This window comes from Rhinoraja longicauda, chromosome 30, assembly GCF_053455715.1.
Source record: "Rhinoraja longicauda isolate Sanriku21f chromosome 30, sRhiLon1.1, whole genome shotgun sequence".
In the NCBI taxonomy this organism is placed as follows: Eukaryota; Metazoa; Chordata; class Chondrichthyes; order Rajiformes; family Arhynchobatidae; genus Rhinoraja; species Rhinoraja longicauda.
Window position 1 is genome coordinate 28,228,144 of NC_135982.1, and position 288,358 is coordinate 28,516,501.

A 288,358-nucleotide genomic window follows, 5' to 3' on the forward strand; every position below is an offset into this window, starting at 1 on the left:
GAGGAGATCCCACCTACACATGGCTCTCAGCCTGCTCCACCTCTCCTCATCCCAGTCTCAAAACCATCAGAAGGGATCACGGTGGCGCAGCGGTAGAGTTGCTGCTTTACAGCGAATGCAGCGCCGGAGACTCAGGTTCGATCCTGACTGCGGGCGCCGTCTGTACGGAGTTTGTACGTTCTCCCCGTGACCTGCGTGGGTTTTCTCCGAGATCTTCGGTTTCCTCCCACGCTCCAAAGACGTGCAGGTATGTAGGTTAATTGACTGGGTAAATGTAAAAATTGTCCCTGGTGTGTGTAGGATAGTGTTAGTGTGCGGGGATCGCTGGGCGGCGCGGACTCGGTGGGCCGAAGGGCCTGTTTCCACGCTGTATCTCTAAATCTAAAAAAATAAATCTAAGAAGACAGACACAAGCCTGTCTCAAAGGGCCGAATGGCCTCCTCCTGCACCTATTGTCTATTGTCTATTGTCTATTGTCTAAAATGCTGGAGTAACTCAACGGGTCAGGCAGCATCTCTGGAGAGAAGGAATGGGTGACGTTTCGGGTCGAGACCCTTCTTCAGACTGATGTCAGGGGAGGGGGCGGGACAGAGATAGGATGTAGTCGGAGACAGGAAGACTGGTGGGAGAACTGGGAAGGGGGAGGGGATGGAGAGAGAGGGAAAGCAGAGAATAACAGAAGTTAGAGAAGTCAATGTTCATTCCGCTGGGGTGTAAGCTACCCAAGCGAAATATGAGGTGCTGTTCCTCCAATTTGCGCTGGGCCTCACTCTGATAATGGAGGAGGCCCAGGACAGAAAGGCCAGATTGGGAGTGGGAGGGGGAGTTGAAGTGCTGAGCCACCGGGAGATCAGGTAGGTTAAGGCGGACTGAGCGAAGGTGTTCAGCGAAACGATCGCCGAGCCTGCGCTTGGTCTCTAAACCATCAGGCTGCTTGTTCTACAGGAACAGAAATACCCTCCAACTTGAGTCATGGAGTCATGGAGTCATACAGTGTGGAAACAGGCCCTTCAGCCCAACTTGCCCACACTGACCAACATGCCCCATCTACACTAGTCCCACCTGCCTGCGTTTGGCCCGTATCCCCCTAAACCTGTCCTGTCCATGTAAATGTCTAAATGTTTCGATAGTACCTGCAAAACCAAATGCCAGCATCTTTTAGACTTTACTTTAGATTTTAGACTTTAGAGATACAGCGCAGAAACAGGCCCTTCGGCCCACCGAGTCCGTGCCGCCCAGCGGTCCCGGCACACTAACACTATCCTACGCACACCAGGGACAATTTACACGTTTACCCAAGCCAATTAGCCTACAAACCTGTACGTCTTTGGAGTGTGGGAGGAAACCGGAGCACCCGGAGAAAACCCACGCAGGTCACGGGGAGAGCGTACAAACTCCGTACAGACAGCACCCGTAGTCAGGATCGAACCCGGGTCTCTGGCGCTGTGAGGCAGCAGCTCTACCCGCTGCACCGCCGTGCCGCACTGTGTTGATGTGATGCATTTGAATGCAAAGCGACATTTTAGTGAGATAAGGTACATCACAATACCACGTTCTTTCTTTTTAATGACTCAGTTCGGTTCAGAGATACACCATGTAAACAGGCCCTCCGGCGCACTGAGTCCACACCGACCATCGATCGCCACATGCTAGTTCTATGTTATCGTACTTTTTGCATCCCACACACTCGGGGCAATTTACAGAGGCCAGTTAGCCGACAAACCTGCATGACTGTGAGATGCGGGGAGAAAGTGGAGAACCCGGAGAAAACCAGCGCAGTCACGGGGAGAACGTACAAAACCCGCACTCCTTTGGAGTACGGGAGGAAACCAAAGATCCCGGAGAAAACCCACGCGGGTCACGGGGAGAGCGTACAAACTCCGTACAGACAGCGCCCGTAGTCGGGATGGAACCCGGGTCTCCGGCGCTGTGAGGCAGCAGCGCTACCCGCTGCGCCAACTTCTTACATTACACGTGCAGAATGCAAAGTTTGCGACGATCATTATTCGTGATCTATTTTGCATTCTGGAGAAGGCAGGATGCTCTGAGTTCATGCAGAATAACGGCACATCTCCAGCACGTCAGCCCACAACTCACTGAGTGACTGCAAGATCTGTGTGGCCTAGAACAAGCAGGGAAATGACACTGATGTGAATTGTTGCGTTTCAGTATCTGCTTATTACTGCCATTAGCCCACGGTGCAATGCCGAGGCTCTGTGCTGCTCAGGTAAACATCACACTCGCCAGCTAAAATAAGCAAGAGATAAAATAAAATAAGCAAGTAATTGCAGCAACTCAACTCAAAATTACCACCTTTCAGCTAATGAGAGGCAGGAAAATGACTGGAGAATTGCTTAAAGGTGACAGAGCCAGCAATGAGATCGCTCTAAATTTGGTTTTAATTCCATGTCTGAAAAGATCCACAATTGGGCGGCGCGGTGGCGCAGCGGGTAGAGCTGCTGCCTCACAGCGCCGGAGACCCGGGTTCCATCCCGACTACGGGCGCTGTCTGTACGGAGTTTGTACGTTCTCCCCGTGACCTGCGTGGGTTTTCTCCGGGTGCTTCAGTTTCCTCCCACACTCCAAAGACGTGCAGGTTTGTAGGTTAGAAACATAGAAACCAAAGATGATAGAGCAGAACAAGATAGACCACTCGACCCTAAAAGCCGTAGTACGTCACGGCGCCATTTTAGTCGGCAAAAACTTGCAGAAACATTTAAAGAGAAAAATAACAAAAACCTGTGAGTTGATAGATGAGATATATTCTGCATTTTAATGGTATCATCACACACACTGTCTCCCCCACGACACTGATTACACTGCGAGAGGCAGAGCGAGCGGCGGGTTTTGCCGACTAAAATGGCTCCTTTCTGCACGTCACTTCAGTATAGGCGATTTCAAACTCCATCATCAAGTTTGCTGATGACACTGTGGTGGTGGGCCGGATCTCCAACAACGATAAGCAGGCCTACCGGGAGGAGGTGGCTGATCTGGCACTCTGGTGTCAGGACAACAACCTCCTCTTGAATGTCACTAAAACGAAGGAGCTGATTGTGGACTTCAGAAGGGCTAAACATCCAAGGACTTACACGCCACTGGAGATAAATGGGTCTACTGTGGACAGGTTGAGCAGTTTTAAATACTTGGGAGTCCGCATCACAGAGGATCTGACGTGGGCAACGCACATTGCCGCACTGGTGGGTAAGGCAAAGCAGCGCCTTTACCACCTTAGACAACTGAGGAAATTCAGAGTGTCTCTGAGGATCCTTCATTGCTTCTACTCTGGGGCTGTAGAGAGCATCCTGTCCGGCAACATTACAGTCTGGTTTGGGAACAGCTCTGCCCAGGACAGGATAATAATAATAATAATAATAATAATAATATTCATTTATTGTCATTGCAACGAGTACAACGAAATTTAAAAAATAGCCAATCCTGACGGTGCGTACAAACATATATGCAATAAATGCAAAAACAAATAAATACATAAATACAATAAAATACAATTATATTAAGTACAAGATTTTTTAACGGTGTTGCCTAGTGCAAAGGTAGTGTTCAGTTCTCGTATGGCCCTGGGGTAAAAACTGTTCTTAAGTCTGTTTGTTCGGGATTTGATCGACCTGAAACGTCGACCAGAGGGCAGATGAACAAACAGACGGTGGCCGGGGTGGGATGGATCTTTTATTATTTTTCCTGCTCTACTGAGGCAGCGTAGGCTGAACAGGTGCTCCAGGGAGGGCAGTGAGCAGCCGATGATCTTCTGGGCCGTCGTGATGACCCTCTGAAGGGCCTTCCTGTCCTTTTCTGAGCAGCTGGCATACCATGTGGTTATACAGTATGCCAGCACACTCTCGATGGAGCAGCGATAGAAAGACAACATGAGCTTCTCCTGCAGGTTGGTTTTCCTGAGGATCCTCAGGAAGTGGAGTCTCTGCTGTGCCTTCTTTACTGTGGTGAAGGTGTTGGTAGACCAGGTAAGATCCTCTGCGATGTGCGTACCCAGGAACCTGAAAGCTGGTACCCTTTCCACACAGACCCCATTGATGTAGAGTGGGTCGTAATCTCCACCGGTTTTTCTAAAGTCAATTATAAGTTCCTTTGTTTTGGAGGAGTTCAGGACCAGATTGTTCACTGAACACCATGCTGCCAGCCTTTGGATTTCATCCCTATAGGCTGTCTCATCTCCTTCTGAGATGAGTCCAACCACAGTCGTGTCATCCGCGAACTTGATGATGGTGTTGGTAGGATGGGTGGGGGCGCAGTCGTGAGTGTAGAGGGAGTAAAGGATGGGGCTCAACACACAGCCCTGTGGTGAGCCGGTGCTCAGTGTAATGGTGGAGGAGAGGTGAGGGCCTATTTTGACGGTCTGGGGGCGGTTGGTCAGGAAGTCTTGATCCATTGGCAGATGGTTTGGGAAAATCCAAGGTCGGAAAGTTTGGTGACCAGTCTGCTCGGGATGACCGTGTTAAAGGCAGAGCTGAAGTCGAGGAAGAGCATCCTCACATAGCTCCCCTGGTGTTCAAGGTGGGTCAGTGCAGTGTGAAGAGCAGTGTCGATGGCATCCCCTGTAGACCTATTTGCTCTGTAGGCAAACTGGTGTGGGTCGAAGGTGGGTGGGAGGCTGGCTTTGATGTGCTGCAGGACCAGTCTCTCGAAGCACTTTGTCAGCTGTACGCCCGGCTAGCTCAATGGCTCCGTCTGGGATAAGTGGATGAAGCCATGTCTCTGTTACTAAGAGAATGCAACAGTCCTCCACGAGTTTGTTTGCTGATATCTGTAGTTTTAGTTCGTCCATTTTGTTGATGATGGATCTGGCGTTGGTGAGGAACATGCTGGGTAGCGGTGGTTTGTGTGGCTGTCTCTTTAGCTTGGCAAGTATACCGGACCGGCATCCTCGCTTTTGCTTCCTGTTTCTCCTCCGCCTGCGACGCCTGTTCGCGCCGACAACTATCCACGGAGCGCCCGGTGTCCTGGCTATCTCTTCCGGTATATTTCGCGGGTGTGGAAATTCGCGCACAAGGTCCCGATTGCACTGGAATCCGATGATCAGAAGATCCTTGCGGTTGTAGGTAGGATTTGCCTGATTTTCCTGGTTTGCATGACTAAAATTGACTAACAGACATAACACAGATAACACACATAAAACGCACCGAAAGGGAGAGCTGTGAGCCGCTGCGTCCGTGCGCGCCGCCATCTTCAGGATGGCCCTGCAGAGAGTAGTGCGTTCGGCAGAACGCACCATGGGAACTACACTCGTCCCTCTGCAGGACCTATACATCAGGAGGTGCAGATCCAGAGCAAGCAAGATCATGAGGGACCCCTGCCACCCCAGTAACGGACTGTTCCAGATGCTACGATCAGGCAAACGCCTCCGCTGTCACGCTGTGAAAACGGAGAGGATGAGACGGAGCTTCTTCCTACAGGCCATCAGGACTGTCAACTTTTATAACCCCAGAGACTACATTTTTGTCGACACTATAGTAACTTATTAACTTTATTTATATGCTGTAACTGTAATTCTTTTTTGTGCACAATCCGCAGGCATTGCCACTTTCATTTCACTGCACATCGTGTATGTGTATGTGACAAATAAACTTGACTTGACTTGACTTCGACGGAATGTTCCACCTTGATCTGCTCTATTATCTTTGATAGAAACATAGAAAATAGGTGCAGGAGGAGGCCATTCGGCCCTTCGAGCCAGCTCCGCCATTCATTGTGATCATGGCTGATCATCCACAATCAGTAACCCGTGCCTGCCTTCTCCCCATATCCCTTGATTCCGCTAGCCCCTAGAGCTCTATCTAACTCTCTTTTAAATTCATCCAGTGAATCGGCCTCCACTGCCCTCTGTGGCAGAGAACTCCACAAATTCACAACTCTCTGGGTGAAAAAGTTTCTTCTCACCTCAGTTTTAAATGGCCTCCCCTTTATTCTTAGACTGTGTGGCCCCTGGTTCTGGACTCCCCCAACATTGGGAACATTTTTCCTGCATCTAGCTTGGTTAATTTGTCTTTGGTAAAAATTCCTCCAATGTTGCCAGTTCTTCTTTTCCGAAGATGGAGCCATCCATCCAAATAACCTCTCGGACAAATAACCTTCCCGCAGATCAGAAGCACAAGAGTGGTTCACCTCGTTCGTTCACATTCTTGATCGCTTTCCAGAGAAGTTGACAGATCGCTACAGATGGGTATCCAGTGAGAAACAGGTTCGTCCAGCAGAGCTGAAAGTCCTCAGAGTACAGGGTTACAGGTGCAATCTTTGAGCTGTGTCTCCTGGGTCTTCCCCAGGAGATGGCTGCACCATCACAGGAAGGAAAATCACAAACAGTTTATCGACACAGAAAGCTGGAGTAACTCAGCGGGACAGGCAGCATCTCTGGAGAGATGGAATAGGTGCCATTTCGCCTCGAGACCCTTCCTCAGACTGAGCCGAACCTTCTCCCCAGAGATGCTGCCTGTCCCGCTGAGTTACTCCAGCCTTTTGTGTCTATCTTTGGTGTAAACCAGCATCTGCCTTCCTGTACATTATAGTTTATTCTTGTCGAATCTACCGAGATGCAGTGAAAAGCTTTTTGTCGCGTGCTAACAAGTCAATGGAAAGGCTATACATGATTACAATCAAGTCATCCACAGTGTACAGATACAGGAGAAAGGGAATAATGTTTAATGCAAGGTAAAGTCCAGCAAAGTCTGATTAAAGATAGTCCCAGGGTCTCCAATGAAGTAGATGGGAGGTCAGGACCGCTCTCTAGTTGGTGAGTGGACGGTTCAGTTGCCTAATAACAGCTGGACTGATAACAACTCTCCCTGAATCTGGAGGTGTGCGTTTTCACACCTCTTGCCCGATGGGAGAGGGGAGGAGAGGGAGTGACCGGGGTGAGAATGGTCCCTGATGATGCTGCTGGCCTTGCCGAGGTGGCGTGAGGTGTAGATGGAGTCAGTGGAAGGGATGATCAGTGAGCAAATTGAACCAAGAAATGAATAAATGAGCAAATGTTATGGAGAGAAGGTACCTGTGTGTGTGTGTCAAGGTGGACTTCTGAGCACAGAAGATGATCGGAAGGTTTGGGAGAGTTTACTATGATCCTGAGTTCCAGGGACAGTAGATGATGCTGCTGGCCTTGCCGAGGCAGCGCGAGGTGTGGATGGAGTCGATGGAGGGGAGGGAGGTTGGTTTGTGTGACGGTCTGGGCTGCTGGCCTTGCCGAGGCAGCGCGAGGTGTGGATGGAGTCGATGGAGGGGAGGGAGGTTGGTTTGTGTGACGGTCTGGGCTGCTGGCCTTGCCGAGGCAGCGCGAGGTGTGGATGGAGTCGATGGAGGGGAGGGAGGTTGGTTTGTGTGACGGTCTGGGCTGCTGGCCTTGCCGAGGCAGCGCGAGGTGTGGATGGAGTCGATGGAAGGGAGGGAGGTTGGTTTGTGTGATGGTCTGGGCTGCTGGCCTTGCCGAGACAGCGCGAGGTGTGGATGGAGTGGGTGGGTGGGAGGGAGGTTGGTTTGTGTGATGGTCTGGGCTGCTGGCCTTGCCGAGGCAGCGCGAGGTGTGGATGGGGTGGGTGGGAGGGAGGTTGGTTTGTGTGATGGTCTGGGCTGCTGGCCTTGCCGAGGCAGCGCGAGGTGTGGATGGAGTCGATGGAGGGGAGGGAGGTTGGTTTGTGTGACGGTCTGGGCTGCTGGCCTTGCCGAGGCAGCGTGAGGTGTGGATGGAGTCGATGGAAGGGAGGTCAGTTTGTCGACACATAATGCTGGAGTAACTCAGCGGGACAGGCGGCATCTCTGGAGAGAAGGAGTGGGTTGGTTTGTGCTTGGGTGTTGAGGAGGCTGCAGATGTCTGTGTGATTCACGCAGTGAGCAGTGTTACGAGCCGTGACTGCTCTGCCCTGACCCTGTTTGCAAGGGCAGACCTCAATCACTTCATTCATCAGTGGGGGGGAGGGAGGGGGGGATAAAAAACAGCTGAATTAAAGCTAATATTTGCAACCCTTGCCTCCAGCAACGTTTGGGCGAGTGTAATAGTTTCACACTGGTGTCAATGCCGCGTACATTCCAAGCAGTGATTCTTCTCCACGCTTCAAGGCTAAAATATTTGCAAAGCAGGGCCAATAAAACCAAACTCAAACATAAAGTAGTTGGAAATAAACTGCAGACGCTGGTTTAAATCGAAGGTAGACACAAAGTGCTGGAGTAACTCAGCGGGACAGGCAGCATCTCGGGAGAGAAGGAATGGGCGGCGTTTCGGGTCGAGACCCTTCTTCAGACTGATGTCGTGGGCAGATGTCCTGCCCCCCTGACATCAGTCTGGAGAAGGGTCTCGACTCTCGACCCGAAACGTCACCCATTCCTTCTCTCCCAAGATGCTGCCTGACCCGCTGAGTTACTCCGGCATTTCGTGGCTACCTTCGAACATAAAGTAACCCGGCCAATTGCTCGTTTCATGAATTGATTGAGGCTTTCATTTATTAAAGCTCCTTCCCCCGCTGAATCCTCTCACCCTGACCCCAAGTGGCCTGTGGGATCATCGACAACTCTCACACAAATCCACCCCTCGTGCTAGAGAATGCTTCAAAGCACGATCAATGGAGGGGGAGGACAATACTGGCTGTGAACACAAACCAGGCGCTGTGATGGTGATGCTGATGCAACAGAAGGCAGCCGAGGCCAATTCACTGGATGTTTTCAAGAGAGAGTTAGATTTAGCTCTAATGGAATCAAGGGATAGGGGGAGAAAGCAGGAACGGGGTACTGATTGTGGATGACCAGCCATGATCACATTGAATGGCGGTGCTGGCTCGAAGGGCCGAATGGCCTCCTCCTGCACCTATTGTCTACGTTTCTATGTTTCTAAACCTTGTTGTCACATGGAAGGTACACACAAAATGCTGGAGTAACTCAGCAGGACAGGCAGCATCTCTGGAGAGAAGCATTGGGTGACGTTTCTGATCGAGACCCTTCTTCAGTCTGACTGTCCCGCTGAGTTACTCCAGCATTGTGCAGCTATTTTCTGCTGTAGACCAGCATTTGCAGTTCCTTCCTACATTTATTGTCACCTGTACCTGGGTACAGTGAAACTCTTTGATTTGCATGTAGTCCAGTGAATTCATACTATAGAATAGCACTCGGGCGGCACGGTGGCGCAGCGGTAGAGTTGCCGCCTCACGGCGCCAGAGACCCGGGTTCCATCCTGACTACGGGCGCTGTCTGTACGGAGTTTGTACGTTCTCCCCGTGACCTGCGTGGGTTTTCTCCGGGTGCTCCGGTTTCCTCCAACACTCCAAAGACGTGTAGGTTTGTAGGTTAATTGGCTTTGGTAAAACTGTAAATAGGCCCTGGTGTGTGTAGGATGGTGTTAGTGTGCGGGGGGGGATCGCTGGTCGGCGTGGACTTGGTGGGCCGAAGAGGACCTGTTTCCGCACTGTATCTCTAAACTAAACTAAACACAAACCCGCTCAGCCAATAGGTTATTGCGTGACTCAAACAGTTTTCTCCCTGCTGACCACTTGTGTTCCGTGCCAGTTTAAAACTTCGCTGACCAACCACACCCTTCCTGTAGCAAGGAACTGCAGGTGCTGGTTTAAACCGAAGATAGACACAGAATGCTGGAGTAACTCAGTTGGACAGGCAGCATCTCCGGAGAGAAGGAGTAGGTGACGTTTCGGGTCGAGACCCTTCTTCTGACTGAGAGTCAGGGGAGAGGGTGACATTGAGATAAGGAAGGATAAGGTGTGGAAACGAGAGATCAAAGGGGACAAACTAACAATGATCCATTCCACATTTTCCTTGGCTTCGTCCACTTCTGATCCCTCGTTTTCACACCTCACCCTGCCTTATCTCTGCGTGGGTTTTCTCCGGGCGCTCCGGTTTCCTCCCACACTCCAAAGACGTGCAGGTTTGTAGGTTAATTGGCTTGGTGTAAATGTAAAAGTTGTCCCTGGTGTGTGTAGGATAGTGTTAGGTCACTAAACCCTGAAGCAGGTCTGAAGAAGGGTCTCGACCCGAAACGTCACCCCTTCCTTCTCTCCAGAGATGCTGCCTGTCCCGCTGTGTTACTCCAGCTTATTTGTGTCTATCTGCAGCTGCACAGTTGGGTTCAGTCTGACCCTGAGATTGAGGCCAGTCCCACAGATTTCTAATACTCTGCTCTGTTGTGAAGCTGAGGAGGTTTTGTAGCAGCTGTGAGCTGTTCTGCACAGTGACATCGTTCCCTGCCAAGCCTGGCTAAAGGCGGATAACGTATTAGGTGCAATAATGTGGAATAAATACACCCTTGTCGTTGGGAGACAGACCCTCCGAGAGCGATTACTGCATCTACAATCGTCAGGACAGAATTGTTCCGAAGGGTTTGGGCCAAGAGAGGAGGGAGAGAGAAGCCATCTGATCACGAGTGCAAGATCAATGCATGTGTGTCACGGTGGTGCAGCGGGTAGAGCTGCTGCCTCACAGCGCCAGAGACCCGGGTTCCATCCTGACTACAGGTGCTGTCTGTACGGAGTTTGCACGTTCTCCCCGTGACCTGCGTGGGTTTTCTCCGAGATCCTCGGTTTTCTCCCACGCTCTAAACTCGTGCAGGTTTGTAGGTTAACTGGCTTGGTATAAATGTAAAATTGTCCCTAGTGTGTGTGTGTGTTGTGTGTGTGTGTGTGCGTGCGTGTGTGTATGTGTGTGTGTGGGGTGTGTGTGTGTGCGTGCGTGTGTGCGTGCGTGTGTGTGTGTGTGTGTGTGTGTGTAGGATAGTGTTAATGTGCGGGGATCGCTGGTCGGTCCGGACCTGGTGGGCCGAAGGGCCTGTTTCCGCGCTGCATCTCTAAACTACACTACAAAAGACAAGCTTGAGCTCCTGTACGTTGGAGTGGAGGTCAGTCTGCTTGTGAGTGAAGCAGACAATTGTGGGCCCACTGTCCTCCTGGGCTGTGGGACTTTACAATACCGTGAGATACTGAGAGAATGAGAGAAGGTGGCACCTTCATCACCTGAAACACATCACAAGGACATGGATGGGTGACGTCGTTTCATAAGTTCATAAGTCCTAGGAGCAGAATTAGGCCATTCAGTCCATCAGGTCTACGCCATTCAATCATGGCTGATCCCCATACTAACCCTTATTAATCAAGAATCTGTCAATCTCCGCCTTAAAAATATCCGGGCCTTTCACTATCCGGCAAGTTTCAATGAGGTCCCCCCTCATCCTTCTCAACTCCAGCCAGTACAGGCCCAGCCCCCACAAACGCTCATCGTATGTTAACCCTCTCATTCCTGGGGTCGTTCTCATTTCGGGTCAGGACCCTTCTTGATTGTGAAACGTCACCTATCCGTGTCCTCCACAGATGCTGCCTGACCCGCTGAGTTACTCCAGCACTCTGTGAAACGTCACCTATCCATGTTCTCCACAGATGCTGCCTGACCCGCTGAGTTACTCCAGCACTCTGTGAAACGTCACCTATCCATGTTCTCCACAGATGCTGCCTGACCCGCTGAGTTACTCCAGCACTCTGTAACCTAACCTCCCCACATGTAAATATTGGTGTTGATGGGAATTTGATATACCCCTGCAGGCTGCAACCTTTCCAAGCTGTTGGAGTGAGTGTGGGCTACTGTAGGGCTTCCTGAGGTCACTGATGTGGCTTGATCATTGCAGGGCCTCCACGTTATCGTTGTCCTCAGTGCGTGGAGTAACTGGGCTGGCCGTTGTAAGGGCTGTAGTAACTAGCCAGGCAGATTCCTGCAGATAGCGCAAGGCTTTAGTGCATTCCACCACCCATCTGGACTGACTCCTCCAGAGTTCCACGCGTCCTCTCTCGGCTTGCCCTGGTTGTGAAAGGAACAGCCATCCAAAACATTGTTGGCAAGAAGGATTGGTTCTGCACCCGCCTTTGTTTGCTGTGGGAGAGGTATATTTGTTCCGCTGGCAGTTAACGGGAGCTCAGAGGCAGATTCCCCCAGACTTGCTCACGGGCTCAGCCTTCCAACGCTCTCTCCAGCCACAAGCTCAGGCTTTGAGACTGGTTTCACCATGGATGGAGAAATAGCATTGGAAGCTTTTAGAGGCTGTGGAAAGTTCATAAATGATAGGAGCAGAATTAGGCCGTTCGGCCCATCAAGACTATCCCAATGTTTAAGAAACAGTTAGACAGGCACATGGATAGGACCAGTTTGGAGGGATATGGACCAAGTGTAGCTGGGACATGTTGGCCGGGGTGGACAAATTGGGCCGAAGGGCCTGTTTCCACACTCTATCACTCTATGACTAAGTCTACTCCGTTATTCAATCACGGCTGATCAATCTTTCCTCTTAACCTCGTTCTCCTGCCTTCTCCCCATAGAAACATAGAAAGTAGGTGCAGGAGAAGGCCATTCGGCCCTTCGAGCCAGCACCGCCATTCACTGGGATCATGGCTGATCATCCACAATCAGTGCCCCGATCCTGATTTCTCCCCATATCCCTAGATTCCGTTCGCCAAATCCGCTAAAATTAACCCTCTCTTGAAGAGAGAGTTCTAGCTCTCTCTGCTTTCAAGAGAGAGCTAGATAGAGCTCATAATGAAAGCGGAGTCAGGGGGTATGGGGAGAAGGCAGGAACGGGGTACTGATTGTGGATGATCAGCCATGATCCCAGTGAATGGCGGTGCTGGCTCGAAGGGCCGAACGGCCTCCTCCTGCACCTATCGTCTATTGTCTATTGAAAACATCCATTGCATTGGCCTCCGCTGCAGTAGATGAGCCGGGTGAAGATAGTCCGACAGTCTCCGATGCAGTAGATGGGAGCTGGGGACTGCTCCCTACTTGGTAACCCTTCTGTAAGATTGTAAACTGTCCCTAGTGTGTGTAGGATAGTGCTCGTGTGAGGGGATCGCTGGTCGGCGCGGACTCGGTGGGCCGATGGGCCTGTTTCCGTGCTGTATCTCTAAAGTGAAGTAAAGTTGTCCTTTCTACCCTCTCCAGCGCTGTGGCGCCCTGCACTAAAGACCCCAGCCGGGCGTCACCATGTTGAAAATAACCCAGCATCAACATCTGACTGCATGTGTTTGTAGGGTTGCCAACTGTCCCGTATTAGCCGGGACATCCCGTATCTTGGGCTGAATTGGTTTGTCCCGTATGGGACCGCCCTTATCCCGTATTAGTAGGGTTGCCTCCTCTCCTGAGATGCTGCCTGACCCGCTGAGTTACTCCAGCTTTTCGTGTCCATCTTCAATATTCACAGTCAAGTGTGTTTGATTGTTATATGGTATGTCCTAGAAGGGTCTCGACCCGAAACGTCACCCATTCCTTCTCTCCTGAGGTGCTGCCTGACCCGCTGAGTTACTCCAGCATTTTGTGTCTGCCTTCCATTTAAACCAGCACCTGCAGTGAACAATGACGTCCTGGACAGGCGTGAGGATTATATTCCCCTTGAGTACGGTTCCACACTCGGCAGTGATTCCCCCTTTGCTCTGTACTAGTTGTACAATATCACAACACTAGTCGCGAGGCTGATGGGGGGTCAGGTTCCAGTGAGGGTGCATCATCTCATTAGTGACAACAGAACTAATCCACAGATTAGCAATGAGGTGGTGAGCTGTTTGTGAGTGTGACATGAGGTGCCTGTTCATCTTCACCAGCTGTTGTCAACGAGAGGTTGCAGGAAGGGACTGCCAGAAATGGTTTGTGTTTCTGCTCGCTGTACCTTCATCCTCTGTTTCACAGTCATGGCCCTGGTGCTGGGAAGGCAGCTTGCCGAGACTACTCAGGTAATGCTGTAAGTTGCACAGCTCCCTCGTACACTTGCTTTCATTTGATGAGGGAGTTTAGATTTTTAGATTTTTTAGATTTAGAGATACAGCACGGAAACAGGCCCTTCGGCCCACCGAGTCCGTGCCGCCCAGCGATCCCCGCACACTAACACTATCCTACACCCACTGGGGACAAGTTTTACATATTACCCAGCCAATTAACCTACAAACCTGCACGTCTTTGGAGTGTGGGAGGGAACCAAAGATCCCGGAGAAAATCCACGCAGGTCACGGGGAGAACGTACAAACTCCGTACAGACGGCGCCCGTGGTCAAGATCGAACCTGAGTCTCCGGCGCTGCATTCGCTGTAAGGCAGCAACTCTACCGCTGCGCCACCGTGCAGTTTAGTTTAGAGATACAGCACAGAAACAGGCCCTTCGGCCCACCGAGTCTACATCAACCACTGACACTATCCTACACACACTGGGGACAATTTACACTTACACCAAAGCCAATTAACCTACAAACCCGCATGTCTTTGGAGTGTGGGAGGAAACCGGAGCACCTGGAGAAAACCCACGCAGGTCACGGGGAGAACGTGCAAACTCCATACGGACAGCGCCCGTAGTCGGGATGGAACCCGGGTCTCTGGCGCCGTGAGGCAGCAGCTCTACCCGCTGCGCCACGGTATTTAGAGATGGCAACATTACGCTCATATCAGGAGGGCCGCTGGTGGGCACTTAACATTTCACCCACTAGGATGTAGCAGATACCCTTGCAAGTCCTACAGAGATCTCATTGCAATGATAAATGACCTGCTGCCAACCCTTATGGGCTTGGTGTATGAAGCTGGCCTCTTGCCAAGCCCCAACACTGTTCTCATTAGTGCATCGATGCCTTGTTGCTGATGAAATGCATGAAATGAATGGTAAGTAAGTGAAGCAGAGGAAGCCTAGCTCTGCTTAAACGCATGGATTAATACCATGGATTCAGCAGTGTCAGTAAAGTCACGGAATGCTAACGGCATTGAGCAGATGCACAAGTGACATAGAAACACAGAAACATAGACAACAGGTGCAGGAGGAGGCCATTCGGCCCTTCAAGCCAGCACCGCCATTCATTATGATCATGGCTGATCATCCAAAATCAGTACCCCGTTCCTGCTTTCCCCCCATATCCCTTGATTCCATTAGCCCTAAGAGCTCTATCTAGCTCTCTCTTGAATGCATTCAGAGAATTGGCCTGAGGCAGAGAATTCCACAGATTCACAACTCTCTGACTGAAAAAGTTTTTCCTCATCTCAGTTCTAAATGGCCTACCCCTTATTCTTAAACTTTGGCCCCTGGTTCTGGACTCCCCCAACATTGGGAACATGTTTCCTGCCTCTAACGTGTCCAACCCCTTAATAATCTTATACGTTTTGATAAGATCTCCTCTCATCCTTCTAAATTCCAGTGTATCCTCTCATCCTTCTAAATTCCAGATACACAACTCTCCGGGTGAAAAATCTTTTCCTCATCTCTGTTCTAAATGGCCGACCCCTTATTCTTAAACTGTGACCCCTGGTTCTGGACTCCCCCAACATCGGGAACATGTTTCCTGCCTCTAACGTGTCCGATCCTTTAAGAATTTTATATGTTTCTGCGAGATCCCTTCTCGTCCTTCTAAATTCCAGCGAATACAAGCCCGGTCGACCCATTCTTTCATCATATGTCAGTCAATAGACAATAGACAATAGGTGCAGGAGTTGGCCATTCAGCCCTTCAATGTGATCATGGCTGATCATTCACAATCATTCCTGCCTTCTCCCCATACCAGTCCCGCCATCCTGGGAATTAACCTGGTGCCCAGTGAAGTAGTGAAGTGGTGGGTGAACTCGGAATAAAACCTATCAGCCCCGACCTGATGGGGAAAGCAAAGAGCTTTCAGACTGGAACTCAAGCCCTGATGAATTTGGAAATCACTGCACACATGTAGTGCTTGAGCCTCTGACCTTTCCTCAAACCTTTTACAAGTCCAAGCACATACTTAGAGAGAAAAACAGAAGGGAAAAAAGCATGAGTAGTTTTGCAAATGTGTTTCACTGTCCTGCTCATTAGCGACCATATCTCCAAGTCATTTGCCCACACACGCCATCTCATTGCACCTCCGAAATAACCATCTCCCAAAGCACTCTCAACTTCTAATAGCAATGCAAAGGATTGGCTTTGGTGCAGAATCTTAATCTCTGTATGTTTGCTGCCTCTTTGTTGTCATTTCTGACCACATCATTTTAAACCATGAGAGGGATAGATTGGTGGACAAATTCATGAGAGGAATCGGTAGACATCGGGAAGACGTACAGTGTCTCTTGCCCAGTGTAGGTGAATTGAGGGCCAGAGGACTTTTTGCACCCAGAGAGTTGTGAATTTGTGGAATTCTCTGCCACAGAGGGCAGTGGAGGCCAATTCACTGGACGAATTTAAAAGAGAGTTAGATAGAGCTCTAGGGGCTAGCGGAATCAAGGGATATGGGGAGAAGGCAGGCACGGGTTACTGACTGTGGATGATCAGCCATGATCACAATGAATGGCGGTGCTGGCTCGAAGGGCCAAATGGCCTCCTCCTGCACCTATTGTCTAAGTTTCTATGTTTCTATGACAGGGGGCATGTTGGTCGATGTGAGCAAGTTGGGCTCAGGGGCCTGCGTCTGTACTGTAGGACTCTGTGACTCCATGAATCAAACGTATTATTTCCTACAAAAGTGTTCTTTGAACTCTGGGACATCATAGCCAAGCCCAGCCAAGCCCTTGCCTCATCCTCAGGCTTCAACATCTTATTCGTTGGGACGCTGCCCAACCCAGGCGAGCGTTTGCGTGCCAGCCACAGAAGCACACCTACAATCACACGTTACAATCCCCCCACACTCTTACATCTCCATTCCTACAGCGACGTCTCTGACCTTAACTACGAGCTCCTTCCACTCCTCTTAAGGATAGAACTCTTAAGGATAGTGGAGTCAGGGGGTATGGGGAGAAGGCAGGAACGGGGTACTGATTGTGAATGATCAGCCATGATCACATTGAATGGCGGTGCTGGCTCGAAGGGCCTCCTCCTGCACCTATTGTCTATTGTCTATTGTCTATTGTCTCGGACCTGTCCATACTTCAAGTCCCAGGTATCACAAAATGCTGGAGTAACTCAGCAAGTCAGGCAGCATCTAGGAGAGAGGGAATGGGTGACGTTTCGGGTCGAGACCCTTCTTCAGACTGATCTTCGAGTCCCGGCACCTGAGGCATCCTACCACCCCCAGAGAGCAGTGCTGAACTACCATTGACCTCATTGCTCGCCCTCCGACTATCCTTGACCAGAAATTGTTAAGGAGATTAAAAAAACGCACACCTCCAGATTCAGGGAGAGTTTCTTCCCGGCTGTTATCAGGCAACTGAACCATCCTACCACAACCAGAGAGCAGTGTTGAACCACTACCAGAAGATCTTTGATCAGACTTATTCACAAAATGCTGGAGTAACTCAGCAGGTCAGGCAGCATCTCAGGAGAGAAGGAATGGGCGACGTTTCGGGGAAGAAGGGTCTCGACCCGAAACGTCACCCATTCCTTCTCTCCCGAGATGCTGCCTGACCTGCTGAGTTACTCCAGCATTTTGCTAATAAATACCTTCGATTTGTACCAGCATCTGCAGTTATTTTCTTACACAAACTCATGACACGCTACCTTTCAAGTGCCAGACCACCAAGGGAATCCTTTATGTTAGTGACCCAACCACGCTACCAAGCCAGGACAATAGACAATAGACAATAGACAATAGGTGCAGGAGGAGGCCATTCGGCCCTTCGAGCCAGCACCACCATTCAATGTGATCATGGCTGATCATTCACAATCAGTACCCCGTTCCTGCCTTCTCCCCATACCCCCTGACTCCGCTATCCTTAAGAGCTCTATCCAGCTCTCTCTTGAATGCATTCAGAGAATTGGCCTCCACCGCCTTCTGAGGCAGAGAATTCCACAGATTTACATCTCTCTGACTGAAAATGTAATTTCCTCATCTCCGTTCTAAATGGCCGACCCCTTATTCTTAAACTGTGGTCCCTTGTTCTGGACTCCCCCAACATTGGGAACATGTTTCCTGCCTCTAACGTGTCCAACCCCTTAATAATCTTATACATTTCGATAAGTTCTCCTCTCATCCTTCTACCAGCGACCACTGTCCAAACCAGAGATCCCTCTGCATTCCTTCCTTTGCCTTGAAGTGTGAATGGTTGCAGTTTGTTACTGTTGGTTAACAAGCCTGAAATAATAACTGCTGCCATTGCAGTGGCTGGTGAGACGGAGATTTCAATTACAGGGCTTAATGATGGTATCTCTGTGCAAAGCCAGGCCCATGGACCCATGTTCCCAGTGTGTGTAAACAGCTTTCCCTGACAGCTAATTTCGTTAAGATGCAGCCTAATGAAGAGCGTCATTTCTGACCTTTACTTGGTGCACAAAGACATTTGATTAGGTGATGTGTTGACTCTAGACTGTAGGTGGCTTAATGATACACAGGGGCGGTGCGTTTAAACACCAGGAGAAGGGGATTCATGCACAGTCATACACACACTGGACACATAACATGGTGGTCCCTCACACACAGGAGCAGTGCGCTGAAACTAGGGTCGCCAACTTCCTCACTCCCAAATAAGGGACAAAGGGTGACGTCACCGCCCCGCGCCCCACTTGACCTCACCCAGCCAGCGGCCACGTGCTTCCGCTCCACCAACGGCGGCCGCCTGGGCCGCGAGGCGGGTTGCTATGCAACCTCCGTAAGGAGGCACCCGGGCCTCTGGGCCTACACTGTTTCGGCCTACTCTGTCTGGGTCTACACTGTCCGGGCCTACAATGTCCGGGCTTACACTGTCCGGGCCTACACCGTCCGGGCCTACACTGTCCGGGCCTACATTGTCTGGGCCTACACTGTCTGGGCCTACACCGTCCGGGCCTACACCGTCTGGGCCTACACTGTCTGGGCCTACACCGTCCAGGCCTACACCGTCTGGGCCTACACTGTCTGGGCCTACACCGTCTGGGCCTACACTGTCCGGGCCTACACCGTCTGGGCCTACACTGTCTGGGCCTACACCGTCCGGGCCTACACTGTCCGGGCCTACACCGTCTGGGCCTACACTGTCTGAGCCTACACTGTCTGGGCCTACACCCTCCGGGCCTACACTGTCCGGGCCTACACCGTCCGGGCCTACAGCGGCCCCCAGGCCTACAGTGTCCGGGTCTACACTGTCTGGGCCTACAGCGGCCCCTGGGCCTACAGTGTCTGGGCCTACACCGTCCGGGCCTACAGTGTCCGGGCCTACACCGTCTGGGCCTGTAGCGCCGTCCGGGCCTAATACAGGACACGGGCGGTCCTGGACGGGATAAACCAATTTAGCCCAAAATACGGGACGTCCCGGCTAATACGGGACAGTTGGCAACCCTAGTTGAAACCCCAGTGGAAGGCAATTCATCCACAGTCATACACACACTAGACACGTAACGTGGTAGTCCCTGCACTGTGAAGTCACCCTGATTAAAGCAAGGCAGACACGTCAGCAACTGCACACGCTGGGATAATCTTGAGTTGAACGCAAGGTGCCGGCGTAACTCAGTGGGACAGGCTGCATCTCTGGGAAAAAGGATTAGGTAACAGCACCCGAGGTCAGGATTGAACCTGGGTCTCTCGTGCTGTGAGGCAGCAGCTCTACCCGCTGCCCCACTGTGCCGCCCTGTCCAACATGTCGTATTCTAAAGTGTAATTTTCGAATTGTTTCACTGAGTCTGACAGATGCAAGTTATTAAATCCTTATTGTTTTCCTCCCTCCCCTTTGGTCAGCTACTTCCTTTAAAGATTATTAGACAGCGGTAGAGTTGCTGCCTCATGGTGCTTACGAGCACCGGAGACCCGGGTTCGATCCCGACTACGGGCGCTGTCTGTACAGAATTTGCACGTTCTCCCCGTGACCTGCGTGAGTTTTCGCCCACACTACAGGCTTCTAGGTTGTGTAGGGGAAAAAAACTGCGGATGCTGGTTTAAATCGAAGGTAGACACAAAATGCTGGAGTAACTCAGCGGGTCAGGCAGCATCTCTGGAGAGAAGGAACAGGTGACGTTTTCAGGGTCTCAACCTGAAACATCACCCTCCCTTCTCTCCCGAGATGCTGTCTGGCCCTCTGAGTCACTCCAGCATTTTGTGCCTACCCAGGTTTGTAGGTTAATTGGTTTGGTAGAAATGTAAAATAAATTGTCCCTAGAGTGTGTGTAGGATAGTTGTAGTGAGCGGGGATCGCTGGTTGGCATGGACTAGGTGGGTCACTGGGCCTGCTTCTGTGCTGAAATCTCTAAACTAAACATCTTCGTATTTTCTCCTTAATGAATTTATCAGGCTGATTTCTGCTGGGAAGAGGATGTTTGGATTGCCAGAGGTTGAATAATATTAAATGTAATAACCCCTAAACACTGGAAATTTGGCTGTGGGGAGATATTTGCTAGTTCTACATCAAAAGCTGAATTACCAGTGGACAGTCAGTGTAATTTGTAGACTTAATTATCCGTCAGTAATGATGCTATTATGCATGGAACCTTTTCCGATTGTTTCATTATTCCACATATTCCTTTGCCAGTATTTTTAAGAGTCAAGAGTGTTTTATTGTCGTGTGTCCCAGATTGAACAATGACATTTTTACATGCAGCAGCACAACACAATATGTAAACATAGTGCCCTGTAAATAATAATAAACCGGAAAAGCAAAGTGAGGTTTATGTACGTTATTGCCTCAGCCCTGCCATAGTCACCCTCAGACTATCTTTGAGTGGACTTCACTGGCTTTACCTTGCACTAAACGTTATTCACGTTACTCCCTTTATCATGTATCTGTACACTGTGGACGGCTCGATTGTAATCATGTCTTGTCTTTCCGCTGACTGGTTAGCGCGCAACAAAAGCTTCTCACTGTACCTCGGTACACGTGACAATAAGCTACACTCAAATACTAACTCAAGGCCATGATAGTGCAAGCTGACATACATAGCAGACTTAAGGCAGAGACTTAAAGCCAATGGAATGTTGGCCTTCATAACAAGAGGAGTTGAGTATAGAAGCAAAGAGGTCCTTCTGCAGTTGTACAGGGCCCTAGTGAGACCGCACCTGGAGTACTGGGTGCAATTTTGGTCTCCAAATTTGAGGAAGAATATTCTTGCTATTGAGGGCGTGCAGCGTAGGTTTACTAGGTTAATTCCCGGAATGGCGGGACTGTCATATGTTGAAAGACTGGAGCGACTAGGCTTGTATACACTGGAATTTAGAAGGATGAGAGGAGATCTTATCGAAACGTATAAGATTATTAAGGGGTTGGACACATTAGAGGCAGGAAACATGTTCCCAATGTTGGGGGAGTCCAGAACCACTGTTTAAGAATAAGGGGTAGGCCATTTAGAACGGAGATGAGGAAAAACTTTTTCAGTCAGAGAGTTGTAAATCTGTGGAATTCTCTGCCTCAGAAGGCAGTGGAGGCCAATTCTCTGAATGCATTCAAGAGAGAGCTAGATAGAGCTCTTAAGGATAGCGGAGTCAGGGGGTATGGGGAGAAGGCAGGAACGGGGTACTGATTGAGAATGATCAGCCATGATCACATTGAATGGCGGTGCTGGCTCGAAGGGCTGAATGGCCTCCTCCTGCACCTATTGTCTATTGATAGATAGATAGATTCTTGATCAGTACGGGTGTCAGGGGTGATGGGGAGAAGGCAGGAGAATGGGGTTAGGAGGGAGAGATAGGTCAGCCATGATTGAATAGCGGAGTAGACTTGATGGGCCGAATGGCTCATGAACACAACGAACTATTAACCGTAATGAACAATTAACTATGAACACAATGTCCATCGTGGTTTGGTGCTGAGGTAGGATTATAGTTAGAATGTATTGAAACATTTCCCTAAGACCGAGGAGTTTCATTGAAATAAAATGGTGAAGCAGACAGGCTTATTAATATCATGAAAAATGTTACACCCTGGCCTCAAATCCACAGTCAATCTCAATCACGTAGAATACACCTTATTATTTAATATATATTAATGCTCTTCTGTAGTTTGAAACAAGTTTATTTTACCTTATTCTTTAACAACTGCCCCAGTTTTATAAGAGCAGGAATTATAAATACTGATCAAAGCAGTTTGAGAACTGGTAGTCCATTCCAACTGTAACTCTTATATGAAATATATAAATTAGGTATAATATTTTAATGGTTTTCGTAGAATAAGACTGCATTTTAAGTTTCAGCTGGTGGGAAGGGATCGGAATAATCAGTGACTTCCAGCGATTCCCTGACCCAAAGATAGACACGAAAAGCTGGAGTAACTCAGCGGGACAGGCAGCATCTGTGGAGAACATGGATAGGTGACGTTTCACAGAGTGCTGGAGTAACTCAGCGGGACAGGCAGCATCTGTGGAGAACATGGATAGGTGACGTTTCACAGAGTGCTGGAGTAACTCAGCGGGTCAGGCATCATCTCTGGAGAGAGGGAATGGGTGACGTTTCGGGTCGAGACCCTGGTGAAGAATGTCACCTATTGCTTTTCCTCCAGAGATGCTGCCTGTTCCGCTGACTTACAATAGACAATAGACAATAGACGGTAGAACAGCAATGGCAGGTATTCCTGGGAATAATGCAGAGGTTGCAGGATCAATTTATCCCAAAGAGGTGGAAAGACTCTAAGGGGAGTAAGAGACACCTGTGGCTGACGAGGGAAGTCAGGGACAGCATAAAAATGAAGGAGAGGAAGTATAACATAGCAAAGAAGAGTGGGAAGACAGAGGATTGGGACTCTTTTAAAGAGCAACAAAAGTTAACTAAAAAGGCAATACGGGGAGAAAAGATGAGGTACGAGGGTAAACTAGCCAATAATATAAAGGAGGATAGCAAAAGTTTTTTTAGGTACGTGAAGAGGAAAAAATAGTCAAGGCAAATGTGGGTCCCTTGAAGACAGAAGCAGGGGAATTTATTATGGGGAACAAAGAAATGGCAGACGAGTTAAACCGTTACTTTGGATCTGTCTTCACTGAGGAAGATACACACAATCTCCCAAATGTTCTAGGGGCCGGAGAACCTAGGGTGATGGAGGAACTGAAGGAAATCCACATTAGGCAGGAAATGGTTTTGGGTAGACTGATGGGACTGAAGGCTGATAAATCCCCAGGGCCTGATGGTCTGCATCCCAGGGTACTTAAGGAGGTGGCTCTAGAAATAGTGGAAGCATTGGAGATCATTTTTCAATGTTCTATAGATTCAGGATCAGTTCCTGTGGATTGGAGGATAGCAAATGTTATCCCACTTTTTAAGAAAGGAGGGAGAGAGAAAACGGGTAATTATAGACCAGTTAGTCTGACATCAGTGGTGGGGAAGATGCTGGAGTCAATTATAAAAGACGAAATTGCTGAGCATTTGGATAGCAGTAACAGGATCATTCCGAGTCAGCATGGATTTACGAAGGGGAAATCACGCTTGACAAATCTACTGGAATTTTTTGAGGATGTAACTAGGAAAATTGACAGGGGAGAGTCAGTGGATGTGGTGTACCTCGACTTTCAGAAAGCCTTCGACAAGGTCCCACATAGGAGATTAGTGGGCAAAATTAGGGCACATTGTATTGGGGGTAGGGTACTGACATGGATAGAAAATTGGTTGACAGACAGAAAGCAAAGAGTGGGGATAAATGGGTCCCTTTCGGAATGGCAGGCAGTGACCAGTGGGGTACCGCAAGGTTCGGTGCTGGGACCCCAGCTATTTACGATATACATTAATGACTTAGATGAAGGGATTAAAAGTACCATTAGCAAATTTGCAGATGATACTAAGCTGGGGGGTAGTGTGAATTGTGAGGAAGATGCAATAAGGCTGCAGGGTGACTTGGACAGGTTGTGTGAGTGGGCGGATACATGGCAGATGCAGTTTAATGTAGATAAGTGTGAGGTTATTCACTTTGGAAGTAAGAATAGAAAGGCAGATTATTATCTGAATGGTGTCAAGTTAGGAAGAGGGGATGTTCAACGAGATCTGGGTGTCCTAGTGCATCAGTCAATGAAAGGAAGCATGCAGGTACAGCAGGCAGTGAAGAAAGCCAATGGAATGTTGGCCTTCGTAACAAGAGGAGTTGAGTATAGGAGCAAAGAGGTCCTTCTACAGTTGTACCGGGCCCTGGTGAGGCCGCACCTAGAGTACTGTGTGCAGTTTTGGTTCACTAGGTTAATTCCCGGAATGGCGGGACTGTCGTATGTTGAAAGGCTGGAGCAATTAGGCTTGTATACACTGGAATTTAGAAGGATGAGGGGGGGATCTTATTGAAACATATAAGATAATTAGGGGATTGGACACATTAGAGGCAGGAAACATGTTCCCAATGTTGGGGGAGTCCAGAACAAGGGGCCACAGTTTAAGAATAAGGGGTAGGCCATTTAGAACGGAGATGAGGAAGAACTTTTTCAGTCAGAGAGTGGTGAAGGTGTGGAATTCTCTGCCTCAGAAGGCAGTGGAGGCCAGTTCGTTGGATGCTTTCAAGAGAGAGCTGGATAGAGCTCTTAAGGATAGCGGAGTGAGGGGGTATGGGGAGAAGGCAGGAACGGGGCACTGATTGAGAGTGATCAGCCATGATCGCATTGAATGGCGGTGCTGGCTTGAAGGGCTGAATGGCCTACTCCTGCACCTATTGTCTATTGTCTATTGTCTATTGACAATAGGTGCAGGAGGAGGCCATTCGGCCCTTCGAGCCAGCACCACCATTCAATGTGATCATGGCTGATCATTCTTAATCAGTACCCTGTTCCTGCCTTCTCCCCATACCCCCTGACTCCGCTATCCTTAAGAGCTCTATCTAGCTCTCTCTTGAAAGCATCCAGAGAATTGGCCTCCACTGCCTTCTGAGGCAGAGAATTCCACAGATTAACAACTCTCTGACTGAAAAAGTTTTTCCTCATCTCCGTTCTAAATGGCCTACCCCTTATTCTTAAACTGTGGCCCCTGGTTCTGGACTCCTCCCAACATTGGGAACATGTTTCCTGCCTCTAACGTGTCCAATCCCTTAATAAACTTATATGTTTCAATAAGATCTCCTCTCATCCTTCTAAATTCCAGTGTATACAAGCCTAGTCGCTCCAGTCTTTCAACTTACTCCAGCTTTTTGTGTCTAACTTCGGTTTAAACCGGCATCTGCAGTTCCTTCCTACACATTCACCGACCCAAATTCCTTTAACGAGCTTTTACATTTTTCTAGCGCCTGGTACAGTGAGATTCACTCCAGTGATAAAACAATGTGTTATATTAATTTAGATTTTTCGACAGCTGAATTATCCAGAAATCTGCACACGTTCTCTGGGTTTGTTTAGCTGTACTCTGTGATCCATTTTACATCAATCTTTTGAGTTTTGGATCACAACAGGATGAATACTGTAAAGACCACATCCATCATCTTCAAGCTCCGGGCTGGAATCTGATGGCACCAGCCTGTAATACTCTCACCACCTACTCCCTGTTGAACGAAACATCACCAGATGGGAGAAGGTGCCAGTGGTATGGTCCCAAACTCAGCCCTGTCCACCCCCAGCCATCCCCTCACCCCCCCACCACCACCCCCAGCCATCCCCTCACCATCCCCCCACCCCCTCACTATCCCCCCACCACCACTCCCACCATCCTCCACCCCCTCACCATCCCCCCACCACCCCCACCCCCTCACCATCCCCCCACCACCACTCCCACCATCCCACCACCACCCCCACCATCCCCCCACCACCCCTACCCCCTCACCATCCCCCCACCACCCCCACCCCTCACCATCCCCCCACCACCCCCACCCCCTCACCATCCCCCCACCACCACTCCCACCATCCCCCACCACCCTCCACCATCCCCCCCACCATCCCCCCACCACCACTCCCACCATCCCCCCACCACCACTCCCACCATCCCCCACCATCCCCCCACCACCCCCCACCACCCCCCACCACCCCCACCCCCTCACTATCCCCCCACCACCCCCACCCCCTCACCATCCCCCCACCACCCCCACCCCCTCACCATCCCCCCACCACCACTCCCACCATCCCCCACCACCCTCCACCATCCCCCCCACCACCCCCCCAGACTCTAGGGTTGCCAACTTCCCCACCATCCCCCCACCCCCTCACCTCCCCCAACCACCCCCAACCACCCCCCACCATCCCCCCACCCCCCCCCACCACCCCTTCACCACCCCCCCACCCCCCCCCCCACCATCTTTATCTCTCCACATCACCGTCTATATCTCTCGTTCCCCTTATCCCCTAACCGGTCTGAAGAAGGGTCTCGACCCGAAACGTCACCCATTCCTTCTCTCCAGAGACGCCCCCTGTCCCGCTGAGTTACTCCGGCATCTTGTGTCTGTCTGGAGGTGGACAGGCCTGAGTTTAGAACCATGCCCTGAGCTCCTTCTCCGATCTGGTAGGGCGGAAGGAACTGCCGGTGCTGGTTTACACCGAAGATAGAAAGTCTCCCTGCCTCTGCCATCTCCAGACAAACGCTGCTCACCCACAGTAACTCAGAGGGTCAGGCAGCATCTCTGGAGAGAAGGAATGGGTGGCGTTTCGGGTCGAGACCCTTCTTCAGACTGAGAGTCGGGGGGAGAGGGAGACGGGAGGATATGGAAGGGGAGGCTGTTCTCTGCACCTGTGCACGATCAGGGATTGGGAATTACACAGGCCTGTCGGCCGCCTCAAACCTCCCGAACCCACTGCAAACCCTCGATAAATAAAGAAAGCTCTGTGTTTAATTAACCATCAGGCAAATGGGTGCAAGCAGTTTACAAGAACTCATTACCAATTACTCCAAGGCTCGGCAGTGCTTGTGGGACTGAGCTTATTAATTTCTATTTTCTTTTGGATATTTGTGTGATTAGCGGAGAGTGCATCTGATAAACTGCTGCTTTTATCTGATTCTTCATCTGACACAGGCTCCATTGCCAGGGGCCTCAGGAGCCCCATTAACATTGGTTGCCGTGTCCTTCAAGTGCATGCTGTCTCTGTATAAATAAATCAACACACGCTACACAAACCTGATCCCTCATTAGGCCGGCGTGGTGGGTTCACACAGTGGGGGCATGCGCTCCGAGAGGAAATCACCACGTTGCTGAACGCAGAGAGATGGGGGAGGACACACCCTCGACAGATTACCAGAGACTTCAGAGATACAGCGAGGAAACAGGCCCTTCGGCCCACCGAGTCCCCTGCCGACCCTCCCTTACCTCTCCCCCGACTCTCAGGCTGAAGAATGACTTTCTTGATCAGTGCGGGTGTCAGGGGTTACGGGGAGAAGGCAGGAGAATGGGGTTGGGAGGGAGAGATAGATCAGCCACGATCGAATGGCGGAGTAGACTTAGAAACAGAAACATAGAAAATAGGTGCAGGAGTAGGCCATTCGGCCCTTCGAGCCTGTACGCACCGCCATTCAATATGATCATGGCTGATCATCCAACTCAGTATCCCGTACCTGCCTTCTCTCCATACCCTCTGATCCCTTTAGCCACAAGGGCCACATCTAACTCCCTCTTAAATATAGCCAATGAACTGGCCTCAACTGCCTTCTGTGGCAGAGAATTCCACAGATTCACCACTCTGTGTGAAAAAAAGTTCTCATCTCGATCCTAAAGGGCTTCCCCCTTATCCTTAAACTGTGACCCCTTGATCTGGATGGGCCGAATGGCCTAATTCTGCCCCTATTCCTTTGACCCGAAACGTCACCCATTCCTTCTCTCCAGAGATGCTGCCTGTCCTGCTGAGTTACTCCAGCACTTTGTGTCTATCTTCACTGTAAACCAGCATCTGCAGTTCCTTCCTACCCAAGTGAGGAGTGGATGTGTTTGAAGATTGCTGAACACACAGATGCTGCCTGAACCACTGAGCTAGTCCAGCACCTTCTACCCATTTAGTCCCATATCATCAACAAAACAGGACAACCTGCCATTTGGTTCCCCCATTTCTTTTGATGTAAAAACATAGACAGTAGGTGCAGGAGGAGGCCATTCGGCCCTTCGATCCAGCACCGCCATTCAATATGATCACGTCTGATCATCCACAATCAGTACCCCGTTCCTGCTTTCTCCCCATATCCTTTGATTCCGTTAGCCCTAAGAGCTACATCTAACTCTCTCTTGAAAACATCCAGTGAATTAACCTCTCCCCTGACTCTCAGCCTGAGGAAGGGTCTCGACCTGAAACGTTACCCATTCCTTTTCTCCAGAGATACTGCCAGCCCCGCTGAGTTACTCCAGCACTTTGTGTCCATCTTCAACGTGTCCCTTGCAATGCATTGTCCTGCCCCCATCTCTTCTTTCCAACTTTCTCTCCCCCACCCCCCCCCATCCCGAATACAATCTGTCTGAAGAAGGGTCCCGACCGAGAACCATGGTAGATGTCTATCCACGTCTACCTTCACTTCTCCTGCACCCTGTCCAAAACCTCCACGCCCTTCCTACAACAGGGCGACCGCAAAAGGCGCACCATTATGTCTGTGCATGGTCGGCTCCACAAGTAGGGTTGCCAACTTCCTCGCTCCCAAATAAGGGACAGGGTGACGTCACCGCCCCCGCGCCCCACATGACCTCACCCGGCCAGCGGCCACGTGCTCCCGCTCCACCAATGGCGGAAGCACGTCACCCTTTGTCCCGTATTTGGGAGCGAGGAAGTTGGCAACCCTATTAACACGGGGCAAGGGCGGTCCCGTACGGGACGAACTAAGTTAGCCCAAAATAGGGGATGTCCCGGCTAATACGGGACAGTTGGCGACCCTAGCCACAAGTGTGAGAAGGTTGCTGTATATTTTACGCTCTCTGCCATTATGTCTCTGGCCAATTCTTAGCCGAATGAAACTTGTAATCCCCTGAGTATCTGCTAGGTCACAAAGGTATCGCTGGAATTTAGAAGATTGAGGGGGGATCTTATAGAAACTTACAAAATTCTTAAGGGGTTGGACAGGCTAGATGCAGGAAGATTATTCCGGATGTTGGGGAAGTCCAGAACAAGGGGTCACAGGTTAAGGATAAGGGGGAAGTCTTTTAGGACTGAGATGAGAAAGTTTTTTTTCACACAGAGAGTGGTGAATCTGTGGAATTCTCTGCCACAGAAGGTAGTTGAGGCCAGTTCATTGGCTATATTTAAGAGGGAGATAGATGTGGCCCTTGTGGCTAAAGGGATCAGGGGGTATGGAGAGAAGGCAGGTACGGGATACTGAGTTGGATGATCAGCCATGATCACATTGAATGGCAGTGCAGGCTCGAAGGGCCGAATGGCCTACTCCTGTACCTATTTTCTATGTTTCTATGTTTCTAAAGCCATAAGTGTTAGGAGCAGAATTAGGCCATTCGGCCCATCAAGTCTACTCTGCCGTTCAATCGCGGCTGATCTGTCTCTCCCTCCTATCCCCATTCTCCTGCCTTCTCCCCGTACCCTCTGACACTGACCGTGCGTGTGACTGGGTTTCTGTGTGTGTGTGTTTGTGATTCTCGGTGTGTACATGGTTCACAGGGAGTGCGTTGTGGAATTTGCCACAAGCCTGGCCATGATCACAACTTGTTTATTCATTTATTCTCTTTCAGTATGTCACAAATGGACTGGGGAGAAATAGTTGCTGGCGAAGCCTGGGCCCGGGGAAGAGGGGAATGAGACGGCATTTGTCCGTGAGATGCCAACACTCAGCTGGTTTGGGAAACGCTGAACAAACGAGAGCTTTGAGGACAAGGAATAGGGAATCAATCACAACAAAGACTGCGACTTAATCCATCAAAATGAAGTGTGCATAACTTGGCCTGAACAACGTCAGACTTTTGTTGGACAGATGTGGCCAGCTGTTGATTACAGTGTCCTGGGGTTAGGGTGCGGATGGGTCCAGGGCCTGGGGTGCACTTTGAGGGTGTCAGGGGTTATGGGGAGAAGGCAGGAGAATGGGGTTGAGAGGGAAAGATAGATCAGCCACGATTGTATGTTCACAAGTTTCCTCCTGCACTCGAAAGATGAGCCGGTTTGTCGGTTAATTGGGTTCTACATTGACCCTGGTGTGTAGAATGGAAGGAGTGTGAACGGTTGATCATTGGTTGTCATGGACATGGCGGGCCGAAGGGCCTGTTTCCACACTCCATCTCTAAACTAGACACATCTCTGGCTGGTAAGTACACTGCTCAGGCAACATGAGCTCATATTCCATGTGATAGGGGCAGAATTAGGCCATTCGGCCCTTCAAGTCTACTCCAGCCATTCAATCACGGCTGATCTATCTCTCCCTCCTAACCCCATTCTCCTGGCTTCTCCCCACAACCCCTGACACCCGCACTAATCAAGAATCTATCCATCTCTGCCTTAAAAATATCCACTGACTTGGCCTCCACAGCCGTCTGTGGCAATGAGTTCCACAGATTCATCACCCTCTGACTGAAGAAGTTCCTCCTCATCTCCTTCCTAAAGGCACGTCCTTTTATTCTGAGGCTGTGTCCTCTAGTTCTAGACTCTCCCACAGATTCACCACCCTGCCAACTGGAGGCGCCAACTATCAAGCACAAGCACTCGGTGAAGTCCCGACTCCTAGATATTTCACTGCTCCTTAAACTGGAGGCTTGAGATTAACTATCTAATGGTGGAACACCAGGTTTATTTACCCCCATTCGGTGTGAGTCATGTCATGTCAGGTCTTAGTTTTTAATTTTAGAAATACAGTGTGTAAACAGGCCCTTCGGCCCACCGAGTCCGTGCCGACCAGCGATCCCCGAACACTATAACACTATCCTGCACAATTTACAATTTTTACCGAAGCCAATTAACCTACAGACCTGCACGTCTTTGGAGTGTGGGGGGAAACGTGCGGCACGGTGGCGCAGCGGTAGAGTTGCTGCCTTACAGCGAATGCAGCGCCGGAGACTCAGGTTCGATCCCGACTACGGGCGGCGTCTGTACGGAGTTTGTACGTTCTCCCCGTGACCTGCGTGGGTTTTCTCCGAGATCTTCGGTTTCCTCCCACACTCCAAAGACGTACAGGTATGTAGGTTAATTGACTGGGTAAATGTTAAAAAAATTGTCCCTAGTGTGTGTAGGATCGTGTTAATGTGCGGGGATCGCTGGGCGGCGCGGACTCGGTGGGCCGAAGGGCCTGTTTCCGCGCTGTATCTGCTTTGGTCTTCTGGAGGTGGTGCTCATCTGTCAGAAGAGACAGTGGGGACAAGATCAGAGTGATGAGGCATGGTTGGACACAGAGTGTGGTCTGTAAATAGAGCACCATGCATGCACATTCCTCACGGACTGACATGTGGATGGAGTAGAGCAGGGACCAGCCAGTGCCAGCAACTCTCCTTCCCTCGTCAGCACTCTGTCGTTATTAATGTCCAGTGGTTAATCGCTCCCCGCCATCTAGAAGCCTTTAGCACTCACATAATATGAGCACAATTGATATTTACCTTCTGCAGCGTTTTACTGCTGCAAACTCAGGACCAGTTTGGTTTCATCGCCTTGTATCGGTCTGATAGTGTTACATTGCTTCTCAACCCCCCATTTGTAGAAACATAGAAACATAGGTGCAGGAGGAGGCCATTCGGCCCTTTGAGCCAGCACCGCCATTCAATATGATCATGGCTGATCATTCTCAATCAGTACCCCGTTCCTGCTTTCTCCCATATCCCTTGATTCCGTTAGCCTCAAGAGCTAAATCTGACTCTCTCTTGAAAACATCCAGTGAATTGGCCTCCACTGCCTGCTGTGGCAGAGAATTCCACAGATTCACAACTCTCTGGGTGAAGACGTTTTTCCTCATCTCAGTCCTAAATGGCCGACCCCTTATTCTTAAACTGTGGCCCCTGGTTCTGTACTCCCCCAACATTGGGAACATTTTTCCTGCATCATTTTTCCATTAACACAGCACTCCAGCACTCTGTGAAACGTTACTTATCCATGTTCTCCACAGATGCTGCCTGACCCGCTGAGTTACTCCAGCACTCTGTGAAACGTCACCAATCCATGTTCTCCACAGATGCTGCCTGACCCGCTGGGTTTACTCCAGCACTCTGTGTCTGTCTTCGGTGTAAACCGGCATCTGTAGTTCCTTCTTATTAGAGTCATAGAGTGATACTGTGTGGAAGCAGGCCCTTCGGTCCAACTTGCCCACACTGGCCAACATGTCCCACCTGTACTAGTCCCACCTACCTGCATTTGGCCCATATACCTTTAAACCTGTCCTATCCAAGTACTTGTCTCAATGCTTCTTAAACGTTGGGATAGTCCCTGCCTCAACTACCTCCTCCGGTAGCTGATTCCATACACCCACCACCCTTTGCGTGGAAAAGGTACCCCTCAGATTCCTAATAAATCTTTCCTCCCCCCCCCACCTTAAACCTATGTCCTCTGGTCCTTGATTCCCTTACTCTGGGCAAGAGATTCTGTGCTTCGACCCAATCTATTCCTCTCATAATTTTGTACACCTCTATAAGACAATAGACAATAGTCCATCAAGTCTACTCTGCCATTCAATCATGGCTGATCTATCTCTCCATCCTACAACCCAGCGGTGTGAATGTTGATGTATCTGACTTCATGGACCCCTTGCATCCCCTCTCTCCCCGTCCCTCCCCCACCCTAGTGGAGTTCCTACTAGTTTCGCTGTTGTCCTGGTGAGATGTATTGTCTGTGAGAACTGGTCTTCGCCTTTGCCCACTGCCCACACTGGACTGCTTCCTTGCACAACGTTACCTTTCCAAATTTCTTTGTTCATTCATTCATTCATTCATTCGTTCCACATCTGTCTATACCTCTCATCCCCCTCCCCCCTGATGGAGGGTCTCGACCTGCAATGCCACCTGTGCCTTTCTCTCCAGAGATGCCGCCTGACTCGCTGAGTTACTCCCAGCTTCTCGTGTCTATTTCCAGACTAAGTGGTTGCCAGGGTTACAAACAAGAGGCAGGCCTTCCTTCCTTTCCAAAGGGTGAAGCTGCCTTGGTAGATCGGTTGGGCATCTCGCGTGGACAGGGTGTAGGATTCGCTGGAGGCCGGTGGCCACATCGTTGGGCTGTTCATTCGCCACGGGTTGCAGTCTGTTTCACTTCCACCTTTCCCCCTGAAAGGCTGTGAGAGAGATTGTGAGTGGTTTGTTTTGTGCGTCTGTGGATTAGTATTCCAGCAGTACAGCCTGATCGTTTGGGAGCTTTGTTAATCTGGTTAATTAGTGTTTGCTCTGGGTTTGTGGCACTGCGATGCAGCAACAAACAACACGTGTTGGCCCAGGGAGATGCGGGCAGCTCAGGGCATTAGTCTATTGCAGGCACTGACGTCAGTGGGCTGTGACTTGCATACCCACCTCCCTGGTTTCCCAATGAGCTCCACGTGGAACTGGTACAAATGCAGAACCTTGGACAGGCACAAGATGCAGGAGGAACCCAGCGGGTCAGGCAGCATCTCTGGAGGGAAGGAACGGGTGGTGTTTCGGGTCGAGACCCTTCCTCAGACTGTTGAACATTTACCCATCAAGATCTTTGCAATACAAGACCATGGACCCAAGCAGCAAACATACCAGCCAGAGATAGTCTCACAGTGTGGAAACAGGCCCTTCGGCCCAACATGTCCACATCGGCCAACGTGACCCATCTACACTAGCCCCACCTGCCTGCGTTTGGCCCATATCCCTCGAAACCTGTCCAATCCATGTACCTGTCTAAATGTTTCTTAAACTTTGCGATAGTCCCTGCCTCAACTATTGGGCACGGTGGCGCAGCGGGTAGAGCTGCTGCCTCACAGCGCCAGAGACCCGGGTTCCATCCTGACTACGGGCACTGTCTGTACGTTTGTACGCTCTCCCCGTGACCTGCGTGGGTTTTCTCCGGGTGCTTCAGTTTCCTCCCACACTCCAAAGACGTGCAGGTTTGTAGGTGAGTTGGCTGGGAATCATTGTAAATTATCCCTGGCGTGTGTAGATAGCCTTGGTGTGTGGGGATCGCTGGTCGGGGCGGACTCAGTGGGCCGAAGGGCCTGCTTCAACACTGTATCTCTAAACCAAACAAAACTACACTACCTCCTCAAGCATCTCGTTCCATACCCGCACTGCCCTTTGTGTCAAAACGTTGCCTCTCAGTCTCCCAATGAAAATATAATTTATCTGCTATTTTTTCTCTCCCAGGTCCTGGAGACCGGAAAATCAAGTTCACTCACAGAAAGGGGTCACGCTGGGTTTAGACACAAGTCTGGGATCTGCAGTGATCATTGCAACAGTCATCTACAACAGGCGCCAGCCCAAGCAGCCCACATCCAAACATCAGATGGGTCTTCCTTAAACGTTTATTTGATTGGCAATGTTTCTGAGTTTAAGACAAACACATCTAAATATACACACACTGAACTTTTGTTTTGCTCTCCCGTTCATCATATTGTTTACACTGTACTATGTTTACATATTCTGTTGTGCTGCCACAAGTAAGAATGTCATTGTTAATCTGGGGCACATGACAATAAAACACTCTTGACTCTGGGCCAAATGTACAAGAGTCTAGTTTAGCGTATTGTCATGTGTACCGAGGAACAGTGATAAGGTTTTTGACGCGTGCTAACCAGTCGTTGTAAAGATCATACAAGATTATACAGTAATCTGCCCGGATAGAGTGGATGTGGAGAGGATGTTTCCACCAGGGAGAGAGTCTAGGACCAGAGGGCACAGCCTCAGAATTAAAGGACGTCACTAGGTTAATTCCCGGAATGGCGGGACTGTCATACGTTGAAAGACTGGAGCGACTAGGCTTGTATACATTGGAATTTAGAAGGATGAGAGGGGATCTTATCGAAACGTATAAGATTATTAAGGGGTTGGACACGTTAGAGGCAGGAAACATGTTCCCAATGTTCAGGGAGTCCAGAACCAGGGGCCACAGTTTAAGAATAAGGGGTAGGCCATTTAGAACGGAGATGAGGAAAAACTTTTTCAGAGAGTTGTGAATCTGTGGAATTCTCTGCCTCAGATGGCAGTGGAGGCCAGTTCTCTGAATGCATTCAAGAGAGAGCTAGATAGAGCTCTTAAGGATAGCGGAGTCAGGGGGTATGGGGAGAAGGCAGGAACGGGGTACTGATTGAGAATGATCAGCCATGATCACATTGAATGGCGGTGCTGGCTCGAAGGGCCGAATGGCCTACTCCTGCACCTATTGTCTATTGTCTATTGTCTATTGAGATGAGGAGGAATTTCTTTCGTCAGAGGGCGGTGAATCTGTGGGATTCATTGCCACAGACGGCTGTGGAGGCCACAAGTCAGTGGGTATTTTTAAGGCTGAGATAGACAGATTCTTGATCAGCGCGGGTGTCAGAGGTTATAGGGAGAAGGCAGGAGAATGGGGTTAGGAAGGAGAGATAGGTCAGCCATGATTGAATGGCGGAGTGGACTTGATGGGCCGAATGGCCTAACGAGAGATCGAAGGGGGCGTAGAAAGGGGCGATGGGTGTATTTCCACACTGCATCTCTAAAACTAAATCTAAATTTCCCCTTGCTGACCAAGGGGCGTTTGGACAGGATCGCTGGGAGTGCGCAATCATTGTTTCTGCATGAGCACCTGGATCCAGGAATGGTGGACCTTGGTGGGCATGAGTCAGTTGGGCCGAAATCTCTCGTTTTCACATCTCACCCTTCCACATCTACGTTTCCCTCTCCCCTGACTCTCAGTCTGAAGAAGGGTCTCGACCCGAAACGTCACCCGATACCTGCCATTGCTGTTCTACCGTCTATTGTCTATTGTCTATTGTAAGTCAGCGGAACAGGCAGCATCTCTGGAGGAAAAGCAATAGGTGACATTCTTCACCAGGGTCTCGACCCGAAACGTCACCCACTCCTTCTCTCCACAGATGCTGCCTGACCCGCTGAGTTACTCCAGCACTCTGTGGAACGTCACCTATCCATGTTCTCCACAGATGCTGCCTGACCCGCTGAGTTACTCCAGCACTCTGTGAAACGTCACCTATCCATGTTCTCCACAGATGCTGCCTGACCCGCTGAGTTACTCCAGCACTCTGTGACCTAACCTCCATCACATGTAAATATTGGTGTTGATGGGAATTTGATAGACCCCTGCAGGCTGCAACCTTTCCAAGCTGTTGGAGTGAGTGTGGGCTACTGTAGGGCTTCCTGAGGTCACTGATGTGGCTTGATCATTGCAGGGCCTCCACGTTATCGTTGTCCTCAGTGCGTGGAGTGACTGGGCTGGCCGTTGTAGGGGCTGTAATAACTAGCCGGGCAGATCCCTGCAGAGAGCGCACGGCTTTAGTGCATTCCACCACCCGTCAGAGAGTTGTGAATCTGTGGAATTCTCTGCCTCAGAAGGCAGTGGAGGCCAATTCTCTGAATGCATTCAAGAGAGAGCTAGATCGAGCTCTTAAGGATAGCGGAGTCAGGGGGTATGGGGAGAAGGCAGGAACGGGGTACTGATTGAGAATGATCAGCCATGATCACATTGAATGGCGGTGCTGGCTCGAAGGGCCGAATGGCCTACTCCTGCACCTATTGTCTATTGTCTATCTATTGTCTATTGTTTAATCACATGCAAGTGCAGTCAGCAAATATTAATTCACCAGCTTTCACTTGATTAACTAACTGTCCGCACCTTGCCCTTTAAGTGTTTATCATTAAAAAAAACCCCAACATAATTAAAATTATCAGAAGGAACACACACACACGGTGATTGTAAACGCTCTGGAATCTTGAATTAAAAAGAACAAAATGCTGGAGGAATTCAGTGGTCCAGGCAGCATCTTGGTGGAGATGGACGGGTGGCATTTTGGATCAGACTTGATCAGAATTGAACATCGACTTCTCCAACTTTAGATAGCTCCTCTGTCCCTCTCTTCCCCTCCTCCTTCCCAGTTCTCCCTCTATCTTCCCGTCTCCACCTATATCCTTCCTTTGTCCCACCCCCCTGACATCAGTCTGAAGAAGGATCTCGACCCGAAACGTCACCCATTCCTTCTCTCCTGAGATGCTGCCTGATCTGCTGAGTTACTCCAGCATTTTGTGAAATAAATACCTTCGATTTGTACCAGCGTCTGTAGTTATTTTCTTAGACTTTTGGGTCAGACTGATCATTCTGAAGAAGAGTCCCGACCTGAAACGTCGTCTACCCATTTCCCTCCACAGATGCTGCCTGACCCATTGAGTTCCTCCAGCTTTCGACTTAGAAACATAGAAAGTAGGTGCAGGAGTAGGCCATTCGGCCCTTCGAGCCAGCACCGCCATTCAATATGGATGGAATTTAGAAGACTGAGGGGGGATCTTATTGAAACATATAAAATTCTTAAGGGGTTGGAGAGGCTAGATGCGGGAAGATTGTTCCCGATGTTGGGGAAGTCCAGAACCAGGGGTCACAGCTTAAGGATAAGGGGGAAGTCTTTTAGGACCGAGATGAGAAAACATTTCTTCACACAGAGAGTGGTGAGTCTGTGGAATTCTCTGCCACAGAAGGTAGTTGAGGCCAGTTCATTGGCTATATTTAAGAGGGAGTTAGATGTGGCCCTTGTGGCTAAAGGGATCAGGGGGTATGGAGAGAAGGCATGTACGGGATACTGAGCTGGATGATCAGCCATGATCATATTGAATGGCGGTGCAGGTTCGAAGGGCTGAATGGCCTACTCCTCCACCTATTTTCTATGTTTCTATGTTTCTATGTCTATATGTTCATGGCTGATCATCCAAAATCAGTACCCCGTTCCTGCTTTCTCCCCACATCCCTTGATTCCATTAGCCCCCAAGAGCTAAATCCAACTTTCTCTTGAATACATCTGCACTTAAGAGATACAGCGCGGAAACCGAATCCACGCCAACCAGCCCACGCCCACCAGCCCACGCCCACCAGCCCACGCCCACCAGCCCACGCCCACCAGCCCACGCCCACCAGCCCACGCCCACCGAGTCCACGCCCACCAGCCCACGCCCACCAGCCCACGCCCACCAGCCCACGCCCACCGAGTCCACGCCCACCAGCCCACGCCCACCAGCCCACGCCCACCAGCCCACGCCCACCGAGTCCACGCCCACCAGCCCACGCCCACCAGCCCACGCCCACCGAGTCCACGCCCACCAGCCCACGCCCACCGAGTCCACGCCCACCAGCCCACGCCCACCGAGTCCACGCCCACCAGCCCACGCCCACCAGTCCACGCCCACCGAGCCCACGCCCACCAGCCCACGCCCACCAGCCCACGCCCACCGAGCCCACGCCCACCAGCCCACGCCCACCAGCCCACGCCCACCAGCCCACGCCCACCAGCCCACGCCCACCAGCCCACGCCCACCAGCCCACGCCCACCAGCCCACGCCCACCAGCCCACGCCCACCAGCCCACGCCCACCAGCCCACGCCCACCAGCCCACGCCCACCAGCCCACGCCCACCGAGTCCACGCCCACCAGCCCACGCCCACCGAGTCCACGCCCACCAGCCCACGCCCACCGAGTCCACGCCCACCAGCCCACGCCCACCAGCCCACGCCCACCGAGCCCACGCCCACCAGCCCACGCCCACCAGCCCACGCCCACCAGCCCACGCCCACCAGCCCACGCCCACCGGCCCACGCCCACCAGCCCACGCCCACCAGCCCACGCCCACCAGCCCACGCCCACCAGCCCACGCCCACCAGCCCACGCCCACCAGTCCACTCCCACCGAGTCCACGCCCACCAGTCCACGCCCACCGAGTCCACGCCCACCAGCCCACGCCCACCGAGTCCACGCCCACCAGCCCACGCCCACCAGCCCACGCCCACCAGCCCACGCCCACCGAGTCCACGCCCACCAGCCCACGCCCACCGGCCCACGCCCACCGAGTCCACGCCCACCAGCCCACGCCCACCAGCCCACGCCCACCAGCCCACGCCCACCGAGTCCACGCCCACCGAGTCCACGCCCACCAGTCCACGCCCACCGAGTCCACGCCCACCGAGTCCACGCCAACCAGCCCACGCCCACCAGCCCACGCCCACCGAGTCCACGCCAACCAGCCCACGCCCACCGAGTCCACGCCCACCGAGTCCACGCCAACCAGCCCACGCCCACCGAGTCCACGCCAACCAGCCCACGCCCACCGAGTCCACGCCCACCGAGTCCACGCCCACCGAGTCCACGCCAACCAGCCCACGCCCACCGAGTCCACGCCAACCAGCCCACGCCCACCAGCCCACGCCAACCAGCCCACGCCCACCGAGTCCACGCCAACCAGCCCACGCCCACCGAGTCCACGCCAACCAGCCCACGCCCACCGAGTCCACGCCAACCAGCCCACGCCCACCGAGTCCACGCCAACCAGCCCACGCCCACCGAGTCCACGCCAACCAGCCCACGCCCACCGAGTCCACGCCAACCAGCCCACGCCCACCGAGTCCACGCCAACCAGCCCACGCCCACCGAGTCCACGCCAACCAGCCCACGCCCACCGAGTCCACGCCAACCAGCCCACGCCCACCGAGTCCACGCCAACCAGCCCACGCCCACCGAGTCCACGCCAACCAGCGATCCCCGCGCACTAACATTTTCCTACACACAAGGGATAATTTTACTAAAGACAATTAACCTACAAACCTGCACGTCTTTGGAGTGTGGGAGGAAACCGGAGCACCCAGAGAAAACCCACGCAGGTCACGGGGAGAACGTGCAAACTCCGTACAGACAGCGCCTGTAGTCAGGATGGAACCCGGGTCTCCGGCGCTGTGAGGCAGCAGCTCTACCCGCTGCGCCACCGTGCCAATGTGTGTTTGGAGTCAGGCTGGTCAGTCTGAAGAAGAGTCCTGACCTGAAACATCATCTGTCCATTTCCCTCCATAGATACTCCCTGATCCATTGAGTTCTTAAGTTCATAGGTTGTAAGAGCAGAATTAGGCCATTCGGCCCATCAAGTCTACTCTGCCATTCAATCATGGCTGATCTATCTCTCCCTCCCAGCCCCATTCTCCTGCCTTCTCCCCATAACCCCTGACACCCGCACTAATCAAGAATCCATCTATCTCTGCCTACAAAATATCCAAAGACTTGACCTCCACAGCCGTCTGTGGCAAAGAATTCCTCAGAATCACCGCCCTCTGACTAGCGAAATTCCTCCTCCTCTCCTTTCTGAAGGTACGTCCTTTAATTCTGAGGCTGTGGCCTCTGGTCCAGGACTCTCCCACTAGTGGAAGCATCCTCTCCACATCCCACTCTATCCAGGCCTTCCACGGTTTGTTCCTCCTGTTCCTCCAGCTCTGAACTTATCAGACGACAGTGACGTGTGTCTGCGTTGGGAGCTGTGATGAAGGATAGAGGTGGAAGGGCTTAATGTAACGTGGACATAAGACTGTGTTTCCCGGCTCCGTGCTCCACACAGGGCCAAGGGCACTTCAGCGATGGAGAGATGTTTGCTCATGAGCCCAGGCCAGCAGCTCAGACATATCCAGCATTGATTTTCTTGAAATTAATAGATAGCAGAACTGAGAATTGAACTGCTTGCAGCACTAGCAATTTTCCAAGAGTACTTTCACAAATAGATGGTAGTTCTGACATTTGAAAGTGGAGACTTCAGTTAATCATCTGTCCCTGGAACTCAGGATCATAGAAAGCCCTGTAAACACTCCCAAACCTGCCGATCATCTCCTGGTCAGTATTCACAAAGTGCTGGAGTAACTCAGCAGGTCGGGCAGCATCTCGGGAGAGAAGGAATGGGTGACGTTTCGGGTCGAGACCCTTCTTCAGAAGAAGGGTCTCGACCCGAAACGTCACCCATTCCTTCTCTCCTGAGATGCTGCCTGACCTGCTGAGTTACTCCAGCACTATGTGAATAAATACCTTCGATTTGTACCAGCATCTGCAGTTATTTTCTTATATATCTCCTGGTCAGTGCTGAGAAGTCCACCTTGACACACACACACAGGTACCTTCTCTCCACAACATTTGTTGAAGAGTCTGAAGAAGGGTCTCGAAGAAGGGTCTCGACCCGAAACGTCGCCCATTCCTTCTCTCCTGAGATGCTGCCTGACCTGCTGAGTTACTCCAGCATTTTGTGAATAAACACCTCCACGACATTTGTTCATTTATTCATTTTTGGTTCAATCTAAGCACTGATCCTCCCTCCCCTCGACTCTATCTGCACCTCACGCTGCCTTGGCAAGGCCAGCAGCATCATCAAGGACCAGTCTCACCCCGGTCACCCCCTCTTCTCCCCTCTCCCATCAGGCAAAAGGTACAGAAGTGTGAAAACGCACACCTCCAGATTCAGGGGCAGTTTCTTCCCGGCTGTTATCAGGCAACTGAACCATCCTCTCACCAACTAGAGAGCGGTCCTGACCTCCCATCTACCTCATTGGAGACCCTCGGACTATCTTTGACCGGGCTATACTGGACTTTACCTTGCACTAAACATTATTCCCTTGTCCTGTGTCAGTACACTGTGGACGGCTCGATTGTAATCATGTATTGTCTTTCCGCTGACTGGTTAGCGCGCAACAAAAGCTTTTCACTGTACCTCGGTACACGTGACAATAAACTAAACTCAACTAACAAACACATTCATGTGCGGATCACAGACAATTGTAGATTGTAGCACTGTAGGTCGAGTGGCACAATTAAGGTAATAGGTTGATAAATCATAGAGCAGTATTAGGCCATTCGGCCCATCAAGTCTACGCCATTCAATCATGGCTGATCTATCTCTCCCTCTCAACCTCCCGCCATTGGTGGAGCGGGAGCACGTGGCCGCTGGCTGGGTGAGGTCACGTGGGGCGCGGGGCGGTGATATCACCTTGTCCCGTATTTGGGAGTGAGGAAGTTGGCAACCCTACTAACACGGGACAAGGGCGGTCCCGTACGGGACAAACTAATTTAGCACAAAATACGGGATGTCCCGGCTAATACGGGACAGTTGGCAACCCTGCCGCTTAGTTTGAAATCAACATACGCCTCATGATTAAATAGACACAGAGTGCTGGAGTAACTCAGCGGGTCAGGCAGCATCTCTGGAGAGAAGGGATAGGTGGCGTTTCGGGTCAAGGCCTCTCATCATTTCCTTTTGCTAATCATTTGCGGCACGTTGGCACAGCGGTAGAGTTGCTGCTTCACGGTGCCAGAGACCTGTTTACGCACTGTATTTCTAAAATTAAAAACTAAGACCTGATATGACATGACTCACCGAATGGGGGTAAATAAACCTGGTGTTCCACCATTAGACAGTTAATCTCAAGCCTCCATTTTAAGGAGCAGTGAAATATCTAGGAGTCGGGACTTCACCGAGTGCTTGTGCTTGATAGTTGGCGCCTCCAGTTGGCAGGGTGGTGAATCTGTGGGAGAGTCTAGAACTAGAGGACACAGCCTCAGAATAAAAGGACGTGCCTTTAGGAAAGAGATGAGGAGGAACTTCTTCAGTCAGAGGGCCTGTTTCCGCGCTGCTAAATCTCACATTGTGAGGAACGTGAAGAGAGAAACAACTGGACCATAAATGGACATTGGATAAACAGAATGGACTGTTTATGCAGATCTATGTTTTAGATTTAGAGACACAGCATTGAAACAGGCCCTTCGGCCCACCGAGTCCACACCGACCAGCGACCAGCTGTTCACACTAGCTCTGTGCTATCCCACTGTCTCATCCAATCCCTGCGCACCAGAGTATATTAATAAATGAACCCGCATGTCTTTGTGATGTGGGAGGAGACCGGAGCACCCGGAGGAAACCCACGTGGTCACAGGGAGAACGTACAAACTCCACACACAGACAAGCACCCATGGTCAGGATGAGACCTGGGTCCCTGGTGCTGTGAGGCAGTGGCACTACCCACTGTTGGCTTCGACTTAAAGCCCAGACAATCAAGATGGATCTTTTTGAAAATTATCGGCCTTGTCACACGATTAAATGGAAAATAAAATGCTGATAAATCCAGTCGGGTAGATGTGCACGGTGGAACAGAAAGGCCTTCGCTATAACTGTGGGAGACCCTGCTGGGTACAATCTGTGGGATGACATGCTTTAATAGAGTCTCACCATTAACGGCAACAAAATTATAATGTCTCCCAGATTTAAATTCTACCGAGAGTGTTGCTGGATATTTATATTAATTACAATTTCCATTTGCTGGGAAAAGTGGCTTTAATCTGACAACACAAACAAGTTTAAATTCCACCTCCACTTTAAATTCCATTTGGAATATTTTGCAGGACCATGAACCAAGGGAATAATTTCAATTATGGTTTAGACATGTGGTTTTAATTTTTAGTTTAGAGATACAACGTGAAAGGTCTTGATCCGAAAGGTTTCTTCTCCCCAGAGATGCTGCCCGACCCGCTGAGTTACTCCAGCATTTTGTGTCTATCTTCAGAGGAAACAGGCCCTTCGGCCCACTGAGTCCGTACAGACCAGCAATCACCCTGCACACTGGCACTATCCTACACACATAGAAAGGTAGGAAATAGGTGCAGGAGGAGGCCATTCAGCCCTTCGAGCCAGCACCGCCATTCATTGTGATCATGGCTGATCATCCACAGTCAGTAGATGCCTGCCTTCCGTGCCTGCCTTCTCCCCATATCCCTTGATTCCACTAGCCCCTAGAGCCCTATCTAACTCTATTTCAAATTCATCCAGTGAATTGGCCTCCACTGCCCTCTGTGGCAGAGAATTCCACAAATTCACAACTCTCTGGGTGAAAAAGTTTTTTTGCATCTCAGTTTTAGATGGCCTCCCCTTTATTCTTAGACTGTGGCCCCTGGTTCTGGACTCCCCCCAACATTGGGAACATTTTTCCTGCATCTAGCTTGTCCAGTCCTTTTATAATTTTATATGTTTCTATAAGATCCCCTCTCATCCTTCTAAACTCCAGTGAATACAAGCCTAGTCTTTCCAATCTTTCCTCATATGACAGTCCCGCCATCCTAAGGGATTAACCTTGTGAACCTACGCTGCACTGCCTCAATAGCAAGGATGTCCTTCCTTGAATTAGGAGAACAAAACTGCACACAGTACTCCAGATGCGGTCTCACCAGTAGCACAATTGCAGAAGGACCTCTTTACTCCTATACTCAAATCCTCTTGTTATGAAGGCCAACATGCCATTAGTTTTCTTCACTGCCTGCAGTACCTGCACGTTTACTTTCGGTGACTGGTGTACAAGGACACCCAGGTCTCGTTGCACTTCCCTTTTTCCAAATCTGACACCTTTGTGATAATGATCTGCCTCCTTGTTTTTGCCGCCAAAGTGGATAACCTCACATTTATCTACATTATACTGCATCTGCCCACTCACCCAACCCTCTCTCTTTAGTTGGCAACCCTACTAATATGGGACAAGGGAGGTCCCATACGGGACAAACTAAGTTAGCCCAAAATACGGGATGTCCCGGCTAATACGGGACAGTTGGCAACCCTACCGTTTAGTTTGAAATCAACATTCGCCTCATGATTAAATAGACACAGAGTGCTGGAGTAACTCAGCGGGTCAGGCAGCATCTCTGGAGAGAAGGGATAGGTGACGTTTCGGGTCAAGACCTCTCATCATTTCCTTTTGCTAATCATTTGCGGCACGTTGGCGCAGCGGATAGAGCTGCTGCCTCACAGCGCCAGAGACCCGGGTTCGAACCCGACTACGGGCGCTGTCTGTACGGAGTTTGTACGTTCTCCCCGAGACCTGCGTGGGTTTTCTCTGGGTGCTCCGGTTTCCCCCCACACTCCAAAGACGTGCGGGTTTGTAGGTTAATTGGCTTGGGTAGAATAGTAAATAGTAAATTGTCCCCGGTGTGTGTCGGATGGTGTTGATGTGCGGGGATCGCTGGTCGGTGCGGACTCAGTGGGCCCAGGCTGTATCTCTGAACTAAACAAATAATCTGCAGTTATTTTCTAATACTTTATTCTCACTTGTACAGTGAAATTCTTTGTTTAGTTTCTTTAGTCTAGTTTAGTTAAGTTTAGAGATACAGCGCGGAAACATTCCCTTCGGCCCACCGGGTCCGCGCCGACCAGCGATCCCCGCACACTGACACGATCCTACACACACTAGGGACAATTTATCATTTTACCACAGCCAATTAACCAACAAACCTGCACGTCTTTGGGAGTGTGGGAGGAAACCGGAGCACCTGGAGAAAACCCACGCGGTCACGGGGAGAACGTTTAATTGGCTTCTGTAAATTTCCCCCCCGATCTTTGAGAGCCGGTTTTAGACAATCCAATCTGGGCAAGCAAACTCAAAAGCCCATGAGGGTAGGATCAGGGAGGTGGACCTGTCATTAAGGTCACTCCTCATTCATCTAAACTCAGGGGAGGACGGGCAGAGCCATCTTAAATATTCTTACAACAAACCTGCCTGGAGAAGGGTCTCGACCCGAAACGTCACCCACTCCTTCTCTCCCGAGATAGATGCTGCCTGTCCCGCTGAGTTACTCCAGCATTGTGTGTCTACCTTCCCAAATATTGACCTGGTAAAGCTCAAAACCCTCTTGAATACTTTGAGTGGAGAACAATGAAATACACTTCTGAAGACAGAGGGAGAGAGAGAGAGAGAGGGAGAGGGAGAGGGAGAGGGAGAGGGAGAGAGAGAGGGGAGAGAGAGAGGGAGAGAGAGAGAAAGAGAGAGAGAGAGACAGAGAGAGAGAGAGAGAGAGAGAGAGAGAGAGAGAGAGAGAGAGAGAGAGAGAGAGAGAGAGAGAGAGAGAGAGAGAGAGAGAGAGAGAGAGAGAGAGAGAGAGAGAGAGAGAGAGCAACGTGCTCTATTAAACTGACTCGATTATTCTCCTGATCTGAAGCATTGAATGACTTTGAGTCACACATCTGATAATCCACTGTGAGATTTGGGCTTTGCCAACCTAACCATTTGTGACAACACTTTTTTTCAAAGGGGATAAAACGATGAAACTTCAGTGCCGTCTTTAAATCGAATATGACACTTAAAGTCCATCTTTAATTAAAACAATGTTGGCCAAATAATAGGTTGGCGCTGAAATTTCACATCCAATTAAATTAACATGGTGCTGATTAGATTAGTGACCGCCTGAGGGTTGGCATGTCAGCAGCTGAGCAGCAGTGCCAACCGTGCCCACGAGATCACTGTGCAAGGGACCACCCAAGGCACAGAGTCCGGGCGAGGAGACGCACGCCTCGCGCACATGACGTCCAAGGTAGTCGAAAGCTGGAGGCCCTGCAGCAGCCTGGGGGTCGCCAGCATCGGGCACCGCAAAGGAGCACTGGAGATCGGAAACAAAACCACCAAGATGGTGGTTCCACCAAGATGGTGGTTCCACCGAGATGCAGGTTCCACCGAGATGGTGGTTCCACTGAGATGGTGGTTCCAACAAGATGCAGGTTCCACCAAGATGCAGGTGCCACCAAGATGGTGGTTCCACCGAGATGGTGGTTCCACCAAAATGGTGGTTCCACCAAGATGGTGGTTCCGCCCAGATGGTGGTTCCGCCGAGATGGTGGTTCCACCGAGATGGTGGTTCCACCGAGATGCTGGTTCCACCGAGATGGTGGTTCCACCGAGATGGTGGTTGCACCGAGATGGTGGTTCCACCGAGATGGTGGTTCCACCGAGATGGTGGTTGCAGCCAGATGGTAGTTCCACCAAGATGGTGGTTCCACCGAGATGGTGGTTGCACCGAGATGGTGGTTCCACCGAGATGGTGGTTCCACCGAGATGGTGGTTGCACCGAGATGGTGGTTCCACCGAGATGGTGGTTCCAACGAGATGGTGGTTGCACCTAGATGGTGGTTGCACCAAGATGGTGGTTGCACCAAGATGGTGGTTCCACCAAGATGGTGGTTGCACCAAGATGGTGGTTCCACCAAGATGGTGGTTCCACCAAGATGGTGGTTCCACCAAGATGGTGGTTCCACCAAGATGGTAGTTCCACCGAGATGGTAGTTCCACCAAGATGGTGGTTGCACCGAGATGGTAGTTCTACCAAGATGGTGGTTCCAACCAGATACAGCACATAACGCCACAAGAGATCCTTCCCTTCCATATGGCTATCAAACTGTACAACTCCTCCCCCTTCTGTCGTGGGGTTGACAACAGAAAACATAACAGAAAATAGGTGCAGGAGGAGGCCATTTGGCCCTTCGAACCAGCACCGCCATTCATTGTGATCATGGCTGACTGAGACTGAGATGCTGCCCGACCCGCTGAGTTACTCCGGCATTTTGTGAATAAATACCTTCGATTTGTACCAGCATCTGCAGTTATTTTCTTACACTTTGCTAATCAAGGATGTGCTTCGGTATTGGGAATACTGTGCAGGTCTGTAGGTAAGTCGGATAACACCCACCAGCTCTCAAGCGTGTGTGGATGTGCGTTATGTGAAGACATGATGGGACTAGGGTTGCCAGCTGTCCCGTGTTAGCCGGGATATCCTGTATTTTGGGCTAGTTTGTCCCGTACGGGACCACCCTTGTCCCGTATTAGTAGGGTTGCCAACTTCCTCGCTCCCAAATAAGGGACTAAGGGTGACATCACCGCCCCGTGCCCCACGTGACCTCACCCAGCCAGCGGCCACGTGCTCCCGCCCCACCAATGGCTTCGTCATTTGTGGAGCGGGAGCGCGTGGCCACTGGCTGGGTGAGGTCACGTGGGGCGCAGGGCGGTAACATCACCCTTTTGTCCCTTATTTGGGAGTGAGGAAGTTGGCAACCCTTGATGGGACAGGGCACACTTGGAAAATACAGCAGAAAGTACGATGCAGGTAGATGTACGAGATCAGAGACCCCACCCTCACTTCTCCACGGTCAGTCTGGGCATTTCATGTAGAGCCATAGAGAGACACAGCGTGGGAACAGGCCCAACTTGCCCACACCGGCCGACATGTCCCAGCTACACGAGTCCCACCTGCCCGCGCTCGGCCCATATCCCTCCAAACCGGTCCTATCCATGTACCTGCCCAACTGTTTTTGGTTCCGGGAGGCCACGTTCAGGTGTTTATTCATGAAACGCCGGAGTAACTCAGCGGGTCAGGCAGCATCTCGGGAGAGAAGGAATGGGTGAGAGGAGATCTTATCGAAACGTATAAGATTATTAAGGGGTTGGACACGTTAGAGGCAGGAAACATGTTCCCAATGTTGGGGGGAGTGCAGAACAAGGGGCCACAGTTTAAGAATAAGGGGTAGGCCATTTAGAACGGAGATGAGGAAAAACTTTTTCAGTCAGAGAGTTGTGAATCTGTGGAATTCTCTGCCTCAGAAGGCAGTGGAGGCCAATTCTCTGAATGTATTTAAGAGAGAGCTAGATAGAGCTCTTAAGGATAGCGGAGTCAGGGGGTATGGGGAGAAGGCAGGAACGGGGTACTGATTGAGAATGATCGGCCATGATCACATTTGATGGCGGTGCTGGCTCGAAGGGCCGAATGGCCTCCTCCTGCACCTATTGTCGATTGTCTATTGTCTATTGGGTGACGTTTCGGGTCAAGACCCTTCTTCAGGTGTGGTAGGTGTACTTCCAGCAACCTGCACTTGCCCCAACCATAGTTTAGTTTAGAGATACAGTGCGGAAAATGCCCACCGAGTCCACGCCGACCAGCAATCCCCGCACACTAACACTATCCCACACACACATTAGGGATCATTTTCACATATATACAAAGCCAATTAACCTACAAACCTGCATGTATTTAGAGTGTGGGAAGAAACCGAAGATCTCGGAGAAAACCCACGCAGGTCACGGGGAGAAACACCGTACAGACAGCGCCCGTAGTCGGGATAGAACCCGGGTCCGCGGCGCTGTGAGGCAGCAGCTCTACCCGCTGCGCCACCGTGCCGCACGACTACTTCACAACAACGCCCACTGCATCCTTGCCGAGATCCGCCGAATTCTTAGAAAACATTCCAAGATTCTTATTCCAGCTTTTTCCGGCGAAACTGCAGATAACATTTGCCTATTTTTATTCCAATCTAAACATTTCCGAAGTGCTTTGAATAGCAGAGACGAGAAAAAATAAATAAATAGTGGAAAGAAAATACTGATAAAGGCTCGGGAAAAATGCAGAATCACTTGGCCTTTGTACAGAGCGCTGGCATTGAACTACATACCCAAACCCCCCCACCACCCCCACCCCCCACCCCCCCACCCCCCCACCACCCCCCACCCCCCCACCCCCCCACCACCCCCCACCCCACCCCACCTCCACCCCCACCCCCACCCCCCCAAGTGGCAACGCCTGCGGATTGTGCTAAACTACAAAACAGAATAGAAATTTTTTTTAACACAAAAAATAAATTAATACAGTAAATTAAATTAGTCCCTGGTGATATGAGAGTTAACAGTCCTAATGGCCTGTGGGAAGAAACTCCGTCTCATCCTCTCTGTTTTCACAGCGTGACAGCGGAGGTGTTTGCCTGACCGTAGCGGCTGGAACAGTCCGTTGCTGGGGTGGTAGGGGTCCCCCATAATGTTGCTGGCTCTGGATCTGCACCTCCTGATGTATAGGTCCTGCAGGGGGACGAGTGTAGTTCCCATAGTGCGTTCAGCCGAACGCACTACTCTCCGCAGGGCCTTCCCGTCACCCATTCCTTCTCTCCCGAGATGCTGCCTGACCCGCTGAGTTACTCCAGCATTTTGTGCCAACCTTCGATTTTAACCAGCATCTACAGTTTTGTTTTCCTAGTCAGTATTAGTGCAGTTTAGAGTTACAGCAGGGAAACAGGCCCTTCAGCCCAGCGAGTCCATGCAGGCCATAAGTAATAAGTCATGTGATAGGAGTAGAATGAGGCCATTCTGCCCATCAAGTCCTCTCCGCCATTCAATCACGGTTGATCTATCTCTCCCTCCTAACCCCATTCTCCTGCCTTTTCCCCATAACCTCCGACACCCATTCACGTTCATTGGTCACCCGTTCACATCGCTTCTATGCTATCCCACTTTCTCATCCACTCCCTGCACACCAGGGACAAGATTCCCGTGACCCGCGTGGGTTTTCTCCAGACGCTCGGGTTTCCGGGAGCATCCTGCTCGGCACGGACAGGACGGGCCGAAGGGCCTGTTCCCGTGCTGTGTGACTGTGGTCATGACTCTCGGTGAATCTCTCTGGCCAGCGACCATCCTCCAGGCGATGTCACGACAGCACGTTGTCAGGTCATCTCCACATTGATATGTGGGACATCCTGTCCCCCGGTCACACTGTGACCACCCAGCTCTGGCTGGCCGCACACAGCCCAGGAATGTCCGGGGCTCGGGAACGGTGCAGCGTTCTTAAAGCCAAGCATTCCTTCTGGAATGGCTCCACACTCCGCCATCTGCCGAGAGGGAATGGGAAACCGTGGTGTCTGCAGAAGGGATATTCGATTCATAGACACCGAGTAACATAGGATAAGAAAATAACTGCAGATGCTGGTACAAATCGAAGGTATTTATTCACAAAATGCTGGAGTAACTCAGCAGGTCAGGCAGCATCTCGGGAGAGAAGGAATGGGTGACGTTTTGGGTCGAGACCCTTCTTCAGACTGATGTCAGGGGGGGCGGGACAAAGGAAGGATATAGGTGGAGACAGGAAGATAGAGGGAGATCTGGGAAGGAGGAGGGGAAGAGAGGGACAGAGGAACTATCTAAAGTTGGAGAAGTCGATGTTCATACCACCGGGCTGCAAACTGCCCAGGCGAAATATGAGGTGCTGTTCCTCCAATTTCCGGTGGGCCTCACTATGGCACTGGAGGAGGCCCATGACAGAAAGGTCAGACTGGGAATGGGAGGGGGAGTTGAAGTGCTCGGCCACCGGGAGATCAGTTTGGTCAATGCGGACCGAGCGCAGGTGTTGAGTGAACATAAGAAATAGATGCAGGAGGAGGCCATTTGGCCCTTCGAGCCAGCACCGCCATTCATTGTGATCATGGCTGATCATCCACAATCAGTAATTCGTGCCTGCCTTCTCCCCATGTTGGCCTTCATAACAAGAGGAGTTGAGTATAGGAGCAAAGAGGTTCTTCTGCAGTTGTACAGGGCCCTAGTGAGACCGCACCTGGAGTACTGTGTGCAGTTTTGGTCTCCAAATTTGAGGAAGGATATTCTTGCTATTGAGGGTGTTCAGCGTAGGTTCACTAGGTTAATTCCCAGAATGGCGGGACTGTCATATGTTGAAAGACTGGAGCGACTAGGCTTGTACACACTGGAATTTAGAAGGATGAGAGGGGATCTTATCGAAACGTATAAGATTATTAAGGGGTTGGACACGTTAGAGGCAGGAAACATGTTCCCAATGTTGGGGGAGTTCAGAACAAGGGGCCACAGTTTAAGAATAAGGGGTAGGCCATTTAGAACGGAAATGAGGAAAAACTTTTTCAGTCAGAGTTGTGAATCTGTGGAATTCTCTGCCTCAGAAGGCAGTGGAGGTCAATTCTCTGAATGCATTCAAGAGAGAGCTAGATGGAGCTCTTAAGGATAGCGGAGTCAGGGGGTATGGGGAGAAGGCAGGAACGGGGTACTGATTGAGAATGATCAGCCATGATCACATTGAATGGCAGTGCTGGCTCGAAGGGCCGAATGGCCTCCTCCTGCACCTATTGTCTATTGTCTATCCCTTGATCCCACTAGCCCCCTACAGCTCTATCTAACTCTCTTTTAAATCCATCCAGTGAATTGGCCTCCACTGCCCTCTGTGACAGAGAATTCCACAAATTCACAACAAATTCTATGGGTGAAAAAGTCTGAAGAAGGGTCCCGACCGATACAGTCATAGAGTCTTACAACGTGGAAACAGGCCCTTCGGCCCAACTTGCCCACATGCCCCACCTGCACCAGTCCCACCTGCCCGCCTGCGTTTGGGCCATATCCCTCTAAACCTGTCCTACCTGCAGTATGTACCTGGCTAAATGTTTCTTAAACGTTGCGACAGTCTCTGCCTCAACCACCTCCTCTGGCAGCTAGTTCTGGTTTTAAGTCCATGTACACGACGTCTACAACTCTCCCCTCATCAACCTTTATGGTGACATCTTCAAAAATCTCAACCATATTTGTGAGACACGACCTCCCACGTCGAAAACCATGCTGACTAGATGTACTACACTCCAATGTAATTCAGGCTAATCCGTATCATTATCTAAGGTTACTCAAACACAGCATCATCTCTGGTGCTCTGGTGTAGAAACAGACAACAGTGGATCAGTGGATGCTGGTTTATTCCAGAACTAGACACACACAGAGTGCTGGAGTAACTCAGCAGGTCAGGCAGCATCTGTGGAGAACATGGATAGGTGATGTTTCACAGAGTGCTGGAGTAACTCAGCGGGTCAGGCAGCATCTCTGGAGAGAAGGAACGGGTGACGAAGGTCCCGCTCTGAAATGTCACCTATTCCTTTCCTCCAGAGGTGAAGATCTACAAGTTTACATCATCTTATTCCCCAGCTCACAGTCACAGCCCATTAGCGCAGGTTTGATCAGTACACGTGTCAGGGGATACGGGGCGAAGGCAGGTGAATGCCTTCATTAAAAGTATAAAATTATAAAAGGACTGGACAAGCTAGATGCAGGAAAAATGTTCCCAATGTTGGGGGAGTCCAGAACCAGGGGCCACACAGTCTAAGAATAAAGGGGAGGCCATTTAAAACTGAGGTGAGAAGAAACGTTTTCACCCAGAGAGTTGTGAATTTGTGGAACTCTCTGCCACAGAGGGCAGTGGAGGCCGATTCACTGGATGAATTTAAGAGAGAGTTAGATAGAGCTCTAGGGGCTAGTGGAATCAAGGGATATGGGGAGAAGGCAGGCACGGGTTACTGATTGTGGATGATCAGCCATGATCACAATGAATGGCGGTGCTGGCTCGAAGGGCCGAGTGGCCTCCTCCCGCACCTATTGTCTATGTTTCTATGTAATGGGGTTGAGAGGGGGAGATAGATCAGCCATGATTGAATGGCGGAGTATTCTTGATGGGCCGAATGGCCTAATTCTGCTCCTATCACTTATGAACTTATTAGGAAATTATAATAACCTTCGGTCACCACTGACCCTGCCTGCGTTTGTGTTGCTGCTGCTAAACACGCTGGAGTTTCACCCTGTTGATTTATAATTCCATCAGAGATGTACAACAGAATTACAGCTTTGAACATCCATTACTGTTCCCACTCCAGCCCAGCCACTCAGTATTCACGATGGTTGCAGATAAAACCTAAATAAGGAATAGACGTTGTTGGTGGAGGAGCCAAGCTAGATCGCATCTACTCGTTGGGTAAACTATTTTGCCGTAATAGGGCAGATCCATATCCCGTGTACATTCATTTAGATAAATGTTCGCGGTTTGCAACAAGACAAAATCTGTGCAGTGTGAACTCATGTGGAATACTAAACACCCAGCTAAATATTGCATGTGTGCGTGAATCAATATACAATTATATTCTGAATCCATCACTCTGAGTCCGAGCGGTCACAAGGCCAATGTAAAGTAGCCGGTGGCCATTCAGCCCAGTGCTCGAGCCGTTCCCTGCGACCTTGACCGGCTCTGCTAGTGGGTGGAATTAGGGTTGCCAACCGTCCCGTATTAGCCGGGACATCCCGTAGTTTGGGCTAGGTTGGTTTGTCCCGTACGGGACCGCCCTTGTCCCGTATTAGGCCCGCGGGCCGCTGCCGGCCGGGACAGTGTAGGCTAACGGAGTGTGTTCGCCTGACGGATGTTGCGTAGCAACCCGTCTCCCGGCCCGGGCGGCCGCCATTGGTGGAGCGGGAGCACGTGGCCGCTGGCTGGGTGAGGTCACGTGGGGCGCGGGGCGGTGACGTCACCTTGTCCCGTGTTTGGGAGTGAGGAAGTTGGCAACCCTACTTGTTATGGAGTCTGCAGCCGCGAGATGTGGATCTGTGTGTGGTGTCTGGTAGATGTTAGGCTGACAATAAATTAAACTAGGAAGCAGCTCCTCTGAGAGACAGGAAAGCAGGTAGCTGCAGTCTGTCATTCCACCAGCATCATTCATTCAAGACACATTACGACTTATTGGCTGTGTTACAAAATGGGGCCATTTGGCTCTTTGATGAAAATCTTTGGCATTGAAAATTCATCTTATAGATCTTATAGAAATATATACAATTCTTAAGGGATTGGACAGGCTAGATTAGTTGCAGGAAAAATGTTCCCGATGTTGGGGGAGTCCAGAACCAGGGCTCACAGTTTAAAAATGATGGGGAGGCCATTTAGGACTGAGATGAGGAAAACCTTTTACACCCAGAGAGTTGTGAATCTGCGGGATTCTCTGTCACTGAAGGCAGCGGAGGCCGATTCACTGGATGTTTTCAAGAGAGAGAGTTAGATTTAGCTTTTAGGGCTAACGGAATCAAGGGATGTGGGGAGAAAGCAGGAACGGGGTACTGATTGTGGATGATCAGCCATGATCATATTGAATGGCAGTGCAGGCTCGAAGGGCCGAATGGCCTACTCCTGCACCTATTTTCTATGTTTCTATGTTTCTAAACTCCGGTGATAGGTAAGAGTTAAAATTGACAAGGCCAAAATGTGTTTGCCTGCGTAAAGCCAGTCAGAGATGCCAACCAACCCACTTGCAGGAACTCCATTTCATTTCTTGCCTCTGGTGCTGGCTGCATGGAGCTACCTGGTATTTCCCCCCCTCCCCAGGTTACTCTAATGTATTGGTGCCAACTTCCTCACTCTCGAATACGGGACAAGCTGACGTCACCGTCCCGCGCCCCATGTGACCTCACCCAGCCAGCGGCCACGTGCTCCCGCTCCACCAATGGCGGCCGCCCGGGCCGGGAGGCGGGTTGCGTAGCACGCTGGTGACGTCACCCTTTGTCCCGTATTTGGGAGCGAGGAAGTTGGCAACCCTACAAATACGGGACAAGGGCGGTCCCGTACGGGCCAAACTAACTTAGCCCAAAATACGGGATAGTTGGCAACCCTACTAACAAGGCCCTAAAACATAAGTTAATTGAACATAGAAACATAGAAAATAGGTGCAGGAGTAGGCCATTCGGCCCTTCGAGCCTGCACCACCATTCAATATGATCATGGCTGATCATCCAACTCAGTATCCCGTACCTGCCTTCTCTCCATACCCCCTGATCCCTTTAGCCACAAGGGCCACATCTAACTCCCTCTTAAATATAGCCAATGAACTGGCCTCGACTACCTTCTGTGGCAGAGAATTCCACAGATTCACCACTCTCTGTGTGAAAAAAAACGTTCTCATCTCGGTCCTAAAAGACTTCCCCCTTATCCTTAAACTGTGACCCCTTGTTCTGGACTTCCCCAACATCGGGAACAATCTTCCTGCATCTAGCCTGTCCAACCCCTTAAGAATTTTGTAGGTTTCTATAAGATCCCCCCTCAATCTTCTAAATTCCAGCGAGTACAAGCCGAGTCTATTCAGCCTTTCTTCATATGAAAGTCCTGCCATCCCAGGAATCAATCTGGTGAACCTTCTCTGTACTCCCTCTATGGCATTCTCGTCATAAACAGAACATAAACATTCTCGTCGAGAGACGGCACGGTGGCGCGGCGGGTAGAGCTGCTGCCTCACAGCGCCAGAGGCCCGGGTTCCATCCTGACTACGGGTGCTGTCTGTGTGGAGTTTGCACGTTCTCCCCGTGACCCGTGTGGGTTTTCTCCAGGCGCTCCGGTTTTTCCCAGTAAAGGCCAGTCTGCTCTGGTCACCATGTTGTGGATGAATGTTGAGCCCTGGAGATATTAGGACCAGATACCAGGCCTTCCCTCCAAACCAGCAGCCAATACGCACGCAAATTGGAGGAACAGCACCTCATATTTCGCTTGGGCAGCTTACAACCCAGCCACACATACACCGATCAGCCAAAACATTATGACCACTGACAGGCGAAGTGAATAACATTGATTATCTTGTTACAATGGCACCTGTCAAGGGGTGGGATATATTAGGCAGCAAGTGAACAGTTAGTTCTTGAAGTTGATGTGTTGGATGCAGGAGAAATGGGCAGGAGTAAAGACCTGAGCGACTTTGACAAGGGCCGAATTGTTATGGCCAGACGACTGGGTCAGAGCATCTGTGAAACGGCAAGGCTTGTGGGGTGCTCCCGGTCAGCAGTGGTGAGTACCGACCGACAGTGGTCCGAGGAGGGACAAACCACAAACCGGCGACAGGCAGGGTGTTGGGCGCCCAAGGCTCATCGATGCGCGAGGGCAACGAAGGCTATCCCGTCTGGTCCGAACCGACAGAAGGTCGACTGTGGCACAAGTCACAGAAAATGTTAATGGTGGTGACGGGAGGGATGTGTCACAATACACAGTGCATCGCACCCTGCTGCGTATGGAGCTGGACACGGAGGACCAACAGCATGTTAGGCAGGTGGTCATAATGTTTTGGCTCATCAGGTTGTAATGTTTTGGCTGATCGGTGTATATTGATTTCTCTAACTTCTAGTAACCCCTGCATTCCCACATTTTAGCAGTTTAGTTTAGTGTCACGTGTACCGAGGTACAGTGGAAAGCTCTTGTTGCGTGCTGCCAGTCAGCGGAAAGACAAGACATGATTACAATCGAGCCATTTACAGTGTACAGATACGTGATAAGGGAATAACATTCAGCGCAAGGTAAAGCCAGCAAAGTCCAATCAAGGATAGACTGAGGGACACCAATGAAGTAGATGGTAATTCTGAAGGGTCTCGACCCGAAACGTCACCCATTCCTTCTCTCCAGAGATGCTGCCTGACCCACTGAGTTACTCCAGCATTTTGTGTCTGTCTTCGATTTAAACCAGCACCTACAGATCTTCCCTGCACATTTTGTCCGCTCTCTGGTTGTGGTGGGATGATTCAGTTGCCTGATGTTGCGTCTATCTGCGGTGCTTCCTGCACCAAAACACGGGCATGGTTTACAGACGCGACACCCATCCTGGTACAAGTGGTGATAATCTGCATCACCGTCCACACTTGCCTGGGAAGCAGACTGAAGCAGATTCACCATCTGGTTATATTTATTTCTCTTTTTGAAAGAAAAAAAAGGAATAGCTTGCTTCTGGATTGCAAGAATCAACGCGAATCAGAAACAGAAACCGCAGACACTGAACGGATGCTGCAAACTCTGTTGTCACAGGGTCGTCCACCAACACTGTCCTGGGCTCAGTTACCACACCGTGCCTGACTTCACCAACACTGTCTCCACTCAGTTACCACACCATGCCTGACTTCACCAACACTGTCCTGGGCTCATTTACCACACCGTGCCTGACTTCACCAACACTGTCTCCACTCAGTTACCACACGGTGCCTGACTTCACCAACACTGTCCGCTCAGTTACCACACAGTCCCTGACTTCACCAACACTGTCCTGGGCTCAGTTACCACACAGTGCCTGACTTCACCAATACTGTCTCCACTCAGTTACCACACCATGCCTGACTTCACCAACACTGTCTCGGCTCAGTTACCACACTCTGCCTGACTTCACCAACACTGTCCTGGGTTCAGTTACCACACTCTGCCTGACTTCACCAACACTGTCCGCTCAGTTACCACACAGTCCCTGACTTCACCAACACTGTCCTGGGCTCAGTTACCACACAGTGCCTGACTTCACCAACACTGTCTCCACTCAGTTACCACACCATGCCTGACTTCACCAACACTGTCTCCACTCAGTTACCACACCGTGCCTGACTTCACCAACACTGTCCTGGGCTCAGTTATACCACACAGTGCCTGACTTCACTGGAGTTTAGAAGGATGAGAGGGGGATCTTACAGAGACGTATAAAATCATATCAAGGACTGGACAAGCAAGATGCGTGGGGTGGGGTCGTTGGGGGACATTCGGTTTTTCATTTTAGAGCTTTGCCCTGGAAACAGGCCTTTCATTCCACGCCCACCAGCGGTCACCCTCCTACACCAGCACAATCCCACACACGAGGGGCAATTTACACAAACCAATCAACCTACAAACCTGGATGGACACAAAAAGCTGGAATAACTCAGGTCTGAAGGAGGGTCTCGACCCGAAACATCACCCATTCCTTCTCTCCAGATTCGCTGCCTGTCCCGCTGAGTTACTCCAGCTTTATGTGCCCATCTTCGGCTTAAACCTGCATCTGCAGTTCCTTCCTACACATTTAACCTACAAACCTGCACGTCTTTGGAGTGTGGTAGGAAACCGGGGCACCTGGAGAAAACCCACGCGGGAGAACGTGTAAGATTCAACTAACAGATTTTTGTTATTTTTCTTTTTAAATGTTTCTGCAAGTTTCTGCCGACTAAAATGGCGCCGTGACCAACTACGGTTTTTAGGGTCGAGTGGTCTATCTTGTTCCTCTAGTATCTTTGGTCTTGACCTGAAACGGCACCCATTCCTTCTCTCCAGAGATGCTGCCTGTCCCGCTGAGTTACTCCAGCATTTTGTGTCTACCTTCGATTTCAACCAGCATCTGCAGTTCTTTCCTCCTCAGAAGCAGGTCATTTGGCCCATTGAGTCCAAGTTATCATCGACCACCTTTACACAATTCTACAGTACTCTGGCACTCCAAGTCAGGTTCAGTTCCTGGCCTTCACTTGACAGCTTCTGCGCCTTGTGGTCTCTCCCACGCCATTTAAACAGTCAGGATACTGGCCTCCAGTGTTGGAAGGAACTGCAGATGCTGGTTTAAACCAAAGATAGACACGAAAAGCTGGAGTAACACAGCGGGTCAGGCAGCATCTGTGGAGAACATGGATAGGTGACGTTTCACAGAGTGCTGGAGTAACACAGCGGGTCAGGCAGCATCTGTGGAGAACATGGATAGGTGACGTTTCACAGAGGGCTGGAGTAACTCAGCGGGTCAGGCAGCATCTGTGGAGAACATGGATAGGTGACGTTTCACAGAGTGCTGGAGTAACTCAGCGGGTCAGGCAGCATCTGTGGAGAACATGGATAGGTGACGTTTCACAGTGCTGGAGTAACTCAGTGGGTCAGGCAGCATCTGTGGAGAACATGGATAGGTGACGTTTCACAGTGCTGGAGTAACTCAGTGGGTCAGGCAGCATCTGTGGAGGGCAGGAATAGGTGCCTTGGAGCTGTTGTCAAAGATGCCACGCACCGCGACTGTGAGTGTCACCAATTCACTCCCCACCTGCCTGTTCTCCAGGCATTTTCATTGCACGATTTAAGATTACCTTGGGCTGGACGGGACCGATGCAGACAGAGATACCTCTGTGTAGGAGAGCGTGAGTGTTACTGGTTCCCAGTGCCTGACTGGAAGCTGAAGTCTCTTCATCTCCTGGTTACGTCATCTGTCCTTGACTGGGCTTATTGGGAGCGCACCGCCACCTTGTGGTGGAGCCTTTAGACTTTACTTTGGAGATACAGAGTCCTTGGGGGACAGGGGTGTGTTATCAGCAAAACATGGAAGTGAAACTCTCTGCTCCATTTATCGATTGAAAGACACAGCATGGAAACAGGCCATTCGGCCCACCCAGTCCATGCCGACATTCTATGTGATCCCACTTTCACACCCATTCCCTACGCACTAGGGGGCAATTTTACAGATAACAATTAACCTACAAACCTGCACGTCTTTGTGATGTGGGAGGAAACCGGAGCACCCGGAGAAAACCAATGTTTGTCACCCATCCAAGAGAGGATTAGATTTGGCTCTTAGGGCTGACAACGCTCGTCATAGGTCAACCCACTCAGTCCTGGGATCATTCTTGTAAACCTCCTCTGGACCCTCTCCAGAGCCAGCACATCCTTCCTCAGATACGGTGCCCAAAATTGCTCTCAATATTCCAAATGTGGCCTTACCAGCGCCTTATAGTCTCAGCATTACATCCCTGCTCCTGTACACAAGCCCTCTTGAAATAAACGCTCGCATAGAGTTTGTTTTCTTTACTATCGATTCGACTTGCAGATGAACTGTTTGGGAATCCTGTCCCAGCACTCCCAAGTCCCTTTGCACCTCCGATTTCCCTGAGGTCTCTCTCCCTGAAGGATGCTAGTGTTTCACATTAATCCAGCAGCTTCAAGGTTTCTGAGGTGAGTTTTTTGTTGTTGTTCTAGATTTCTTTAATCACTTTCATTTAAATTCCCCAGTTGACTTGGTGGGATTCGAACTCACGTCTCTGGATCAATCAACCAGATCTCCTGGCGCCTGTCTAATAACCGTGATGCTCCTGTCCACCACCTCAGTAACTTCAACAAAGACTTCAATTAGATTCAGCGTGCGTGAACTACCTTTACAAATCCATATTGATTCTCTCTAAACAGCTTTAACATCGAGGAGCTGGTGGTCTCAGGTTGAGACCGAAGTCGGGAAGCTCCAAAGCCGCATGAGGTTCGACAAGCCCCGGCCCGGGGTAGATCGCCTGGCGCAGGGGAGCTGAGATCCCCCACTCCCCCCTCTCCCCCCCGATCCAGGAGCTTGATCGCCCCGACAAGGAAGGTCCACCGCCGGCTACGGGAGTCAAGATCGTCCAGTCAACGGAAGGTTCGAGGCCCCGGACCGCGGGAGAACGAAGAAGGGAAGAGATCGAACTTCTTTTCGCCTTCCATCGCAGTGAAGAATGTGGAGGAGTCACTGTGGTGGACGTTCATGTTAAAATGTATTTTGTGCGTCCTGTTGCTTTTTATTGGTATGACTGCACGGCAAATGAAATTCCGCGTCGGTTGCAAAACGTACTTGGCTAATAAAGAATGATTGTGAATTGATGGTGATGATTAATTTAATTGATTAATTCTTTAATGATGAAGTCCCACAACAGGTTCAAGTGTGCGCTAGAACCACCCGGAGAAGCACTTGGATCACAAAGGTCTGGACAGAGGTGGATCACTCACCTACAGAATGACGGCAATTTGCGTCTTTGGGATGTGGGAGGAGAAGGCAGCACCCGAAGAAAAAACACGCCGTCACAGGGAGACCATGCAAACTCCACCCTGGCAGCAGCGGCGGTCAGGATTGGACCACTAACAGCTGTGTCCCACCATTTAGAAAATAGCTTGGATCCCGTGGTAGCTGCCCATGTTCACTATTGTATGTTCATCGGTGATAACAGCAGAATTAGGCTATTCGGCCCATCGAGTCTACTCCACCATTCAATCGTGGCTGGTCTATCTCTCCCTCCTAACCCCATTCTCCTGCCTTCTCCCCATAACCCCTGACACCCGCACTAATCAACAATCTGCAGTTGCTGGTTTAAACCGAAGATAGACACTGAGTGCTAGAGTAACTCAGCGGGTCAGGCAGCATCTGTGGAGAACATGGATAGGTAACGTTTCACAGAGTGCTGGAGTAACTCAGCGGGTCAGGCAGCATCTGTGGAGAACATGGATAGGTGACGTTTCACAGAGTGCTGGAGTAACTCAGCGGGACAGGCAGCATCTGTGGAGAACATGGATAGGTAACGTTTCACAGAGTGCTGGTGTAACTCAGCGGGTCAGGCAGCATCTGTGGAGAACATGGATAGGTAACGTTTCACAGAGTGCTGGAGTAACTCAGCGGGTCAGGCAGCATCTGTGGAGAACATGGATAGGTAACGTTTCACAGAGTGCTGGAGTAACTCAGCGGGTCAGGCAGCATCTGTGGAGAACATGGATAGGTAACGTTTCACAGAGTGCTGGAGTAACTCAGCGGGTCAGGCAGCATCTCTGGAGAACATGGATAGGTAACGTTTCACAGAGTGCTGGAGTAACTCAGCGGGTCAGGCAGCATCTGTGGAGAAATGGAATAGGTGACTTTTTGGGTCGGGATTCTTCTTCTGTCAATTTCAGTCTCAAAAACATCCACGTCCGCCTCCACAGCCGTCTGTGGCAATGAATTCCACAGATTCACCACCCACAAACTAAAGAAATTCCTCCTCATTTCCTTCCCAAAGTTGTCCATTGATTCTGAGGCTGTGCCCTCTGGTCCTAGACTCTCCTAAAATCAGGGATTTGCTTCACAGAATCATTAGTAAAGGAGGATGCTGTTTCAGCAATGCTGTTGTCGGGCACGGTGGTGCAGCGGGTAGAGCTGCTGCCTCACGGCGCCAGTGACCCGGGTTCCATCCTGTCCACGGGCGCTGTCTGTACGGAGTTTGTACGTTCTCCCCGTGACCTGCGTGGGTTTTCTCCGGGCGCTCCGGTTTCACTCCCACACTCCAAAGACGTGCAGGTTTGCAGGTTAATTGGCTTTGGTATAAATGTGAATTGTTCCTGCGAATGGAAATACTTGATTTGATGTGACCCTCACTTTCGTCACACTTTTAAAATAGTTTCAGCATCTTAGGTGTAAAACTAATTTATTATTAGTTTTTATTGGTTTTTATTGATATTGGTACTTGTGCTGGTTCCTATGTTTGTGCGATTGTCTTTGAAAGATTTGCACTGTCGCACTGTTTCAGATGGAGCACTTCTAATTCCGTTGTACTGTTCGTACAATGACAATAAAGACATATTATTATTATTATTAGTGTGTGTGTAGGATGGTGTTAGTTTGCGAGGATCGCTGGTCGGCACGGACTCGATGGGCCGAAGGGCCTGTGTCCGCGCTGTATCTCTAAACTAAACAAGAGAGAGAGAGAGAGAGAGAGAGAGACACAATGGATGCAGGTACCTATTCATTTGGAGATCAACAACCACACAGCTATTCCATGTAACAATCCCTAGGAGTTTGTTGCAACATGACTTGCTGAAAGATTACCATCAAAGGCAAGTAGTTTTCCTCATTCATCTCACCACCTGTCAGTTTCAAAAGAAAGCCAATTGTTTTTTTTAAACCAGAATGCCTCCTGGATTAGAGAGTGTTAGCAGTGAGGAGAGTTTGGACAAGCTTGGCTTGGCACAAAATGCTGGAGTAACTCAGCGGGACAGGCAGCATCTCTGGAGAGAAGGAACGGGTGACGTTTCGGGTCGAGACCCTTCTTCAGACTGCCTGGGTTTCCTCTGCAACGCTCCAGTTTCTCCCACGCTCCAAGGACATGTGGGCTGGAAGGTGTCGGCACGGTGGCGCAGCGGGTAGAGCTGCTGCCTCACAGCGCCAGAGACCCGGGTTCCATCCCGACTACGGTCGCCGTCTGTACGGAGTTGGTACGTTCTCCCCGTGACCTGCGTGGGTTTTCTCCGAGATCTTCGGTTTCCTCCCACACTCCAAAGACGTGCAGGTGTGTAGGTTAATTGGCTGGGTAAATGTAAACATTGTCCCTAGTGGGTGTAGGATGGTGTTGGTGTGCGGGGATCGCTGGTCGGCGCGGACCCGGTGGGCTGAAAGGGCCTGTCTCCACGCTGTGTCTCTAAACTATTGCCAATTTCCCAGCAAATGAGACTATTAGCTTGGGGTATAGAGGAGCAGGCAGGCTACATGGCACGCAGTGTGGAAATAAAATTGTAAGAACCAAATTCACTCAAGTAAAGAGCATTAATTTACTGCAAGTGGTCCCTGAAGGCAGCGATGTGGACAGCTACTGTTTAGATGCATTAGCCTCATGGTGATCGATCCCCAGTGTGGAAGGCAATGTGATTCTCAAAGCAGGGATAGAGAGCACCAACACGCAAGGCACCTGAGGGAAGGCAGCCTCAACTCAATGGGCTGAACAAGGTCTAAGAGCAGAAGAGGCCATTCGGCCCATCAAGTCTATTCCCGCCTTTTAATCCTTGGCTGATCATCTCCCCCTCCTAACCCCATTCTCCTGCCTTCTCCCCATAACCCCTGACACCCGCACTAATCAAGAATCTATCTATCTCTGCCTGAAAAATATCCACTGACTTGGCCTCCACAGCCGTCTGTGGCAAAGAATTCCACAGATTCACCACCCTCTGACTAAAGAAATTCCTCCTCATCTCCTTCCTAAAGGAACGTCCTTTAATTCTGAAGCTGTGCCCTCTGGTCCTAGACTCTCCCACTGGTGGAAACATCCTCTCCACATCCATTCTGTCCCGGCCTGTCACTATTCGGGAAGTTTCAATGAGGTTCCCCTTCATCCTTCTAAACTGGTCAATTTCTGCTCCTCTGTCTTACAATCTTATCATTGTCACTCTGTCAAATCCTTTGCACCATTCTGACTAGAAAATCTGTTTTGACCACCGAGGTTGAATCCGAAACCTTGTGGTTTCCCACTAATCAGCTGTGGAGATGACGTAGGTTTCAGTCATTCTGTTGAGTAAACCACAATTATCCACTTACATTTTTGACCTCCAGAAGCCTGGTATTTTGCTTCACTGACAAACTTCATGAACTGTCGGTCAACAGAGTTGCTGCCTCACGGCGCCAGAGACCCGGGTTCGATCCTGACTACGGGTGCTGTCTGTACGGAGTTTGTACGTTCATCCTGTGACCTGCGTGGGTTTTCCCCGGGTGCTCCGGTTTCCTCCCACACTCCAAAGACGTGCAGGTTTGTAGGTTAATTGGCTTCGATAAAAAATTGTAAATTGTCCCTAGTGTGTGTCGGATAGTGTTAGTGCACGGGGATCGCTGGGCGGCACGGACTCGGTGGGCCGAAGGGCCTGTTTCCGCGCTGCATCTCTAAACTAAAAAACGAGGGGTGTTAAAAGTGGGAAAATTAATGGCTCGGTTCAAAATCCTAAGGAGTTTTAATAATGGTTTTGATTGGCAGGTCATAAGTGATAGGAGCAGAATTAGGCCATTTGGGCCATCGAGGCTACACTGCCATTCAATCAGTGGATCCATCTTGCACCCCCCTAGCCCCATTCTCCTGCCTTCTCCCCACAACCCTCTAGAGTTATAGCATGCAAACAGGCCCTTGAGCCACACTTGACCCATCTTCACTAGTCCCACCTGCCCGCGCTTGGCCCATAATAACCCTCTAAACCTCTCTTATCATATCCATGTGTTGTCGTTATGCCCTGAAGGGTTTGCTTGGCTTGGGAGGCAGTGTGATGTGGATTTACTGGGTCCGTTCCTGGAATGGAGGGTTTGATCTTGGAGATGACGAAATGGAAGAGGATCTGGAGAAGGGTCTCGACCCGAAACGTCACCCATTCCTTCTCTCCCGAGATGCTGCCTGACCGGCTGAGTTACCCCAGCATTTTGTGAATAAATACCTTCGATTTGTACCAGCATCTGCAGTTATTTTCTTATACTAAGTGGAAGAGGGTTGTTAATTGATAAAGTGGGTAACGGTATGTCTTAGCCTGCAGGGGGTAGGGATGGAGAGAAGCGAGGGGAGTGAGGGGATTTCTCAAAGACCTTGCGTGATGTCATCTTACCTAAACCTAACAGATGCTGCCTTTACTTTTTTGACCAAATTTACGTCCTGTCTTATCATTCGAGGTTCTCTTCCCTTTCGGCACTGGAACAAGGGGCAGCCTTATGCTCATCAATAAACTAAATCAACAATAAACTAAACGCAAACTCATTAGAGAGCAGAGGGTGAACCTGAATGTTTGTCTGACCTTCTGCTCTGTTGTAAATCTCTCTGATACCTTTCTAGTTACCGTGATTTTGTTACTCGCTGGGCAACTGCCTGACCCGCAGAGGTAGGGGTTGCCAACATCCTCACTCCCAAGTACGGGACAAAGGGTGACGTCACCGCGCCCCACGTGACCTCACCCAGCCAGCGGCCACGTGCTCCCGCTCCACCAATGGCGGCCGCCCGGGCCGGGAGGCGGGTTGCTAGGCAACCTCCGTTAGGTGGCGCCCGCCATTGGTGGAGCGGGAGCGCGTGGCCGCTGGCTGGGCGAGGTCACGTGGGGCGCGGGGCAGTGACGTCACCCTTTGTCCCTTATTTGGGAGCGAGGAAGTTGGCAACCGTACTAATACGGGACAAGGACGGTCCCGTACGGGACAAACTAATTTAACCCAAAATACGGGATGTCCCGGCTAATAAGGGACAGTTGGCAGCCCGACGCAGAGGACATGTTACATATCAAATGATTTTACTAAAGGTATGTGCACTCTGTGTCTTTTTTCATGCAATGTAATCCCTCTCAGACCAATACCATGACACAAGGTAGAAGGGTGTCATCTGCTGCTGAGCAGAGGTACTGCACTGCCTAAAAGATGCACCTGGTTTCATATTTAGATAACTTTTAGAAACCATTTATACTTTGGAAATATTTCTTCCACTTTACTCTCTCTCTCCTCTGCTCCCGAGACCACCGCCGTGAAGCAAGGAACACAGAACGACACAGGGCCCACAATGTTTGTGCTGAACAGCGACAATTTACATTTATACCACCAGCACAATTAACCTACAAACCTGTACATCTATGGAGCCTGGGAGAAAGAGAAAACTCACCCAGATCACGGGGAGAACGTACAAACTCCGTGCAGACAGCACCAGTGGTTGGGATCCAACCCGGGTCTCTGGCGCTGTGAGGCAGCAGCTCTACCCGCTGCGCCACCGTGATGCCCTCTGTGTTAATGGGGCTGGATGTTCTACAACCAGTGGATTAATGTTGGAAGTGACAAAATTAATTACATGATGACGTCTCAATACAATTAAAGAGATGACTAATTCATTTTCTGCTTTGCTACTATTTGTCTAGCGACTGATCTTGTCTTTGTGAAGTTAAATTGTTTGTGTTCAACTGAACATGACGAATGGGCCTCTGACTAACATCTCACACCTGACAGGAGAGGAAGAACGCGAGACACTGGGACCAGCAGACAGCCGAAGGAAGGGAAATGTGCATCGATGGACAAGTGTAGCAAAAAAAAAACCTGCAGATGCTGGTTTAAACCGAAGGTAGACACAAAATGCTGCAGTAACTCAGCGGGTCAGGCAGCATCTTTCTGTCCTGAGCCTCCTCCATTGTCAGAGTGAGGCCCAGTGCAAATTGGAGGAACAGCACCTCATATTTCGCTTGGGCAGTTTACACCCCAGCGGTATGAACATTGACTTCTCTAACTTCAGGTGGTCCCTGCTTTCCCTCTCTCTCCCTTCCCACTTCCCAGTTCTCCCACTAGTCTTCCTGTCTCCGACGACATCCTATCTTTGTCCCGCCCCCTCCCCTGACATCAGTCTGAAGAAGGGTCTCGACCCGAAACGTCACCCATTCCTTCTCTCCCGAGGTGCTGCCTGACCCGCTGAATTACTCCGGCATTTTGTGTCTACCTTTGATGGATGAGTGAATTGTCTCAAAAAAATATTTTGAATTCAGTTGACATATGTATACACTGATAGAACGATTCCCATATCCTAGAATCACCTATATTACAACCTACACACTAGGGGGCATTCACAGTGGCCAATTAACCTTTAAAAAAGCATTTTATCAGGATGGTTTCACAGCATGGTTTGGGAACAGCTCCATCCAAGACCACAAGACATTGCAAATTGTGGACACAGCACAGAACATCATGCAAACCAACCTCCCTTCCACTGAATCCATCTACACCTCACGCTGCCTCGGCAAGGCCAGCAGCATGAGTCGCACCCCCTCTTCTCCCCTCTCCCATCGGGCAAGAGGTACAGAAGTGTGAAAACGCACACCTCCAGATGCAGGAACAGTGTCTTCCCAGCTGTTATCAGCTGAACCATCCCATCACCAACCAGAGTGCGGTCCTGAGCTACCATCTGCCTCATTGGAGACCATTGGACTATCTCTGATCGTACTCTACCGTACTTTATGTTGCACTGAACGTTATTAACTTTATCCTATACTGTACACTGCAGACAGCCTAATTGTAATTATATATAGACTTTCCCTTGACTGGACTACACACAAAAACATTTCATTGTACCTCAGTAGATGTGACGCGTAAACTACGCACCTGCACGTCTTTGGACTGTGGGAGGAAAGTGGTGCACCTGGAGAAACCCACGTGGTCACGGGGGGGAACAAGCAACACCCGCTGTCAGGATTGAAACTGGGTCCCTTGTGGTGTAAGGTACCAAGTCTACCGCTGCACCACCATGCCTGCAGTGTGTCCACACACATTTGATGAAATTCGTGAGAAAGTGAGATCCAGAGGACAAAAATCAACCAACGGAGAGAACATTTTGGATCTGCTGGTTCCGACCGATTCTAACACAAAGCAGGTTTTCTAAAAAAGTAGCAAGAACAAATATGGAGTATGGAACATCATTGGTTGTAAAGGAAAGAAGTCTGAAGAAGGGTCTCGATCCGAAACGTCACCCATTCCTTCTCTCCAGAGATGCTGCCTGTCCCGCTGAGTTACTCCAGCATTTTGCGTCTATCTTGGTTGTAAACTAGAATTTAGAAGGATGAGAGGGGATCTTATCGAAACGTATAAGATTATTAAGGGGTTGGACACGTTAGAGGCAGGAAACATGTTCCCAAGGTTGGGGGAGTCCAGAACAAGGGGCCACAGTTTAAGAATAAGGGGTAGGCCATTTAGAATGGAGATGAGGAAAAACCTGTTCAGTCAGAGTTGTAAATCTGTGGAATTCTCTGCCTCAGAAGGCAGTGGAGGCCAATTCTCTGAATGCATTCAAGAGAGAGCTGGATAGAGCTCTTAAGGATAACGGAGTCAGGGGGTATGGGGAGAAGGCAGGAACGTGGTACTGATTGAGAATGATCAGCCATGATCACATTGAATGGCGGTGCTGGCTGGAAGGGCCGAATGGCCTCCTCCTGCACCTATAGTCTATAAACCTCTATGCAGAGAAACCCAAGATGCAGTGATTGGAGACATCAATGCCACTAGTGCGTGAGGGGTTGCATGCCAGTCTAGAACGTTCTGTACCGTTCCACATTTGGTACCCAGAATTTAAAACCATCTGTAAACATTCCATCTCCCCTCGATCTAATGTACTGATAGTGAGGCTTGTCAATATTTTGCCTCTCTTTCTTCAGCCTTCAAATACTAAATAAGACTAAGGTGAGCTCGTACTCGCTGCCGTTCGCATGAACTGTTATCTCAGTGACGTATAATGTTCTGAGGGGATGTTGACACGAGGCTTGTCTCTCCCCCCCCCCCACCCCTGACCCACCTGGTCTCCTATTTCTCACCGCCTCTTCCTTCTCCCACATTCCTTCCTCTGGCCTCACATTTCTAAACTCTTCAATCCTTTGTCTCACGCCTTTACGATTTTAATCTCTCGTCTTTGTTCCAGCCATCTGCCTACCTGCATCTACCTATCACCTGCCACTCTTTGGCCTGGTTCTCTCTCCCAGATTTTTCTCCCCCCCCCCCCTCCTTCTACAATGTCTGAAGGGTGCCGACCCAAAAACGTCACCTATCCATGTTCTCCACAGATGCTGCCTGACCCGCTGAGTTACTCCAGCACTCTGTGAAACGTCACCCATCCATGTTCTCCACAGATGCTGCCTGACCCGCTGAGGGCGGCACGGTGGCGCAGCGGTAGAGTTGCTGCTTTACAGTGAATGCAGCGCCAGACTCAGGTTTGATCCCGACTAGGGGGGCCGTCTGTACGTTCTCCCCGTGACCTGCGTGGGTTTTCTCCGAGATCTTCGGTTTCCTCCCACACTCCAAAGACGTGCAGGTATGTACGTTAATTGACTGGGTAAAATGTAAAAATTGTCCCTAGTGTGTGTAGGATAGTGTCAATGTGCGGGGATCGCTGGGCGGCGCGGACTCGGTGGGCTGAAGGGCCTGTTTCCGCGCTGTATCTCTAAATCTAAAATCTAAAAAAGTTACTCCAGCACTCTGTGAAACGTCACCTATCCATGTTCTCCACAGATGCTGCCTGACCCGCTGAGGTACTCCAGCACTTTGTATCTTTTTTTAACATCAGCATCTGCAGTTCCTCGGTTCTACTGGATGATGAGAGGTTTTTCTTTAAACTAAAGAAGTCCATAATTGTCGAGGACTACGGCCATTGCTCAGTTTAAGGGATTGGCTTGTAAGGTCTAAAAAGAGATATTGGTCTGTGACACCTTTATACCTCAACGGCCTACGTGTGAATTGTTTGACACAAAACAAATGAAGGGCAGATGCAGATATGTACAGCAAGGAGATGTAGTTTGCGCCTATTGCTTGCTATGAAATAAAAGAACAATTAATGGAGCCCAACTCAGCAGGTCAGGCAGCATCTTTGGAGAGAAGAAATGGGTGAAGTTTCGGGTTGAGACTGAAGATGGGTCTCGACCCGAAACGTCACCCATTCCTTCTCTCCAGAGATGCTGCCTGTCCCGCTGAGATACTCCAGCATTTTGTATCTATCTTCGGTTTAAACCATCATCTGCAGTTCCTTCCTACACAATTAATGGAGCACTATATTCACAAGTTCTTAGGAAAGGGTGAGAGGAGGAAGGCAGCAATCTATGTGCAATAAGTGGAAGGGGTGGCGTCAAACCGCAGTCATAGTTACGGTGGATGTGGGCTAAATTGTACAGCCCCTTGATGAGGAAATATCTTAAGAGTTTACTGTAAAGTGTAGGTGAGCTGTTTTTTTATGCATGACTGTCCCAGTTTACATGGTTCAAAGGGGCTTTATTTGCCACAGTGAAATTCTGTTTACATATTTACACATGTGGGCGCCGCTGTGTTTTGGCACTATTTGCAAAGTCCGGTCCGCCTGAGTGCTCGGTCTACTGGAGCGGCTCCTGAACCTGGTGACCGTTTAAGGTGGAGAAAGATCTAATAGGAACCGGCGGGGCAATGTTTTCAGCCAGACGGTGATGGTGGGTATGTGGAATAAGCTGCCAGAGGTGATGGTTAAGTTTAGTTTAGTGATACAGCGTGGAAACAGGCCCTTGCACCCCACCGGGTCCACGTCGACCAGCGATCCCCGCACATTAACACTACCCGAAACCCACTGGGGACAATCTTTACATTTACCAAGCCAATTAACCGACACACCTGTACTTATTTGGAGATGGGAGGAAACCGAAGGTCTCGGAGAAAACCCACGTCGATCGTGGGGAGAACGTACAAACTCTGTACAGACAGCACCTGTAGTGAGATTTAGATTTGGATTCAGATACAGCGCAGAAACAGGCCCTTCAGCCTACCGGGTCCGCGCCGCCCAGCGATCCCCGCACATTATCCTACACCCACTAGGGATAATTTAAAAAAAAACATTTGCCCAACCAATTAACCTATAAACCTGTACGTCTTTGGAATGTGGGAGGAAACCGAAGATATCGGAGAAAACCCACGCAGGTCACGGGGAGAACGTACAAACTCCGTACAGTACAGCACCCGTAGTCAGGATCGAACCTGAGTCTCCGGCGCTGCATTCGCTGTGAGGCAGCAACTCTACCGCTGCGCCAGAAGGAAGGCACCAGAACAGCATTTAAAAGACATGGATAGGTACATGGATGGGAAAGGTTTAGAAGGCTGAGGGCCAACCCTTAGGTTGGGTAAATGTGACGATCGTAGATCTTGGTTGGCATGGACATCCTACCCATTACAAAATCATATACAGTGATTAAACTAAGTGATGGGATGTAAGCCTCAAAACAAATCAGTGACCGATCCTGTACTTGGTGAACTGGTGGCCACAGCAATGTGTCGGCTAGATAAAACTCATTGTCATCTCAGCGTGGCGGTTGTAAGGGAAATAATAGTGAGGGATAACGACTAGTACATAGGGATTTGGATTGTGCTACTGTGGTGACACGGAACCACAGACAAAGCCTAAAGGTAGAGGCATGGAATGCAGCAGTGGTGACGCATAAGTTTCAGGAACTTTATTGATTATGTTATAGCGTGCACCAATCCCTGTAACAGAAAATTGAATCCAATGTCAACTGAGTTAGACTTGTGGACAATCATTTTATTCTGTAATCAAGACCTAGTTTGGTTGCCACGTCTTTCTGTAATCTCCATTCTGTAATCGCGACCTAGTTTTACAGTTTTTGTATAATTTTGACAGCTGAGAATGTCAAAGCTGTACCAAAGTCGGGCTCAGGGGATCAGCCTTGACTGGCCTGGTGTGCACCAGTTTATTTAAATTACCCGTTCCTTCGAACACCAACTCCACCCGGCCTTTCCTCTTGCGCCTACAGTGGCCAATAACTCAGTCTGTTAGGTGCACAGTTACCAAGAGGCGTGCTATTAAATAGTTCCCGTTAAAAGTAAAATTAATGAAGAGATTGTGTGCAGATCAATGAACTATTAAATGGCTCTGTACTGCTTTACTGTCATCTTTAATCACGCGTTCCTTTTCCTGTTGCATTAATAACATTTCAGTGCACTGCCAATGTTAAATCGAGGGGATTTTTCTTGAAAAACTGTCACATTTCTTACACTTGTCAGTATTACTTGTATATTTTCATATTATATTTATTTTCATATTTCAGATACAGCGCGGAAACAGGCCTTTTCGGCCCACCAAGTCCGCGCCGCCCAGCGATCCCCGCACACTAACACTATCCTACACCCACTAGGGACAATTTTTACATTTACCCAGTCAATTAACCTACATACCTGTACGTCTTTGGAGTGTGGGAGGAAAACAAAGATCTCGGAGAAAACCCACGCAGGTCACGGGGAGAACGTACAAACTCCTTACAGTACAGCACCCGTAGTCGGGATCGAACCCGAGTCTCCGGCGCTGCATTCGCTGTAAAGCAGCAACTCTACCGCTGCGCCACCGTGCAGACTTTCTAAGTGGAAATGTGAAGCCAAAACAAAGAGCATTACTGGCCTTAAAATGGGAGCTTACCTCCACTGCTTCACCATAATACCTGGTGGGGTTTCCGTCTGGTCCTCTGGATATTCCTTGGTGGGGCAGTATCAAATTATACATGGCGCAACTGTGCCACCTATTTCCCATGCTGACAGTTATTTACTGAGATTGTGGGCGAGCTGGATTAAGCGCATTATCCATTTGGGACATGGTGCCAGTTATTCTCACCCTCGTGTATCCCTGCCAAAGTTTGAAGTGCCAAGGATGGTAGAAAGATGGAGACCCGTCTGATGAAGGTTCTTGACATGAAATGTCACCCGTTCCTTCTATCCAGAGATGCTGCCTGTCCTGCTGAATTTCTTCAGCATTTTGTAGATGGTATCTGCAGAGCATGGAAGAATGTACCTACTCTTATCATCAGAGAAGGGTCATGTAGTTTCAATGCCACAAGCTTCACCTATCTTCCAATTAGACCAAGGCTGATCTGTGCCTCACGTACCAACTTGCATGTTTTCTCCCACTTACCCAACATCAGTTGATTTTTCTAAGCATCCAGTTTTTTTCAGAAGAGGAAGTTCATGGCTTTTGCTAAACCACACGTTTATTCATTGCATCATTTCATCGACTTCCTCTCTCCTGTTCACAATCTGTCACAACCCAAAGAACAAAACCTCTATTCCACCTCTTTATTCAGACTGGTTTCACAGTGGAACAGCTCCTCATGTTCCATTTGCGTAGCCTGCAGGCCAATGGTACCAAAGCATGAATGTTCCAATTCCAGGTAGCCCACCCCCCTGTGGGCTTTTCCAGTTTGTTCCAACACCAGATTCTAGTTTATCACCACTGTTATAACCAGATCTAAGTTTAGTTTAGTTTAGTGATACAGTGCAGAAACAAGCCCTTCAGCCCACTAAATCTGCGCCAACCAACAATCCCTGTACACTAACACGATCCTTCGCACTAGGGACAATTTACAATTAGACCAAGCCAATTAACCTACAAACCTGTACGTCTTTGGAGTGTGGGAGGAAACCAGACCACCTTAGAAAAACCCACAGTCACGGGGAGAACGTACAAACTCTGTACAGACTGCACCCGTAGTCAGAGTAAGAAAATAACTGCAGATGCTGGTACAAATCGAAGGTATTTATTTCACAAAATGCCTGGTGTAACTCAGCAGGTCAGGCAGCATCTCAGGAGAGAAGGAATGGGTGATGTTTCGGGTCGAGACCCTTCTTCAGACTGTACCCGTAGTCAGGATCGAAACTGGGTCTCTGGAAGTAGAGGCCTCTGGAACCTCTAGTTCCCATCTTTGAGAGAAAGTACTCAGAACACATGAAGGCAACACAGCGATAATCTGATTCCAGAAACGTTCTACACATTTATTCTCACAGCCCAAATGAAAATAAACCAGAAAAATTGAAAATTAACAATGCAATGAAGGAATCACAAACATCAGACACTGCTGCCTGAAAACACAATTTAAATAATTTTAAATATATCCTATGTTATTTAATTACTACAAACACTTCATACAATTTTTATTTCAACAAAGTCCCCACAAACAGTAACATAAAACAGGAATGGTTTTGAGAACGGGAGAGCTAAAGTGGCATGGACTTTGCAAAAGAAGTTGATTTACAAATTTCAATTTTAAAGAGGTAGATCAATTTTAAGTTGAGAACAGAAATGGATGTGTGTGAAAAATAGTATCTCTCCCCCCACCCCCCTCCCCACAACTTTCAAGTCAAAAATGTATCCATAAAATTTACAGTAGAAATTGAGAGAGTCTCTCGAGGTGAAGAGGCGACTTTCTCGGAGATGAAAGAGAGAAAGAAGTGTGGCGGTGGGGCAATAAAGTCAAACTAAACTCACCATTTAAAGCCCCCGAGATTAGAAAGGAGAACTGCAGCAGTGTTTCTGGGCATGGGACCTGGTGAAGACCATTTTGGTAGCAGCCCCGTGCAACACACACACACACACACACACACACACACACACACACATTCGGTCTGTTGTTTCTTGATACACTTACCATTCAAAATGGCATCTGAGCAATTTTACAGTGGGAAAGAGAACGAAGGAGAAGTCGGGTGCACAGAGACAGCCTTGCACGAACTTTCTCCCTTTCAACCATAACAGTATAAGTAATAAATCTTTTTAAATGGATATTCCCCCCCACCCCCTCCCCCCACCCCAAAAAAACATGAGAAACAACAGAGAGAACCGAATTTCAGGCCGGTCTGGTGACAACTGTCCCTGTTATTTCAATTAAAGGATACTTCTTAATGTAGATTCATAGTTCCATTAGTTGCTTAGGTGACCATGCAATGGGCCTGTGGCCGGGTAGTTTGTAATAAAAAAAATCTCAGATTCACAAAGTGCATGCCAAATATGGTCTCTTTTTCTTCCAGTCTTGTCCATAGGCTGCACGTTTACAAAATATCTTGGTGCTTCAACTTAGAGCTGAAGCATCTTTTTTTTTAATGTAATGCGTCCCGCCTGCCGAGCCTGGAGTCAGCTCACTGGAAGCCGGGCTGAAGCAAAGGTGACAGGTACACACGTCTCTGCTGCGTCCTCTGATCCAGCTCAACACAATTGCTTGGACCCAGTTGAGCAGCAAAACCGGGTTCAAAGTCTGAGCTTTAGGTCAGTCGAGGAAAGACAGAGCAACGAGGATGTTATCTCACCATCTTCAACGAAGAAACCTGAAAATTGGAAAAAAATAAATCTATATATTTACAGATGCTGGAATCTCGAACAAGACACAAAGCGCTGGAGGAACTCAGCGTGTCAGGAATGAACTCCCTCCATAGATGCTGCCTGACACGTTTCGGGTAGGGATCCTTCTTCAGTCTGAAGGGCCCTGACCTAAAATGCCACCTGTACATTCCCTCCCCAGGCGCTGCCCGACCTGTTGAGTTCCCCCAGCACTGTATTTGGTGCAAAAAACGTTTATAGCCTTAACTACTTGAACTTCTGGAGCAATGATAAACAATAGGTGCAGGATAGGCCATTCAGCCCTTCGAGCCAGCACCGCCATTCAATGTGATCACGGCTGATCATTCTCAATCAGTACCCCGTTCCTGCCTTCTCCCCATACCCCCTGACTCTGCTATCCTTAAGAGCTCTATCTAGCTCTCTCTTGAATGCATTCAGAGAATTGGCCTCCACTGCCCTCTGAGGCAGTGAATTCCACAGATTCACAACTCTCTGACTGAAAAAGTTTTTCCTCATCTCAGTTCTAAATGGCCTACCCCTTATTCTTAAACTGTGGCCCCTTGTTCTGGACTCCCCCAACATTGGGAACATGTTTCCTGCCTCTAACGTGTCCAACCCCTTAATAATCTTTTACGTTTCGATAAGATCCCCTCTCATCCTTCTAGGATCATAGATGTGGGAAATTGTCACTCTTTTAACGGTCTCTGTTAATTGTCCCTTCTATCCAAGGCAGATGCTGTCTGTTCCACAGAGTTCCTCCAGCACTGTGTTAACACATTCATGGCAAGTTTTCACATTTTTGTCAATTGTTCCTTCTTTCTACTTGGATCATCCATGAAAGCCTTTATTTGTGAAAAGCCTTGTAATTTATCGCCTCTTGTTCTAAGGGTTGAACTTAGCTCAAGAATAGATTCAGTTGGGAACACTAGGGGGCCTCAGTGACTCACAGAAACACCAACGTTCAGTTCAGTTTATTGTCGCGTGTATCGAGGTACAGTGAAAAGCCTGCAAAGTGCTGCGTGCTAAAACATAATATTTACTGCAAGATAAAGTCAAGTCATGCCCAATTAAAGAAAGTTTAATTAAATTTAAAAATTAGATTTAAAGGCTCCCTGTGGAAGTAACACATCTGCCAGGCCCTCCGATTAAACGCGGACGACTCTGCCTGGAGCTATCAGAATTTACTTGCATGATGACAGAAGTTCAGGACACAAGAGCAAACGGAGAAGGGCTGAAATTCAACTGCGGTCAAGCAGACTACTGCGCTGGACCTGTGCTCCCTGTGGTGATGGAATGTTGTCATCGGGCAGCTGAACTATCCTAGCACGACTAGAGAGCAGTGTTGAACTACCATCTACCTCATTGGTGACCCTCGGATTATCTTTGATTGGACTTTGCAGGCTTTACCTTGTCCTTGTCATGTATCCATACACTGTCAACGGATCAATTGTAATCATGTATTGTCTTTCTGATGACTGGTTAGCCCGCAACAAAAGCTTTTCAATGTACCTCGATACACGTAACAATAAACTGAACTAATGCCCGATTTCCCCATCATTAACCTGTAATAGGTTCCATTCTCAATTGGATGAAACTGTTGTTACCCGAAGCACAGGTGATTTTTTTCCTCCCCCCCCCCCAACTGAGTTGATTGAAACACATTTAAGTTTTCTAGTATTTTATCACTTTAAAAAATGTTTTTGCAGCTTTAAGGGTAGCTTTTAAGTATACTTTGAATGTTCAATACAATCTTTTGGGCAGTTGATAGGCCTGGGAAGCGGTTTTAACCCTTTCTTCGGGTTATTCAGGTGCAGGGCCGGTCAGTTCTGATTGTAATGGCTGCATGCAGGGGTTTATAAATCAATTGGGAGCCAGTTTCCCGATGCAAGATTGTTGCCAGAAACCTGCTCAGGTAACAAAGGTAATTTTGGCCAGAGAGCTCTCAAGATCACAACTGGTCTCTGAATCACGACTTATCAGTTTTCTCTCCTGAACAGAATGACACTGTTTTGTACTTCACAATGCAAACTTCTGAACCACAAGTGTGACTGATGATATATTGAGTAATGTGTTACTTTCAAATGGTTCATTTGTAGTGCATACCAGAACATTGAAAGAGTATTGTGTAAGAAGGAACTGCAAATGCCGGTTTAAACCGTAGACACAAAAAGCTGTAATTCAGCGGGTCAGTCAGCATCTCTGGAGAAAAGGAACGGGTGATGTTTCGAGTCGAGGTCCTTCTTCAGTCTGAAAAAGTCCTTATCTCCACAGATGCTGGCTGACCATTTTGAGTTACTCCAGCTTTTTGTATCTATCTTCCATTGAAAGAGAACATGGCTTTATATCCTCATGGCCTAAGAATTTAAGGCCATTTAAAACTGAGGTGAGAAAAAACTTTTTTTCACCCAGAGAGTTGTGAATCAGTGGAATTCTCTGCCACAGAAGGCAGTGGAGGTCAATTCACTGGATGTATTCATGAGAGAGTTAGATATAGTTCTTGGGGCTAACGGAATCAAGGGATATGGAGAAAAAGCAGGAACAGGGTACAGATTATGGATGATCAGCCATGATTACAATGAATGGTGGTGCTGGCTCGAAGGGCCAAATGGCCTCCTCCTGCACCTGTTTACTATGTTTCTATGACCACAAGGATATCTCAGAATCATTGCTTTACAAAGTGGTTAGGACTGAAGTTAAAGAAACAACTGTCATGGCAGAGTATTTAATAATTCAAAAATGAATATCATAGTTGCCTGATAAAAAAGGGAATTAAATTTCTTATTTAGCATTATTGGAGATGGAAGCATATTACATTTGAAAAGAAGAAGTGGGATATTGTGAAGTGTTGGGAAGTCAAACATTCTAATTAATTAGAGTTTTTTTTAATGTGTTTAAAATACGTGAATACAAACCAGGCTTGTTTTGGAATTTTTGACTTTTACATTTAAAAAAATCTCAACTTTGTTATATCTCATTGATCTTAACAACTAAATCGAAGGTATTTATTCACAAAATGCTGGAGTAACTCAGCAGGGCAGACAGCATCTCAGGAGAGAAGGAATGGGTGAAGAATGACTGAAGTCTGAAGAAGGGTCTCGACCCGAAACGTCACCCATTCCTTCTCTCCTGAGATGCTGCCTGACTGCTGAGTTACTCCAGCATTTTGTGAATAAATACCTTCGAATTGTACCAGCATCTGCAGTTATTTTCTTACACTTTAAGAACTAAATCCTTGTTTACTTCTGCTGTTCAGTATTTAATCTAATCATACTAATGCCTTTAAATAACCCTCATTTTCAAGCAATTACTTTTGTTTTGGAGCAACTTATGAAATCTGCTTTCGCCATCCTTTGTGATAACGTCATGCTCAGAACAATGCAGAGGAAACACCCACCCCCCCAGTCTTCCCTTTAGCTATTAGTACAATCATAACATTAGTGCTCCTTGTTACAGCCTCATTGACCTGTTTGAATTTTAAAAAAACACGAGGTTGATAAAATATTCATCAACCCCCATGCGACTTATTAACTCCAACAAAAATAATGCGAACCTCTCAGACCTCCAGTAGGGGGCGGCACGGTGGGGCAGCAGTAGATCACCAGAGACACGGGTATGATCCTGACCACGGAGTTTGCACGTCTCCCTCCCCCTCCCCCCCGTGACTTGCATGGGTTTCCTCTGGGCGCTCCCCATCACACTCCAAAGACGTACAGGTTTGTAGGTTAATTGGCAGGGGAAGAGAAAAAGACATTCTGGCCTTCCATCATAGTGAGGAGGTGACTGGAGGAGACTCACTGTGATGGATGATTCTTTTGTTTGGTGTTGGTTTATGATTGTATGTGTTATTGCACATTTTTATTGCTTATTTTTATTGGTCTTATTGTTGAACTGCGGGTGATTTTCCATTTCACTGCACATTTATGTGTATGTGACAAATAAATTGACTATTGACTATTAATATTGTAAATGATCCCTAGTGTGTGTGGGATAGTGCTAGTGTGCGGGGATCGCTGGTTGGCGCGGACTCGGTGGGCCGAGGGGCTGTATCTCTAAACTAAACTGAACTAGCATCCGAGTGAATCCGCTGCACGTCGATTCCACCTCTATCTCCACCCCAAGTGGTATAAAACAGCCACGTGCATTGCACAACAACTGGTCTAGTTTGTTGATCGAGTAAAACAACAGCAGTTTACCTGGATATCTTCTGCTGACGACCCCTGGTTTTCCTGGTCATCTTCCATCTCGCTCTCATTGCTGTCAGTGCCCACTGGAGCCCCACTCCGTGTCACGGCACCAGCTCGGATCTCCTTGGTCTTCCCCAGGTATCTCTCCGACCGTTTCTGCTTGACCACATTTGCTTTCCTCTGCCAAACGACTTTCTTGTTCTTCATTCGGAGATACAGCCGTGGCGAATTCATGCCGCTGGTGGTTGACGGCCGCTGCCTGGGGTTGGATTTTAACCGCTTTCCCTCTGTCGGTGATACTTTAGCTGACCGTACTGGACTTGCAGTCCTGGAGGCAATGGGTGAGGTGTTGGGCTTCTTTGATTTTACCAAAGGTATGGACTTCATGCGCTGCTGTAACTTTGGTGTTGAAGAAACAGACTCAGTTTGCAAAGGACCCAACATCCTCCCTCTCCTTTTGCCCAAGAGAACCGGCGTACTTTGCAACTTGATCTCAGTATCTGCAGTTCTCCTACGCTGGCCACTTCCCTTGTCACTGCTGGCCGGGGAATGAGAGCTAGACCCTTTGGCGGGTGGCGAGGCTGGCTTCTTGGGACAACTGTAGGTTACGTGTTTGTTCAGGCTTCCCAAGTAAGTGAACTCCTTGTCACAATAAGGGCAATTATGGCTTTCCGATCTCCTGCTTCTAAACATGGCTTTCTCTTTGGCAGATGACCTGTTCTTCTGCGATATCGCCTTCTGCACCAACTTGTTCCTTTTATTTTTCAGAACATTCATTTTGATCTTGTTCATGGTGACTTTTGACTTTGTCTCCGTTTCAAAGTTGAGACGTTTTGGCTGGCCCATTCTCCGGATGGTGTTCTGCTTGGCCGGCTCCGCGCCTATTTCCCCGTTCTTCCTCCATAGTTTCCTTTTCAGCGGGATGACATTCTTCTTTGGGGTGTAGCGCTTCTTGTCGCTGGCGGACGCACAGACCAAGATGTGTTTGTGAAGAGCGGGCATGTTGTCAAAGCTTTTGCCGCACTTTGTACAGTGGATGGCTGTGCTGAAGGTCTGGGGGATATTGTGTGTGGTAAAGTTCACAGCCGACGATACTGCGCTGTTTGAACTACGGTTGTGATATTGAAACGGAGGGGGCTTGAAGCTAGGGTAACGTTGATTGAGACCCATACGGACATCAGGGCTCTTTGGTTTTATCCCGGATGCCATCACCTTTATTGTGGTGTACAGCTCCTCTGTCAAGTCGCTGGAATCGTCGTCATCTTCCTCCCCCTCCTGTGGCCCAGGCTCCTGTGGCAGCGTGCTGGTCTCGCCGATGGACTGGCTGAGACAGCTGGTGGCCTTGCCTGGGTCGGTGAAGTTCTGGGGCCTCAACATTCCATTTTCCAGCTCGATGTGCGTGCACTGTTGGTCTGGATGCACGTCACTTTGATGATGCTGCAAGTTGCAAAGGAATGCAAACTCCTTTTTGCAGACGGAGCAGACAAAGATCTTGCCCACCCCGTGCAAGGACGAACGGTGCTTACACAAAGCCTCGGCCTCTTTGAACAGCTGCACACAAAACTCACACTTGAAAGGCCATTCCTCGGCATGAACCAACAAATGCTGGCCCAGATCCTTGATGGATAGGAACGGAGTTTCACAAACATTGCACTGGAAACTCTTGGTGAACGTTGGCTCAGGTTTTTCCTCGTGTTCAGTGGGCTGACAGCTTTCTGCATCTTCCTGGTCTTCAGCACAGTTTTTAATGAGCATTTCTGGAGGGGATTCTGGTTCGATGGAGGGCGGGTGGTTATTGCTCATTTCATGTTCGCTGTCCGAGTCTGGATAGCCTTCGTCTTTAACTTCTTCCTTAATGTTTATGCTGACCGGTGACAGAGCAGGAGTTATTGACTGTAGAACTTGGGTTATCGACTCTGGAAGGGGTGATGGCACCGAGAGGACTGGAGGAGGGGGAGAAGGAGCCGGTGTTGTTACAGGAGTCGGGGTTGCAATCGATGTTGGGGTTGAGGCAGGACTAGATGATACCTCCACCTCCAGGCATGGCTGAGGACTGTCCTCAGAGTCGTCTTTCATTGTGCCATTATACTCATTCAGCAGTACCTTTTCCAACACAGAGGTTGTTGGCTTCTTCTTCTTACTGCTGCATGAAACTTGAGCACCAACTACCCCCATTTCCTCCTTAACTTCATTTTCGTTGCATAACTTTTTATGCAGACTCAAATCTAAGATGGCTACTCCAGGCCCTTCCACTTCTGTTTTTATATCAGACTGCAGCTTAAAGCCACTGGACAGATCAAGGGGCTGGTGGGTGCAGAGATTAGCCAGAGGCCGGTTGCCTGCAAACTCTTTGGAGGTGGTTATTTTGCACATTTCAAGACTCATTGGACTGAGAGTATCATCTCGGCTGGAGAGGCTCCAGGCAGGCGAGCTGCTCTGGCTTTCGATTTTTGATGCTTTCAGTCCAGGCACACTTTCATTCCATATCCGTATAAAGTCAGAGTCCTTTCCCGTGCTGCTTAGTACAGGACTATGCTGTGGGGAATTTGGCGGTGAACTCGTTCTCCTCTTGAATCGGCCAAACCCCATTGGTGCTGCTGTTGACGTTGAGGGGCCGACTGACCCATCTGGGAAGAGGCCTGATCTGGGCGAGTTATTTTCTTGTATCTGGAGGAGCTGCTTAAGCTTGGAGGATAAGCTACACTTCTCCTGATGCCCACTCAAACTGCCAGAGGTCTGACCAGCGACAGGCTGACCACAAAATGGCGTGACAACCGGTGAGATGGATTCGACGCCAAGCTCAGTTTTCATCTTGGGGAACGGAGGGGGGCTGCTGGTTCGCCTTCTTTTTGGACCTTTCAAATCGCCGTCTTTCAGTTCATTCAGAAGAGAATGGGTGACTGGAAGTTGCGCTGTGGTCTTAAGATTCTGAGGCAATTCATCGGTCATGGGATATAGCACAGAAGGCAGCCCGAATGGATTCGTGCAAGCAGTGTCAACCTCTATCACCTCACAGTTGCTGGTACTGCTGTTTGACTCAATCTTTCCATCAATATAGTAGTTGAGGTTTTCAGAGATGTTACTGGAAACGTCCATGATGTACGCTTGGCACTCGTCAGTCTCCTCTTCTTCCTCATCTTCCTCGTCATCTTCAGTTTCTGTGCTGGTAACATGGAGCCCACCAGCAGCCCTCATTTGCTCGGACGTTGGATCGTGATCTTCTGCAGAAACCTTCCGCCTCACCCTGATGCCTTTGGCCAAGAGGTGGCGCTCATGGATCCGGCGCTGGTGCCGACGCAAGTTGGTGTAAGAACCAAAAGTCTTTTTGCACAGTTTGCATGGGTGTTGGATTTTTGGTTCACAACTCTTTAAGACAGAGTTGTCCATATTTTGGACTGACGTCTCCGAATCAGTTTTCTTATAATTTTCCAGAGCCGTTGGGCTTTCCAGTCTACTTGATGGATCAGAACTAATGTCAATCGCCGTCTTGTCAAAATCAAAATCATCCTTTTGGTGCTGACTGGACATGTTCACTCTCAGGGTGGGCTTCTTCTTGGGCCCAGCTTCGTGCCGCCGCTCGTGCCGCCTCATGTTGATGTGAGTGCCAAAGGCTTTGCCGCAATACCTGCACTTGAACGTGAATCCTTCTGTTGACACATGGATGTGCTGGTGACGCTCCAGACCTTGCTTCGTGGTAAATCTGCGCTCACAATTTTTGCAGGGAAACATGTGGGTCTCTTCAACGTCCTGCATCCCGTTCTGATCTCCCCTTGGTTTCTGCTTCAGAGACTTAACTGAAATTTTCTTCCGTGAGAGATTTTCAATAGAATTTTCTTCTGACATTGTCTCTGTCTCAAGGGACATCTGGAAGTCCTTTGGTTGAGGCAGGACCTTCTGTGAAACAATTCTGTGAACTACTATTCTCTGCTCTGTTGAATTGGCTTCGGAGACACAAGGTTCATGCTTCTGAAAACCTGATGAAGAGAGTACAATTACTACAGGCAAACTTAACATTGTTACACCAGCATTAATAAAATTTTCATCTTTCACCAATACTTACATTTCAATTCTAGCAACATTAATGAAAATCAGTTCAATAAACCAAGTACCAGATTAAATTTTCCACCTTAAAGTTGCAGATACCAAGTGGAAACTAAAATTTAGATGTTATACGCAGGACAAGCATAATTAATCCATTGATACTGTTTAAAACCAGAATAAGGGCAACTCAAATCTTTCCTTCAATTTAATTTAGCTCGCTTCCAATTGAGTCTAATCATAGGCAATTTGGAAAATCAAACCATTAACTTAATGGTTAAACTTATCAACATTATTAGGAAGCATGTGATGCTTATTTCCCAATACAGCATCTGTGTATGATCAATTTGAGATGATGCTCAAGGATCAAGGTACAAAGATGAAGTGCACTTCAGAAATGCTGCCTGACCCGCTGAGTTACTCTGGCACTGTGTGTAATTTGTAAGGATAATCACTTGTTATTTGTCTAATGGAGACCACCTTAACTTAATAGACCACAGCTTTCAATCAGATAGTTTAGTTTAGGAATACAGCGTGGAAACAGCCCTTCGGCCCATCTATTCTGCACCGACCTGCGATACCCGCACAATATATTCTGCACCGACCATATACCCGCCCATCTACTGCACCGACCTGCGATACCCGCACAATATTCTACACACACCAGGGGAAATTTACATTTATACCAAGTCAATTAACCTATAAACCTGTACGTCTTCAGTGTGGGAGGAAACCGAAGATGTTGGAGAAAACCCACACGGTCACGGGGAGAACGTACAAACTCCGTACAGACAGCACCCGTAGTCAGGAGCGAACCCGGGTCTCTGGCGCTGTGAGGCCGTAGCTCTATTGATCCGCCACCGTGAATGTAAAAGCATTTAACTTGGCAAGCAAAATACTTTTGAAGTGGCACTGCTAAACACTGATCATTATGTCTTGTAAATATTCAGCCCTGCACATGTTGTCCCAGCTACTGCTGCTGGCTTCACTTTGCTTGCTGAATTTACATATTGAGAAATGATGGAATCTTCTGAGTATTTCTTGTGTGCAGTGCCAGGAGACCGCAGGTAAAATAACTTTAGAGAGAACTTTTCAACCTCTGCAATTGGGGCAGCCATTTTGTATGCATTGATAAAGTCCAAAAATGAAAGGACTGTGTGTGTGTGTGTGGATAATTATAGGTAACAAAGACACACAAAACATCAACCTGAAAGGTATCATTAAGATCGACACAGAATGCTGGAGTAACTCAGCGAGTCGGGTTGCTGGAATAACCAGGAGTCATTAAGATTTCAGTAAATTCAAATTAATGTGGTATCCTAATTGAACCATAATTTTAGTGAAACAATTATATTGTCCATCTTTCCAACTTGGGGTGTTTAAGGATCAACATTTGGAGCTGTTGCTACTTTGGTCATTCATTAGAAGACTGATGAAGGGTCTCGACCCGAAACGTCACCCATTCCTTTTCTCCAGCGATGCTGCCTGATCTGCTGAGTAGCTCCAGCTTTTTTTGCCTGTCCAGCGCCACTAGAGTTGCTGCCTTACAACTAGAACTAGAGCTGCTGCCTTATAGCGCCCGAGGCTCGGGTTCGATCCTGACTACAGGTTCTATCTGTATGAATTTTCTCCGGGTGCTCCTGTTTCCTCCCACATTCCAGAGACGTGCAGATTTGTAGGTTAATTGGTTTCTATAGATTGACCCTTCTTTGTAGGATATCACTAGTGTACGAGTGATCGCTGGTCAGCGTAGACTTGGTGGGCCGAAGGGCCTGTTTCTACGCTGTCTCTCTAAAATAAACTTGAGCAAATAAAGTTGTGTTAGAGAACAGTCATTCTGCACGTAATTGCGAATCTCAACCTTCAGTTGGAAATTTGATCAATACTGCACTATTAAATATCCAGTAGATGAAAGAAATGTATTTAAAATATGCAGAACGAACTTCTTTCTTTGAACTAGCTAAATTGGTTCCGCTTACAACATGAAGTGTTCATGCAGCATTTCAGGCACAGAGTCCCTTTCTTACGATCTGAAGTTAATCAGCTGATTCAGATTGTAACGAGGAAGTAACCCTGATAGGAAAATAGATATTCGGAGCTCATGATGCAATCGTCAAAAAAAAAGATTAATAAATGTGCAAAGTCACAGCCTTTCTCATCACAAAACTGCAATACATTTTGAAACTGTGGCTGGTAGCTGGCAGGGTGGATAGCACTGGTGCCAACAAATGAAAGGCCAACCCCTCATGTCCAGCCTTGCGTTCTCCTTCCTGACTGAGGGTTGATGCCACCACTGAGTGAGGTTGGACAAGTTGTGACACGCACTCACTCCACAGGCTGGGAAGGACTGAAACATTCCGCTGCGGTACTTGCTATTTTTTTCTGTGCAGGAAAGAACTGCAGATGCTGGTTTAAATCGAAGGAAGGCACAAAATGCTGGAGTAACTCAGCGGGTCAGGCAGCATCCCCGGAGAGAAGGAATGGGTGACGTTTTGGGTCGAGACCCTTCTTCAGTCTGAAGTACTCGGGTCGAGACCCTTCTTCAGTCTGAAGAAGGGTCTCGACCTGAAACGTCACCCATTCCTTCTCTCCAGAGATGCTGCCTGTCTCGCCGAGTTTCTCTAGCATTTTGTGCCTGCTATTCTTTTCTATCCAGTTACAGCGAGTAAAAAACATTAGGACCTTAGGGGCAGCATGATGGCGCAGCGGTAGAGCTGCTGCCTTACAACGCCAGAGACCCAGGTTTGATCCTGACTACGAATGCTGTCTGTACGGAGTTTGTACGTTCTCCTCGTGGTTTTTTCCCAGGTGCTCCAGTTTCCTCCCACTCCAAAGACGTACAGGTTTGTAGGTTAATTGGTTTCTGTAAAATTGTAAATTGTCCCTAGTGTGTGTAGGATAGTGCGAGTGTATGTGCTAGTGTCGGCAACTCCTGTACGGAGGGTCAAAGGAACCCAGGGCGCCTAAAGAAATGGTTCAAAGACTGTATCAAGGATCACCTCCAGCATGCAGGCCTAGCCCCAAAAGAACTGGAAACCCGTGCCAGTGCCAGGACTGGGAAGGTGGTCAGCAGTTTCTAAGATAATCGGCAAAGCCGACTGGTTAGTGCCAGAGACAGGAGGAAGGCTGCAGCCCTAAATCCCCCCACCCACAGCGGCCTTCATGTGCCCCCACTGCTCCCCCGTGTGTGGCTCGCGCATCGCACCTGTGAGCCACACTCGACCCCACAAGACACGAGACTGTACAACCATACTGTCGTCCTCTTCGACGGATCACCACCGTGGGTGATCGCTGGTCGGCCGGCGCGGGCTCGGTGGGCCAAAGGACTGTTTTCCCGTGTTGTATCTCTAAACTAAACTAAAAACCAAAAATATCATGTGTAGACATAGAGCGAGCACTGGGTCAGTCTAGTAGAATGTGTTTCCGCATGTGGCAAACACAAGCTGTCCAAGCCTACACACTGAACATCTGTGAAATTAAGTTCCAGATGCAGTTTATTAGAAACAGTTCCCTATCAATTCACCGGTTAAAAACAAATACCTCAGGAAAGGGAAGCGGGGGGAGGACAAAAAGAAATGTTTACCATCGTGTAATGCTCGACAATTGAAACTGGGTGGAAAATAATGAACACTTTGTGGTACATCCCGTTCTTAGCTGGTACCATATAATATCATTTCTCTAAACAGTAACTGATTGCAGGCACACCCATTCTCAAAGACCATTATAGCCGGTGTTACTCAACCTCTGCATTTTCCAATAACTGCAGCGCTGAGACTGTAAAGGAAGTGACAATGCAGCAATTGGACACCAAGTTCTTGCAAAACAAAGACACTTTTCAGATGCATATAACTGAAAAGCAATTCATCTCACAGTTTACCTTTGACCATTTGAACTAATAAGTGAACCAATAACCAATCCAGATTAGTTAGTGATCTTAACTACAGAGGCAAAGGTCACTTCGATGCCATTACTCTACAATTTAATACTCTACCCCACCACCACACACATGCAAACACTTCAAAGCACTTTAGGATTTGCATGCGGTAAACGAGAAAGACATTAATGAAAGACATTAGATCATTGGAATCTAGAAATCATTTTTGTATGTGGCAATGACATTGCCTGTTCCAAAGCATTCTTTGTAATTGTTTGCCCACTTAATGTTAAATTAATTTTACAACATCTTCCCCAAAGGCCACTGGCAAGGAAGGATTTTGTATTTCAATAACTCTCTGATATCCCCTCCCCCCTCCCCCCCCCCCCCCAAACTCCCCTTTATTCTCTCTGCAGGGGCCCCTTCTCCATGTGTTCACCCCTTCAATTCAATTGATGGAGATTATTTTTTCACAATTTACTTTCTAAATTGCTGCCATAACTTTGGGGAGCTCCGTTTGCTCTCCAATCCACAAATTAATTCATCTTTAAAATATATCTTGTGGCTCCAGTGGTGTTCACATTCCTCTGAAAGTTTGTGCTCAGAATTGAAACTAACATTCTGGCTGAGGCTGAGGCAGAGTTTAATTGAGGGTCATGAACCACTTGCTCGTGTTTGAACTCCATGCTCCCATTAGTAAAGCCAATATATCCATGAGCTTTTTAAATAGCCTTCACAACTCTTTCTCCCACCAAGCTTTGTATACATACATCCCAAAGCTCTGTTTCCCCCTTTTAAACCTGTGATATTGAGTTCTCTCAACTCTCCTTATTCCTTTCATCAAAATACATCATTTCATGCACAGCATCTCGGTACATTTTACCAGCCTGATTCCTCTGAAGTTTATCAACATTCTCATTTAGCACATACTTGTAGAAGGTAAACGAGAACACCAAGGACTAAATCATTGCTAACTGTGACCTTCGCTGTGATCAGAAAACATACCTACACTAACTACTTGCCTGAAGAAAGGCCACAAGGGCAGAGCACCATGTGGACATTGGTACAGCGATATACCTTGCACTAAAGTTGTACCTGTGGATGGCTTGATTGTATTCATGTACAGTCTTTTCTTTGGATAGCACACAAACAAAAGCTTTTCACTGTACACATGGAAATAATAAACTAAACGTATATCATTGGCACCTGTACAGCACGTCCAAACAATGATGAATAAAGGGAAGATGGTAGAAAATTAAGGAACACATACATTTCACACATACATTTCACTCTCTCCCTTAACTATGATAGAACAACATTAGCAACAACTTTGGATTTACCTTGCTCAAGTCCTTCCTCAATTTCAAATTTCTGCCGTCGTAATTTCTTCCTCCCTGAAAGTACAATTATTAAAATCAGGAAATAAATCAAGAGATTCTTATCACCCACTGATTCATACCGGCATTCTAAAGTAGAGTTATCAGTAAAAAAGAGATAGTGGTTGATGCAGTTAACTCCAGAGGGGAAAAAACCCAAACCTTGTTATCTTAACCAGTACTCTTGATATTCCTTATTTCGATCAGTTTAGTTTGGAGATACAGCGTGGAAAACTGGCCCTTCGGCCCACCGAGTCCACACCGACCCCCACACATTAACACTATCCTACACACACTAGGGACAATTTACACATACACCAAGCCAATTAATCGACAAACCTTTGGAGTGTGGGAGGGAACGGAAGATCTCGGAGCAAACCCACGCAAGTCACGGGGAGAACGTGCAAACTCCGTACAGACAGCACCCGCTGTCAGGATGGAACCCGGGTCTCTGGTGCTGCGAGCGCTGAAGGCAGCAACTCTACCGCTGCACCACCGTGGACACCCAAAATATGAATCAAAAGGGACCCTCCTCCCTATACGTTCCTAAACAGTCAAAACAGTGGTCTATCTTTCTGCAATTGGCCTGCGGGCTGTGAACCACACTGCTTTCACTTGTATTTCGCAGAATCTGTTTTTCCAATTCATGGTCCACCCAGGGTTTCGGTAGAGGAAGACTCGGGCTGGCTTTTGTCACAGTCCCCATGCACTCCTACTGATTAGCTCATAGGTTCTAGGAGCAGGATACACCATAGAAAGTATCATATCTGAAGAAGGGTCTCGACTTGAAACGTCACCCATTCCTTCTCTCCAGAGATGCTGCCTGACCCGCTGAGTTACTCCAGCATTTTGAGTCTTTCGTGGATGATTGACAGCTTGGTATGGCTCTGTCCAAGACTTTGCAGAGTGTTGTGAACGCAGGCCAGACCATCACGTAAATCAGCCTCTCTCCATCAGATAGAAGACACAAAACCTTGAAAGCACGTTTCATCAGATTCAACAACATCATCTTCCGTGCTGTTAACAGACTCTAAAACCGACCTTTTGTATGATAAGGATTCCTAATCTGCCAATGTACCTTGGTGCAATCTTTGCACAATATACTGCTACAGCGATGGCAGATCAAATGAAGGGCACTGTTTATTTTTTCTTTTGCACTAATGTACTCGTGCAAGGCACGATCTGCCTGGATTGCGTGCAAAATAAAGATTTTCACTGTACCTCAGTACAAGTGTCAGTAACAATAAACTAATGCCAACATTTGCAATTTGCTGCCATTAAAGCCGCGCAAGTGGAACACTAGATTGTTTTAAGAAAAAGCCATCAATCTGATTGAATCACAATCATACTTTAATAATAATAATAATAATCCATTTATTTTATATAGCGCCTTATCACATGCTCAAAGCGCTTTACAAAAACAATTAACATAGAAACAAACAGACAAACTATCCTGACGGAAAAGCGGCGAATACTCAACGCCAGCGTCCTCTCACGTCAGGGTCCGGCAGTAGACATTAAAAAGCACAAGACACACAGATATAATTTTTTAGCCAAATATGTTTTGCAACAGACAAGGAATTTCATTTGCCATACAGTCATAACAATACAAAGCAACAGGACACACAAAATGCATTTTAACATGAACATCCACCACAGTGACTCCTCCGCATTCCTCTCTGTGATGGAAAGTGAAAAGAAAGTTCAATCTCTCCCTTCTTTGTCCTCCAGCGAATGAGCTAGATGTCAATGATGTTATGGGAATCATACTGCAAAAGCACACTGCAAGTTGGAGCACAACTCATTAGTACAGTGATGATTGGGATTTGTGATACGAACATAGAAACATAGAAAATAGGTGGAGTAGGCCATTCGGCCCTTCGAGCCTGCACCGCCATTCAATATGATCATGGCTGATCATCCAACTCAGTAACCTGTACCTGCCTTCTCTCCATACCCCCTGATCCCTTTAGCCACAAGGGCCACATCTATCTCCCTCTTAAAAATAGCCAATGAACTGGCCTCAACTACCTTCTGTGGCAGAGAATTCCACAGACTCACCACTCTCTGTGTGAAGAAATGTTTTCTCATCTCGGTCCTAAAAGACTTCCCCCTTATCCTTAAGCTTATCCTTATCCTTCCCCTGGTTCTGGACTTCCCCAACATCGGGAACAATCTTCCCGCATCTAGCCTCTCCAACCCCTTAAGAATTTCATATGTTTCTATAAGATCCCCCCTCAGTCTTCTAAATTCCAGCGAGTATAAGCCTAGTCTATCCAGTCTTTCTTCATATGAACCTGCCAGCACAACAGCTTACACACTGAGTATTTATACTGTGATGGCTCAGTGTCCCACCAAGTCTTGAGAGGCTTCTACACTATTAGATAAATCAATTTTTTCCCAAGCTCACCGTCTTTAAACTGACAAACGTCAGATCAACATGAACTGTTCCATTCTTGTGAAAATCAGAATCAAAAGATTTTCAACGCTGTAAAAATGGTCATAAATTTGATCAACCAATATCAACTCCCCTAAAACACTTTTATTTTAATCTCCTTGAACTTATTTTCATGTCAGATTTCATCCTGTTTTCAACACCAATCCCTGCGGCAGTTTCGTTTCACAAAACTAGCAGCCCCAAGATACCCTTTTCAAGTGGTGTGTTGTATTATATTTAAAGCAGTAGTGGAAGTAGTGCCACAGTATTTGGCTTTGAAAGCACAGTCTAGGGCAACTTCATTCTCAGTTTTCAGCTGGGAACGTTGTCTTCCCTCGTTGGGCTTTCGATTAAGATTGAACTAGTCTGGAAACTCAGTGACTCCCGTGAGATGAGGAGCGCATTACGCCTCACTGCCCCACTCTAATGTGGAGCCGGCAAGTTTGGAAAAGATTGTCATCATCTGGTAAGTGGCGATGCCCTCCTTGCCTATCACCATCCATCGGGGTCCTTCTCCTGACAAAATGTCTGGAGCACAATCTGATATAACCTCAATCTGTTTCATCAGATACATAAGCATCTCTAGATCCAGACCCTGGCAACTATTAGAACAAGTGGGTTAAGGTTCAGGTGAGGTTGGTCAAACTGGAGTTGTTTTCTCAGGAGTGTCAGAGGCCCAGGACATACCAGATCGACGATCTACTTTGTTCTAAGCCATGCAAAGCAGAAAGTTCAAACTTCTCTAGTCACATAAAAGGAACACTGATTAAAAGAAAATTCTAAGAAATACTAATTTTAATTAAAATCGCAACGTTCAAGAAACATTAAGACAGGTGCATGGTTAGGATTAGAGGGACATAGGCCAAACGCAGGCAGGTGGACTAATGTAGATGGGACTTGTTGGTTGGTGTGGGCAAGTTGGGCCAAAGGACCGGTTTCCACACTGTATCACTCTATGACTAATAACAAGAGACCATTCTATTATTCTGTCAATCACTACCATTCTTTTTTTTAATTTAAGGACACCACTTCTGTTCTCATTATTTTATATTCATCATCTTCATGTGGGTGGATTAATATAATTTGCTTTCCCTCAAGCTAGCACCTACAAAAGCTGTTCCAAATGGTGCCTTTCATAAACACCTGTCAAAATGTGTCTGTTACAGTTTGAACTAATTTTAAATTTGCAACCCATTTCACTTTCAATATAACTGCACTGACTTTTTTTAAATGAAAATGCAACTTAAACGTTCATTGGAGCACAGTACAATGGAACATGATTAATAACAATCATCAAATGTTACCGAAGTGTAATGGCTGACATTTGAAGCATGATTAAACCGTACTGCTTTGACAGCAAACAGCACTAAAAATCTAGACACATGCCCAGCTACACCAGGAGTGCCACGATGTTAGCACAACACCTTTTGGAATTGATGCAAAAATCAGGAATGCCTGCACTCAGAAAGAATACAACATTCAATGGCGATATCCATTAGAGAAGTTTGTTTTTAATGACATTTCACCGCTTTTTCAGTAGTGTAATATCAAGTCATGTCATGTGCAATGACATTTTTAAAAATCAGACTGTTTAGAATATCAAAGCAGAAAATGGTGTGAATATTCAGAGGTATCTGGCTAGAACAACAATAAGATGCCCGGATTGGTGGTTGTAAGATTGAATAGCTTTAGGTTATTAATTAAATACATCTTACAAGAAGCTTGTCAATTGGGAACAGAGAGACAGATGCTGGAATCCGGAGCAACAAGCAATCAGCTGAAGAAACTTGGTGAGCCGGGCAGCATCTGAACTGATGCACGATTTTCACTGTAACATTGACAATTCTCAAGTTATCAGTGCTGATTTGTCTTACTCACAGAAGGTCATCTCCATTTTTGCACTGACAACATCCATCTATCACACAGAACATTAACGTAATTGATAAAAAGTCCGTAGCCAATGCAAAAATAGTTCTGTTGACTGTAAAATAGGAAATTCCCATGCCCATTTCCTGTCAAGTTTCAACAATTCATTCAAAATGGAAATGTCAAAATAGGTACATATATTAAAAAAACCCAGCTAGGAATGTATCTTGCCAGTAAAACTTAACACAATATTATGCTGACATGGCTAAAAGCTGTATCGAGCTTAGGACCGGGTATACACTTCTAGCCAGTGCATCACAAATGTATTTTCATAAACCCAATCTTTGCTGCGAGAAATCAAATAAAAATGTTATGGTGGGATGTTTATATTTTAAAAAAATCACAATTTAACCTACAGATGCAATGTGATACAGAGACAGCTGGCATTGAAAGAGGATGGGAGTGCATTGGGTGAACAGCCACTCACACCAACCCTAAAGCAATAATTGTCTGGATTATTCTCTGCATATTTCTACCTCTTCCCAATGGAAATGTAACCATCTTGTTTGATGTATTTATAACCAGTTCATGGATGGAAAAGGTTTGGAAGGGTATGGGCCAAACGCAGGTAGGTGGGACCAGTAGAGATGAGGCATATTGGGTTGGCATGGGCACGTTGGGCCGAAGGGCCAATTGCCATGCTGTATGTCTTTAAATAATGGATAAACTGCTGAAATGAAATTGACAATGGTGAAGGCTTCAAAAGATTTCTGTCAAATATGGTGCAAACCAATGAGCTCTGATCTCACAAAATGATCCGTTTTGCAAGAGAAACCTAAATATATATTTTAATTCATTTAATAAATCAACAAAAAATACTCCAGATAGATACCTGGATTTCATACAGTAGTCAAGCTATCTGGAGAATCTAGTTTTACTTAAATGTCGGCTCTTTTGAAATTGCTCATGTAGTTTAGAATTTAGTTTAGAACACTGGAATTTAGAAGGATGAGAGGGGATCTTATCGAGACGTATAAGATTATTAAGGGGTTGGACACATTAGAGGCAGGAAACATGTTCCCAATGTTGGGGGAGTCCAGAACAAGTTTAAGAATAAGAGGTAGGCCATGGGGGAGTCCAGAACACAGTTTAAGAATAAGAGGTAGGCCATTTAGAACTGAGATAAGGAAAAACTTTTTCAGTCAGAGAGTTGTAAATCTGTGGAATTCTCTGCCTCAGAAGGCAGTGGAGGCAAATTCTCTGAATGCATTCAAGAGAGAGCTAGATAGAGCTCTTAAGGATAGCGGAGTCAGGGGGTATGGGGAGAAGGCAGGAACGGGGTACTGATTGAGAATGATCAGCCATGATCACATTGAATGGCGGTGCTGGCTCGAAGGGCCGAATGGCCGCCTCCTGCACCTATGGGCTATATAGTTTAGCCGTTGGCATAGTGATGTTCCAGCTGTTCACAATGCGGCCACAATGTGCTCCTTTACAAACCATATATCAGTGATCTTGGTTTTAGGGAGCAGACCAAGCACATGGCTTCCTTCAATCTGCAAAAAACTACTGATATCAAATAACACTGTGACACAATTATACTGCGTGATTGCAATATCTTTCATTTTTTAAGATCTAGTTATTTCTGTCTAATCGTACAGATAGACCTTTGCACAACCAAGGACACAGTAAGGTAGTAAATATGGAGAAAAGGAATAGGTGATGTTTCGAGTTGAGACCCATGTGAGACTGTTTCGGGTCAAGACCCTTTTTCAGGGTCAGGGGAAAGGTGAACGAGAGATATATAGACAGTACTTAGGACAAATGACGTGACGATATGTAAAAAGCAACAATAATCAAGGAAAGGTGGAGCCCACAACAGTCCATTGCTGGCCGTGGGGTAGGTGATAACGAATTATACAGAGTGGAACTCAACAGGATGTCAGTAAAACTAATACCTCGACTAGGGTGGGGGAGGGATGGGAAGAGAGGGGTTATTTGAAGTTAGAGAAATCAATATTTATACCGCTGGGTTGTATAAGTAAGGAAGGCAAGTATTTAATTAAGTACAACTAAGAAGCAATTAAACTTGACATGGGTTCAAGTAAATGGAAACACACTTTAGCAGTGGAAACTATTTTGAAGTTCTGTGCTTCTGCAGTTGATATCAGCTGGGCAGTTACAGAATGCAGCATTTCTTTTTTATAAAGCAAAATGCTGCAGATGGAAAATATGAAGTTAACATTTTAGGTCAATGACCTTTTTTACCTGAAATGTTGACTTCATTTTTTTCCCCCTTCACATAACTGGTCAGGCAGCACGAGTATTTGTAGACTTTTCTGTTTCAGATTATTGATTAACAACATCTTTGAGTTGAAGTTAATCAGAGGCTCAGAAGGCAATTTATTCCGTAAATATCATCTCAACGAACAGAGGAAAACAGACACCAAATCAACTTCTTCCAAAGGAGGCAGGATCATTACACCAATAAAAAAAATTAGTTACCTCTCAATGTGATCAATTAAAAATTAGTTGCCTCCAGCAGTCATCAAAGCTTGATTTGGTAATTCCCCTATCACCTCTATTCTGACTGTTAGTGAATCAGGATAGCCAGTTTGTTTACTGCGTGGCAGAATGTAAAGCTAGCCATCATTTTTAGTTACAAATTTGCTGTTTAATTACCTTGATATCAAAAGACCTGGAGGTCGACAAGGTCTTAGTCCGCAGCACTATCCAGAAATGTTGGGAGCGAGCGAGCAAGAACGCATGAAGATAAAGCGACAAAAATGTGGCTGCTTCCACCTTGCACCCGTCAGGCAATTGGTACACATTGTCTAAGCGTGGGCATCAAGTGTCCATTTATGGTTATAGGGTGTAAAAGAGTTGCTAGTTACAGAAATGATAGCATGATAATAAAACTCAATGAATTTCTGTGGCGTTTCCAAGGTTCAGACGCAAATGAGTGTTACCTTCTGTTTCACTGCCAGTAATTGATGAATAGAATCCAACTAGGAAGAATAAAACATTCTGTTTCAATTTGGAATTGCAAAAACATTGCATCCATTGTGATTCTGTTCATGTATACAAAATGACAAAAAAAAGCTATCTTTCCTCAAAGAATTATGTAACACGCTATTCCATGTGTGTTATGTGGGGTGAAATAGGTGGGAGGCTGTTTGAACACAATACAAAAAAAACCTTCTGGACCAGAAAAGACACCATAAAACACTGGCCGACTTCTCCTTGCTGCAATATTTCACTGGCAGTTTTGGCGCGGTGCATGCCTTGCAAGAATGGTCTTCGGTTAACTGCAGCACAAGCTTGCAATAATTTAAAAAACAAAGTCTGTGATAGAGGTCAAACTCTTTTTTTAAAAAAGTTAAAACGACACCGGATTGCTACTATTCAGAAATGTAATGTGACCCAAACTAGTATTTTAATTGTTCACCAACGTACTGGGCAGATCTGCCTAAAGTCAGACAATGAGTACACTTTATGGAAAGGATCAATCTCACGCAACAATATGTCCATATCTGGAACAATGGTCATTGAGACCAAGAAAGTCTATTCCACCCAGTCAGTACTTCAATCACATAACACAAGAAACATTTAGACACGTTCATGGATAGAACAGGTTGTGGGATATGGGTCAAAAGCAGGCAGGTGGTACTAGTGTAGATGGGACATGTAGGCCGGTGTGGGCAGGTTGGGCCTGTTTCCACGCTTTAGGACTATATAAATTTCTCAATTAACTTTAAGACTCATCCTAAACACAACAGTGCTTGGGTTGCAACTAATAAGAATATTTGATAAAGCACATTAATGATTCAGCGCAGAGTACAACCCCAGGGAGAGAATACTTTGAATTTGTTCTGCCCAAAAGAGACTAATAACACAATAGACTGTCAAATGGTGTAATTAATTTGATGTATTTTCATTTATATTGAGTCACAAGCACTGGCCCATTGCTCAAATCCTAAAACACAAAGCCATGGTACTGAGGTAGGTTGGTTTAGTCAGGCCAACAGGAGATCTTGAAGTGTAGGAAGGAACTGCAAACGCTGGTTTACACCGAAGATAGACACAAAGTACTGGAATAACTCAGCAGGTCAGGCAGCATCTCTGGAGAAAAGGAATAGTGACGTTTTGGAGCGAGACCCTTCTTCAGACTGAGAGTCAGGGGAGAGGGAATGGAGAGATGTGAAAAGGTATATAGAGCAAATTAATGAAAGATATTCAAAATGACAGATCAAAGCCAGCAATGATGATCAAGGAAAGGTAGAGTACATCGTGATCCATTGGTGGCTGTGGGGAAGATTCAAGATCAATTTATTGTCACATGTACCAATTAAGGTACAGTGAAATTTGAGTTACCATACAGCCATACTAAATAAAAAGCAACAAGACACACCCATATAAAATAAAGTTTAACATATACATCCATCACAGCGGATTCCACATTCTTCAGGTGATAACGAACAATAAAACAGTGGAACTCAGTGGAACAGTGAAACTAGTACAATGACTAGGGGGGAGGGGGAGGGAAGGACGGAAAGAGGGAAAGCAAGGGTTACGAAGTTAGAGAAATAAATATCATAGCCCTGGGTTGTAAGCTGCCTAAACAAAATACAAAGTGCTGTTCCTCCAATTTGCATTTGGCCTTACTGACAGTGGAGGCCCAGTACAGGAAAGGGAAATAAAGTGTTTGGTCATATGTGATAGGAGCAGAATTAGGCCATTCGGCCCATCAAGTCTACTCCTCCATTCAATCATGGCTGATCTATCGCTCCCTCCTAACCCCATACACCTGCCTTCACCCCATAATTCCTGACACTCGTACTAATCAAGAATCTATCTATCTCTGCCTGAAAAATATCCACAGACTTGGCAACCGGGAGATTGTGTAGACCAAGGCGGACTCAGAGAAGGTGTTCAGCGAAACAATCACCCAGTCCGCGCTTAGTATTGGCGATATATAGGAGTCCACACCTGGATCGGCGAATACAGTAGATGAGGTTGGAAGAGGTGCAAGTGAACCTCTACCTTGCCTGAAAAAACTGTCGGAGTCCTTGGACAGAGTTGCGGGAGGAGGTATAGGGATAGGCGTTGCATCTCCTATGGTTTAAGGCGATTCCGACGCGTAAAAAAAAAGATTTATGTAAGAGATTGGGGGACATAACCCTTGCGTGACGAGGTGCGTCTGTATCTCTTTAAAAATGACATACTTAAATCATAATTTTTTTAATGTTAAATTGAGTTTAACTTGTGCATTTAACAACAGCAGTTGTGATTTGTGGACTTGGTCCTCTGAGCATCTGTCGTACTTGGGCAGATTTCAGGCAACAGTCTGTCACAAGTTGTAGACAGGGTTTCATGGCCACGTGAGATAATTTGGTCATGCCGATACTTGCATGCCTAATCGAGTCAAATGACCATGGGTTAATGCTATCAGTTAGCTTACTCATGCTGCAATTCACTGACGTAAAGTAATTTTCAAGCTTGTCCCTGCGATAATTTAGTTAGAAATTGATTAAACCGCTACGGTTTCTGGACCCACATCATTTGATTTAGTAAGATTACTAATCTGACACCATATCAGGGTGTTATTGGCCAAGGCCGGGCAGCAATTAGTTCTCAAGCTGAGTTCACGCAAAACCCTCACAGCCACGGAATACTTTCAGCACATTCTCAAAGCAGTATTGAGATTTATTAATTTAATTGGTGATCTTGGAAAACAGGAATGCACAACTTTCAGTGAGCAACAGTCTGAATAATGCATAGGTTTCTAACAAACCACACTAATTAGAGACAAACGACACCCATTAGAACACTTATCCTTGAATGTAGACCTTCCGCTCTATTGATTTTAAAGTTATCTGCAAAGCTGGTATGGTATGTTTGTTATGTGACAAGGCTTCCTAAGGGACAGTGACTATAATGCTTAATGCACTATGCCAATAATCCAGGACATGCTATTGAAAGTCCTAAAGCTAGCAAATTGTGGAATTCATGAATCTGGTTGTATGGATGGCATCAGTAAACAGTCAAAAGAATTTAACAAAGAAATTCTTGCAACAATGTCATCTGGAGTAGAAAACAAAGCAGCCTACTCATGTGACCTGCCATCCACACACTATCTAGCCAACACATACATGCACCTTGAAGGTATTTATTCACAAAATGCTGGAGTAACTCAGCCGGCATCTCAGGAGAGAAGGAATGGGTGACGTCTCGGGTCGAGACCCTTCTTCAGACTGATGTCAGGTCTCGACCCGAAACGTCACCCATTCCTTCTCTCCTGAGCTGCTGAGTTACTCCAGCATTTTGTGAATAAATACTTTCGATTTGTACCAGCATCTGCAGTTATTTTCTTACACATACATGCACCTTGCTATGCATCAACAGCTGTACCAAACACAGCAAAACCGATCAGCAGCTTCTCATGCCAAATAAACACTGAAAAAAAAAGCAACCCGGTGATACGATACGATTTTATTCATCCTCGGAGGGAAACTGGTTTGCCAACAGTCACAACACACAAGGTACATGAAAGCTTGAAATTAAAAGTGAAAACAAAAAGAAAAAGACAAGCGACTGTTGGCTGGCTGCCATGTGCACAGCGCCTTCACCGGAACAAATAAACAAACAAACACAGACTTATCCCCTGGGCAGAGGATTCTGAAACTAGAGTGCCCTCCCTCCCCCACACCACCCCCCCATTTTCTCACGGCGGTCCCCCACACACAGGGGCCTCCACTGTCCCTCACGGCGGTCCCCCACATCGGGCCCCCCTTTGTTCTCCCACCATCCATCACGGCGGTCCCCCACACTGGCCCCCCCTTTGTTCTCCCACCATCCATCACGGCAGTTCCCCACACCGGGGCCTCCATTGTTCTCACACCATCCCTCACGGCCGTCCCCCCACACTGGCACCCCCTTTGTTCTCCCACCATCCCTCACGGCGGTCCCCCACACCGGGGCCTCCATTGTTCTCACACCATCCCTCACAGCGGTCCCCCACACTGGCCCCCCTTTGTTCTCCCACCATCCATCACGGCGGTCCCCCACACCGGGGCCTCCATTGTTCTCACACCATCCCTCACAGCGGTCCCCCACACTGGCCCCCCCTTTGTTCTCCCACCATCCATCATGGCGGTCCCCCACACCGGGCCCCCCTTTGTTCTCCCACCATCCATCACGGCGGTCCCCCACACCGGGGCCTCCATTGTTCTTCACGGCGGTCCCCACACATTCACAAAACCAAAGAGAGACTGGCACTCAGAGTAGCTGGATCAGTGATGCGGGAGCCAGGGCTCATGCTCTCCCTCATAAATTCAAGCTGTCAAGTTCCAAAATGCTCTTCCCAAACCTCAGTGCTCTGCTTCTCTTTCTTCCTTTAAAGCGGAGCCTTAAGCAGCTTTTGTATCAACTGTGGCTGAATTAGAGCGCACATTCTCTGTGTTAGGAGCTTAGAGCTCCTGTTGTATTCCAGAAACCTGAGCACAATTTCAAGGCTGATATTTCAGTGTACATCAAAGTATTTCTGCATTGCTGAAGGCAAGACATTAAACCAAGACCCTCAAGGCACAGGAGATTGCCTTGAACTATTTTGATGAGTGGCAGCAGAGTTATTCAGTGTCTTGGCCAAAATGTATCCCTTAATCAACATTTACCAGATGATCGGACCATTATGTCCTTACTATTTATGGAAACATATAAACATAGCACAAAAAGTAAGGAAATTTGTGTTTGGTAGATTATTTCTTTGTTGTAACAATGCTTCTTGGCAATAAATCTTATACAGTTGGAAAGCCTGTTTATTTCCCTTTTAAATGGTGCCACATTTGTAAGGAACATGCATTTGTGGGATGAGCAGCAGAGCTGAGTATATGGGTTGCGCCCATGAAAAATTTGCCAAATCTTCTCTGCCAATGCCAAACAGCTTATTCTGCTGTTGCTATTGACTCTTGTTTTGAGCTTCTGGTACCTCCAGGTGCTGACAATCAGGTGCCTGATTGGCACCTGATTGGCAGCATCTGTGAGCATGGGCCCTGCTACAGTGGTCAGTAGGTGTCTGCTCCAAGAATCGGCATGCCACGTTTGACTGATCTGGATAGGGCCCGTGCGATAGGGCAACTTCAAGCTGGTGTTCCGCAAAACCAAGTTGCGGCATTATTTGGAGTGAGCCCTAGTACTATCTCCAAAGTTAATGCCAAGTTCCATATAACGGGGGATGTCAGAGACAGGTCGCGAAGTGGGCGTCCCAAGAAGACGACACCCGAAGAAGACCGTTTCCTCACCCTGTCAGCACTTAGGAACCGTAGGCTGTCTTCTACAGATTTGCAGTCAAGGTTTGCAGGACGATATGGCCGACGGCTCTCTGCCCAGACAATTCGGAACAGACTGCACGCAGCCGATCTCCGGTCTCATAGGGCTGCCAGGAGGCCTGCCATGACTGCCCTTCACCGTCAGGCCCGTTTGCGCTGGTGTCGGCAACACGTGCACTGGAACCTGAACATGTGGAGGAACGTTATGTTCAGCGATGAGTCCAGATTCTGCCTACGGCAGTTGGATCATAGGGTCAAAGTGTGGAGAAGACGCGGGGAACGCTATGCTGATTGCTGCACCGATAGAGTAACATCTTTTGGTGGAGGCAGTGTGATGGTGTGGGGCGGCATCTCCCTCACTGGAAAAACGAGGCTTGTCATCATTGGAGGCAATCTCAATGCAGAGAGATATCGAGATGAGATTCTGCAACCAGTGGCAATCCCATATCTCCACAGTCTGGGACCGAACTCTATCCTCCAAGATGACAATGCTCGCCTCCACAGAGCAGGGTTTCTCAGAGACTACCTCCAGAATTTGGGAGTAGAGAGGATGGAATGGCCTGCCAGCAGTCCTGACCTCAACCCCATTGAACACTTGTGGGATCAGCTTGGGCGTGCTGTTCGTGCCAGAGTGACCAACACAACCACGTTGGCTGACTTGCGACAAATGCTGGTTGAAGAATGGGATGCCATCCCACAACAGTGTGTGACCAGGCTGGTGACCAGCATGAGGAGGAGGTGCCAGGCTGTTGTGGCTGTGTATGGTTCTTCCACACGCTACTGAGGCTCCTGTTTATTAAATGAATAAATTGTTAAATTGCCAATATGTCTTGTTTCTTCAGACTTCAATCATCCAATCCACCAAACAACACCGAACAAGAGTCAATGGCAGAATAAGCTGTTTGGCATTGGCAGAGAAGATTTGGCAGATTTTTCATGGGCGCAACCCACATACTCAGCTCTGCTGCTCATCCCACAAATGCATGTTCCTTACAAATGTGGCACCATTTAAAAGGGAAATAAACAGGCTTTCCAACGGTATAAGATTTATTGCCAAGAAGCATTGTTACAACAAAGAAATAATCTACCAAACACAAATTTCCTTACTTTTTGTGCTATGTTTAGAAGGCGAGTTGCTGCTGCACTGACTGTGTTGCAGCAGTAATTTGGAAAGCTAGTGTAAGATGTGTTAAATCCATCCTTTTAGAAACTTAATGATTTTTAAATTACATTTTGATCACCTGCGTCAAATTTAGTTTTAGAAACAAGGAACTGCAGATGCTGGTTTAGCAAGGAAAGACAAAATGCTGGAATAACTCAGCAGATCAGGCAGCATCCCTGAAGAACATGGATAGGTCAATTTTTTCTTGGACGGTTTGGTAGCAAACTTTGCTTCACAATGATAACAAACCAATGTGAAATTTCATTCTATTAGTTACCACGTAATTGCAAGCTGATGACACCCATTTTGTAGGAAACTGCATCAAATCCTAAATGATTATAGGCTATTAAAAACTAATTTAAAATCTCTTAAATGGTCAGAAATTTAAAAACAAGCATTGAACAAGAGCAAGAAAATAGAATGAGCTGGAGATTTTTTTAAAAACCCAGAAAATGCAGGGATTAGTCAGTTCAAAGACGTCACCAGAAAGCTGTGATGACAGATCATGCTGAAATGTTAACCTGCTCCTTTTCCAATTTCAGGTACCCCCCCCCCCCCCCGTTCCTTCCCCAGTTTCACACCAGTCCACCCAGGTTCTCTCTCCCTTTATATTCCTCCCCATCACCCGGTTAACTAAACTCCATACCCTACACTGCCTGGTTCCATCTGCCCATTTTCTCTCCCTTATTGGTAGACCATTGTTACGTGTACCAAAATAAACTGAAAACTTTGTTCATTTAGATTTAGAAACAAGTATCACAGGGAGTGCAAGATATACCAGAGTGCAGAATGTAGCATTGCAATGTTATAGTGCTATAGTTACAAAGCGCAGGTGAAAGAAAGTGCAGGGGCCACAATGCACAGGTTGGGAGATCTGGACTATACCCGTAGTTTATGAAATCTGTTCAGTCGTTTCAGGGACAAATTAATTCCTGAATCAGAATCAAAGTTTTGTATTTTTGTCCAAGAGGAGATGAGAAGAGGGAATGACTGGGGTGTGAGTGGTCCTTGGTTATGTGGGTCGCTTTTACAATGTGGTATAGATGGAATCGATGGGGTGGGGAATGGAGGGTGGAAGGAGGCTGGTTTGCACGATGGATGGGGTGCATTCACGACCTCCTGCAATTTCTCGCGGTCAGTCTTGGGCAGAGCAGTTGCCAAATGAAGCTGGAAAATAAGCTTTCTTTCCACAGTTCACAGGCAAGAGTCTTTGAAGATATTGGAGACATAATTATAAGTACTACGAGGCGCGTGCACTATGCAAATATAGAGGCAAAGAACATCACGTTAAAGATGTTATTCCAATGTTAGAAACCATCAGTTCGAGAGGGTGAACAAAAGAGATTATGGGTACTTTTGAGGAAAAAGGAACTCTGATGGGAGTTGTCTGAAACCCGACACTGTACGTAGTTGATCAACAACTTCATTCTTTGACAAACAGCCAAATATCCAACTGACAGGTGTACTTCCTTCTCCTTTTACCACACCAGGTAGATGTGACTTTCTTTCAGGAAGCTGCCTCACAGCTGACAGTGACTCAGGGCAGTGCAGGTTCTTTCCAAACGCCAATGGAAAGCCCCTTCCACAGAAATTGCTTTGACAACCAGTTCAGTTTCTAGTCCCACTGATTTCCTCCAGCAACGTGTATTTTTTTTGCTCCAGATTCAGCAGTCCTTTTGCACTTCCTCTCCGCCCAGAGATGCCGCCTAATCTGTTGGGTATTTCCAACATTTTCTGTTTTCATTTCAGATACAGTATACTAACCAGCTTTATCATCTTCTTAGCAACCAAGCACCTTTCATTCGTTCATAAAAAATTTAAATGCCAAGCAGGATATCACATTTGAAGACTAATGCAATTTACATTTTAGTCCAAAGCCACATGATGGGCCACACAGCAGGTGTGTGTAAATTTTACAATAACTTTCAAAAGTGATTTTGTCTGTTCTCAGTTTTAAAGGTTTCAATTTAATATTCTTCACTTGCATATTTGATCTCAGATAAGGTAATAATTTAATTGTGTATGTGATAACATATACATGTGATTCAGCTAGCGTTTGCATTAAAACTAGATGACACAAAAGAGCACAGATATGAAACTTTGAGCAAAATACAAAGTGCTGGAGGAACTAGGGCACACAGTGGGGCAGCTGCTAAAGCTGCTACCTACAGTGCCAGAGACATGGGTTTGATCTTGACTTGTGACCTTGTGGGTTTCCTTCAGTTGCTCTGGCTTCCTCCCACATCCCAAAGATGTGCCGGTTTGTAGGTTGAAGTGTGCGCATGTGCGGGAATGTGCGCATGCGCGGGATTCTCGGGCGGGCCCTTTTTATATTGTCCCTAATGTGCAGGGAGTGGATGTGAAAGTGGGATAACATAGAACTGGTGTGAAGGGGTGATCGATGGTCAGTGTGGACTCAGTGGGCCAAAGGGTCATTTCCATGTTGTGTAACCAAACTAAACGCCTGCAGGTCAGTCAGCACCTGGAGGGAAATGAACAGATGTTTCATCAGACTAAAAACAGGCAACATTCCAATTTACTGTTGTCAGGATTCCTGCTGAAAATTGCAGGGAGAACTGGACCAAAGGTATTGGTGATACCTCCATGGTTTAAAAGCATATTGATATTCAGTGTCTTAGTTAAAACCTCAACGGTTACGTAGGCAGTAAACGGTTTTAGCTGCACCCTAGCAATGGTTACTGTCCTACAGGAAGTGGCAGCAGGGAAATAAATTGGGGACAGAGGATTTTAAAAAAGAGCAGATCAATCTATGCATACAATCTACTGGATAATGTGAAGTTTTGGAATGTTCCAATTGGCAAAGTGCAACTTTATAACATGGTAAACAGCATTTGATTGTTCTAATATAATCGGGAAGAACAAGTCCTAGTGTGATGGAGAAGTGTTCGTTCCATCTCCGAAAAATACAACAGTGGCCAACTTCTAGACTGCCACTTAGAGCCAGATTCAGCTGTCATCAGCATAAAACTACATGACCCATTGTTGACTTTCAAGTTAACTCCCCACAAGGAAATGGCAGCCTCCACAATGAGAAGTTCCTCATTTCAGACAACTGCTGCCGTGAGACTCCAGTTTAAACATTATATAGCACGCCAATGAAAAAAATACATATTTAATGTTAACATCATAGAGACTCTGAAACTAAAATGAAAATTAATAGCCATAAAAGTTTGAAATACATTATGAAATGGAACTATAATACGCAAAATTAGTTTACAAAGCAGTAAGTATGGATTGGTACATTATTAAAATTAGAATTTCACAGCACAGATTTTTCAGTATATTTTTACAGGTCACAAAGAACATTAATAAAAAAACAAAATACTGCAAGTGCTGAAAATCAAAAAGAAACAAAAGGCTGAACAAAAGTATTGAAAATTCTAAAGTCAGGCAGTGCCTTGTGGGGAGAGACAGTTAATAATTCAGGTCCCTAAACTCTTGAAAAGGTTCTGATCAAAGATCACTGATTCGAAATGTTATCGCTGTCATCATTGGTGATGTGTAACTTGTATATTTATAGCATATTGTGTTTTTTGTTCTGAATTTACCAGATCATGCAACTAACTTCCTTTTATTCTTTGAGAAGGCTTTAAACAATACAGCCTGCAGCGGAGAAGTGAATCACTACCTTTAGATTTATGGGCTGTGTCTGATTCAGTAAACTAAGTATGTCAACCTATTAGTGAGTATAGAAGTTGGGAGGTCATGTTGCAGTTATACAAGACATTGTTGAAGCTACATTTACAGCATTGTGTTCAGTTTTGGTCACCATGTTATAGGAAAGATGTTGTCAAGCTGGTAAGGGTGCAGAGAAGATTTACGAGGATGTAGCCAGGACTCGAGGGCCTGAGCCGTAGTGAGAAGTTGAGTAGGATAAGACTTTATTCCTTGGTGTACAGGAAGATGAGGGGTGATCTTATAGAAGTGTACAAGACCCCGAGAGGAATAAATCAGGTAAACATACAATCCTTTGCCCAGAATAAGGGGAATCAAGAACCAGAGGTTTAAGGTGATGGGGAAAAGATTTCATGTCCCTTTTAAATCTTTCACATCTTACCCTAAACCTATGGCCTCTAGTTTTAGATTCCCCTACCCTAGGAAAATGATGGCAGCCATCATCTTTATCCATGTCCCTCATGGTCTTATATACCGCTATACTTCACTCCTCACCTCACCATGCTCCAAGGAGGAAAGCCCCTGTCTATCCAGCATCTCCTTATAACTCAAGCCCTCCAGTCCTGGCAACTTCATCATGATTCCTTTCTACACCCTTTTCCAGTTTAATGACATATTTCTTACAACCGGGCAACCTGAACAACACACAATAATTCTCTCTGTGGTCGCACCAACTACCTTTATTAATTGCAACATAAAGTTCTAACTCCTGTACTCAATGACCTGACCAATGAAAGCCAGCGTGCTAGGCACCTTCTTCACCATTCTGTCTACCTGTATTGCCAATTTTCAGAAACAACATACCTGTAACCTTCAGGTCTCCCTGTTCCACAACACACTCCATGTCTCCCTGTTCTACCACAGACTCCAGGTCTCCCTGTTCTACCACAGACTCCAGGCTATTTATTGCGTAAGTCGTCTTGTTGCCAAAAGCAGCAATGGCTACAATATGGATGACAGAGTGCCAATGGTGTCAAAGGCTTGAAACTTTGAATATTCACTTGTTGAAAAATAAACCTGAAACGCATCCAAATATGTTACAGATTCCACGAGCATTTAGTACGTTAGACTGAGAATCTTAATTTATTGTATACTACTACTGTTCTGAAATTTAGACCAACTAATTTTATATTTCTACAGGCTACAAGACATAGCCTTGGACTTGGTATAAACAGGAGGTGGATTTTAAATGTTACTGCTTGTGAGTAGTCGAGAGTGGAAAACTGCTGTTCCAAAACGCACAGGTGCTTCATCATTGTCCAAGCAATGATGAAAATCTACTTTATGGGGCTCTATAAAGAAATTAAGAAGGGCCATAAGTTTGATGCATGGAAAATACTAATTACTTGTTTTTTTCACATGCATTAAATAACTGTTCAACTATAGTGATCACAACTGAGTTTTGCACTTGATATAGTGACACTAATCCTCAAAAGGTCAGCATGACTTCAGTTGACTTTCATTCTACAGGCAACTGGTTAAACATTCATGACTGATGATGGAAATAATGAGGCAACTAATTAATAGAAACATGCAAGTGCCAACCAGAAGCAAGGTTAGAATAAATTTTCCCGGGTTACACACCTGGAATAAATAGATCTAATTAGTGAAAGCACGCAGAAGTTTAGTTATAAAGCATGGAAACAGGCCCTTCGGCCCAACTAGCCCATGCAACCAGATGCCTGTGAGCTAAGCTGGTCCCATTTGCCAGCGTTTGACCAATATCCCTCAAAACCTTGCCTATCCACGTCTGTTTTGATTTTATTGTGTTTGGCATAACCACTTATCTGGCAGCTCATTGCATTGACGCATCTTCCTCTGTGTGAAATCTATCTCTCCTTAAATCTACGCCCTCAAGTTCTTTATTTGCCTTGCCTGGGAAAGTGATTCATCCCATCTTTACCCTTTGTAATTTTTCAATAGCAGGGTGAGCAAAACTGAATACGGTACTCCAAGTGCAACCTCGCCAATGTCTTCTACAACTGCTACTAGTTGTGCAAGGCATTTGCTTCGCTGACATTTATCGGTAAGGACATTGAGCTTAGAAGCTGAGATGTTCTGCTGTAGCTGCAGTTGCTTTGAAGAGTATTGTAGAACTAGATGACCTGGGAGTCCAGGTACACAGTATCGTGAAAGTGGCGATACAGATAGACAGGGGATGTAGCAAGCTTGCTTCATCGGTAAGGTTATGGAGTACAGGAGTTGGAAGCTCATGCTGCAGTTGTACAAGATATTAGTGAAACCATATTTGGACCACTGTGCATGATACTGGTCACTTAGCCATCGGACAGATGTCATTAAGCTGGAAAAGGTGCAGAGAAGATTCATCAAGCCTTAAGGTCTTGAGTTATATGGAGATGCTGGGACATAAAGATTATTAAGGGGTTGGACACGTTAGAGGCAGGAAACATGTTCTTAATGTTGGGGGAGTCCAGAACCAGGGGCCAGTTTAAGAATAAAGGGTCGGACATTTAGAACGGAGATGAGGAAAAACTTTTTCAGTCAGAGAGTTGTAAATCTCACTGCCTCAGTTGTGGAGAGTTGTGGAATTCACTGCCTCAGAAGGCAGTGGAGGCCAAGTCTCTGAATGCATTCAAGAGAGAGCTAGATAGAGCTCTTAAGGATAGCGGAGTCAGGGGGTATGGGGAGAGGGCAGGAATGGAGTACTGATTGAGAATGATCAGCCATGATCACATTGAATGGTGGTGCTGGCTCGAAGGGCCGAATGGCCTCCTCCTGCACCTATTGTCTATGTTTCCCCTGGTGCGCAGAAGCCTCAGGGGTGACCGTAACTGCCAAAAGTACTCTGCTAGGTACAAGTTCCACATATACATCACTGAGTAAAGACATTTTCTATTGCATTTTATGGGTCAATATCTTGGTCTCGGATTACCTAAGTGAAGATATATTTTTTACATTCGAGTGGAACAAGAATATCGCATCTGAAAAACCAGCTGAACAGCATAAAGAAGAGAACAATACCTTTGCTTCCCCTTTTATTAAAAATAAAAGTACTTTTGATAAACTGGCCCTTTTAAAAAATAATTGGATACATCTCTCCACATGGGAGTTTGAAGTTTCTTTTAAGAACATTGCGATGATTTCCCCACCCCCACCCCTTCCAAGCAGCAATCTCTATTTTTTCTCCCCAAAAAACTACCCCTCCCCCACCAGCTGTTTTGGTTCAGAAACTTCCCTGGTTTCCCTCTTTCATTTCAATTCTTTAAAACTATGACTCACATAAACAAAGCTCCACTTTTTAAGACTACTTTATTCCATTCTAACACTTTCCAAAATCATTCCAATGTATGCATTCATACCCTCGAGCCAGACAGGCATGCACAGACGTACCATTATAGCATTCGGTTGTTTAAAATTGTTAAGTACTTTGCTGGGTGTGCTAAGGATTACACACTACTGTCAATATGAAGCACATCCACAGCAACATGGCTCCAAATCTCTATTGTGTAATGAGTGTAGACTTTACTGACTCTTAACTTAGAAGAACTGCACACCTTATAACAACATTTAAAAGACATTTGGACAGGTACATGAACAGGAAAGATTTAGATTCAGGCAGGTGGGATTAGTGTTGATGAGGCATCTTGGTCAGCGTGGGCAAGTTGTGCTGAAGGGGCCTGTTTCAATGCTTTATGACTACGGTCTATTTCCAGTCAATTACTTTTATGCTCATAGAATTACACCGGAAACTGGCCCATCAGCCACCACAATCATGCCCATCATCGCTGGGCCAAATAGCCTAATTCTGCTTCATGTCTTATGGTCAAAAAACAAATTCTATTATTCTTCACAGTCCCATCAACTCCACCTGCATTGTCTTGCCACCGTCACTGTCCTCCCCCCTCCCTCCCGGCCTACCACATCCATGCCACCCATTTATACTATTTCTATTTACCCGCATTAAATCCAGTCTTCTAGGCCTTGAAACTAAGCAAAATGCATCAAAAATCATCTTCGACTGGTTCTATCCTGTGTTCCTAATTTTCATAACGTCGTGTGAGATGTTTGTTCTGCTTTCACTTTCACTGGATTCACCAAACTACAAGTTCACATCTCCTTATACCAGATGGCTGGCATTCAAGAACCCAGGTAACTACCAAGACAGTGTTCTCTTCTTTGTCCCTCTTCACCTCCCATCCATGTGCACTTCTTCTTATTGGCAAGGGGATGAGTGTGCAACAAATCTTGAGACAGAGCCACCTTCTCGCACAGCATTGAAGAATAACGTTGGCAGATTTTCTGCTATTCCAAATTTCCAAAATGACAAATCATTTACTAGAAACATGAACTGAAAGGCAGGCAGGAAAAGGTCCCATGAAAACTTTGATTTTTTAAAAAAGTTTAAAATCAGAAGTTTCTGCTTCCATTCTAGTTATCGTAAGTTTAATATAATTCACATGTCATTACACAACAGTGCTTTGAGCAGCTGCAGGAGGACTCCCTGTCAGAATTGTCCTGACAAACACATTGATCAGTACCAGTACACCAACTAAAATTAACACTGCTTTTCTCAAAGTTGCTGTAAAATACGTGAAATAAGGAAATATATCTGTACGGATTTTGTTTAGTTGCAAAATGGGTTTCCACAGAATGGTTGAGGCACTAGAATGAGGCACATTTAATCAATACATTTGATTAAAAAGCAATATATTCTGTGCATGGTCTTTTGACTTCAACCAGTGTTTCCAGAGAGCTGTTTCCATGCCTAGGACAGAGACCCAATACCTTCTCACAGTGGTTGGAACTTGATTTTATTTGGAGTAAAGGTAGGCTTTCCTTGGTGATGAAGCATGGGTGTGCTTCCAACAGCCAAGCCTTTTCATTTATAAAATAGATACAAAATGCTGGAATAACTTAGCGGGATAGGCAGCATTTCTGGGGAGAGGGAATGGGTGACGCTTCGGATCAAAACCCTTAAGTCTGAAGAAGGGTCTCCCATTCCTGCTTTCCAGAGATTCTGCCTGTCCCACTGAGTTACTCCAGCATTTTGTGTCTATCTTCGATTTAACCAGCATCTGCAGTTCTTTCCTACACTTTTCATATATAATGTACAAAATAAAAAAATAACTTTTATTTCTTGCATTCTTGATAAAATTTGCACTACTTAAACTATGCTTATTAAATCCAGACTGGAGTGCGTTCATCCAACTTTCTACTGAGCCCTACAGCAAAACCCCATCAAAAACAGCTGCAGGTTCCCTCCCTGCCAATAACAAGTTCCACAGTAAAATTTGTATTAAAAGGCTTGTTAAGTCTTTCCAAGGATATTGACTGGTCACTGCTAACCAACAGGTCTTATTACAAGAAGAAATGTCCACAACAGTTTAGCGCCTTTAATTGTTTACCAGAAACAAAAGGATAATAAAGATTCCCAAGAAACTCACCGATCAACTTTGCGTGCATGCTCTCCAATTGTAGTAAAAGTTGGGTCCACCAGCTGACCCAGTTTCCTATATTCATACCTTGAGCTCAGTGTCTCCCCTTCTATCTTAGTCTTGCTATCTGACCAGATGTTGTACTTTAGTTGCCAAAACACAATACGACATAAAAGGAAATAAAATATTTTAAGGTAGACTCAGACTTGGGGCTTGCTAATTTTAGGACCTCCAAGCCAAATGTCAAGATAACCCTGGAGCAGGCCGATGAATGTTGCTCAGGATATCAGAAAAGGTGATGCTAGGAAAGGCTGTGCATGTGTAAAGTCACCCTCTGCGAGATGGCAGCAACATTTCTCAAAACTTTTTAGCTACTGGCATATTAAAAGTATGGTCCATGCATCCTGTGACAATTAATTGATAATACTCATATTCTAACAAGAACAATTGGAACTTACATGGCAGTTTTAATAGAGAGACATCATTGAACAAAAAGATAGCAATTTATTCGAGAAGAAAGATGGCGAGCCAGAGGAAAGGAAATTTGAGCCAAGAACCAAGGCAATGAAGCTATGGACCCAATGGTGGACACACAAAAATGGATACACAATGACCCTTGTTTGGGAGGGGTCTTGCAGACGAGAGGGATTTGAGCTCAAGCACTGTGCAACAAGGCACTGGTGACCAAAGTACAATGACCAACAGTGAAATTGGTAACAATGGAAACATTAGACTTGGTATTGTTTAAGGTTTGGGCAGCAGATGCTTGAATGGGTTTTGCAGAGTTTAAGAAGGGAGGTCAGAAAAAAACAATAATAAATGCACAAGCCACAAAAGATCTGCTACTATGTAAGAATTTTGTAGAAGGCAACGAATGGATTGATTTCAAGACAATTGTCTTAATTTTGGAAAATTAAGCCAACTTAACCAAGCTTCAGATAAAGCCATAAAAAGTGCTGGGTCAGGCAGCATCTCTGGAGAACATGTTAAGGTGTTGTTTTGGCTCAGGACCCTTTTTCATACAGATTTCTGGTGGGGGGGGGGGGGGGGGGGGGGAGCTCCAGCACGTAATCTTTTTGTTAACCAGTTTATTCAAGATTTATCCATGTATACCATTAATTTCATATTTGTGAAGTATATTGTTTTACTGGGTGTTGGGACTCAAATTTATTAAAATTCAGACAGCCAAGCAAATTTGAATTTTCAAATTTTGTTAAGATAATTTGCAATTACAATTTGCAATAAAGCAAAATATTTTACCAGGACAACAGCAAGGTTTTCATGAAACTCTCTCGCTTCATCAATATTCAACAAATACAACATTTTGAGAAATGTCTTTGCTCCACTCCCATATCTGCAAATTCACAACATTTCTGCAAATTCACAACCAAAATGTGTTCCATACCAACTGTTAAAAAAAATACTTTTGCCAGCTTTTATGTAACTCTGGGCTCAGCAAAACCAATAATTGACCAACTACACACATTGCTAAATGAGCTACCAGCATATCAGCCTCTGAGAAGTAAGACTAACAACAAACAATCCATTGAAAGAACTCAGCAGGTGAAGCAGCATCTGTGGAGGGAAATAGATAGTCATGGAAATATATCAGTCTGAAGAAGGGTCTCGATTCCTTCTCTCCAGAGCTGCTGCCTGTCCCCGCTGAGTTACTCCAGCATTTTGTGTCTATCAACGTTTCGGGTCAGGGCTGGAACACTTGACTCATCTCTTTCTACCAGCCATTGCCTCTGTACTTCATTAGTCTGAAGAAGGGTCCCAGCTTGAAACATCAACTGTCCATTTTGCTCTACAGATGCTGCTCGACCTGCTGAGTTCCTTTAGTTCGTGCTGAATTTCAGCAGCTGCAGTCACTAGCATCTCCATTTCCTTTGTTGATCGTTTTGGGTAGAGAGTGGGCAATGAGAATAAAAAGTTCTTAAGCCAACATTAGCATTGACCAATTCCTCAGAGTAGCACAACTAACTGTACAACAGGTAGTAATGGCACCAAGTTACAAATCACAACAGACAAAGCATAATTTGGAAATATATCACTACACTGCTCTGATTTTTAACATTGAACAAGTTTATTGGCCAAGTATGCATATACAAGGAATGTGCTTTGGTGCTCCGCTCACAAATGACAACACAAACATACAGTTAACAATTAAGAATAAAGCATAACCACATCAAAACAATAAGGATACAACATTACGGTCTAAACATGTGGGTGAAAATAAACCAGAGCAAAAAAGAGACTACAGATTTTGGTTATTGAGGAGAACTATCACCCATGGAAAAAAAAGCTGTTTTTATGTCTGGCTGTGGCTGCTTTGACAGTCCGGAGTCAAATGACTTGCATTGATTTGATTGATACAATTCCCGCCTGCCTATTCAGCTGTAATTTTGTTATCACAGCTTTGACCGTCTGAATCATTGACTTGCAAACTTTGTGGAATTTGCCCATGCAAAATCAGTGCAGTATTTAAAAAGTAACAATCTACTGTTGGATACATTAACTATTACTTCATTGAACACACTGTGCTGCACATCATCTCCATGGCAATGTTTACACAATTTATGGAATACAAAAGCCAGAAATGAGGTGTCCTTGGTAGTTTGGCCAAGTATGTATCAGCAGTTACTGAAAAGTGCTCACCAAAGTCCTTTTAACACAGCAAAGCATTCCAAACCTTACTTCAGCATGTCATCAAAACAAAATGTTCACCAACTTATTTTATTTGCTCACGTGCCCGGTCAGTTGAGGTGAAAAGGTAACTTTCAAATTAGCATAAAATAGCAAAATCGGAGGAACAGGTGAAAAAAAACTTCTTCAATCAGACTTTATCTTGCACTAAATGTTATTCCCTTTATCATGTATCTGCACACTGTGGACGGCTCAATTGTAATCATGAATAGTCTCTCTGCTGACTGGTTAGCACGCAACAAAAAGGTTTTCACTGTATCTCAGGACACGTGATGATAAACTATACTGAATTGGGAGGGGAGGGGGGGAATTTCCGAGCCAAAGGTAGCTTAAGACATTGAAAACATAACAGAACAGATAAAAAATAAAGGTATTATTTAACCAGTTAGTTAGCAAGCAATAAGTGTGAATGTAATTTGGCATAAATTAGGGCACAGTCAACATCACTCTATAATAATAGTACAAGATTGAGAATTATTCAGAAATGCTGGTAGGACAGTACAATAGAAAGAGAACTGATAGCCTATCATTTACATAGGCTGATGGACCCATGACAACGTTTTGGTTTCATGTACTGAACATGGTTTAAAAAGGACAAAATGAAAATGAGAATTTCCAGATGTTAAATAAAATATTCTGTTTAATTTGAAATTGCAGAGGGAGGGGGAAAAAAGAATCTGCCAGCAGGAAATTCAGACGGTATCTTAAAATATGTATGAAATTTCAAATCTGCAATTCAACACATTTCCCCAACTTTATGGAACTTCCTGGTACAATCCCAAAGATAACACAACTGGTGATAATCTACCTACTTACAACCAATAACCCAGTAGAGTGGAAACAAGGAACGGCAGATGCTGGTTTACAAAAAGAGACACAAAGTGCTGGAGTAAATCAGCGGGCCAGGCAGCATCTCTGGAGAACATGGATAGGTGATGTTTTGGGTTGGGACCCTTCTTCAGACTAATATTGTTCATCCCTCCAGTCCAATTTCTATTGGTCCTGCAGAAGCACATCTGTTTTATCGTCTCGGATGTGGAATATCAACTTTGGCTTAGGGGTAGCACACTAGAGTCTGCTGGTATGGAGGATAAATGTTGAGGCCTGCTTGTGTTCCTATGCACTTCGTAGTCATTCGAGTCAGAATGTTGCAGAATCAAGGCAAAACAAAACAATTTGAACACCACCCCGCCTGACACTTCAGAGCAGTATTGTTAGTGGTACAGCATGGTTGACTAAGTGTTAAATTTAAACTGTCTGCCAGATCAGGTGTTACAACTGCTCATTCCACTAAACTGACAGGGAGTTAACCCTATATTTTTCCCACTTCTTCCCTTTCAAATGTACCAAAAATAGCCTAATTGCCATCATTATCGTGTATCTGCTTGAGGGCCTTTCTATATATAAAACGGGCCACCATGCTTGTCCAACTACAGTGACAACACTGCAAATATGATCAAATGTTAAGTACATTCAGATTTCCCAAAGATTTGAAAAGGTACCAGACACATGGAGATCCTGGGGAACCTCACTAACGTGGTGTTCTGCAACTTATTCAAAATTGGCTACTGCCATTATTCCATGGTTCGGATTCATGTTCCAGCACAATGAACAACGAGAACATTTTGCAAGTCCAATGGGGGAAAAACAGTAATTGTCCATAAGATACTAATTATGATATTATCACTTTGGGCGGCACGGTGGCGCAGCGGTAGAGTTGTTGCTTAACAGCACCAGAGACCCAGGTTCGATCCTGACTACGAGTGCTGTCTGTACGATGTTTGTACGTTCTCCCAGCGACCTGCGTGCGGCCTCCGGTTTCCTCCCACATTGCAAAGATGTTCAGGTTTATAAGTTAATTGGCTTGGTATAATTCTAAATTGTCCCTAGTGTCTGTAGAATGTCCCTAGTGTCTGTAGAATAGTGCTAGGTCATTGGTCGGTGTGGACCCGGTGGGGCGAAAGGCCCGTTTCCAAGCTGTATCTCTAAACCAAACTAAAACTAAATGCTTTGCGCGATTCAGGACTTGAACGCACATTCGCAGCTAGCCCACCAATGCCACAGTGACCAGGTGCTGGCCTGCGGATGAGATTTCAGGTGGAGCTTTAATTCCTTTCTCAATGCACATTAAAAGACCCCATGGCATGATTTAAACTTCAGAGAGTTCACCAATATTTACCAATCTGCTTACAGTCTTCAAGGATGGCGACTGACTAGTTGCCTCAGTCTATTTGCCCTATTTTTCAGAGTGCACAAATCTCTGCTACAAATGTGTAAATAACTTGCTCAACATAATACTTTGTTGGAGCCAAAGGACTTGGGGGTTTCGTGAACCACAATCAACTATTAACTGACCCCTTGTCGCAAAATTACAAATTGATATCAACGATTTCAAATCTCAGGATTACAAATGCAGCCACCCGACTTCAGAGGGTAAAAGATTTGAGTTTGATTCACTAAAATCCTATTTTCACAAAACAGTTAATGTGTTCCATTTAGGGACCACATTCTATTCATTTTTTTGGGTGCTGCTTTAAAAAAAATATGAATCTATGCTATTTTGACAGGAAAATCCGTACGTCAGGTACGCTACCTGTAAAACTCAGGAGCAGCATCAAGGCTTTAGTTGAACGATATTAGTTGCAGTAGTAGTTCCACAAATGGCCTCTTTGCCCTTAGGCTAGGGAGGAGAAAAGTTAGCTAGTCCTTGCTCACTTACACTGATATACTTATCATCAGGGGTGGGAATGTGGGGAGGAGGGTGTCAAAATGGGGGTCTTTAGGAGCTCAGGAATTCGAATCCAGCAACGAGATCTAAACATACCGAGAAATGTTGTACGCAATTCTTGTATGTGAAAAGCTTCAAAGATTCCTTATCAGCTGGCACATTAAAACATATTTGTAAAGAATCCTGATTTGTGGAGCAGCTTTAATTTACCGCACTCAATGAGTGACGGAAATGGCCTTGGTATTTATTACAAGCCGATGCTTTTTATATAGGCCATCTACAGAAATGCAGATCTCAGCAAACAGTCCTTGGCAAACCAGTTAAGCATTGATCAAGAATTAGGGCACTTAGAACTAGAATCTCTATGCAGCCATTTTTCTTTGTACAAGTCTTACTTCCTGGTAAGGTACAAACCACAAATCCACAGTCCATCAGATGCAAATTTTAAACTTGTTACCATTACAATTTATTTTGGCATCGCTTAAATGATTTTCCAAATGTCTGGTGACAAATCCCAAACTTCGAAACAAAACCCTCCCGTGACAACTCCTTCGTAGGCCATCAGTCCGATTTGATTTGTATTCTCGGTCATCGATTATATTTAAAGAAAATTTGGTAGCTAAATATATTTCCATAAAATGGCATAAACTGTTAAAGTGTTCAATATGGAAGTGTAATTTATACAAGGATAGAGTTACATTGTAACATACATCTCAGAAGTTTTAACAAACTTAAAATTTATCCTTGGAATATCATTTTATATTCTGGTCAATTCCTAATAGAGCAATTTAAAAAAAAATCTATCCCATCACAAAATTAAAATCTTATTTTTGGCTTTATTTCTTTTGTCAGCGTAAACAATTTAACCTGAAAAGTGGATAACAATTACCGAGAGGAAGCGGGCAAAAATTTAAGTAATGAGTGCTAAAATAGTTTAAAAAGTAACTTAAGGACGTTTTCTGTCAAACCCTTCCCAAGACATCCAACCTGGAAATCATTCACTGAAGGGACACGATTCATTCACTGAAGGGACACGATTTAGTAGAAACATATAAAGTACAGTATTAAGAGGAAGAATAAAAGTCATTTTGATCAGGACAGTTGTGCATTTATTAAATCTTTTTCAAAGAACACTTCACATGCTCTTACTCCCGCAGAATGTTTTACAATTCTGAGATTTAAAAAAAAAGATGAAGTAACATTTGACTTGGGTGTAAAATGATCGGAATAATCAAGTCAATCATTGAATTATGATGCAGCTGCATCCATTTTGTGGGGCCCTCTGACATCAGAAACTTCTTGCACAACATGAGTATCCAACACAATTCCACACTTTCAGCGTCCCCTGCGCAGCATAGAGCCATCTTCGCAGAAGGAAACGTTTACTTCAGAGTCCCAATCAGGAAAAGAAAAACTTGTTTAGCTCGCAAGCCTTCAAATTGCGTCGAAAAGGCCACGTCTGTTTTGTGTTTTGTTTTTTTGTTTCTCTCTCTCTCCTCTCCCCTCCACCTACTGCAGCTTTAAATGAAAGATGTCTAGGGCATTTTTTTTTAAATGCTCTTCCACCACACCGCTGAGTTGTGGAAGGTCACCCAAGTGTATTCCTCCAGCTGACATTCCAGTAGCTCTTTGCAAGCGGTCCTGCAGCAACTTTGGCAACTCAAACACGGATGGAAATAAACACACACACACACACACACAAAAGCTGGAGGTAACTCAGGCAGCATCTCTGGAGAGAAGGAATGGGTGATGTTTCGGGTCGAGACCCTTCTTCGGACCCTGATATATATATGTATTAATAAATCCCACTGACTGTGGAGGAGTCCTGCCCCACCGCTCTGTCTCTTTCCCTCTCTTACCTCTGGGGCCTCTGGCCGGGCGCCTGTGGTGCGGACGGCGGCTCCTCTCCTCCTCTAGAGCGGCTGCGATGTCGGCGTCGTGCTGTTGCCCATTGTACCACACCAGCAACTCCTGGCCCGGCTCGATCGGCTGCGTGGAGGGGAGGGAGGGGAATACGAGAGGAAGTGAGGACGAGAGGGAAGAGGAGGGGGGAGGGAGGAGGAAGAGAGAAAGAGAGGAGGGTGAGAGAGTAAGAGAGAGGAGAGGGGGTGAGAGAGTAAGAGAGGGTGAGAGGAGAGAGGGGGAGAGGAGAGGGTGAGAGGAGAGGGTGAGAGGAGAGGGTGAGAGAGTAAGAGAGAGGAGTGGGAGGATGAGAGAGGAGGACGAGTGGAGAGAGAGATTGAAGAGAGGAGAGGGGGGGAGAGAGAGGCGGGTGGGAGAGGAGTAGTAGGTGGTTAGAGGGAGAAGATTATGGAGGAGATGGGGAGAGGGTTAGAGAGAGAGGGGGGGGAGTGAGAGAGGGGGTGAATGCCGGGCCGGGCTGACGTGAGGGAGGCGCGGGCACGGAGACCAGGCGAGGCCGGGGCTTGGCGCTGGGCCTTGGGGCCTGCGGGTCTCGCTCGGGGCCCGCTCTCTCTGTCTCCCCCTTCCTTCCCTCCCTCGGCGGCGTCTCTCTCTCTCTCTCTCTCTCTCTCCCCCCCGGGGGCAGCGCTGCGGCCTCGGCACAAACGCGGCGGCCGCACAGACGGACAGGCGGCGGGCGGACAAAAGCGCGGCGGCGGCGGCGGCGGCGCTGACAGGCGGGGAGCGGGCGGCACCGGCAGCAACAGCGCCCCCTGCCGGCCGGAGGACCGGCCCCGCACATGCACATGTCCCCGGGAGACACACACACACAGTGTGTAGTAGTTTAGTTTAGTAGTTGTGTTTAGATTAGTTTAGTAGTTTTGTTTAGTTTAATAGTTGTGTTTAGATTAGTTTAGTTTAGTAGTTTTGTTTAGTTTAGTTGTTTAGTTTAGTAGTTTTGTTTAGTTTAATAGTTTTGTTTAGTTTAGTATTTATTATTTATTTTTTCATATTTCAGATACAACGCGGAAACAGGCCTTTTCGGCCCACCAAGTCCGCGCCGCCCAGCGATCCCCGCACACTAACACTATTAACACTATCCTACACACACTAGGGGCAATTTTTACATTTACCCAGTCAATTAACCTACATACCTGCACGTCTTTGGAGTGTGGGAGGAAACCGGAGCACCCGGAGAAAACCCACGCAGGTCACGGGGAGAACGTACAAACTCCGTACAGACAGCGCCCGTAGTCAGGATCGAACCTGAGTCTCCGGCGCTGCATTAGCTGTAAAGCAGCATCTCTACCGCTGCGCCACCGTGCCGTAGTTTAGTTTAGTAGTTTAGTTTAGTGGTTTAGTTTAGTAGTTTAGTTTAGTTTTATTCTGTTTAGTAGTTTAGTTTTGTAGTTTGATTGCCTAGTTTTGTTTAGTAGTTTGGTTTAGTGGTTCAGTTTAGTAGTTTAGTTTGGTTGTTTAGTAGTTTGGTTTCCTATTGTTTTGTTTCAATTTTATTTAGTAGTTTAGTTATTTTGTTTAGTTTAGAGCTACAGAATGGAAATAGGCCCTTCAGCCCACCGAGTCATAATGTCATGGTGCTAGGAGTAGAATTAGGCCATTCGGCCCATCAAGTCTACTCCGCCATTCAATCATGTCTGATCTATCGCTCCCTCCTAACCCCATTCTCCTGCCCCCCCCCCATTACCTCTGACACCCGTACTAATCATAATTTACAGTACTAATGTACTAATCTAAAGAGAAGATCTCAGAGAAAACTCATGTGGGTCACGGGGAGAACATACAAACTCCGTACAGACAGCACCTGTAGTCAGGATCGAACATGGGTCTCTGGTGCAGTGAGGCAGCAACTCTACCACTGCCCATGGGAACTGCTCTCTGGAGAACATGGATGAGGCCATGGTTTGGGTCTGGACCCTTCATCAGTCTGTTTGTAGGGAGCAGGAGAAAGCTGTGAGAGAGGAAGGGCAGGACAACGCCTGGCAAGTAATAGGTGGACGCAGGTGAGGGAAGGTTTTTATAGGTAGACGGTGTGTAGGACCTTCGTACAGATGAAAGGCCTGTTTCCCTGCTGTATCTAAACTAAACACAGCAGAAAGCAAGGGAAGTAGTAAAATCAAATCGGTTTACGCTAGCATAAAAGCCCAGCATAGCTAATGTATAGAAAACATGGAATGTAGAGAAAGGAAAATTTGAAGTTAAAAATCATTATTCTGGTTGGACAGAATGTTTAAATTCATTTTCGTTCAAAATGAACAAAATATTTCATTCAATTTCATTTTTTTTAAAATTCCGCTCCTAGATAGTCCAGAACAATTGCCTCCCTAATTCGCCTTAGCTCTGTCAAAACTGACCAATTCTTTGCTGAGTCAATTACACCCTGAAGTGACATAGCGATACAGCGCATTAACAGGCCCTTCAGCCCACCAAGTCCGTGCTGACCGGCGATCCCCCCCTACACCAGCACTATCCTACACACACTAGGGGCAAGTTGCAATTTTTACCAAAGCCAACTTACCTACAAACCGAAGGTAGACGCACAATGCTGGAGTAACTCAGCAGGTCATGCAGCATCTTGGAAGAGAAGGAGTGGGTGACGTATCGGGTCGAGACCTTTCCAAAGAAGGGTCTTGACACGAAACGTCACCCATTCCTTCTCTCCCGCGATGCTGCATGACCCGCTGAGTTACTCCAGCGTTGTGTGTCTACCTTCAATTTTAACCAGCATCTGCAGTTTTTTATCTTACCTACAAACCTGTACGTCTTTGGAATGTGGGAGGAAACCGGAGCACCCGGAGAAAACCCACGTGGTCACAGGGACACTGTACAAACTCCGTACAAACAGCATCCGCAGTCAGGATCGAACATGGGTCTCTAGCACTGAAAGGCAGCATCTCTCCATCTGCCCACCGTTCCGCCCCATAAACATATGAAGTTAGCAAACATATGAATCAGGGACAGGAGTAACGCACTCAGTTCCGAGACCCTGCCCTCCCATCTCCATCGACTTAAGTTGGCATATTAAGCTGGTTCTATTTGCCTGCATTTAGCGCTTACCCCTCTAACCCCCCCACCCCCCATTCCATCTATCTGTCCAAATGTCTTTCAAAAGTTGTAATTGTATCTGCTTCAATTGCTTTTATATTTAATAAGGTCATGGCTGATCTGATGAATCAGACTGTCTCCACAGAAATTAATGATTAATTACTGACAATTCTCCACTTCAAATTGAATTTCTTGTCAGTATGATGTGCTAAAATTGATTAATGTGAGGAACAACATGTTATTGTTCTTTGTTTTATTGAATTAGACTTTACTTTTAGACTTTAGAGATGCAGCCTGGAAACAGGCCCTTCGGCCCACAGAGTCCGTGCCGACCAGCAATCACCCTGTGTACCAGCACTATCCTACACACACTAGGGACAATTTACTACCTTTACAGAAGCCAATTAACCCACAAACCTGCATGTCTTTGGAGTGTGGGAGGAAACTGAAGCACCCGGAGAAAGCCCAAGCAAGTCACGGGGAGAGTGTGCAAACTCCGTACAGACAGCACCCGTAGTCAGGATCGAACCGGGGTCACTGGCACTGTGAGGCAGCAGCTCTACCGTATGTAAAACACAAAGGTACAGACTGAGAACTGGGCGGTTGGAATGCGTTTTAGGGGCCTGTCCCACTTAGGCGTTTTTTTAGGCGACTGCCACTAGTCGTAGCAGTTCCCCGAAAAAATGGTGACTGGACCCCCCCTCCCCCACGACAAGCTACAACAACCTACCACCTAGTCGACGTCAAGCTACGGCAAGCTACCGACAACCGGCGACCCAATCATCGCGACTCACCAGGCCGCTCACCAGTTGACGAGTCGCGACACGATCGGGACTCTGCTGTTAGTAGCCGAGATGCAAAGGGTTTATTATTTCATTGTAAATTTCAGGGCATTGTGAAGGGCATTCCAAAACTGGCCACTTTCAACACTCACTGGGGGGATGGTTGTGGCTTTAGATGGAACAGGGGTTAGGCATGAGAGACCGTGTTCCTCTGCAGCCCACCAGACGCCACAGTTGCAGCACCAGGTGGAAACCCCCATGGAGATCGTGCAAACTCCATCACTGTGCTGGAGTCTAACATTTGCGGCACGGTGGCGCAGTGGTAGAGTTGCTGCCTTTCCAGCGAATGCAGCGCCGGAGACTCAGGTTCGATCCTGGCTATGGGCGCCATCTGTACGGTGTTTGTACGTTCTCCCCGTGACCTGCGTGGGTTTTCTCCGAGATCTTCGGTTTCCTCTCACACTCCAAAGACGTACAGGTATGTAGGTTAATTGACTGGGTAAATATAAAAATTGTCCCTAGTGTGTGTAGGATAGTGTTAATGTGCGGGGATCGCTGGGCGGCGCCGACTCGGTGGGCCGAAGGGCCTGTTTCTGCGCTGTATCTCTAAATCTAAATGACTGGGTAATCTTCGAAAAGAAGCAGTCGGGATTTGCACTGTGTCACCCTACGCACAAGATCTTTGTAGAGATTGGAAGCTGTATAACCAAGTTTGCTTTTAATGCAAAGATATGCGGATTTTCAACGAGTGTAGATAGAAGCATGAAATCAGCAAGCAATATTAATAGATTTTCAGGAGATTGAGAGGAACATTTTCAGTCACCTTAGGAGACATGTTCTGGATGAAGACAGATTAAGGGCCTGTCCCACTTGGGCGATCTTAAGGCGGCTGCCGGTGACTAGGCTGTTGCCGAACATTTGCCGGGGTGTCGCGGGCATGACCGTGAGGAGTCTTCAATGAATCGTAGTGTATCTCGTCGCGTCGGGGAAAAAATTTCCAGATAGAAATTTCTCGGTGACAGCTGGCTTGTCGCCAGGTATCGTAACTTATTGCGGGCGCTGTCTGTCGCATGCTGTCCCCAGGTTTGCTAGGTTGTCGCAGATGCATTTAGAAGCACGTAATATTAAATTAAGAAAAGGCATTTGAAGATACCAGAAGATAGTTTTGTTTAACCAATTTATTTACCGTCAGGACATTTGACAGGTAGATTGGAGGCGACAGTTTGACGGTCAGGTGAGCGTGGGAATTTCGTGATGTTTCCGAAGACGGTGTAATCTCTTAGCCAGGTGCTAATTTCACACAAAAGGTAACATGGATCGACCTGACTCGGCATTGTCGTGGTCATTGTCGTAGGGTAAAATAAAATGTCGGCGATCTGCTACGACTTTGACAGTCGCCTTAAAAATCACGTAAGTGGGATAGGCCCTTAAAGAATAATCTGAAAATTAGATGTGTAGGAAAAAAAACTGCAGATGCTGGTTAAAATCGAAGGTAGACACAAAATGCTGGAGTAACTCAGCGGGTCAGGCAGCATCTCGGGAGAGAAGGAATGGGCGACGTTTCGGGTCGAGAACCTTCTTCAGTCTGAAGAAGGGTCTCGACCTAAAAAGCCGCCCATTCCTTCTCTCCCGAGATGCTGCCTGGCCCGCTGAGTTACTCCAGCATTTTGCGTCTACATCTGAAAATTAGAGCCAGGTTTTTTGACAAGGAAGTTAAGAGACATCTCTACACAGCAGATAAAAATCTGGATCTCATAATTAATGTCAATTATTAATTTTGAACCCTTGGAGAGAACTTTGGAGTGATCACCAAATATATTAGCAGCTGTTATCAGGCGACTGAACCATCCTGCCAACAACCAGAGAGCGGTCCTGAACTACTATCTACCTCATTGGTGACCCTCGGACTATCTTTGATCAGACTTTACTGGCTTTACCTTACACTAAACATTATTCCCTTATCATGTATCTGTGCACTGTAACGGCTTGACTGTCATCATGTATTGACTTTCCGCTGACTGGTTAGCACACAACAAAAGCTTTTCACTGTACCTCGGTACACGTGACAATAAACTGAACTCAGACATGCAAACATCACAGAGGTTGAACATCCCTAATTTTGTCGATGAATGGGAAAACAGGATCAAGGGAGAAGGAGTCTCCTGTTCCCCATATCAGGCGAATATTTGTTGTCGTAAATGACCAATACAAGTACCTGGAATTTCTTCATCTCAAAATAATGTGAGTGGAGAAGCTGGACAAGTGAATGGGGAAGAATATATTGAATAAAATAGGTAGGAACGAAACTACAGATGCTGGTTTAAACCAAAGATAGACACAACATACTGGGGTAACTCAGCGGGACAGGCAGCATCTCTGGAGAGAAGGGATGGGTGACGTTTCAGGTCGAGACCCTTCAGACTGAAGAAGGGCTTCGACCCGAAACGTCACCCATTCCTTCTCTCCAGAGATGCTGCCTGTCCCACTACTCCAGTATGTTGTGTCTATCTTGAATAAAATAGGATTAGACTGCAAGGCTTTGAAATTGTTTCTGGTTAATAACATGAAGAGTTATTTAGTTTATATCGTGCAAAGGGTATTTAAATATTAGTGGCCTTATTCATTTAGAATTTCGCAGGTCGTAGAAAAGTGAAATGCCGAAAATGGTGTAATTATGATTTTTAACAAAATATTCAATGTGGGCATTACGGAGTGTGGTGATGGGGAGGGGAGATTGAAGATGGGAAAATCTCTTCCATCTTTATTATATTAAAAAACAGTAACATGGGCTGGATTATGTTGCCGTGTTCTGTAAGAGGCCAGTTCATTGGCTATATTTAAGAGGGAGTCAGATGTGGCCCTTGTGGCTAAAGGGATCAGTGGGTATGGAGAGAAGGCAGGTACAGGTTACTGAGCTGGATGATCAGCAATGATCATATTGAATGGCGGTGCAGGCTCGAAGGGCCGAATGGCCTACTCCTGCACCTATTTTCTATGTTTCTAAGATATCGTTATTGACTAGGACAAGCTGTTTGTCCAGAGGGTGTTTGCTTATCCACAATTACGTTTATGTTCACACGAACCTGCCTTAAAGCACGTGCTTTCATTTACGACCAATCTATTGTTCATTTTACTTCCTCTTTGGAGAACAATTGCCTTCCTCTGGCACATGCTGATTTTTTTTTTCCATTAGCTTTTTTGCCGTTGGGTTGGGAGATGTTTAGTGATGAACCAGGCATCTCATAGAAACATAGACACTAGGTGCAGGAGGAGGCCATTCGGCCCTTCGAGCCAGCACCGCCATTCAATGAGATCATGGCTGATCATTCTCAATCAGTACCCCGTTCCTGCCCTCTCCCCATACCCCCTGACTCCGCTATCCTTAAGAGCTCTATCTAGCTCTCTCTTGAATGCATTCAGAGAATTGGCCTCCACTGCCTTCTGAGGCAGAGAATTCCACAGATTCACAACTCTCTGACTGAAAACGTTTTTCCTCATCTCCGTTCTAAATGGCCTACCCCTTATTCTTAAACTGTGGCCCCTGGTTCTGGATTCCCCCAACATTGTGAACATGTTTCCTGCCCAATCCCTTAATAATCTTAGATGTTTCAATAAGATCCCCTCTCATCCTTCTAAATTCCAGTGTATACAAGCCTAGTCGCTCCAGTCTTTCAACATATGACAGTCCCGCCATTCCGGGAATTAACCTAGTAAACCTACGCTGCACGCCCTCAATAGCATTCTTAGACTGTGGCCCCTGGTTCTGGACTCTCCCAACATTGGGAATTTTTTTCCTGCATCTAGTTTGTCCAGCCCTTTTATAATTTTATACGTTTCTTTAAGATCCCAAAGATCTCATGTCATACAGCACGGAAACAGGCCCTTCAGCCCAACCTAGCCATGCTGACCAAGATGCCTCATTTTGCCTGCTTGGTTCAAAACTCTAAACCTTTCCAATCCGTGCACCATTTCCTGCACCACTGTGCCACATGACGACATGACTCAGTGTATGTAAATGTTGAGATTAAATATAGAACCGGTGAGGATAGGAAGAGGAACTTCCTCAGATGTTGTCAGTCAGGAAGGTCACATTGAGAGTTATTTTAGACACTGCCACCGATCCTAATTTATCTAAGGAACTCAGTTTGGGACTATCAGTCTGAAGAAGGGTCTCGACCCGAAACGTCACCCATTCCTTCTCTTCAGAGATGCTGCCTGTCCTGCTGAGTTACTCCAGCATTTTGTGTCTATCATCAGTTTGGGACTACCCTTGATCGGACTTTGCTGGCTTTACCTCGCACTAAACGTTATTAAGTGGGCAAGACTGTGAAGGATGAAATAATAACTCAGAAAAAGAGGTATAGTTTGCTAAGAAAAACAGAGCGAGTGACATGGTATGCTGCCCTTAATTGGTTGACTTTGAGGTAACTTAGAATCAAAGATCAGAAATTAGTAGACTAGATGTGAAACTAATCATGAAACTAATCCCATCAATTTACTGCAGCAATCAAAGTAACAGACCGAGAAGGTACAACGTGAAAGCAAATGATCACACAAATCAGAGCAGGAATCAGCAACACTGTGTACTGATAGATCGCACTGTAAGTTCTGGGCCCAGGATAGACACAAAATGCTGGAGTAACTCAGTGGGTCAGGCAGCATCTCTGGAGAGAAGGAATGGGTGACATTTCGGGTCGAGACCCTTCTTCAGACTGAAGGTGACCTGAAACGTCACCCATTCCTTCTCTCCAGAGATGCTGCCTGACCCGCTGAGTTACTCCAGCGTTTTGTGTCTACCTTCGATTTAAACCGGCATCTGCAGTTCTTTCCTACACATAAGTTCTGGACCCATTTGCCACAAAGAGATAGGAGGTATTCTATTGCCGAGGGCAAAGTAGAGTATTCAGTCGATCAGCACCAATGTCGGGGATAGACACAAAAAGCTGGAGTAACTCAGCGGGTCAGGCAGCATCTGTGAAGAACATGGGCAGGTGACGTTTCACAGAGTGCTGGAGTAACTCAGCGGGTCAGGCAGCATCTGTGGAGAACATGGATAGGTGACGTTGCGGGTCGAGACACTCAGCCTGATAGTCAGGGGGAGAGGGGAATGAAAGGTACACAGAACAAATGAATGAAGGATATGCAAAAAGCATCGATGGTCAAGGAAAGGTGGAGCCCACAATGGTCCATTGTTGGCTGTGGGGAAGGTGATCACGAGTTATACAGACAGTGGAACTCAACAGGACGACAGTGAAACTAGTACGGCAACTAGGGTGGGGGAGGGCCAGAGAGAGAGAGAGAGAGAGGATGCAAGGGCTACTTGAAGTTGGAGAAATCAACGTTCACACCGCTGGGTTGTAAGCTGCCCATGGGTTTTCGGAAAGACTGAATGTTTCTGAGGATGCTTGGATTGAGACCCCAATTCATTTGGGAATGGAAAGGATGAATGTTACATTAAGATTCGGGGACAGTTTCTTCCCAGCTGTTATCAGGCAATTGAACCATCCTACCTCAACCAGAGAGCGGTCCTGAGCTACTATCTACCTTAATTGAGGCCCTCGGACTATCTTTGATCGGACTTTATCGTGCACAAAACGTTATTCACATTACTCCCTTTACCATGTACCTGCACATTGTGGATGGCTGGATTGTGATCATGCATTCAAGAGAGAACTAGATAGAGCTCTGAAGGATAGCGGAGTCAGGGGGTATGGGGAGAAGGCAGAAACGGGGTACTGATTGAGAATGATCAGCCATGATCACATTGAATGGTGCTGCTGGCTCGAAGGGCCGAATGGCCTACTCCTGCACCTATTGTCTATTGTATTGTCTTTCCACTGGCTGGTTAGCACGCAACACAAGCTTTTCACTGTACCTCCTCGGTACACTTGACATAAACTAAGCTGCACTGATGTTATCATTTGTGCAGGTGCATGAAAAGTTAGGACTTGCAGCGACCATCACGGGGACAGGGCTACCTTGAAGACCTTGTAGTAGATGCCCCTGTTGATCTCCAGCGGGAAGAGGTTCTGCTCGTCGGAGGAGCGCGCCCAGTTCACGTACCGCAACCAATTGCCTTTGTTTGGATCGGTGGCATCAATACACATCCACCCGAACTGGGGGAAGTAAACCTGGAGGGAGAGAGTTGCTCTGGGTTAGTGGCAAGTCCGAGACCAGTCCTCAAGACCAAGCGCGGTGGCGCAGCGGGTAGAGCTGCTGCCTCACAGCGCCAGAGACCCGGGTTCCATCCCAACATCGGGTGCCGTCTGTACGGAGTTTGTACGTTCTCCTCGTGACCTGCGTGGGTTTTCTCCGGGTGCTCCGGTTTCCTCCCACACTCCAAAGACATGCGGGTTTGTAGGTTCATTAGCTTAGGTATAATTGTAAATTGCCCCAGTGTGTGTAGGATAGTGTTAGTGTCCACTATCCTCATGTTTTTTGGAAGTGTTTAACCTTCTGAATTCAGAGCTTTCTTTTATGAAATTCTCTTCCCGTTCCAACCTCAAGTTCATAAGTCATAGGAGCAATGACATGAGAATTAGGTCGTTCGGCCCATCGAGTCTACTCCGCCATTCAATCGTGGCTGATCTATCTCTCCCTTCTAACCCCATTCTCCTGCCTTCTCCCCATAACCATTGATGCCCGTACTAATCAAGAGCTAGAGGGATACTGCGCGGGGATCGCTGGTCGGCGCGGACTCGGGGGGCCACAGGGCTTGTGTCTGCGCTGTGTCTCTAAACTAAACCAATGTTGAGTAACCGTCAACAAACACTCCTTTTGTTTCATTGTGCGGACACCGAGAGAACGTGGAGAGGTTGGTCATGAGGTAAACATTCAGCCTTGGTGCGGGGGATGTGAGATAGGATGGCGTCAGAGCCAGGAGACCCTTGGTGTGCTTGGAGACCCTTGGTGTGCTTGGAGACCCTTGGTGTGCTGGGAGACCCTTGGTGTGCTGGGAGACCCTTGGTGTGCTGGTCACAGAAGTGGATCTGCAAACTGCAGCTGATAAGAAGGCATCGGCAGGAAGTCTCTCCAGAACTTTAATGACACCAACTAAGCAAAATTACATTTACAGTAGTTTACAAAATGTTACGCAGGCACAAGGTTTGCTTCTAAATTGTTAAATGTTTGGTTGGGTCATAAAACAATTAAAAAGTGAAGCAACAGAGGTAACAAACATAAGATATACACAAATTGCTGGAGTAACTCAGCGGGACGGGCAGCATCTCTGGAGAGAAGGAATGGGTGGCGATTTGGGTCGAGACCCTTCTTCAGACTGGTTGGGGATAAGGGGAACGAGAGATATAGTCTATCTTCCCATGAAATGTCCTTCACCCCTAACCAGTCTGAAGAAGGGTCTTGACCCGAAACGTCAGCCATTCCTTCTCTTCATAGATGCTGCCTGTCCCACTGAGTTACTCCAGATTTTTATGTCCATCTTCGGTTTAAACCAGTATCTGCACTTGCTTCCTACACAGAAATAACAAACAAACAGAGTTTAGTTTAGTGATACAGCGCGGAAACAGGCCCTTCAGCCCAACGGGTCCACGCCGGCCAGCGATCCCCGCACACTAACACTATCCTACACCCACTAGGGACAATGTTTACATTTACACCAAGCCAATTAACCTACAAACCTGCACGTCTTAGGAGTGTGGGAGGAAACCAAAGATGTCGGAGAAAACCCGAGATCACGGGGAGAACGTACAAACTCTGTACAGACGGCGCCCGTAGTCGGGATGGAACCCGGGTCTCCGGCGCTGCATTCGCTGTAAGGCAGCAACTCCACCGCTGCGCCACCGTGACCGCCCGTGAGTTAAATGGATGAAATGGTACTTGTGGTTTAGGGACCGGCTTCTAGTGTCCAATGTTCCCAATGCCCAAGGAAATGTCCGTACAGCAGAGAGGCAGCGTGCGAGTCGTTCCAACCTTGTGGGCCAGCGGGGTCAGACCCAGCGATGGTTTTGTGCTGTGTACGTTCACAACAAACCCAAGGAAAGTGAAGCCACATGCTGCCACTGACATCGAATGATTGATAACCAAACACTACTCAAGGAATGTGCGGGAAGGAACTGCAGACGCTGGTTTAAACCGAAAATAGACACAAAATGCTGGAGTAACTCGGCGGGACAGGCGGGACAGGCGGCATCTCTGGGGAGAGGGAATGGGTCACGTTTCAGGTCTGAAGAAGGGTCTCGACCCGAAACGTCACCCATCCCTTCTCTCCAGAGATGCTGCCTGTCCCGCTGAGTTACTCCAGCATCTTGTGTCTAACTGCAGCAAGGAATGTTAGTCGGGAGAATGCTGGCAGATACCAGTCTCACAAAGAGAATGCAGTTGCTCTCATCGAGTGACATAGAATATGCTCATATAAATCGGACAGCTGCGTTTTGCAGCTTTTTGCAGCTGGATTTCGATGCCTTTTAATATCAACTGCGTACAGGGCAGGCTTTAACACAGCTGAGCACTCCCAGGGTCACGGGAGCAGAACAATTTGACAATGAGCCACTTTAGACTCGATGAAGAATGAAGGAGGCAACAGTATGTGGGCCAGTAATGCTGGAGGATTGAAGGGAAACATCTTGCTCCATTTGTACCGAGAGCTGGCAAAACTGCAGCTGGACTCATCCAAGAAGGGTTCGACTTGTGTGGGAAGAAACTGCAGATGCTGGTTTAAACCCAAGATAGACACAAAATGCTGGAGCAACTCAGCGGGACAGGCAGCATCTCTGGAGCGAAGGAAATGGTGATGTTTGAAGAAGGGCCTCGACCCGAAACGTCACCCATTCCTTCTCTCCAGAGGCGTTGCCTGTCCCGCTGAGTTACTCCAGCACTTTGTGCCCATCTTGGGTTACACCTGTGGTCAGTGAAGGATGGCAAAAGTTCACGAGATGGCTTTCTGGAATGTTTCATGAAATGACGTTAAGCAGACTAAATATGAGGTTAAATAAAAGAGGAGATGTCAATGAAATATATCATGTGTAGTCTTTGTGGTGACTGGCTAGCACGCAACGCAAAACTCTACACTACATGTGACAATTAACTAAGCGAAACTAACTTGGGTGGCGCAGCGGGTAGAGCTGCTGCCTCACAGCGCCAGAGACCCGGGTTCCATCCTGACTACGGGTGCTGTCCGTACAGAGTTTGCACGTTCTCCATGTGATCTGCGTGGGTTTTCTCCGGGTGCTCCGGTTTCCTCCCACACTCCAAAAGACGTGCAGATTTGTAGGTTAATTGGCTTTGGTAAAATTGTAAATGATCCCTCATGTGTGTAGGATAGTGTTTGTGTGCAGGGATCGCTGGTCGGCTCGGACTCGGTGGGCCGAAGGGCCTGTTTCCGCGCTGTATCTCTAAACTAAACTCAGCAAACCTGAGGCAGACCCTCATCGACCTCTTCAGAGCCTACAGGTTGTGTTGAGGGTTGAGGTAGATGGAGCAATGCAACTCAGCGGCACGGTGGCGCAGCGGTAGAGTTGCTGCCTTACAGCGAATGCAGCGCCGGAGACTCAGGTTCGATCCCGACTACGGGCGCTGTCTGTATGGAGTTTGTACGTTCTCCCCATGACCTGCGTGGGTTTTCTCCGAGATCTTCGGTTTCCTCCCACATTCCAAAGACGTACAGGTATGTAGGTTAATCGACTGGGTAATATGTAAAAATTGTCCCTAGTGTGTGTAGGATAGTGTTAATGTGCGGGGATCGCTGGGCGGCACGGACTCGGTGGGCCGAAGGGCCTGTTTCCGCGCTGTATCTCTAAATCTAAATATAAACTCGAGTGCGATGTGTGTAACAATTGAATGAACAATGTGTGGGAAGGAACTGCAGAAGCTGGTTTAAACCGAAGATAGGCACAAAAAGCTGGAGTAACTCAGCGGGACAGGCAGCATCTCTGGAGAGAAGGAATGGGTGGCGTTTCGGGTTGAGACCCTTCTTCAACTATGGTTGGACCTCGGCCTCGGTTATAACTTGGGCTGCCAGGGTGGGAGGGTCAGTCAGTGTTAGCTTTCTGTTCAAAGGGGACTCGAGTACACTCTTGAATCTTATCCACTATCCACCTGATAATCTCTTCAGATAGACACAAAACGCCGGAGTAACTCAGCGGGACAGGCAGCATCTCTGGAGAGAAGGAATGGGTGGCGTTTTGGGTCAAGACCCTTCTTCAGACCCTTCTGCACGCAACAAAAAGCTTTTCACTGAACCTCGGTACACGTGACAATAAACTAATCTGAGAATGTCACAAAACACAATACACATTGTGAATTCTTGCAGAGAGGTGAGCGGTACTTTTACAGTTTCCTGTTATTCCGTAAAGTAGAACATGTTCAGGGAATTCATTGGAGAACTGCAAATTGAACTCTGTTTCCATTGAAGGTTCCTATTGAGAACGCACAGCCTGTTTGTGACAAAGTAGATCCTCATGCAAAGTGGACAGATTGCCAGGCATTGTATTTCCTTTGGAGTCACTTTAGTAGCTGAACCAACCGATGTTCATTCAGCTACTAAACCCACGGAACAATGTTGAATAAGCAATGGGGAGGAGTAGTAAAACAGGGATGTTAACCTCAGTCTGTTTATCTTGTGCAATCTCCAGCGAGATTTTTCAAGAAGGCAACTTTTTTAATGCAGTTGTGACTCACGATTGCCTGTACTCGAGAGCTCGCCTGCTTCACAGAATATTTAAGCAAGGCCTGAAATTAAAACCGATGCGGGGTGTAGATAAATAATCCAGTCATTACTTCAGGACATTTTGGAGAAAAATATTGGATAAATGACTATTAAATGATTTTTTTTTTTTAAATGGGAAGCTGACTTCACCAAATAACTGGGATTTAAGATTATACAAGTCCAAAGTTCAAGAAAATGTAGTTTGAATGGGAGCTAGGGATGATAGAGCTGGGGTTTTTTTATAATCAAAAAAATTATTCAATTATTTTAAAACAATATTTACAATAAAACAAAACAGAACCCATCACCAGAATACAATACAAACAAATATACCACATGAAACTATTATACAATAGACAATAGGTGCAGGAGGAGGCCATTCGGCCCTTCGAGCCTGTACGCACCGCCATTCAATGTGATCATGGCTGATCATTCTCAATCAGTACCCCGTTCCTGCCTTCTCCCCATACCCCCTGACTCCGCTATCCTTAAGAGCTCTGTCTTGCTCTCTCTTTAATGCATTCAGAGAATTGGCCTCCACCGCCTTCTGAGGCAGAGAATTCCACAGATTTACAACTCTCTGACTGAAAAAGTTTTTCCTCATCTCAGTTCTAAATGGCCTACCCCTTATTCTTAAACTGTGGCCCCTTGTTCTGGACTCCCCCAACATTGGGAACATGTTTCCTGCCTCTAATGTGTCCAACCCCTTAATAATCTTATACGTTTCGATAAGATCCCCTCTCATCCTTCTAAATTCCAGTGTATACAAGCCTATATTACAACTATATTATAATCCCCATCCAGGATGCATCCAATGCCCCCGCGGTGCCCAGCGGTCCCGGAGACCCCCCCAGGGTGCCCGTGGACAGCGCGTGGTCCCTCTCTAACCCCACCCGGGCGCGGACGGACGTAACCCCGGAAAAGGGGCAGGCGGCCGGCTCGGGCAGAGCCCTCTTCCGCCTGGCGCCGTGACTCGGGGATGGCCAGCTTGGCCAGCTTGGCCAGGCCCAGGAGCAACCCAACCCAACCAGGACATCTTCAGCCCCCCCCCACCCTCTCCCCCACGCACAGGGTGTCCAGAGATGAGGGTGGTGGGTGAGAAGTGCAGCCAGAAGGCAAGGAGCAGCCCCTTTAGATATTGGAACAGGGGCTGCAACCTCACACACTCCATGTACACGTGGAACACAGACACACACACTCCATGTACTCGTGGAACACAGACACACACACTCCATGTACACGTGGAACACAGACTCACACACTCCATGTACACGTGGTACACAGACACACACACTTCATGTACACGTGGAACACAGACACACACTCCATGTACACGTGGTACACAGACTCACACACTCCATGTACACGTGGTACACAGACTCACACTCCATGTACACGTGGTACACACACACACACTCATGTACACAGACTTACACAATCCATGTACACGTGATACACAGACACACACACTCCATGTACACGTGGTACACAGACTCACACACTCCATGTACACGTGGTACACAGACACACACTCCATGTACACGTGGTACACAGACTCACACACTCCATGTACACGTGGTACACAGACAAACACTCCATGTACACGTGGTACACAGACACACACTCCATGTACACGTGGTACACAGACTCACACACTCCATGTACACGTGGAACACAGACTCGTCCATCCCGCTAAAGTGGCGGGCGGCCGGCGAGTCTGAACTGACCGCGAGAGAAACAGGTTGCAGGGGGACTCTGTGCAAAACCCTCCAACCCAGGCCGCCGATGATTGGCCTGTGAGACCGCTAAATGAAATCAGACCGCCCTCTGCAAGTCACCCCCAGTGTGTAGGGAGGTGGATCATGTAGAGCTGTGTGAACGGGGGGGGTCGCTGGTCGGCGTGGACTCGGTGGAACAAAGGGCCTGTTTCCACACTGTATCTCTAAACTAAACACGTATTATTCCCCCCTATGTTAATTTTGTGAAATCCTCGCACTGGATGCTTCGTCTAATATAAATACTGATGTAAAGTGGTCGTGCTTTGTGCTCATCATGGGCACAGCCTCCTGAACTATCATGTTATGGTCTGAGTAACGATGTCATGGTAGTGTGTGTGAGAACTCGTGTCTCGCTAATCTGCCCTTGTGAAGATATTTATGTCACAAAATGCTGGAATAACTCAGCAGGTCAGGCAGCATCTCAGGAGAGAAGGAGTGGGTGACGTTTCGTGTCGAGACCCTTCTTCAGACTGAAACGTCACCCATTCCTTCTCTCCTGAGATGCTGCCTGACCTGCTGAGTTACTCCAGCATTTTGTGAAATAAATACCTTCGATTTGTACCAGCATCTGCAGTAATTTTCTTACACTGCCCTTGTGAAGAAGTCACCTAGAGAGTAGTTTAGTTTAGAGATACAGCATGGGGCCGAAGGACCTGTTTCCACGCTGTATCAATGTGACCCCATCTTCCAACTCAAATTCACTTCTGAAACAACTTTGATGGGGAAGAGAGGTTTTACAATCTTTGAGCTTTCAATTCCTTCACCTTAGGGAGCAGTTTTATTTTTTTTTAAAGAGATTTTATGCATACAATTTACTGGTTACTTTTTAAACAAGGAATAGTAGATATCAGCAGCAGAACCAATATGGTTGGGTGTGTTAATTCTCAATGCTCCCTCTAAATAATGATTTGATAAGAAGTTTAAAACAAAAATGTTTGGGTTACAGCCATTACTTTCTGGATGCCTCGAGTGAACTTTGTAACGCAAGTACTCCAGGCATCTAGAGAAAACATCAACATTGTCAAGACTGGAGATCACGTTTTACAAATTTAAATGCAAACCGTGTAACTGGTGCACTGTCATGAAGAAAGTCTCGGTCTGACCAAAGGGTTGATCTTGCTTTTTAGCGAAAATCACCCCTTTAGTTTAGTTTAGTTTAGAGATGCAGCGCGGAAACGGGCCCTTCGGCCCACCGAGTCTACGCCGACCAGCGATCCCCGCACACCAACACTATCCTACACACACTGGGGACAATTTACACATACACCAAGCCAATTAACCTTCAAACCTGCACGTCTTTGGAGCGTGGGGGCAAACCGAAGGTCTCGGAGAAAACCCACGCAGGTCACGGGGAGAACGTGCGGCATCATTGGCCTCGACCTCCCTCCTGCCCGCAGATTATTTACTCGCACACATCACGATGGTTTTGCCGCCTACTGACGCGGACAGGTTATTTATAAATCTCCAACAAGCCTACCGGGAAAGGAAAGCAAATAAAACGGAAACTGAAACAGAAACTAAACCGAAACAACTCAGCAGCAACCGAGCAGGGGCGGAAACAGAAAGTTAACATTTCTTGGCAAAGATTTCATCGGAACCAACTGGTGGGTCTTTGGGATGCGGGACGTCAGAGCAGGGGCGCCAACTGTCCCGTATTAGCCGGGACATCCCGTATTTTGGGCTAGATTGGTTTGTCTCCTACGGGACCACCCTTGTCCCGTATTGGTAGGGTTGCCAACTTCCTCACTCCCAAATAAGGGACGTCACCGCCCTGCGCCCCACGTGACCTCACCCAGCCAGCGGCCACGCGCTCCCGCTCCACCAATGGCGAATGCCATTGGTGGAGCGGGAGCACGTGGCCGCTGGCTGGGTGAGGTCACGAGGGGCGCGGGGCGGTGACGTCACCCTTTGTCCCTTATTTGGGAGTGAGGAAGTTGGCAACCCTACTAATACGGGACAAGGGCAGTCCCGTACGGGGCAAACCAATCTAGCCCAAAATACGGGATGTCCCGGCTAATACGGGACAGTTGGCAACCCTAGTTTGTACAGACCCATGACGGTCGTTATCATTGGAGTTTATTTGTTCCTTTCTCATTGGAAATGTATATCCCTGATAAATCACATCACAAGCTCTGTTTAAAATTTCAGGTGCAGTTTAGTTTCGTGACCAAGAGGCTCATTCGCACATACCGACAGAGGGTGGTGAATCTGTGGAATTCATCGCCACAGATGGCTGTGGAGGCCAAGTCATTAGGTATTTCTGAGGCAGAGATAGATAGATTGTTGATCAGTACGGGTGTCAGGGGTTATGGGGAGAAGGCAGGAGAATGGGGTTAGGAGGGAGAGATAGATCAGCCATGATTGAATGGTGGGGCAGACTTATAGACAATAGGTGCAGGAGGAGGCCATTCGGCCCTTCGAGCTAGCACCGCCATTCAATGTGATCATGGCTGATCATTCTCAATCAGTACCCCGTTCCTGCCTTCTCCCCGTACCCCCTGACTCCGCTATCCTTAAGAGCTCTATCTAGCTCTCTCTTGAATGCATTCAGAGAATTGGCCTCCACTGCCTTCTGAGGCAGAGAATTCCACAGATTCACAACTCTCTGACTGAAAAGGTTTTTCCTCATCTTGATGGGCCGAATGGCCTAATTCGGCTCCTATCACTTATGAACATGAATTAATTTTTACCCATGGTAGGTTTCGGTTTATATTCCTTCCATGGACATATCATTGATGGATTAGGAGCAGAATAACTCTCCCAGTTTAACTCTCAGGGACAGATGCTTCAACATAATGAGTTTAGCAAGATAAATGTAATCATTTACACTTTCTATTGTGTTCACAGAGTATCTGGAGTAAACGTTAGAGCCACAGAACCTAAGAATTGGCTGCCGTTGATCAGCAGTTCTGATCTATTTCCTCACAACTATGTCAATGTGTCTTATTTACTGGACAAAGTCCATTGAAATCAGACAAGGTTGCAGTAACAACAGTTAATAAATGTAATCGCGAATATGCCAGTTAATTCATAATTTCCCACTCCCCTGACTCTCAGTCAGAAGAAGGGTCTCGACCCGAAACGTCACCCATTCCTTCTCTCCAGAGTAGCTGCCTGTCCCGCTGAGTTACTCCAGCATTTTGTATAAGACAATAACTGCAGATGCTGGTACAAATCGAAGGTATTTATTCACAAAATGCTGGAGTAACTCAGCGGGTCAGGCAGCATCTCGGGAGAGAAGGAATGGGTGACGTTTCGGGTCGAGACCCTTCTTCAGTCTGAAGGGCCTGTTTCCGCGCTGTATCTCTAAATTCTTGCATAGGGGAGGTTTTAAATAAGCAGAGAGGAAGGTCTGTTGGCAACATGAATAAGGAAAGGACTCTTGCAATTGAAACAGCGGTGTTCTCTGCACTGCCACATTAAAGGAGGGTCACATGTTTCCCTCGGTGACAGTAGCCCACGTCTAGAACCAGTGGAGTTGTGTAAAGTGTCCACTTGATGTTTTATTGACGTATTATCCTTTGAATAATCCCATTGAATATAATTAACTGCAAACGACAGACACAAAGTGCTGGCAGCATCTCAGGAGAGAAGGAATGGGTGACGTTTCGGGTCGTGACCCTTCTTCAGTCTGAGATAAAAACAAATATCGTTTTCAAAAATTGAAGAATATTATACAATCTACATTGCAGAAAAAAGTTAGTGTACGAAGGAACTGCAGATGCTGATTTAAACACAAAATGCTGGAGTAACTCAGAGGGATAGGCAGCATCTCTGGAGAGAAGGAATGGGTGACTTTTCAGGTCGAGACCCTCCTTCAGATAAATGGGATTACTGTGGATAGGATCTGACATGGACAACACACATTGCCGTACTGGTGAGTAAGGCAAGGCAGTGCCTTTACCACCTCAGACAGCTGAGGAAATTCAGAGTCTCTCTGAGGATCCTTCAGTGCTTCTACTCTGGGGCTGTAGAAAGCATCTTGTCCGGCAACATCACAGTCTGGTTTGGGAACAGCTCTGCCCAGGACAGGAAGGCTCTGCGGAGAGTAGTGCGTTCGGCTGGACGCACTATGGGAACTACACTCGCCCCCCTGCAGGACCTATACATCAGGAGGTGCAGATCCAGAGCCAGCAACATTATGGGGGACCCCTACCACCCCAGCAACGGACTGTTCCAGCCGCTACGGTCAGGCAAACGCCTCCGCTGTCACGCTGTGAAAACGGAGAGGATGAGACGGAGTTTCTTCCCACAGGCCATCAGGACTGTTAACTCTCATATCACCAGGGACTAATTTAATTTACTGTATTAATTTATTTTTTGTGTTAAAAAAAATTATTCTATTCTGTTTTGTAGTTTAGCACAATCCGCAGGCGTGGCCACTTTCATTTCACTGCACATCTTGTATATATGTATGTGACAAATAAACTAGACTTGACTTGACTTGAAACGTCACCCATTCCTTCTCCCCAGAGATGCTGCCTGACCCACTTTGCAGGAAAAGTTAATATTAGTTCACGAAACCAGTGATGCGTTTTAAATCTGTTGCTGACCAGCTGAAAGCCAGCCCACCCTTACCTCCCACATGTACACGCTGCTTTTGACGTGGGCCTTTTTCTTCTTTTCTCCCGAAAATGGACCATATCTTCGTCCCTTCTGGATACACCTGGTGGCCCACACACCTGGAACACAAAAGGCTGATGAAGCCACAGGTCACAAAGGCCCAAAGCACATTTTATTTCTCAGTTCCTCTTCATTTTCGGTTCTGACATGGGACTCAGTCTTACTTCAATGAGATTGTCAAAGCAAACGTATAAGATCATGAGAGGAATAGATCGGGTAGATGCACAGAGTCTCTTATAGACAATAGACAATAGACAATATGTGCAGGAGGAGGCCATTCAGCCCTTCGAGCCAGCACCGCCATTCAATGCGATCATGGCTGATCACTCTCAATCAGTACCCCGTTCCTGCCTTCTCCCCATACCCCCTCACTCCGCTATCCTTAGGAGCTCTATCCAGCTCTCTCTTGAAAGCATCCAACGAACTGGCCTCCACTGCCTTCTGAGGCAGAGAATTCCACACCTTCACCACTCTCTGACTGAAAAAGTTCTTCCTCATCTCCGTTCTAAATGGCCTACCCCTTATTCTTAAACTGTGGCCCCTTGTTCTGGACTCCCCCAACATTGGGAACATGTTTCCTGCCTCTAATGTGTCCAATCCCCTAATTATCTTATATGTTTCAATAAGATCCCCCCTCATCCTTCTAAATTCCAGTGTATACAAGCCTAATTGCTCCAGCCTTTCAACATACGACAGTCCCGCCATTCCGGGAATTAACCTAGTGTTGCCCAGAGAATCGAGGGGAATCGAGGAGCAGAGGACATAGGTTCAAGGTGAAGGGGAAAAGATTTAACAGGAATCTGAGGGGTAACTTTCTCACACAGAGGGTGGTGGGTGTATGGAACGAGCTGCCAGATGAGGTAGTTGAGGCTGGGACTATTCCAACATTTAAGAGAAAGTTAGGCAGGTACATGGATAGGACAGGTTTGAAGGGATATGGACCAAGCTCAGGCAGGTGGGACTAGTGTAGCTGCATAGGACACGTTGGCCGGTGTGGGCAAGTTGTACTGAAGGGCCTGTTTCCACACTGTGTGTCTCTGTGACTCTGTGACTGTGTACACTCACCGATGCGTCTGTCATCCACTGCGGACTGTTGCAAGGTCACCTCATGAGGAACTCTCCGCAATATTCGTTGGGGCACATCGACTAACATCTCCACCTGGGGCGCAGGTATAAGATCGCCCTAAACGCAAGCAGAAACACGCCGGAAGATTAACTACGACAACCTCATTTAAAGCAAGCCAAACAAGATTTTCATTCAGAATTAACTTTTCAATCAAAAATAAACATTTTCACACAAGATGCGGGTGTGTGGAGCAAGCTGCCGGAGGAGGTAGTTGAGGCAGGGACTATCCCAATGTTTAAGAAACAGTTAGACAGTACATTGATAGACACAACAAGCTGGAGTAACTCAGCGGGACAGGCAGCATCTGTGGGGAGAAAGAATGGGTGGCATTTTGGGTCGAGACCCTTTTTCAGACTGTTCAGACCTGAAACGCCACCCATTCCTTCTCTCCAGAGATGCTGCCTGTCCCGCTGAGTTACTCCAGCTTTTTGTGTCTATCTTCGATTTAAACCAGCACCTGCAGTTTTCTTACAGTACAATGGTATTAATTGAATTCTCCACTTTCAGATAACACTTCCCCTTCCCTCCCCCCGCCCCATCCCAGTGCATGTCTATTTCTCCCCCCAACCCTCCCTCCGCCCCTCACCCTCCCCTTCCATCTCTATCCCCCCAGCGTTACGTTTCACCCCTCCCCTCTCATTCTCTAACTCCCTTTTAGCTCCTTTCATCCCTAGACATTGTCCACCCATCTGCCGATCAACCATATCCACCCACCACTTTGTGTATGGAGGAACTGCAGGTGCTGGTTTACACCAGAGACAGACACAACATGCTGGAGTAACTCAGCGGGTCAGGCAACATCTTTGGAGAGAGGGAATGGGTGACGTGGTTCAGGTGGAGACCCTTCTTCAGACCCTTTACTCCAGAGACAACAGACAATAGACAATAGATGCAGGAGGAGGCCATTCGGCCCTTCGAGCCAGCACCACCATTCAATGTGATCATGGCTGATCATTCTCAATCAATTCCCCGTTCCTGCCTTCTCCCCATACCCCCTGACTCCGCTATCCTTAAGAGCTCTATCTAGCTCTCTCTTGAATGCATTCAGAGAATTGGCCTCCACTGCCTTCTGAGGCAGAGAATTCCACAGATTTACAACTCTCTGACAGAAAAGGTTTATCCTCATCTCCGTTCTAAATGGCCGACCCCTTATTCTTAAACCGTGGCCTCTGGTTCTGGACTCCCCCAACATTGGGAACATGTTTCCTGCCTCTAACGTGTCCAACCCCTTAATAATCTTATATGTTTCGATAAGATCCCCTCTCATCCTTCTGCCTGACCTGCAGAATTACTCCAGCATTCTGTGTCCACCTATCACTCCCATGTCCAGGCTTTGTCCAGCTCCCACCTCTTTCTCAACCCTGGTACAATCAGGCTGAAGAAAGGTGCCGACCTGAAACACGGACTGTCTGTCCCCTCCACAGATGCTGCCCGACCCACTGAGTTATCCCCCAGCCCGCACACATCCCGAGGCAAGGCACACTTACCTTCAGCTCGTCCATTGGAAGCAGAGGGACCTCTGGACAACAGGCAAGTCTTCAAAACCATCCAGAGTCATTGAGTCACCTCACTGCAAAGTGAAAGTAAGTCTTAAAAGATGCAGGGCAACATGGCAGCGATCCACATTCGTGCAAACACCCTCAACCTCAATCGATGCTGCAGTAGAATTGTGTTTGCCTGGATCTTGCCGTCTGACGCTTTAACGATACTGTGCAGATACAGTCCCTTCAGCCCATCGTGTCCGCGCCGACCAGCGACCACCTGGCACACCAGCACTGCCCCACACACACTGGGGACCATTTACAACTTAACAGAAACCTACAAACCTGCGCGTCTTTGGAGTTTAGTTTAGTTTAGAGACACAGCGCGGAAACAGGCCCTTTCGGCCCGCCGGGTCCGCGCCGACCAGCGATCCCTGCACACTAACACTGGCTGGGTGAGGCAGGTCACGTGGGGCGCGGGGCGGTGATGTCACCCTTTGTCCCGTATTTGGGGGTGAGGAAGTTGGCACCCCTGGGTGGTGGTGACCCTGCGGGGTTCCAGCAGTAAGACAGAAGCACCAGATGATGCGCGTAGATCACGGGAGCCAGCCAGCAGTGATGGAGCTCACAGCGGTCAGCGTGCAGGCCGCGATGAAAGGCTGCCCGGTAATGAAAGCCAACTGGGACAAAGCCGTGTCAGCAACTAACACGCTGCAGATGGGCGCACAAAGGGCCAGGCAATGAACCCAACAACACAACTTACTCCCACTATTTGTCAGCAAGCTTCAAGGTCAAGAAACAGTTAGCCTACAGGAGAATTTAATTAATTCCTTCAGCAGCGCAGCATGTTAGGCCGAGTCCAAGAGATATGCATTGGTTTTAAAAAAGTTAAACCGATGTGTACAGTTGCTCAAGGATTGTTTTCAAAATCAGAGCTATTTAAAGGACATCTACAACAGTTTGACGAGGACTCAGTGGGTCGAGGGGCCCATGTCCCGGCTGCATCTCTAAACTAAATGGATGCATAAGATAAGACGTTGGAGAGGCCGCACTTAGAGTGTTGTGTTCAATTCTGGGCACCGTGTTATAGGAAAGGTAGTCGTCAAGTTGGAAAGGGGAGCAGAGAAGATTTACGAGGATGTTGGTGGGGCTGAGAGTAGAGTTGGCAGGACAATAGACAATAGACAATAGGTGCAGGAGTAGGCCATTCAGCCCTTCGAGCCAGCACCGCCATTCAATGTGATCATGGCTGATCACTCTCAATCAGTACCCCGTTCCTGCCTTCTCCCCATATCCCCTCACTCCGCTATCCTTAAGAGCTCTATCCAGCTCTCTCTTGAAAACATCCAACGAACTGGCCTCCACTGCCTTCTGAGGCAGAGAATTCCACACCTTCACCATTCTCTGACTGAAAAAGTTCTTCCTCATCTCCGTTCTAAATGGCATCGCAGCGTTAGAGTTGCCGCCTCACAGCGCCAGAGACCGGGGTTCAAATCCCGACTACGGGGGCGCTGTCTGTACGGAGTTTGCACGTTCTCCCCGTGACCTGCTTGGGTTTTCCCTGGGTGCTCTGGATTCCTCCCACACTCCAAAGACGTGCAGGTTTATGAGCTAATTGGATTTGGTAAAGATTGTAAATTGTCTAGCAGTTTGTGCTGGTAGGAAGGTGTTCGCTAGTTGGCGCGGAATCAGTGGGCCGAAAGGCTTGTTTCCACACTTTGTCTCTAAACCAGGGTTGCCAACTGTCCCGTATTAGCCGGGACATCCCGTATTTTGGGGTAAATTGGTTTGTCCCAGTACGGGACCGCCCTTGTCCCATATTGGGCCCGAGGGGCGCTGTAGGCCCGGACAGTGTGGTAGGAAAAAAACTGCAGAGGATGGTTAAAATCTGGGCCTATCTCCCGGACAGTGTAGGTGCGGTGTGGACAGTGTAGGCCCGGAGGCCTAACGGAGGTTGCGTAGCAACCGGCCTCCCGGGTAGACACAAAAAGCTGGAGTAACTCAGCAGGTCAGGCAGCATCTCTGGAGAGAAGGAATGGGTGACGTTTCAGGTCGAGACCCTTCTTCAGACTGAGTCATCTTTTTCAGTCTCTCTTCATAGAAACATAGAAAAATGGGTGCAGGAGGAGGCCGTTTGGCCCTTCGAGCTAGCACCGCCATTCGATGTGATCATGGCTGATCATCCACAATCCGTGCCCCGTTCCTGCTTTCTCCCCATATCCCTTGATTCCGTAAGTCTTCCCTTGACTCTTCCGTTTAAACCAGCATGTCTGAGGAAATGTCTCGAACTGAAACGTCATCCTCAGCATCTCTGGAGAAAAGGAATAGGTCAAGTTTTGGGTCCGGACTGACTTCCAGTCTGAAGAAGAGTTTCGACCCGAAACGTCACCCATTCCTTCTCTCCAGAGATGCTGCCTGACCCGCTGAGTTACTCCAGCTTTTTGTGTCTATCTTCGGCTTAAACCAGCATCTGCAGTTCCTTCCTACACAAACCAAAATCCTTGCTCCCAGTGCATTAGAATTGTGCACACACACACACGTGTACACACACACGCGTGCACACATACACACGCCTGAATTCAGAACATCTTACAAACACACAGCCAGACACGGGTGTGTCAGGGTTGGTTATTATCTTGCAATAGTTACGGTTCAAATATTTGCGGCTAATTATTGCATCAGTAATGGGAAAAATTGCTGGATACAGAATTGAAACTGAAAGTAATGTAGAACATAGAGCGAAGTCGTGGGATGGAAAGCCGATCGTAGGGCATCCTTGCATTTGTAGTTTAGTTTGGAGATACAGCACAGAAACACCAAGCCCACGCCGACCAACAATTAACCAGACTAATTCTATCCTGCACACCAGGGACAATTTACAAAAGCCAATTAACCTACAAACCTGCACATTTTTGGATTGTGGGAGGAAATCGGAGCATCGCACTCGGGCAAATCCCACGCGGGTCACGGGGAGAACGTACAAACTTCGTGCAGACAGCAGCCGTAGTCAGGATGGAACCTGGGTCTCTGGTGCTGCAATGTTGTGGAAGTATCTGCCTCCTCTGGCAGCACATTCTGTACACTCATCTCCCTTTGTGCAAAAACGTTGCCGCTCAGCCTCGTCCCCTTTGATCTCTCATTTTCACACCTTACCCTTCCATATCTCTGTCTCCGTCTCCCCTCACACTCAGCCTGAAGAAGGGTCTCGACCCCAAACGTCACCCATTCCTTCTCTCCAGAGGTGCTGCCTGACCCGCTGAGTTACTCCAGCACCTTGTGTCTGTCTTCAGTGTAAACCAGCATCTGCAGTTCCTTCCCACACACTGCCTCGCCTGTTGTACATGGACAGCAGCTCAGGAGAGGAATGGGAAACCACACACGCCAGCGACCCACCCCATCAGTGGCCATTACCGTCAACTTCACAGATTTGCTCTAAGCTGGCATCATGGTTTCCAGGTTTAGAAACAAAATAGGAAAATATAAACCGCAGTTAGAATGTCGCGCAGAACACAGAGTGCTGGAGTAACTCAGCGGGTCAGGCAGCATCTGTGGAGAACATGGATAGGTGACGTTTCACAGAGTGCTGGAGTACCTCAACGGGTCAGGCAGCATCTGTGGAGAACATGGATAAGTGACGTTTCACAGAGTGCTGGAGTAACTCAGCGGGTCAGGCAGCATCTCTGGAGAACATGGATAGGTGACGTTTCACAGAGTGCTGGAGTAACTCAGCGGGTCAGGCAGCATCTCTGGAGAACATGGATAGGTGACGTTTCGGGTCAGGACTCTTCTTTGCACTATATCCAACTCGCTATGTTCTGCTGAGAAGCTGCCTGACCTGGTGAGTACTTTGTTTACCACACCAGGTAGAGGCACCTTGGTCCTGTAGTCTGCGCCTGTGGTTACAAGCGGTTGCTGGCCTAGACTGGATCCTGGGCCCTGCAGCCAACAAGCTGGGCCTTCTGCTCTCAGGTCCTGGGCCAGCTACCTGTAGAGGTGGAACAAAACTGCCAGGGTGGTGCAGCGGTAGAGTTGCTGCCTCACAGCGCCAGAGACCCAGGTTCCATCCTGAGTGCTGTCTGTACGGAGTTTGCACGTTCTCCCATTGACCTGCGTGGGTTTTCTCCGGGTGCTCCGGTTTCCTCCCACACTCCAGGTTAATTGGCTCGGTATAATTGTAAACTGTCCCTTGTGTGTGCAGGATAGAGTTGGTGTGCGGGGATTGCTGGTCGGTGCGTGGATCGCTGGTCGGTGCGGGGATCGCTTGTCGGTGAGGGGACTCGTTGGTCGGTGCGGGGATCACTGGTTGGTGCGGGGATCGTTGGTCGGTGAGGGGATCGTTGGTCGGTGCGGGGATCACTGGTCGGTGCGTGGATCGCTGGTCGGTGCGGGGATCGCTGGTCGGTGCGGGGATCGCTGGTTGGTGAGGGGACTCGTTGGTCGGTGAGGGGATCACTGGTCGGTGAGGGGATCGCTGGTCGGTGCGGGGATCGCTGGTTGGTGAGGGGACTCGTTGGTCGGTGCGGGGATCACTGGTCGGTGCAGGGATCGCTGGTCGGTGCGGGGATCGCTGGTTGGTGAGGGGACTCGTTGGTCGATGAGGGGATCGCTTGTCGGTGAGGGGACTCGCTGGTCGGTGAGGGTACTCGTTGGTCGATGAGGGGATCGCTTGTCGGTGAGGGGACTCGCTGGTCGGTGCAGGGATCGCTGGTCGGTGAGGGGATCGCTGGTCGGTGCGGGGATCGCTGGTCGGTGAGGGGACTCGTTGGTCGGTGCGGGGATCGCTGGTCGGTGAGGGGATCGTTGGTCGGTGAGGGGACTCGTTGGTCGGTGAGGGGACTCGTTGGTCGGTGCGGGGATCGCTGGTCGGTGCAGGGATCGCTGGTCGGTGCGGGGATCGCTGGTCGGTGCAGGGATCGTTGGTCGGTGAGGGGACTCGTTGGTCGGTGCAGGGATCGCTGGTCGGTGCGGGGATCGCTGGTCGGTGAGGGGATCGTTGGTTGGTGCGGGGATCGTTGGTTGGTGCGGGGATCGCTGGTCGGTGAGGGGATCGTTGGTTGGTGCGGGGATCGCTGGTCGGTGAGGGGACTCGCTCGTCGGTGAGGGGATCGCTGGTCGGTGAGGGGACTCGTTGGTCGGTGCGGGGACTCGTTGGTCGATGCGGGGACTCGTTGGTCGGTGCGGGGATCGCTGGTCGGTGAGGGAACTTGTTGGTCGGTGCGGGGATCGCTGGTCGGTGAGGGGACTCGTTGGTCGGTGAGGGGACTCGTTGGTCGATGAGGGGACTCGTTGGTCGGTGAGGGGATCGCTGGTCGGTGAGGGGACTCGTTGGTCGGTGAGGGGACTCGTTGGTCGATGCGGGGACTCGTTGGTCGATGAGGGGACTCGTTGGTCGGTGAGGGGACTCGTTGGTCGGTGAGGGGACTCGTTGGTCGGTGAGGGGACTCGTTGGTCGATGCGGGGACTCGCTGGTCGGTGAGGGGACTCGTTGGTCGGTGAGGGGACTCGTTGGTCGGTGAGGGGACTCGTTGGTCGGTGCGGGGATCGCTGGTCGGTGCGGGGATCGCTGGTCGGTGCGGGGATCGCTGGTCGGTGAGGGGATCGCTGGTCGGTGAGGGGACTCGTTGGTCGGTGAGGGGACTCGTTGGTCGGTGAGGGGACTTGTTGGTCGGTGAGGGGACTCGTTGGTCGGTGAGGGGATCGATGGTCGGTGCGGGGTCTCGTTGGTCGGTGAGGGGACTCGTTGGTCGGTGAGGGGACTCGTTGGTCGGTGCGGGGATCGCTGGTCGGTGAGGGGACTCGTTGGTCGGTGAGGGGACTCGTTGGTCGGTGAGGGGATCGCTGGTCGGTGAGGGGACTCGCTGGTCGGTGAGGGGACTCGTTGGTCGGTGAGGGGATCGTTGGTCGGTGCGGGGTCTCGTTGGTCGGTGAGGGGATCGCTGGTCGGTGCGTGTACTCGTTGAGCCGAAGGACCTGTTTCCGCGCAGTATCTCTAAACCAAACTAGAAAAACAAGCTAAGCATCGGTGTAATTAAGCAGACTAGCCGACCGCATGAAACGATCCAAGCTTTCCTGCTTTCAAAACTAAAGGCGTTGTCCAAATTTACATATAGAAAATGAATCAAATGATGTCAGATGCCAAGGACGAGAAGGTGCAGGTTTAAGGAGAGAGGGGCAGGGTTTGAAGGAGATGTGCGGGACAACTTTTTTTCTCAGGCACAAGGGGTGGCGGGAACGAGCTGTCGGCGGCGATGGTGGAGGCAGGCACGATCCTGGCGTTGAAGAGACTTTTAAATTGGCACATGGACATGCAGGGATTGGAGGGATATGGATCATGTACAGTTAATCTGGGCATCATGTTCGGCACAGACATTGTGGGCCGAAGGGCCTCTTCCATGAGGAGTTCACACATTGTTAGGGTATGGTGTGGGAACTGAAGATACTGGTTTACAATAAAGATAGACAATGCAGTCAATGGATATTTTTAAGGCAGAGATAGATAGATCTAGATCAGTACAGGTGTCAGGGGTTAATAGACAATAGACAATAGGTGCAGGAGGAGGCCATTCGGCCCTTCGAGCCAGCACCACCATTCAATGTGATCATGGCTGATCATTCTCAATCAGTACCCCGTTCCTGCCTTCTCCCCATACCCCCTGACTCCGCTATCCTTAAGAGCTCTATCTAGCTCTCTCTTGAATGCGTGTGGGTTGTGGGGAGAAGGCAGGAGAATGGGATTTGGAAGGGGGGAGAGATAGACCAGCCATGATTGAATGGCAGAGTAGACTTGATGGGCTGAATGGCCTGATTCTGCTCCTTGTGGACACAGAGTGCCGGTGTAACTCAGCGGGTCAGGCAGCATCTGTGGAGAACATGGATAGGTGATGTTTCACAGAGTGCTGGAGTAACTCAGCGGGTCAGGCAGCATCTGTGGAGAACATGGATAGGTGATGTTTCACAGAGTGCCGGAGTAACTCAGCGGGTCAGGCAGCATCTGTGGAGAGGATGAATGGGTGACTTTTCGGGTCGAGACCCTTCTTCAGACTGAGAGTCAGGGGAGAGGGAGGCACAGAGATACAGAAGGTAAGGTGTGAAAATGAGAGATCAAAGGAGATGTGGCTCAAGGGAAATGTAGAATAGTTCATTGTTAGCTCGGGGAAGGTGATAATGAGGCATACAATGATAAAATTAAATCAGGACAGTCAGACTGGTCAGAGAACTGGGATGGGGAGGGATGGAGAGAGAGGGGAAGCAAGGGTTATTTGAAGTTAATATTCATACTGCTGGGGTTTAACAATGATCTATTCTACATTTCATTGATCACCGTCCCCTTTGATGTCTTGTTTTCACGCCTTACCCTTCCATATCTCTGTGTCTCTCTCTCTCCTGACTCTCAGTCTCAGGAAGGGTCTCGACCCGAAACGTCACCCATTCCTTCACTACAGAGATGCTGCCTGACCCGCTGAGTTACTCCAGCACTCTGTGAAACGTCACCTGTCCTTGTTCTCCACAGATGCTGCCTGACCCGCTGAGTTACTCCAGCACTCTGTGAAACGTCACCTGTCCTTGTTCTCCACAGATGCTGCCTAACCCGCTGAGTTACTCCAGCACTCTGTGTTGAGCCGCTGGGGGTGTAAGCTGCCCAAAGTGGAATATGAGGAGCGAGATTCTGCCGTGAACCTTCTCCAAGTCTCAGCAGCCGAGGTTATTCGGACCACTCCAGCGTTGCCCCGCAAACACTACAACTCAACGCACGCCCACGGGGCTGGGGCAAGGGGCAGGTTAGGGACTTAAGGACACATGGTCTGCTAATGAGGACAGGTCCCCTGTCATCCTCTCCATCGGCAGCACCAGGTCCTGAGCAAAGCGGAAACATCTGGCCGGCAAGCCCGATAGAAACACAGACAATAGGTGCAGGAGGAGGCCATTCAGCCCTTCGAGCCAGCACCGCCATTCAATGTGATCACGGCTGATCATCCACAATCAGTACCCTGTTCCTGCCTTCTCCCCATACCCCCTGATTCTGTTAGCCCCCAGAGCTAAAACTCTCTCACTTGAAAACAGATGTCAGTAAAAGAGAACAGATCTTGAGACAGAGAGAGGGGGGGAGAGAGGGGTGGGAGGAGAGGAGGAGAGAGAGGAGGAGAGAGAGAGGGGGGGAGAGAGAGGGGGGGGGGAGAGTGAGGGTGGGAGAGAGAGGGGGGGAGAGATGGGGGGAGAGATGGGGGGAGAGGGTGGGGGGGAGAGGGGGGGGAGAGAGGGGGGGGAGAGTGAGGGTGGGAGAGTGAGGGTGGGAGAGAGAGGGGAGAGAGAGGGGGGGGGAGAGAGGGGGGGGGAGAGAGGGGGGGGGAGAGAGGGGGGAGAGAGGAGGGAGGGGAGGGAGTGAGAGGGTGGGTGAGAGAGAGAGGGGGGGAGAGAGGGGAGAGGGGGGGGAGAGAGGGGGGGGGAGGAGGGGGGGAGAGTGAGGGTGGGAGAGAGGGGGGAGAGAGGGAGGGAGGGGGAGGGAGGGGGAGAGGGACAATGTGGGCGTCTGTGAAACAATGAGAGTGCCGTGTTCGGTACCTGCTATGAGCCGGTGCCATTGCGAGGGTCTGTGAGCTGGAGGTCTTGTGGTAAAGGCTCCATCGCCCGACTCCACACACAAGCCCACTGCGCTCGCCCCCGTATGTACACACAAACAAACACACAGCTAGCCACAGCCACCAGCGGCACAGGAAGTTTCACCAGCCCCTTTGTTACTCCAGCGCTCGGGTTAACTCCTTCACGGCCGCCCTGACTTCATCAAACTTGACGCCTGTGTGGTGCCAAATCAACGCTCGATCACTGAGAAATGATTAGCGTGGCGCACACCCCCCCACACACACACACACACACACACACACACACACACCACACACCACACACACACACAACACACACAACCCCACACACACACACACACACACACACACACACACACACACACACACACACACACACACACACACACACACACACACACACACACACACACCCACACACACACACACCCACACACACACACACACATACACACACACACACACACACACACACACACCCACACACACCCACACACACACTCACACACCCACACACACACACACACACACCCACACACACACCCACACACACACACACACACACACACCCACACACACACACACACACACACACACACACACACACAACCCCCCCCCACACACACACACACGCCCCCACACACACACACCCCCCCCCACACACACACACACACACAACCCACCCCGCACCCCCCCCACACACACCCCTCCCCCACACACACACAACCCCCCCACACACCCCCACACACACACACACAACCCCCACCACCACACACACAATTGATTATTTAATTAATGCTCAGATGCACATCCTGGTATTATTTACTGCCTTTCCGAGTTCAAGTCCTGGAGTCATCGAGTAGTAGAGTGTGGAAACAGGCCCTTCGGCCCATCTTGCCCCTGCCGACAAACATGCCCCATCTACACTAGTCCCACCTGCATGCGGTGACCCGTATATCCCTCTAAACCTGTCCTGTCCATGTACCTGTTCAATTGTTAAACATTGCGATAGTCCCAGCCTCAACTACCTCCTCCGGCAGCTCGTTCCACAAACCCACCACCCCTCTGTGTGAAAACGTTACCCCTCAGGTTCCTCTTAAATCTATCCCCCTTCACCTTAAATCTCTGTCCTCTGGTCTTCGATTCCCCTACTCTGGGCAAGGGACCCTGTGCATCGACCCAGGCTATTCCGCTCACGATTCCTCTCAGGGTAGACCAACATAAATGGACCTTTACAATGACCACAACATCCCACAAACCAAACAAGCCAACGTGACAGAAAACAAGGATGAAAACAGAACCAACTAGCAATCATTTACCACACCGATTCATTGTCAAGATTGCAAGATCAATTTATTGTCACGTGTACCAATTAAGGTACAGTGAAATGTGAGTTACCATACAGCCATACCAAGTGAAAAGCAACTAGACACACAGCCACATAAAGTAAAATGTAACATAGACACCCACCACAGCGGATTCCACATTCCTCACTGTGATGGAAGGTGATAAAGTTCAATCGTCTTCCTCGTTGTTCGCCCCGCGGTCGGGGCTGTTGAACCGTCCGCTGTCGCCGCTGCCGACCGTCCGAGGCCCTCGCGTCGGGGCGATCGAAACTCCCGCGTCGGGGCGATCGAAACTCTCCGCGGCACGGAGCTCCCGAGTCGGCCTCTTCTCACCAGAGGCCGTGGGCTTCATGGTGTTAAAGTCCACAGGCCCCACGGTCGGAGCTCTCCACCATGTTAAAGTCCGCGAACCTGTCATTGTCACGAATAGTGATTTACTCTCACAATATTGTCCGCGATCCTGTCATTGTTTAGATCTTCCATAGTAAGCAGAGGTATATTCTCTTGCCTTTTTTTTAGATTTAGAAATACAGCGCGGAAACAGGCCCTTCGGCCCACCGAGTCCGTGCCGCCCAGCGATCCCCGCACACTAACGCTATCCTACACACACTAGGGACAATTTTTACATTTACCCAGTCAATTAACCTACATACCTGTACGTCTTTGGAGTGTGGGAGGAAACCGAAGATCTCAGAGAAAACGCACGCAGGTCACGGGGAGAACGTGCAAACTCCGTACAGACGGCGCCCGTAGTCAGGATCGAACCTGAGTCTCCGGCGCTGCATTCGCTGTAAAGCAGCAACTCTACCGCTGCGCCACCGTGCCGCCTTCCAGCATACCAACCAATACAAACAATGCATGCTACAGGTAGGCCCGATAGATTGATTAGTAGGACTAGATGTTACAATCACTAAGGTTTGCACTACAATTGACTGGTGTTGTTCTTGGGGGTGACCACTAGGTGATGTTGCTACCATTCAGATACATCTTCAGTTGTGTACCTCAACGTCACTGGGTGTTTCAGCCTTTTTTCACAAGACCCCCTCAGTCGAGGGAGGCCCACCACAGGGTGATCAGACATATATAACATATATATAACAACTACAGCATGGAAACAGGCCTGTCCGGCCCTACCAGTCCACGCCGACCATTCTCCCTGACCTAGTCTCATCTACCTGCACTCAGACCATAACCCTCCAATCCCCTCCTATCCATATACCTATCCAATTTACTCTTAAATAATAAAATCGAGCCAGCCTCCACCACTTCCACCGGAAGCCCATTCCATACAGCCACAACCCTCTGAGTAAAGAAGTTCCCCCTCATGTTACCCCTAAACCTTTGTCCCTCAATTCTGAAGCTATGTCCCCTTGTTGGAATCTTCCCCACTCTCAAAGGGAAAAGCCTACCCACATCAACTCTGTCCGTCCCTCTCAAAATTTAAAAAACCTCTATCAAGTCCCCCCTCAACCTTCTACGCTCCAAAGAATAAAGACCCAACCTGTTCAACCTCTCTCTGTAGCCTAAGTGCTGAAACCCAGGCAACATTCTAGTAAATCTCCTCTGTACCCTCTCCATTTTGTCGACATCCTTCCTATAATTTGGCGACCAGAACTGCACACCATACTCCAGATTTGGCCTCACCAATGCCCTGTACAATTTCAACATTACATCCCAACTTCTATACTCGATGCTCTGATTTATAAAGGCAAGCATACCAAACGCCTTCTTCACCACCCTATCCACATGAGATTCCACCTTCAGGGAACAATGCACAGTTATTCCCAGATCCCTCTGTTCCACTGCATTCCTCAATTCCCTACCATTTACCCTGTACGTCCTATTTTGATTTGTCCTACCAAAATGCAGCACCTCACACTTATCAGCATTAAACTCCATCTGCCATCTTTCAGACCTGGGTGTGTGTCTTATGGTTAGCCTCAAGATGGTCACGTGGCAGCCCAGACAGCATCTCTTCTTTTCAGCCACAGCCAGTGACTGCTCCGTTCGGCGGCATTTGCAAGTTCTCTGATTGCCCTCCTTTGGGCCTGCCCTCTGACTCCAACTTCCCTCAGCAGCCTTGCAGTGGAACTGGCTACAAAGCCCCTGCACCCCACCTCCACTGGACGCACTCTTACACTCCAACCTCGCTCCTCTGCCTCTTCTGCAAGGTTGGAATGTCTCAGCCTTTTCCTTTCAAATGCTTCGTCCACAGCCTCCTCCCAGGGCAAAATATGAAGTCACCTATCAAGTAAACAAAACAGAGGTAGACACAAAAAGCTGGTGTAACTCAGCGGGATCTCTGGAGAGAAGGAATGGGTGACGTTTCGGAAGTCTGAAGAAGGGTCTCGACCCGAAACGTCACCCATTCCTTCTCTCCAGAGATGCTGCCTGTCCCGCTGAGTTACTCCAGCATTTTGTGTCTATCTTCGGTTTAAACCAGCATCTGCAGTTCCTTCCCACACATTTATAAGTCAATCACTGGCTAAAGTCTGGCCACAATCTCCAAGTCTGCAAACTTGGCAAGTCTAGAAATGTAACTTGGTCCACACAGCATTCCACTTCCATTACACTTTACACCAGCTATTTAATTTATTTTCAATCTTTTCCACACTCACTCACTCACTCAGTCAATCACTCAACTGCACAAAGTCACCAACTTTAATATCTGCTCCTTTTCAACCTTTTGGGGTCTTTGCCAAAAACTATTGAAGTTAAAAAATGAACGTGAGGACGGTGGCTTCTTTGTCAAGCTCAGAGCTCGGAACAAATCCCCTTGAGATAGCGTGTCTTTATAAGAATGTCTGGGAAAATACTCAATGACAAGATCACATTTCTCTCTGCTATCCTGGTCGTACAAACCCAGCAGTTAGGGGCTTTACACGCTGCCTTACGTCACAAGGACGGTCGATTATTTGAACTGACAGACAGGAGCTGCGATGCCACAGAGATGCTGCAACTGATTTGCAACTAAAAAGTTTCCTCCTTGAAACTGAAGTAGTCACAGAGCAAGACTGTGGGCCGAAGAATGGCCAGGAGAAAGAAGCTGGTGGAAAGATCTTCCACACTGAGGCATTAACCCTTTGTACCCCATTGGAAGAAACACAAAGGCTGCCAAAACACATGGACCGCTTACATCACTGGCAATTTAGCTTTAGCTTTAGAGGTTAGTTTAGTTGTTAGTTTAATTGTTAGTTTAACTGTTAGTTTAATTGTTAGTTTAATTGTTAGTTTAATTGTTAGTTTAATTGTTAGTTTAACTGTTAGTTTAATTGTTAGTTTAGTTGTTAGATATCTACTTAGACAAGTCATGACAGCAGATTATTTATTTAGACACATAAAGATTACTTGTTAGGTCTCGTAACTCCAGGAGGCAAGACCTCCCATGGCAATGACGACAGCTCAAATATTCCACAACAGATTATTTCTTCAGGGAATAGAGCTGGGATAACGACAACACGACTGTGAACAGGAACGATCCCAACGATGCAAGTGTGATGCAGAAGGATATCATCATCTCAAGCAGTTGATAATTATATCAAGAACTTCAGGCGTAGCGGGTAGTCAGAGTCCGAAGGCCCTTCATCACGGTGGTGCAGCGGGTAGAGCTGCTGCCTCACAGCGCCCGGGTTCGATCCTGACCACGGGCGCTGTCTGTACGGAGTTTGTACGTTCTCCCCGTGACCTGTGTGGGTTTTCTTAGGCGTAGCGGGTAGTCAGAGTCCGAAGGCCCTTCATCACGGTGGTGCAGCGGGTAGAGCTGCTGCCTCACAGCGCCCGGGTTCGATCCTGACCACGGGCGCTGTCTGTACGGAGTTTGTACGTTCTCCCCGTGACCTGTGTGGGTTTTCTTCGGGTGCTTCGGTTTCCTCCCACACTCCAAAGATGTGCAGGTTTATAGGTTAACTGGAATGGTATAATTGTAAAATTGTCCCTAGTGTGTGTGGGATAGTGTTAGTGTGCGGGGATCGCTGGTCGGCGCAGACTCGTTGGGCCGAAGGGCCTGTTTCCGCGCTGTGTCTCTAAACTAAACTTGCCCGTGCTAACAACGATGCCCCATTTGCACTGGACCCAGCTGGCTGCGTTTGGCCCATGTCCATCTAAACCTTTGGTACTCATGCTCGTGTCCAAGTGTCTTTTAGATGTTGTTCGTAGCTGCCTCAACTACCTCCTCTGGCAGCTTGATGTAGTTTGGGAAATGATTCCAGTGAAGTGACAATGTGTGCATGGCTCGGTCGATGGCCACCACTTTGGTCACGTACAGGTCCACCGCCCGGTTTTCCAGCACCCTTGGCTCCAGAGCCTTTCTGGTTTACCCGTGTTGCCGGACCATCGGAGAGGAGCCCAGCGGTACTGGAACGTTCCGCCGAGACCGCCGAGGGGAGGGGAGGGGCCGAGACACCGGCTGGCAAAGTCGGCCTCTGAGGTCGGCCATGGGAACAGATCGGAGTTCCAGCGCCCCGGCCGCAGGGGGCAGATTCCACCCACCGATTGACCGCGGAGGTCCCGGTGAGGTGCCGATCGACCGCCTGACCCGGCCCGGGCACCACACAGTCGGGGGGACTTCCAGGGGGATTGCAAGTGTGCTCCTGTCAATCTGTCCGGAGTAAAAGAGGTGCCCGACCACAAACTGACAGAAAATCACTGGTGGGCTTGGAATGAACACACAGTGCTGGAGTAACTCAGCGGGTCAGGCAGCATCTGTGGAGAACATGGATAGGTGACGTTTCACAGAGTGCTGGAGTAACTCAGCGGGTCAGGCAGCATCTCTGGGGAACATGGACAGGCAAAGTGTTGGGTTGGGATGAATGGTTCATTGTTCATTTCGGGACATTTGACGATAAAAACACTCTTGACCATTCCCCAGGGATGTCAGTCTCCAGAGATGCCACCTAACCAGCTGAGTTACTCCAGCACTTTGTGTTCTAAGCAGGATTCCAGCATCTGCAGTTCCTTGCGTCAGAGTTATGAAGCTGTACTTGCCAACAAACTTCTCAGCCACATCCAGAAGAGGTTCTGCCAAGAACACACAGCTCCAGACATATTACACATGACGTCCAAACATGGACAAAGAGGCTTCAATGTGAAGCTGCCGATGACCTAAAAGGGAATTGTGGACAGTATTCATGTACAGTATGATCGGATTTCATAGGGTCAGAGACACGCAGCGTGGAAACAGGCCCTTCGGCCCAACTTGCCCACGCCGACCAACATGCCCCATCTACACTAGTCCCACCCGCCCACACCGACCAACATGCCCCATCTACACTAGTCCCACCTGCCCACACCGACCAACATGCCCCATCTACACTAGTCCCACCTGCCCACACCGACCAACATGCCCCATCTACACTAGTCCCACCTACCCACACCGACTAACATGCCCCATCTACACTTGTCCCACCAGCCCACACCGACCAACATGCCCCATCTACACTAGTCCCACCTGCCCACACCGACCAACATGCCCCATCTACACTAGTCCCACCTGCCCACACCGACTAACATGCCCCATCTACACTTGTCCCACCAGCCCACACCGACCAACATGCCCCATCTACACTAGTCCCACCTGCCCACACCGACCAACATGCCCCATCTACACTAGTCCCACCTTCCCACACCGACCAACATGCCCCATCTACACTAGTCCCACCCGCCCACACCGATCAACATGCCCCATCTACATTAGTCCCACCCGCCCACACCGATCAACATGCCCCATCTACACTAGTCCCACCTGCCCACACCGACCAACATGCCCCATCTACACTAGTCCCACCTGCCCACACCGATCAACATGCCCCATCTACACTAGTCCCACCTGCACACACCGACCAACATGCCCCATCTACACTAGTCCCACCTGCCCACACCGATCAACATGCCCCATCTACACTAGTCCCACCAGCACACACCGACCAACATGCCCCATCTACACTAGTCCCACCCGCCCACACCGACCAACATGCCTCATCTACACTAGTCCCACCTGCCCACACCGACCAACATGCTCCATCTACACTAGTCCCACCTGCCCACACCGATCAACATGCCCCATCTACACTAGTCCCACCTGCACACACCGACCAACATGCCCCATCTACACTAGTCCCACCCGCCCACACCGACCAACATGCCTCATCTACACTAGTCCCACCTGCCCACACCGACCAACATGCCCCTTCTACACTAGTCCCACCTGCCCACACCGACCAACATGCCCCATCTACACTAGTCCCACCTGCCCACACCGACCAACATGCTCCATCTACACTAGTCCCACCTGCCTACGTTTGGCCCATATCCCGCTAAACCTAATGTGTGGGAAGGAACTGCAGATGCTGGTTTACATCGAAGATGGACACTAATACTGGAGTATCTCAGCGGGTCAGGCAGCATCTCTGGAGAGAAGGAATAGGCGACGTTTTGGGTCGAGACCCTTCTTCAGACTCAGGGGAGAGGGAACCAAGAGATAGGAAACTAGAGTTAAGTTTCATTCTCCCCTGACTCTCAGTCTGAAGACGGGCCTCGATCCAAAATGTCTCCCATTCCTTCTCTCCAGAGAAGCTGCCTGACCCGCTGAGTACTCCAGCAGTTTGTGTCCACCTTCCCTCTAAACCTGTCCTATCCACGTACCCGTCTTATTGTTAGCTGAGCCTTGTGATAGTCCCTGCCTCAACTACCTCCTCCGGCAGCTTGTTCCACACACCCACCACCCTCTGTGTGAATAAGTCACCCCCTCAGGTCCCTATTAAATCTTTCCCCCCCCCCCCCCCCCCCCTTCACCTCAAACAGTTAATTGGAAAACACGCAAACAAACGATTTTCACCGCACCTCAGCACCCTGGGTACCTCAATAACAACTCAAACCAGCAAGAGCAACAGACTGCAAACCACACACATCTCCTACAACATATGACCTTATGAAGCATCCATCCTGCCACTGTAAACACGCCCACAGTTGGTTCATTGCTGCCCCGTGCTTCTATGAATAGTATTTTATTTGTTTATCCATTGCACAAAAAAAAGCCACGATCCTTCCTTGTCACCCGAGTTTCAAGAAAAACAATGACCTCGCCCAGTGTTGACATGGAAGGCCTCAATGGATGAATGGATGCATTGAAAAATAACGTTGTTTACTGCAGTATAAAACTCCCATCCTTTTAAATGAGTTCAGCGTGAGCCTGGCCCTGGGGAGACCCACGGTGTGGGGAGAGTATGCCACGATGTCAGGGGATTGGAAAGACAGCGCACCGTTCCATAGATATACCCAGAGTGCTGGAGTGAATCAGCAGGTCATAGAAACATAGAAACATAACAAATAGGTGCAGGAGGAGGCCATTCGGCCCTTCGAGTCTGCACCGCCATTCAATATGATCATGGCTGATCATCCAGCTCAGTAGCCTGTACCTGCCTTCTCTCCATACCCCCTGATCCCTTTAGCAAAAAGGGCCACATCTAACTCCCTCTTAAATATAGCCAATGAACTGGCCTCAACTACCTTCTGTGGCAGCATCTGTGGCCACAGAAGGTAGTTGAGGCCAGTTCATTGGCTATATTTAAGAGGGAGTTAGATGTGGCCCTTTTTGCTAAACATGAGAACATGGATAGGTGACGTTTCACAGAGTGCTGGAGTAACTCAGCGGGTCAGGCAGCATCTGTGGAGAACATGGGTAGGCGACGTTTCACAGAGTGCTGGAGTAACTCAGCGGGTCAGGCAGCATCTGTGGAGAACATGGATAGGCGACGTTTCACAGAGTGCTGGAAGATTCGCTGGTTTGAAACGTTCCACTTCCGAGAGGAAAAGCAAAATATTTGCAAAGTGGGCGTTTGAGTTTCCTGCACGGACTGCCAGCATGGACATAGTCATGTCTGTGGCATCATCGGCAGCCAGCCCTGCCCGGCACATGCTGCCCAGAGTTATTTAAACACAATTTCAGATGCCACAGCGGTGGAGGGTAATGTTCAATTGCCCAGTGTTACGTAACTTATGATAAAACTCAAACATGATATTCTCCTGTGTTTATATAGTTTATTTCTGACAGAGTGAGGCTGGATAAATAAATAGAAATGTACTTACATGACAAACTGAGTAGATTATTACACTGATGAGGAAAACCAAGTCTTGGTGCCCAGGTTTGGTCTGAGTCTGTGCAGTTCACCAGCGCGGTTGGTTTCAGAACCACTGGGTTCAGAACCGTCAGGAGAAAATATCAGGCAATGAGTTGCAGATGGGGCGGGAATCACTTACAGCAAGCTGTGTAAATCAACAACCAACATCAACCAGTTCACCCTGGGAGCAGAGACTGTTTAAAGAACAAAGACACAGAACAGAGAACAGTACAGAAGATAGACACAAAAAGCTGGAGTAACTCAGCGGGACAGGCAGCATCTCTGGAGAGAGGAATGGGTGACGTTTCAGAAGTCTGAAGAAGGGACTCGACCCAAAACGTCACCCATTCCTTCTCTCCAGTGATGCTGCCTGGCCCATTGTTTAATTTAGTTTAGTTTAATTTAATTTAGTTTAGAGTTACAGCACAAAAACAGGCCCTTCGGCCCACCGAGTCCACACTGACCAGCAATCCCTGTACACTAACACTATCCTACACACACTAGGGACAATTTTACATTTATACCGAGCCAATTAACCTACAAACCTGGACACAAAATGCTGGAGTAACTCAATGGGTCAGGCAGCATCTCGGGAGAGAAGGAATGGGGGACGTTTTGGGTCTAGACTCTTCTTCCGTTTCTCAACACGAAATGTCACCCATTCCTTCTTGCTGGGAAAAAGGTTCTGACTGTCTACCCTATCTGTGCCTCTCAACATTTTTACATAATTCTACCAAGTCTCTCCTCGACCTCCAAACAATCCAAGTTTATCCAACCTCTCCCAGTGGCTGAAACCCGGGCATTGTCCTCGTAAACCTCCTCACCAAAGGACTTCCGAACTATAGCAACGTCTCCCGATTAAAGCAGGGTGATTTCTCCAGAAAAATGCAGTGAGTTGGAAGATGGTTGTGGGGCCAGACCCCGAGATATTGCAGAGAATTGTGGACGCAGCCCAGACCATCACACAAACCAACCTCCCTTCCATCGACTCCATCTGCACCTCACGCTGCCTCGGCAAGGCCAGCAGCATCATCAAGGACCAGTCTCACCCCGGCCACTCCCTCTTCTCCCCTCTCCCATCGGGCAAGAGGTACAGAAGTGTGAAAACGCACACCTCCAGATTCAGGGACAGTTTCTTCCCGGCTGTTATCAGGCAACTGAACCGTCCTCTCACCACACTACAAAGGTTCACCCCACTACAAAGTGAGTAAAGTCCGATCAAAGATAGTCCAAGGGTCACCAATGAGGTAGATAGTAGCTCTGGACTGCTCTCTGGTTGTGATACCAAGGTTCAGTCGCCTCATCAGGACAATAGCTGTGAAAAAGCAATATCAAGGAACTGCAAGTGCTGGTTTATACCAAAGAAAGACGCAAAGTGCTGGAGTAACTCAGCGGGTCAGGCAGCATCTCTGGAGAACATGGATAGGTGTCGTTTCGGGTCGAGACCCTTCTTCAGACTCATAGATCCATATCCCTCCACTACCTGCCTATCCATGTGCCTACATTTGTAAATATATATTTGTACGAATATACTTTTGCGTGACTGATTACCTGTTCCTGCTTTCAGGACTGAAGATGGGTCTCGACCCGAAACGTCACCCATTCCTTCTCTCCAGAGATGCTGCCTGACCCGCTGAGTTACTCCAGCACTCTGTGTCTACCTACTTTCTGGGATGTTGATCCTGGTTCAATAAATCTCTTGCCAGTGACTAGCGAGAGCCTGTTCATTTCTTGGCCACCAGGCTGTGATATTGCAACACTATTCTTACAAAATCAACCACTCTGCAAAAGGACTGCTTTTTATCAAAGTTGTCTGTGCTTAAAAAGACTCCATCTTCATTTTAAATCAAAGAGGCAGTTGGCGTTACAGTGGCGCAGCGGGTAGAGCTGCTGCCTCACAGCGCCAGAGACCCGGGTTCAATCCTGACTATGGGTGCTGTCTGTACGGAGTTTGTACGTTCTCCCCATGACCCGGGTAGGTTTTCTCCGGGTGCTCCGGTTTCCTCCCACACTCCAAGGACGTACAGGGTTGTAGATTAATTGGCTTCGGTAAAATTGTAAATTGTCCCCAGTGTGTGTAGGATGGTGTTAGTGTGCGGGGATCGCTGGTCGGCGCGGACTCGGTGAGCACCGCCATTCAATGTGATCATGGCTGATCATTCTCAATCAGTACCCCGTTCCTGCCTTCTCCCCATACCCCCCTGACTCCGCTATCCTTAAGAGCTCTATCTAGCTCTCTCTTGAATGCATTCAGAGAATTGGCCTCCACTGTCTTCTGAGGCAGAGAATTCCACAGATTCACAACTCTCTGACTGAAAAAGTTTTTCCTCATCTCTGTTCTAAATGGCCTACCCCTTATTCTTAAACTGTGGCCCCTTGTTCTGGACTCCCCCAACATTGGGAACATGTTTCCGGCCTCTAACGTGTCCAACCCCTTAATAATCTTATACGTTTCGATAAGATCCCATCTCATCCTTCTAAATTCCAGTGTATACAAGCCTAGTCGCTCCAGTCTTTCAACATATGACAGTCCCGCCATTCCGGGAATTAACCTAGTGAACCTACGCTGCACGCCCTCAATAGCAAAACCCTACGTGACAGTTGGCGACCCTACTCATGATTGCAGGATCTGCAGTAGCAACCTGAAAGCCAACTTTATTTTACACACAATGGGTGGTGGGCGTGTGGAACGAGCTGCCGGAGGAGGTAGTTGAGGCATAGGAACAGAAACATAGAAAAACAGGTGCAGGAGTAGGCCATTCGGCCCCCTCGAGCCAGCACCGCCATTCAATATGATCATGGCTGATCATCCAAAATCAGTACCCCGTTCCTGCTTTTTACCCATATCCCTTGATTCCGTTAGCCCTAAGAGCTAAATCTAACTCCCTCTTGAAAACATCCAGTGAATTGGCCTCCACCAAGTGGAGACAGATTCACAACTCTCTGGGTGAAAAAGTTTTTTTGAGGCAGGTTCTATTGCAACGTTTAAAAAATAATAATTTGGGCAGATACATGGATCGGACAGGTTTGGAGGGATATGGACCAAGCGCAGGCAGGTGGGGCTGGTGTAGATGGGACACGTTGGCCGGTGTGGGCAAGTTGGGCTGAAGGGCCTGTTTCCACGCTGTATCACTCTGTGACTCTAATCTCTCTGAATGATGTTTTTTGAGTCTCACATATTTTCCATGGCACAGAGAGTACTTTACTGACTAAGACGAACTTAACTGAATCACCGGCTGACTCGGTGTCTAGACCTGGTCTGGTCTGTACAAGAAGGCCTGACAGACTTTTGACACCACCCCAGCCTTCTGGAACAGAGGGTGAAAATATATTTTTTGAATTCAGGTACTGTGATAATTTCAACAGATAACTTTTTTTTTCCTTGCTCTTTAAACCTCTTCTCCTCCCTTGGACTTTTAGTTTAGTTTAGTCTAGTTTAGTTTAGTTTAGAGATACAGTGTGGAAACAGGCCATTCGGCCCACCGTGTCCGTGCCGACCAGCGATCCCTAGCACTATCCTACACGCACGCACAAGAGGACATTTACAGTTTTATCGAAGGCAATTAACCTACAAACCTGCACGTCTTTGGAGTGTGGGAGGAAACTGGAGCACCCGGAGAAAACCCACGCGGGTCACGGGGAGAACGTGCAAACTCCGTACAGACAGCACCCGTAGTCGGGATTGAACCCGGGTCTCTGGCGCCGTGAGGCGGCAACTCTACCGCTGCGCCACCGTGCCAAGGTGGAAAAGTTCAAGTGAGGAAGATGATCTCAAACTGTTAGATGTTATTGACGGTGCTCTTCCTGAATAATAGCTGAGGTATTCACTGTGGTCGGATGTGGGAATGTGTCAGCCCGGCCAACTGGTGCTTTTCCCAACCCGCCCGGTCTTTCCCAATATGCAGCAGGCTGTGTGAGGATCGTGAAATTCAGGGAATGTGACCAGGAGACGCAACGAGTTGAACTTTAGTTTAGTTTAGTTTAGTTTCGAGATACAGCGCGGAAACAGACCATTCGGCCCAGGTACCATCGCAACCAGTGGTTGCCAACTTCCTCACTCCCAAATATGGGACAAAGGGTGACGTCACCGCCCCGCGCCCCACGTGACCTCACCCAGCCAGCGGCCACGTGTTCCCGGCCCGGGCGGCCACCATTGGTGGAGCGGGAGCACGTGGCCGCTGGCGGGGTGAGGTCACATGGGGCGCGGGGCGGTGACGTCACCCTTTGTCCCTTATTTGTGAGTGAGGAAGTTGGCAACCCTACTAATACGGGTACGGGACAAACTAATTTAGCCCAAAATACGGGATGTCCCGGCTAATACGGCAACGCTAATCGCAAGGTTTAATAAACATTTAGACGGGTACGTGGACAGGACAGGTTTAGACGGATACGGGCCAAATGCGGGCAGATGGGACTAGTGTAGCCGGGACATGTTGGTCGGTGAGGGCAAGTTGGGCCTAGGGCTTGTTTCCACACTGTGAGACTCTATGACTAATTCCCTCAAATAAATGAGACGTAATATATCAATGTCAACAAGGGTTAAAACTTGAAGCAACAAATATTTCATTCCAAAAATGGACTGATTTTCGGCCGAGATTGAAGCCGGAACTCTTTGCCCTCGAGCCAATCAACAGCAAGCAAGCAATGCTGATGTTATTGCCAGTAAACAGAAGCACAAAGCCACAAGTGCGTAAAGGCCACGGCCTGAGAGAGGCAGCCCCCCTCACCCCATCCCTCACAGGGAGTGTGTACAGGCCTCAGCCTGAGAGAGGCAGCCCCCCTCACCCCACCGCCCCTCACAGGGAGAGTGTACAGGCCACAGCCTGAGAGAGGCAGCCCCAGTACAGGCCTCAGCCTAATAGAGGCAGCCCCACTCACCCCATCACCCCTCACAGGGAGTGTGTACAGGCCTCAGCCTAATAGAGGAAGCCCCCCTCACCCCACCACCCCTCACAGGGAGAGTGTACAGGCCACAGCCTAATAGAGGCAGCCCCAGTACAGGCCACAGCCTAATAGAGGCAGCCCCCCTCACTCCATCCCTCACAGGGAGAGTGTACAGGCCACAGCCTGAGAGAGGCAGCCCCAGTACAGGCCACAGCCTGAGAGAGGCAGCCCCAGTACAGGCCACAGCCTGAGAGAGGCAGCCCCCCTCACCCCACCGGCACCCACAGGGAGAGTGTACAGGCCTCAGCCTAATAGAGGCAGCCCCAGTACAGGCCACAGCCTAATAGAGGCAGCCCCACTCACCCCACCACCCCCCACAGGGCTTAATAATCCAGGCACGATACTTTAGACTTTAGAGACACAGCGCAGAAACAGGCCCTTCGGCCCACCGAGTCCGTGCCGACCAGCAATCACCCCGTACATGAGCACGATCCCACGCACTAGGGACTATGTACTGACGGCCAATTAACCTATGAGCCCGCACGTCTTTGGGATGTGGGAGGAAGCCGGAGCGCCCGGAGAAAACCCACGCAGTCACGGGGAGAAGGTGCAAACTCCCACATCCCAAAGACGTGCGGATTCGTAGGTTAATTGGCCCTCTGCACATTGTCCTTAGAGCGTGGGATCGTGCTAGTATACGGGGTGATCGCTGGTCGGCACGGACCCGGTGGGCCGAAGGGCCTGTTTCTGTGTTGTTTCTCCAGGCCAGGATGGGACCCGGGATCTCTGGCGCTGAGAGGCAGCAGCTCTACCCGCTGCCGGCCGGATACAGAACACAAACGTGGAGAAACCATTGTCCGAGCCGTCGGTATTTTAGGGGAAACTAAAGGCGGGCCGTGGAAGGGGCGAGGGGGACTGGTGGGTGGCGGTGTGGTCCTCACCCATCACACACTGCAGCTGAAGGCAGGCAGGCAGGCAGGCAGGCGGTGGGAACAGGCCTGAATATCAACCTTTGTTTCTGTGGTGCCGAGAGGCAAGGGAGGGGAGGGGAGGGGAGGATGGGGGGGCGGCTTTGGACCCAGGCCTAAAACCACAGGCCGTCCACTGGCGCACACACACACTGGCAGTGTGTAAATTGTTTATGTTCACACTGACGCTTCTGTTCGGCTGCGGCACGAACTAACAATGGGATTATTCAGCTCCGTGGTGATGATGCAGATGGGGTTTCGCGATGGGGTGCGATTCTACATCAGTATCCAGCTGTTTGTCCCCTTGTCCCATCTGTGTCTCCAGCTCGATCCGGCCTGGCTGTCTGGGGACACACACATAGAGACAGCCCAGGCTTTCAGCAGCCACCGTGTGTGTGTGTAGCCCTCTCGGGACCGGCTAATATGAAACAAACGTACAGCCCAGTCTCCCTGCACTGTAACTCCTCAACAGCGATAAATCAGGGCCATTTATAGAGGCCTAGCCCTTACAAACAACACCTTCCATGCTCACACACGCAGTACATTGTGCTGATCACCGTCGTGAAATACCTCATCAATACTTTCTACCCGGCCCTCACGGAAAAGCGTTAAACTTTATACACTTTGAAAGGCGCTGGACACAGGGTTGCCAACTGTCCCGTATTAGCCGGGACATCCCGTATTTTGGGCTAGATTGGTTTGTCCCGTATTAGGCCCACGGGCCGCTGTCGGCCGGGACAGTGTAGGCTAACGAGGTGTGTTCGCCTAACGCAGGTCGCGTAGCAACCCGCCTCGGGCGGCCGCCATTGATGGAGCGGGAGCGCATGGCCGCTGGCTGGGTGAGGTCACGTGGGACGTGGAGCGGTGACATCACCTTGTCCCGTATTTGGGAGTGAGGTAGTTGGCAACCCCTAACTTGACACAACAATGGCGGCAGGCAGAAGCCAACACTATTGCTCGTCTAGAGTTGTCCATGAGAAGAGTCTGTTTCATAAGTTCACAAGTTCTAGGAGCAGAATTAGGCCATTCGGCCCATCAAGTCTACTCTGCCATTCGATCATGGCTGATCTACTGTATCTGGTTTGTTGCTGAATGGACTGGTGATAAAGTTAATAAGTTTATTAGTTCCTAAATTATGGCAGCAGAATTAGGCCATTCGGCCTATCAAGAGTACTCCGCCATTCTATCACGGCTGATCTCTCTCCCACTTAACTCCATTCTCAAGGACAGCATAAAAATAACAGAGAAGAAGTACAACATAGCAAAGATGAGCGGGAAGACAGAGAATTGGGACTCTTTTAAAGAGCATCAGAAGATAACTAACAAGGCAATACGGGGAAAAAAGATGAGGTACTAGGGTAAGCTAGCCAAGAATATAAAGGAGGATAGTAAAAGCTTCTTTAGGTACGTGAAGAGGAGAAAAAAAAGTTAAGACAAATGTGGGTCCCTTGAAGACAGAAGCATGTGAATTTATTATGGGGAACAAGGAAATGGCAGACGAGTGGAACAGGTACTTTGGATCTGTCTTCACTAAGGAAGATACAAACAATCTCCCAGATGTTCTAGTGGCCAGAGATCCTAGTGTGATGGAGGAACTGAAGGAAATTCACATTAGGCGGGAAATGGTGTTGGGTAGACTGATGGGACTGAAGGCTGATAAATCCCCAGGGCCTGATGGTCTGCATCCCAGGGTACTTAAGGAGGTGGCTCTAGAAATCGTGGACGCATTGGTGATCATTTTCCAATGTTCTATAGATTCAGGATCAGTTCCTGTGGATTGGAGGGTAGCTAATGTTATTCCACTTTTTAAGAAAGGAGGGAGAGAGAAAACAGGAAATTATAGACCAGTTAGTCTGACATTAGAACGGAGATGAGGAAAAACCTTTTCACTTAGAGAGTTGTGAATCTGTGGAACTCTCTGCCTCAGAAGGCAGTGGAGGCCAATTCTCTGGATGCTTTCAAGAGAGTTAGATAGAGCTCTTAAAGATAGCGGAGTCAAGGGGTATGGGGAGAAGGCAGGAACTAGGTACTGATTGTGGATGATCAGCCATGATCACAGTGAATGGTGGTGCTGGCTCGAAGGGCTGAATGGCCTCCTCCTACACCTATTGTCTATTGACAAGCGATTGGTAATCTCCTGGTTTACAGGACCCAGTTAATCACTGAACCATCACGAGATTTGTGTTTTTTAATCTACTCGTTAGAAATGAATAAAGGACAGAAAGTAAAAACAAGTGCCTTTTATTAACAATAATATATTTCACAAGTAATCAAATCTGACACTTTGATAACGACACTTTATAAAAACACTGTTTTATTTGACAGCGACTGTTTTAACAATGGCCAATTGTTGACAAGAAGATGTCAAACACTTTGCAAGTGTGGTTAGGGCTGGTCCCTCACCTCCCCCCACGGCAGGGTTACCAGTTATCCTGGATTCTCGGGAGGAGTCAGTCACTGACAGAATGCGGGGATTGGACGGGGATATTCGGACATACAGAGGCAGCTGGTCCCAGCCTGCCCCTCAGATGAAGTCTTACGTGCTGAAATGGAAACTAGAGATGTGGAGGCAGCCTGGGTACATTCAGAGTAGGGGTTGCCAACTTGCTCACTCCCAAATACGGGACAAGGTGATGTCACCGCCCCGCGCCCCACGTGACCTCACCCAGCCGGCTAATCCATCGGTGGAGCGGGAGCACGTGGCCGCTGGCTGGGTGAGGTCACGTGGGGCGCGGGGCGGTGACGTCACCCTTTGTCCCTTCTTTGGGAGTGAGGAAGTTGGCAACCCTACTAATACGGGACAAGGGCGGTCCCGTACGGGACAAACTAATTTAGCCCAAAATACGGGATGTCCCGGTTAATACGGGACAGTTGGCAACCCGAGCTCACAGTCTCCTGCCATTGACAGACTTAAGCCCGGACCCTGCTCCCAACGTTCAACATCACGTGGAGTTCTCACAGAGCTGAGGGAATGTTCAATTTCACTTTAGACTTTGGCGATACCGCGTGGAAACAGGCCCTTCGGCCCACCGAGTCCATGCTGACCCAGTACACTAGCACTATCCCACACAGTCGGGACAATTTACAATTTTTTACCGAAGAATATTAACCTACAAACATGTTTAGGAAGGAACTGCAGATGCTGGTTTAAACTGAGGGGGGCACAAAAAGCTGGAGTAACTCAGCAGGTCAGGCAGCATCTCTGGAATGCCACTCAATGGAACAATCTCAGAAGGCTGTTACTGAGAGCTGAGGATCATAGCTTCTCGGGCCTTGCCATCCAACTCTTCCTTCATAGAAATTGATTGATTGATCAGTTGTTTGATTGATCGGTTGATTGATTGATCGGTTGATTGATTGGTTGATTGTTTGATCAAACGATTGATTGATTGGTTGTTTGATTGCTCGATTGGTCAATTGATAGATTGGTCAATTGATCGATTGATTAATTGATTGATCAGTTGTTTGATTGCTCGATTGGGCAATTGATCATTTGATTGATTGATTGATCAGTTGTTTGATTGCTCGATTGATCAATTGATCAATTGATGGATTGATGGATTGATCGATCAATTGATTGATTGATCGGTCGATTGCTTGCTTGCTTGATTGATTGATTGATCGATTGATTGATCAACTGGTTGATTGGTCAATTGGTTGATTGAGCGATTGGTTAATTTATTGATTAATTGATACTCCCACCCAAATCCCTCTCGCTTTGCAGCACAGCTTCACCCCTTCTCATTCATGTCCAATTTCATTAGGGTAGAAAAAAAAAGTTATTGAAGAAGAAAAAATCAAAAGTGCTGATAATTTGGGGTACAAAGCGTCCCGTATAAATACAAAGCCTATATATAACAATACATCGCACATTTATACATGGCATAAGCATGCGACGTATTTTGTAGCAAAGGTTTCAAAGTACTTTTATTGTCACGCGTACCAATTAAAGTACAGTGATATGTGAATTACCATACAGCTGTACTAAAAAAGCAACAAGACACACAACTACATAAACGTTACCATAAACATCCACCACAACGGATTCCCCATGTTCCTCACTGTGATGGAAGGCAAAATAGTCTAAACTTCTTCCCTCATTTTTTCATGTTTAGCATACAATTCATATGACATAAGAGAGGCACAAAATGCTGGAGTAACTCAGCGGGACAGGCAGATTCTCTGGAGAGAAGGAATGGGTGACGTTTTGGGTCAAGACCCTTCTTCAGACTTATACATACATATTGTATATGTATACAATACATACATATTGTCTTTCCGCTGACTGGTTAGCACGCAACAAAAGCTTTTCACTGTACCTCGGTACACATGGCAATAAACTAAACTGAACTGATATATTGTATGCTATAAATACAATATATTTTGCAGCTCCATACAAAACATATTCTGCGTTAAATGGCTTTAACTACATGCTGGATTCGCACTACACAAAGTAAATGAGTGGTGAGGAGAGGGGGCAGATTTCACCAGCTCTCTGAGAGTCAGGCAGCTTTAAGAGTCCAAGGAACGTTGGCAGAGTAGGTTTGGTTATCCTGGTTTCAAATGACTTCATTCTCACTGCAGAACCACCAGTTAGTCAGGGCTGTTTATCTTGGCAGATCAGGGCCTGTGGACATTCAGAGAAACTGTGTCAGTACAACGTATGAATTCAGAGTATCAAACTTGTTTATGCAGTTACCAGATATACACTGAATAATTGTTACCATAACTTTCAACATGAGAGAAGTCATGGGAAGTTGAAAACACTCTTAGCCCAGCGAGAAATGTCAGCGTTCTCTTAAAGGTAAATACGTCCCAAGTCCAAAGACAGACAGGTTTGAAGGTTCATTGGCCTGGCATAAAGGCAAACGTTAATCTGAACTGTGAGAAAACCTGGGCCCCATATCTGAGGAAGGATGTGCTGGCTCTGGAGAGGGTCCAGAGGAGGTTTACAAGAACGATCCCAGGAATGAGTGGGTTAACATATGATAGAAACATAGAAAATAGGTGCAGGAGTAGGCCATTCGGCCCTTCGAGCCTGCACCGCCATTCAATATGATCGTGGCTGATCATCCAACTCAGTATCCCGTACCTGCCTTCTCTCCATACCCCATGATCCCTTTAGCCACAAGGGCCACATCTAACTCCCTCTTAAATATAGCCAATTAACTAACCTCAACTACCTTCTGTGGCAGAGAATTCCACAGACTCACCACTCTCTGTGTGAAGAAATGTTTTCTCATCTCGGTCCTAAAAGACTTCCCCCTTATCCTTAAGCTGTGACCCCTGGTTCTGGACTTCCTCAACATCGGGAACAATCTTCCCGCATCTAGCCTCTCCAACCCCTTAAGAATTTTATTTGTTTCTATAAGATCCCCCCCTCAGTCTTCTAAATGATGAGCGTTTGTCAGCACTGGGCCTGTACTCACTGGAGTTTTGAAGGTTGAGGGGGAACCTCATTGAAACTTACAGAATAACGAAAGGCCTGGATAGAGTGGATGTGGAGAGGATGTTTTCACTGGTGGGAGAGTCTAGGACCAGAGGGCACAGCCCCAGAATTAAAGGACGTTCCTTTAGGAAGGAGATGAGGTGGAATATCTTTAGTCAGAGGGTGATGAATCTGTGGAACTCATTGCCACAGAGGGCTGTGGAGGCCAAGTCAGTGGATAGTTCTACGGCAGAGATAGACAAATTCTTGATTCGAACGAGTGTCAAGTGTTATAGGGAGATGGGACAGGAAAATGGGATTAGGAGGCAGAGATCAGCCATGATTGAATGGCGGAGTAGACTTGATGGGCTGAATGGCCTAATTCTGCTCCTATAACTTGTGAACTTGTGAAATTGTCCCTGGTGTGTGTAGGATAGTGTTAGTGTGCGGGGATCGCTGGTCGGCATAGACTCGGTGGGCCGAAGGGCCTGTTTTCATGCTGTATCTCTAGACTACAAAATACACAAATGAATTTTTATAAATTCAACATTTTGGTGGAAGAATTTTAATCTTCATTTTCTTTCCCTTGATACTGCTGCTTGGGTCAGGAGACCCCTGGTATCGCGTCTAACTGCCCATCGTATCCTGGTAGAATAACACTTTAATTCAAATTTAGATTAGTTTAGTTTAGAGATACAGTGTGGAAACAGGCCCTTCGGCCCATCAAGTCCGCACCGACCAGCCATCCCACACACTAGGGACAATTTACAACTTTACCAAGCCAATTAACCTACAATCCTGCACGTCTGTGGAGTGTGGGAGGAAACCAGAGGACCCAGAGGAAACCCACACTGTCACAGAGAGAACGTACAAACTCCGTACAGGCAGCACCCGTAGTCAGGATCAAAGACGCTGGAGTAACTCAGCGGGACAGGCAGCAGCTCTGGAGAGAAGGAATGGGTGACATTTCGGGTCGAGATCCTTCTTCAGACTGAGAGTCAGGGGAGGATGGGGTTGATCCAGAGATAAGGAAGTGTAAGGTATGAGAACCAGACATCAAAGGGGATGGAGATCAAGAAAAATGTAGAATAGGTCATTGTAGCTGGGAGAAGGTGAGAACAAAGCGGAGATAAGATGTGCCAACACCGTGTCTCTGACGCTGTAAGGCAGCAACTCTACTGCTGCGTCACCACACTGCCCTGCAAATCGAATGGTGCAGTTATTGGGTCAGTCAGGGATAAGTTTTATTCTGCCATCCGTCTAAGGACCACATTCGCATGTTGGATGGTGATCAGACTAAAGCCCTCCCGGGGTGAATATTCCCTTCTGAAGACTATTGTACATATCATAAATAACACAGTGCAGTCCAAACAAGACTTTCAACAGTGCCTGCAAAAGTGTGGTAAACAGTTGCTGTGTGGATACAGTACTTCCTTTGGAGTCCTTCCAAGACTCATGCTGTTGAACAAGGCTCAACTGAATGAAGGCTTCACTTACACTGTGACGTGTGGAGGAGGTGAGCTGGGGCTGGGATGCCCAGGAGTTGCCCAGACCAGAGAGAAATTACCTCTCCCACAATGGACATGTGCAGTTTTGGTCTCCTAATGTAAGGAAGGACATTCTTGCTATTGAGGGAGTGCAGCGTAGGCTCATCAGGTTAATTCCCGGGATGGCGGGACTGACGTATAATGAAAGAATGGGTCGACTAGGCTTGTATACACTGGAATTTAGCAGGATGAGAGGGGATCTTATAGAAACACAGTTGGGGAGCCATTCGGCCCATCAAGTCTACTCTGCCATTCAATCATGGCTGATCTATATCTCCCTCCTAACCCCATTCTCCTGCCTTCTCCCCGTAACCCCTGACACCCGCACTGATCAAGAATTCCACAGATTCACCACCCTCTGACAATGGTTTTCACCATTGAAGTCTCCCTGAAGAAGAATATTTAATAAACCGCAGAAAATAATTGTCTGCAGCAAACAATTGTGAAGCAACCAGCTGGTTCTTTTAGGCTGATTATTGTGTTTCAATAGACAATAGACAATAGGTGCAGGAGTAGTGCCATTCGGCCCTTCGAGCCTGTACGCACCGCCATTCACCGTGATCATGGCTGATCATCCACACTCAGTACTCCATTCCTGCCTTCTCCCCATATCCCTTGACTCCGCTATCATTAAGTTTCCTTTATATTTACCCCACACAGGGGCAAAATCCCATTGAATCTTTTTATGGAAGTATTGGCATTTAACCCCACAAGCATGTTTAGTTTAGTTTAGTTTAGTTTAGTTTAGTTTAGTTTAGTTTAGAGATACAGCGCGGAAACAGGCCCTTCGGCCCACCGAGTCCATGCCCAGCGATCCCTGCACACTATCCTACACACACTAGGGACTATTTTTACATTTATACCATGCCAATTAACCTACAAACCTGTGTGGGAGGAAACTGAAGATCTCGGAGAAAACCCACGTAGGTCACGGGGAGAACGTGCAAACATTGTACAGACAGCGCCCGTAGTCAGGATCGAACCCGGGTTTCTGGCGCTGTGAGGCGGCAACTCTACCGCTGCGCCACCGTGACCGGCCTATCCCACGTTCAAAACCATAATATCATTTGTGGAAGTATCGGCACTTAGCCCGACAAGCATGTTTGGGCCATCAAACATCTTCGTTCATCGAACGGCAGGAAAGAAAACTGCAGATGCTGGTTTAAATCGAAGGTAGACACAAAATGCTGGAGTGACTCAGCCGGTCAGGCAGCATCTCGGGAGAGAAGGACTGGGGGACGTTTCGGGTCGAGAGTCGAGACCCTTGTTCAGTCTGAAGAAGGGTCTCGACCCGAAACGTCGCCCATTCCTTCTCTCCCGAGATGCTGCCTGACCGGCTGAGTCACTCCGGCATTTTGTGTCTACCTTTCATTTAACTACGTGTTTACTTACGAGTATCCTCCAGACATTTTCTTGATGATGATGACGATGATCGTTAGCACGATGATCACAGCCACGATCGCCCCCACTATGATCCCAATCAGCGTCAGCATCTCCAAGAAATCCTTCCCTGGAACCAGGACAAAGAACACACACTGAACGTTTTATCCCTGGTTTATTATATTGCTAACAGCAGCCTCTGTTTGCCATGTTCTGTGGTGCTGGCTCATTGTTCTACCTGGGACATTTATATTCTAAAACTCTCGTTTGTTTGTTTGTCTGTCTGTTTGTTCCTGAAGTACAGCCAAAACAGTACACGGTAGCACAACAATTTTAGGCCTAAACTGAGGTAAAGTAAAGTAAACTACTTTCTTTCATTCCTCGTGCTGGCCCTTGCTGGCAAATTTGTACACGGGGAGGATGAGGAGTGGGCCCATAGGGGGGGGGGCGTCGAGAATGAGGAGGGGCCGTCGGAGACATACCCAGCATGGGGGGCGCTGCCGAGAATGATGGGGGTTCCCGACATTGGGGGGGGGTTGGGGGGCGGGGGGAGGGCCGCCAAGAACTGCTGCCACTTGCGGCAAAAGGCAGAAGAACGATAGCGCAGCGGTAGAGTTGCCGCCTTACAGCGAATGCACCGCCGGAGACCCAGGTTCGATCCCGACTACGGGCGCCGTCTGTACGGAGTTTGTACGTTCTCCCCGTGACCTGCGTGGGTTTTCTCCGAGATCTTCGGTTTCCTCCCACACTCCAAAGACGTGCAGTTATGCAGGTTAATCAGCTTGGTATAATTGAAAATGGTCCCCAGTGTGTGTAGGATAGTGTTAGTGTGCGGGGATCGCTGGTCGGCGCGGACCCGGTGGGCCGAAGGGCCTGTTTCTGCACTGTATCTCTAAACTAAACTAAACTAAAACTAAACGGAACAGTTGGGTGAACTTCACGCGCTCCCGGCCCGGGCGGCCGCCATTGGTGGAGCGGGAGCACATGGCCGCTGGCTGGGTGAGGTCACATGGGGCGCGGGGCGGTGACGGTTGGGAGTGAGGAAGTTGGCAACCCTACTAATATGGGACAAGGGCGGTCCCATACGGGACAAACTAATTTTGCCTAAAATACAGGATGTCCCGGCTAATACGGGACAGTTGGCAACCCCATGTCTCCCAGATAGAACAACGACATTCTTACATGTGCAGCACCACACAATGGCTCTATGACCATGTACTTGATTCAATAACTTAGAAACATAGAAACATAGAAAATAGGTGCAGGAGGAGGACATTCGGCCCTTCGAGCCAGCACCGCCATTCATTGTGATCATGGCTGATCGTCCACAATCAGCAACCCGTGCCTGCCTTCTCCCCATACCCCTTGATTCCACTAGCCCCTAGAGCTCTATCTAACTCTCTCTTAAATCCATCCAGTGAATTGGCCTCCACACCCTCTGTGGCAGAGAATTCCACAAATTCATAACTGGGTGAAAAAGTTCCTTCTCGCCTCAGTTTTAAATGGCTTCCCCTTTATTCTAAGACTGTGTGGCCCCTGGTTCTGGACTCCCCCAACATTGGGAACATTTTTCCTGCATCTAGCTTGTCCAGTCCTTTTACAATTTTATATGTCTCTATAAGATCCCCTCTCATCCTTCTAAACATACCGTTGGAGTCTTCAGCTTCGGGCCGGTCGTCTTCAGTGGAGTTTGACTCCTTGGAGGATGTGAAGCTGGAGTCTTTGCTGTCTTCGTCCGACTGGGTCTTCTCACTCCCTGGTGTTGCAGTTGTCGGGAGCCCAGCCAACGTGGAACCATTTTTATCTTCAGTTCCTCCAGTGGTGACCAGCTCATCTTCCAATGGCACCAACTCCTCTTCATCAGGAAAGAAAAAGAAAGTCGTCATCGTTTAATACGTCACCATCGTCCTACTTTCATTACCCTTGTACAATCAAATTACTCAATTGGTAACTCAAAATTCACTCTACCTTAATTGGTACATGCGACAATAAATTGATCTTGATCTTGAAATCTAGAAATCAACCTTATGCCTAGTGTGTAGTAAAGAACTGCAGATACTGGTTTATACCGAAGATGGACACAAAAATGCCGGAGTAACTCAGCGGGTCAGGCAGCATCTCTGAGAAAAAGGGTGGGTGGCGTTTTGGGTCGGAAGGATTATGGACTCGACCCGACCTGAGGTCATCTGTTGCCAGCCCAGATTTGTTCTGGCCTTTTCTTGCCCCCAGTTTATTCCCCTTGTTGCTCCCTACCCCCCCCCCCATCACCTCTACTTTCTACTGAAGACCTTTCCATTTCTACCTCTACTTTCTACCAAAGAAGGGTTTCGACCCAAAACATCACCTATCCATGTTCTCCACAGATGCTGCCTGACCTCCTGAGTTACTCCAGCACTCTGTGAAACGTCACCTATCCATGTCCTCCACAGATGCTGCCTGACCCGCTGAGTTACTCCAGCACTCTGTGAAACGTCACCTATCCATGTCCTCCACAGATGCTGCCTGACCCGCTGAGTTACTCCAGCACTCTGTGAAACGTCACCTATCCATGTTCTCCACAGATGCTGCCTGACCCGCTGAGTTACTCCAGCACTGTGTGTCCATCATATACCTGACCTATGTAATCTTCCTCAGGTGACTGTGGGCAATCTGCACCTTCCAGGTCCCCAATCCTCTATTTACGCTTCGTTCACACCAATAGGCAAAAGAAAAAATAGTGCATCCACCTCTGTAATTTATTTCCATAGATCCTGTGCAAACTACAAGCTCCTGGTCAGTTTACCTCTTTTGATGTCAACTCATTCAATTGAAAACCTCTTGACATATCAGCGGGGACTGACCAACCCCATTCTCCTGCCTTCTCCCCATAACCCCTGACACCCGCACTGATCAACAAACTGACAATCTCCGCCCTAAAAATACCCACTGACTTGTGGCCTCCACAGCCGTCTGTGGCAATGAATCCCACAAATTCACCACCCTCTGACTAAAGAAATTCCTCCTCATCTCCTTTCTAAAAGAACGTCCTTTTATTCTGAGGCTGTGCCCTCTGGTCCTAGACTCTCCCACTAGTGGAAACATCCTCTCCACATCCACTCTATCCAGGCCGCTCACTCTTTGGTAAGTTTCAATGAGGTTCCCCCCTCAAAAGAAATGGTGCATCCACAAACTCAGTGAGTTATGATGCTCTCAGAGGCAGAGACCACTGCTACAGGGGCCTTCTTCACACTGAGCTTCAGTATAAATAGACCCATAACTCAGGGGAACTCACAGAGGCCACTGCCAAAGGTGGACACAGAAGGGTGGTGCAATGGTAGAGTTGCTGCCTTACAGCGCTTACAGCGCCTGAGACCCAGGTTCGATCCCGACTACGGGAGCTGTCTGTACGGAGTTTGTACGTTCCCCCCGTGACCTGCGTGGGTTTTCTCCGAGATCTTCGGTTTCCTCCCACACTCCAAAGATATGCAGGTTTGTAGGTTAATTGCCTTGGTATAATTGTAAATTGTCCCTAGTGTGTGTAGGATAGTGTTCGTGTGCAGGGATCACTGGTCAGGGTCGACTCGGTGGGCCGAAGGGCCTGTTTCTGCGCCGTATTTCTAAACTAAAAAAACTTTTAAAAAAGTGATAAGTTAAAAGAAACAATACATCCACAAAGGTAGACACAAAATGCTGGAGTAACTCAGAGGGTCAGGCAGCATCTGTGGAGAACGTGGATAGGTGATGTTTCACAGAGTGCTGGAGTAACTCAGCGGGTCAGGCAGCATCTGTGGAGAACATGGATAGGTGACGTTTCACAGAGTGCTGGAGTAACTCATAAAGGCGGCACGGTAGCGCAGCGGTAGAGTTGCTGCTTTACAGCGAATGCAGCGCCGGAGACTCAGGTTCGATCCTGACTACGGGTGCTGCACTGTAAGGAGTTTGTACGTTCTCCCCGTGACCTGCGTGGGTTTTCTCCGAGATCTTCGGTTTCCTCCCACACTCCAAAGACGTACAGGTATGTAGGTTAATTGGCTGGGTAAAATGTAAAAATTGTCCCTAGTGGGTGTAGGATAGTGTTAATGTATGGGGATCGCTGGGCGGCACGGACTTGGAGGGCCGAAAAGGCCTGTTTCCGGCTGTATATATATGATATGATGATATGATAGAGAGAGCAGAGAGTTACAGTCGTAAATCCTTCCATGGTTTGAGTGCAGTGACAGGAACAAAGAATACTTGTCCAGCAGGAAGGGTCAGGAGCAAACAGGGGAAAAACAACAGACTGGGAATCTATTGAAGCCAAGAGCTACCGTGAGGTTCACACGAGACTGATCTCCTTTGTTCTGGGCCCTGTCCATCGCGTCTATTTTGGTCACTTATTTCCTTCATGCTGAGTCTCCAGTCACTTTGGGGAGTTGTTAAAAACATGCCGCTTATTTCAGTGACGTGCGGAATGTGACCACAACATTCTTCAGGCAACGCAAAGTTTCTTTTCCCCCGCTAAATATAATCCACGAATCATGAGCTGGGGTGGAGAAACAAGGAGCTGCAGATGCTGGCTTATCTTGGAAAGACACATAGTGCTGGAGTAACTCCAAACGGGCCAGGCAGCATTCTGGGAGAACACGGATAGGCGACGTTTCGAGTTGAGATTCTTCTTCAGGCTAGAAGACTGAGGAAGAGTCCAGCCCCGAAACATCACCTATCCATGTTCTCCAGAGATGCTGCCTGACCCGCTGAGTTACTCCAGCACTCTGTGAAACGTTACCTGTCCATGTTCTCCGCAGATGCTGCCTGACCCGCTGAGTTACTCCAGCACTCTGTATCTTTCATAAGGGGATGAAGGATTTCAACAGGATGAAAGAGGAGGAATCATAGAGAGAAGATGGACACAAAATGCTGGAGTAACTCAGCGGGTCAGGCAGCATCTGTGGAGAACATGGATAGGTGACATTTCACAGAGTGCTGGAGTAACTCAGCGGGTCAGGCAGCATCTCTGGAGAATAGGACCAGGTGACGTTTTGGGTCGAGACCCTTCTTCAGACCTTTATCACTTATGTGCCCTCCACAGCCTCCAACCGCTGAGTTCCCCAGCCCCGCACGGCCCGGTTTTACCTTCTCCCCAAAATCCATAACCACCCCTGCCCCGGCAGACCCCTTGTTTCTGCTCACTCCTGGCCCACTGGTGACTTCCACATAAACCCCCGCTCCCCGAAACATCGGGGGAACCCGCACTTAATTTATGGCATCGGCGGCACGGTGGCGCAGCGGGTAGAGCTGCTGCCTCACGGCGCCAGAGACCCGGGTTCCATCCCGACTACGGCCGCTGTCTTTACGGAGTTTGCACGTTCTCCCCGTGACCTGCGTGGGTTTTCACTGAGACCCTCAGTCTCCTCCCACACTCCAAAGACGTGCGGGTTTGGAGGTTAATTGACTAGTGTGTGTGGGGTAGTGTTAATGTGCAGGGATCGCTGGTCGGTACGGACTCGGTGGGACGAAGGGCCTGTTTCAGCACTGTATCTCTAAACTAAACTAAAAATATATAGTGTGGCGATATCATGCTTCACCCAAGCCAGCCAATGCCGATAAAGAAGCAAGACTCGGATGATGTTTGTGGTTAATTTGGCACAAGTGACCTCTTTAGTCAGAGGGTGGTGAATCTGTGGAACTTATTGCCACAGAGGGCTGTGGAGACCAAGGCCGTGGATATTTTTCTGGTGGAGATCGATAGATCTTGATTAGTCGGGTGTCAGGGGTGATGGGGAGGAGGGGAGGAAAGTGGGGGGTGGGGGAAGGAATAGAGGAGTTACTTGAAATGAGAGAAATCACCGTTCAGGGCGCTGGCTGGAAGCTGCCATTGCCCTCGTTGTATTCAGTCTGTTCCAAGGGGCGGTGGTGAGATTCAGGGAAAGAGTCCTCCGAGCCGATGGTAAAATGACTTTGAAGCTGTGACTGTATCGGTTCCACCTTCCTCACCGTCCCACAGTCAGTCACGAGACTTTAACCAAACTCAACGTTTCCCAGCCTCCCGGCCAACACTAGTCTCACTGGCTTGCCAGAGGAGGATTAGGAGCTTGCCTGCTTTCTCTCAAGCTCTGGAGCGATCAGTCCACTGTTTACAAACACACAGCCCGGTGCTTCAGTGTGGGGACGTAAGGCAGCCGGGACGCTGGCCAGGAATCGGCAGAGACAGCGAGTGCAGCTTTCATCTGCTCAGTCCGAGCGGTCGCTTGTGTCAAGGTGTCGTGGGCTGGTGACCTGCTGCCTCTCATTTTCCCTCAGCTGACGGAGGAGGTAGTTGAGGCAGGAACCATCGCAATGTGGAAGGAACAGTTAGACAGGTACATGGATAGGACAGGTTTGTAGGTATATGGACCAAGCGCAGGCAGGTGGGACTGGTGTAACTGGGACATGTTGGCCGGTGTGGGCAAGTTGGGCCGAAGGGCCTGTTTCCACACTGTATCACTCTGTGACTAGTGTAGATGTGACATGTTGGCCGGTGTGGGCAAGTTGGGCCGAAGGGCCTGTTTCCACACTGTATCACTCTGTGACTAGTGTAGATGGGGCATGTTGGCCAGTGTGGGCAAGTTGGGCCGAAGGGCCTGTTCCACGCTGTATCACTCTATGACTAGTGTAGATGTGACATGTTGGCCGGTGTGGGCAAGTTGGGCCGAAGGGCCTGTTTCCACACTGTATCACTCTGTGACTAGTGTAGATGGGGCATGTTGGCCAGTGTGGGCAAGTTGGGCCGAAGGGCCTGTTTCCACACTGTATCACTCTGTGACTAGTGTAGATGGGGCAGGTTGGCCAGTGTGGGCAAGTTGGGCCGAAGGGCCTGTTTCCACACTGTATCACTCTGTGACTAGTGTAGATGGGGCATGTTGGCCAGTGTGGGCAAGTTGGGCCGAAGGGCCTGTTTCCACGCTGTATCACTCTATGACTAGTGTAGATGGGACATGTTGGGCGGTGTGGGCAAGTTGGGCCGAAGGGCCTATTTCCACGCTGTATCACTCTATGACTGACTGTCCTGTCAGGCACAAGGAGTTTATCAGTTCACTGAGGAAGGATTAACCCACACAGAATAGCACCACCAAAATGTCTCAACCCAAGTCTCAACCCAAAATGTTGATGGTCCATTGCCCTCCGTTGATGCCGCCCGACACGCTGAGTTAGTCCAGCCGTTAGCTCTTTGCAACCAAATGAGGCCGGTCGGCACACATGAAAGTGTGTGGCGATCCATCAAAGGATATTCAAATATTCATGTAGAGAGATATTTGATAACATAAACAAAGACACGCAGAGAGAGAGGCCTAGTTCTTCACTTAAATTCACTTGCTTTGATGACTCAATGGGCCAATGCATAGTTTTACACTGACCAAACATAGCTCTCAGGGGAAACGTTACCATTCCCCAGGCCACGCTGCAAACCACAATGAAGCTGAATGCAGCTTCACAACTACACGACAGTGGTCCTTTGTGCAGAACTAAATCAACAGGCAAGGAGATAGACACAAAATGCTGGAGTAACTCAGCGGGGCAGGCAGCATCTCTGGAGAGAAGGGATGGGTGACGTTTCGGGTCGAGACCCTCCTTCAGACTGACCCTTTTCAGATTTGCTCACTTCTTGCTGTCTAACCTGCAAAGCTTCCAACGCCATCGTCCACCAACCCCTGCACGACCCAGCTTTATCTGCTCTCCAAAATCCATAAACAGAACTGGCCAGGCAGACCCATTGTTTCTGCTTGTTCCTGTCCCACTGAATTAATTTCCACAAACCTCGACTCCATCCTATCCCCCCTGGTCCGATCTATGTCCAAGACACCTCACACGCCCTTCGTCTCCTCAATGACTTCCGTTTTCCAGGCCCCCACTCCCTCATCTTTACTGTCATCAGTCTGAAGAAGGGTCTCGACCCGAAACGTCACCCATTCCTTCTTTCCAAAGATGCTGCCTGACCCGCTGAGTTACTCCAGCATTTTGTGTCTATCTTAGATGGTGCCAACGTCACTGTGAGGTGCCAGGCCAATACCAGAGAGGTGTGCAGATGTTCCAGGGAGATGGTTGGTTCAGTAACGCAGGTCCCACCGCCAAGGTCCTGAGCAACCATACAACATGTCTGAAGAATGGTCCCAACCCGAAACCTCACCCATTCCTTCTCTCCCGAGATGCTGCCTGACCCGCTGAGTTACTCCAGCATTGTGTGTCTACCAACCAACTGCGTACTTGCCCTATAGGATCGGAACGGCTTTGAGTCACTCAGATTGGCTCATCCCCCTCCCCGTGAACTCCAAAGCTGCTCCATGACGAGTGTTTGACAGCACTGGGCCTGTACTCACTGGACAATAGACAATAGACAATAGACAATAGGTGCAGGAGTAGGCCATTCAGCCCTTCAAGCCAGCACCGCCATTCAATGCGATCATGGCTGATCACTCTCAATCAGTACCCCGTTCCTGCCTTCTCCCCATACCCCCTCACTCCGCTATCCTTAAGAGCTCTATCCAGCTCTCTCTTGAAAGCATCCAACGAACTGGCCTCCACTGCCTTCTGAGGCAGAGAATTCCACACCTTCACCACCCTCTGACTGAAAAAGTTCTTCCTCATCTCCGTTCTAAATGGCCTACCCCTTATTCTCAAACTGTGGCCCCTTGTTCTGGACTCCCCCAACATTGGGAACATGTTATCTGCCTCTAATGTGTCCAATCCCCTAATTATCTTATATGTTTCAATAAGATCCCCCCTCATCCTTCTAAATTCCAGTGTATACAAGCCCAATCGCTCCAGCCTTTCAACATACGACAGTCCCGTCATTCCGGGAATTAACCTAGTGAACCTACGCTGCACGCCCTCCATAGCAAGAATATCCTTCCTCAAATTTGGAGACCAAAACTGCACACAGTACTCCAGGTGCGGTCTCACCAGGGCCCGGTACAACTGTAGAATGACCTCTTTGCTCCTATACTCAACTCCTCTTGTTACGAAGGCCAACATTCCATTGGCTTTCTTCACTGCCTGCTGAACCTGCATGCTTCCTTTCATTGACTGATGCACTAGGACACCCAGATCTCGTTGAACCCCCCCTCCTCCTAACTTGACACCATTCAGATAATAATCTGCCTTTCTATTCCCTTATCATGTATCTGCGCACTGTAAATGGCCCGATTGTAATCATGTGTTGTCTTTCCACTGACCGGATAGCACGCCACAAGCATTGTTCAATGCTTCACTATATACAGTACCTTCTTGGAAACCATTGGACTATCCTAGACCCGGACTTTGCTGGCTTTACCTCGCACTAAACGTTATTCCCTTAGCATGTATCTCTGTACACAGTGGACGGCTCGATTGTAATCATGTGTTGTCTTTCTGCTGACTGGTTAGCACGCAACAAAAGCTTTTCACTGTACCTTGGTACACGGGACAATAAAACAAACTGAACTGAAACTGAATTGCACTGAATTAATTGCCGCAGACGGCTGTGGAAGCCAAGTCGATAGATGATCTTATTTACTTCACAAATGCAATGTTCAACACTAACTTTAGACCAAATAAAATTTGTTTTTGAAATTTCCTCGAGAGATTTTTAAACACTCGATTCCCATTCCTGTCGTTTAGTTCCTCTCGACCCCAGGCTGGGAATTTTGGCACCTCTCCCGCTTTGTCTCCCAGCGTTTTTTTTCCTGATTTGGTTCCGCTGCGTGTTAGAAACATAGAAACATAGAAAATAGGCGCAGGAGGAGGCCATTTGGCCCTTCGAGCCAACACCGCCATTCATTGCGATCATGGCTGATCATCCACAATCAGTAACCCGTGCCTGCCTTCTCCCCATATCCCTTGATTCCGCTAGCCCCTAGAGCTCTATCTATGGAACATGCCAGGGTGCGGTGTTGCCAGTGGCTGTTCTCACCGTGGCGATGGGTGCCAGGCACAAGGCATTTGCCAAGATACCTCAACTGCTTTTTAATCAGATCTCGGTGAATCAGCCAGCTTGCCCATCGCAGTGAATCTTGCCGAAACACAAGCGTGGAAGAGAATATCAACTGACTGGACATGCATGGCAGAGTTTTCCCCAGAAGATTTTGTTTTTAATGCAGTAAATTTTAATTTCAGCGTTTTGTTTTTACAGACAGCCTTGGGTTTTCATGGCTGGGGTCACGGAAATCGTTCTGTGCTTTTGATTTATTTAATTACCGGAATTTAAATTCTCCTCACTGCGTCGCGGAATTCGAACTCCTATCTCGAGATCAGGTCTGGCAAAAACTCTGCAGGGAGAGAGCATCTTTAGTTCGGAGATACAGCGCGGAAACAGGCGCTTTGACCCGCCGAGTCCGCACCGCCCAGCGATCCCCGCGCACTAACACTATCCTACACACACTGGGGACAATCTACATTTATACCAAGCCAATTAACCTACAAACCTGCATGTCTTTGGAGTGTGGGAGGAAACCGAAGATCTCGGAGGAAACCCACGCAGGTCACGGGGAGAACGTACAAACTCCGTACAGACAGCACCCTTTTGAGAAGGATTGTCCACTAAAAAAGCAGGTTTGGAATCATAGGTATCACAAAATGGTGGAGTAACTCAGCGGGTCAGGCAGCTTCTCTGGAGAGAAGGAATGGGTGACGTATCGGGTCGAGACCCTTCTTCAGACTGATGCCTTCTTTTCAGTTCCTTTTCTCCAGAGATGCTGCCTGACCCACTGAGTTACTCCAGCACTTTGTGTCTATTTTCGGTTTAAACCAGCATCTGCAGTTCCTTCCTGCACATTTTGTCTGGTACCATCTAGGCAGGTGCTTGGATAGGAAAGGTTTCGAGGGATATGGGTGAAATACAGGCAGATGGGACTAGCCTAGTTATAAAACCTGGCTATAAAAAATGGGCATGATGGGCCAAAGGGCCTGTTTCCACACTGCATGACTCTATCTCCACTACTGCAGCTCAAAGATCTGGAGGCTTTGGAGATGGTGCAGGAGGTTCACCAGAACCCTGCCTAGAGTAGAGGGTATTAGTTACATGGACAGGTTGGACGCGCTTGGGTTGTTTTTTCTGGAGCATCTGCAGCCAAGGGAAGACCTGACAGAGTTTCTAAAATGATGAGAACCATAGATAGGGTTGGCGGTCACGGAGGCGCAGCGGTAGAGTTGCCGCCTTACAGCGAATGCAGCGCCGGAGACCCGGGTTCCATCCCGACTACGGGCGCCATCTGTACAGGGTTTGTACGTTCTCCCCGTGACCTGCGTGGGTTTTCTCCGAGATCTTCGGTTTCCTCCCACACTCCAAAGACGTGCGGGTTTGTAGGTTAATCGGCTTGGTAAATGTAAACATTGTCCCTAGTGTGTGTAGGATAGTGTTCATGTGCGAGGATCGCTGGGCGGCACGGACCCGGTGGGCTGAAGGGCCTGTTTCCGCACTGTATCTCTAAAAAAAAAAACCAAAAAACACTCTCTTAGGACGAAAATGCCAAGGACTAGAGGGTGTAGCTTTGAGGTGAGAGGGGCAAAGTTTAAAGTAGATGTGTGGGGGTGGGTTTTTTTTAACAGAGAGGGCGGTGGGGGACTGGAACGCTTTGCCAGAGGTGGTGGTGGAGGCTTTTAGATATGACAGTGTGTTTAAGAGGCTTTTACATAGACACACGGAAACACAGGGAGAGGAGGGGCATGCTTCGTGTAGGCAGAGGTGATTCGTTTAACTTGGTCTTACGCTCAGCATGGACAATGTGGGCTGAAGGGCCTGATCCTGTTCTGCACTTGTTCTAGGTTCTACACATAATGAAAGGCCTGGTTAGAGTGGATGTGGAGAGGATGTTTCCACTAGTGGAGAGTCTAGGACCAGAGGGCACAGCCTCAGAATTAAAGATTGTACCTTGAGGAAGGAGATGAGGAGGAATTTCTTCAGTCAGAGGGCGGTGAATCTGTGGAATTCATTGCCACAGACGGCTGTGGAGGCCACAAGTCAGTGGATATATTTAAGGCAGAGATTGACCGATTCTTGATTAGTGCTGGTGTCAGGGGTTATGGGGAGAAGGCAGGAGAATGGGGTTGAGAGATCAGCCATGATTGAACAGTGGTATCATTAAATGCTGGAGTAACTCAGCAGGTCAGGCAGCATCTAGGAGAGAGGAAATGGGTGACGTTTTGGGTCAAGACCCTTCTTCAGAATAGTGGGGTAGCCTTGATGGGCCGAATGGCCTAATTCTTCTCCTAGAATTGATGAACATGTTCTGTTTATGGATCCCACTAGTCTGGAGTTCCTGCCTTCCTTCCACCAATGAACTTTGATTTCTGGGTTTCTCCAGAGAGATCATTAGGGGAGATGCTGTCGAGTCGATGCTCAGATGTTTCTGAGAGCGAAGGGAAGCAAAGTTAAAAGGCTGTGGCACTGCATGCAATGTCAACCTTCTTCAGAGTTTAAAAAGTAAAGCCACAAGGTTGTGGTTTTAATCCTTGAGCTGATAGCAGATGCTATAAATGTACTTCAAAAGCAAAATACAGTAGATGCTGGAGATCTGAAATTAAACAGCAAAACCTGGGTAGACTCAGTAGAAATGTCAGTAAGTGCCTCTCAGTGCTTCAAACAGCTGGTAAGTGGATGTACCAAAAATATTATCATTAGGAGCAGGAGAAACTGAGAAGAGGGATTCTTGAATTATTTAGTTGAATAATTCTGGTGATGAGGGACTTCAGTTAGAGACATGTGGGTCATAGAGACATGGAGACAGAGAGACATAGAGACACAGAGACACAGAGACACAGAGTCACACAGACACAGAGACACAGAGACACAGAGATATAGAGACACAGAGACACAGAGACACAGGGACACACAGACACAGAGACACAGAGACACAGGGACACAGGGACACAGAGACACAGAGACACAGAGACACAGGGACACAGAGACACAGAGACACAGAGACACAGAGTCAAAGAGACACAGAGACACAGAGACACAGAGACACAGAGACACAGAGATACAGAGACACAGAGACACAGAGTCACAGAGACACAGAGACACAGAGACACAGAGACACAGAGACACAGGGACACAGGGACACAGGGACACAGGGACACAGAGACACAGAGATATAGAGACACAGAGACACAGAGACACAGAGACACAGAGATATAGTCAGAGTTACAGAGACATTATCATAGAATCACAGAAACATAGAGACACAGAGTCATAGAGCATAGAGACAGAGACATATTTTTATACAACAAAGGGTGAGAGTGGAATGCAATGGTGGGGGAGGTGTAGAGGGAAATAGAACCGTGGCAGGTGAAGGGAGGTAGATTAATATGTGAAAGGAAATAAGTGTCAGGGTTGTGTGGAGAGTGTGTGGGAGTGTGACTATTGGGAATTACCTTGCATTTCCTGCATGGAGTTGCTGAGCTGAAGAGACCTTGCCGGCCGTTTGCCCGCTGTGTTTAGCTTGGTTTAGTTTTGAGACACAGGCCCTTCGGCCCACAGTTCCGCACCGACCAGCGATCCCCGCACATTAACACCGGCCCCACACGCACTACATTTATAGCAAGCCAATTAACCTACAGACATGTACGTCTTTGGAGTGTGGGAGGAAACCGAAGATCCCAGAGAAAACCCACGCAGGTCACGGGGAGAACGTACAAACTCCATACGGACAGCGCCCGTGGTTGGGATGGAACCCGGGTCTCCGGCGCTGTGAGGCAGCAACTCTACCGCTGCGCCACCGTGCCGTCCTTGAAAGTCTTCCTTCCCTTCCTTTCACACACTCTTTGCCCTTCATTTCTACCTGACCCAACCCTCCCCTCTGAAACCTCTCTGCCCGGAGGGAGCAGTGTGGTGGGGAGCTAAAACATTTGTCCGAAAATAGTGTTGTGGTCCGCAGTACAGTTCAGTAACGGAGGGGGTGGACAGGAAGGTGCAGGCAAGATATGCTGGGCGTGCTGGCACAATGCCAGGTGCGTAGATGTTAGATGCCAGCAGCTCGAGGTCAGATCCTGTGTGAAACAAGCCTGCTTTATATGCCCCTCGCTGTAGTTTAACCACTGCCTGCCAGCTCTGTTTACCCTGCGACCCACAGCACATCCTGCGCCTGACTGCCTCTACACTCCTCACCCAAACTCCACGCAAACCTGCAACCTCCATCTTTCTCTCCACAGATGCTGTTTCATTTCGGGTCGAGACCCTTCTTCAGAGAGGACTTCAGACTTCAGAGTCTGAATGATGGTCTCAAGCTGAAATGTCACCCGGTCCTTCTCTCCAGAGATGCTGCCTGTCCCACTGAGTTACTCCAGCTTTTTGTGTCTATCTCCGGTTTAAACCAGCACCTGCAGTTCCTTCCCACACCTCTTCCCATTCATTGAACATCATCAGGTTCAAGTGCATTTAATTCAGCTGAAACTGATGAAGCAAACAGCTTAAGACCATTGGATCTTATCTGAAGAATTACACAGAGTGCTGGAGTAACTCAGCGGGTCAGGCAGCATCTGTGGAGAACATGGATAGGTGACGTTTCACAGAGTGCTGGAGTAACTCAGCGGGTCAGGCAGCATCTGTGGAGAACAGGGATAGGTGACGTTTCACAGAGTGCTGGAGTAACTCAGCGGGTCAGGCAGCATCTGTGGAGAACAGGGATAGGTGACGTTTCACAGAGTGCTGGAGTATCTCAGCGGGACAGGCAGCATCTGTGGAGAACATGGATAGGTGACGTTTCACAGAGTGCTGGAGTAACTCAACGGGTCAGGCAGCATCTGTGGAGAACATGGAGAAGTGACGTTTCAGGTCGAGACCTATTCCATCACCTATCCATGTTCTCCACAGATGCTGCCTGACCCGCTGAGTTACTCCAGCACTTTGTGTCTGTCTTCGGTGTAAGCCAGCGTCTGCAGTTCCTTCCTGCACATTTTCAGACAAATTTCCGGCTGATGGTTTACTGACTACAGAGTTAGTTACTGATTAGAACGGGTGTCAAGGGTTACGGGGAGAAGGCAGGAAAATGGGATTACGAGGCAGAGATCAGCCGTGATTGAATGTCGGAGTAGACTCGATGGGCCGAATGGCCGAATTCTAGTCCTATAACTTGTGAACTTGAGTTGAAATGAAAAGAAGGTTTCCTCGCCTTCCAGGGTTATCCCAGAGCATTCAGAAGTGGCCGTCTGTGGCAATGAATCCCACAGATTCACCACCCTCTGACTAAAGAAATTCCTCCTCATCTCCTTCCTAAAGGAACGTCATTTAATTCTGAGGCTGTGGCCTGTGGTCCTAGGCTGAAGCACTAGTGGTACATCCTCTCCACATCCACTCTATCCAGGCCGCTCACTATTCTGTACGTTTCAATGAGGTCCCCCCTCTTCCTTCTAAACTCCAGGGAGTCCAGGCCCAGAGGTTCAGTTGACAAACGTTCCAAGAATATATTTCACGTGTGGTTCGGAAATACTCTGAGGAAGTACAGCAGGATACTGTTTGTTTATGGTTAGTGATTATATTTGATGTCGGTGGCGTTTCACAGAGGTACGTTCTTCTTTCAGACAGAGGCCGTGTGATCGCTGAACACAAGGGCAGTGTTATCATCACAGGGAGCCCAAGTCAAAAGGGCCTCTATCACCAGAACCAGGCTGCTCCTGAAGACTTCAGTAACTCCAGCCAACAGTCCACACACGTAGACCAGCATCACGGTAGATCTTACACAGGTGTACAAAATCATTAAAGGAATAGATCGGGTAGACCACTGAGCTTCTTGCCCAGCGAAGGTGAATCGCGGACCACAGGACATTGGTTTACGGTAAAGGGGAAAAGATTTAATCGGAGGCTGAGGGGTAACTTTCTCACACAAAAGGTGGTGGGTGTATGGATCGAGCTGCCAGAGGAGGTAGTTGAGGCTGGGACTATCCCAACATTTAAGAAACGGTTAAACAGGTACATGGATAGGATGGGTTTGGAGGGATATGGGCTAAGTGCAGGCAAGTGGACTAGTGTAGATGGGACATGTGGGACTAGTGTAGATGGGGCATGTGGGACTAGTGTAGATGGGGCATGTGGGACTAGTGTAGATGGGGCATGTGGGACTAGTGTGCATGGGGCATGTGAGACTAGTGTAGATGGGACATGTGGGACTAGTGTAGATGAGGCATGTGGGACTAGTGTAGATGGGACATGTGGGACTAGTATAGATGGGGCATGTGGGACTAGTGTAGATGGGACATATGGGACTAGTGTAGATGGGGCATGTGGACGAGTGTAGATGGGGCATATGGGACTAGTGTAGATGGGGCATGTGGGACTAGTGTAGATGGGGCATGTGGGACTAGTGTAGATGGGGCATGTGGGACTAGTGTAGATGAGGCAAGTGGGACTAGTGTAGATGGGGCATGTGGGACTAGTGTAGATGGGGCATGTGGGACTAGTGTAGATGGGGCATGTGGGACTAGTGTAGATGAGGCAAGTGGGACTAGTGTAGATGGGGCATGTGGGACTGGTGCAGATGGGGCATGTGGGACTAGTGTAGATGAGGCAAGTGGGACTAGTGTAGATGGGGCATGTGGGACTGGTGTAGATGGGGCATGTGGGACTAGTGTAGATGGGGCATGTGGGAAAGTTGGGCCGAAGGGCCTGTTTCCACGCTGTATGCCATGATGACTCTCTGACTATGTGTCCATGCCAGGTCTCAGTCCTACCACAGTGAGCGTTGCTGTCCCTAAAATAGTTTTGTTATAAACGTTATAGCTTGTGTGGAGCAGGGGCAGTGAGGAAAGGGGCAGTCTGGGTGGGAGGATGTGAGGCACGGGGTAAACGGAGGCAATATTTCTCGTCTTTAACTTGGAGAGTTGATGGTCAACTCTCCACCGAGCCACATTTCCGGGATAACGGGGATGCGTTGAGCGGGAAAGGGAAAGAACCACAACGTCTAAACATTGTAGGAACAGAAGGATGAGTGGGGATCTTATCGAAACGTATAAGCTTATTAAGGGATTGGACACATTAGAGGCAGGAAACATGTTCCCAATGTTGGGGGAGTCCAGAACCAGGGGTCACAGTTTAAGAATAAGGGGTCGGCCATTTAGAAAGGAGAAGAGGAAAAACTTTTTCAGTCAGAGAGTTGTAAATCTGTGGAATTCTCTGCCTCAGAAGGCAGTGGAGGCCAATTCTCTGGATGCTTTCAAGAGAGAGCTAGATAGAGCTCTTAAAGATAGCGGAGTCAGGGGGTATGGGGAGAAGGCAGGAACGGGGTACTGATTGAGAATGATCAGCCATGATCACATTGGATGGTGGTGTTGGCTCGAAGGGCCGAATGGCCTCCTCCTGCACCTATTGTCTATTGGCTATTGTCTATTGTCTATTGTCAGACCGATGTTTACATCACTCCTCTGGCTTGGATTTTCTATTTCCAACTTAAGCAATTATAGAGTCACACAGCGTGGAAACAGGCCCTTCGGCCCAACCTTCCCATGCCGGTCAATGTCTCCCATCTGCACTGGTCCCACCTGCCTGAGTTTGGCCCATATCCCTCTAAACCTGTCCTATCCATGTACCTGTTTAAACATTTCTTAAACGTTGCAAAAGTACCTGGAGCTGTTCCCAAACCAGGCTTGTCTTTGCTAGCTTTCTAGCCGATGGTAGGAACATTGCATTCTCCAATTGCAAGTCATATCTCAGAAATATTCACATCATTCCAAAAGATTTAATAGGAACCTGAGGGGTATCTTTTTCACACAAAGGGTGGTGAGTGTACAGAACAAGCTGCCAGAGGAGGTAGTTGAGGCTGGGACAATCACAACATTTAAGAAACAGGTGGACAGGTACATGGATAAGACAGGTTTGGTGGGATATGAGCCAAACGCGGGCAGGTGGGACGAGTGTAGCTGGGACATGTTGGCCGGTGTGGACAAGATGGGCCGAAGGGCCTGTTTGCACACTGTATCACTCTGTGACTCTATGATTCTATCTAGCCTTGTGTCTGCCCTCTGTCCTGGCCTGCTCTCAGCAGACAGCACTCCCAACCCTCCGCCCCCTTTGCACTGGATTTCCCGTTTCCCAGTGGCAGTGTCCTCTCCTCCCTCCTTTGCTCCACTGTTTAGGGTTGCCAACCGTCCCGTATTATCCGGGACATCCCGTATTTTGGGCTAAATTGGTCTGTCCCGTACGGGACCGCCCTTGTCCCATATCAGGCCCATGGGCCGGGAGCAGGGCCGTCTTTACAGCATTATGGGCCCCGGGCAAAGCAGTGTACTGGGGCCCCTACGACAACTACTCACAGGAATAAAAATGTAAATGGTCGATAAAATGGGGCCCCTATGCTCGTGGGGCCCCGGGCAAGTGCCCATCAGGCCCATGCGTTAAGACGGCTCTGGCCAGTAGGCGGGTTGCTACGCAACCTCCGTCAGGCGAACACACTCCGTTAGCCTACACTGTCCCGGCTGACAGCGGGCCTAAGAACTCCTCGTTCCCCCAAACCTAATGAAGTTTTCTTTTATAAACCAGCATCTGTAGTTCCCTGCATCCCCTGAGACTAGGCTGCTGTGTGTGGCTTCATTCCAAAGATGAGTGTGTTTTCGGTTTACATCTAAGCTATGTTAGGCTTGCTATCAGAATTATTCATTGCTGTGTATAGGCCTGTTGACAGTTTGTTTAATACTAACATTTCCAAATGCTTTTATTTACGTGTTTAAGTGTCACTTCAGCGCCAAGCGTTTGTCAAAAACAGGACTGTGATCTGAAGCAAACCATCACAGTACACACACACACACCCACACACACACACACACACACACACACACACCCACACACACACACACACACACACACCCCACATACACCCACACACACACACACACACACACACACACACACACACACACACACACACACACACACACACACACACACACACACACACACACACACACACACACACACACACACAGGGGTCATTTCAAAATCGCCATTCAGATCGCAGTTTTCAACACGAGTGATTTTTCACTGAGAGGAGTACCATCTTTTATCCTTTACCTGTTGCCTTCACAGCTGTTATCAGGCTACTGCATCATCCTACTACAACTGTAGAGAGCAATCCTGAACTACCTGTGTAGGAGGCAACTGCAGATGTTGGCTGAAACTGAAGACAGACATAAAATGCTGGAATAACTCAGCGGGTCAGGCAGCATCTCTGGAGAGAAGGAATGGGTGACGTTTCGGGTCGAGACCCTTCGTCAGACTGATGTCAGGGGAGGGGGCGGGACAGAGATAGGATGTAGTCGGAGACAGTAAGACTAGTGGGAGAACTGGGAAGGGGAGGGGATGGAGAGGGAGGGAAAGCAGGGGCTATCTGAAGTTCTTTAACTTCTCTAACTTCAGGTAGTCGCTGCTTTCCCTCTCTCTCCATCCCCTCCCCCTTCCCAGTTCTCCCACCAGTCTTAATGTCTCCGACTACATCCTATCTCTGTCCCGCCCACTTCAGTCTGACATCAGTCTGAAGAAGTTTCTCGACCCGAAACATCACCCATTCCTTCACTCAAGAGATGCTGCCTGTCCCGCTGAGTCCAGCATTTTGTGCCTATCTTCAGTCCTGAACTACTATCTACCTCATTGGTGACCCTCGGACTATCATTGATCGGCTTTACCTTGCACTAAACGTTATTCCCTTATACTGTATCTGTACACTGTGGACGGCTCGATTGTAATCATGTATTGTCTCTCCACTGACTGGTTAGCACGCAACAAAAGCTTTTCACTGTACCTCAGTACACGTGACAATAAACTACACTAAACCAAACTGAATAATCTCTGAAAGATTCACCGTTAGAAACACGATGAGCCACACTGTGAGGGGTTTTTCAACAAAACCTCTCAGTCTTCATGAGCCCAGTTCCCCATCCCACAAGCCAAACTTGGTCAAGATCTCAAAAGCAGAACACTTCGCGGAAAACAAGAATTTCTTTACTCGAGAGAATGGAACCATTCATAATGTGACCTCCTTCCAGCGAACCTGTGTTCGGTAAAAGCCTGAGCATACTCAAAATGTTTTTTCGTAATGAAAGCCACATTTTTGGAATATTTCAGTGTCTGCCATGACTGTGTTTTCCACTCCGATTGCACAAACATTCGCAGCAAATCCTCTCCTCGGTCAGAAAATATAAATTATCTTACCTTTTTGGGCAGAAATACAGAGGAGAGTAGTCAGCATTAAGAGAACCAAGTGTCGGAATCCCATTTTGTACATGCTTGTTTCTTGTAATGAAAAAGGGAGACTTCGTTAGCTTCAGCCAACTCCTGGATTTAGTTTTTCAAAGGCAGGATTGAAGAGCAGCTTTTTAAACCAGACTTTGATCAACTTTGCTAACGGTCTTGGCATGAAATGAGGGCGGTGCTGGCTTACCCCAGCCCTTTTATAGTTGGGGTGGAAGGTTTGCAGTAGGTAACGCCTTCAATTGGGCGTGTGGTGGTGGGGAGGGGAGGGGAGGGGAGGGGAGGGGAGATGAGGGGAGGGGAGGGGAGGGGAGGGGAGGGGAGGGGAGGGGAGAGGAGAGGAGAGGAGAGGAGAGGAGAGGAGAGATTTCCAGTGATCTCATACTCAGTATAAGCGCGAGACTCATCCAGTCTACCCTCACATTAAACAGCTTGGCCAGCATCCGAAATCTTTCATCTAAAAGGAATCCAGTTGTTTGCGATATATTTAGTCAGACGTTTAATGGGGAATGGCTGAGAAATCAGGGCCTGTGTGATTTGTTTATGAGAAAGAACAACTTTGTTGCTTGTAATAAACAAATATTTTTAGATTATTGTTCATAACTCTTTTAATACACCAAAATATTCTGCACAAATCACAAATTAAACCAACATTTGCTTTTTTTTTTTCCCATTTCCCCTTCCAATTATCTTGTTCGAAAGTCTCAAATCAGGTGCTGGACATTTTCCCAGGCAGATTGTTGTCTCGTTGGTGGATCGACCGAGCCCTGGCCCTGACCACAGTGGATAGTGAGATGCTGGGCAAACTCTTTCTGCCCCCCAGTGCCACTGTGCCCGTGCCCACTGTGTTCCCACCCTCAGGCCAGTCAGTGGTCAGAAACCTGCCCGCGGCCACACAAGGTAAATCATTTTGGAAATACTGACCACTGGCTAGATGACCACCAGCATGTGGGCCCGACTTACACCAAGGGCGACATACTGGCGCGGTGGTAGAGTTGCTGCCTCACAGTGCCAGAGACCTGGGTTCCATCCTGTCTGTATGGAGATTGTATGGTGTCCCTCTGTCTGCGTGGGTTTTCTCCAATAAAGTCATGTCATTAGGAGCAGAATTAGGCCATTCGGCCCATCTACTCTGCCATATAAATCACGGATGATCGATCTCTCCCTCCTAACCCCATTCTCCTGCCACAGTTTAAGAATAAGGGGTAGGCCATTTAGAACTGAGATGAGGAAAAACTTTTTCAGTCAGAGAGTTGTGAATCTGTGGAATTCTCTGCCTCAGAAGGCAGTGGAGGCCAATTCTCTGAATGCATTCAAGAGAGAGCTAAATAGAGCTCTTAAGGATAGCAGAGTCAGGGGGTATGGGGAGAAGGCAGGAACGGGGTACTGATTGAGAATGATCAGCCATGATCACATTGAATGGCGGTGCTGGCTCGAAGGGCCGAATGGCCTCCTCCTGCACCTATTGTCTATTGTCTATTTTCCCCGTAACCTCTGGCAACTTCGGTTTCCTCCCACACTCCAAAGACGTACAGGTTTGTAGGTTAACTGACTTCTGTAAAATTGCAAATTGGATAGTGCTCGTGTACGGGGTGATCGCTGGTGGGCACGGACCTGGTGGGCTGAAGGGCCTGTTTCCACCCTGAAGTCTGAATAACCATCCAATGCCTGAGAATCAGGCTGCCTGCTGGCTTTGCTGTGCTGGTGCCAGGCCACAGGGCAGGTCTATGGAGCTTCCACAAGCTGTTCCTGGTCACTGAGTCACTGGGATGTGAATGGAATGTCCTATCCCACTGTTGATGCATTGGGCCACTTTGACCATTAAAGTTTCCACCACCGACTAGTCCTGATGGTCCCGCTAACTTGCTCCTGGCTCATGGGTTGTGGATTGTAAACTTATCCCAAAGTTCGAGCACAAACTCTAGGCTCGAGTGGGTTGTCCGGACCATTGGGGCAAGATGATGGTGCAAACCTATATGGTCACGGTGGTAGACACAAAATGCCGGAGTAACTCAGCGGGGCAGGCAGCATCGCTGGAGAGAAGGAATGAGTGACGTTTTGGGTCGAGACCCTTCTTCAGACTGAAGTCACGGTGGTCCAATCCAACTGTGCAGTAGTTTAGTTTAGTTATCAGCACGGAAACAGGCCCCTCGGCCCACCGAACCCGTGCCGACCAGCGATCTCCGCACACCAACACTATCCCACACACACTAGGGACAATTTACAAATACACCAAGCCAATTAACCTACAAACCTGGACGTCTTTGGAGTGTTGGAGGAAACTGGAGTACATGGAGTAAACCCACACGGTCATGGGGAGAACGTACAAACAGCGCCCATGGTCAGGATCGATCCCGGGTCTCTGGCGCTGTGAGGCAGCAACTCTACCGCTGCGCCACCGTGCCGCACCATTACTGAGGGAGTCAGTTTCATTATCAGAACTCCTGCGCTGTAGATAACACATTAGATTAAGACATAGAACAAAGAAGAGTACAGTACAGGAACAGGCCCTTCGGCCCACAATGTGCATGCCGAACAAGATACCAAGTTAATCTAATCTTGCCTGCCCATAATCCATATCCCCCCATTCCCTGCATATCCACGTGTCTATCCAGAAGCCTTTTAAAGGCCACTATCGTATCCGTCTCCACCACCACCACCACCACCAGGTACGTTCCAGGCCCCCACCATCTTTTGTGTATAAACTTTCTCTGTCCATTTGTTTTAAATTTTGCCCCTCTTACCCTAAAGCCATGCCCGCTAGCCTTTGATATTTTCACTTTGGGGAAAAAGGTTCTGACTGTTTACCCTATCTGTGCCTTTCATAACTTTATATACTTCCATCAGGACTCCCAGTCGGTACACACCGATCAGCCAAAACATTATGACCACTGACAGGCGAAGTGAATAACATTGATTATCTTGTTACAATGGCACCTGTCAAGGGGTGGGATATATTAGGCAGCAAGTGAACAGTCAGTTCTTGAAGTTGATGTGTTGGATGCAGGAGAAATGGGCAGGAGTAAAGACCTGAGCGACTTTGACAAGGGCCAAATTGTTATGGCCAGACGACTGGGTCAGAGCATCTCTGAAACGGCAAGGCTTGTGGGGTGCTCCCGGTCAGCAGTGGTGAGTACCGACCGACCGACAGTGGTCCGAGGAGGGACAAACCACAAACCGGCGACAGGCAGGGTGTTGGGCGCCCAAGGCTCATCGATGCGCGAGGGCAACGAAGGCTATCCCGTCTGGTCCGAACCGACAGAAGGTCGACTGTGGCACAAGTCACAGAAAATGTTAATGGTGGTGACGGGAGGAATGTGTCACAATACACAGTGCATCGCACCCTGCTGCGTATGGGGCTGCACACGGAGGACCAACAGCATGTTAGGCAGGTGGTCATAATGTTTTGGCTGATCGGTGTAATTAGTGTGAGATGTGAGTGGAGGCTGCCTTCTACTTTACTAGCAGTAACTTATCAATAGACAATAGACAATAGACAATAGGTGCAGGAGGAGGCCATTCGGCCCTTCGAGCCAGCACCGCCATTCAATGTGATCATGGCTGATCATTCTCAATCAGTGCCCCGTTCCTGCCTTCTCCCCATACCCCCTGACTCCGCTATCCTTAAGAGCTCTATCTAGCTCTCTCTTGAATGCATTCAGAGAATTGGCCTCCACTGCCTTCTGAGGCAGAGAATTCCACAGATTCACAACTCTCTGACTGAAAAAGTTTTTCCTCATCTCAGTTCTAAATGGCCTACCCCTTATTCTTAAACTGTGGCCCCTGGTTCTGGACTCCCCCAACATTGGGAACATGTTTCCTGCCTCTAACGTGTCCAAATCCTTAATAATCTTATACGTTTCGATCAGACAAGGAGAATAGTCACGTACGGGGCTGTTGTGCAGATTCAAAGTATGCAGTGTTTTTATATCATTTTTGGTAGCATCAAAGCAAGGTTAGTCACGTACACTTGTTTACAGGGTGAATTGATGTGATCCAGCATACAGTAACTTTCCCCTGAATAGCAGGCTTCTTTATCTCAGTAGGAAGATTAGGGTGTCTAGGTGTAGCCTTGAGCTCACAAGCACTGCCTTGTGTTGCTGCCTCTATACGTCGCTGGGACCGAGCGTTTCCCCCAGCTCTGCAGGGTAATTCACTGGAGTAAAGTTCGATTCCCACGGAATGAAATCCTGCCCATGTTGAAAGACAAAATGGCAGAGCAACTCAATTCTTCCCACAATTCCCACATCCCGATCCCGACTACGGGCGCCGTTTGTACGGAGTTTGTACGTTCTCCCCGCGACCTGCGTGGGTTTTCTCCGAGATCTTCGGTTTCCTCCCACACTCCAAAGACGTGCAGGTTTATAGGTTAATTGGCTTGGTATAAATGTAAAAATTGTCCCCAGTGGGTTTCGGATAGTGTTATAGACCAATCGGTCGCTGGTCGGCGCGGACCCGGTGGGCCGAAAGGGTCTGTTTCCGCACTGTATCTCTAAACTAAATTAAACTAAAGTTGTCATATTGGACTAGTCCCATTTAATGGGCGGCACGGTGGCGCAGCGGTAGAGTTGCTGCCTTACAGCGAATGCAGCGCCGGAGACCCGGGTTCGATCCCGACTACGGGCGCCGTCTGCACGGAGTTTGTACGTTCTACCGTGACCTGCGTGGGTTTTCTCCGGGTGCTCCGGTTTCCTCCCGCACTCCAAAGACGTTTGGGTTTGTAGGTTAATTGGCTTGGTAAATGTAAAATGTTCCTAGTGTTAGTGTGCGGGGATCGCTGGGCGGCGCGGACCCGGTGGGCCGAAGAGCCTGTTTCCGCGCTGTATCTCTAAAATAAACTAATCGAAACTAAATCCCCTCAGCCTCCGATGCTCCAGAGAAAACAATCCAGGATTTTCCACCTTCTCCTTGTAGCTAATTCCCTCTCATCCTGGCAATGTTCTGGTAAACCTTTTCTCCACCCTCTCCAAAGCCTCCACTTCCTTCTTGTAAGGGGCGATGGTTTAGCAAGATGCCTACTAGAAGCCACTGCAGAGGGAGATGTTCACAGGACATGTCAAGTCCTTTATTGAGGGAGTGCAGAATCAAGAAGCATTGAATGAGATCGCCCATTCACCATTGATGCCTTTACGCACAACAGAAGTGCAGAAGCTCCCAGAACCTGTAGAATTCTTTGCCACAGAAGGCTGTGGAGGCCATCAGTTAAAGCAGAGATAGATAGGTTGTTGAACAGTACGGGTGTCAGGGGTTATGGGGAGAATGGGGTCAGGAGGGAGAGATAGGTCAGCCATGATTGAATGGCGGAGTGGACTTGATGGGCCGAATGGCCTAATTCTACTCCTATCACTGGAGACCCTATTACCTTATAAAGCTGCAGGAAGAGGAGCAACCAAGAATGTTCAAGCCAAAATCAAAAGATTTTTGCTAAGTGTGAGTGATATGGAACCAAATTAAGCAGAATTATAGATCATCCATGATCGGGTTAGGTGGTAGAATGGTTTCGATGGGCTGAATGATCTTGTTCCTGTGTAACACAGCTCGCCGAGTCCCAAAGAGTGCTGCAGTAACTCAGCGGACAATCCAGAGGACATGGATAGGCAACGTTTCAGACCCACCTTCAGACCCACTCATTTATATTCCAACTACCTAGCCATCTTCTTCTTGTGTTCTAACTCTCCGAGCCTAATGATCCTGGGACATAATTAAAGGCTCTGGTATACAACCACAGGATTAGAGAGAGCGTTTATTGTGGACAGTTTAAAAACAAACTCTTGAGGACTTGAAGTTGGCGTGCGGAGATCAAGGGATTTGTTTGGAATTCTGGATTGTGGAACCATGAAGATATCTTCAGTTCTGTGGCTGCTGATACTCTGAGGATGTTCAGCATTAAGTACAGTGACTGTTGATGTTGAAGACTGTCACTTGCAATGCCCATTGGAGCCTTTGTTTAGTTTAGTTTAGAGATGCAGCGCAAAAACAGGCCCTTCGGACCTCAGAGTATTGTTGCCAACTTCCTCACTCCCAAAGAAGGGACAAATGGTGACGATACCCCGCCCCGCGCCCCACGTGACCTCACCCAGCCAGCGGCCACGAGCTCCTGCTCCACCAAGCGTTGATACGCAACCCGCGTCCCGGCCCAGGCGGCCGCCGTTGGTGGAGCGGGAGCACGTGGCCGCTAGCTGGGTGAGGTCACGTGGGGCGCGGGGCGGTGACGTCACCCTCTGTCCCTTATTTGGGAGTGAGGAAGTTGGCAACCCTACTAATACGGGACAAGGGCGGTCCCGTACGGGACAAACTAATTTAGCCCAAAATACGGGATGTCCTGGCTAATACGGGACAGTTGGCAACACTTGCTATTGAGGGCGTGCAGCGTAGGTTTACTAGGTTAATTCCCAGAATGGCGGGACTGTCATATGTTGAAAGACTGGAGCGACTAGGCTTGTATACACTGGAATTTAGAAGGATGAGAGGGGATCTTATCGAAACGTATAAGATTGTTAAGGGGTTGGACACGTTAGAGGCAGGAAACATGTTCCCAATGTGGGGGAGTCCAGAACAAGGGGCCACAGATTACGAATAAGGTGTAGGCCATTTAGAACGGAGATGAGGAAAAACTTTTTCAGTCAGAGAGTTGTAAATCTGTGGAATTCTCTGCCTCAGAAGGCAGTGGAGGCCAATTCTCTGAATGCATTCAAGAGAGAGCTAGATAGAGCTCTTAAGGATAGCGGAGTCAGGGGGTATGGGGAGAAGGCAGGAACGGGGTACTGATTGAGAATGATCAGCCATGATCACATTGAATGGCGGTGCTGGCTTGAAGGGCTGAATGGCCTCCTCCTGCACCTATTGTCTATTGTCTATTGCCCCTACTTAAGTTCCATCTCAGCACTGGTTGAACAAATATCTTCTCTGCGGTTACAAACATCAAGCAGTGGTTTCTAAGTCTGTTGACTGGGTGAGAGGTAGCTCATTTCTATACATACACTCCACCAGTCTGAGTGCGGCAGTTCCGTTAGACAAAAGGTGGTGTTTCCCCCAGTCTGGCCTGCCCCGGGGGACAGGTGGTGCCACTTTCATCGCTGGTCATTTTGCCATGTAAACTTGGTCTTTTATTCCCCAAGTTGTTATGACTTGGTCTTCCCTTCATTTTGTCAGATTGCTGTTGAACAACCAGGCTGTGCACAGCTCGCCCAACAAAGATGTGGACAGAAATTAGCCATTCAGCCTGAAGGGTTTGTACTCCACACAAACCTGCTCCCACAACATGGAGCCCAACCCTCCCTCCCCCCCACTCCTAATTTGCCTATTAGATAGAGAGGAATAGGTCGGGTAGACGCACAGAGTCTCTTGTTCAGTGTAGAGGAATCGGGAACCAGAGGACATGGGTTTAAGGTGAAGGGGATAAGATTTAAGAATCTGAGGGGTAACTTTTTCACACAAAGGGTGGTGGGTGTATGGAACGAGCTGCCAGAGGAGGTAGTTGAGGCTGGGATTATCACAATGTTTAAGAAACATTCAGACAGGTACATGCATAGGTGAGGTTTGGAGGGATTTGGGCCAAATGCAGGCAGGTGGGACTAGTGTAGATGGGACATGTTGGTCGGTGTGGGCAAGTTGGGCTGAAGGGCTTGTTTCCACACTGTATCACTCTGACTCTAGCACCTTCTCCTTAATTTTCCTATTAGATAGAGATCGGGTAGATGCACAGTGTCTCTTGCCCAGTGTAGGGGAATTGAGAGACAGAGGACATGGGTTTAAGGTGAGGGGGGAAAGATTTAATAGGAACCTGAGGAGCAACTTTTTCACGCAGAGGGTGATGGGATTATGGAACGAGCTGCCGGAGGAGGTAGTTGAGGCAGGGACTATCGCAATGGTTTAAGAGACATTGAGACAAATGCGTGGACAGGACAGGTTTATAGGGGTATAAGAAAATAACTGCAGATGCTGGTACAAATCGATTTATTCACAAAATGCTGGAGTAACTGAGTTACTGAGGTAACTGAGTTACCTGCTGAGTTACTGACATCAGTCTGAAGAAGGGTCTCGACCCGAAACGTCACCCATTCCTTCTCTCCTGGGATGCTGCCTAACCTGCTGAGTTACTGACATCAGTCTGAAGAAGGGTCTCGACCCGAAACGTCACCCATTCCTTCTCTCCCGAGATGCTGCCTGACCTGCTGAGTTACTCCAGCATTTTGTGAATAAACAGGTTTATAGCATGGCACGGTGGCGCAGCGGTAGAGTTGCTGCCTTACAGCGCTTACAGTGCCAGAGAACCGGGTTCGATCCCGACTACAGGTGCTGTCTGTACGGAGTTTGTACGTTCTCCCCGTGACCTGCGTGGGTTTTCTCCGAGATCTTCGGTTTCCTCCCACACTCCAGAGGTTTGTAGGTTAATTGGCTTGGTATCATTGTAAATTGTCCACAGCGTGGTGCGGGATAGTGTTAAAGCACTGGTCAGCACGGACTCGATGGGCGGAAGGGCCTGTTTCCGCGTTGTATCTCTAAAACTAAACTAAACTAAATTCCTATTCACATTTTATCAAACGGAAAAAAATCAGGCATTAATAAGCTGCCGCTGTCTCCGAGCAATGAGCACTTAGACTCCCGAATCAAAGGGCCGACAACAGTCTGGCAGCTTTACATGGAGCACCCACTGTCTGCAGCAGAATATTAGCATCCACACCCTCGACCACATGTATCCACACGCCCTTTATCTCCCACTCATGGACCATCAACCACCCAATGGACAGACTGCCTTGCGTATATTTTGAGAAATAAGGAAATTAAAAGGTCGGACCTCAGAACCTTGTGAGTGGGTGTCCAGAAATCGTGAAGAACCGAGAAAAATAGCTGTCATTTGGATCAGGGATGGACACCAAATGCTGGAGTAACTCAGCGGGTCAGGCAGCATCTCTGGAGATCATGGATAAGTGACGTTTCACAGAGTGCTGGAGTAACTCAGCGGGTCAGGCAGCATCTCTGGAGAACATGGATAGGTGACGTTACACAGAGTGCTGGAGTAACTCAGCGGGTCAGGCAGCATCTCTGGAGATCATGGATAAGTGACGTTTCACAGAGTGCTGGAGTAACTCAGCGGGTCAGGCAGCATCTCTGGTGAACATGGATAGGTGACGTTACACAGAGTGCTGGAGTAACTCAGCGGGTCAGGCAGCATCTGTGGAGAACATGGATAGGTGACGTTACACAGAGTGCTGGAGTAACTCAGCGGGTCAGGCAGCATCTGTGGAGAACATGGATAGGTAAAGTTTCACAGAGTGCTGGAGTAACTCAGCGGGTCAGGCAGCATCTCTGGAGAAAAGGAATAGGTGACGTTTCGGGTTGGAACCCTTCTTCAGAAGACTGTTGTGTCTGTCTTTGGTATAAACCAGCATGAGCAGTTCCTTCCACCACATCAATTGTGTCCTTATAATACCTGCTGCCATTTTCTCTTACAGGAGTCAGTGAGCAGTTTACTACAGGTATATCACATTACCCCAGACGTTGAAATAGACTGGCAACATCTTTCAAACCATGAGCCAAGGGTTCATATAAATAGCACAAAATGCCAGCAGAATGCTTTATACAGGTTAACCATTTAGCATCAGCAATCAAAACTTTGCTAAACTTGCAGAAGATACCAAATGCGACCATCAGTGCCCATTGTTGATTAGTATGGGTGTCAGGGGTTACGGGGAGAAGGCAGGAGAGGGAAAGGTAGATCAGCCATGATTGAATGGCAGAGTAGACTTGATGGGCCGAATGGCCTAATTCTGATCCTATCACTTGGCCTCAGTGGGAAGATGGATAACTACACAAGGCTAAGAACAGGATAAGGACCAAAATAAAGTGTTCACAGGAGGTGTCATTCATGAAGGTTTGACATTTTGGTGAACTTTCCCCATATCATTGAGTCATGGAGGTATACAGTATTGAAACAGTCCCTTCGGCCCGACATGTCCCTTAACATCGTTTAATATTTCTGGTTACATTTTTCAATTGCAGATGTCAATTAAAAATAGACCAGTCTATCTATAGAAGGTTCACACTTCACTCTCGGTGATACTAAAACACCTTTCCTAAAGAATGCTGTTCAGAATTGCCCACTGCTCCAGGTGCGGTAACTGCTGGGGTTTTTTTTGCTGTGGTTTAATTTTTGTCACGGTGTTTCAAGGGAATTGGTTCAAATCAGATTTATTGGCAGGAGAGAGAATAAACGCTATACTTGTGGAGTTGGCATGCGCGGGGCCCGTTTTACAGCAGCACGCCTCTTTCTCTCTCTGCCTCAGTCCGTGGCACTGATGGTGATCAAACCCGTTGGTCAACTCCTCTCGTACAAGAACTGACTCCTGGCGCCTGCCTGCCTTTATACGGCAGAAATCAACCGTTGGAAATAACTGCCGTTAAGTCCTGGCCAACGGGACAAGCCGGGACATCCTGCATTTTGTGCTAAATTAGTTCGTCCCGTATGGGACCTCCCTTGTCCCGTGTTAGTAGGATTGCCAACTTCCTCACTCCCAAACACGGGACAAAGGGTGACGTCACCGCCCCGCGCCCCACGTGACCTCACCCAGCCAGCGGCCACATGCTCCCGGCCCGGGCGGCCGCCATTGGTGGAGCGGGAGCACGTGGCCGCTGGCTGGGTGAGGTCACGTGGGGCGCGGGGCGGTGACGTCACCCTTTGTCCCGTATTTGGGAATGAGGAAGTTGGCAACCCTGCCGGTCACAGCGCTGTTTGGGAAAAACTCTTATTAAACGTGGTGTTTCAATGACCTGTGTACTCAGACTCCCAATCTCAAATGATTATTCGTTCTAACAAGCTGAAACGCTCCCACTCCTAAAGCTTCCTGTCTTGCAGACAGTATAATCCTTTTTATTACCCTCTTTATTTTCTTTAGTAAGCCATTGGAGTTTTCTATTTTTAAAATAAATGATATATTTATTGAGGGTATAATTTATTTTTCCGTTTAGAGATGCAGCGCGGAAACAGGCCCTTCGGCCCACCGAGTCCATGCCGACCAGCGATCCCCCCCCCGCACACTAACACTATCCTACACACACTAGGGACAATTTATCTTTGTTTTTCTGCTACCACATTGGTTTACAATTCACCTTTCCCATTAACAGAAGATAGGTACAAAATGCTGGAGTAACTCAGCAGGTCAGGCAGCATCTCTGGAGAGAAGGAATGGGTGACGTTTCGGGTCGAGACCCTTCTTCAGACTTGCCTTTCTTATTACTAGACTCCCTCTCCACTGACCCTCAGTCAGAAGAAGGGTCTCGACCCGAAACGTCACCCATTCCTTCTCTCCAGAGATGAGTTACTCCAGCATTTTGTGTTAACTTTAACTTAAGTCTGAACAGCTCCACCACGTCTGAAGTTCTGAGTGCCATCTCCCTCTGCTGGCCACCTGAGATAATCACACGTCTTTGATGCCAAAATCACCATTTCTGGAGATATTCACACTTAAAAATGACTTTGGGATAAGTCTTCAAGCGATATCTTAATCACGGGTTAAGATAACACTGAAATGAAGAGAAATTGAAATAACTAGCTCCCAGTAGCAAACTTGAACTCAAACTTATATGTGTAGGAAGGAACTGCAGATTTATACCGAAGATAAGCACAAACTTTGAAGATAGTCTTGGATAGAGTGGATGTGGAGAGGATGTTTCCACTAGTGGGAGAGTCTGGGACCAGAGGGCACAGCCTCAGAATAGAAGGATGTTCCTTTTGGAAGGAGATGAGGAGGAATTTCATTAGCCAGAGGGTGGTGAATCTGTGGAATTCATTGCCACAGACGGCTGTGGAGGCCAAGTCAATGGATATTTTTAAGGCAGAGATAGATAGATTCTTGATTAGTACGGGTGTCAGGGGTTATGGGGAGAAAGCAGGAGAATGGGGTTAGGAGGGAGAGATAGATCAGCCACGATTGAATAGTGGAGTAGACGATGGGCCGAATGGCCAAATTCTGCTCCTATCACATGACCTTATGAGCAATGAGCTGGAGCACCTCAGCGGGTCAGTTAACATCCCCTGCATCAGGAACCTAAAACCTAGCTGAGGGTGCTGTTCATTTTGTTGCAAGTCATCTGAAACCTCGAAGTATCTGCCGAGTTTAACCACAAATGTCACTCCCTGCAGATTACGAAGCTGCAATCTTTGGCGTCAAGTTGAAAAGAAATTGTGCAAAAATGTGTGAGCACCGAGGATTACCGGAGAACCTCCGGTGATTGAAGGCGCATGGAATTGCAGATGCTGGTTTTACAACAACAACAAAAAAAAGCATAAAGTGCTGGAGTAACTCAGCGGGTCAGGCAGCATCTGTGGAGAACATGGATAGGTGACGTTTCAGGTCAGGACCCTTCCCCAGACCCAAAACGACACCTATCCATGTTCTCCAGAGATGCTGCCTGACCCGCTGAGTTACTCCAGCACTCTGTGAAACGTCGCCTATCCATGTTCTCCACAGATGCTGCCTGACCCACTGAGTTACTCCAGCACTCTGTGAAACGTCACCTATCCATGTTCTCCACAGATGCTGCCAGATGCATTGAGTTACTCCAGCACTTTGCATCTTGTTTTGCTTCTGTTTTATTTTTAAGCAATTGTGCTCATTGAGGTCTCTGGAGAGGTTTAAAGTTTCAGAACATCTTAGAATGTTTGAATTGAATAAAAGCTATGAAACTGAAAGTAATTTAGTTTAGATTTTGAGATACAGCATTGAAACCTGTACCTTAATTGGTACATGTGACAATAAAAAACCTTGGAAATCTTTGAAACCTTAGAAACAGGCTCTTCGGCCCACCGAGTCTGCACCGACAACCCATACAGATTCTTCCCAGCTGTTATCAGGCAACTGAACCGTCCTATCACCAACTAGAGAGTGGTCCTGAGCTACCTTACTGAAGACCCTCGGAGAGGGTTGCCAACTATCTCACTCCCAAATACGGGACAAAGGGTGACGTCATCGCCCCGCGCCCCACGTGACCTCACCCAGCCAGCGGCCACGCGCTCCCGGCCCGGGCGGCCGCCATTGGTGGAACGGGAGCATGTGGCCGCTGGCTGGGTGAGGTCACGTGGGGCGTGGGGCGGTGACGTCACCCTTTGTCCCGTATTTGGGAATGAGGAAGTTGGCAACCCTATTAATACGGGACAAGGGCGGTCCCGTACGGGACAAATTCATTTAGCCCAAAATACGGGGTGTCCCGGCTAATACGGGACAGTTGGCGACCCTACTTCTACCTTACTGAAGACTCTCGGACCATCTTTAATCGGACTTCACTGAATTTTATCTTGCACTAAATGTTATTGCCTTTACCCTCTGTCTGTACATTGTGCAAGGCTCGATTGTAACCATGTATTGTCCCTCCACTAACTGGATAGCACGCAACAAAAAGCCTTTCATTGTACCTCGGTACACGTGACGATAAACTAAACTAACTAACTAGTTCTATCCTACGCACATAGGAACATTTTTTTTTTTCAGAAGCCAATTGACCTACAAACCTGTACGTCTTTGGAAACCGGAGCACCCGGAGATAACCCACGGCATCACGGGGAGAATGTACAACCTCCGTACAGGCAGCACCCGTGGTCAGGATCGAACCCAGGTCTCTGGCGCTGTGAGGCAGCAACTCTACCGCTGCCCCAATATTCTATATGGGCCCCAAGCCAATAGACCAACAGAGTTGGCAAGGGTTGACACAGAGTGCTGGAGCAACTCAGCGGGACAGGCAGCATCCCAGGAGAGAAGGAATGGGTGACGCTTCGGGTCAACACCCTTCTTCAGACAAGACATCAGACTTCAGAGTCTGAAGAAGGGTCTCGACACGAAACGTCACCCATTCCTTCTCTCCAGAGATGCTGCCTGACCCACTGAGTTACTCCAGCATTTTGTGTCTATCTTCGGTTTAAACCGTTATTCTGCAGTTCCTTCCTACACATTGAATGATGGCTTCGATTCGTGTGGCAGACTTTGTTACCGTTTGGTTAAATATCATTGTTCTACACTAGCAAGGGTTTGCAGGAAATGGGTTTTAAACTTTGACCAACAATATCTGACTTGATCTGACAGCCTCTGACTATATTTACTCCCAGGCATTGTCCAAGGAACTCCCTCGTACACTGAAGCACACAATGGAAGGAACGAGAACTAAATGAACAGCTGTTGTTTCCAAGTTGCCTACACGAGGAGCACTTGGCCAACAGTTTGCAGTCCACACACTCCAACATTAATCTTTATTTGCATCTCTGTTCTTTAATTAGATGAGGGGCTGTTTTAGGAGTTTGAATTAAAGGCGTGATGCAGTCCCTCAACAAATCATGTGGCTGGGAAGTCATATTTCTTTAATGGCTAGAAAGCTCATCAACAATGTGTAGGAAGGAACTGCAGATTTAAACAGTTAATCTGTGGAACCCATTGCCACAGAGGGCTGTGGAGGCCAAGTCAGTGGATAGTTCTACGGCAGAGATAGACAAATTCTTGATTAGAACGGGTGTCAAGGGTTATGGGGAGAAGGCAGGATAATGGGTTTAGGAGGCAGAGATCAGCCATGATTGAATGGCAGAGTAGACTCGATTGGCCGAATGGCCTAATTCTACTCCTATAACTTGTGAACTTGTGAAACCGAAGGTAGACACAAAATGTTGGAGTAACTCAACGGGAGAGGCAGCATCTCTGGAGAGAAGGAATGGGTGACGTTTCGGGTTGATTGAACATTGACTTCTCTAACTTCAAGTAGCCCTTGCTTTCCCTCCCTCTCCGTCCCCTCCCCCTCCCCAGTTCTCCCACCAGTCTTACTGTCTCCGACTACATTCTGTCTCTGTCCTGCCCTCTCCCCTGACATCAGTCTGAAGAAGGGTCTCGACCTGAAACGTCACCCATTCCTTCTCTCCAGAGATGCTGCCTGTCCCGCTGAGTTACTCCAGCATTTTGCGTCGACCTTAAGCTCATCAACGACGTCAGGATTCCATTAAGAACGAAGGGAGTAAAGTCATTTGTTGATTTACAAACAAGGCAAAGAAGTTGCATTGATTTGCCGACTTTATTGGAGGAAGAGACCACCTCCTCACATCAGCCACAGGTTGGCAAAGTGGCATCGAAGGGATTTACCAGAGTCACTGCCTCAGAAAGGCAGCCAGCATCATCAGAGACCCACACCACCCTGGCCACACTCTCACTGACCCACACCACCCTGGCCACACTCTCACTGACCCACACCACCCTGGCCACACTCTCACTGACCCACACCACCCTGGCCACACTCTCACTGACCCACACCACCCCCACACTCTCACTGACCCACATCACCCTGGCCACACTCTCACTGACCCACACCACCCTGGCCACACTCTCACTGACCCACACCACCCTGGCCACACTCTCACTGACCCTCACCACCCTGGCCACACTCTCACTGACCCACACCACCCTGACCCACACCACCCTGGCCACACTCTCACTGACCCACAACACCCTGGCCACACCACCCTGGCCACACTCTCACTGACCCACACCACCCTGGCCACACTCTCACTGACCCACACCACCCTGACCCACACCACCCTGGCCACACTCTCACTGACCCACAACACCCTGGCCACACCACCCTGGCCGCACTCTCACTGACCCACACCACCCTGACCCACACCACCCTGACCCACACCACCCTGACCCACACCACCCTGACCCACACACTCATCTCACCCCTGCCATCGGGAGGGAGGTGTTCCTCTTCTTGCGTATGGCGTGCACAGCCTAAAGTTGTAGGTGAAGAGTGGACATCCAGGCTGGGGCAGCATCAGTTGCTGGGTAGATGGCCTTGATGGCACCAGGGAAAAGCCTCAGTGAGCAGTCATTCACCATGTGTGGGCTGGTCTGGTCTGGGAGAAGGTACAGGAGCCCGAAACTGTATCGTCCAGGTTCAGGAACAGCTTCGTCTCTTCAGGCTATTAAACACTACAACCTCAAAGAAGCTCTGAACTACAATAGACTATTATTATTATTATTATTATTATTGTTTACAGTGCACAATGTTTACATCTTCTGTTGTGCTGCAGGCAAGTTAGAATGCCATTGTTCTATCTGGGACACACGACAATAAAACTCTCTTGGGAACTGAATATTCAGGGGTATACAACGTATAGAAAAGATAGACAGGTGGGCAGAGTGGGTGGGGTTGCTCTGATGGTAAGGAATGATATTCATTCCCTTGCAAGGGGTGACATAGAATCAGGAGATGTCGAATCGGTATGGATAGAAATGAGGAATTGTAAGGGTAAAAAGACCCTAATGGGAGTTATCTATAGGCCCCCAAACAGTAGCCTCGACATAGGGTGCAAGTTGAATCAGGAGATAAAATTGGCGTGTCACAAATGTAATGCTACGGTGGTTATGGGAGATTTCAACATGCAGGTAGACTGGGAAAATCAGGTTGGAAATGGACCCCAGGAAAGAGAGTTTGTAGAGTGCCTTCGAGATGGATTCTTAGAACAGCTTGTACTGGAGCCTACCAGGGAGAAGGCAATTCTGGATTTAGTGTTGTGTAATGATCCTGATCTGATAAGGGGACTAGAGGTAAAAGAGCCATTAGGAGGCAGTGATCACAACATGATAAGTTTTACTCTGCAAATGGAAAGGCAGAAGGGAAAATCGGAAGTGTCAGTATTACAGTATAGCAAAGGGGATTACAGAGGCATGAGGCAGGAGCTGGCCAAAATTGACTGGAAGGAGGCCCTAGCAGGGAAGACGATAGAACAGCAATGGCAGGTATTCCTGGGAATAATGCAGAGGTTGCAGGATCAATTTATCCCAAAGAGGCGGAAAGACTCTAAGGGGACTAAGAGACACCTGTGGCTGACGAGGGAAGTCAGGGACAGCATAAAAATTAAGGAGAGGAAGTATAACATAGCAAAGAAGAGTGGGAAGACAGAGGATTGGGACTCTTTTAAAGAGCAACAAAAGTTAACTAAAAAGGCAATACGGGGAGAAAAGATGAGGTACGAGGGTAAACTAGCCAATAATATAAAGGAGGATAGCAAAAGTTTTTTTAGGTACGTGAAGAGGAAAAAAATAGACAAGGCAAATGTGGGTCCCTTGAAGACAGAAGCAGGGGAATTTATTATGGGGAACAAAGAAATGGCAGACGAGTTAAACCGTTACTTTGGATCTGTCTTTACTGAGGAAGATACACACAATCTCCCAAATGTTCTAGGGGCCGGAGAACCTAGGGTGATGGAGGAACTGAAGGAAATCCACATTAGGCAGGAAATGGTTTTGGGTAGACTGATGGGACTGAAAGGTGATAAATCCCCAGGGCCTGATGGTCTGCATCCCAGGGTACTTAAGGAGGTGGCTCTAGAAATAGTGGAAGCATTGGAGATCATTTTTCAATGTTCTATAGATTCAGGATCAGTTCCTGTGGATTGGAGGATAGCAAATGTTATCCCACTTTTTAAGAAAGGAGGGAGAGAGAAAACGGGTAATTATAGACCAGTTAGTCTGACATCAGTGGTGGGGAAGATGCTGGAGTCAATTATAAAAGACGAAATTGCTGAGCATTTGGATAGCAGTAACAGGATCATTCCGAGTCAGCATGGATTTACGAAGGGGAAATCATGCTTGACAAATCTACTGGAATTTTTTGAGGATGTAACTAGGAAAATTGACAGGGGAGAGTCAGTGGATGTGGTGTACCTCGACTTTCAGAAAGCCTTCGACAAGGTCCCACATAGGAGATTAGTGGGCAAAATTAGGGCACATGGTATTGGGGGTAGGGTACTGACATGGATAGAAAATTGGTTGACAGACAGAAAGCAAAGAGTGGGGATAAATGGGTCCCTTTCGGAATGGCAGGCAGTGACCAGTGGGGTACCGCAAGGTTTGGTGTTGGGACCCCAGCTATTTACGATATACATTAATGACTTAGACGAAGGGATTAAAAGTACCATTAGCAAATTTGCAGATGATACTAAGCTGGGGGGTAGTGTGAATTGTGAGGAAGATGCAATAAGGCTGCAGGGTGACTTGGACAGGTTGTGTGAGTGGGCGGATACATGGCAGATGCAGTTTAATGTAGATAAGTGTGAGGTTATTCACTTTGGAAGTAAGAATAGAAAGGCAGATTATTATCTGAATGGTGTCAAGTTAGGAGGAGGGGGAGTTCAACGAGATCTGGGTGTCCTAGTGCATCAGTCAATGAAAGGAAGCATGCAGGTACAGCAGGCAGTGAAGAAAGCCAATGGAATGTTGGCCTTCATAACAAAAGGAGTTGAGTATAGGAGCAAAGAGGTCCTTCTACAGTTGTACCGGGCCCTGGTGAGACCGCACCTGGAGTACTGTGTGCAGTTTTGGTCTCCAAATTTGAGGAAGGATATTCTTGCTATGGAGGGCGTGCAGCGTAGGTTCACTAGGTTAATTCCCGGAATGGCGGGACTGTCGTATGTTGAAAGGCTGGAGCGATTGGGCTTGTATACACTGGAATTTAGAAGGATGAGGGGGGATCTTATTGAAACATATAAGATAATTAGGGGATTGGACACATTAGAGGCAGGAAACATGTTCCCAATGTTGGGGGAGTCCAGAACAAGGGGCCACAGTTTAAGAATAAGGGGTAGGCCATTTAGAACGGAGATGAGGAAGAACTTTTTCAGTCAGAGAGTGGTGAAGGTGTGGAATTCTCTGCCTCAAAAGGCAGTGGAGGCCAGTTCGTTGGATGCTTTCAAGAGAGAGCTGGATAGAGCTCTTAAGGATAGCGGAGTGAGGGGGTATGGGGAGAAGGCAGGAACGGGGTACTGATTGAGAGTGATCAGCCATGATCGCATTGAATGGTGGTGCTGGCTCGAAGGGCTGAATGGCCTACTCCTGCACCTATTGTCTATTGTCTATTGTCTATTGACTCCTGACTCTTGAAAGTGTAAATCAGGGTTTGAAAGGTCGAAGCAGAGGGCTGGGAGAGAAACATTCCAGGGGATCGAGCACACTGAGGTTTGGGTTCAGCAGCATAACAAGGGGAGTTGGGACACACTGGAGAATATATAGGACAGGGATTTACAATTAGTGAATGCAGCTGGGGCTCAATGTGAAACAGATTAATTTTCGGCACAGTAGCAATATTGAAACATGTAATGTTGAAACTAGTAAAAGAAGAACTGTTCCTTATTTCAGAAGATAGAGGCAAAAAGTAGCTCGGCGGGACAGGCAGCATCTCTGGAGAGAAGAAAAGTACCTCCTGAGACGCTGCCTGCCCCGCTGAGTTACTCCAGCATTCCGTGCCTGTCTTCGGTGTAAATCAGCATCTGCAGTTCCTTCCTGCACACGGTTGGAGATGTGTAGTTATGCACCTGCATGTCCCCACTGTTGTGACACTGAACGGCCAGGAGAGGGGACTGCACTACAGGCTAACCCCACCTGTCCCACTGCACGGTGCCACATGCCAGTCTGAGGAAGGGTCTCAACCCGAAACGTCACCCGGTCCTTCTCTCCAGAGATGCTGCCTGTCCCGCTGAGTTACTCCAGCATTTTGTGTCTACCTTCGGTTTAAACCAGCACCTGCAGTTCCTTCCTGCCACAAAGTGTTGTGGCTGTTCCATAACCCACTGTTATCATTGTATTAGGTGTCCTGTGGTCTATGGTGAAGGAGGGCGATCTGATGAAATACAGAGTTACCTGATTCAATAGACAATAGACCATAGGTGCAGGAGGAGGCCATTCGGCCCTTCGAGCCAGCACCGCCATTCAATGTGATCATGGCTGATCATTCTCAATCAGTACCCCGTTCCTGCCTTCTCCCCATACCCCTTGACTCCGCTATCCTTAAGAGCTCTATCTAGCTCTCTCTTGAATGCATTCAGAGAATTGGCCTCCACTGCCTTCTGAGGCAGAGAATTCCACAGATTCACAACTCTCTGACTGAAAAAGTTTTTCCTCATCTCCGTTCTAAATGGCCAACCCCTTATTCTTAAACTGTGGCCCCTTGTTCTGGACTCCCCCAACATTGGGAACATGTTTCCTGCCTCTAACGTGTCCAACCCCTTAATAATCTTATACGTTTCGATAAGATCCCCTCTCATCCTTCTAAATTCCAGTGTATACAAGCCTAGTCGCTCCAGTCTTTCAACATATGACAGTCCCGCCATTCCGGGAATTAACCTGGTGAACCTACTCTGCACGCCCTCAATAGCAAGAATACAGAGCGACCTGATGAAATACAGAGCGACCTAATGAAATGGGCAGAGAACTGGCAAAGGGAATCCCATCTGGTAAAATGTGAAGTAATGGACGCGTGGCAGAAAAACAAGGCCAAAGAAAACGTGGCAAATAGCAAGATACTGAAATGTGTGGAGGAGCAGAGGGGTCTTGCAGTGAATGTCCACAATATAAGATGTGGTGAGGTTGTGTTCGGTACAGCATCACCACATACAGTGGCAGGAAGGGAGGGGCAGTACCAGGGCAACACTGAGCAGATCTAGAAGGACAGAAGATTGTCTAATCTGTATTAATCTTCTCAGAAGCAAGATGCGATTTAATTGAAGTGCGTAAAGGAGGTCCATCTGCAGAGATCGAGAACCAAGGACAACGGTTTAAGGTACTGGAGGAAAGAACTGCAAATGTTGGTTTACACTGAAGATAGACATAAAGTGGAGGGTCAGGCAGCATCTTTGGAGAACAGGAATAGGTGACGTTTGCTCTGAGGTTATTGATAAAGGTGTTAGAGAGGAGGTGTGGAGAATGTTTCTCACCCATAGGGCGTTGAGGTTAGGACCACACAGCCACACCCCAGACACAGAGATAAGGCTCGGAAACTTTGTTTTGTTCGATGTGGCCACCCTGCACATTAACACTATCCTGCACACACCGGGGACAATTTACAATTTTACCAAAGCCAATTAACCTACAAACCTGCACGTCTTTGGAGTTTGGGTGGAAACCGGAGCACCCGGAGAAAACCCACGTGGCCACAAGGAGAACGTACAAATCTGTACAGGCAGCACCCGTGGTCAGGATGGAACCCGTGTGTCTCTGGCGCTGTGAGGCAGCAACTTGACCGCTGGGCCCTAATGCTGGAGGCCTGAACGGGACACAAAGTGCTGGAGGAACTCAGCGGGTCCGGCAGCATCTGTGGAGGGAAATGGCAGAATGGTTTCTGATCAGGACCCATCTTAAGACATGCAAACTGTCTCTGCCTGCCACAATGGGTGCATGTTTACTGCCCGCACAGATAAGGTGCAGTGTCAGATCATAGGCCCTGACAGTAAGATTCCTGCGTTTCTCATCTCAATGCAGAAGGTTTTAATGCATCTCCAGAAAGAATGAATATAATGGATAATAGAATCCGCCTGTCACTCGCACAATGGCTCTGAAATGTAAAGGAAAGAAAATGCTGAAAAATGCCATAAAGTGGTCAAAAGTCATGGGGAGAAGGCAGGAGATTGGGGTTGAGAGGGAAAGATAGCTCAGCCATGATTGAATGGCGGAGTAGATGGGCCGAATGGCTTAATTCTACTCCATTGACTTACGAATTTACAAACTTCTGAAACACTCAGCAGATCAGGCAGCACCTGGGGAAAGAGAAACTCAATTAGCCATATCTCAGTCCACAAGGCATCTCTTACAGAAACCTTATCTCCCTTTCTTTTCTAACAGATGCGGTGTGGCTTGTCGGCTGTTTAGTTTTAGATTAGTTTAGAGATACAGCGCGGAAACAGGCCCTTCGGCCCACCGGGTCCGCGCTGACCAGCGATCCCCGCACACTAACACTATCCTACGCTCACCAGGGATAATTTACATTTATAACCGAGACAATTAACCTGCAAACTTGCACATCTTTACAGTGACTCCTGCATGTTCCATCTAAGTGATTTACGTTTAACGAGAATAAATCATATTTTGATATTGATAATTGCCAGTCAGCAGATCAGACAGGGATGTGGTTAATTCAATATTAGTTACAGAAGCTAACCAAAGTCCGTCAAAAGACAACGTCTATTAAAAATACAATGACAAGTGCAGTGGTCGCTGGGGTTCAGTACTTCCCGCTGAAGGTAGACAAAATATAAATGCTGGAGTAACTCAGTGGGTCAGGCAGCATCTCTGGAGAAAAGGAATAGGTGACGTTTCAGATTGAGACCCTTCTTCAGACTGAGAGTCAGGGGAGAGGGAAACGAGAGATGTCGACAATGATGTAGAGAGATATAGAACAAGTAAAGAAAGATATGCAAAAAAGTGACAATGGTAAAGGAAACGGGCCATTGTTAGCTGTGGGCTGGGAGAATATTTATTCACAAAGTGTTGGAGTAACTCAGCAGGTCAGGCAGCATCTCGGGAGAGAAGGAATGGGTGACGTTTCGGGTCGAGACCCTTCTTCAGACTGATGTCAGGGGGGCGGGACAAAGGAAGGATATAGGTGGAGACAGGAAGATAGAGGGAGATCTGGGAAGGAGGAGGGGACGGGAGGGACAGAGGAGCTATCTAAAGTTGGAGAAGTCGATGTTCAAATGTCGACTAGGAGAAAACGGGTTACAGACAATGAGACTCAACAGGCAGGCAGGGCTGGCTTAACCTGGCTCCCACTTCACAGTGGTACCACTTTACATAGTCTGAAAAAAAACCCCACTCAAACACCTTAAATAGTAAAAAAGAAAGAAAAAACACATGGTCTCACTGGTCCATGTTCAGATCCCACCTCACCACATCCTGTTGCAATCCCCCAGAGCATCTGAACTGCTACACCAGGCTGAAGCAAACAAACTACTCATGAGTGTGGGGCCAAGAACTGCCCGGGTGGGCTTCTCTTCCACCCATTTCCCACTTCTTTCATTTTCACATTGACCAACTTATTGCAGAAAGTGCCGTAAATACACAACAGCCTCGTATGAGAGAGAAGCTGGATTAAACACTCCATCATCAGAATTAGAGGTTAGAAGCTGAATATGCCTTAAGCTGTGGAGAGGGGGAAGGGGGTTGGGGGGGGGGGGGGGAGGGGAGGGGGGAAAGAACTAGAGTGACAGGCATTGATCGAGAAAAAAACAATAATGCAAATAGCTGTGATAAGACCAGAAACCTACAGATGTTGGAATCTTCAGCAAAAGACAAAGAGTTGGAGGCAACATCTGTGGAGAGAATGGACGGGCGACGGTTCATGAGTTCATAAGCTCCAGGAGTGGACTTAGGCCATTCGGCCCATCAAGTCGACTCTGCCATTCAATCATGGCTGACTATCTCTCCCTCACATCCCCATTCTCCTGCCTTCACCCCATAACCCCCGACACCCGTACTAATCAAGAATCTATCAATCTCCACCCCATAGAAATATCCACTGACTTGGCCTCCACAGTCGTCTGTGGCAATGAATTCCACAGATTCACCACCCTCTGACAAAATTAATTCCTCCCCATCCCCTTTCTAAAGCCACACCATTTTATTCTGAGGCTGTGGCCTCTGGTCCTGGACTCTCCCACTAGTGGAAACATCCTCTCCATACCCACTGTAGAAATGTGTAGCTAGGGGGGCTGGGGGCACAGATGTTCATCGGTAATGCTGTATTTTTTATTTTATTTTATTTTTGACAGGATCTGTAAGTTCCTAGGAATAAATATCACCAAACAATTTGTCCTGAACCTGAACTATATCGAAGCAATGGCCAAGAAAGCCTCTATGTCCTTGGAAAGGCCCAGGAAGTTTGACATTCCCCCAACAACTCTCACCAACTTCTACAGATGCGCCGCAGAAAGCATTTTACCGGGATGCATCACAGCCTGGTTTGGGAACAGCTCCATCCAAGACCGCAAGAAAATGTAGAGAGTTGTGGATGCAGCCCAGACCATCACACAAACCAACCTCCCTTCCATCGACTCCATCTACACCTCACGCTGCCTCGGCAAGGCCAGCAGCCCAGACCATCACACAAACCAACCTCCCTTCCATCGACTCCATCTACACCTCACGCTGCCTCGGCAAGGCCAGCAGCCCAGACCATCACACAAACCAACCTCCCTTCCATCGACTCCATCTACACCTCACGCTGCCTCGGCAAGGCCAGCAGCCCAGACCATCACACAAACCAACCTCCCTTCCATCGACTCCATCTACACCTCACGCTGCCTCGGCAAGGCCAGCAGCCCAGACCATCACACAAACCAACCTCCCTTCCATCGACTCCATCTACACCTCACGCTGCCTCGGCAAGGCCAGCAGCCCAGACCATCACACAAACCAACCTCCCTTCCATCGACTCCATCTACACCTCACGCTGCCTCGGCAAGGCCAGCATCATCATCAAGGGCCAGCTCACCCCCGGTCACTCCCTCCTCTCCTCTCCACTGTGTTGCCGCAGAGGATGGGATCACAATCTGCTCATTGGTGATCGTGTGGCCCGACTCCCATGAAGATTTGTGGCCCAATATTGTTCCCTGAAGCTAAATCAAGTAAGGCGGTTTATATGGAGGGTGACAATGTGACATCGCGCTGTGGAAGTGGGTGAAAGTCATTGCTGTTAGAGGAGATGCATAACCATAGGGAAGATTCTATGGAGGCACCAATCCCGGCATCCTCTCAATAGTTCCTCGGAAGCATTGTGTAGGCTTTGTTGTGTCAGTGTTGCTTTTAGAAGATTAGTGGGAGTATTGGTGTCCTAGCTGATCAAAGAATGAAAACATGACCAGTACATCCACCACCCTGTGTGAAAAAGTTGCCCCTCAGGTTCCTATTACATCTGACCTCTCTCACTTTAAAAGTGGCCTCACTTTCTGGAAGTGGTGCAAAGCTGCCTCTGCGTTTGGAGATGAGAGTATGCAGGATGATGCTGGGGCAGTAATCTCCTCCGGGAACAGACGGCTGTGGAGGCCAAGTCAACGAGTATATTTAAGGCAGAGATAGATAGATTCTTGATTAATACAGGTGTCAGGGGTTATGGGGAGAAGGCAGGGGAATGGGGTTAGGAGGGAGAGATAGATCAGCCATGATTGAATGGCGGAGTAGACTCGATGGGCCGAATGGCCTAATTCTACTCCCATCTCCACCAAGTCAATCTCCACCACCACACACTCTACCCTGACAAACTGCATCACTGAAATAAAATCTTGGCTTCAAATCAATTTCCTCAAACTAAACTGTGACAAATCCGAAATCATCATCATTGGACCAAAAACGCTCACCAAATCCACCCACAACTTCACCCTCAATATTGCTGGTTTCCCAGTATCCACCTCCCCTCACATCCGGAATCTTGGCATCATCTTTGATCAAACCCTCTCCTTCAACAAACACACTAAACACATCACCAAGACGGCCTTCTTCCACCTCAAAAACATTCCCCGTCTCCGTCCATCCCTCTCCTCCACAGCTGCAGAAACCCTCATCCACGCCTTCATCACCTCCCGTCTGGACTACTGTAACAGTCTCCTCTATGGTTCACCCTCAAAAATCATCAATAAACTCCAATACATCCAGAACTCCGCTGCCCGTCTACTCACCCACTCCCCGATCCGTGACCATATCACCCCCGTCCTTTACAAGCTCCACTGGCTCCCCATCCCCCAGAGAATCCAGTACAAAATCCTCCTCATGACCTACTAATGACCTTATGAGCACCCTTCATGCTGCAGGTTGTGTCACCTTCCAAGCTCAGGATGATGGGTGTGACCTTACCTGGGAAGTGGATTTAAAACGTTTGTTGGCATGAAGCAGATTCAGGGTTGGGTTGAGGTTTATTATTGTCACGTGCACTGAGGTACAGTGAAAAGCTTCCTCTTGCACCCTATCCAGTCAGACCAGATATTCCATGTGTAAACACCACCAAGTCAAACTCAAGTACAACAGGTGGAGCAAAGGGGGAGATACAGAGTGCAGAATAAAGTTCTCAGCATCGTAGCACACTGGTTCCAGAGACAAAGTCCAATGTTGGCAATGGGTTAGCAGTGAATGGGACAGCGCCCTCGTTTATGTGCACGTCTGCGTGTTTCTTACTGCAGGGGAATGTTCAGTTGCCCAAATAGTGTCTCATTTGCTCATTTCCTATTTTTACCAACGCTTAAATTTCACATCCTATACTTTGCACTGAATGCGGAATCGAACCTAACGCGAAATCTCAATCACTCTGTATTTCCCTTTTTGTATCATTCACAGATTTAGGTGAGCAACTACAGGCTACAGGGCATGGCCGTGCTTGCAGCGTTACAAAGGTGAACAGCCATAGAGTCGCACAGCACGGGAACGGGCCCTTCAGCCCAACTCGTCCATGCCGGCCCTCAGCTGGTCCCATTTACCTTTGGGTGGCCCATATCCCTCCAACCCTCCATTCCTGTCCACCTATCAACCTTACGGCCCACTGAGTCCACGCCAATCATCGATCACCCACACACTAGTTCTTTGTTAACCCACTTACACTCGAGGGGCACTTTACAGAAGTCAATTCATCAATAAACCAATGAACACTGCCCTCCCCTCTCCCTTTGCTCCCCCTCTCCCCCACGTTGCCACGCTTTCTCCACTAAACGTTGGTGACAAGTTCCACAGTTCACCACGAATCTCCCGCTTGTGATCCCACCATGTTTAGCCAACAGGCAGCCTATCAGGGATCCTCGCTGCCTGAGGTCGTCTGTTGCCAGCCCTGGTTTGTCCGGGTCTTCTCTTTCTTCCATTACCCCCGCCCCCCCCCCCCAACCCCCCCCTTCCGTCCCTCCCCATTTACAATCAGTCTGGAGAAGACACGGCACAAAAAGTCACCTATCCACGCTCTCCAGAGATGCTGCCTGACCCCGCTGAGTTACTCCAACACTTTGTGTCTATCTTTGGTATAAACCGGTATATGCAGTTCATTTTTATTACAGTTAACCTACAAACCCACAAGGCCTTGGGATGCGGGAGGAAACCAGAACTCCCAGAGAAAACCAATGCGGACACGGGGAGAGATGTACAGGCAGCATCCGAGGTCAGGTTCCAGCCCGGGTCTCCGGCGCTGTAAGGCAGCAGCTCTACCTGCTGCGCCACCGTGACTTGCCTTGGTGATGCCAAACAAAATGATCGTGATTCAGCCGAAGACAGACACAAAAAGCTGGAGTAACTCAGCGGGTCAGGCAGCATCTGTGGAGAACATGGATAGGTGACGTTTCACAGAGTGCTGGAGTAACTCAGTGGGTCAGGCAGCATCTGTGGAGAACATGGATAGGTGACGTTTCACAGAGTGCTGGAGTAACTCAGCGGGTCAGGCAGCATCTGTGGAGAACATGGACAGGTGACGTTTCAGGTCAAGACCCTTCTTCAGACAGAGTCAGGGGGAGAAGGAAACGAGAGATACAGACAGTACACAGAACAAATGAATGAAAGATATGCAAAAAACAACGATGGTCAAGGAAGGGGTGGAGCCCACAATGGTCCATTGTTGGCTGTGGGGAAGGTGATCACGACTTATACAGACAGTGGAACTCAACAGGACAACAGTCAAACTAGTGCGGCAACTATGGTGGGGGAGGGACGGAGTGAAAGGGGATGCAAGATTACTTGACGTTTTGTGCCTATCTTCATTTTAAACCAGTTCCTTACAACACAAAGACAGACGCAAAATGCTGGAGTAACTCAGCGGGACAGGCAGCATCTCTGGAGAGAAGGAATGGGTGACGTTTCGGGTCGAGACCCTCCTTCAGACCGGTTAGGGGATAAGGGAAGCGAGAGATATAGACGACTGTGTAGAGACGTAAAGAACAATGAATGAAAGATATGCAAAAGTAACGATGTTAAAGGGAACAGGCCGGTCGGTGTCAGCTGTTCGTTGGGTGAAAGTGAGAAGCTGGTGCGACTTGGGTGGGGGAGGAATAGAGAGAGAGAGGGAATGTCGGGGCTACCTGAAATGAGAGAAATCAATATTCCTACCTCTGTGCTGTAAGCTGCCCAAGCGAAATACGAGATGCTGTTCCTCCAGTTTGCGTTTAGCCTCACTCTGACAATGGAGGAGACCAAGACCTTCCCAAACAATGTGATTCAGCCGTTGGTTCTGATCCAGTGTCGCCAGCTGTCCCGTATTAGCCGGGACATCCCGTATTTTGGGCTAAATTAGTTTGTCCCATACGGGACCGCACTTGTCCCGTTTTAGTAGGGTTGCCAACTTCCTCACTCCCAAATAAGGGACAAAGGGTGACGTCACCGCCCCACGCCCCACGTGGCCTCACCCAGCCAGCGGCCACGTGCTCCCGGCCAGGGCGGCCGCCATTGGTGGGGCGGGAGCACGTGGGAGCTGGCTGGGTGAGGTCACGTGGGGCGCGGGGCGGTGACATCACCCTTTGTCCCGTATTTGGGAGTGAGGAAGTTGGCAACCCCTATTCTGATCGTACCTCATTTCCTTTCTCCTTGACCCTTGAGACTAAGCTTGCTGGAGTTGGCCATTCTGCACAGCAGGAGGCAGTAACTTCACCCCTTGATCAATGCTGTATGGTTACATGGACGAGAAAGCCCATTAGCGGATGAGGAGAGGTGATGGGCCACAAGGTTTAGAGGAGCTGGTGCTGGTGGTGGTGGAACGAGAGTGACCGTTAACTTTAACCGAGGGAACAAGTGGACAACGTAACTCTACTGAGCACAGACGGGTGGTCAGGGGGGGAGACAATAGACAATAGGTGCAGGAGGAGGCCATTCGGCCCTTCGAGCCAGCACCGCCATTCAATGTGATCATGGCTGATCATTCTCAATCAGTACCCCGTTCCTGCCTTCTCCCCATACCCCCTGACTCCGCTATCTTTAAGCGATGGGCAAACATCCAAACACCCTGTGGGTTTGAAGACTATCTTTCATCTCTTCATCTGATTAATTCTCTAGATTGCTTAACCAATAGCCTTAACCAATATTCAGGGACAGTTTCTTGCCGGCTGTTATCAGGCAACTAACTGAACCACCCTACCACAACCAGAGAGCAGTGCTGAACTACTATCTACCTCATTGGTGACCCTCGGACTATCTTTGATCGGACTTTAGTGGCTTTACCTTGCACTAAACGTTATTCCCTTATCCTGTATCTGTCCACTGTGGATGGCTCGATTGTTGTAATCATGTATTGTCTTTCCGCAGACTGGATCGCGCGTGACAAAAAGCTTTTCACTGTACCTCGGCACACGTGACAGTAGATTTTAGATTTAGAGATACAGCGCGTAAACAGGCCCTTCGGCCCACCGAGTCCGTGCCGCCCAGCGATCCCCGCACACTAACACGATCCTACACACACTAGGGACAATTTTTACATTTACCCAGTCAATTAACCTACATACCTGCACGTCTTTGGAGTGTGGGAGGAAACCGAAGATCTCGGAGAAAACCCACGCAGATCACGGGGAGAACGTACAAACTCCGTACAGACGGCGCCCGTGGTCGGGATCGAACCCGGGTCTCCGGCGCTGCATTCGCTGTAAGGCAGCAACTCTACCGCTGCGCCACCGTGCCGCCCTTAACTAAACTAAACTCAACTCAGCTGAATGGTAATAAAAGCAGTCAAATGGATGAACCCAGATGAGAATTGTTCACGGAGGGAGTTTAGTAAGTGGGGGGGGGGGGGGGGGTGAGTGGGAGGTGTGATCAGGTGGGGGGGGGGGTAAAAACCCCCAGGGTAAGTCCCGGACTTTGCTTTTAGTTTCAAAAGATCCAGCCCACAAAGAAAAATCGTTTACTCGCTGGAGGCTCGGACTTTGTGAGCGGAACAAGCCACTGAGGTACCTGCCCCTTCACTGTAAACATCAGCTCGCGGTAGGTTTGCCAACTGGCCCGTATTAGCCGGGACACCCCGTATTTTGGGCTAATTGGTTTGTCCCGTACGGGACCGCCCTTGTCCCATATTAGGAGGGTTGCCAACTTCCTCACTGCCAAAGAAGGGACAAAGGGTGACGTCACCGCCCCGCGCCCCACGTGGTCTCACCCAGCCAGCGGCCACGTGCTCCCGCTCCACCGCTACTCAACCTGCCTCCCGGCCCTGGCGGCCGCCATTGGTGGAGCGGGAGCACGTGGCCGCTGGCCGGGTGAGGTCACGTGGGGCGCGCGGCGCAGGGCGGTGACGTCACCTTGTCCCGTATTGGGGAGCGTGGAAGTTGGCACCTCTAGCCTGGGGACTGGATGCAGGATGCAGGATAGTGAATGGCCCATACCTGGTGAGGGGCGGGACATGAGCTGATCCACCTGCTCACCCCACAGGCAGCAGAGGGTGCAGATGAACCCGTGACACGCGCACCTGAGGCCAGTTGGGGTGAGTAGCCGTCATTTCCGTTAGGAATTACAAACTTGCCAAGACGGTGAAAAAAAACGTGGTTTCGGCACGGTGGCGCGGCGGTAGAGCTGCCGCCTCACGGCGCCAGAGACCCGGGTTCCATCCTGACTACGGGCGCTGTCTGTACGGAGTTTGTACGTTCTCCCCGTGACCTGCGTGGGTTTTCTCAAGGCGCTCTGGTTTCCTCCCACACTCCAAAGACGTGCAGGTTTGTAGGTTAATTGGCTTCTGTAAAATTGTCCCCAGTGTGTGTGGGATAGAACGAGTGTGAACGGGTGACGATTGGTTGGCATGCACTTGGTGGGCTGAAGGGCCTGTTTCCACGCTGTATTTCTAAACTAAACTAAACTAAACTAAACTAGACTAGACTGTTTCCTGAACAAACCACCTGTGTCCAGAATCCATGCCACAAAATGTTGATTCTGTTCTTTAACACTGTTCACTTCGTTCGAGAGCTCTTTACTCCAATACTGAAATCCTCTCATTATGAAGGCCAACATTCCATTAGCTTTCTTCACTGCCTGCTGTACCTGCACGCCAACTTTCAGTGACTGGTGTACAAGGACTCCCTGAGAATTCTTTCTTTCTCAGTTATGACAAAGAGACATGGGTTCAAATTTGCTTTCTCTCTTTCCACAGACGCCGACTAACTTGCCGAGTATTTTCGTGCTTTTATTTCAGAATTCCAGCATCTGCAATTTTTTATTTTATTTTTTTAAAGAATTTATTGTAAAGTGGTTGGTGGGCCAGGGGTGAATTGGAAGGAAGAGGCAGTTAAGAAGAAATTGGCTTTGGAAGACGACACCCAAGAAGATAGTTGAACGAATAGACATCTGGTCAACCAACCACATCCTATTTACAGGGACACGTTATTCATTGTGCTATTGAAACTGTGCGAGGGATGTTTGTTTCCTGCTCTCTCTCTCTCTCTCTCTCTCTTGTTGAGGGACACTTGTCAACTCTTTGGCATCGGTGAAAAGAAAGAGCGTTAAGGTGGAAATAGACCTCAGCAGTTAGATCAGACAGTGCGGTACCTGCCAACACTGGGATACCCATGGGCTGGACTGACTCATTGGACATGGTAAGTTTCTTCTGGCTGTGTCCCTTTGCAAGCCTGTCGTCGGTTCAGAGTGATACTTGTTCTTCTTGCTGCTCCTCCGAGATTAAAAGTGAAACTTGGAACCAGCCGGTTAGCCGGTGATTCAGAGAAAGAATTGAGACGTGGACCGCAAAAACTAGGGAGAGGGTATCGTGGTGGTGCAGCGGGTAGAGCTGCTGCCTCACCGCGCCGGAGACCCGGGTTCCATCCTGACCACGGGCGCTGTCTGTACGGACTTTGTACGTTCTCCCCGTGACCTGCGTGGGTTTTCTCCGGGTGCTCCGGTTTCCTCCCACACTCCAAAGACGTACAGGTTTGGAGGCTAATTGGCTTTGGTGAAAATTGTAAATTGTCCCTAGTGTGTGTAGGGTAGTGTTAGTGTGTGGGGATCGCTGGGCGGCGCGGACTCGGTGGGCCGAAGGGCCTGTTTCCGCGCTGTACCTCTAAACTAAACTAAACTAAACATTAATACGGGACACCCAAAAAGACAGTAGCAGGGAGGAGAGACAACGAGAACATTTTGTACTACTGCTGAGAAAAGTCAACGACTGGAATAACTCTGCAGATCTGACAGCTTCTGTGGAGGCAAAGATATGGTTAATGCTTCAGGACACAACATCCACCGACCCTCTGCCTCCATGAATGCTGCTCGACCAGATGAGTTTTTCCAATAGTTTATTTTTGGTGGCAGATTCCAGCATCTGCCATCACTTCTACCTCCCACAGCTGCTGCCTCACAGCGCCATAGGCCTGGGTTCCATCCTGATCTCATGTGCTGTCTGTGTAGTGACTGTATGGGTTTCAACCGGGTGCTCCGGTTTCCTCCCACATCCCAAAGACGTGTGGGTCTGTAGGCTAGTAGGCCATCTGTAAATCGCCCCTCGTGTGCAGGGAGTGGTTGTGAAAGTGGGTTAACATAGAAGTCGTGTGAACGGGTGATCGATGGTCGGAGTGGACTCGGTAGGTAGAAGGTTCTGTTTCTATGCTGTATCTTTCAATCAATCAGTCAATCAATCAATATTAATGGATTATAAGCACGGACAATATTTATTTTGGTTTACAAGAACGATCCCAGGAATGAGTGGGTTAACCTATGAGGAGCGTTTGTTGGCACTGGGCCTGTACTCACTGGAGTTTAGAATAATGAGGGGGAACCTCATTGAAACGTACAGACTAGTGAAAGGCCTGGATAGAGTGGATGTGGAGAGGATGTTTCCACCAGTGGGAGAGTCTCGAACCAGAGGTCACAGCCTCAGAATTAAAGGACGTTCCTTTAAGAAAGAGATGAGGAGAAATTTCTTTAGTCAGAGGGTGGTGAATCTGTGGGATTCTTTGCCACAGACGGCTGTGGAGGCCAAGTCAGTGGATATTTTTAAGGCAGAGATGGATAGATTCTTGATCAGTGCGGGTGTCAGGGGTTATGGGGAGAAGGCAGGAGAATGGGGTTAGGAGGGAGAGATGATCAGCCATGATTGAATGGCGGAGTAGACTCGATGGGCCGAATGGCCTAATTCTGCTCCTGTCACTTATGATCACCTATCACCTTGTGGCCTTCTGATGACTTTGGTATGGAATCAGTGACCAGGTCTGCTAATTATTTTCATTTTCTGAAGCTTGAATGATGAGTATTTGTATGGTTTTGTTATCTATTTTATCACAGGGGGGAGGGGGGGAATGACTCATGGGTGGTTGTGATGAAGCTCTTTGTGACTTTGGAGTTGCTGTGAAATGAGTGATCACGCACCCGACTGATTTTCCGATGACTTCTGACTTTCTCCCTGGCTGAATCGTTTTCATATTTGACACAATCATTTACTATTACTACATTACGTGCGAACGATACTGAAACATTGTGGGGAGATTTTTGAGTTTCATATTTCCAGTTAAAGATTGAATACTCGTTTAAAAGAAAAGGTTCCAGCTTCACTGGAAATCAAAGATCGTTCTACCGCCGTTTTACATTAGGACAGAATTGATCAGCGATCAACATAGAAAATATATCAAATCACTGCGGATTCATGCAACGTGCTCGTTAAATACATGGGCCACAGCGTTTGTGAAGATTTCCTTGTTTAAAAATCAGCAATCCTTTGCATTGAAGATGATCGGGTGTTAAATTAAGTTGTGTGCAGGAAGGAACTGCAGATGCTGGTTTACACCGAAGATAGACTCAAAAAGCTGGAGTAACTCAGCGGGTCAGGCAGCATCTCTGGACAGAAGGAATGGGTGACGTTTCAGGTCCAGACCCTTCTTCAGAAGTTGAGTCCATTGTTATAGGCAAAAGTGCAGTGAGGTACAAGGGCAATGAAAGTCTTGCTAGCAGCAACAAAGGCTCAAACAAACAAAAAGGAACATTGGCACAGAGTGCTGGAGTAACTCAGTGGGTCAGGCAGCATCTGTGGAGAATATGGATAGGTGACGTTTCACAGAGTGCTGGAGTAACTCAACGGGTCAGGCAGCATCTGTGGAGAACATGGATAGGTGACGTTTCACAGAGTGCTGGAGTAACTCAGTGGGTCAGGCAGCATCTGTGGAGAACATGGATAGGTGACGTTTCACAGAGTGCTGGAGTAACTCAGCGGGTCAGGCAGCATCTGTGGAGAACATGGATAGGTGACGTTTCACAGAGTGCTGGAGTAACTCAGCGGGTCAGGCAGCATCTGTGGAGAACATGGATTCTTGTTCTCCAGAGATGCTGCCAGACCCTCTTTAATGGTGAATCTGTGGAATTCACTGCCACAGGCTGCCGAGAGCGGATAAGACTGCACTAAGAACTTTCTTAACTGTATCGGCGCCAGAATCATGGTGAATCCTTCAGTGATGCTCAGGTGGTCTGCTGTATGATTTTGCCAGGTTGTGTGCAAAAACAAAGAATTTCACTTTACCTGGGTACATGTGACAATCAAGTATCGTTGCATCAAGTCTCGTTGAACTTTGTGCCTATCTTAGGCATAAACCAGCACTTGCAGTTCCTCCCTACTGCACAGAAACATAAATCATGCATACATCCTGCAAGGCAATGAAACTAAAGTGAACTGTTTAAAAAAAACAGGACATGAATACATGGTATTAGTGCAAATCTAGACAGTGATGAAAGATCTGATATGGTCTGTCACGATCGGCAAAGGATTTCTTCTCTACTTACTGTACGTTCAGATGGAAGAAGTCATCGCCAATGACGTTTGGTGAGAGAAAAATGGGAGTGATTGCTCTTCCAATGACTTTGTGATTCACACATGGAACAGTACTCCAGGAAACATCACCTATCCATGTTCTCCCGAGATGCTGCCTGACCCGCTGAGTTACTCCAGCACTCTGTGAAACGTCACCTATCCATGTTCTCCACAGATGCTGCCTGACCCGCTGAGTTACTCCAGCACTCTGTGAAACGTCACCTATCCATGTTCTCCACAGATGCTGCCTGACCCGCTGAGTTACTCCAGCACTCTGTGAAACGTCACCTATCCATGTTCTCCCGAGATGCTGCCTGACCCGCTGAGTTACTCCAGCACTCTGTGAAACGTCACCTATCCATGTTCTCCCGAGATGCTGCCTGACCCGCTGAGTTACTCCAGCACTCTGTGCAACGTCACCTATCCATGTTCTCCAGAGATGCTGCCTGACCCGCTGAGTTACTCCAGCACTCTGTGAAACGTCACCTATCCATGTTCTCCCGAGATGCTGCCTGACCCGCTGAGTTACTCCAGCACTCTGTGAAACGTCACCTATCCATGTTCTCCACAGATGCTGCCTGACCCGCTGAGTTACTCCAGCACTCTGTGTCGATGTTTTGTATTCCTCTTGAATCTGAAACAAGAAGAGAAAATGTTGAAAACACTTGGCAGTCCTGGCAGCCCCCGTGGAAAGAGAAAGAGTTAACACTTCAAATAAATGCACTTCATCAGAACTAACAATGTGAGACAAAAAAAAAGTTTTTAAGTAGCGGAGAGAGAGGGAGGATAGACACAAAATGCTGGAGTAACTCAACGGGTCAGGCAGCATCTGAACTCTCGTCAGAGAGAGGAGAGAACTTCTTCAAAGTTGACATACCTTGAGGAGATTTTGCAGTGGAGCGGCAGAATGTGTAGGAAAGAACTTACACAAAAGAATGAAAGGCCAGCAAGTATGAAGCATATAGCTGGGCAGGGGGTGGAATCACAGAGGGGGGGTGGGGAGAGAGAGGGGGTGTTGCAGACCTCTTGCTGGAGAGAGGAGGAGAATCATGGAGATTGGCCGGAGGTGAGAACAGTGGGGGGATGGGTCAGTGGGGGGGGGGGGGGGTCTAGAAGTCATTCCACAGCTTAATTAGAACAGGGGTGATCAGCCCATCAACGTCATTCATTGAGAAACGAGGAACTGCAGATGCTGGTTTGCAATAAAAGACACAAAGTGTTGGAGTAACTCAGCAGGTCAGGCAACAACTGTGGAGGACATGGTTAGATGACATTTTGGGTCAGGACCCTTCTTCAGTCTGAAACGTCACCTGTCCATGTTCTCCAGAGATGTTGAGTTACTCCAACACTTTGTGTCCTTCTGTTACACACTCCCAATAAAGTGTATCGATGAAGCAGGTGTACAGCTCTGGGGAGACTGTTATAAATTTCAATTGTCTTTTTTTGTGGCTAAGGTGTTTCTCAATTTTATTCTTCTTAACTCTAATTCTATCCTCTATGAAGTTGAAAAGATCTGAAAGCCCTCAGCCCTTGCCCAACCAATGCCTGCCTGTTCACCCATCACCGCTGTCTGCCAGGCAACACTTCTTGTTTAGAAACTCTCACCCCAGCCTTTCAATCTCTCTGCAGTCTCGATCCTTCCTCCCACTGCCCCTTTGACCCACTGAACACCTAGATGTTTCCATTGCAGGCTTCATGTGCACCCACTCTTGTGAACGGTTGTCCACTGGTAATGGTTCCTTAGTTGTCAAGGTAATGACTCGTGGAATTATGTCCCTCAACCACCTTGCCCTTACACCACCTCTCCCTCCTTCCTTAAAATATCCCTGACCTCAAAAGAGCGTTGTATTGTCTTCTGTCTCAAAGCAGAACATTGAATTTCCATGTCCTGTTTCCAGAGGTACAACAATAAAACCCTCTCGAATTTTGAGGTCAGTTTATTGTAAAGGAGAGCGAGCGAGGTACAAGGCAAGATGGCAGAGGAACAAAGTTCCACGGGTCATTACCTATCTCGCTGTGATCCAACAAGCTTGCCGGAGGTTAAATGTGTCTCAAAAAACATGTTGCTTACAAAGCCAGCCCACACAGCTGTGTAAGGTACCTGCCGCTGCAGGGGAGTAGTCATGTTACTTTCAAGCTCCTCTTCCCTTTTTAGTTTCTGGTCAGCACGAAGTCTGGTGCCCAGAAGATTGTGTACGTTTCCTGTCGAGGACTTTGCAAACATCAAAGGGCAGTGAGGACAAGGTAGATCAGAGGGGAATGAGCAGAACATGCACGGCTTTAGGAGGCTCAGTAAAGAGGGGACGTTATGTTATTGCTTGGCACTACAGAGGCAGTAACAGCCGAGAGGTGGGCTCGATAGACATACTGCCACAACACACCACTGTGGCAGTGCCGCCATCTTGCAGAACTGCTGTCTGTACTTCCTCTACAAGTTGCACTTAACTTGCTGCCCACCAACAATATAGTATTCACGTGTAGGAAGGAACTGCAGATGCTGGTTTAAATTATATTGCATTAATAATATAAAAACCATAACCTTGCCAGTTGATCGATTGCTCCTCCCTTTCATCGATGTACAAATAAGCTGAAACACCAATAGATTGCTTCAAAAGATGACCCAGTCCCACAACATTCGAACTTCCTGTTCCTGAAAGAGACCTCCTTTTGTCCAGAACAAGGGGAGTCCAGAACCAGGGGCCACAGTTTAAGAATAAGGGGTAGGCCATTTAGAACTGAGATGAGGAAAAGCTTTTTCACTCAGAGAGTTGTGAATCTGTGGAATTCTGTGCCTCAGAAGGCAGTGGAGGCCAATTCTCTGAATGCATTCAAGAGAGAGCTAGATAGAGCTCTTAAGGATAGCGGAGTCAGGGGGTATGGGGAGAAGGCAGGAACGGGGTACTGATTGAGGATGATCAGCCATGATCACATTGAATGGCGGTGCTGGCTTGAAGGGCCGAATGGCCTCCTCCTGCACCTATTGTCCATTGTCTATTGTCCTTCTCATTAATTTCCACAGCTAAACTCTCAGGATGGGAAAGATCTCAGAGTTTAATCAGTATCCCGAGAGGGTCCTTCAACATTTACCTGTTGATTTCAAAATGCCGTAGCTAAAGGATTTGTGGAGAAGGTGCATTGTGTCCTTGGGTTAATTTAGTTTGTGTCATCCCACAAACAGCTTGAAAAAGTTTCTTTATCCTTGAACAGACAGCTTGAAAGTTTCTTTAGTGACCGTGGTTTCTCGTAACATGCTGTGAGAGGAAGCTTCGGTGTTTTGCTTTAGTGAGGGCCGCGTGTGTCTTTGCAGTGGGTCCAACTGCACATGATAATCAAACCAGGCAGATATTGTGCAGGAAGGAACTGCAGATACTGGAGAAACTCAGCGGGGCAGGCAGCACCTCTGGATAGAAGGTATGGGTGATGTTTTGGGTTGAGATCCTTCTTCTGAAGAAACGTCACCCATTCCTTCTATCCGGAGATGCTGCCTGCCCCACTGAGTTACTCCAGCACTTTGTGTACATCTTCACCGAGCAAGCTCGGTAGGAATGCCCCATTACGTAGAAACATAGAAACATAGGTGCAGGAGGAGGCCATTCGGCCCTTCGAGCCAGCACCGCCATTCATTGTGATCAAGGCTGATCTTCCACAATCAGTAACCCGTGCCTGCCTTCTCCCCATACCCCTTGATTCCGCTAGCCCCTAGAGCTCTATCTAACTCTTTTAAATTCATCCAGTGACTTGGCCTCCACTGCCCTCTGTGGCAGAGAATTCCACAAATTCACAACTCTCTGGGTGAAAAAGTTTCTTCTCGCCTCTGTTTTAAACTGTGTTTAATTAGCACAGGTCACTGGTGCATTGGGTACAGATGACCTGTGGAGATTCCCATGTTGGGCCTGAATCATGGGAGAGAATTAATTGGTTAGAGATGGCAGGATGTACCTCAGTCAATATCTTTTGTTACAGAAAAAACAGACACAGATTGTAATGGCCCCAAAACCACAAATATTTCCTTTAGTTGACAAGTTGTTTTTAACAGAGTTGCAAAAGTGTGAAACCACTTATCTGGGCAGAACATAGAGGATTGGATGACTTTATTTCACACCTGCGAACACCACTGTGGCTCATTATCTGCCCTTTCTTTAATAATGGCATTTTGCTGCTTTGATCCGGAGAGGCTGCGATTTCAATAAGCATTTGGCTTTCTACAGTTCATAAGAATTCTTATCAAATGGGCTCCGTCAATGGTCTGGATTTTAATTCCTGGTTGAATACACACTCGGGGGAACCAGGACGGCACGGTGGCGCAGCGGTAGAGTTGCTGCCTTGCAGCGCCGGGGACACAGGTTCGATCCTGACTACGGGCGCCGTCTGTACGGAGATTGTACGTTCTCCCCGTGACCTGCGTGGGTTTTCTCTGAGATCTTCGGTTTCCTCCTACACTCCAAAGACGTGCAGGTTTGTAGGTTAATTGGCTTGGTATACATGCAAATTGCCCCTAGTGTGTGCAGGGTAGTGTGAGTGTGCGGGGATCGCTGGTCGGGATGGACTCGGTGGGCCGAAGGGCCTGTTTCCGCGCTGTGTCTCTAAACTAAACCATTATAAAATTTGGGTGCCATTAATTGAATGTCCTGCATTGTTTAATTTAGTTTAGTTTAGTTCAAAGATACAGTGTGGAAACAGGCCCTTCAGCCCACTGAGTCTGCACCGACCAGAAATCACTCGTATACTAATTCTATCCCACACACGAAGAACAATTTACAGAAGCCAATTAGCCGTCAAACCTGCAGGTCTTTGGAACGTGGGAGGAAAACAGAGGCACCTGGAGAAATCCCAAGTGGTCACAGGGAAAACAAGCAGACAGCACCTGAGGTCAGGATTGAACCCGGGTCTCTGGCGCTGTTAGGCAGCAACTCTACCGCTGCACCACTCTGTTTAATGAAGGAGATCATCTTGGTGAAGTGGTGTGTAGGATGAGGAGTGAAGGAGTAGAAACACAGGACTGCAAATGCTAGTTTAAACCAAAGTTGGACACAGAGTGCTGGAGTAACTCAGCGGGTCAGGCAGCATCTGTGGGGAACATGGATAGGTGACGTTTCATAGAGTGCTGGAGTAACTCAGCGGGTCAGGCAGCATCTGTGGGGAACATGGATAGGTGACGTTTCACAGAGTGCTGGAGTAACTCAGCGGGTCAGGCGGCATCTGTGGAGAACATGGATAGGCGACTTTTCAGGTCGGGACCTGTCTTCAGACCAAGTGAAAGAAATTGGAGTCAAAGTGCTGAAGGTTTTCACATTTTCAATGTGCTTTAGAGTGACTAGATAAATTGGTGCCTGTGATATAAACAGTATACACACCCCATGACTGATATCACAGTAGGTCGACACTAAAAGCTGGAGTAACTCAGCGGGTCAGACAGCATCTCTGGAAACAAGGAATAGGTGACGTTTCGAGTCGAGAACCTTCTTCAGATCGATAAAGCACATTGAAAATGTGGAACTCCTCCAGCACTTTGACCTTTTTCCCTTGATCTGAAGAAGGATCCCTACCTGAAACATCACCTATTCCTTTTCGCCAGAGATGCTGCCTGACCCACTGAGTTACTCCAGCTTTTTGTGTCTCTCTTCAGTGTAAACCAGCATCTGCAGGTCCTCCCTGCCCATAACCAGGGGAAGCCTTGGACAACACTTCAACCTGCTCCCTGCAAAATTGTCTCTCTCATCTCATTGCTGAGGCTCAGCTCCTCACTAATTGTGCAATAAATGGTTCCCTTTGGCAAGTCCTAAATCCTCATCCCATCTCCACCTCATTGACACCTACAATGGTGTCACGTTGCCTGCTTAAAACTCATTTGTGCAGATGACTGGACATTGGTTCTTCATTGGAGGTCATGGAACCATAGTGATGCAGTGTGGAAACAGGCCCTTCGACCCAACTTGCCCACACCGGCCAACATGTCCCAACTATACTAGTCCCATCTGCCTGCGTTTGGTCCATATCCCTCCAAACCTGTCCTATCCATGTACCTGTCTAACTGCTTCTTAAACGTTGGGATAGTCCCAGCCTCAACTACCTCCTCCGGCAGCTCGTTCCATACACCCACCACCTAATGTGTGCTGAAATTACCCCTCAAATTCCTATTCAATCTTTTCCCCTTCACCGTGAACCTATGTCCTCTGGTCCTCGATTCCCCTACTCTGGGCAAGAGAATGTGCATCTACCCAATTTATTCCCCTCATGATTTTGTACACCTCTATAAGATCACCCCTCATCCTCCTGCGCTCCATGGAATAGAGACCCAGCCTGCTCAACCTCTCCCTGTAGCTCACACCCTCTAGTCCTGGCAACATCCTCGTAAATCTTCTCTGAACCCGTTCAAGCTTGACAATATCTTTCCTGCAACATGGAGGCCAGAACTGAACGCAATACTCTAAACGTGGTCTCAGCAACGCCTTGTACATTTGCGACATGACCTCCCCCTTGTGCATGAATCACTCCATTGTCACTTTGGATTATGAGAGTGGGTGGCACAGTTGCTACCTCACAGCGCCAGAGGCCCGGGTTCGATCCTGACCTCGGGTGCTGTCTGTATGGAGTTTGTACGTTCTCCCCGTGACCACGTGAGTTTCCTCCGGGTGCTCCGGTTTCCACCCACATTCTGTAGACGTGCAGGTTTGTAGGTCAATTGGCTTCTGTAAACTGCCGCGAGTGTGTAGGATAGAACTACTGTGCGGGGATCGCTGGTCGGTGGGCCGAAGGGCCTGTTTTCATCAGGAGATATATTAAATCACTTACATTCTGCCCACCAGTCTATGTGGCGATGAAGCAGACTGTAATTTTCATCCTTATTTCATAGTTAAAATTTCAAATGGGGTAGTTATTTCTTTAACATTGGTGATTCTTTCTTGCAGGGATTTACCATGGACAATACGTGGGATTACACAGATTACAATGATTCCTACATTAATGAGAGTCTGGATGACTTGGATGATTATACCTACATTGACTGTGAGATGTACAATACAGAAGCATTTAAGAAAGTCTTTCTCCCCACGTTTTACTCCACCATCTTCGTCGCGGGGCTCCTGGGCAATGCAGTGACCATTGCCGTTTTCCTGAGGAACAGGCAGGCCATGGCCATGACCGACACCTTGATCCTCCACTTGTCCACAGCTGACATCCTGCTGGCTCTCACTCTGCCATTCTGGGCTGTGGAAGCGGTCAAGGGTTGGATCTTTGAGTCATTCGCTTGCAAAATCTTCGGGGCCATGTTGAACATCAATTTCAACAGTGGCATTTACCTGCTGTGTGGCATCAGCATTCAACGTTACCTGTCTATTGTGCACGCCGTGCAAATGTACAACAAGCCCAGGACCTTGGTGATGCACATGTGTTGCTTTGCTGTCTGGCTCTTCTGCATCATCTTGGCCATCCCCGATTTCATATTCCTGAAGAAACAACGTGTGAATGGCACCTGGCAATGCCAGTATGATTTTTATCACAAAACTGCCAAGAAATGGGTCGTGGGCTTGCGTTTCCTCAACCAAGTCATCAGTTTCCTCATCCCACTGATAATAATTCTCTACTGTTACTTCATGATCATCAAGACTCTGCGGCGATCCCATAACTTGCAGAAGAACAAGGAGGTGCGGGCCATGAAGGTGATTGTCCTGGTTGTGGCAGCGTTCCTCATCTGCTGGGTCCCCTACAACGTGGTCATCTTCACGGACACGCTGCAGAGGATGGACCTCATAGCTCGGAGCTGTGCCATGGAGGCCAGCCTGGACATTGCCATCTGGATCACCTCCAGCGTCGGCTACTTCCACTGCTGCCTCAACCCGTTCCTGTACGCCTTCGCCGGGGCAAAGTTCAGGAGGAACCTACTGCAGATCTTCCATGACATCGGCTGCATCACACACAAGACAGTGAAGAAGTACGCCAGAGCCACCAACAGGGATACCACCTCCCAGTGCCATTCAGGAGACACCACCAACTCTGGCTTCTAAGGCAATTAAAACTGCATCCAAACCTACTGACGCATATCTCAATCTTGAATTAATCCCAAGATTGGGATTGAAGCATATATCAATCTTGCATTAATCCCAAGATTAATCCCAGTGCCATTCAGGAGACACCACCAACTCCGGTTTCTAAGGCAATTAAAACTGCATCCAAACCTACTGAAGCATATCTCAATCTTGCATTAATCCCACGCCCCCTTTGAATCAAAAGGTACTAAATTCACATCCACCATAGGAAACCTGAACAGGCAATCCTGTCTTACATTTTTGTGTCATTTGACTAATATACTGCTACCCTAACCCCATTGACCTTCAACTGCTGTGATACAGACCAGTGGCAGATCCTTGAATCCAACGTACCAGTCCATTCGAATGTGGCTCCCAATCTACACCCGTGGCATGAACAGAAGGATTGAAACTAGTATTTTGCTCGTGAGAGTTATCCCACAGCCCATTGAGGGAACTTAAGGGAAATTGTAAATGCAGTCCATCGCTAGCAAGCCACTATCACACACGTTTAGAAACTGCAGATTTAGAATTGCAGGACTCGTAGAACATAGAACAGCGCAGCACAGGAAACTGGCTCTGCTGCCCACAATGTTTGTGCCAAACATGATGCCAGGTTAAATTGGTCTCATCTGCCTGAGATGTCCCATATCCCACTATTCCCCGCACTTCCATATGCCTGTCTAAAAGCCTGTTAAACACCACTATCGCATCTTCCTTCACCACCACCCCTGGCAGTGCGTTCCAGGCCCCCACCACCCTCTGTGTAAAAAAAAACTTGCCCGCACATAGAAACATAGAAAATAGGTGCAGGAGGAGGCCATTCGGCCCTTTAAGCCAGCACCGCCATTCATTGTGATCATGGCTGATCATCCACAATCAGTAACCTGTGCCTGCCTTCTCCCCATATCCCTTGATTCCACTAGCCCCTAGAGCTCTATCTAACTCTCTCTTAAATTCGTCGAGTGAATTGGCCTCCACTGCCCTCTGTGGCAGAGAATTCCACAAATTCACAACTCTCTGGGTGAAAAAGATTTTTTCACATCTCAGTTTTAAATGTCCTCCCCTTTATTCTTAGCCTGTGTGGCCCCTGGTTCTGGACTCCCCCAACATGGGGAACATTTTGCCTGCATCTCCATTAAACTTTCACCCTCTCACCTTACAACAATGCCCGCTAGTCTTGGACATTTCCACCTGGGATAAAGACCCTGACTGTCTACCCCATCAATGCCTCTCATCATTTTACACACTTCTATCAAGTCTCCCCTCCACCTCCAAATCCATGAATCATGCCAATAACTTTCTGATAGGCTTTCCCAGTGGACAAGGTTGAAAACCAAGTGTGCATATTTCAAAATCACATAAGTTCATAAGTGATAGGAGCAGAATTAGGCCATTCGGCCCATCAAGTCTACTCCTCCATTTAATCATGGCTGATCTATCTCTCCCTCCTAACCCCATTTTCCTACCTTCTCCCCATAACCCCTGACACCCATACTAATTAAGGATCTATCTATCTCTGCCTTAAAAATATCCACTGACTTGGCCTCCACAGCCTTCTGTGGCAATGAGTTCCACAGATTCACCACCCTTAACAGCGAATGTCCTTGGAGACATCAGAGTTCTGATACCAGGAGATAAAATAATAAAATAACATGAAAAGCCTGCCAAAAGAAACATTACAAACACTGTAGGACCCGGACAAGGATAAACATTTTTTGTAGTTAATTATGGAGATTAAAATGGAACTCATGTGTAAGAAGGAATGGCAGATGGTGGATTACACCAAAGATAGGTATGTTTGAAGAAGAGTCTCGACCCGAAACGTCACCCTTCCTTCTCTTCAGAGATGTTGCCTGACCCGCTGAGTTGCCCCAGCATTTTTGCATCTATCTAAAAGGGAACCCAAGTTTGGCAGCATTTCTTCAGACCAAAGACTGTGTCAGACTCAGAAAGAATCGTCGGTGGTTCAAACTGAGACTGAAGCGATGGGGATTTCACTCCCTCAGTTTTCCCCACTGATGTGTTCACACAGACACACCACAAAGTCATAAAGTGGTTCACAGTAAAGCCATGATGTGCCGGTCTTTAAGTAAGCAGAACCAAATTGCAGCTTCATTTGACTATTGCTTAAGCTTGTGCAATGAAATCGATCGTGCGGTAAAATGTTGAGACATTATTTTTTTAATAGTGAACTTGAACATCAAGTTATTGTTTGGTTTATACCAAGGAGGGCAAGGCGATTGTAATAATAATCGATGTAGCAACACATTTATTGAACTCAGCTAAAGCTATGCTATTGCATTCTGAAACCAATTATTGTATTTCTTGTGAAAAAAAATCGGAGAACCAAGTTACCGTTGAGTACGGAAAATAAAGCATCATTAAAGGTACAAACTTAATTGTGTTCATTTTTTAAAATCTAAGTTTACAACAGGATCTAGATCAGTTCAGAAGGTGGATCAAGGAATGATAAATGGAGTGGCGCAGCGGTAGAGTTGCTGCCTCACAGCGCCAGAGACCTGGGTTCGATCCTGACACGTTCCAATGTTGGGCCACAGTTCTAACCAAGGGCCACAGTTTAAGAATAAGGGGTAGGCCATTTAGAACGGAGATGAGGAAAAACGTTTTCAGTCAGAGAGTTGTAAATCTGTGGAATTCTCTGCCTCAGAAGGCAGTGGAGGCCAATTCTCTGGATGCTTTCAAGAGAGAGCTAGATAGAGCTCTTAATGATAGTGGAGTCAGGGGGTATGGGGAGAAGGCAGGAACGGGGTACTGATTGTGAATGATCAGCCATGATCACATTGAATGGTGGTGCTGGCTCGAAGGGCTGAATGGCCTCCTCCTGCACCTATTGTCTATTGTCTGGCCATGGGTGCTGTCTGCACAGACTTTGTACTTCTCCCTGCGACTGCGTGGGTTTTCTCCGGGTGCTCCGGTTTCCTCCCACGCTCCAAAGGCGTGCAGGTTTGTAGGTTATTTGGCTTCTGTAAATTGTCCCTAGTCTGCAGGGTGGAACCAGTGTACAGGGATCGCTGGTCGGCACGGACTTGGTGGGCTGAAGGGCCTATTTCCACACTGTATCTCTAAAACTAAACTCGAACCAAATGGAATTTAACCTTGACAAGTATGAGGTAGAAACATCGGAAATAGGTCCAGGAGGAGGCCATTCGGCCCTTCGAGCCAGCACCGCAGGTGTTGCTGTTTGGGGTGTCAAACCAAGGCGGGGCTTGCATGGTGAATGTGGAGCCCTGGAGAGTGTTGCAGAACAGAGAGGAGTGGGAGTGTAGATGCAGGCTTTCCTTAAAGTGGCGAGCTAGGTGGACAGGGTGATGAAGATACCATTTGGCATGTGTCCTTGCGGGAAGGGCATTGAGCAACGACGTTGGTCTATCATGACACAGGTTAGTGGTGCCAACAGATACAACAGTGGCGTTTAAGAGGCTTTTAAATAGGCGAAAGGATATGCAGGGACTTAGGTCATGTGGAGGCAGAGATTGGTTTATCTTGGCAAAGGCATGGTGAGCTGAAGGGCCTGTTCCTGTGCTGTACAGTTCAAACTTCCATGTGCAGGTACGCCAATCACAATGTGCGTTTACTTTAGTTTAGCGATACAGCACAGAAGCATGCCACCGAGTCCACACCGACCAGCGATCCCCGCACACTAACACTATCCTACACACACTAGGGACAATGTTACATTTATACCAAGCCAATTAACCTGCAAACCTGCACGTCTTTGGAGTGTGGAAGGAAACCGAAGATCTTGGAGAAAACCCACGCAGGTCACATACAAACTCCGTACAGACAGCACCAGGACCCCTGGCGATGTGAGGCAGCAACTCTACCTCTGAGCCACAGTGTGCTACACACATTGGGGAGGCCTTGGAGTCTGGTAGTACCCTACCCCACTGAGTTACTCCAGCATTTTGTGTCTATCTTTGGTTTAAACCGGCATCTGCAGTTCCTTCCTAGGCAGGTCGTTCGTTGGCACTGATGTAACCAGAGTAGAATAATGTAGCTGTAAATAAAACAAAAGACTTAAAGAACAGGAAGTTCTCAGTTCTTGGTTACAGTTTTCAAGCAAGATGGGGAGGGAGATTAAATAAATCATGGTGTGGCGGCTCCCAAAGGTCGGGCCATACTACTACCGACCCCTCGGCACGGGAATGGACCAGTCCCGGGAGGCGGTCCTGGACTCAGGAATATAAGGACAAGGTTTGGGCGCCAAGCCATTCCGGCAGACTTGACCCGTCTGAGACCCACGAACCAATAAATATACCTTCCCGAAATACCTGGCTCCTTGCCTTTATCGACGCGCTACATTGGTGACCTCGACGGTCCATTCATTAGGATGGGCACAAAAGCAAAAGCCGACCGCCCGTCCGGCTCGCAGGCCGACCAGGCCCCAGCTGTCGACGCGGTAGGAATCAAGCTCCCGACCTTCTGGACCACCCGGGCTCGCGTTTGGTTTTACCAAGCGGAGGCCCAGTTCCAGCTGCAGGGCATCACAGTGGATAACACCCGGTTTTTCCACCTGGTGGGAGCCCTTGACCAGGACACGGCCGAAGAGGTAACGGAGTTCCTCCAGGACCCACCGGCCGACGGTAAATATGAAGCCCTTAAGGAGCTGCTGCTCCAAACCTACGGGCTAACCCGAATGGAGCGGGCCGAAAGGCTCCTCCACATGCCAGGCCTCGGTGACCGGCGCCCATCTAGCCTCCTGAAGGAGATGGTCGCGCTGCTCGACGGTCACAGACCGTGCCTGTCAATATTGGTTAAAGAAGCAATCTCAGCTGGAGATGTGATCAGTTAGAAATATAAGAAAATAACTGCAGATGCTGGTACGAATCGAAGGTATTTATTCACAAAGTGCTGGAGTAACTCAGCGGGTCAGGCAGCATCTCAGGAGAGAAGGAATGGGTGACGTTTCGGGTCGAGACCCTTCTTCAGACTGATGTCAGGGGGGCGGGACAAAGGAAGGATATAGGTGGAGACAGGAAGATAGAGGGAGAACTGGGAAGGAGGAGGGGAAGAGAGGGACAGAGGAACTATCTAAAGTTGGAGAAGTCGATGTTCATACCACTGGGCTGCAAACTGCCCAGGCGAAATATGAGGTGCTGTTCCTCCAATTTCCGGTGGGCCTCACGATGGCACTGGAGGAGGCCCATGACAGAAAGGTCAGACTGGGAATGGGAGGGGGAGTTGAAGTGCTCGGCCACCGGGAGATCAGATTGGTCAATGCGGACCGAGCGCAGGTGTTGAGCGAAGCGATTGCCGGGTTAGAAAGGTCGTCAAAAGGAACACAAAACCGGCAGAAGCTGGAAATTCTGAATTTACAACTTTAATGAGGGAGAAACAGAATTAGTGTCACAAGTCGATGATCTTTCAATAATCTGAACTAAAGAACAAATAGACAGACACAAAGTGCTGGAGTAACTCAGCGGGTCAGGCAGCATCTCTGGAGAGAAGGAATGGGTGATGTTTCAGGTCGAGACCCTTCTGAAGAACAGTCTGAAGACTTTACATCTTCGGTCTACACCAGCACATGCAGTTCCTTCCTACACTAAAGAACAAATAAATACAGTTATCATACTGGTGACACAAGGAACTGCAGATGCTGAAATCTTGAGTGAAGCACAGAGTGCTGGAGTAACTCAGCAGGTCACGTTAAAACTCAAAATGAAGAAGGTTCTGACCAAAAACGTCATCTGTCTATTCCCTCCACAGACGCTGCCTGGCCTGTTGAGTTACTCCAGCACTTGGTATTGTAATCATCGTGCAAGATTTTACAACAGAGTGCCAGTCAGAACAAGGATGATTGACGAGCAAAACTACAAACAAATAATTGGCAAATTCAAGACCACCAGGGCAGTAGCAGTGGCCTGACACTAACTGGGACTTGATCAGTGCGAGAGTAGACGCAGGAAACATGTTCCCAATGTTGGGGGAGTCCAGAACCAGGGGCCACAGTCTTAGAATAAAGGGGAGGCCATTTAAAACTGAGGTGAGAAGGAACTTTTTCACCCAGAGAGTTGTGAATTTGTGGAATTCTGTGCCACAGAGGGCAGTGGAAGCCAAATCACTGGATGGATTTAAGAGAGAGTTAGATAGAGCTCTGTGGGCTAGTGGAATCAAGGGATATGGGGAGAAGGCAGGCATGGGTTACTGATTGTGGACGATCAGCCATGATCACAATGAATGGCGGTGCTGGCTCGAAGGGCCGAATGGCCTCCTCCTACACCTATTTTCTATGTTCTATGTTCTAGTATAGGAGGCTTGTAATTCCTTGTCTGGAATAAGGAGGAATTTGTGCCTGCATTTAACCAGTATTGATCAGTGCGGGTGTCAGGGGTTACGGGGAGAAGGCAGGAGAATGGGGTTGGGAGGGAGAGATAGATCAGCCGTGATTGAATGGCGGAGTAGACTCGATGGGCCGAATGGCCTAATTGTGCTCCTGAAAATTTGAAAAAATATATAAATTCTGAACATTTGAAAAAATATATAAATCAGGTTTTTTTGTGGTGGTGATTATAATTCAATTATAATTATCATTGTTCTGAGAAAGAATAAACTTGAATCAAGGAGTAAAAGATCAAGTTTGGAATTAATTTTAATTGAGTGATCAATGTAAAAATGTTGGGACATGCGGTTTATCTTTTAATCTGCTGATAGTAACTTCTCTCTGAGAAGGATGACGTTTGGTGCCGCTGAATTGAAAAGGTGTGATCAATGGTGACATTTATGCAGGATGTGTGCGCGTTTAAAGGTGAGGACTGTACACGTATTGGTTAGCAAACCACAAACTTGCAGCAAAGCAAGTAGCGATGGGGGAAGTATGATCTTCAAAGCTTTTCAAAGAAGGAGCAAGCAACTACCTGGAAGAGGTCTGCGTATCATTGATCCAAAGACCACCGCAGCATTGTCAGCAAGCTGAACATATAACATTCTTAAGGGGTTGGAGAGGCTAGATGCGGGAAGATCCAGAACCAGGGGTCACAGCTTAAGGATAAGGGGGAAGTCTTTTAGGACCGAGATGAGAAAACATTTCTTCACACAGAGAGTGGTGAGTCTGTGGAATTCTCTGCCACAGAAGGTAGTTGAGGCCAGGTCATTGGCTATATTTAAGAAGGAGTTAGATGTGGCCCTTTTTGCTAAAGGGATCAGGGGGTATGGAGAGAAGGCAGGTACAGGCTACTGAGCTGGATGATCAGCCATGATCATATTGAATGGCGGTGCAGGCTCGAAGGGCCGAATGGCCTACTCCTGCACCTATTTTCTATGTTTCTATGTTTCTAAACATAGAAACATAGGCAATAGGTGCAGGAGGAGGTCATTTGGCCTTTCGAGCCAGCACCGCCATTCATTGTGATCATGGCTGATCATCCACAATCAATAACCCGTGCCTGCCTTCTCCCCATATCCCTTGATTCCGCTAGTCCCTAGAGCTCTATCTAACTCTCTCTTAAATCCATCCAGTGATTTGGCCTCCACTGCCCTCTGTGGCAGAGAATTCCACAAATTCACAACTCTGGGTGAAAAAGATCCTTCTCGCCTCAGTTTTAAATGGCCTCCCCTTTATTCTAAGACTGTGGCCCCTGGTTCTGGACTCGCCCAACATTCAGAACATTTTTCCTGCATCTGGCTTGTCCAGTCCTTTTATAATTTTATATGTCTCTATCAGATCCCCTCTCATCCTTCTAAACTCCAGTGAATACAAGCCTAGTCTTTTCAATCTTTCCTCATATGTCAGTCCCTCCATCCCAGGGATCAATCTCGTGAACCTACGCTGCACTGCCTCAATTACAAGGATGTCCTTCCTCAAATTAGGAGACCAAACCAGATGTGGTCTTACCAGGGCCCTGTACAACTGCGGAAGAACCTCTTTACTCCTATACTGAAATCCTCTCATTATGAAGGCCAACATGCCATTAGCTTTCTTCACTGCCTGCTGTACCTGCACGCCAACTTTCAGTGACTGGTGTACAAGGACACCCAGGTCTCGCTGCACTTCCCCCTTACCTAACCTGACACCATTGAGATAATAATCTGCCTCCTTGTTTTTGCCGCTAAAGTGGATAACCTCACACTTATCCACATTAAACTGCATCTGCCACGCATCTGCCCACCGTTTGCTAATTTCACAAGTCCTAGGAGAAGAATTAGGCCATTCGGCCCATCAAGTCTACTCCGCCATTCAATCATGGCTGATCTATTCACTGTGATATTCCCTTATCATGTATCTGTATACTGTAAATGGCTCGATTGTAATCATGTCTTGTCTTTCCGCTGGCTGATTAGCGCGCAACAAAAGCTTGTCACTGTGAGCACCTTAAAAGCACTCCAGCAAAACACCAGGTGCTGGATGAACTCAGCGGGTCAGGCAGCATCTGAGGGGGGGATGGACAGGTGACGTTTCAGGTCAGGACTTTTCTTCAGTCAAGTCTGTCCAATCCCTCCACAGTTGCTGCCTGACCCACTGAGTGCCTCCATCACTTTGTGTTTCGCTCAAGACAGAACGGTACGGTAGGGCGGCACGGTGGCGCAGCGGTAGAGTTGCTGCTTTACAGCGAATGCAGCGCCGGAGACTCAGGTTCGATCCTGACTACGGGCGCTGCACTGTAAGGAGTTTGTACGTTCTCCCCGTGACCTGCGTGTGTTTTCTCCGAGATCTTCGGTTTCCTCCCACACTCCAAAGACGTGCAGGTATGTAGGTTAATTGACTGGGTAAATGTAAAAATTGTCCCTAGTGGGTGTAGGATAGTGTTAGTGTGCGGGGATCGCTGGGCGGCGCGGACTTTGTGGGCCGAAAAGGCCTGTTTCCGCGCTGTATCTGAAATATGAAAAATATGAATGAAAAAAATAAGATTCCAGCCTCTGCAGTCCCTTGTGTTTCCATTGAAATTACTTCTGAACCCGTAAGGCTGATTGAGATTGGGAAAGTGTTTAAACGAATACAAGGCTTTACTTATTACCTTTTGTTGACGTTCATGAATATCATTTATGAAGGGCGTAACACGAAGCAAAATATTCCAGCAATTATCATGCACATTAATCATGTGAGACTGCCGGTTGTAAGTTATTACTAAAACTGTTAATAAAGCTGGACATGGGATTTTGCTAATTGTCTCTGGGAAATGGAAAGATCCATTGGATTTGCTGGTTTTATTTCTCCTGACAGTAAGAGCCAGTTCCCTCCTCCCTCCCCCCCCCCTCCCCCCCCTCCCCCCCGTCCCTGTGCCAGTGCTATTTGAGCCCAGTGCTGTATCCAATCTCACTTACACTATGCACAGCTGTTCAGTCTCTGCCTTTGCTCAGCATGCTGCAGTCACGGCTCCAGACCCACCTGCCATGCTCCCATGCTCCCCCCTCCGCCTCCTGCCTCTGCTCCTCGCCCTTCTCCACACGGGGTCCAGCTGCCCCAGAGGCTGCTCGTGCCAGGAGGCCCACACCATGGACTGCAGGGGTCTGGGGCTCGTCGGCCTCCCCTCCGGCATCTTCCCTCTGGTGGTCAGGAAGATCGTGATGAGCAACAACGGGATTCGGGAGCTTCCGGCCGACTCCTTCATGTACTACGGAGACCTGGTGTACCTGGACCTGAGCAACAACTCTCTCTCTACCATCAGTGAGGGCACCTTCAGCACCACCAGACTCATCTACCTGGACCTCAGGTTCAACAACTTCTCCCGGCTGAGCTCCGGAGCCTTCAGCTCGGCTCGCCGGCTGATTATGCTACGGCTGGGGAACAACCCGAACCTGGAGACAGTGGACAAGGAGGCCTTCCTTGGCCTGAGTGTTCTCCAGGTCCTGGAGCTGAACGACAATGCACTGGAGATCCTCAGCGTCACTACCCTCAGCTCCTTGCCATCCCTCCGTACCCTGAGGCTCGAGGGCAACCCCTGGCGCTGCAACTGCACCTTTGCTCAGCTGTTCCTCTGGCTCAAGGACAATGCCGATATTCTCCCCACAGGTCAGTGCCACCTCACACCACCGGTCAGTGCTCCTCACCACCGGTCAGTGCCCCTCAACACCGGTCAGTGCCCCTCAACACCGGTCAGTGCCCCTCACCACCGGTCAGTGCCACCTCACACCACCGGTCAGTGCCCCTCAACACCGGTCAGTGCCCCTCAACACCGGTCTGTGCCCCTCACCACCGGTCAGTGCCCCTCAACACCGGTCCGTGCCCCTCTCCACCGGTCAGTGCCCCCTCCCCACAGCGGTAGAGTTGCTGCCTCACGGCGCCACAGACCCGGGTTCCATCCCGGCCTCGGGTGCTGTCTGTACGGAATTTGCACGTTCTCTCCCTGCGACCTGCGTGGGTTTTCTCCGGGCGCTCCGGTTTCCTCCCACACTCCAAAGACGTACAGGTTAATCGGCTTGGTATAATTGTAAATTGTCCCGAGTGTGTGTAGGATAGTGTTCGTGTGCGGGGATCGCTGGTCGACACAGAGGGCCTTGTTCCACGCTGTATCTCTCAACTAAATGTTAGCGATAATCTAACCCCAGAGGTTAGTGATAATCGGTTTCACTGCTTCCAGTACAGCACAGAGAAAACAGGCATCTTCAAAGACAGGGAGCAGATCATCTGCCCAGCTACTGTTGTGTCGTACATAAATATAGGAAGATATGCAACCTCGATAAATGTTACAGTGTTGAAATTTAGTCAGTCATAGAGTCACAGAGTCTTACAGCGTGGAAACATGTCCTTCGGTCCAACTTGCCCACTCCGACCAACATGTCCCATCGACGCTAGTCCCACCTGCCTGCGTTTGGCCCATATCCCACTAAACCTGTCCTGTCCATGTACCTGTCTAAATGTTTCTTAAACTTTGCTCTAGTACATGTCTCGCCTACCTCCCTTGGCAGCTCGTTCCATGCCCCCACCACCCTTTGCATGAAAAAGTTGCCCCTCGGGTTCCTATTAAATCTTTCCCTCCTCACTGTAAACCCATGTGCCCTGGTTCTCGATTCCCCTACTCTGGGCTAGAGACTGTGTGTGTCTACCCGATCTATTCCTCTCATGACAGCCCTGGCTAGTAGAGAAGGAACAGTGTGCCAGGCCTCTCATTGTCTCAGCATCGCTCAGAGTTGCTGCTTCTGTTTATTGTGCAGTGGCTCATAGGGTCTGATCAGGATTTCTCTATCTCGCCTTTCAAGTCCGGTCCACCATTCAACAGGTTCAACAGTCAGACAATAGACAATAGGTGCAGGAGGAGGCCATTCGGCCCTTCGAGCCAGCACCACCATTCAATGTGATCATGGCTGATCATTCTCAATCAGTACCCCGTTCCTGCCTTCTCCCCATACCCCCTGACTCCGCTATCCTTAAGAGCTCTATCTAGCTCTCTCTTGAATGCATTCAGAGAATTGGCCTCCACTGCCTTCAGAGGCAGAGAATTCCACAGATTCACAACTCTCTGACTGAAAACGTTTTTCCTCTGCCGGGCAATGGGCTCGGTGTGATTGGCCTCGGCAGCTCAACTCTGGGGACGATGAAGGCTGGGATAGTTCCTGTGCTAGACATGTTGACACCCGCCCCACACAAGCTGTGTGTGCGTGTCTGTGTCTGTGTCTGTGTCTGTGTCTGTGTCTGAGATTGAGAAAGTGAGACTGAGAGAGAGAGAGGAAGAATGAGAGAGAGAGAGAATGAACGAGAGAGAGAGAGAACGAGAGAGAGAGAACGAGAGAGAGAGAACGAGAGAGAGAGAGAATGAGAGAGAGAGAACGAGAGAGAGAGAACGAGAGAGAGAGAACGAGAGAGAGAGAACGAGAGAGAGAGAACGAGAGAGAGAGAACGAGAGAGAGAGAACGAGAGAGAGAGAACGAGAGAGAGAACGAGAGAGAGAGAACGAGAGAGAGAGAGAGAGAGAGAGAGAGAGAGAGAGAGAGAGAGAGAGAGAGAGAGAGAGAGAGAACGAGAGTGAGAGAGAGAGAGAGAGAGAGAGAACGAGAGAGAGAGAACGAGAGAGAGAGAACGAGAGAGAGAGAACGAGAGAGAGAGAACGAGAGAGAGAGAACGAGAGAGAGAGAGAGAACGAGAGAGAGAGAGAGAACGAGAGAGAGAGAGAGAACGAGAGAGAGAGAGAGAGAGAGAGAACGAGAGAGAACGAGAGAGAGAGAACGAGAGAGAGAGAGAGAACGAGAGAGAGAGAGAGAACGAGAGAGAGAGAGAGAGAGAGAGAACGAGAGAGAACGAGAGAGAGAGAACGAGAGAGAGAGAGAGAACGAGAGAGAGAGAGAGAGAGAGAGAGAGAGAGAGAGAGAGAGAGAGAGAGAGAGAGAGAGAGAGAGAGAGAGAGAGAGAGAGAGAGAGAGAGAGAGAGAGAGAGAGAGAGAGAGAGAGACAGACAGACAGACAGACAGAGACGGACAGAGACAAACGGAGAGAGACAGACAGACAGAGACAGACAGAGACAGACAGACAGAGAGAGACAGACAGACAGAGAGACAGAGAGAGACAGACAGACAGAGAGAGACAGACAGAGAGAGACAGACAGACAGACAGACAGAGACAGACAGAGAGACAGAGAGAGACAGACAGACAGAGAGAGACAGACAGAGAGAGACAGACAGACAGACAGAGAGAGACAGACAGACAGACAGAGAGACAGACAGACAGAGAGAGACAGACAGAGAGAGACAGACAGACAGAGACAGACAGAGAGAGAGAGATCCCACCTATGCAGCTGTACCCAGACTCTCCTGCCATCCCCCACCCAGGCTGTGTTAAGTGCCTGGCTAACTTGTCTACCCACCAGGGGGTGGGTCTGGGAGCTGAATATTACTGAGTCAGATGGGCATGACTGTGGCCCACAGCAACAAGACGCGCGTGTGTCAATAACAGAGGCACCACACGACAGAAATGGAGAAAATCAAAGAGGAAATGTATTTATTACAAATGGATGTGAAACTGGCGAATGGAATCTGGGGTGGTTTCTGACTGCATTAGATGCCAGCAGTCTCTCTCACCCGTCACACCACTTACAGCCTCCTTAAGACAGTGTTGTGTAGCCCAGTTCAGTTTAGTTTAGAGATACAGCGCGGAAACAGGCCCTTCGGCCCACCGAGTCCGTGCCGCCCAGCGATCCCCGCACACTAACACTATCCCACACACTCCAGGGACAATTTTCTAACCACCAAAGCCAATTAACCTACAAACCTGTACGCTTTTGGAGTGTGGGAGGAAATCGGAGCACCCGGAGAAAACCCACGCAGGTCAAGGGGAGAACGTACAAACTCCGTACAGATGGCGCCCGTGGTCAGGATGGAACCCGGGTCTCTGGCGCTGTGAGGCAGCAGCTCTACCCGCTGCACCACTGTGCCGCCCACAGGCAAGGGACAAATTGCCTTGATCTGTACAATGTTGGGAGTCAGTCTTCTAATTGCTAGCAGTGACAGGGCTGCTGTTGAAGTCATACAACATGGTCACAGTCCTTTGGCACAGGCTGCTCACGCCAACCAAGTCAGCATTCTACAGGAGTTACATCGGCGAAACCAAGCGCAGGCTCGGCGATCGCTTCGCTCAACACCTGCGCTCGGTCCGTGTTGGCCAAACTGGTCTCCCGGTGGCCGAGCACTTCAACTCCCCCTCCCATTCCCAGTCTGACCTTTCTGTCATGGGCCTCCTCCAGTGCCATAGTGAGGCCCACCGGAAATTGGAGGAACAGCACCTCATATTTCGCCTGGGCAGTTTGCAGCCCAGTGGTATGAACATCGACTTCTCCAACTTTAGATAGTTCCTCTGTCCCTCTCTTCCCCTCCTCCTTCCCAGTTCTCCCTCTATCTTCCTGTCTCCACCTATATCCTTCCTTTGATATTTACAGGACTCGCGGGTCTGAGCTACAGGGAGAGGTTGAGTGGGCTACCACTATTTCTTGAAGCGCAGGAGGATGAGGGGTGATCTTATCGAGGCGTATGAAAAGATGAGGAATAGAGTAAATGCACAGAGTCTTTTGCCCAGAGTAGGGGAATCGAGAACCAGAGGACATAGGTTTAAGGTGAGAGGGGACAGAATTAATAGAAACCTGAGGGGTAACTGTTTTTTTTTCTCACAAAAGGTGGTGGGTGTGTGGAACGAGCTGCCAGAGGAGGTAGACACAAAATGCTGGAGTAACTCAGCGGGACGGGCAGCATCTCTGGAGAGAAGGAATGGGTGACGTTTCGGGTTGAGACCCTTCTCCAGACTGGAGACCCGAAACGTCACCCATTCCTTCTCTCCAGAGATGCTGCCTGTCCCGCTGAGTTACTCCAGCTTTTTGTGTCTACCTTCGGTTTAAACCAGCACCTGCAGTTCCTTCCTACATAAAACAATACAGGTTGTAAAAATGCAGCACCCCAGAAAAAAAGTAGAAGTTACGTTGATAAAAGCCTGCTGAGTGTTTGCAGCATCATGCCTTGCTGTGAGCAACACATAACACCGAGAAAGATGCACAATCTATTTCCAACCACTACTTTAAAGCATTGGATCTCACCGATCAGAGATATCGCCTTTGATCTACTGATTGGTCTCCCACCTTCTCTGCCTCTGAAAACTAACTCAAAAATTTCACTGTACTTTAATTGGCACATGTGACAATAAATTGATCTTGAAATCTTGAATCTTGATATCATCTCTCTTGTGTAGGAAGGAACTGCAGATACTGGTTGACACCAAATGCTGGAGTTACTCAGCGGGTCAGGCAGCATCTCTGGAGAAAAAGGAATAGGTGACGTTTCAGGTCGAGACCCTTCTTCAGTCACATCTGATGAAGAGTCTTGACTAGAATCATCACCGATTCCTTTTCTCCACAGATGCTGCCTGACCTGCTGAGTTACTCCAGCATTTTGTTCTCTTATCTTTCTCCTTTCACAGTTGACGTTTATAATAAAGTAGAAATTGAGTGGAGAGTGGATTATATAAGGTCATAAGTGATAGGAGCAGAATTAGGCCATTCGGCCCATCAAGTCTACACCGCCATTCAATCATGGCTGATCTATCTCTCCCACCTAACCCCATTCTCCTGCCTTCTCCCCATAACCCCTGACACCCGCACTAATCAAGAATCCATCTATCTCCGCCTTAAAAATATCCACTGACTTGGCCTCCACAGCCATCTGTGGCAAAGAATCCCACAGATGCACCACCCTCTGACTAAAGAAATTTCTCCTCATCTCTTTCCTAAAAGAACATCCTTTAATTCTGAGGCTGTGCCCTCTAATCCTAGACTCTCCCACTAGTGGAAACATCCTCTCCACATCCACTCTATCCAGGCCTTTCACTAGTCTGTATGTTTCAATGAGGTCCCCCCTCATCCTTCTAAGCTCCAGCGAGTACAGGCCCAGTGCAGACAAACGCTCATCATAGGTTAACCCACTCATTCCTATATTTCTGCAAAACAAAGTTGGCGATGGTACAGAGGAGATATTTGTCTTGTCTACGCCACAGATGGCAGTGAACAATGTGCTATTATTGTTAACCGTTAATGGATTGGATGAGTGAAATTAGGGTCAATGAATGTGGTGGAAACGTACTCAAGTGCAACACACGAACAGAGCATCGTGACAACGTTGTCCTCTAGGGGTTACATGACATGATTGCTTTTTTTCCTTGATGAAGCTGAGAAAATGAAGACAGGGATGAGAGAACAATTCCCAATTTAGATTGCTCATGTTGGCAACCAATATCACAAAAGGCAAAGAAGGGTCTCGACCCGAAACGTCACCCATTCCTTCTCTCCCAAGATGCTGCCTGACCCGCTGAGTTACTCCAGCATTTTGTGTCTGCCTTCACAAAACGCAAAGACTCATCGAGGGGTCCAGATCCTTCTTCAGGCACATTGTGTTTATCCATTAACTAATCATTGCAAACATAGCTGGCGTTGACAGTTCACTCTGCACGATACAAGACCAGGTGACAGGGTTAATCATCGTGAATACTCCTTTCCTGTTTCCACGCTGCAGGTGTTTGACATTGTGCTAGCTTATTTTCCGTGAATGAGATTGTCCTCGGCTCTTGTCATTGTGTGCACAGGTTGGAATATAATGGCAGTAGACTCAGGCAAGGTCAATCAACAGTGTAGGGAAAAAACTGCAGATGCTGGCTTAAATCGAAGGTTGACATAAAATGCTGGAGTAACATAGAAAATGGGTGCAGGAGGAGGCCATTTGGCCCTTCGAGCCAGCACCACCATTCATTGTGATCATGGCTGATCATCCACAATCAGTAACCCGTGCCTGCCTTCTCCCCATATCCCTTGATTCCACTAGCCCCTAGAGCTCTATCTAACTCTCTTTTAAATTCATCCAGTGAATTGGCTTCCACTGCCCTCTGTGGCAGAGAATTCCACAAATTCACAACTCTCTGGGTGAAAAAGGTTTCTTCTCACCTCAGTTTTAAATGGCCTCCCCTTTATTCTTCGACTGTGTGGCCCCTGGTTCTGGACTCCCCCCAATATTGGGGACATTTTTCCTGCATTTAGTTTGTCCGGTCCTTTTTCATAATTTTATACGTCTCCATAAGATTCCCCTCTCGTCCTTCTAAACTCCAGTGAATACAAGCCCAGTCTTTCCAATCTTCTAACTCAGCGGGTCGGGCAGCATCTCGGGAGAGAAGGAATGGGTGACGTTTCAGGCTGAGACCCATCTTCAGACTGACGTCAGGGTAAGGGGGTGGGACGAGAGAAGGAATGGGTGATGTTTCAGGCTGAGACCCATCTTCAGACTGACGTCAGGGTAAGGGGGTGGGATGAGAGAAGGAATGGGTGATGTTTCGGGTCGAGACCCTTCTTCAGTCTGATGTCAGGGGAGGGGGCAGGAACCTGCCCCCTCCCCTGACATCAGTCTGAAGAAGGGTCTCGACCCGAAACGTCACCCATTCCTTCTCTCCTGAGTTGCTGCCTGACCCGCTGAGTTACTCCAGTCTAAGGTCAATCAACACTTCTGAAAGTTCACGTTCACTGAATGAGCGAGTGGTCTTTACACCCTGTAACATTATTTACATCACTTTCCTGCAGGCTTCGATGCCATCCAGTGCTCACTGCCCCAAGACAGGAGGAAGATCACCCTCAATGAGCTATCCAAGAGCAGCTTTGTCGGGTGTGAGTTCAGCCTGACACTCACTGACTACCTGATCATCTTTTTCTCCGGGGTTTGTGTCTCCATTACTGCCATCACCACCAGCTTCTTCTTGGCCAACGTTGCTCAGTGTTTCCACAGACTTTCAAGGCCAATGGTGATGACGATGACAACTGACCACACCGGCGAGACACCAAACAAACTCTGACCCTGATATTTCTTACATATATTTAATTTCCAGAGAAATGTTTTTACTTAAATACAAAGCGGCACATTGAAGTGCAATATATTTGCCTCAGTAGGGGGGGGAAAGGGAAATATTAAAATGATTTTGTTTTCTAATTAAGTGTGGCTTGTGTTTGCATGAACTAGTGGAGATTGTTCAACTCTTTGAGATGGGAACGTCAGGAGTAGGGGTTGCCAACTATCTCACTCCCAAATACAGGACAAGGTGACGTCACCGCCCCGCGCCCCACGTGACCTCACCCAGCCAGCGGGCCACGTGCTCCCGCTCCTCAAATGGCGGCCGCCCGGGCCGAGAGGCGGGTTGCTACGCAACCTCCGTCAGGCGAACACACTCCGTTAGCCGACACTGTCCCGGCCGACAGCGGCCCGCGGTCCTAATACGGGACAAGGGCGGGACAAAACAATTTAGCCCACAATACGGGATGTCTCGGCTAATACGGGACAGTTGGCGACCCTAGAAGGATGAGGGGGGATCTTATTGAAACATATAAGATAATTAGGGGATTGGACACATTAGAGGCAGATAACATGTTCCCAATGTTGGGGGAGTCCAGAACAAGGGGCCACAGTTTGAGAATAAGGGGTAGGCCATTTAGAACGGAGATGAGGAAGAACTTTTTCAGTCAGAGGGTGGTGAAGGTGTGGAATTCTCTGCCTCAGAAGGCAGTGGAGGCCAGTTCGTTGGATGCTTTCAAGAGAGAGCTGGATAGAGCTCTTAAGGATAGCGGAGTGAGGGGGTATGGGGAGAAAGCAGGAACGGGGTACTGATTGATAGTGATCAGCCATGATCGCATTGAATGGCGGTGCTGGCTCGAAGGGCTGAATGGCCTACTCCTGCACCTATTGTCTATTGTCTATTGTCTATTGCCTAGTCAGGAGTTACCCCCTCTGGCAGCTCCACACTGGAGTTGTAGTCATCAATGCACAATGTAATATGGGGGGGGGGGTTGACATTGGAAAGGGCGTCACGAAGCTCACACACACACGCTGCGAACGCGGGTGTCGAATAACTGAAGAGCAGGTTGGAAGTTCTCTGACCTTCAATTAGATGATTTGTGGTACAATAAATGGGTCAAAGGCAGGAGGGAGATTGTTGAGTCACAGCCAGCAACAGCTCTTAGCACTTGAACACAACACAAGAAAACATCTAATAGCCGTACAAGAACAGGCAATGTTAGCATTCTCTCCACATCCTTCCTGTTCTCTCTATAGCTCCGAAACTCCATGCTGCGGTCCCAGCATTTTTAATATTTGTTTTAATTCCCTCCTCCAATTTCAAAGGGATCTATTTCAGCGGTCCTGTATGTTTCTACCGTGTCTACACACATTATGTTGAATTGCCTTCAGAAACTTTCAACAGGGCACATTCAATCCATTCTAATTCCCACACACAACGTCCCGAATAGGAAGGAACTGCAGGTGCTGATTTGCACTGAAGGTAGACACAAAGTGCTGGAGTAACTCAACGGGTCAGGCAGCATCTGTGGAAAGAAGGAATAGGTGACGTTTTGGGTCAAGACCTTGAGGGGGGGGGAAGAACAATGGAGGACCCGGCGTGGGGGGACTGCCATGTGGAGGGGGAGGAGGGGAGACCTGGCGCGGGAGATGGAATTTGTAACTTTGTAAGCGTTCGTTATGGACGGCTGACTATTTGCATACTTTGGGTACGCAAGCAAAGAATTTCATTGCGACTTGTCTCATATAACAATAAAGTGTTCAATTTAAAAAATAATTCCAATTAAAAAGTCAATTCAAATTCAAAATTCAATTCAATTCAAATTCAAAAGTCAATTCAAATTCAATTCAAATTCAAAATTCAATTCAAAATTCAGACTTCTCCACCATTAATTCATATTCACTAATGTGGTCCCCTAATTCCCCTCCCCCCCCCCCCCCCCCCCCCCTCCTCTCATGCAAGTCGTGCCTGAGTAACCTGCTTAAATGATTTGAGAGGATAACACTCTGGCCGCCCGTCACCAGACATCTTACGGAGGAATTGAGTTAAGTTTAATTTCACCATTCGGAATATTTCAACCTGTAACAGCTGAAAGGAATGCAAATCATTGTGACTGCATCAGTTGAGTAACAGGTAATATAATGTTAGTTCTTAAACTTCAAAGACATTGTAACTGCTTGCTTGGTAACAGGATGTTGCTTTGTCACATCAGGTGCTTCTGCCCGTTGATCTTCTCAACGTATTACTGAGGGACTTTTCATTGTGGCGTAAAGTGCTTTAGCTACAAGTAAAACTCTTAACACACAATTTGAAAAATTCCTTCACCGATCTTTTTGGAGTTTTTGCATTCATAGAAACACAGAAAATAGGTGCAGGAGGAGGCCATTTAGCCCTTTGAGCCAAATTGTGGATGATCAGCCATTCATTGTGATCATGGCTGATCATCTACAATCAGTAAAACCTGTGCCTGCCTCCCCATATCCCTTGATTCTGCTAGCCACTAGAACTCTATCTATCTCTCTTTTAAATTCATCCAGTGAATTGGCCTCTGCTGCCTTCTGTGGTAGAGAATTCCACAAATTCACAACTCTCCGGGTGAAAAAGTTTTTTTCTCATCTCAGTTTTAAATGGCCTCTCCTTTATCCTTTGACTGTGTGTGGCCCCTGGTTCTGGACTCCCCCAACATTGGGAACATTTTTCCTGCATCTAGCTTGTCCAGTCCTTTTATAATTTTATACGTTTCTATAAGATTCCCTCTCATCCTTCTACATTCCAGTTGTTGTCCATGCCACTTTGAGATGCATAGATAATAGGAAACAACGTTTGTCACAGGGACGACCTTCTCGATGGTAATGTTGTCCCAACAACTTTTCAACACAAGCGAGCGTTTATACAACCAACTACTACAAGTTACACAAGGAACAAAGTGCTGGAGTAACTCAGCGGGTCGGGCAGCATCTGTGGAGAACATGGATAGGTGACGTTTCACAAAGTGCTGGAGTAACTCAGCGGGTCGGGCAGCATCTCTTGTTCAATGGTTTCTTTATTATTATGTGTTCCAAGGTACAGTGAAATACTTTTGTTTTCAAGAACTATCCCTAGACACAAGTACTTTTTCAGTCAGAGGGTGGTGAAGGTGTGGAATTCTCTGCCTCAGAAGGCAGTGGAGGCCAGTTCGTTGGATGCTTTCAAGAGAGAGCTGGATAGAGCTCTTAAGGATAGCGGAGTGAGGGGGTATGGGGAGAAGGCAGGAACGGGGTACTGATTGATAGTGATCAGCCATGATCGCATTGAATGGCGGTGCTGGCTCGAAGGGCTGAATGGCCTACTCCTGCACCTATTGTCTATTGTCTAATCCCCTGGTTAGTTCAGAATGCACAGAACAGCCCATTGTGGCCAGACAGAAGATAGACACAAGAAGCTGGAGTAACTCAGCGGGTCAGGCACCATTACACTGAGCACCGGCTCACCACAGGGCTGTGTGTTGAGCCCCATCCTTTACTCCCTCTACACTCACGACTGCGCCCCCACCCATCCCACCAACACCATCATCAAGTTCGCGGATGACACGACTGTGGTTGGACTCGTCTCAGGAGGAGATGAGACAGCCTACAGGGATGAAATCCAAAGGTTGGCAGCATGGTGTTCAGTGAACAATCTTGTCCTGAACTCCTCCAAAACAAAGGAACTTATAATAGACTACAGGAAAACCAGTGCAGAACACGACCCACTCTACATCAATGGGGTCTGTGTGGAAAGGGTACCCGCTTTCAGGTTCCTGGGTACGCACATCGCAGAGGATCTTACCTGGTCTACCAACACCATCACCACAGTGAAGAAGGCGCAGCAGAGACTCCACTTCCTGAGGATCCTCAGGAAGACCAACCTGCAGGAGAAGCTCATGATGTCCTTCTATCGCTGCTCCATCGAGAGTGTGCTGGCATACTGTATAACCACATGGTATGCCAGCTGCTCAGAAAAGGACAGGAAGGCCCTTCAGAGGGTCATCACGACGGCCCAGAAGATCATCGGCTGCTCACTGCCCTCCCTGGAGCACCTGTTCAGACTACGCTGCCTCAGTAGAGCAGGAAAAATAATAAAAGATCCATCCCACCCCGGCCACCGTCTGTTTGTTCATCTGCCCTCTGGTCGACGTTTCAGGTCGATCAAATCCCGAACAAACAGACTCAAGAACAGTTTTTACCCCAGGGCCATACGAGAACTGAACACCACTTTCTGCAATAGGTCACACTGTTAAAACTTTTGTATTTAATATATTGGTATTTATTTGTTTTGCATTTATTGCATATATGTTTTTTACGCACCGTCAGGATTGCTATTTTTTAATTTCGTTGCACTTGTTGCAACAACAATAAATAAATATTATTATTATCTCTGGAGAAAAGGAATAGGTGACGTTTCAGGTCAGGATTCTTCTTCAGTCATAGAAATGTAGAAAATAGGTGCAGGAGGAAGACAATTTGGCCCTTTGAGCCAGCACCACCATTCATTGTGATCATCGCTAATCATCCACAATCAGTAAAACCTGTGCCTGCCTTCTCCCCATATCCCTTGATTCCGCTAGCCCCTAGAGCTCTATCTAACTCTCTTTTAAATTCATCCAGTGAATTGGCCTCCACTGCCCTCTGTGGCAGAGAATCCCACAAATTCACAACTCTCTGGGTGAAAAAGGTTTCTTCTCACCTCAGTTTTAAATGGCCTCCCCGTTATTCTGAGCCTGTGGCCCCTGGTTCTGTGGTCGTGTGATGTCCTTCACCCATTTCCCAGTCCCAGCTGGGGCTGGCCACTAAGGGCCCATTCCAGCTGGCGTCTCCATTCCAGTTGTACCACCAACAGTCATCCCTCTCCTCGCCCGGCCCCTCCCCAGCCCAATCTCTGGAGAACACGGAACAAGCTTCAGGTCGAGACCCTTCTTCAGACTCACATGAAAACCACTGTATGTCGAATACCAATAACAGTTTGCCAGATACTTGAACATGGCTGAATCTTTGCGTTCGTGAGGTATTGGAGCAAACAAAATTCAACGGAATTTTCAAAAGGAAGATTAGATGTAAATTTGAATAAAAGAACATTGTGGGGTAAGGGCAAGAATGTGGATTAATTGGCAAACTTTTAAAGACAACCTGGCATAATCACAACGGGCTGAATGTTCCGTGTTTGTGCTGTACGTTCTGACAATTGGGTAAGAAGCAACTGGCTGCACGGTGGCGCAGCGGTAGAGTTGCTGCCTTACAGCAAATGCAGCACCGGAGACTCAGGTTCGATCCCGACTACGGGCGCCGTCTGTACGGAGTTTGTACGTTCTCCCCGTGACCTGCGTGGGTTTTCTCCGAGATCTTCGGTTTCCTCCCACACTCCAAAGACGTACAGGTTTTGTAGGTTAATTGACTGGGTAAATGTAAAAATTGTCCCTAGTGTGTGTAGGATAGTGTTAATGTGCGGGGATCGCTGGGCGGCGCGGACTCGGTGGGCCGAAGGGCCTGTTTCCGCGCTGTATCTCTAAATCTAAATCTAAACTGCAGATGCTGGTTTAAACTGAAGAAAGACACAAAATGCTGGGGTAACTCAGCAGGTCAGGCAGCATCTCTGGAGAGAAGGAATGGGTGACGTTTCGGGTCGAGACACTTCTTCAGACTGATGTCAGAGGAGGGGGCAGGAACCATTCCTTCTCTGGTCCCGCCCCCTCCCCTGACATCGGTCAGAAGAAGGGTCTGGACTCGAAACGTCACCCATTCCTTCTCTCCAGAGATGCTGCCTGACCCCCTGAGTTACTCCAGCTTTACATGCGTCTGTCTTCCATTCTAAGAATGTGTCATTTCTATGCAGAGAGGTTAATGATGGATGAAGCCAATTTAAATAGCGATTTTGTTTTCCACTCTGTACGTTGAGGCGGTAAACGAGAGGCTGGGAATGTGATCTATCCCAGGTGACCACATCAATAATTTCACAGAGTGCCATGGAGTTGATTTACATCTGATTGCTTGTGAAATTCAAGAGAAGATCTGGGTGTAACTTGCTGTCTGATCGAGGGGTGGGAGCTGAACAATGTTGTTTAGCTGCTTATATGGTAATCCTAGCTTCACATTAATTCGTGTTTAGGGTCAGAGATATTGACTAGCTGCTTAAGTACCAGGGAGCAACACATCAAGGGCTTGTAGGTGAGAAGAGGTCAGTAAAACAGAAGGAAACAGACACGGCAGAAGCATGTATGTTGCATGTAATTAGCCACGGCAGGCCAAGGCAACACAGGCCGCGGGGTCCGACGCCAAAATGCAGCAGCCGCTGGAAACCCGAGATAAATACCGACGGGTGACCCCGCCACGCAGCAGGTCAGGCAGCATCCGCTCAGAGACAGACGCCGGGCACATTCGGCCCGTAGGCTCCGAACCTCCAAACGGGAGTGGGACTGAGAATGGAGACAGAGGATGGGGTGAGAACAGGGGGGGCATGGCAAGAACAGGGGGGGAACCAGTACAGGGGGCCATGAACAAAGGGGGACCCAGTGTGATTTAGATTTTTTTTTAGATTTAGAAACAGGCCCTTCGGCCCACCGGGTCCGCGCCGCCCAGCGATCCCCGCACACAAACACTATCCTACACCCACTAGGGACAATTTTATTATTTTTTTTACATTTGCCCAGCCAATTAACCTACACACCTGTACGTCTTTGGAGTGTGGGAGGAAACCGAAGATCTCGGAGAAAACCCACGCAGGTCATGGGGAGAACGTACAAACTCCGTACAGACGGCGCCCGTAGTCAGGATCGAACCAGGGTCTCCGGCGCTGCATTCGCTGTAAGGCAGCAACTCTACCGCTGCGCCACCGTGCCGCACGGGGGGACCCTGAACAAAGGGGGACCCAGTGTGGGGGGGGCATCATGAACAAAGGGGGTCCCAGTGTGTGGGGGGGCCATCATAAACAAAGGGGTTCCCAGTGTGGGGGGGGGAGGAACAAAGAGGGACCCAGTGTGGGAGGGGGGGGGTGAATAAAGGGGGTCCCATTGTGGGGGGGGGGATGAACAAAGGACGTCCCAGTGTGGGGGGGGGAGGAACAAAGGACGTCCCAGTGTGGGGGGGGGGGTGAAACAAAGGGGGACCCAGTGTGGGGGTGGGGGGATGAACAAAGGGGGACCCAGTGTGGGGGGGGGAAGCAAAACAAAGGGGGTCCCAGTGTGGGGGGGGGGACCATCATGAACAAAGGGGGACCCGTCGAGGGGAATGAAGAAGGGATGTGTACTTTTTGTAACTATGTCGGCACCTTTGAGGGCCTTTTTTGTGCACTTTGTGGGCAAAAACACTGAATTCCACTGCACCCAGCTGGGTACAAGAGACAATAACGTCTCATCGCCATCACAACTCTCCACGGGGAAACATTCAATTGCTTTTTTAAAGAAATTACAAAGAGTTGTGGACGCAGCCCAGACCATCACACAAACCAACCTCCATTCCACTGACTCCATCTACACCTCACGCTGCCTCGGCAAGGCCAGCAGCCCAGACCATCACACAAACCAACCTCTCTTCCACTGACTCCATCTACACCTCACGCTGCCTCGGCAAGGCCAGCAGCATCATCAAGGACCAGTCTCACCCCGGTCACTCCCTCTCCTCCCCTCTCCCATCAGGCAAGAGGTACAGAAGTGTGAAAACGCACACCTCCAGATTCAGGGACAGTTTCTTCCCGGCTGTTAATCAGCAACAAAACAGAGCTAAACAGGGAGACAGTGTTATCACCTCATCGGTCAATGTGATAAAGGTCATGAAACAATTGAACATAACCTGTATTGATTGGCTTAGTTTAGAACTCTCTGCAACCACTGTGTTAACATTTTGGAGATACATCTATTTTCAGGATAATCCTCATCTTCTAAACAGTGTGTTTTTAAAATGCATTTCCATCTCTAATTTAGTTTAGTCCACAGTTCCATCTGTAATTTAGTTTAGAGAGACAGCGCGGAAACAGGCCCTTCGGCCCACCGGGTCCGTGCCAACCAGCGACCCCCGCACATTAACACTATCTTACGCACACCAGGGACAATTTACATTTATAGCAAGCCAATTAACCTGCAAACCTGTACGTCTTTGGAATGTGGGAGGAAATTGAAGGTCTCGGAGAAAACCCACGCGGTCACAGAGAGAACGTACAAACTCCGTACAGACAGCACCCGTAGTCGGGATCGAACCCGGGTCTCTACCGCTGCGCCACTGTGTCGGCCTAATGTTAGTTCTTTCCAATTAAATACCATACGAAGGTCTTTTAGTGGTGCAATTAGCGATTATACTTCAAATTATCTTCAGTATTTAGAGCAAAATTACCACTGAGAAAGTGGAAGGCACATTATGTGGATTTGTACCAATTTGTCACTTTTAATTTCCCAGCGCTGTCTGCAGAAATGGGAGCTGTGGTTCTGATCAAATGTTGTCTCCATTTTGAAGCTGCTCAATTCATCAGGTGTCGTTTCTTGAACCTATGTTGAACACTGCAGGTGACCATGGTCAGAGAAAACAGAAAGGTGTACAGAATGGTGTACAGAAGGGTCTCAACTAGGGTTGCCAACTATCTCAATCCCAAATAAGGGACAAAGGATGAAGTCACCGCCCCGCGCCCAGCCAGCGGCCACGTGCTCCCGCTCCACCAATGGCGGCCGCCATTGGTGGAGCGGGAGCACGTGGCCGCTGGCTGGGTGAGGTCACGTGGGGCGCGGGGCGGTGACGTCACCCTTTGTCCCGTATTTGGGAGTGAGGAAGTTGGCACCCCTACTAATACGGGACAAGGGCGGTCCCGTACGGGACAAACTAACTTACCCCAAAATACGGGATGTCCCGGCTAATACGGGACAGTTGGCGACCCTCGGATTTGGTGACGTTTCGGTTCGAGACCCTTCCTCAGACAGTTTGCATCGTGGTGGATGTGGGAAACTGGAGTATGCAAGGTCTTAACAAGGTCAATTTCTCAACGTAGTTAGAGATTGTGCAAGTCTTGCCAGTCTCTGCTCTGCTGATGGGAAGGATTGAAGGAGGCTTGCTTGCAGGTGTGAAGGGCAGGATGACGTATCCACACTCAGTGCCAACAGCAGCTGCTTGATAAACCTCTCGTGTCGAGCGCAACAAATTACTCACTCCCTGAAAGCCAAGTGGAATGAAGGGCAGAATGACTTTCATCCAACATCACAGGCATCAGGGTCAATGGAGCCAAAAAGCTGCTCCACGCGTTGTACGTGCCCAGAGAGAGCCCTGCTGCATTGAAGGAAGACCAGAATTGTATCAAGGGGACTGTGTGACCTGGCAGTAATGTCAACGGCTACAAGTGTACAACTGTTAGGGCACACGGTGGTGCAGCGGGTAGAGCTGCTGCCTCATGGCACCGGAGACCCCGGTTCCATCCCGACTGCGGGCGCCGTCTGTATGGAGTTTGCACGTTCTCCCCGTGACCTGCGTGGGTTTTCTCCGAGATCTTCAGTCTCCTCCCACACTCCAGACCCACAGGTCGACCATTCCATCTCTCCAGAGAAGCTGCCTGTCCCGCTGAGTTACTCCAGCTTTTTGTGTCTATCTTCGGTTTGTAGGTTAATTGGCTTGGTAAAAAATGTTGGAAAAAACTGTCCGGGTGCTCCGGTTTCCTCCCACACTCCAAAGACGTACATGTTTGTAGGTTAATTAGCGTCGGTGAATTGTCAAATTGTCCCTCGTGCGTGAGGTGGCTTTAGTGCAAAAACAACCCCCGCTGGTCGGCAGGTACTCTGTGGGTCCCAGGACCCACTTCCACGCTGTATCTCCAAAGTCTAAAGTAAAGTCTAAAATGCATTAGGAAAATAAAAGCTACGGACACTAAATTCGGAGAAGTTCGGACAACAACTGAAAAATATAAAAGGTGCCCAAAGCTCATCATGGTGAAAATTGGAGTCAAGCGGCAGCGAGCTCACTCGAGCCACTGAGCTGGTCAAGGATTCTCTGTTCTATTCTGGGTCAGCACCATCAATGGATTTCTTAAGAAGGATGGCCATTGCCTTCTGAAGGGTCTCCCATTTATATTTGATTTCTGGCTGACCACCTAAGCTAATCTGCCTCAGATGGTGCTTCTTCAGTAAGCGAACCTCATACACACCTAGGGTTGCCAACTGTTCCGTATTAGCCGGGACATCCCGTATTTTGGGCTAAATTAGTTTGTCCCGTACGGGACCGCCCTTGTCCCGTATTAGTAGGGTTGCCAACTTCCTCGCTCCCAAATAAGGGTGACGTCACCGCCCCGCGCCCCACGTAGTGGGCGGCACGGTGGCGCAGTGGTAGAGTTACTGCCTTACAGCGAATGCAGCGCCGGAGACTCAGGTTCGATCCTGACTACGGCCGCTGTCTGTACGGAGTTTGTACGTTCTCCCCGTGACCTGCGTGGGTTTTCTCCGAGATCTTCGGTTTCCTCCCACACTCCACAGACGTACAGGTATGTAGGTTAATTGACTGGGTAAATGTAAAAATTGTCCCTAGTGTGTGTAGGATAGTGTTAATGTGCGGGGATCGCTGGGCGGCGCGGACTCGGTGGGCCGAAGGGCCTGTTTCCGCGCTGTATCTCTAAATCTAAATCTAAAATCTAAAAATAATCTAAAAAAACCTCACCCAGCCAGCGGCCACGTGCTCCCGCTCCACCAATGGCGGCCGCCCGGGCCGGGAGCACGAGGCCGCTGGCTGGGTGAGGTCACGAGGCGCGGTGATGTCACCCTTTGTCTCTTTGTCCCGTATTTGGGAGTGAGGAAGTTGGCAACCTTAAACTCACCATTTGTGGCTCATAGTGCGACCTTTTGTTCCTTTAAGGCTGACTTTCTACAGAATTACAATCTGCAAGTATTTAGGGCACTGAAATGCCAGTTGACTGCACAAAGTTGCCTCTCCAATGCTTACCCAATGACCCTGGTCAGGAATGAACGCAGATATAACCAAATGATTACAGTGGGACAGCCCTAGAGTAGCTGCCTCACAGCGCCAGTGACCCAGGTTCTATTCCCATCACGGGACCAAAACATCACCTATCCATGTTCTCCACAGATTCTGCCTGACCCGCTGAGTTACTCCAGCACTCTGTGAAACGTCACCTATCCGTGTTCCCCACAGATGCTGCCTGACCCGCTGAGTTACTCCAGCACTCTGTGAAACGTCACCTATCCGTGTTCCCCACAGATGCTGCCTGACCCGCTGAGTTACTCCAGCACTCTGTGAAACGTCACCTATCCGTGTTCCCCACAGATGCTGCCTGACCCGCTGAGTTACTCCAGGACTCTGTGAAACGTCACCTATCCGTGTTCCCCACAGATGCTGCCTGACCTGCTGGGTTACTCCAGCACTCTGTGTCTTTTCTTTTTATGTGTGTGTGTAAACCAGCATCTTCAGTTCCTTGTTCCTCATAAGCTCATAAGTGATAGGAGCAGAATTAGGCCATTCGACCGATCAAGTCCACTCCGCCATTCAATCGTGACTGATCTATCTTCCCCTCTCAACCCCATTCTCCTGCCTTCTCCCCATAACCCCTGACACCCGCACTGATCAAGAATCTACCCATCTCTGCCTTAAAAATATCCATTGACTTGGCCTCCACAGCCGTCTGTGGCAATGAATTCCACAGATTCACCACCCTCTGACTAAAGAAATTCCTCTTCATCTCCTTCCGAAAAGAACGTCCTTTTATTCTGAGGCTGTGCCCTCTGGTCCTAGACTCTCCCACTAGTGGAAACATCCTCTCCACATCCACTCTATCCGAGCCTTTCTACGCTGTTTCCACGCTGAAAGGCAACTGTAACGCAAAGCTGAGACTGATGTCATAGATTCGTTGATACAAGAGAACATCTAATCCTTTCAAGGTCAGAGATTGAAATAGTGTAAGTACCTAGGATGTGAAACAGTCTTTCAGATTCTCCCACTAACACTGTAACCTTCTCATCAAAGCTGGCCCTCGTAATACTTTAAGTCCAAAATATTTGTCTCCACACTCTCTACTCAAAATATTTCTCACCCTTTCAACAGAGATGTTATCATTAAGCCCTGACCAGAAGCTGAAAATGTTAACTTCTCCCAAAGGATTTATCTCCTTAGATGTTGGAAACATCTTAGTCACTGGATTACAGGTGTTGCCATTGATACCGTTGTTAGGATTCTGCTCTATGTCTATTTGTTTATGTACACCTCACCCCCTCTCTCCCTCAAAAGATCTTATCTACTCGAGTGATTTTAGTTGCAAGATACAGCAGGGAAACAGGCCCTTCTGCCCATCGAGTCCGCACTGACCGGCGATCCCCGCACACTAGCACGATCTTAAACCAGGGACAGTTTTTTCAACATTTTTTACCAAGCCAATTAGCCTACAAACCGAAGATAGACACAAAAAGCTGGAGTAACTCAGCGAGACAGGCAGCTTCTCTGGGGAGATGGAATGGGTGACGTGTGGGTCTGGAGTGCGGGAGGAAACCGAAGATCTCGGAGAAAACCCACGCAGGTCACGGGGAGAACGTACAAACTCCGTACAGACGGCGCCCGTAGTCGGGATGGAACCCGGGTCTCTGGCGCTGTGAGGTAGCAGCTCTACCTGCTGCGCCACCGTGCTGTGACATCAATCCCCTAACCCCCTTTGCAATGAGGGCCTTGCCCCAATCCCCCCCCCCCTCCCATTTACAAGAGGTGCCCCACCATAAATATCCCTTTGTAAGGGGTGCCCCACCCTAAATCCCCCCATCCACATCGGGTGCCCCACCCTAAATGCCACCCTCCACAAGGGGCACTCCACACCATCACCTCCCCTTGCAATAAAAGCCCAACCTTTACCCCAACCTACACCCCCCCCCCCACTTCAGAATGGGAGTCCAGTCCAACACCCGCCTTCTCACCCCCTCTACCCCACCTCTGAATGGGACCCCAACTCCCAAGCCCCCCTCTTTTGCCCCCCATTTAAAAACAAATCACAAAGGTGGCACGGTGGCACAGCGGTAGAGTTGCTGCCCCACAGCGCCAGAGACCCGGGTTCCATCCCGACTGCGGGTGCTGTCTGTACGGAGTTTGTACGTTCTCCCTGTGACCTGCGTGGGTTTTCTCCGGGTGCTCCGGTTTCATCCCGCCCAAAAGGAAGTCCAGGTTTGTAGGTCAATTGGCTTGGTAGAATTGTAAATTGTCCCTAGTGTGTGTAGGATAGTGTTAGAGTGCGGGGATCGCTGGGCGGCACGGACTCGGTAGGCCGAAGAGCTTCTCTCCGCGCTGTATCTCTAAACTAAACTAAACATATTGCAGCAAACCACCTTGCTGTCTGCTGCAAAGAACCAGGGCAGGAGTTACTGGGTTACAGTAGACAGGGCGCTGACAGCCATGAATTGTTTAAGATCACACAATATGACCTAGTGTTGAGTGGTTGGGTCGGAGCTTTATATAGTGCCTGCCTCAGACAGGTGTTTCCATTTAGAGATAGCGTCACCTGTTGAGAAATGGGTGATGCTTGTGATTCACCACAAAGAGATCATATAGTCTGAGAGCCAGCTGTCAGAATCACCTGTGTGGCAAGGAACTGACATGCTGGCTTAAACCGAAGACAGACACAAAGAGCTGGAGTAACTCAGCGGGACGGGCAGCATCTCTGGAGAGAAGGAACGGGTGACGTTTCAAGTCGAGACCCTTCTTCAGACACATTGTGTTTGACCATGAACTGGTCATCGCTAACACAGCTGCCATGTTTTGTCTGGGTGATATTTCGTGTTGGGATCCTTCCTCCGACTGCATAAACCAGCTTCTGAAGAAGGGTCTCGTCCCAAAACGTCATTCACCCATTCCTTCTCTCCAGAGACGCTGCCTGTCCCGCTGAGTTACTCCACCACTTTGTGTCTGTCTTCAGTCATAATCACCTATTATTCCCCCCCAATCTCCCAATGCACATTGCTCGCTCTTCACTTTGCCCTTTAAATGGACTCTTTGGTCAAGCCATTTTGAACTTTGATTTCTCTAACTTCCAGTGACCCTTTCTCTCTCTCCCTCTCTCTCCCTGTCTCTCCACCATCCTAGTTCTCAGACTAGTTCCACTGTCCTCCTGATTCAATATTACAGATTGTGTGCCTCGTTGTCACCTTCCCCTCAGCTCACGATGAACCGTTCCACATTTCCTTATCATCCTCTGCTTTGATCTGTCCTTCTCACACCTCACCCCTCCATATCTCTGACTCCCTCCCCCCCGCTGCCTGACCCGCTGAGTTACTCCAGCATTTTGTGTCTGTCTCTGATGCAGATGAAACTTGGCCTCGTTGGATGGCTGTTGTCATTGGTTCCCAGTAACATAAAACTGAGAAGACAGCAAATCTGATGAGCTAATGATTGAGCCATTTATCTACCGTTGGCACCTGCTGCCCAGCATCCTTTACAGATCTCATATCAGACCAGCTTAATAGCTTAATGCAGATGAGTGGAAAATTCGTGGCAGGCTTAGGTTGCCTGACTGACCCGCTGAGTTACTCCAGTATTTTGTGATAACTTCGATTTGTACCAGCATCTGCAGTTATTTTCCCACACAAAGATAATCCAAGAGTCTCCAATGAGGTAGATAGTAGTTCAGCACTGCTCTCTGGTTGTGGTAGGATGGTTCGGTTGCCTGATAACGGCTGGGAAGAAACCGTCTCTGAATCTGGAGGTGTGCGTTCTCACTCTTTTGTTCCTTTTGCCCGATGGGTGAGGGGAGGAGGGAGTGGCCGGGGTGAGACTGGTCCGTGATTATGCTGCTGGCCTTGCCGAGGCAGCGCGAGGGAAGGTAGAAGGCAACCACTTTAATTCCAGGCACGAGCCGGGCTTGGAAACGTCGCACCAGGGAGTGACTTCCACTCATTTCAGATCTTTGCTTAGACAGAGGCCTTTCAGCCCATCTGGCTGATGCCTATTCTCACAGCATTCCTATCAGTCGCATTCCTCCATTAATTTGCTCCCAGCCAGCTGCGCTGGACGGTAGAATCTCCCGCCTCGCCCGCCCGCACGCTCGCCACGGAACCCGCCTGCAACCGTCTAACGCTCGTTCCTGCTCGACCTCAAAGACCAGGAACTGGGGAGGGGTGGAGGGGTGGAGGGGGGGAGGGAGGGAGGGAGGGAGGGAGGGAGGGAGGGAGGGAGGGAGGGAGGGAGGGAGGGAGGGAGGGAGGGAGGGAGGGAGGGAGGGAGGGAGGGAGGGAGGGAGGGAGGGAGGGAGGGAGGGAGGGAGGGAGGGAGGGAGGGAGGGAGGGAGGGAGTATGGCGGTGGACGCTGGACAAAGGGCGGTATTCAAGATGGCGGCAGGCGGCGGGGGAGGAGATTGGTGTTGATACAATACCATGCGATAGAACTTTATTTATCCCAGGAGGGAGATTGGTCTGCCAACAATCATAAATACACAAAATAAATGAAACATGAAATTAAAGTGAGGAGTGGAAAAGATTGGGGACGAGCAAAGATTGGGGGGGAGGGGGGAGTGGAGTCAGTCTCAGTCTACCCCACCTCAGATGGGGGAGGAGTTGTACAGTTTGACAGCCGCAGGGAAGAAGGATCTCCTGTGACGTTCGTTCTGTGCTGCATCTTGGTGGGACCAGTCTGTTGTTGAAGGTGCTCCTCAGGTTGACCAGTGTGTCATGGAGGGGGTGAGCTGTATTGTCCAGGATGCTCCGCAGTTTGAGGAGCATCCTCCCCTCCAAGACCCCCTCCCCGTGAACCCAACTCCAACTCCCCCCCCAGGACGGTCGGAGCCAGCCTTCCTGATGAGTTTGTTAATCCCGTTGCTTTGGTGTCCGCGGCCTTCGCCCTGCTGCCCCGCCACACGGCAGCGAAGAAGATGGCCCTGGCCGCCACCGCCGATTGGTAGAACATCTGCAGCATCTCACTGCAGACATTGAAGGAGCGGAGCGGAGCCTCGTCAGAAAGTACAGCCGGCTCTGTCCCTTCTTGTACAAGGGCCTCAGCGTTCCTGGACCAGTCCACTTTACTGTCCAGGTACACTCCAAGGTATTTGCACTCCCTGGTAAACTGCTCGTCCACTCCCATTGTCACCATGACAATGGGGCATTAAGGCCGAGATAAGACTGAAGTCTAAAGGTCCAATTGTGGTCTCCAAATTTGAGGAAGGATATTCTTGCTATTGAGGGCGTGCAGCGTAGGTTTACTAGGTTAATTCCCAGAATGGCGGGACTGTCATATGTTGAAAGACTGGAGCGACTAGGCTTGTATACACTGGAATTTAGAAGGATGAGAGGAGATCTTATCGAAACGTATAAGATTAATAAGGGGTTGGACACGTTAGAGGCAGGAAACATGTTCCCAATGTTGGGGGAGTCCAGAACAAGGGGCCACAGTTTAAGAATAAGGGGCAGGCCATTTAGAACTGAGATGAGGAAAAACTTTTTCAGTCAGAGAGTTGTGAATCTGTGGAATCCTCTACCTCAGAAGGCAGTGGAGGCCAATTCTCTGAATGCATGAGAGAGCTAGATAGAGCTCTTAAGGATAGCGGAGTCAGGGGGTATGGGGAGAAGGCAGGAACGGGGTACTGATTGAGAATGATCAGCCATGATCACATTGAATGGTGGTGCTGGCTCGAAGGGCCGAATGGCCTCCTCCTGCACCTATTGTCTATTGTCCTTGAAACATGTGGGCACCAGAAACATGGCGATTCTTTGTGCACTGTCTGGGGGAGGTCTACTGACACACTACAATCTTTGCACTTATTTACCATTGTGCTTATCTATAGTATGATTTTACTATCAATTGTGAGTAAAATAAAGATTGTAGGTGAAGTAAAGATTTTCACTGTGCCGAGCTGAGGTACACATGTAACGATAAGGCACCATCATCATTTCCACATAATCTATTTTCACCAACATGCCCCCCTGATTCTCCTCCCACCCACCCACGTACTCAGGCGAATTACACCAAGCAGCAGGATGTGTTATTGATGTGGAAAGAAACTGGGTGCGCCCGGGGGGGAGGGGGGGGAGAGAGTATTTGCAAACATTGCTGGCACGCAGAGAGCAAAGGAAGTCAAGTGGAGGTTATCATCGTGTGCACAAGAATGGTGAGGTGGGGAGGTAGGGGTGGCCAACTATCTCGCTCCCAAATAAAGGGGCAGAGGGTGACGTCACCGCCCCGCGCCCCACGTGACCTCGCCCAGCCAGCGGCCACGTGCTCCCGCTCCACCAATGGCGGCCGCCATTGGTGGAGCGGGAGCGCGTGGCCGCTGGCTGGGCGAGGTCACGTGGGGCGTGGGGCGCGGGGCGGTGATGTCACTCTTGGTCCCTTATTTGGGAGCGAGGAAGTTGGCAACCCTACTAATAAGAGACAAGGGCGGTTCCGTACTAACTTGGCCCAAAATACGGGATGTCCCGGCTAATACGGGACAGTTGGCGTCTCTAGGGGCAGGTGCAATGAAAGTCTTGCCTGCACCAGTACCACAGCCACACAGAAAACATAGCTCAGACCCAAAAAACTGGAGTAACTCAGCGGGTCAGGCAGCATCTCTGGAGAAAAGGAATAGGTGGCGTTTCGGGTCGAGACCCATTCCCTTTCTCCAGAGATGCTGTCTGACCCACTGAGTTACTCCAGCTTTTTGTGTCTATCCTCTGTTTAAACCAGCGTCTGCAGTTCCTTCCTACAGAAACATGGTTTAATTTAGTTTAGTTTAGAGATAGTGTGGAAACAGGTCCTTCAGCCCCGACCAACGATCCCCGCACACTTATACTATCCTAAATGTTTCTTGAAAGTTGCGATAGTACCTGCCTTCATAACAAGAGGAGTTGAGTATAGGAGCAAAGAGGTCCTTCTGCAGTTGTACAGGGCCCTAGTGAGACCACACCTGGGGAGTACTGTGTGCAGTTTTGGTCTCCAAATTTGAGGAAGGATATTCTTGCTATTGAGGGCGTGCAGCGTAGGTTTACTAGGTTAATTCCCGGAATGGTGGGACTGTCATATGTTGAAAAACTGGAGCGACTAGGCTTGTATACACTGGAATTTAGAAGGATGAGAGGGGATCTTATCGAAACGTATAAGATTATTAAGGGGTTGGACACTTTAGAGGCAGGAAACATGTTCCCAATGTTGGGGGAGTCCAGAACCAGGGGCCACAGTTTAAGGTTAAGGGGTAGGCCATTTAGAACGGAGATGAGGAAAAACCTTTTCAGTCAGAGAGTTGTGAATCTGTGGAATTCTCTGCCTCAGAAGGCAGTGGAGGCCAATTCTCTGAATGCATTCAAGAGAGAGCTAGATAGAGCTCTTAAGGATAGCGGAGACAGGGGGTATGGGGAGAAGGCAGGAACGGGGTACTGATTGAGAATGATCAGCCATGATCACATTGAATGGCGGTGCTGGCTCGAAGGGCCGAATGGCCTCCTCCTGCACCTATGGTCTATTGTCTACCTCCCGGGGTCAAGGAAAGAGCGTTCACGTTGCGGCCCTGTTTCCACCAATCTTTCCACCGTCACGCATTAGAAGCGCGAGGAGCGCTAGATGCCATTGTAGGCAGATGCCGAGAAGTGTGTTCAGCTTTGGCTGAACAATTTCTAATCTTGTGATGTGGACTCGATAAGAATAACTACCTCTTGCGGCATAGGTTTACTTTAGTTTAAAGATACAGCATGGAAACAGGCTCTTCGGTCTACCGAGTCCATGCCGCCCAGCGATTACCTGTGCACTACTTCTACCTTACACACTGGGGACATAGAAAATAGGTGCAGGAGGAGGCCATTTGGCCCTTCGATCCAGCACCGCCATTCAATATGATCATGGCTGATCATCCAAAATCAGGACCCGTTCCTGCTTTCTCCCGAAGCCCCTTGATTCCGTTAGCCCCAAGAGCTAAATCTAACTCTCCCTTGAAAAAAATTTACAGAAGCCAATTAACAAACTCCAGTCCAATCTTCCAAATGATACGAAACGAGAAAGAGCCGTTTACTTTTGTGCTTCACTCATGGAAAAAAATACTCAATTGTATGGTGCTGAAATATTGAATTAAAGTTCCAGGCAATGAAGATGAAGTCGGAGAAGGCTGACTCCCTCCAATGGCAACATTGGTGATTACGTTGCAGTGCGGTTACATAACTACAAGGTTTGCGATGTTGCAGAATGAATAATTAATTTACCCGTCTCATATTCCTCTCTCCATTGTTTTGATGGGAGTGTTAACCCATTTATCTTCACGTTAGTTAACACGTCTGTTCATGTAGTAAACATGGCATTTTATACACTGAGAAAGTACCAGGTGATGATCTTAAATACTCTGAGAAAAGTGAATGTGGCAGAGAAATAATACGGTCTGTCAGATCTGGTACATTGTGAAGTCCTTTTCTTTAAAGTTTGTTGACAGAACGCGATGCCTCTGACAATGTCCCAAACCTCATTGCCTCAGAACAGAGGCGACAATTTAGAATCAATCTAAGTCAAAGAGTTGTACAGTGTGGAAACAGGCCCTTCAGCCCAACATGCCCCAGCTACAAAAGTCCCACCTGCCCGCATTTGGTCCATAATCCTCCAAACCTGTCCTACCCATGCACTTGTGCAGGAAGGAACTGCAGATGCTGGTTTAAATCGAAGATAGACACAAAATGCTGGAGTAACTCAGCGGGACATGAAAGAAGTGCAGGTGTTGCTCTGAAGAAGGTTCGTGACTCAAAACGTTACATAACATAACATAACATAACAACACTTTATTGTCACTCGGCACAACACCGAGCGAAATTTCAGCAGTCACACAAAATACAGCAAAAAAGAAAAGAACACAGGACACCCGACCCCAACACAAACATCCATCACAGTGACTCCAACACCCCCTCACTGTGATGGAGGCAACAAAACTTCCCCTCTCTTCCCCCCGCACCCAGAGATGGTGCCTGCCCCGCTGAGTTACTACAGCACTTTGTGTCTATCCATGTACTATTTCTTAAATGTTGGGATAGTCCCTGCCTCAACTACCTCCTCTGGCAGCTTGTTCCATAAATCAACTAAAGCGAAATTATCTTTGTGATCATTAACTGTTCATTGTTATTCCATTATTGCATGGCTCCTGATCGTGTGAGATTACAGTATACAAATAGTCTGCTTTATTTCCTACCTTACCACAGTGACTGCACTTCTGAAGTACTTTATTGCAAAGTGCTATGACACGCTCACACAGTGATCGTAGAGGTTACAGATGCAGAATGGAAACAGGCCCTTCAGGCCACTGAGTTAATGCTGGCCATCGATGATCACCCACTCACACTAGTTCTATGTAGGAAGGAACTGCAGATGCTGGTTTACACCAAAGGTAGACACAAAATGCTGGAGTAACTATTGAAATGCTGCCTGGCCCGCTGAGTTACTCCAGCATTTTGTGCCACACTAGTTCTATGTCTTCTCATCCACTCCCCACACGAGGGGCAATTTACAGTGGTCAGTTAACCTACAAACCTCTTTAGGAGGTGGGATGAAACCAGAGCACCCGGAGGAAACCCACGTGGTCACAGAGAGAGCGTACAAACACCAAACGGGAGCACCAAAGGTCGGGATCGAACCAGTTCTACCAGCAGCACCGTTGTATCGCCCTGATCTGAAAGGCTCTTTAAATGCAAGTTTTTTTAATTTAAGTTACAATCGTCAATGCATATGGCAATGAACAGTTCCCTCCGTTCATTGGGTTACAATGCTTTTACCAACACTCACTCCGCCATCCCTGTTTGAATGTCACATTGCTTTGTCCTTTCTCGGTCATTCTCAATGCTATTCCCAATGTTGGGGGAGTCCAGAACCAGGGGCCACAGTTTAAGAATAAGACTGAAGGGTCTCGACCCGAAACGTCACCCATTCCTTCTCTCCCGAGATGCTGCCTGACCTGCTGAGTTACTCCAGCATTTTGTGAATAAATACCTTCGATTTGTACCAGCATCTGCAGTTATCTTCTGATGAACTCAAGCATATTGGGACCATTCAATTAAGTCCCTTTAGAATTGTTTCTCTGATACCCCAACCATCTGAACCTCTAACACTGGCACAGAGTGGTGACTGAGTGTACACAATCTGAAATCATATCGAGCAGATATTTTCACTTTCATTCTGATTCAAATGGAAACATTGCAGTAGGTTACGGCTTTGGTAATCACGTTTTACGCAGAAATGACATTTCACATAAATAGCGCGATTTATCATATGATTTTTTTTTTGTTCAAAGTATTCTCCAGCTTGTCATTTGCTCAGACCAATAACTAAATCTCTTTGATTGATTGAAATGTACAACAAAAAGGCCCTTCGGCCCTCTGGCTCCATGCCGACCATCGATCACCCATAGATCTATGTTACCACACTTTCTTATCCACCCCCTACCCAAAAGGAACAATTTACAGAGGGCCAATTAACCCACACATCTTTGGGATGTAGGAGGAAACCGGGGCACCTGGAGGAAACCCACGCAGTCACAGGGAGAACGTACAAACTCCACACACAGAGGTCATGATGGAACCCAGGTCTCTGGTGCTGTGGGGCAGCAACTCTACCAGCTGTGCCACCATGCCACATGAACAGATTTGTAAGAGTAACATAAACTGGTATCTAACATCAAAAAACAGGAAACAAAAGTAGAAACATACCTCAAGTTTGTCGATATCTGAAGAGGGATAATAGAGGCTTTTAATTTGAGTGGAGATGATAGTACCATGTTCCAGCATTTCATTCATATATAACTTTCATTCAAAAGTTTGAAACTTACTGTCCAGCTTCAAGTTTCTGGGCACTCACATTTCGGAGGACCTAACATGGTCCAATAACACTGCTGCGCTGGTCAAGAAGGCACAGCAAAGACTGTTCTACTTAAGAACACTGAAAAAGTCTGGTCTACCCCAACAGCTGCTGACGACCTTCTACCGCTGCACCATAGAGAGCATCCTAACGCATGGCATCCCTGTGTGGTACCTCAGCTGCACGGAGGCAGAAAGGAAAGCTCTACAGCGGGTAGTCCATAGAGCTCAGAGGGCCATCGGAACACAGCTACCAGACTTGGAGGGCATCTACAACACACGATGCCTCAGAAAAGCCACCAGCATCCACAAAGACTCTTCACACCCCTGCAACAGTCTGTTCGAACTCCTTCCATCGGGCAGACGATACAAGGCCTTCTACGCCCGCACCTCCAGACTCAGGAACAGCTTCATCCCCAGGGCCAGAGCTGCTATGAACCGGTCCTGCTGAGCCGGATGGCCACAACGCATAGATCAACTTGCACTTTACCCTGTCTAAAAATGTTACAATTGTTTCATTTCGTTGGGTTGCTGTTGTCTAAATTACTTAAATTATTGCATCGTATGGGAGGCGCATTCCCAATCTCGTTGTACCCCTGGGTACAATGACAATAAAGATATATTGTATTGTATTGTATTGTAAAACCCTCATAAACATTACCAGCCAAATTGATCACACCTTCACTACATTACAATAACCCCAAGATGAGATAAGATTGAGTTCCCCCAGCATTCTGTGTCTATTTAAGATAAGATTATTCAGCTTGTGTTCGCAGGCAACTGAAGGTGACATTGAATAGGCAAATTATAAACATGCCAATGGGGCTGGGAAGAGATGGGTTTTGGTGAAGGTTCCACTGGCAATGGTGGCTACAGCGTGCCCATCTGTGACTGTGGGGAATGGATATTTATCTGACTGTGAACTCACTCCTGGAGTCGAACACCCTGGGCAGGTGCAGCTAGCTGCATTTGATTGGTGATCAGGTGTTGCAGCTTGTTGCATTGATTGGTGATTAGGTGTTGCATTGATTGGTGATCAGGTGCAGCTAGCTGCATTGATTGGTGACCAGGTGTTGCAGCTTGTTGCATTGATTGGTGATTAGGTGTTGCATTGATTGGTGATCAGGTGCAGCTTGCTGCATTGATTGGTGATTAGGTGTTGCATTGATTGGTGATCAGGTGCAGCTAGCTGCATTGATTAGTGACCAGGTGTTGCAGCTTGTTGCATAGATTTGTAATTAGGTGTTGCATTGATTGGTGATCAGGTGAATGCACTACAGTGCAGACCAAAGATAACGGAGCAGAGCAAGATGGACCACTCGACCCTAAAAACCGTAGTAGGTCATGACGCCATTTTAGTCGGCAGAAACTTGCAGAAACATTTAAAGAGAAAAATAACAAAAATTTGTGAGTTGATAGATGAGATATATTCTGCATTTTAATGGTATCATCACACATACTGTTCCCCCACGACACTGATTACACAGTGAGAGGCAGAGAGTACGGCGGGTTTTGCTTACTAAAATGGCTCCTTTGCGTACTACACTTCAGTATAGGTGATTTAAAAGGAGTGGTCCATCTTGTTCCTCTAGTATCTTTGGCACAGACTATTCCCCTCGCGGCCTCAGTTCTTGCATTAACCCCAGAATTGTTCCTTTCCAAGATGGTGGCCAACCCAGGCGAGCGTTTGCGTGCCAGCCACAGAAGCAGATCTACAATCACACGTTACAATCCCCCCACACTCTTACATCTCTACTAGGGCAACATCTCTCACCTTGCACTAAACGTTATTCCCTTATCATGTGTCTATACACTGCAGATGTCTCTGTTGTAATCATGCGTTGTCTTTCCGCTGACTGGATATCACGCAACAAAGGCTGTTCACTGTACCTCGGTACACGTGACAATAAACTACACTGAAATGAACACCAACACCAACCTCAGCAACAATCACTGGCCAACATATTGATCATCCAAGTAATCAGCATTGTCTGTATCCCTTGCTCCCTCTTTCTAACCACTCTACATCTTGCACTAAACATTATTCCCTTTATCCTTTATCTTACACTGTGGACGGCTTGATTGTAACCATGTAGTCTTTTGCTGACTGCATAGCGCGCAACAAAGACTTTTTGCTGTACCTCGGTGCACATGACAAGAATAATAGACATTAGATGTAGGAGGAGGCCCTTCGAGCCAGCACCGCCATTCAATGTGATCATGGCTGATCATTCTCAATCAGTACCCCGTTCCTGCCTTCTCCCCATACCCCCTGACTCCCCTATCCTTAAGAGCTCTATCTAGCTCTCTCTTGAATGCATTCAGAGAATTGGCCTCCACTGCCTTCTGAGGCAGAGAATTCCACACATTCACAACTCTCTGACTGAAAAAGTTTTTCCTCATCTCAGTTCTAAATGGCCTACCCCTTATTCTTAAACTGTGGCCCCTTGTTCTGGACTCCCCCAACATTGGGAACATGTTTCCAGCCTCTAACGTGTCCAACCCCTTAATAATCTTACATGTTTCGATAAGATCTCCTCTCATCCTTCTAAATTCCAGTGTATACAAGCCTAGTCGCTCCAGTCTTTCAACATATGACATAAGAATAAAACTAAACTAAACTAAACCTTCCCAAGTTTTCCCACTCCCTGCACCTTATGGAACAGCTTCCTCCCACCTATCCTCAGGGTGGTTTCTTCCCCTCTGTTATCAGGTTTCTGAATGGCCCTTCCACAAGCCAGGAAACTTTCCAATTCACCTCTACCCCATTGCGGACATTGGACTTTGTCTCTGGAACTGTTGAGCTACAGATGAAGCCGAGAAATATCTTCCACAGAAACAAAGAAATGCAGATGCTGGTCAATACACAAAAGGACACAGAGTGCTGGAGTAACTCAGCAGGTCAGGCAGCATCTGTGGAGAACATGGATAGGTGACGTTTCACAGAGTGCTGGAGTAACTCAGCGGGTCAGGCAGCATCTGTGGAGAACATGGATAGGTGACGTTTCACAGAGTGCTGGAGTAACTCAGCGGGTCAGGCAGCATCTCTGGAGAACATGGATAGGTGACGTTTCACAGAGTGCTGGAGTAACTCAGCGGGTCAGGCAGCATCTGTGGAGAACATGGATAGGTGACGTATTTGGGTCACGAACCTTCAATCGGTTTCTTTCCCTTTCCTCAATCTATTGTCCCTGGGTTGATTGTGTTTTGTATGGTATGTCTGATCTGTTTGGATCACAGGCAAGACAAAGCTTCTCACTGTACCTCGATACATGTTTGATTAATAAACCTAAACTTAAAAATCCCATCAAGCTGGAAAGACTAAATTTCCCTCGATAGACACTGCCTGACCCAATGAGTTCCTCAAGCACCTTTGTTTAACCACATCTTTTAGGACGTTCTTTTAGGAAGGAGATGAGGAGAAATTTCTTTAGTCAGAGGGTGGTGAATCTGTGGAATTCTTTGCCACAGAGGGCTGTGGAGGCCAAGTAAATGGATAATTTTAAGGCAGAGATAGATAGATTCTTGATCAGTACGGGGTGTCAGGGGTTATGGGAAGAAGGCAGGAGAATGGGGTTAGGAGGGAGAGATAGATCAGACAGGTTTGAATGGGGCAGTAGACTTGATGGGACGAATGGCCTAATTCTGCTCCTGTTCCTTATGACCCCCATCCAGGTTTAGCAACACCGATACAAGGACACACATCACAAAGCTCAAATGGCAGAAGTTTGTTACTGCATATTTTTTTCAAGATACTTTTTTTTTTAGATAGGTGTTCATGAATTTGGTCCAGTGGTCCATTCAGTGGCGGTCGCAGTGCATCTTCATGACTCCACCAGTGACAGCTGAACCCCTGGTGCTAGGCGTGCCCTGGAAGAAGCAAGGTCATTGTGGGGATGGGCAAGGTGGATACGCTGTTGAGCAGTCACAGGCATAGGTGAGCAAGGGACTCGGGTCCGTAGGAGATGTTGTAGACACTCTGGTACATGGTGTGATGTCGCATCTTCAGCCTGTGCAGTTTCGCCTCCTTCTCTTGCAAGAGGCCAAAGTTAGTCGGCGGAGCTGGGAGGAAACAGATACGGGAAAAATATGTAATAGGAAAGGAAGGCAGACACAAAATGCCGGAGTAACTCAGCAGGACAGGCAGCATCTGTGGAGAACATGGACAGGTGACGTTTCACAGAGTGCTGGAGTAACTCAGCGGGTCAGGCAGCGTCTGTGGAGAACATGGATAGGTGACGTTTCACAGAGTGCTGGAGTAACTCAGCGGGACAGGCAGCATCTCTGGAGAGAAGGAATGGGTGACGTTTCGGGTCGAGACCCTTCTTCAGACTGAAGGAACTGCAGATGCTGGTTTATACCGTCTGAAGAAGGATTCCGACCCGAAATGTCACCCATACAAGACATGTATTGTCTTTCCGCTGACTGGTTAGCACGTAACAAAAGCTTTTCACTGTACCTCGGAACGCGTGACTATAGACTAAACTCACTCAAACTATCCAAGTTCTCCAGAGATACTGCCTGACCAGCTGAGTTACTCCAGCATTTTGGGACTATCTTAAATACGAAAACAACTTCAGTTGTAACAGCTTACATTTATACATCACCTTACAACGTGATAAAAAAGTCAAATATGCGAATCTAACAAAGGTATGTGCTGACACAACGGACTGCACACTGATCCACTGGTATTCCATGCGACATGTCCTTATAGAATCATAGAGTCATACAGTGTGGAAACAGGCCCTTTGGCCCAACCTGCCCACACAGACCAACATGCCCCATCTACACTCGTCCCACCTGCCGGCGTTTGGCCCATATCCCTCTAAACCTGGCCTGTCCATGTACCTGCCTAATTGCTTCTTAAACATTGTGATAGTCCCTGCCTCAACTACCTCCTCCAGCAGCTCGTTCCATACACCCACCACCCTCTGTGTGAAAAAGTTACCCCCCAGGTTCCTATAAAACCTGGCCCCCTTCAGCTTAAACCTATGTCAATTGATTCTCGATTCCCCTACTCTGGGCAAGAGACTCTGTGCATCTACCCGATCTATTTGTCTCATGGTTTTGATCGTATCCATTCTCTGAATATGTGACTGTCCCCTGAAACCTCTTCGCACCTATTCACAGCACACACTGCCACCTAGCTTTGGATCATATATGGTGGCAGGAATCCAATGATGTGCAGAAAGGAACTGCAGATGCTGCTTTATAATAAAGATGGACACAGAGTGCTGGAGTAACTCAGTGGGTCAGGCAGCATCTGTGGAGAACATGGATAGGTGACGTTTCACAGAGTGCTGGAGTAACTCAGCGGGTCAGGCAGCATCTGTGGAGAACATGGATAGGTGACGTTTCACAGAGTGCTGGAGTAACTCAGCGGGTCAGGCAGCATCTGTGGAGAACATGGATAGGTGACGTTTCACAGAGTGCTGGAGTAACTTAGAGGGTCTGGCAGCGGAGAACATGGATAGGTGACGTTTCACAGAGTGCTGGAGTAACTTAGAGGGTCAGGCAGCATCTGCGGAGAACATGGATAGGTGACGTTTCACAGAGTGCTGGAGTAACTTAGAGGGTCAGGCAGCATCTGCGGAGAACATGGATAGGTGGCGTTTCTGGTTGGGACCCTTCAGTTCTGTGAAAACAATGTTGGTTTTAAGTGGAGACACACGAGGCTGCAGATGCTGGAATCCTGAACAAGACACAAAGTGCTAGAGGAACTCAGCGAGTCAGGAAGTGTGTCTGGGGGAAATGGATGGACGACATTTCGGGTCAGGATCTTTCTTCGGACTTTGAAGAAAGACTCGCTTTGTTCCTCCAGCACTTTGAGTTTTGGTTTTAAGTTTTTGTTCTCCAGCTGCTACAACCCCCCCATCACTAGCACTGGAACACCCACTTCATGGAGGTAACAGGGCAACGTTGCCAAACCTCACCCAACATGGTCTGGACTGGCCACAGTTTAACAATAAGGGGTCGGCCATTTAGAACGGAGATGAGGAAAAAAAAATTCAGTCAGAGAGTTGTGAATCTGTGGAATTCTCTGCCTCAGAAGGCAGTGGAGGCCAATTCTCTGAATGCATTCAAGAGAGAGCTAGATAAAGCTCTTAAGGATAGCGGAGTCAGGGGGTATGGGGAGAAGGCAGGAACGGGGTACTGATTGAGAATGATCAGCCATGGTCACATTGAATGGTAGTGCTGGCTCGAAGGGCCGAATGGCCTCCTCCTGCACCTATTGTCTATTGTCTATTGACTGTATCACCAGCCTTCACCATCAGCATCAGCCTCCAAACAGCTCCCGTGATGGATAATGGCGTGCGGCCCATTACATCGCACATAGAGCAGAGAAAATTGGTGGAGTAGTCCCTTCGGCCCAACTGGCCCATGCCAGCCAAAGTGTTACATTTTGGCCTAATGTAGGTATGTATATAATATATATATCTGTATATATATACAAGACGTACCTATTATTGGGTAATCTATCCGTTCTGGGCGCCAGACCACCTTTCTCTTGTCCCACGTACGCAGTGGAGGCAGACAGGGGTTTAGCCGTTTGTTGATAGCTTCATCATAATGACTCACCAGATACCAGGAGCGAGGAATATCGTGGTGGGAAAAGAACACGGACAGTGGAACGCCCTGGAAGAGAAGCCACATTATTAACGGCATGTCGGCAGGAACTGCAGATGCTGCTTTAAACTGAAGATACTGTACACACAAAAAGCTGGAGCAACTCAGCGGGTCAGGCAGCATCTCTGGAGAGAAGGAATGGGTGACGTTTTGGGTCGATATTCCAGGTCTGAAGGAGGATTTCGACCCAAAATGTCACCTATTCCTTTTCTCCAGAGATGCTGCCTGACCCGCTGAGTTACTCCAGCATATTGAGCGAAAGTGTTTCATTTATCTTCTTGTTCAGTCACTTGCCTGAGGGCCAAAATTAAAAAATAAGATACCTTAGTGCTTGTTTGATAGTAAATTAATAAATTTGTAAATTAATAATCCTTGCATCAGGATTCCAGAGTTTATCCCTGATGTTTTAAGCATTGAATCTAGGAATCCATCCATTTATCTCAATGATTCAGTAGATTTGTTGATAACTGCTTAGGTCCAGCATTTTGTGTCTATCTACTGTACATAAGCAATCAGTTTCATCTTAGATAAGCATCTCAGATACAGTATAAGCAAATGTTATCCCACTTTTTAAGAAAGGAGGGAGAGAGAAAACGGGTAATTATAGACCAGTTAGTCTGACATCAGTGGTGGGGAAAATGCTGGAGTCAATTATAAAAGACGAAATTGCTGAGCATTTGGATAGCAGTAACGGGATCGTTCCGAGTCAGCATGGATTTACGAAGGGGAAATCATGCTTGACAAATCTACTGGAATTTTTTGAGGATGTAACTAGGAAAATTGACAAGGGAGAGTCAGTGGATGTGGTGTACCTCGACTTTCAGAAAGCCTTCGACAAGGTCCCACATAGGAGATTAGTGGGCAAAATTAGGGCACATGGTATTGGGGGTAGGGTACTGACATGGATAGAAAATTGGTTAACGGACAGAAAGCAAAGAGTGGGGATAAATGGGTCCCTTTCGGAATGGCAGGCAGTGACCAGTGGGGTACCGCAAGGTTCGGTGCTGGGACCCCAGCTATTTACGATATACATTAATGACTTAGACGAAGGGATTAAAAGTACCATTAGCAAATTTGCAGATGATACTAAGTTGGGGGGTAGTGTGAATTGTGAGGAAGATGCAATAAGGCTGCAGGGTGACCTGGACAGGTTGTGTGAGTGGGCGGATACATGGCAGATGCAGTTTAATGTAGATAAGTGTGAGGTTATTCACTTTGGAAGTAAGAATAGAAAGGCAGATTATTATCTGAATGGTGTCAAGTTAGGAGGAGGGGGAGTTCAACGAGATCTGGGTGTCCTAGTGCATCAGTCAATGAAAGGAAGCATGCAGGTTCAGCAGGCAGTGAAGAAAGCCAATGGAATGTTGGCCTTCGTAACAAGAGGAGTTGAGTATAGGAGCAAAGAGGTCCTTCTACAGTTGTACCGGGCCCTGGTGAGACCGCACCTGGAGTACTGTGTGCAGTTTTGGTCTCCAAATTTGAGGAAGGATATTCTTGCTATGGAGGGCGTGCAGCGTAGGTTCACTAGATTAATTCCCGGAATGGCGGGACTGTCGTATGTTGAAAGGCTGGAGCGATTGGGCTTGTATACACTGGAATTTAGAAGGATGAGGGGGGATCTTATTGAAACATATAAGATAATTAGGGGATTGGACACATTAGAGGCAGATAACATGTTCCCAATGTTGGGGGAGTCCAGAACAAGGGGCCACAGTTTGAGAATAAGGGGTAGGCCATTTAGAACGGAGATGAGGAAGAACTTTTTCAGTCAGAGGGTGGTGAAGGTGTGGAATTCTCTGCCTCAGAAGGCAGTGGAGGCCAGTTCGTTGGATGCTTTCAAGAGAGAGCTGGATAGAGCTCTTAAGGATAGCGGAGTGAGGGGGTATGGGGAGAAGGCAGGAACGGGGTACTGATTGATAGTGATCAGCCATGATCGCATTGAATGGCGGTGCTGGCTCGAAGGGCTGAATGGCCTACTCCTGCACCTATTGTCTATTGTCTATTGTCTATAGCAGCTGAAACAATGAGGCAGTGTACAGAATCGCCAGATTGACCCACTTTCACGGTCACTCAAAGGTCTTTTGAGTGGCCGTTCAAGCAGAGAGCAACCCTTGCCATCCATGGTAGACACAAAATGCTGGAGCAACTCAGCAGGTCAGGCAGCATCTCTGGAGAGAAGGAATGGGTGGCGTTTCAGGTCGAGAGTCAAGACACTTCTTCAGACTGATGTCAGGGGAGGGGGCGGGACCCGCCCCCTCCCCTGACATCAGTCTGAAGAAGGGTCTCGACCCGAAACGTCGCCCATTTCTAGAACGGAGATGAGGAAGAACTTTTTTAGAACGGAGATGAGGAAGAACTTTTTCAGTCAGAGAGTGGTGAAAGGTGTGGAATTCTCTGCCTCAGAAGGCAGTGGAGGCCAGTTCGTTGGATGCTTTCAAGAGAGAGCTGGATAGAGCTCTTAAGGATAGCGGAGTGAGGGGGTATGGGGAGAAACTGGGGTACTGATTGAGAGTGATCAGCCATGATCGCATTGAATGGCGGTGCTGGCTCGAAGGGCTGAATGGCCTACTCCTGCACCTATTGTCTATTGTCTATTGTCTCCCGAGATGCTGCCTGACCCGCTGAGTTACTCCAGCATTTTGGGCCTACCTTCGATTTAAACCAGCATCTGCAGTTCTTTCCTACACAACTTGCCATTCTATCGTGAGTCCTCAGCAGCTTCCCATCTGTGATGGTGGTGACCAGCGAGAGACAACTGTGGTACACCAGGACATGGCTCACCTGGGCAAGATGGCCCTCACTCTGAAGCTCAATAACCTCTAGATGTCCTCTCCCTGCCAACTTGTGTCTTCTACTTTGACTGCATTGTCTTGTTAGTCCATGAGTTCATAAGTGATAGGAGCAGCATTAGGCCGCTCGGCCCATCAAGTCTACTCCGCCACTCAATCATGACTGATCTATCTTTCACTCTCAACCCCATTCGCCCCATAACCCCCGCCCCCCATAGTTAATGGCAGTTCCAGAGCCACTGGGACAAAACCACACAAATATAGAGATGATGTTGATGCACAGCGAGGCAGACATTAGACCTTAGAGATACAGTGCAGAGAAAGGCCCTTCGGCCCATCGAGTCTGCACCGACCAGCGATCACCACACTAACACGACCCTAACACATTAGGGACAATTTACCAATTTTACAGCAGCCAATTAACTTACAAACCTGTACGTCTTTGCAGCGTGGGAAGAAACCGGAAAACCCACGCAGGTCATGGGGAGAACGTACAAACTCCGTACAGACAGCAACCGTAGTTGGGATGGAACCCGGGTCTCTGGAGCTGTGAGGCAGCAGCTCTACCCGCTGCGCCACCGTGCGCCGAAAGGTGGAAGTTTGCAGTTGCCCCTCTACCCATCCTCTACCCACTGTAACAAGGCCCACCTGTGCTGAAGCCATTCTGTAACGCACGTAATTATCCGGTCACTCCTGCCCCCCAGACAGGACACGCCACTCACCTTGTGCTTTTGCAGGATCATAATCTTCTCCCTGGCATCGGTTGATGCGCACGGGTAGGGCTTGTAGTCGGCCCGGTACGTGGTGGTCCCGAAGCATGTTCCTTTGATGAACTGCAGGAGGCAGAGTCGCAGAGACACAGAGACACAGAGTCACAGAGACACAGAGTCACAGTCACAGAGACAGAGAGACAGAGAGACAGAGAGACACAGAGTCAGAGAGACACAGAGACACAGGGACATAGGGACACAGAGACACAGAGACACAGAGACACAGAGACACAGAGTTATAGAGATACAGAGACACAGACACAGAGACACAGAGTTATAGAGACACAGAGACACAGACACAGTCACACAGAGACACAGAGACACAGAGTTATAGAGACACAGAGACACAGAGACACAGAGTTATAGAGACACAGAGACACAGAGACACAGAGTCACAGAGACATAGAGACACAGAGACACAGAGACACAGACACAGAGACACAGACACAGTCACACAGAGACACAGAGACACAGAGACACAGAGTTATAGAGATACAGAGACACAGAGGCACAGAGACACAGAGACACAGAGACACAGAGACACAGAGACACAGAGACACAGAGACACAGAGACACAGAGACACAGAGACATAGAGACACAGAGTTATAGAGATACAGAGACACAGACACAGAGACACAGAGTTATAGAGACACAGAGACACAGACACAGTCACACAGAGACACAGAGACACAGAGACACAGAGACACAGAGACACAGAGACACAGAGTCACAGAGACACAGAGACACAGAGACACAGAGACATAGAGACACAGAGTTATAGAGACACAGAGACACAGAGACACAGAGACACAGAGTCACAGAGACATAGAGCCACAGTCACAGAGACACAGAGACACAGAGACATAGAGACACAGTCACAGAGACACAGAGACACAGAGTTATAGAGACACAGAGACACAGAGACACAGAGTTATAGAGATAGTCATAGAGTCATAGAGTAATCGAGTGATACAGTGTGGAAACAGGTCCTTCTGCCCAACTTGCCCACACCGGCCCTCATGCCCCATCAACACTAATCCCACCTGCCTGCGTTTGGCCCACATCCCTCCAAACCTGTCCTTTCCATATACCTGCCTAACTGCTTCTTAAACATTGCATTAGTCCCAGCGTCAACTACCTCCTCTGGCAGTTCGTTCCATACACCCACCACCCTTTGTGTGAAAAAGTTACCCCTCAGATTCTTATTAAATCTTTCCCCCCCTCACCTTAAAGTCAAAGTCCTTTGGTCCTCGATTCCCCGACTCTGGGCAAGAGACTGTGCGTCTACCCAATCTACTCTTCTCATGATTTTATACCCCTCATTCTCCTGCACTCCAAAGAATAGAGTCTTAGATTGCTGAACCTCTACCCACAGCTCAGGCCCTCGAGTCCTGGCAACATTCTCACAAATCTTCTTTGCACCCTTTCTAGCTTGACAAGAAGCGCAAAGGAAATACTGTACATGAGGACTTGCCTTTGGAAAGGAACAAGCAGTAAAGCAGCCACTTGGTTGACATCTTCACCCCCATGATACCCATTGCTGCCCCACCTCAGGATGCCCAATCTGCCCAAACTGCTTTGGTACATGACTTGCTCAACATGACAGGACCAGGCACAAAATGCTGGAGTAACTCAGCGGGACAGGCAGCATCTCTGGAGAGAAGGAGTGGGTGACGTTTCCAGTCGAGACACTTCTTTGTCTCAACCTGAAACATCACCCATTTCTTCTCTCCAGAGATGCTGCCTGTCCCGTTGAGTTACTCCAGCATTTAGTGTCTGTCTTCGGTTTAAACCAGCATCTGCAGTTCCTTCTTACGTTTTGATGTGTTTATGCTTTATTCTTAATTGTTAACTGTATGTCTGTGTTGTCATTTGTGAGCGGAGCACCAAGGCACATTCCTTGTATCTGCACATACTTGGCCAATACACTTATTCATTCATTCATTCATTCACATGACAGGACAAGGCATGAGTTGCTCACAAACATTAGAGAGAGAGAACTCGTGATGAGTGTTTGTGATCATTCAAAGTACGACAAGCATGTTTCGTGGATAATAGCAACTGGACCGCAAAATCGGGAAGGAAAAGGATAATTGTGAAAGTTAAAACTGGCATGGTGATACAATCTTGTCCAAGGCCACAGTGGGACAATTTCCGTTAGGGTGCAGGCTAGGGTGACACATGACAGGCAGATGGGTG

At 48.3% G+C, this 288,358-nt stretch overlaps 5 protein-coding genes across 6 annotated transcripts in view; 2 read left to right on the forward strand and 3 right to left on the reverse strand.

Annotated features, from left to right (window-relative positions):
* Nucleotides 1-73,230: 73,230 nt before the first annotated feature.
* On the reverse strand, nt 73,231-150,663 carry LOC144608192 (PR domain zinc finger protein 2-like). Of its 2 annotated transcripts, XM_078425728.1 has the most exons (9): nt 150,598-150,663; nt 142,045-142,127; nt 140,497-140,614; nt 139,387-139,490; nt 128,346-128,498; nt 118,480-118,609; nt 88,267-88,320; nt 79,024-82,988; nt 73,231-74,817 (listed from the first exon to the last, which is right to left on the reverse strand). In XM_078425728.1, the coding sequence occupies exons 2-9, from the start codon at nt 142,057-142,059 to the stop codon at nt 74,791-74,793; spliced, it is 4,566 nt and encodes a 1,521-aa protein (XP_078281854.1). In that variant the 5' UTR covers nt 142,060-142,127; nt 150,598-150,663; the 3' UTR covers nt 73,231-74,790. The 2 variants fall into 2 exon arrangements, with proteins under 2 accessions (XP_078281854.1, XP_078281855.1); XM_078425729.1 differs by lacking the exon at nt 128,346-128,498 and having other exon boundaries at nt 73,233-74,817; nt 150,598-150,659.
* A 17,955-nt stretch (nt 150,664-168,618) lies between these two features.
* On the reverse strand, nt 168,619-194,620 carry LOC144607968 (uncharacterized). The gene is made up of 4 exons (XM_078425147.1): nt 194,404-194,620; nt 175,951-176,157; nt 174,315-174,432; nt 168,619-170,574 (listed from the first exon to the last, which is right to left on the reverse strand). The coding sequence occupies exons 1-4, from the start codon at nt 194,474-194,476 to the stop codon at nt 170,568-170,570; spliced, it is 405 nt and encodes a 134-aa protein (XP_078281273.1). The 5' UTR covers nt 194,477-194,620; the 3' UTR covers nt 168,619-170,567.
* Nucleotides 194,621-225,569: 30,949 nt separating this feature from the next.
* On the forward strand, nt 225,570-239,257 carry cxcr3.1 (chemokine (C-X-C motif) receptor 3, tandem duplicate 1). Its single transcript, XM_078425125.1, has 2 exons — nt 225,570-225,760; nt 235,860-239,257. Exons 1-2 carry the CDS (start codon nt 225,734-225,736, stop codon nt 236,952-236,954), a joined length of 1,122 nt encoding a protein of 373 aa, XP_078281251.1. The 5' UTR covers nt 225,570-225,733; the 3' UTR covers nt 236,955-239,257.
* A 7,003-nt stretch (nt 239,258-246,260) lies between these two features.
* Nucleotides 246,261-254,204, forward strand: lrrc38a (leucine rich repeat containing 38a). Its single transcript, XM_078425423.1, is given in 3 exon segments — nt 246,261-246,945; nt 253,967-254,167; nt 254,170-254,204. Coding segments are annotated over 3 exon segments (921 nt in total).
* Nucleotides 254,205-279,897: 25,693 nt separating this feature from the next.
* The window catches only part of cfap107 (cilia and flagella associated protein 107), a 9,701-nt gene continuing 1,240 nt past the window's right edge, over nt 279,898-288,358 (reverse strand). The window contains 3 exon segments of the mRNA XM_078425424.1: nt 279,898-280,034; nt 282,434-282,608; nt 286,111-286,221. Coding sequence (XP_078281550.1) covers nt 279,898-280,034; nt 282,434-282,608; nt 286,111-286,221 — 423 coding nt within the window.

Excerpts from the sequence above, each read along its gene's own strand:
- LOC144607968 (XM_078425147.1), bottom strand. The coding sequence starts at position 194,476 with ATGTACAAAATGGGATTCCGACACTTGGTTCTCTTAATGCTGACTACT. Across the intron at positions 176,158-194,403 it reads CTGTATTTCTGCCCAAAAAG|AGGAGTTGGTGCCATTGGAA; the intron begins GTAAGATAATTT and ends TTCCTGATGAAG. Across the intron at positions 174,433-175,950 it reads CGAAGCTGAAGACTCCAACG|GGAAGGATTTCTTGGAGATG; the intron begins GTATGTTTAGAA and ends TCCTGGTTCCAG.
- LOC144608192 (XM_078425728.1), bottom strand. Across the intron at positions 128,499-139,386 it reads GCAGCGTGTACATGTGGGAG|GTTTACTTCCCCCAGTTCGG; the intron begins GTAAGGGTGGGC and ends CTCTCCCTCCAG. Across the intron at positions 74,818-79,023 it reads CGTCAGCAGAAGATATCCAG|GTTTCTTCGTTGAAGATGGT; the intron begins GTAAACTGCTGT and ends TCCAATTTTCAG.
- cxcr3.1 (XM_078425125.1), top strand. The coding sequence starts at position 225,734 with ATGGGCTGGACTGACTCATTGGACATG. Across the intron at positions 225,761-235,859 it reads GGACTGACTCATTGGACATG|GGATTTACCATGGACAATAC; the intron begins GTAAGTTTCTTC and ends TCTTTCTTGCAG.